This window comes from Puma concolor, chromosome A1 (assembly GCF_028749965.1).
Source record: "Puma concolor isolate L17-30 chromosome A1, mPumCon1.1.hap2, whole genome shotgun sequence".
NCBI lineage: Eukaryota > Metazoa > Chordata > Mammalia > Carnivora > Felidae > Puma > Puma concolor.
Window position 1 is genome coordinate 85,691,996 of NC_141667.1, and position 288,358 is coordinate 85,980,353.

Consider the following 288,358-nt stretch of genomic DNA (forward strand, 5'->3'; position numbering starts at 1 on the left):
AAGCATAATCCTGATTTTTAAAGTCCCCAATTAGAGAAATGATGAGTTATCAGTATGTATACCAAATGAGATGCCATTAAAACAACAACAACAACAACACTGTATTTTCCCTTTCTGACATTACAACTACATTCAGGTGAAGAAACTTGAAAATAATTTTCATGCTGGTTGCTTTCAAAAACTGGGGAAATTAGGGTAAAATGTGTATCTTTAGATTATTTATAGCATGCAAACAGTAGGATGAAGTCGATAGAAGTGATTGGTTTAAGAGTAAATTCCCAAGGACAACATGTAAAAAGGAAGGCATCACTTCTAAACAACTGACCATGATCTCCTTGAAGTGAGTTTTCACAGTACAAGAGGGATTTGGCATATGATCACCAGATGCAGTTGGCAGTGTTTTTGAACCACATTCCCGAATGAATTTACTTCCTTTTGCTTCCCAGCATAGCTCTGAAGAATGTGACTTACCAGACTTTGTATCTTAGTCTAATGTCAAACCATTTCTTGATTGGTGGGCGGCGGGGAGTAGAGATTCACAGCATGGTATTTTACCAGTGAATTCTTGTTAGAGTTATATACCTTGCCTGGTTTTGAAGGGTTGGAAGTGGTGAGAGAAAAACAGTTTTTAATTCTTAAGCTATTTTCTTTTGCTACAGCTGGGCACGGGAGGAGTCTCATAGAAATGAAAAATACTCCTAAGTTTGGGAAATGTAAAAAGCTTTACAGAATTATTCCATAGGCATGGTATTGAATATAAATCTCTTGAACCATGTGGGTATGAATGTTTGTTTTCTTCTCCCATACATGATACAGAGTTTCTATATCTATGTATTAAAAGATTCTACAGAGCTGGATAGAATATGTCAGTCAATGCAAGCAACCTATCTTTGAGTTCCACTTGAAACCTTATAAACAAAAACATGCTTTCAAACCAGTTTTTGAGAATATATGAATAAGTTTCAAATAATAAAAATATGAAAGGATTTTTATGCTTTATGACCTGCTACTTTTAATATCCTGATTTGTCATTATTTTTAAAGCCGACTCAAAATAATTTTTCTAGTTCTTAGAGAAAATAATGTTTTACTTCATTAAGAGGTATATGTAGTTGTAGTTTAAGCTTCCAAAATGATGGCACCTCAGACTAAGGCCATGCCTTAGTTACTGAAGGAAACTAAGGAAGGATTTAAATGCTTCATGATAAATATTAACATGATGTAAACAACAAGCAAATGCTAGGGTGCCTGGGTGGTTCAGTCAGTTAAGCATCCAACTCTCAATTTCAGGTCAGGTCAAGATCTCATAGTTCGTGAGATCTAGTCCTACATCTTGTTCTGCACTGATGGTGTAGAACCTACTTGGCACTCTCTCTCCCTCTTCCTCTCTCTCTGTGTCTCCCCTACTAATACTTTCTATTTTTCTCTCTCCATCTCTCTCTCTCAAAAAAAAAAAAAAATTTTAAATTTAAAAAAAAGTGAATACTGATATTCTCCATCATCCTAGATGCCTTCTGTATCTCTGGGATGGACCTTCCTACATGTTGAAGCATATTGTTGATGTTTATATATAATCTTTTCAGACTAGCAGTTCCACAGTTCTAATTCTGTGTCGGTTTTGCCCTTGATGATTTAAGATCAATTTCAATGAGTTGGTGGTAGAAATATGACTGTATTCTATGGAAAGCAAACTGTTACCTCAAGATCTTTCAATATACCGTAGACAACTATTGAGAAAATTGTCACAAAAATAATCTCAGCACATAAAGATTTAACTGGCTTCTAGAAGCATATCACATAATCAAAGGATTTTATTTTGGAAGGAAACTAAGTATTGAATAATAAAACATAGGCGCTTAAAGTAGAAGTGATTGAGTCCACAAAAATGAAGCAAGTTTCTAAGATGATGGATTTGGTCAGTGGCAAAACCAAGGCAACCCATGTTTCCTGACTTCTTCGATATTTTCCAATACCTTACTTACATTTTAACACTAAGTGAATTGTTCTAAAAATGTATATTTTGTATTGTGCTCAAAACATTATAAAAATAATAGGAATGAATCAATGTAACCAATTCCCTTAATTTGTGTTTCCCTGAAAATAATACGTATAGGAAACAATAGTTTTATATACACACACATCTATATATACATCTATATATATATATGTATATATAGATGTATATATAGATGTGTATGTGTGTGTGTGTGTGTGTGTATATATATATATATATGTGTATATATATATATATATATATATATATATATATATTATATATATATAATTCATTCCTCTGAGTTGTTTATTGTAATTCTCCAGTTAGTTACAAAGTAAGGCTCAGAAAAATGATATAGTCTTCCCTTATCTTAACATATGCTTCTTTGCTAGATAACACAAGGCAGAAAGTCTCCACATTATAATAACCTCTAAACAAACCTGTGACCATCAAATGATATTAATGGAAAAATCTATCCAGTAATTGATCTGGGGCTGTTTCTTTAAGATATTCTCATGAAGGCCAATATTTGTAACTAAAAAATAAAGGTGCTGAGACCAGTCTACTACACTTGTTTTAATCTATTTACCATCTGTGAGTACTCTAAATACTAATCTCCCCAAAGCCATTTTTTCCTCATCCCACTTTAATAGACTGGTTTTTTTATTCATCTGAAGTGGTTTCAATTTCCAATAGTGCATCAAAGTCAATAAAAGAAACGGATATACTGCGCCTACTTTTAAATCTCCGTAGATTTTTTTTTCCTTCCAAATCATTAACCAAGGTGAGCATCTCACCACTACTTCCACAATTGCTTTTGCCTAATGACACTTGGTTAATATCTAGCAGAAGAATGCTTCTATCATCATCATAAACTATTGGTCCCAACTGTATATCATGTAGGAAACCACACTTTCATTGACCACAGCCACCACAAATTCACATTGTGACTTCCTTTTTCTGTGTAAGCAGTAGTTGATTATAGACTTATCCATTAGCATCTGTAGCATCTAAAAGTTCAAATAGCCAAGTCTATTCTAACCTATACATGGTAATTTTAACAATGGTGGTGCAACTAAGTCTGCTTTCAGAAATTAGGGTAATCTGTTTTTTAAATTTTAACATCTATTTATTATTGAGAGAGACAGAGCAGGAGCATGGGAAGGGCAGAGAGAGGGGGAGACACAGAATCTGAAGCAGGCTTCAGGCTCTGAGCCGTCAGCACAGAACCCGATGTGGGGCTCGAACTCAAAAATGGGAAGATCATGACCTGAGCTGAAATCGGGTGCTTAACTGACTGAGCTCCCACCAGGCGCCTCATGGGTAATTTGTTTTGATAACCAGACAGATCTGCAGTGCTGCATAAAAGTTAAAAGATCTAAATTACAGCCTCTGTTGAGATTCTAGAGGAGATACTTACATTCAGTATGGCACATTGTATTTTTTTTCATCCATATAATGGATACAAATGTACCCCAAAGAGTTGGGTGGTGAGTTATGTTTAATCATGTTATAAATGTTCAAACTGTGTATGAAGTTATATATTGGATGTATTGTGGATTGCGTATGAGTTTAAAAATGCTAAATAGATAATAAATGGAGGATATGTTAATTCTTAAAGCTAGCAGTTCACATTTCAAAGTAAAACAAATTACTTTGAGTTTTTTCTGAGTTGTAGTATTTTTCCAGGCTTGAATGTAAGCTGGATGCTTTTTGAAGAACACCAACATCTCTCTACTTTTTAAAAAGGACTCTTCCATTGACTTGAAAATACTATAGCACATCCAAACAGCTTATTAAGAAAAAGGAGAGCAACTTCACAGTTTAGAATACTGATTTTCAAAGGGTGTTTGCTTACCCAACAGCACAAGTGTCATCTGGGAGCATGTTAGAACTTCTTGAATCTAGCCTCAAACATAACATACTTAATCAAAAACGATGTGGGTGGAGCCCGTCAATTATTTTTACTAGCTCTCCATTCTGACAACTTAGAAGAGCATTGGTTTAAACAAAAGTTGGCAAACATTTTCTGTTAAAAGGCAGAGAAGTAGGTCTGTGGGCTTTGTGAGTCATAAGGTTTCTAAAGCAATCATAACAATGTGTAAATGACTGGACATGGCTATATTACAGTAAAACTTTCTTTTCTTTTGTTTATTTATTTGTTTTGACAGAGAGAGAGAGGGAGCAAGAGAAGGGCAGAGAGAGGAGGAGACAGAATCCTAAGCAGGCTCTGGGCTGTTAGCCAAGAGCCCAACACAGGGCTGGAACTCACAAACCATGAAATCATGACCTGAGATGAAATCAAGAGCCAGAGGCTTATCTGACTGAGCCACCCAGATGCCCCACAATAAAACTTTATTAAAAAAAAAAAAAAAAGGCTGTAGGTTGAATTTGGCCCATAGGCCATAGTTTGTCAATTCCTAGTTAAGAGTAACATTTTTTAATTTAAAAAAAATTTTAATGTTAATTCTTGATAGAGAAAGAAAGACAGACTGCGAGCACAGAAGGGGTAGAGAGAGACAGACAGAATTCCAAGCAGGCTCCAGGCTCTGAGCTGTCAACACAGAACCTGATGTGGGGCTCAAACTGTCAAACCGCGAGATCATGATCTGGGTTGCTAACGCAGTCATGGAACCAACTGAGCCATCCAGGTGCCCCAAGAGAAACTTTAAAAAAAAAAAAAAAAAAAGTCTCTCCCATTTGCTAGGTAACTGCTATTAGAATCTAAAAGTCCTAGTGCTTACTTATAAACAGTTAACTACATATTAAGAACTGTAAATATATTATAAAAGACTTTATGAATAAAGTTAAATGACTGGTTATTCTGTTGCCTTGTTTGATTGGAATATACTTATAGAGAACTTTAAAACTCATGATAGCATATCGCTTTTTTTTTCCCATGGGATATGCAGTTTTGCAGTCAGTTCCTTCAAACAGTGAAGATGGAAACCCTTAGGACTTTTAAACTCCTACAGTTATTTTCTATGTAGTAGAATTCAAACCTATATGAGTATTTATATGGGCTCAGCGTACATCTGCAGAAATGTAACCCAATTTTGAATTATAGTATTAGATTATCTGTAGCTGAAATAAAATATCATGGATGGAGATACTAACTTTTATCATTAGGTTAAAATATTTTATCAAGTCCCATTAAACAGTAGAGTGATAAATGCAGAACTGAAATAAAGTGAGGCATCTTTGCAAAGATAACTGATGGAAAGAATCTTTTTTTTTTTTTTAAGCTGATGTATTTATTTTGAGAGAGCACAAGCAGGGGATGGACACAGAGAGAGAGAGAGAGAGAGAGAGAGAGAGAGAGAATCCCAAGCAGTCTCTGTGCTTCCAAGGCAGAGCCTGACACAAGGCTTGAACTCAAAAACCATGAAATTATGATCTGAGCTGAAATCCAGAGTCAGACACTTAACCCACTGAGCCACCTAGGCGCCCTGATGGAAAGAGTTTTAAAGTTGATTTAAACTCTAAATTTAATCTTGTTCAGACAGACCATGAAGAATGAATCACCCATGGTCATTTTGCACAGCCTCTGGCCTTGTTTGATTAGCAACATTTTTGAGTCATGTTTTACCTTAAAGAACATGACAAGGTCACCAATGAAATTCAGAAACTCATCCAGATTTAGTGTTTCTAATATCCAACAGATATTACTCCTTAGAATTTGGGAAGAAAATAAGGGAACACCTTATTTATGCAGTTTAAGTATTATGACTAAACACAATAACAAGCAGCTAACATTTTGATATAGTAAGGTTATAATAAAAATTTGAGAACTATTTTATGAAATAAATAATGAAAAATAAATGCATATATTATTACACACCAAAACATTACGACAAGATGGGATATTTCAATGAATTAAAAAATTACATTTGTTAGAAATATTAGATAATAGCAGTAAATGAGGAAAAATAATATAAAATAAATATATAATATAAAATTATGCCAAATAAAACTTTGAAAATAATAAGTACTTAATTCTTCTAAGTTACCTTTCTTAATTTTAAAAAACACAAATCACTAAATTCCCCCGTTTAAAAATAGTGGTATTTGTTTCATGATAAATATTCCACATGTAGAAAAATTTATTTCCTATTGACAAGGGTTGAGTAGTTACAAGTGCTTACAAAGGCATTATGAGCTTGGGCATTCAAGTATACGTTGCTTCATGTTAAGTTCAGTGATAATTTTTTTTTTTTCTGCTTTACCTAACTTGACTTTGCTTTTGAAATTAATTTTGTTTTTGTTGACTTTTTTAGCGAAAATGTGCTTGTTTTCTCTATTTCCTTCTAGAATGTTTCAAAGAACCATAGCCTATAGGCAACACTGAAACACGGGAAAACAGCAGAAAGCATTATTAAATAGAACATAAGACTATTTCATTTTTTTAAATGCTGTCAGGTTGAACAGAAGTACATGCATCAATTGCCAATTTAATAATTTACTTGCTAATTTGTTTCTTGGATCACTCCTAGTATTTGTATAAAGTGTACAATATGTATAAATTTAATATTTTAAACAACAACTCATTGTAAGCAGCTCACAGAGCCAAGAACAAACACTTAAAACATGGCCATAAGCACAATCATAATTGACTGATTAGATCATGACTGCCTCTGGCTTATGTGATCTTGCCTGTTTCCAGGAAATGTCCACCTTGACATTGGACCCCGAGTGTCCACGTATTTGATTTTAACTTGATGTCACTGGATTCTTTCAAACCAGTAATGTCTCTGTATTGATTTTAAGGTTTAATTCTCACAGAAGGCTTCTGATACATTTTTCATTTTTTTTCCACCAATTCCTCAACTGATAATTCTTAAATCTTCAAAATTTAGAAAAACGTAAATTTCCCAAAAGACACTGGAAAGAAATTCTCATGTGAGGACAGTGTTCAGTAATAATATTATAGTCCTATTCATCATACTACTTAGTTTGTGTGATGAGTGCTCATGCCACTAGGTTGTCAAACTTGTGTCCCACAGAGCAAGGAAAATGGCATTGATAGGATCCCGGTTTTTACTAATGCAAAATAAAGCACCAGTCACCATCAGAAAATTACCCCCAGATATTAGGCTCAAAAGTAACAGCTGTCCAATAACCTACTGGCATATTATTTGGGAATAAGAGTAAATGGTTCGTGAAAAAGTACACAGCAGTCTTTGAGATGAGGAGATAAATGGGTCAACAGTGACAGACTCTGCAAACAAAAGTTACATCCAATAAGTAAGGAAGTGATTCGATCAGTTTACAATAGAAAACATGTGATTCCTTTTATTTTGAACTGAACTCAGTTAACCAGCATGTCAAGTAATGATTTATGTGTGTGAAAGGCAAAATACACTGTGAATGATAAAACTGATGCCAAGAAGCATAATTTAAGAGGAATGCAAATTCCTTTCATTTATACAACCATCTCCTGCAGGGTGTGTGTGTGGCTAAAGTTGGTAAATTGGCAAATGCCTTCCTGACCTAATTTTATTAAAACAATAAAGTTTTATTAAACGATTATGTAATTTGCTTGCCTTGAATTTATTTAGAAAACACAGGGTGTTACTTTTTCTATTTGTGGCTACAATTTGGCATAAAGTTAAATGATACTTAATACTGTTACTAGAGTACAGGAACTCCAAGAAAACAGGCAAATAAACCTTTAACAGAGACTGTCAAAATGAGAAAGACAAATGTAAACAAGGGACCTAGAAAATGATCTAAGCTTTGTTTATTTTTTTGTGTTTATATGTGGCAGTGAAAATACTCTTCTTGAATGTTTGCTTGCTTTTTCTGGCTTTAGATTCCACAACATTGATAACACACATATTGGTGCTTAGAAAATAAATAGCTGAGTTTTAATAAATACCCGCACACTCAACCCTTTGATCTATATGGCTGAAGATTCCAGAGGTGATTCAAAGATTAATACTGGCATTTGGCATATTTTTCTCTAAGAATTCCTCAAGTTTTTGGTGAGGGCTGAATTTAGTTACCATGTCCTTAGCATATGTTCTTTTGAAGAGCAGCTGTTCTACAGCTTTGTGAAGCAAAAAGCATTAAGACTAATATGGGATCTAAAGCAAGCACAGGGGTGGTCAAATGGTCGGTTATATGTCAATTACAGCAGGTTGGGCAATCTTCCAGTCCATCAGCTCTACAGGGCCCATTAAAGCAAGCATCAATAAGAAACATGCCTCGCTTGACAGCTATAGGCTTAGCTTAAGTTGTGTAAATACTGAGGAAGATCCATGGAGTCAAATTTTGATTTAAAAAAATTGCATTTGAGAAAACGAGACTTTTTTTTAATATGTCATGATCTACATTAAGTGAGTCAATGATTGGGCTCACCAGTCACAGGCATTTCAAAATTACTAATTTTATAAAACATTTAGGGAGTTTATTTGGCTTAAAATAGGGACTTTGATTTCCTCTTTCTCTGAATTCTATACTCTTAGCTAGTTACGTAATATAACATTTATATCTAATATATAATAAAACATACATCTTAAAGTTAACAGAAAGTTTTATTTCATTTTTTGAATTTAAAGAACTGACAAATGGCAACTTTTGTATTGTATAATTAAAGTTCTTTCTTTACTCCTAAATTGAATGTAAAGCGGTTTACCAACTTTGCAGGCATGTACTCTACTGAGATAGCTAATGAGTTGCCACATGGTGGCAACCCATTAGAACATTCTCAATTGTAGGGATAAGGGATTTGCAGATGAGACAGTTTCACAACATTTTTGATCTAATCGAAAATTGACTCCAATTAATATTTCCTCTAAGGCAAGAGAGAGATTCCACTGAGACATGTACCTTCTTTCACTCAAAGGTAATTATCAAGCTCCAGGAATGATTGGTTTAATAAAATTTCTAGTGATCATATACAATGTATAACATAAACCAGAAGACTAAGTTTTCCTATAAATACTACCAATACTGAATGAAAGATAGTTATACTGCTTCAAGATTTATATGCGCTGCATGTATCAGGTAAGCATGCTACAAATATAGCCAGCTGTAGGTGTTTTTTTTTTCTTTTAAAAATATTTTTTGGAAAATACATAAGCATAAATGTAGACTCATAAATGATAAGGTACAAACTATTAAGTAAAACTAAAGATTTTACTATAAATTTTTATATGCAAATACAGTATACAGTTCTGTAAATTTCTGTGTTGAGTTTTTCATTAAAGTAATTTGATTTCTGGAATTCTTTTCTACTTACAGTCACTAGAAAGAGCACTTGACCTACTGGGAGAGATATTAAAATAGATTCCTATCTGGAGAGAAAATAGAAGGGAATACTTTCTATTCATACTAATCCTGAAAATGTTCCAGGTCACTGACCCACACTGATAGGGTGTACATTAAACTCCACCTATCGTTTCATGATACATTTAATTTCTGGATACTAAATCTTAAAATGTTCCTGTTATAACCTAATACATTGTTTTTTCATCTTTCAAGGGGAAAGAAGATACCATGCAATTCAAGCTCTGTGCACACAAAAATAGAAATACTGGACAATGTATATTGCTTAATACACCAAATTGTGAATGCCTATGTGGAATTAAATATAATGTTAAATCTCTGCTGCTTAGCTTGCCTTAAAAGCAAAGAAAATAAATGCATTTTACTTTTCTGGCCTTGGTAAATATCCAGAAAAAAGTTGAGGTTAGAGACCACACAAAGATTTAAAAGTAAGTTTTAATTTTTTCCCGTAATCACTTTTTGCCATGAATCACTGTACACATGTACTCTCAAGGTACTGTGTAGAAGCATTTCAGTCAAAGATCTGTAATGAAGACTTAATTGAAAATAATTGTGTATTTTCATTTATTAACTTAGGTATTGTAATAGGGGGAAATGAGTATTTCAAATCTTTTTAGGACTTTAATGAGCACATTTTAAAAGATTAGTAACGCCTCTTCAACTCACCCAACTTCTCAACCCTGCTCTAAGGGAATCACATGAGCACTTGACCTCAGTAAGATTTTAAGAAGAAAAACAAACTTCATAAAATTTAATCACATTAGTTGAAAGCTGGAAGGATGTTTTAATGCTTCTCCTAAGCCACCAAGTTCCATTACCTGAATCCTATCAACATAATCCTTTCTGAGGAAGAAAAGAATGAATCAAATGGAAGAGATTTGTAATTGAATTATCTTCAGTCTTAGGGCCAATTAGAAACATTTTTTATCAGCACACCTAGATATAACCTTGACTGTTTCTAATTAGTCCATCAACTCAGATAATAAGAAATGCAAGAACATTTTTACAGGGCTGTAAATTGGGAAGAGTTCATATTGTTGATAGCATTTGTATTCTCCATGTATGAATAGATGGGGGGAGAAGAAGGAAAGAAGTGCATTTATAATAGGGTGAAGTGTTAGGACAGAAAGCATTTCCATTAGTGAGTAAAGAAGGTCATTCCTTTACACAGAAAGAATTATAATTGCTGTCTGTGCCATATTCTTTTTAAGATATTACCAGGTTTTAGCCAATTGTTCTGTTTGACAAAAAATGAATGTGGTGTCTAGTAGGTATTAAAGTGGAACTGTCAGCACAATACAGATTTTTGGCATGATTGTCCATAGGAAAGACGAGAGTAAAAACTGGGTAGAGAGTGATGGAATATGTGCATTTCTAACTGAGTTCTGATTAGTTAAAACATTTTTAAATGTCAAAGTCCATTTCAGAAGTGGAATTGAATACAAAAGGAAGCATGCTCAAATCTCTATTCTGATCTTTGGTGTTAAAGAATACAACATCCTTATTATTTCTTGGAAAAATTGATAAATGAACACCTTGAGACCTCCTGAAAAGTGGTATTATGGAATTAAATGGAAAATGATCACTGCTGCATGGATTATGGCTTGAGTGTTGTGTGGCTTATTTTTATTTCATAATTTCCCCAAATAATATGTATTTCATCGCTCTGGTTTTAAGAAGGAATGAGTTATTTAGAGAGGAAACCTCTCTGGATGGAAATTTTCCTTCTTGCAAATAGGAATTCTGTGTGATGGTTTGATAATAATAGATTCAACCTATTTTTATAATTAGTGAAAGGTGTTCTTTTCTTTAAATTTCACCGAAAGTTACTTTAAAAACTTACTATAATCCAATTATTTGAGACCTTTTTTTTTTCATTCACAGGTTGCCTTTCAAGTATTTTTTGTGCTGTTTTTTTCTAACAGATGAATAATTATGAACAGCTTTAAAGCAAACTTTACGTACCCAGTGAGTGAAGTTTTAGTTTCTCCAATGAATACGTGTTTACTGAATACTTACTAGAGACTAGCCACTTGATGTAGATGAAGTGTAGGTTAAAGAATAAATAGAACACGGTCACTGCAGTCAGGCAGCTTTGGGTTAGATATATTTAGCTATATGCCTTAATAGGAGAAACTATGGGGAAGGGACAGTAACTTGATCATAATGGCTATTTAGCAATTATTTGTGAGATGAAAGACTAAAGTTTACAAAATAACTTTTTCCAATCTCTATAAATTTTAATTTTTAAATATCTACAAATTTACTTTCTTATTTTTTATTAAACACATTTTGGCAATTTGGAGATACAATAAAGGAACTTAAGGTGGAAAAGGAAGTTTATATCTACCAAATAAAAAATATGCTGCATTTCTAATTTAATGATGAAAATCAAGGTTGCCTTAAGTGATTTGGAAAGACCCTTAACTTTCCAAGTTAGTTATAAAGCTGGAAAGAAAGTAGTCTCAGTGTAAACATACTGCCTGCAATTTGCAGTTGTAATTTAGAAAGGTTATTCTGAGCATAGGAATTTCACCATTTATCACTTTTGCCTTTATGTAAATTAAATGAATTAAATTATCATGGCTAGAATAAAGAATCATTAACCCTATAGCTCAGTACTGATTTTTATTAACCTATCTTTTGATATTGCTAGTAACTACATTAAGAATGGGGGGTATAATTTTTACTAGTTATCTGTATAGAGTAGAGCAGACTGTCTTGAGCTTTCTCCTCTTATGTTTGCATATGCAAACTGATTAAGGGCGGGAAGAGTAGCAGGCAATTCCCAGTCGCTCCTGTGAATTTGCAGTTGAGACATTGTAATATCAGGTCCTGGCTCTTCTGCTACTAGTGACTCAGAATCATTTAAGAAAAAATGTACCCTTACTGGTCCTTGTTCTTTTTAGAAAGATGTAGGTCACATACAATCTCCTGATGTCATTCCCGTGTGCACAATGCCATATATGTCAATTATAAAATATGACTTCATACTTTGTCCCTAGGGAGAAAGAAAAATTAGGCAGACATATAAAACTGCAATAGTCCTTTCCAATCTAGAGTCAAGAGAATAATTCTTAGGGGCTAGAAAAAGACTGTGAGGAGTTAAATTTGGGTTGAATATTGAACTAAACTTATTATTAAAGGAAGTCAAGTTCTCAATTAGTTGCTTGACTGAAATGGCACCAATCGTAAATTCTATATATAACTTCCTAATAGTTTATTGTGACACTATGTATTTTTTCTCACATAGTGATAATTATCTTTAAAAACATAAGGAAATGAAAGGGAAAATAGACTTAATACAGTTAATAAAAAGTTTTGCTTGGATGCTAAGAGTTAAACAGGCGTCCTTTTGGCATACACTGGTCAGTGAGAAAGGAATGACTAAAATAATAATGATAAATTGTATCCCAAACCCAATATTTTCTGCCTTTTACTCTGATCTTGTCATTCACACATCTCTCTCTTACTAATAGTCTTAGTGAACAGTTTAAAATCTCATCTTTGAATGCCTGAACATTAACAGAAGATAGTCTTTCCAGATAACCAAAAGGACAGGTATTTTAAAACTTTAATCATACATTTACATTTGTTACTGATGTCTTAATGTTCCAAAGTTGGTATAAGTATTTAAAAGAAAGCACAAGAAAAAAACATGAGCTTGGAGAAATGTATTTTTTAACCAGTGGAACATTAATATGCCACTTTTATTTTCTCTACTGACACACTGTAGTTAAGTAAAAATGTCTTTGCTGTGGTCACATCTTACCCTGATGATATCTATAGCCAAGGTATTCAAAAAGAATATAATGTGTAGCAATAGAAAAGGTAAAACCCAGATTCCTTTAAGGATTGTCTCATTCTTCATAATAATTTTATGCTTAATCATAATCTTAAAATTTATAATCCTTCCCATTTTACTGCTTTTTCCAATAAAGATGAGTTTTGACATTGTTGGTGTTCAAAAAAAGCCAAAGCTAGAGCGTAATATACTGAAGGAGATAACAACTATAGCAATGACTTCATATTTATATAATTCTGTACAATAGATAATATGCTATGAAACTCTGGAAAAATGAAAGTCCAGATGAAAATCCTAAATAAGTTTCTTATTTTAATTAATAACTGTTTTACAATTATTTTATGGACTGAAGGTATGCAGTAGAGATCTGGTATTTATTTTGAGGGGTGCATTGTAATGATTAAACAGTATAAACCATATATTTCACATCTCATGGCAAAGCTAGCTTAGGTTAATAAATCCTTTCCATTCAGAAACAACTGTTGCAAATACGTAAATTTTAGATAATAAAACCAAGGCCTTGATACCTGTAGTCTGTTATGAGCCCCCAAATCATATTGGGGATACTTAATTTCATCTCATTGTACACGATCTCTTGCACATAGTTTTATTTTGTTAAGGCGGCAAATTGAATGCCTATTTTGGAGGCCATTAAGATCCTTTTTCTCTTAACTTTCAGATGTCAGAAAATAGTGCTTGGATTTTACATAGATCTATTTTATTTCTTCAGAATGCAAGCTCTGATTTCAGATTTAGTCAGAAGAGAGATACACATAAATCTATATGACCAGAAGAGATAAGTAGATCATAAAAAGTCCACACACATCATAACCCTGAACATCTAACACGGAGATAAGGACAGTTACAGATTATTATGGCATGGATAGCTTGATAATCTATGGTGAATCTATGATAAATTTCAAACTATAACAAATACAATGACTCATTTTTTTTTTAAAGAAACAAACCACAGAGGCATAAATTTACCCTGAGATTTGTGTCACTAAGAAACTGAATAGTTCAAAGTCAAACATTATGTGACATGCTTTAGATTGCTCTTATGAAAGGCACTATAGAAATGTCACCCTATTATAACCTACTGTATTTAAGAATTAACTGCAGCCGAACAGCCAGGGGAGATGAATATATCCTGATGTGATCGTCCCCATCTCTTACTCACCAGCAGTTAATACAAAGCACACTTTAGAAAAGAGTCTCTAAGACAAAGAAATAAACACATTGTTAAAAGGGTGCATTTAATATCAGGATTTCTTTTTATTAATTCTAACAGACCCTTATACTATAGTATTTTCTCTTTAATAATAGGAGTCTTTCATGTAAATGATGCAATCAGTATGCCACAAGCGAGTTCTTTCTTTAGTGGGAGGAGTTAGCAGCTCCAACATTCAATTGACCTGTTTCCAAATAATCTACAGGGAAAAAATGAAGATTAAGTCCTCTAACAAGAGCAGTTTTCACAGCCTTGCGTACAAAGAGAAGGATTCGGTAAAAAGATGAGAGGGCAAGCCGCATTGTGCTGGCCCACTTAAATCTTATTTCCAATTCACTAAATGTGTTATTTGACTTGGCAAGTGAGCTAGTATGTGTATTAGATCAGCAGGGAGCCTAATCAAGGAGATGCCAAGTTTACTGCAGCCCCTCTGAGCTGCATTAGCCTCAACTACTGACCTTAAGCAAAGTGGGTGGTTGAACCCAAAAGAGAATAGCATTAACTTTTGCTTGAAGTTCAGCCTGATTTGAAGTCTCCTTTTGTGCCTTATCCTCACCCCCCCCCAAAAAAAAAGAAAGAAAGAAAGAACGAAAGAAAAAGCAAAAAGCATTTAACGGAATTGAATCTAGTCTGCTCAGCACCATCTTCACACGCAAGGCTTCATAGAAGCTTGCCTCCATTAATGCTGACACATGCAAAAGAAATGAAAAGCATTAACTCAGCTGAGGCACTTGATTTTGCAGCTGCAGAACAATTCACTTTGTAACTCAGATGGGGCTTTTCCACCCAGATAAACTGCTAATTTGCTAATTGATACAAAAAGTATTTTCAAATATTAAATAAACTGCAAATAAAGCAAAAAGAGAACATGAATTACAAGGATGCATGAAAGATACATAGTTTAGTTTGAACATTTCTAAGAAGTGAAGTATCCAGAGACCTATCTCCAAAGATAGCTTTTACCATGTACTGGGCATTCCTTGGATGCATTCTCTGTTTCATGTAATAGATGGCATGCGTGAGTAAACTCTTCAATTAGATTTTGTACCAAGTAAATCACAAACCTTTATAGTTCAGAAAGTTGTTATATAATTAATGCAAACAATAGATTTAGCTGTAAACACGGATTTGTTTTCAATTTGTTTGCCCTATTGTAAACGTGGCTATCTTGTTGACATACTCAAAGATTTCTGATGCCAGTTTTGATACTCTAGGCTGGAAAACACCTAGGATTCAGTTTTCCACTCCAGGATGATGGACTCACAAATACACAGGACAAATTGGCTGGGTATGTAGACTGTAAAGTTACCAAAGCTCAAAGCTATGAATATTTTATAGGATGTTCTGTGCAGCCATTGGCATAAAACTTTTTTCCTACACAAAATGGAAGATGGGGTTCTTTTTCTTGCGTCCTTCATTTTCCGCTGTTTGTCTGACTTCCCTCTTCAAGTCTGTCTGCTACATGAAACTGACTGAAGCATCATCACCTTCTGGTAACTGTAGAAATTACAATGAAAATCAACCAAGCAAAGCAGTCTTGCCGTGGATTTGTCTTCTTCGTATTTTAGTGATGAGATGACGCCACAAAAGTCAGATTCAACGTTTAGCTAGATGATCCAGGTCACAGAGAGATTCTACTGAGGCAATTTGAAAAAAGACCATAAAGCCACCCTGTCAATTTATACTTCGAGGTAGCCTTATGGCCTCCATATCATATGTATTTAGACAAAGTGGCTTAAAACAATCTGACTAGTGTTTGGAAATGGGATGCTTCAATAATTGGCATCTTCTTTTTAAACTCTGGGATTTCAAAACATTTTCCAAACATTAATTGCAATGGGACCCCTGTGAGGCTGATAGTATCATACCTATTTTCCAAGACAATAAGCAGGGAGAACGGGGCCCATTTCCTGCCTTGCCCCATGCCCTTCAGGGCTTGGCCAAGCTCAGAGCTCCCCTAAAAACCATTGCATGGGCTTCATGGGAGCACAGAGGAAAATGAGAAATGGGCTTTTGGAGATTTAAGGGGTTTTGTAAGGTCATGTGTGCAAGTGATCTGTAGCTGAAAGTCAAAACCGAAAATGGAATACTCCTTATTCAGTGGTTATATATATTTGCCCATCAGAAAAATCCACTTAGAAGTAGAATGTCAGATGTACAGGAATACACTGGTGAGAAATGTAACAGGTTGCGTGTGTTTTAGTAACATTTAATAACACATGTCTCCCGTTGATTTGAATACAAATGACAAAGTTTTCACAGGCAGCATGTATAGGAGACAAGCAAGGACCAACAGTGAATTTCAACATTGACTAGAAATTCTAAAAGAGATGCCAAGAGCTTAATTTGAAGTAGAGACTTGATTTTGCCCCTACAGCAGGTTGTGGTATAAAGAAGAGGCATATTCAGAAGGTGGAATGAGGGGTTAAAAGTCACACCAAACATGCGGCATAGGCCTGTGGGCATCTCAACCTTTTTCTCTTTAATTGGGAGAAGAAGAGCTTTTGACTAAAGACTAAGTTCTACAATGTAGGCCGGTAGCCCAACTGGGAAATACTCTTGATTTGAACAGTGTGCGGCAGTTCTATTCTGAACTCTTTATATAGATCCTCTTTCAATACTGGGACACCTATTTTAAGGCAAAAAGGGTATTTTACTAATTTCTTTAATGAAGCTTTGACTGCAAGCAATACTTGGAGTTGGTAATCATCTGCTGGTTCCTTTCCCCTTCTGCACTGCAGGAATGAGGGCAGTTTCACAGCTGGTCGTCAGCACAGGTCTTCTTACTAACACCAATTATTGATTTTTAAAAGGCCTACGCTATTAGTACCCTGCTACATGCCTTCACACACGATATGTGTTTTAAAAATTCCTTTTTAAAAAATATAAAATCCAAGCCTCACCTTCCTATCATCATTGTGCTTGCTCTTTACATTTCATCTTAAATCTTCACAGGAAAGCAAACCAGGAATCTCTCTCCTCGCCCCCCCCCCCCCCCCCCCCCCCGCACACCTTTTTCTTTTTCTCCTGGTCTAATTTAGAAGCAGAGATGCTCGCCCATATGATCTGTCTGGCAGGTATCACGTTAGGGAAAAGCAAATGGTGGGCAGTGAAGAGAGAACAAAAGGACACAATTAGAAACTTTAGGATCTTCTGTCCCCTTTTCCTTGCCTTTATTTCATGTTACTCCAATCTGGCTGAACCTCTCATAAAAACCCACCTGGCCTCATTCTCAGGAGGACGGTTGCTTTTGCATAGGGTCTTGATCCAAAATTGTACTTTTCTCTTCCCTTTGCAGGTTTCCATTGGTTTATTCTAGGAATCCTTTCAAAATAAACTATATGCGTTTTAGCCACTCTAATGATCCATCTTGTCTCTAAATAATTAGTTCTGAGAATATTCTTCAGCAACAGAATATAGATGTCTCACTCTGCTAGGGTTGCCATAACAAAGTACCACAAACTGAATGCTGACACAACAGAAATGTCCTGTCTTCCCGTTCTGGGGGTCGAAGGTCTGAGATCAAAGGGTCAGCAAACTTGGTTCCTTCTGAGGTCTCCCAGGGAGAATCTGTGCCGTGCCTGTCTCCGGCTTCTGGTAGTTTTCTGGCAATTTTTGGCATTCCTTAGCTTATAGATGCGTCTCCCAGATAGAAATTCATACATACATAGTTTCTCCGTGTGTGTGTGTGTATTCAACTTCCCCCTTTTAAAAGGACATAGTCAGATGCACCTGGGTGGCTCAGTCGGTTGAGCGTCTGACTGCGGCTTAGGTCATGATCTCAGTCTGTGGGTTTGAGCCCCACTTTGGGCTCTGTGCTGACAGCTCCGAGCCGGGAGCCTGTTTCAGATTCTGTGTCTCCCTCTCTCTCTGCGCTTCCCCAGCTCTCTCTCTCTCTCTGTCTCAAAATAAACAAACATTAAAAGAAATTTTAAAAGGACATAGTCATTGGATGAGGGCCGTCTCCAATGATGTCATCTTAACTTCATCATCTGCCACAACTTGATTTCCAAATAAGGGCACATTCACAGGTACTAGAGATTAGGACTTAAACATTTTTCAAGAAACATATCTTAAACCAAAATGGGTTTTGTTAAATGTCTTTATGTGTATCACTACTAAATAATGCCAATGCCTCAGCAAAGAAAAAAAATGAATACATTGATTACTCTGTATGTGGGTAGTTTGCGGGAATTGATAAATATAAAAAATCAAATCTCATGAGTTTTCCAGAAATTTGGATGCTAGAGAATCAACTCAATACGTTTAATACGTACTAAATGAATACCTGAAGCATGACTCACATTCTGATAGACATTTTTCAGTAGCAAATTCAATATGAAAAACTGAACATACATTTTGTTGACCAACTAATATGTGCCCTACTGCTACTGGGCATTAGAATTCTAAAGGTAAATGAGAATGTTAACCTCTGGATAATTTAGACAGGAGGTGTGAGGTATAAACAGATCATTGAAATTTCTAAGGCATCATAAAAGAAAGGGATAGAAACAGGGGGAAGAAAAGGCAGGAGTAACTCAGCCTGCGTAACTGCCTCACAGCTGTGAGGAAATTTCTTGAAGGAAGTGAGCATATGTCTTTAGAAAAGAATAGATCTGGACAGCCTCACCTAACAGGAGGGTTGCCTGGAGCAGCAGTAACAGTAGGGGCACATACTTCATATATCTAATATGTATTTTTTAATATAATATATTGTCAAGTTGGATAACATACCGTGTATACAGTGCACTCTTGGTTTTGGGGGTAGATTCTCGTGACTCATCGTGTACATACAACACCCAGTGCTCATCCCAACAGGTGCCCTCCTCAATGCCCATCACCCATTGCCTGCGCCCACCATCAACCCTTGGTTTGTTCTCTGTATTTAAGAGCCTCTGAGGGCTTGCCTCCTTCTCTGTTTGAAACTATTTTTCCCTCTCCTCTTCCCCCATGATCTGTTAAGTTTCTCAAGTTCCACATCTGAGTGAAAACATATGATATCTGTCCTTCTCTGACTGACTTATTTCACTTAGCATAATACTCTCCAGTTCTATCCATGTTGTTGCAAATGGCAGGATTTCATTCTTTCTCATTGTCAAGCAGTATTCCATTGTATCTATAAACCACATCGTCTTTTTTCATTCATCAGTTGATGGACATTTGGGCTTGTTCCATAATTTGGCTATTGTTGAAAGTGCTGCTATAAACTTCAGGGTACACGTGCCCCTATGAATCAGCAGTCCAGTATCCTTTGGATAAATTCCTACTAGTGCTATTGCTGGGTCATAGGGTAGTTCTATTGTTAATTTTTTGAGGAACCTCCACACTGTTTTCCAGAGCACCTGCACCAGTTTGCATTGTATTCCCACCAACAGGGTAAGAGAGTTCCCATTTCTCCTCATCCTCACCAGCATCTGTTGTTTCCTGAGTTGCTAATTTTAGGCATTCTGACTGGTGTGTGGTGGTATCTCAGTGTGGTTTTGATTTCTATTTCCCTGATGATGAGCGATGTTGAGCATCTTTTCATGTGTCTGTTGGCCATCTGGATGTGTTCTTTGGAAAAATGCCTATTCATGTCTTTTGCCCATTTCTTCACTGGATTATTTGTGTTTTGGGTGTTGAGTTTGGTAAGTTCTTTATAAATTTTGGATACTAACCCTTTATCTGCTATGTCATTTGCAAATCTCTTCTCCCATTCTGTTGGTTGCCTCTTAGTTTTGTTGATTGTTTCCTTTGCAGTGCAGAAGCTTTTTATATCTAAATTTTTTAAATGATCAATTACCAAAATACTACCTAAAATATATTTTAATTTCCTACCTTGCTAAGTATAACTTTTGAGCAATAAAATATAAAATAATTGTATGATTGTGAGGCTTTTATATGACTGGAATAAGAATAACAGGAAACATGATAGAGTTTCATTATTGCCAGTGTTTAGGTCTGTTGTTGAACTGGTGATAGTTTAACAAATATTAAGAGACTTACATAATTCAGAAATATACATGTACGTATTTTGTACAATTTTTTCCACCTTCATTTCTGTAAAATGCATTTTTGTTTCCATTGAGATTCTCAGATATTGTGAAAAAATTTACCCTTAAGAATTTAAGTTTTTCAGGGCACCTGAGTGGCTCAGTTGATTAGGCATCAGTCTCTTGAGTTTGGCTCAGATCATGATCTCACAGTTTGTGAGTTTGAACCCTGCATAGAGCTCTGCGCTGGCACTGTGGAGTCTGCTTGGGGTTCTCAATCTCTCTCTCAAAAAATAAAGTAAAAAAAATGAATAAAAGAAAAAGGAATTTTAACTATTGCAGTGCATCTCAGACCTTGTTAAAATTAAATCTAGTTACTTAATAGCATTTACTCTATATTATCATCATCCATGCCAGAATATATATCATCATCCATCAGCCATGCTATATTTATTTTCTTTTAAAGTCTACATAAGTAATGATCTAGGTATGTGATCTGTAAGATGCTAAATAGTTACTTAAAATGAGAAATATTAGTCTTTTATTTTTCTCTTCAAAATAGTGATTTTAGTAGCAGTTTTTTGGAAATTCTAAAAGGCAATAGAAACAAATCAAAATTAAATAAACAACATGCACATTTTATAAGACTTTTGGAAACATTGGCAATCTCAGTAGCAGCAAACTACAACATCAAAACTCCAACACATCTGGATATTGGGTTTTGAGTAGCAGTTGGATGTTTGAATTTTTTTTTTTTTCACATTTTCTCCTTTAGTTTTGGCTTAGTGCAGACACAAAATACAAAGAATTAATAAAATTTCCTTGATTTGCAATTTTTTTCCTCAGGAATTTTCCAGGAAAATGTACCCAGTCTTGGTGGTCTGATCCTTTGAAATCTCTCAAGAAACTTAGATAGAAGTAAACAACAATGTGAAATCATAAAAACAAAACTGATTGTTATTTCCAACTGGAGAGACTCAATGTTAATGTCCACCCACAAAGGCAATTCCTTGGTTCATTTCTCTGACACTCTACTAAAATATCAACCTATGTAGATTTACTATAGATACAACCATTATTTTAGTATTAAAAGGTAATTAGTCTTTACCGTAGGAGGAGTTATCATATCATCATTTTGCCGATAATCTAGTGATGAAACACAGAACACGTGGAAATAATATGGCTTCTGAATCTTCTCTTTAGATATATAGCTTACATGAGCATATTAGATGAATTAATGTTACTCGTAATTGTATCAGTCAAAATAGATTGTGTGATTCTGACATTTCTGGAGTGGGTTTGCTGTGTAACATAATGCAGCTGGAACTTCAGTGATATCGCCCTGTTCACTCCAGAAACTAGCCGTGAAACATACGCTATGCTCTGGGGACCTGAGTGGAGCTTATTAGACTATAACTTCCACAAAAGGCGTTCTGTCTTAAACACATCCAAGATTATTACTGCAAAAGTGTTATTGTTTAAATAGTGTGTTGACCATATAAGGTGACAGTCTTTGACATAATTTATTAAAGACAAATTAGCAGTGTTAAGGTTGCCAAAAGGAAACTATTAAAACATGAATGTTTTCATTTCTTCTGATCTTGTGCTTTTCTCACAGCACTATGTATGACTTTAGTACTTCTTAATTAAGAGTGATGCCTTCCTCCAACTCTAGATCTAGAGTGCAAGCATTTCCATGTCCCTTATTTCTTTTGATTTACAAAATAGGATATAGACCTGGAATGCATTATCTTAAAATCAGCACCAACATGTAACTTTCAGTGGTTTATAACAATGATTTCACTACATGCAGTAAAAATGTATCTAGCAAATTTTCTTTTTTCAAAACTCTCTCTCCCCCTTTCCTTCTAAATTAAGATTATATTTTATTATTTTAGAAAGTTTCATAATCTAAGTACACCTAACATATTAAATTAAGGTATATGTTTTATATTTTATCTATTAAAATGTCTATAGCATTTTTTGGAAAAAAAACAACCTACGATGTCTATCTCTTATGTAAAATTAGAAGCTGTAGGTAGATAAAATAATAATGATGTAACATTTCATTTTTTAGTGAAATTTTTGAGACAATTATAGATGCACATGTGATTTTCCCAAATTAATCCCCACTTTTTCCCAAATTAAAAGAAATAGTTGAGATCCTGTATACGCTTTACCTACTTCCTGCTAATGATAAACTATAACATACCAAATCAGGATAATAATGTTGCTATAACTTATCCAGTAGTCTTATCCAGCTTTCCCAATTTCACTTGTATCCATTTGTGTGCAGTGTATTTAGTTGTATATGCTTTTAGTATAGTAACTTTTAATTTGAACATGACAGTATTTTCAGTTTTAAACACCTATGCCTAACAGGTGTTTATGGGTTAGATTACATATACTTAATCTGAAAATATATAAAACACTAAAAAACAGATTTTCTTCTAGAATTGAAACCAATGTGCATTTCACATTTTTAGACCTGGTTCTATATTATTGGCAAGTAGTTTGGAAAAATATTGTTGGCCAAAATGAAGAAGATCGTTAAAAATGAGTGTAGGGAAACTTTTTTTTTTCTTTTTTGCTTCTAAAAGCACATCATGGCTTTAAACTGAGATTCAAAAGAGGTTAAGAAATATGAATCCATTTTCAGTGTTTGGGGCATCAGCTCATTAAGAGTAATAGAGCAGGCTTCCAGTTTGAAAAAGGCACTGATTCAAATGTGTAATGATTTCACTTTCAAATTTCTTTTATCTCAGCTGCTTCTATTTCAACAAATACAAGTGCTTCAGATATAATAAGACTAATGAGCATTGCAGATGATTACAAAAATATAATACTTCCTAAGGCATAATGATATCTTTTTACCCAAATTAAAAAAAAAAGGAAGTTTCCCTTGTTAAGAGTCTTCATTGCCTGCATATGACCTCAGTTAAAACTAAAACCTCAATTTTTGAACACATCTAGAAGAAAGTGTTTTGTGAGCAGAACTCTTGAGCTTATAAGATAAGTTTTATTAACTTTAGCCAAGACTATGTAGGTGCTACAGGATTAAATCCTTAAAATAAAATGTGCCAAAATGGGTCATTTGAAATCACTGCCTCATTGCAGCTTGGAGTTGGCATTTTGCTGATCAGCTCACCGTGTACTCTTGGGTACTTTCTCTATAAAGTAGTTACAAGTCCAGCCTTTCGATGTTATAGTTGGATGCACCATATAAAAGGGCCATTTTCTAATAAGTACCTTACTTGTTTCAGAGCCAGAGTGCAGAAGCTCTTTTCATCAGTCACAGTTTTGAAACAGCAAGGGGGGCAATGCATCAGTGTTTTTGAAATAGACATTGTGCTTTTTAGGTAGACATGGTGACAGAAATCAGGAAAGAATTTACAACGAGAGTGATGCCATATAATTTAAGAAACAAAAATTGTGCCTAATCTGACCCACAAAATGAGACATCTGCAAACCGCTATAGCAAATTGTGTCGTGAACAGCATCTCCAGGGTCTTGTCATGTAACTCAGCTGTTTTTGGCTCTCTTTCATTTTGGTTTGAAGACAGATTGTTTTACAAGGTACATCAGCCTTCAGGGAACAGCAATTTCCTACTCCCACCCCCACCCACGTTCCCTCACCCCCGCCAATAACACAAATGTAACTTTTTAAACTGTTTATCTTTGATCAAAAATACATTACTTAGCGCACTAAGTAAACTGCCTAACAATTTGTCATAGAAATTACTGCTTCCTGTGACTATTTTTAGTGTTTTTAAAAAACATTCACTTGGCAGTTGGTAATGAGAGCTGATAACCCTGCCATTTGTTTTTTATTTTTGTAATGATCTCAGAAAAACGTTTTGAAATATGAACTGCTCTTTAATGTAATGGATAAACTACTATGCTGCCAGGAATTATACCCAACTTCCTGCCCCAATCGTCATGGGAACTGAAGCAGCAACCACAACCCACACACATAATGCAGGAAACGATATGGAACACATACATTACATTGCTGTGGTGATATGTTTACCAAGAAGGGCCACTTCAGCATTAATGAAGTTCCAGAAATATTAAATCAGGAAGATTCAGTCTATGGAAATACTGGTAGAAGAATATGCTCAATTGTAAAGTATTTTGCTTTTTGAAATAGTCTGATAGCCACCTATTAAATAATGAATTTTATTTAAAGTAATACTCATAAATGTGAAAGGGAAAACAGCTTAAGGATAAAACTATTCCATTTGGTTCTTTCCTGGCATGCAAAAACATTTTAAGCCCTATATACATTTTGAATACTTTTGTTAACCTTAAATACAGCTTTAGTTTTTGGTACAGTTATTATAATGTATATAGTAAAACAGTCCATGGAATTCTATTATTGTTAGTTGCTGTTTTTGAATATCAACATTAGAGAAGTTATATCTTTGTACATATTACCTGTCTGTTCCTCAGTCACTATGGAGAATATATTTTCATTCTTGTGTGTGTGTGTGTGTGTGTGTGTGTGTGTGTGTGTTTACTATTATTTTGGAACTACATTTCCTCTCATGTTTAGAATAGTCTTAAAAAGTTGAGGTAATCAATTTCATTTTCTAATATATTAGATATGCATCTAGAACATACAGAACAAGTTTTTACTTCTTCAATAATACTTATGGACTGCACGATGGATAATTTTAATTTACTGACAAAGACGCTCTTGATCCTTAACAGTGACTATATGTATTATCATTCTTACCCTATGTTTAATAATCTTACTTGATTTCTTAACACAGGAAAAAGAATAATTCTATTGTTGGTGGAAGAAATAAGTTTTACTTCTGTTATCAGTCTTACCACAAGTCTGATTGTTTTTTTAAAAAAAAATTTTTTTAATGTTTTTATTTATTTTTGAGACAGAGAGAGACAGAGCATGAGCAGAGAGAGAGGGAGACACAGAATCTGAAACAGGCTCCAGGCTCTGAGCTGTCAGCACAGAGCCTGATGCGGGGCTCGAACTCATGAATCGCGAGATCATGACCTGAGCCAAAGTCAGACGCTTGACCGACGGAGCCACCCAGGCGCCCCAGTCTGATTGTTTTTAAAAAGACAACATCCTTAGGGCATTTCATGCATCATGCTGTGCTTCCCAAATCCTATGCTCCATTAACTAAAAAAAAAAAAAAAAAAAAAAAAAAGGAGTTTAAGGAATAAAGAAATTAAACTAAACAATATTTCAGAAATACATAGATTCAAGACTTTGTCAAATCCCTTCTGATGGGGGGGGTGCCTTTTGAAGGTTTAAAATGAGAATGTTGGAACATGTCTCCACCTTCTGTTTGCTCTCTCCCATGTCTGCTTAAGTTGAGAGTCAGATGTCCTCTGCTACTAACATTATGAACGAAACTAAGAATCCCCCAGAGTGTTTTTGAACTGTTAACTATTAAGATTTTTTATAGCTGTGACCAGACCTCTTTTTTTACACTTAATTATATTATTAAATGCAAAACTGGATATATGCTCACACTGAATTTATATATATACTGCATATGTATGTATGCTAAGCAGTTATATATTCCTGATTGTCTCACTTCATACAAACAATTATGAAATTACCTCCAACAAATCTCAAGTTGTGTTTCTTGATGGAGACAGGATGCAGGTGTAAAATCTTACTTGTTTTCACTCCAAAAACTGTCACAGAAGTTAAGTCCCGTCCTTTATGGTTCCTCCTTGAACCCAGAACGTGTGGATAGTTAATGGAACAAAATAAATCAGTTGCTGTGTGTTATAAAGATGTGAAACATGGCTTTTAAACCACCACCCAAAAACACATAAATTTGAAAAAATTTTAAAGCTAGTAATTATCTTTTTAAAAGTAGTACTATTATTTGATTTGAGTATATATTTTGAGAAGCAAAAGATGAATTACAGAATTTTAATAATGTAAAAACTAGATAAATCATAACCTATGACAAAAGAAAATAAAAATATTTCCGTATGGCCTATATTAATTCCAATTGGTACAAGAAAAAAGTGTACACCCAGAAGTGCAATTTTTCCATAGTTTATAAATGTCAAAGTTAAAAAAATTAAATGAGGGGCGCCTGGGTGGCGCAGTCGGTTAAGCGTCTGACTTCAGCCAGGTCACGATCTCACGGTCCGTGAGTTCGAGCCCCGCGTCGGGCTCTGGGCTGATGGCTCAGAGCCTGGAGCCTGTTTCCGATTCTGTGTCTCCCTCTCTCTCTCTGCCCCTCCCCCGTTCATGCTTTGTCTCTCTCTGTCCCAAAAATAAATAAACGTTGAAAAAAAAATTAAAAAAAAAATTAAATGAATGTATCTGTAGAAACAAAATAGCACAATGCTTTGCCAGTTTTCCTAATGCTTAGGAAGTAGACAGAACATATGGATTACAATTACCTCTTAAAATTCTAATATAAGCTTTAAGGAGATTATTCTGTATAATAAAAGTGGAATTGTGTTCTTAACTCAATGTTCTTAGTCTCTCACATTCTCCATAATTTCACAAAGTAATGCTTAAAAAAGAAAACCAAATTTAAAATATTATATATCATAAACACATGGTAGCTGTCAGATAATTTCAAAAGCAAAGGCTTGTATTAATATAAACAATATTTGATGAGCAGTGCTCTGACAGAAGATGTTTCCTAAAGATCCATTAAAATTTGATTTTTCAAGGATTATATTGATTTTATATTATTTTTTATGCATAAGCCTTGTTATGAAGAAAAAATATGTGAAAGTGGGCTGCAAGGAAATTACAATCTGCATATACTCTCCCCTTACATTAAAAACGAGGGCCATTCAAGATACTTGTGTATTAGACCAGCCTTCATCCTATTAGAAACATAAAATTGAGGGGCGCCTGGGTGGCTCAGTCGGTTAAGCATTCAGCCTAGGTCATGATCTCATGGTTCGTGAGTTCAAGCCCTGCATCAGGTTCTGTGCTGACAGTGCAGAGCCTGCTTGGGATTCTCTCTTTCCCTCTGTCTGCCCATCCACCATGAACTTAAAAAAACAGAAACATAAAGTTGAAAATAAACATTTTTTTTCTTAATCAGTTAAAACTGTACTCTAATAACTGCTTTTCTCCAAAATAAATTTTTTTTTGCACCCCGGTGACTATTCTATAATGCATTTCCTATTATTCTCTGTTAACAGCTCCACATCAAGGTACAAGAGAAGGCACATGGTATTTTCACCTGATCACTAGTTATGTGACTCAATTTTATTTTGAGGAATACCCACAAGAACCTATGTAAAATAATGCTATATGGTACTTGACCCAAAGTTGGGTATTACAAGACTACTATTATGATTCCCTTCTTGGCATATATTCAGAAATCGTTTCATAGTTTGAATCTGCTTGTTATCTCCATTTGTTCCTCTGGATCAGATTGCTTAACTACATAAAATGCAAGTTCTTGGATGAGCATTTCTGTGTATTTATAGAGTTTTATCTTTCTTAAATCCAGCATTCTTAGGATTAATAATTATAGTATCTATCGTAAATACTTGTATGTGCCCAGTACTATATTCACTTGGATATCGTTATCCCTCTTCTCTTTAATGAAACTAAGCCTCAGAAGCCAGACCTCCTAGTTGGAGTGTTGCAGACGTAAAATTCAAAGTCTGTTGGATTTCAAAGCCAGTACTTTTCTTCATGTGACATACTGACTCCTTTGGCATATTGGCCCCTGTACCTCACAGTGTAAGTCTACAAAAAGTTCAAATATTCTAAATTAGACTTAGACTATCTTAATATTGACTTCTGTTTCTTTTCTGGTGTAGATTGGTTTAAAGTTTTTCTTTAAATTCAAATTTGTCAGCTTTTTTGGATTGTTAATCTTTTTATTTCATATGAACTATTAGGGATTATATGAGTTACTCTAAAAGAATACATTTTCTGTATCTTGAAAAACTCCTTTAAATGTTAACTTTGTTCTATTATTTATGAATATTTTTTAGTTCAAGGAATCTTTAAAGGTATCAAAATGTGAGTAAAGAGAAAGGGTTCTTTTCACACTGTAGTCCACTTTGAAAGTGATGAAATAAAATAATTATAGGAGTGAAACGAATATTAACTTTAGGACTCCCAAGAAGGGCTAGCAATGGAAATAATTATTTTCCATCTACTTTCCCAGGGATAGGTCTTACTTCTTTCAGCGAAAGCTAAGTCAAATGATCATGGTAAGAAGACTGGCTGGGGTTGAACAGGCAGTTGCCTGAGGCCTCTTAGTTGGTGACAAAGTGTAATGGTTAGCAGCTGTTACTTTAAAAAAAAAAAATGAGGTAGGAAAGCATCACCAGAAGATACCATGATGGAGATTAAAACAGAGGCTCATTTGTTTCAAAATTTGGATGTCAAAACATTTTACTTAAATGACTATGCTTGTATATTTGTTATGTTTACTATAAATTCTTAAAAAGTTGTCAAACCTCAGGCAGATAATTTAAAGAAAACTTTACCCATTAGACTGTAAGCTCCTTGGTAACAGGGATCCTGGTCTATTTTGTTCATTAATGTGTCTAAAGTGTCTGGACCAACCCTGTATTATAAGAAGTATTTGATAAATAGTTTATGTCTGAATTATTTCATAATATCCTAATACTGTATTCTGTGCTCAATTAAATTCAGAAGAAAACTAAGTTTTTGGTTTTGTTTTTAATATGTAGGTGTTTGATGTGAAATTTTAATTTTAATTTGTATAAGTTTTCATATTACGTAAATTAAAGCAATCCTATCATAGGGGACTTGTGCTGGTTTTCTACGTTGACCCTGGAATCAGATTGCCTATGTTACTATCTTGGCATCACCACTTACTAACTTTGTGATCTTGGGAAAATTAATAGATCTGTGACTTGGTTTCCTTTCTGTATGAAATAGGCATTATGAATGACATCATAAAGTCATTGTGAGAACTGTGTATTCAAGAGGATATTAGATTTTAAAGTGTTGCAATCATTATATAAAATGGATATTTATTCAATGGTGTATAAATGCAGTGCCTGCATATAGATAGGCCATAGGTAAGTTACTGAATTACAGTTTTAAAAAACTTAATCATCTTGAAAACGTTTCCAATATCTTTGTTGTTGGAATTGAAATGCACATATCGGTCCCTCTTTTGTACTATATATCTTACAAAAGTATGCATTAAGCCAATATTGGCTTAAATGACTTATTCACATGTACTTAACAGAATGGCTAGACAGATAAGCAGAATTTTAAGATAATAATTATAGAGCCCTTCCTGTATCCCAGGTAGTGCACTTAGTGCTCACATGACAAAGTTTTGATGAAGACACAAAGAGCCACAAGAATGACATTTCTGGGGAAGAGGGAAATCCCCAGAGAAGTAAGGTCCAAGTACAAAATCGCAGATGGTTATTACAGCAATCATTACTATGTGAGGTGTTGGGCTGGTTTAAAGTCAATCTGAAATTATAGTTTGCTGACTTAAGAACAATCCTTGGGAATGTATATGTGCCAGAACTGAGAAAAAGGGACACTGAGAGGGAATATATGACTATCTAAACCTTGAAATGTAGTGGCACACCTTGCTTTTAGTTTGCAAGCAAAGTTAAAAACATTAAAAAATAAATAAATAAATGAAAAGGTCTGATGACTGCAGATTATTCGATCTCTCTCCCTCTCTCTCTATTTTGCTCTCTCTCTCTCAATGAGGGTATAGCTGGAAATGGTGCAATTACTAGAAACACTTAGAGCAAGAATACAGTTCCTGACAACTTACATTTGATTTATTCAACAAACATCATATACACAGAAGCAGCTTCCTGGCTTCATTGTCTTGACACCATCTCCTCCCTTTGTTTCCAGCAAGGGCTGTAATTTCTATATTTTAATAGGGTATCAGGAAGCAGAGATAAGGTAGAAAGAACAATATAAAATGTGAATGTAGAATAACAATCTTTGATGGAAAAGATAGTGCAGAAGGCTCAATGGAAAATCTCAACCAGTGAGACCATTGGCCACATAATCAAACATTCACCCTTGTAAAATTCTACTACTCATTGGTGCCTGAGGGAACAGGTTTCTTCTAATTCAAGGCAATGTTAGTAAATATTCATTTCACCTTAACATAAAGGACACGAGCAGTATTTTATGCTATGTCAAATATATAAACACAGCAGTGGCAACCATTTAAAATAATGGGTTGTGGAGCATCTGGGTGGCTCAGTCTATTGAGCATCAGCTCTTGATTTTGGCCCTGGTCCCAATCACCGGGTTGTGGGATCGAGCCCTGAATGGGGCTAGGCACTGAGTGTGGAACCTGCTTAAGTTTCTGTCCCTCCCTCTCCCCCTCTCCCTCTTTCACACACATTCTCTCTCTTTATCAAATAAAAAAAAATTAAAAATTAAAAAAAAATGGATTAGCCTAGTAGTTAGAACTTGAGTTTTTCAGGTGAATTTCATATCTTTACATTGCAGCTCAGTACTGTTTGCATAAATTGAGATTCTCATGCACTGTGGTTTAAACTAGGATTATGACACATGTTAAGAGTTAATTAGCAAAACAAATCCAAATGGAACTAAATACCTAATAAAAAACAGAAGCTTGTGTTAAGAAATATTTTTCTTACTTTTCGTCTCTGTATACTTTTGTGTTCTACTCACGGATGGGCCACATCCAGCCTGCCACCTGTTTTTGTACAGCCCACGAGCTAAGAATCATTTTTATCTTTTTAAGTGGCTAAAGAAAAACAGGAATATTTTGTGAAATGTAAAAATTATATACAATTCAAATTTCAGTGTCTATAGTTACGGTTTTATTGGAACATAGACGCTCTCATTTGTTTATGTATCGTCTAGGGCTGCTTTCACACCACAATGGGAGAGTTGAGTAGCTGTGACGGAGACCGTATGGCCCACGAAGCCTAAAATATTTACTGTCTTGTCCGTTACAGAAATAGTTTGCTGACCCCTGTTGAAGCTCATGCACTGACCCTCCTGGGAAGCAAAAGTACTCGAGAAAATGAATGTGTGCATAATAGTTTGAGTCCGGGAGACTTCAGCAAAATAATTATGTTGGCATTCTATTTAGTACTCTAGTCTTAATTAACAGGTAATAAACGTTCCTAAAACGGTTACAGGACCAGTAGAAAAGGCACACTCCAAGTGTGAAAGATTTTTGCAGCTTAAAGGAACAGTATAGCCACTTTTTCCCCAAAGGACTTTGTTTCCCCCATATCCCGGGGGTCCTTGAGTCAGCAAATGGCTGATGAAAACACAGACTAGCTACGTAGATCCTTAGCAAAGATCTGGTCTCCGTTCTCCACCTGGGTTGACTTCACATAATTTGGCACCTCATTTTTTTCCCCATTTCTCTCGAGCCTGTGCTACCATCCATTGTCAAGTATGTAGCAAGTCGCCGCAGGAATGTAAAATATTTATTTTCATGCAAATGTGGGCATATATCTGGAAACCTCTGGTCTCAACCTAACGGGCCAGGCTTTGGAAATAACTTTCTCAACGTGTTGAAGTATGTTTTCTTCATTTCTGTGGCATGGCCTTACTGTTACAGTGATGGTTGTGCACCATTACACCTTAAATATATATTTATAACTGTACACCCTTTGCTCATCATATGTACTTTTAAAAGATGACTCTAAATAGAATAAAGAGACACTTATTTTCATTTATGACGATTCTACTCTGTGAGGGAAAAATGACAATTTGAATCCTTGTATTAAAAATCTTAAGCCTTATAACTTGCCCTCAATATACTTATTTCTCCTTAAAATTATTACTCTTGATGCAGCGATGGATACTCTATACTTAGAATTTAGGAAATGAAGACTTTAGCTAGCAGTGTAAAATTATTGCACTGCTTTTTAATTGTAGTTTATAGAGTCACTAGACTGTTAGTGCAAATGCTCATGTAAATTAAAGTTCCATTTAAAAAATCACTGTGTTTGAAAAATAATATAGACCTTTAAAATCCTGGTTAGATTACCACTTTTGAAAAAAAAAAAAGGAGGTAAAAACGGAAGCCTAAAAATGATGTTAGCTACCAAACTTCTTCAGCGTTTAAACTTCAGCCAAGTACTTAAATCATAGAAAAATGGTTCCCAGGTCAACTGATCTCAAGCTGTTCAAACACCTACCAGGATAATAATTTTTCCCACCAGTCTGCAAACAGGAAGTTAATAAAAAAAAATAAGGAAGTTTAAGCAACAAGTTTATATTGTACATAACAAACCTCATATGTATAACATACACAGAAGTGTGAAGGCTGCCAAATTCCAGTCTCACATATATGTTTAGATTGGATCTAATTTACAAACATAAAACAAGTTTAGCATGCAGACCAGCAAATTAAAATGAGAAAAAAATAGCTTCTTCCTTGTTCACAATGACACACACAACATGAGTGACTTTCTTGCTGTTATCATTAGAAATACTGAGTTTTTATCTTTAAATGTTAGTTCAAGTGTGGTCAAACTTAGGTTATTTTTAACGTTATGTACTTTTTTTTTTCATAAAATTGATTTGATAAGTAGTTCTTTTTTTCCACAGATGGCTTTATGAGATTTTGTTATAAAACACAAAACAGTCACTTTTTAATCTTTGCATTGGAAATACCTATAAATTAGTATGTATTCATGGTATCTTTGCTCCCTTGGCTCTCTCACCCTAAAATGAGAAACTTGCAGCCACCTGGTAAATCTGTTTAATGAGTATGTTAGCTTTGCACTCGGGCCCAGTTTTTCTAAATATACTGAGCGTTTTCCACTTTCCCCATACTGTGTCATCTGTCAGAGTCTCGGACTTTGTAGGGAGATCCTGCTCTCCCTTCCACATCAAAGCCATTTTCTTCATATAAAAGGAAAAACACATACTACTTACAATAACTTAGCATTTTTTCCAAGTTATAAAAGCTATGATCTACACCAGAGTGTGGGTAACATGATTCCTCTACCTTTGGCTCTTTTTGGAGGCCTGCTGCCCCCCAGTGCCCAGTCCCCAAGTGGCCCTAGTCAGGTGGTCAAGTATCAGTCCTGCAGCTCTTGGGGAACTAAAAACCAGCACTTAAAGCTGAATGATGGAAAAATAGACCTACTTTATGACCCAGCAGTAGCACTGCTAGGAATTTACCCAAGGGATACAGGAGTACTGATGCATAGGGGCACATGTACCCCAATGGTTATAGCAGCACTCTCAACAATAGCCAAACTGTGGAAAGAGCCTAAATGTCCATCAACTGACGAATGGATAAAGAAATTGTGGTTTATATACACAATGGAGTGCTACGTGGCAATGAGAAAGAATGAAATATGGCCCTTTGTAGCAACATGGATGGAACTGGAGAGTGTGATGCTAAGTGAAATAAGCCATACAGAGAAAGACAGATACCATATGTTTTCACTCTTATGTGGATCCTGAGAAACTTAACAGGAACCCATGGAGAAGGGAAGGAAAAAAAAAAAAGTGGTTGGAGCGAGAGAGAGCCAAAGCATAAGAGACTCTTAAAAACTGAGAACAAACTGAGGGTTGATGGGGGGTGGGAGGGAGGGGGGGTGGGTAATGGGTGTTGAGGGGGGCATCTTTTGGGATGAGCACTGGGTGTTGTATGGAAACCAATTTGACAGTAAATTTCATATATTAAAAAAAAAAGCTGAATGATGGAGGGAAAAAAAAAAAAAAGTGGTATAGTGGTGAGCATAGCTGCCTTCCAACTCAGCCACATTAGTCACCTGTCACTATGTTATCTTGACATGTGCTTAGTGTCTGGAAGACCCCCTTAGGAAAATAGTTCCTCCCACGTTGAAAGAACATTTAGCCCTTTTCCTCTTCATTTCTACATCCCTGTCTTCAATGTAGGAAATAAGAGAAATTGATCTATGGTCCTCTATTACAGCATTATTTTATTTATTTATTTATTTATTTAGTTAGTTAGTTAGTTAGTTAGTTAGTTTAGTTAGTTAGTTGGTTTTTTTGAGTAAGGTATTGGAGGGGCACCTGGGTGCCTCGTTGGTTAAGCATCTGACTCTTGATTTGGGCTCAGGTCATGATCTCATGGGTTCATAAGATTGAACCCTGCATCCAGCTCTGTGCTGACAGCCCAGGACCTGCTTGGAATTCTCTCTCTCACCCTCCATCTCTGTCTCTCCTCCACTTGTGCTCTTTCTTTCCCTCTCCCTCTCTCTCTCTCTCTCTCAAAAATAAACATTTAATAAAATAAAAGGTATTGGAAACTTTCATTACTATAGGTTTATTGATTACGTTTTATTTTTCGTTTAGCTATTTATATGAGATACACAAAGCCAGTCGAAGATAATTAGGGAAAAAATATGCACTGTCCTTGTGCAAGTATAGCTTAAAATAAAATTAAATGTACCAAATTTGTAATTTGTAACAGAATATTGAATAGCTTTCAAAATCAGGAACAATTCAAGTAGTAGCATCCTACATGGGATTTGAACTAATAATCTAGACATAAAGATTGTGTGAGCCATTAATTGCAGCCCTTAGGCACAAGTCCACTAAGCCTGTAGTTTCAATTGTGTGACCATTAGAATAACAAATATGTAGATAATAAATTTGCCAGTTTAAATTGATTCAATCAATTCATTACATTGGTTTCCCAATATAACACACATATATTGAGCCTCCTTATGTATATACACACCTTTATCCACATGCATATATAGTATAATACATAACTTGATGCATTTTTAAAAATTAAAAAATTGAAAACTGTTAGGAAATAATATAAACTATTTTTTTCATCATTATATCTTCTATGTCAAGAGATTTATTAGGTTGGTATGGCCCGAAGCATAAGGTAATATCTGTAAAGGGCTGGTTTTCTATAAATACTGGGTTTTTAGACTGAATGTTAATAGTTTTTGTTGATGTTCAAAGATTATGATTAGTAGGCATTGTTGTAGCAATGTAGTATGAGAGGTTAGAAAGCTTAGTTTCTTAATAATTGCTAACTAGTCACAGTGAATCGATTCCATTGATTGAAATTACTATTATGACACCAGTTCAAAGACTGAGGATTAGACAAAAGGATTTTGGAAAGAATATTTTATTTCTAAGATCCAAAAGCATATGGTTTCAACTGACAAATTAAACATACCAAAATACAAATGTATCAATCAAGAATTTGACAAAACTAGCCCCAAATAAAATAAGGTTAGAATTTTTACCATTTTTCCCCCCTGGGATTTAGATAATATGTTTGTGAAACTACATTTTGACCCATAATTATTTAATTTTTAACTATTTTTGTTAAAAAACTTATTGCCAATAAATAGTTTACAAGAGCATATGGAAACAGTTTTGAGAGCTAAGCAAAATTGATATTATTAAGAAATATTTGGCTGTATCTGATAATGAAAGCAATGTCAAGAAGTGAAGATTCCTCAGCACAGAAATGTCCTAATATGAAACTTATTAAAAATTGGGTTTAAGGGGCGCCTGGGTGGCTCAGTCGGTTAAGCGGCCGACTTTGGCTCAGGTCACGATCTCGCGGTCTGTGAGTTCGAGCCCTGCGTCCGGCTCTGTGCTGACAGCTCAGAGCCTGGAGCCTGTTTCAGATTCTGTGTCTCCCTCTCTCTGACCCTCCCCCGTTCATGCTCTGTCTCTCTCTGTCTCAATAAATAAATAAACGTTAAAAAAAAATTTAAAAAATTGGGTTTAAAAGTTTTAAATGATGCAAGTAAAATTCATTTACTGATGAGATGTTAGGCTGAGAATGTATTTTAGTTTACACAATTATTTGTGAATAGAATTCTAGCTAATGTGGAGAAGTGTTCAGTAAGGGAAAAGTAATACAGGAATTAAAATTTAAAAAGAGAAATCGAGGGTATTCTAAAACAGAGGAGGGTTCAGTTCTTTTCAATGAATGTTGCTTCTTTCCAGAGGATAACAAGGAGAAGAAGATAGCAAAGAAAAATCAACGTTTTAATTTACTCAGCTCTGAATTTCATTTCATTTGTTAAGAGGAATCTGTGTTTTTTTTCATAATTAATAAAAGGTACATGCTATAATGCAAATGAGTCCAAATTTATAATTTTATGTAGGAGGAGAGAAAAATACAAGTAAAGGCGGTGTTTCCTACACACTTAGCCAGATTGGAACATTCAAGGATGCTTAGTTTGTTCCAACAAGAACATTCATGGGTATTGTCTTCATAATTATACTAGGCATCCAGGGGTTCTCTTCAGCTTTGTCTTTGTCCTGCAGGATGCTACACACAGGCATCCGTGCTCCTGGGGCTGCTAAATGTTGTCAAGGGATGATTCGCGGCAAGAGAGTTAATCGCTTCTGCATCTTCACGCTAAGGTTACTGGGGATAAATGGATGAGTGTACCTGGTACAATTGGTGTGAAGATGTAGTCAAGTAAGAACGAGTGGCGTAAATGTTTAATGTGCCTACCCTAGTGAAGTGGTTGGCCGGTAGACTGATGATGTTAAGGTTTCTCTCTCCTACCTTCTTGCCAATGAGCAGAAGGGAAAAGCACAGATTGCTAACGCCGTTATCTATAAATCGATGATCTATAGCGTTCACACATAGATAGTGAACGATTTTAACAACTGTATTATTAGTCTGTTTCAAAACTGACGTGTTCCCAACGATGGAGTGAAGCAAGAATGGGAATATTTTCTTGTTTTAAAATTCTAAGAAAGAAGATGGGCTCTTTTTTAAATGCCATGCAGCTAAAGCACATGTCATGTTAGAATCAAACTCTTTCATATCTAGCCAAAATTATTTTTATGTAAAATAGTAAATGTCTACGAGTTTTAATTTTTAGGTCACAAATTTTTGGGGGGGCAGTGAATCTGTAGGATCTCTTTGAGTTCTACTTGGAGTTTATTGGAATTCTTTGACATATAAACTAATATTTTTCATAAAATTTGGGGAGGTTTTGACCAAATATCTTTCTTTTTCTTTCTCCTGAGGCTTCCATTATGTGGTTGTTGGTATGCTACATATAGTCCCACGGATCTCTGAGCTAAGCTCCCTTTTGCATTCTTTTTGCTTTTTCCTGTTCCTTCAGACTGGATAACCCCAATTTTCAGTTACCTTTTTTCATGTTTCTGGATTCTTGATTCTTCCCGCTCAGATATATTATTAAGTCCTTCTAGTGAATTTTTAATTTTAATTTGTTTCATCTCTAAGATTTTAGGTGTATTTTTAATAATTTCTGCCTTCTTAATGATATACACTATTTGATGAGACACTGTTTTATAGTTTTCTTTCTATTCTATAGACATTGCCTTCTTTAGTGTTGGAACTATTTATAAGAACTGATTTAAAGTCAGTCTAGTAAGTCCAACACCTGGAATGAGTTAAGAAATCAGCTTTCGGGGCGCCTGGGTGGCGCAGTCGGTTAAGCGTCCGACTTCAGCCAGGTCACGATCTCGCGGTCCGTGAGTTCGAGCCCCGCGTCAGGCTCTGGGCTGATGGCTCAGAGCCTGGAGCCTGTTTCCGATTCTGTGTCTCCCTCTCTCTCTGCCCCTCCCCCATTCATGCTCGGTCTCTCTCTGTCCCAAAAATAAATAAACGTTGAAAAAAAAAAAGAAATCAGCTTTAGGATACTTGCCATTGACTGTTTTAGTTCTTTCCATGTGGGCCGTACTTTCTTGTTCATTTGCATATGTAATTAATTTACATTTAAAACTAAATGTTTTATAATGTGCCAATTCTGAAAACTACATTTCTACCTTCCCAGTCCATTTTATTCTAAGTTAGCTTAATGGTCAGCCAATGATTGTTGATACATTCCTTGTAATGGCTTGAACCAATGAATCTTCCACCTTTTATGAGGGATCTGTGTTTTTGTTTGGGCATGCCTTCCTGCTCACTTAGCTTAGAAGTCTGTCTAGCTTTCACTTTCTGCTCATGTAGGGACTTAAGGTCAGTCATGTGAGGGATTGGGGTCCTCTTTCTTGTGTATGCCCACAGAACTACACATAAATGCAACTTTCTAGATCCTGAAGAGTATTTCAGAGATTTACAAAAACCCTATGGATATATTCTCCAGATTTTTCTTTTGAATTTTAGTTACGACCCTTTTTGCACCAACTAGTATCACAGAAATAAGTAGCTTTTATAATCAAAGAAAACTTACAAGAAATTAAAGATATGACTTTACATTCTCAACCAGCCCGCATAGTATTGAGAAAAGTGACACATGCTTATCAAGTGTGTCCACTACGGGATATGTACTATAAATCTAAAGATAAAAGAGAAAGTCCTTGGGCTCTTCAGACAAAGCAAAACATTCATAAGGACCATTGAATTAAAGTAGCATCACTCTACAACTACAAAAAGTGATATACAATTCAGGTCAAAGATAAGAAGTATTGAGGAAGGGGGAGAAAGAGGAGAGCGGGATGGAAAGAGATGTTAAGAAAAAAGTATAAACTAAGGATTTCATATCCATTCAAGCTGTCCTTTAATTGTCAAGGCCATAGGAAAACATTTTCAAGAATGCAAGATTTCATGAGATACTGTTCCAAAGAGCCATCTTAGAAAACCTATTATATGCATATACTATTAACTACATCTATAGTTTTTTCTCCATTATTAAGATATAATTGACATATAACATTGTGTTACTTTTAGGTATACAAATAATACTAATCTAATCTTATTATAAATATCAACCTTTTTTGGGAGCTAATCAATATGACATTAAAGTTCACATAAAAAAAAATCCTGCAAGAATGTTAGAAAAATACTAAAAATAAGTTAGGAAAGGGAACCAGTCTTACTGTAAATAAAATATCTATAAAAAGCCTCTTTAATTAAAATTGCATAATTATATGGATCTGCTTTGAACTGACTGACTCCCTGCCCACCACGGGTTTTGTTTTGTTTTGTTTTGTTGCCTTTTTGAATCTGCTGTCAGGAAAATTGGGCACTTTTTTTTCACTTTAGTTATATTTTTTTTAAGTATTTATTTTGAGAGGGAGAGAGTGAGTGCATGTGACTGAGGAACAGACAGAGAGTGAGAATCCAAAGCAGGGCTCTGACTCAGGAACCATAAAATCATGATCTGAGCCAAAATCAAGAATGGGGCTCTCGAATGACTGAGCCACCTGGGCTCCTCTCAGTTATACTTTTTAATTCTAGAATTTCCCATCCCATTTCACCATTTTTATATAGGTTCCATTTTTCACCTGAGATTTTCTGTCCATTCATTAATACCATATTTTTCTTTAAGTCTCTCAATCCCTGTCTCCCCCCTCTCTCTGCCTTTCCTGCTCCTTCTCCTCCCTCTCCTCCCCCTCTTTCTCTCTAATATCTAATATATATATGTGTATATATATATATGATCAGTCAATTGATAAATTATATATTTTATTGATTGATCTATACATCTATCTATCTATGAAATCCAGTATCTGAAATACCTTGGGATTAATTTCTTTTTAAAACTACAGGTTAAATTCTCCTGTTGTCTAACACATTTTGATTGTGTACTAAGCTTTTTGGATTATATATTGGGTAATTCCCCTGAAGAGTGTTGTGTTAGTGTTTGTTTTCACTGACATCTTGAACAGAGGTCCAAGTTGGAGTGCATCCTTAGAAAACCCAAATTTTTCCAAGCTCCTTTTTTTTGGTGGAATTCTACTTCCAAATTATGTTTCACTTAATGATTTTGTTGAGACGTGGGTTTTGGTTTTGTTAGGACCAGTCTAGTGTAACTATTACCATAGGTGTGAACTTTATTCCTAAGAAAGGACCTTTCTTGAGACTGAGATGCTTTCTTCCTTCTGACTCAGGCTGGAACTCCACTGTTTCTCAGTACTGCTTGACAGTTATTATCTGTGGTTGCCCCATAGCAGCTGTTCCACTAAAACCTTAGGTAAGCAGCCAGTAACACTGATTTCTGCTTCATCTCCAGCTTCCTGTAGAGATCCAGAATATTCATGGGACTTGTTTCCCGAGTGTCTGTTTTTTCAGGAATGGCAGTATGCACTGCCTGTTGCCCAGTCCGAAAACAGTGGCCTCATGCATTTTGTGGTTGTATACCACACCAGGGTGAATTTAGTTCTAGTTATTTACACATTGCCAGAAGAAGTAGAAGTTCATTGCATGGTTCCTAATTGTTTTATTTACTGTGATTTCATAGGTTGTAATTCCATAAATGCAGTAAGTTACAGCAATGTGTTTTTTATTTTATTTTAATTTTCTTATAGTTAACATTCAGTGTTATGTTAGTTTCAGATGTACATTATAGTGATTCAACAATTCCATACAACATCCCAAGCTCATCACACAAGTTCACTCCTTAATCCCCATCACCTATTTCACCCATCTCCCCACACCCCTGCCCTCAGTAACCAACCGTTCATTCTTTGGAGTCTGTTTCTAGGTTTGTCTCTCTCTCTCTCTCTGTCTCTCTCTCTCTCTCTCTTTCTCTCTCTCCCCCTCTTTCCCCCGTTCCCCCCCCCTCCCTTTCTCTCACTCTCTCCCTGTCCTTTCTCTCTTATTTTTACCTTAGCTCATTTGTTTTCTTAAATTCCACATATGAGTGAAATCGCATGGTGTTTGTCTTTCTCTGACTTATTTTGCATAGCATTATACTGTATCTCAATCCATTTTGTTGCAAATGGAATGATTTTATTATTTTTATGACTGGATAATATTCCATTGTGTGTGGGTGTATGTGTGTGTGTGTATACACACACACCTTTATATACCACATCTTCTTTCTCCATTCATCTATACAATGGACACTTGGGCTGCTTCCATAATTTACTATTATAATTAAAGCTTCAGTAAACATACGGGTGCATGTATCCCTTTGAATTAGTGCTTTTGTATTTTGGGGATAAATGCCCACTAGTGTGATTGCTGGATCCTAGGATTGTTCTATTTTTGACTTTTTGATGAATCTCCATACTGTTTTCCACAGTGGCTGCACAAGTTTACATTCCCACCAACCATGTGAGAGGGTTCCTTTTTCTCCACATGCTCATCAAAACCTGTTGTTTCTTGTGTTTTTTATTTTAGCCATTCTGACAGGTGTGACATTCCTGTGATATTCCTGTGACATTCCTGTGATATTTTGTTATAGTTTTGACTTGCATTTCCCTGATGATGCCGAAAAGATTGAGCATCTTTCCATCTATCAGCCATTTGGATGTCTTCTTTGCAAGAAATGTCTGTTCATGTCTTCTACCCATTTTTAAATTGGATTATTTGTTTTTTTGGGTATTGAATTACATAAGTTCTTTATATAATTTGGATACTAACCATTTATCAGATATGTCATTTGCAAATATCTTCCCCCATTTTGTAGATTGTTTTAGTTTTCTCGATCATTTCCTTTGCAGTGCAGAAGAATTTTATATGTAGTACCAATAATTTGTTTTTGCCTTTATGTCCCTTGCCTCAGGAAACCTATTTAGTAAAATGTTTTTATGGATGATGTCACAGACATTACTACCTGTGTTCTCCTCTAGAATTTTTATGGATTCAGGTCTTACACTTAGATATTAAATCCATTCTGAGTGTCTTTTTCCTATTGGATATTCTTTCCAGCTTTGATGGAGATTAATTGATCATGTAATTGTGGGTTTCTTTCTCGACTTTCTATACTGTTCCATTGATGTATGTGTCTAGTTTTGTGTCAGTACCATACTAATTTGATTACTACAGTTTTGTAATGTAACTTGAAGTCCAGAATTGTGATAACTCCAGCTTTACTTTTCTTTGCTTTTGGCTACTTGGGGTCTTTTGTGGTTCCATACAAATTTTAGGATTTTTTTGTTCTCTCTCTGTGAAAAATGCTGGTGGTATTTTCATAGAGATTGCATTAAATGTTACATTGCTTTGGGTAGTATAGACATTTTAACCATATTTGTATCTAATCCATGAGCATGGAATGTCTTTCCGTTTTTTTGTGTGTCATGTTCATTTTCTTTCATCGGTGTTTTGTAGTTTTCAGAATATACCATCTTTTACCTCTTTGGTTAGGTTTATTCCTACGTATCTCATGGTTTGGGAGCAATTGTAAATGGGATCAATTCCTTGATATTTCTTTCTGCTACTTCATTATTAGTGTATAGAAATGCAACAGATTTCTCTACATTTATTTTGTATCCTGAAACTTTACTGAATTTGTGTATCAGTTCTAGCAATTTTTGGTGGAGTTTTCCAGGTTTTCAATATAAAGTATCATGTCACCTGCAAATAGTGAAAGTTTGACTTCTTCCTTGACAATTTGGATGCTTTGATTTGTGTTGTCTGGTTGCTGTGGCTAGGACTTCCAGTACTGTGTTCAGTAATAGTGGAGAGAGTGGAAATCCCTGTCTCGTTCCTGAGTATAGAGGAAAAGTTCTGTTTCTCTCCACTGAGGATGATATTAGCTGTGGGTTTTTGTATATGATCTTTACCATGTTGAGGTATGTTCCCTTTAATCCTACTTCATTGATGGTTTTTATCATGAATGGATGCTATACTTCATCAAATGCTTTTTCTGCTTCTATTGAGAGGATCAAATGGTTATTATCCTTTCTTTTATTAATGTGATGTATTGCACTGTTTAGTTCATGAATATTAAACCATGCTTGCATCTGGGGAATAAATCCCACTTGATCATGGTGAATGATTTTTTTAATACATTGTTGGATTTGGTTCACTATTATTTTGATGAGGATTTTTTACATCAATGTTCATCACAGATATGGGCCTGTAATTTGCTGTTTGTTGATGTCGTTATTTGGTTTTGGTATGAGGGTGATACTGGCCTCATAGAATGAATTTGGAAGTTTTCTTTTCTCTTACACTTTTTGGAATAGTTTGAGAAGAATACATACCAACTCTTCTTTAAATATCTAGTAGAATTCACCCATGAAGTCATCTGATTTTGGACTTTGGTTTGTTGGGGTAACAACAAAATCCAGCAAGTCCAGTAAGTATCTTTATGATTATTATTTTAAATTCTCTGTCAGACAGGTTACTTAATTCTATTTGACTTAGATCTCTTGCTATGATTCTTTATTTTCATTTGGGACATATTCCTCTGTCTCCTCATTTTGTCTACCTCTCTGTATCTGTAAGAAAATCAGCTATGTCTTCTGCTCTTACAAATAGTGGCTTTACGAAGAGGTACAATAGTGCCCTGCAATGCAGTGTCCATTGTTCATCAGAACCTGGCACTTCATGGGAGTCTCCTATGTGTGTTCCTTGCATCCTGCTATTGTTTCTTGGTCAATTTCCCTTTTAGTCCAGAGGTCTGCACCCACTTCCTGCCTGTTGTGAAATGTGATTGATCTTCATGGTGTTAGTGAGACCCAGACAGGATGGCAGGATGTGGGGCAGTAATGTTAGCAAAATTTGCACTAGCAACTAGTCCTAGGCCAGATCTGAATTCCCTGAAATTTGGTGGCAGCCAGGGGTGAGGTATACAGGGTTGGTTGGGGTACACCAACCAACAAAATTTGCAACCAAAAAAATTTGCATTAACAAAATTTGCATTAACAAAATTTGCACTCAGACCAGGACAGAGGACAGTGGGCTTGGAATAGGCAAATCCCCAGGAGAACTGATGGGCAGGCTACACCACTAGCAGGTTAGGTAGCAAGAGTCTGTGCAGAATAGCTTCCTTCAGATGTCTCTGTGTTTATGCTGGGGTGCAGGAGGGGGGATGGCACCTGCTATCTCCTTCATATCTGGAGAAGTCCCCCAACATCTCTGAAATCCATTTAAACAGATTTCCCTCCATGGGATACCTGGGTGGCTCTGTCTGGTTAAGTGACAGACTCTTGATTTTGGTTCAGGTCATGATCTCATGATTCCTGAGATCAAGCCCAGCCTATGGCTCCGTGCTGACAGCCCAGAACCTGCTTAGATTTCTCTCTCGCTCTCTGTCTCTGCCCCTCCCCTACACACATGTGCACTCTTTCTCTTTCTCTCTCAAAATAAAAATAAGAATAAAAAACCTTTAAACAGATTTTCCTTCCATTTGCCCCAGGTGTTGTGTCAACTGTTGTTTCCATGTTGCCTCTTCACAGGCTACTGTCTCTCTAAGAGCAGGGACCCAGCTATCACTTGCCCTCCCTGCTGGCCCAGTGCTGAATCAACTGGCTTTTCTAGCTCCAGGATCCCAGTCCCACTGGTTATACAAGCTCAGGGAATTCAGCACCACTGGTTTTCAAGGCCAGACTTAATGAGGCTTTGTTTTCCTCCTGTGTGCTCCTTGGCACTTTCCCCCTCCATGCCTGCAGTTCCCTCTTCCTGTGAGCAGCTCCTCACCACTTTGTATGCCCTTCCTAACCTCTACAATGTGGCTTCTCTGGTTAGTTGTAGAGTTTGTTCTGCCAGTCTTAGGATTTCTCTACAGTTTATTTACTTGGATGTGAATGATAACTAATTGTAAATTTGGGATGGTAAGCTAAGGGTTCTGCTCTCTGACATCTGTTTGTATCTGCAATACATGTTTTTAATGCAATAAGATCCTTGCTTTCTTGGAATTAAATAAAGATTAGTGAAGTTTCATCTCTCTCTTTATATACTATTTCAAAGTGTTTTGTTTTTTTTTTGTATTTTACCTGGTATTTTACGTTATATTCACAAGTGAAGTTAATGTAAAGATTAATTTTTAGTGATAACTTTTGTTTAGTGGAAGACAAATGCTAACTTCAGGAACAAACTGGACAGCTTTTTATATATTTCTATATGTTGAGACCATTTAGATAGGGAAGTTATTATCTCTTATTTAAATATTTGATAGATTTTTGCATGCTATTTTAGACCTACTACTTTATTTCATGGGTATATGTTTGCAATTCTCTATTATAAATACTACTGTAATAATAATTTTGTATATAAATAGTACTGTAATAATAATAAAAAGGTCTTTTAATTTGATAAATTTGATGGGTGGGAAGTATTTCATTTTGCTTTGAATTCTCATTTTAAATATGAGCTAAATTCAGGCTGTTCTTATGTCTTAATTTTCCATTTTTTATTCCAAACTTTATGCATTTTCCTAGTTGGTATTTGGAATATCTGTTACCAAGTCATAGGAGTTTTATTCAAATCTAGGTGCCAGGCCACTGTCAAAATTTTCTTTACATTGCAAATATCTTTTACAAGTTTGTAGCTAGTTTTTAACTCATTGTCTCCTTTAATTGAAATGTTTTCATCTCAATATAGTCTTTTTAAAATATTTATCAGTTTACCATTTTTCTGTCTTTTCTAAGGAAACCTTTCTTATTCAAATGCCACATAGATATTTATTCCCCTTTTGTAGAAATCTTAGCTTTCTTTTTAGTTGTAATAGTTTTCTCTTTCCATTCTTGAATTTTCCAGATAAATCACCATTTGAAATGTTCATATCTTTTCTCCTTTGTCTAGTTATATTGGCTACTTGCTCCAAAAAAATTAAAAATGAGAGTGGAGGCAAATAATATTGTTATGTTCATGTTTGTAATTTTAGTAGGAATACTCCTGATGTTTTTTTTTCATTGAGGGTGAGGTTGGCATTTGGGATGATGGTCTATAAGGAAAATATTTGTCTATTTTTACTTTTAAAATTTTGAAGTTATACCAAATGTATTTTATATATATGAATTCAGTCATATCCATAACACATAACTAAATTTTGAACACTTACTCTCAAATTTGTTCTAATTCCTGTTCTCTCTCTCTCAAAATAAATAAAGTTTTAAAAGACAGATAATGAACAAGTAATAAAAATATAAGTAAGGCAGGATTAGATAGCAATTACTGTTAGGTAGAAAAATAAACAGAATAAGGGGCTCTAGAAAGACAGTAAATGCCCCTTTAAAAAGAGTGGTTTAGAGGTGCCTTGGTGGCTCACTTGGTTAAGTGTCAGACTTCCCTCAGGTCATGATCTCACGGTTCATGGGCTCAAGCCCCACATCAGACTCTGTGCTCCAGCTCCGAACCTGGAGCCTGCTTCAGATTCTGTCTCCCTCTCTCTCTGCCCCTCTCCTGCTCAAGCTATGTCTCTGTCTCTCTCTGAAAAACAAATAAACATTACAAAATTAAAAATTAAAAAGAGTAGTCAATTATGGTCTCTTGTAGAGGGGACATATTATCACACCAGAATGGTCTGGGGTGGGGTAAACCTTCCAGATGTATGGGGAAGAAGGTTATATTCTGAGCAAAGGTAAGAATGAGTGCTTTATGTGCTCATATAATTAACTATTTTAACACATTTCCTAATACTGATTTACTTTTGAATTTCTGGATTAAGCTCCACATAATCACAGTGTATACATTTTTTTTTTTTTTTTCCTGGAAACTATCTTTGATTACTCTTTTCTGGTGCCATTGCTTTGGTGCAGATATTCTTCATCTGGACTATTTAGTTGGTTTTTATCTAGACCCTTCTAGACTGTTTTAATTGCCTCCCGTTAGACCTCTTGTTTTCTATTCTTTTCTGTTTTCTATCTCTAATCAAGTTAGGACTGTCCTTCTAAAATGCGAACTTTTTGTGCGTCCTTACTTAAACAGCTTTCTACAATTCTCCTTTGCCTCCAGAATAAAACTCCAGTGCACCAGTCAAGGCATTTGCAACATCACCTCTTGTAACACTGTATTCCAGCCACTCTACATTTACATTTCTGTAAATGGAACATGCGTTGTGATCCATAGGTAATGTGCTAATTCTTGTAAGAAAATCGTTAATGACAGATAGAAATTTCCTTCCCCAAACTGGCAATATAGAGACACAGTTAATATAATAATAATTTGTATATAATAAGTTCAATATATATGTAAAATCATTCCCTATGCAATTCAGTGATTTCTGTATTATCAAAAGAAAAAAAAAACAAATTATGCTCAAATTTGTCTTAGTGTTGTATGAATTTTATTTTTAAAATTTTATTTTTTTTTAATTTTTTTTCAATGTTTTTTATTTATTTTTGGGACACAGAGAGACAGAGCATGAACGGGGGAGGGGCAGAGAGAGAGGGAGACACAGAATCGGAAACAGGCTCCAGGCTCCGAGCCATCAGCCCAGAGCCCGACGCGGGGCTCGAACTCCCAGACCGCGGGATCGTGACCTGGCTGAAGTCGGACGCTTAACCGACTGCGCCACCCAGGCGCCCCTAAAATTTTATTTTTTATTAAAGTATTATTGACACAAAATATCCTATTAGTTTCAGATGTACATCACAGTGATTCAGTATTTTTATACATTATGAAATGATCCCCATGATGTTTTATTACCATTTATTATCATGCATATTTGATGTATAACATCATATAAATTTAAAATGTACAGTGTATTAGTTTCATACATTTCATACATTTCATACATTTATATATCAACAATCATATTACGTATAATTATACTATAATTTTATTATCTGTTTTCATTATATTGTGCATTAGAGCTCTACTGGCTTATTTACTCACTACAGGTTTGTACCCTTAAACACCATACCTTTAAAAAAATTTTTTTTTCAACTTTTATTTATTTTTGGGACAGAGAGAGACAGAGCATGAACGGGGGAGGGGCAGAGAGAGAGGGAGACACGGAATCAGAAACAGGCTCCAGGCTCTGAGCCATCAGCCCAGAGCCCCACGCGGGGCTCGAACTCACGGACCGCGAGATCGTGACCTGGCTGAAGTCGGACGCTTAACCGACTGCGCCACCCAGGCGCCCCAAACACCATACCTTTTAAAAAACTAATACTGAGGTAGAGGCACCTGAGTGCCTCAGACAGTTAAGCAACCGACTTTGGCTCAGGTCATGATCTCACAGTTTGTGAGTTCAATCCCTGTAATGGGCTCTATGCTAAGAGCTCAGAGCCTAGAAGCCTGCTTTGGATTCTGTGTCTCCATATTTCTCTGCCCCTCCCCGCTACACACTATCTTTTCCTTTCTCTCTCTCTCTCCAAAATAAATATTTAATTTAAAAAAAAAAAATATTGAGGTGTAATTGACACACAGTGTTACATTAGTTACAAGTGTACAACATAGTGATTCAATGAGTCTATACGTTATGCTATGCCTACCACAAGTGTACGTACCATCTTATACAAATGCTATTACAATACTGTTGAGTATATTCCCTATGCTGTGCTCTTAATTCCCCTGACTTACTCATTCCATAACTACAAGCTTGTAGCTCCCATTCCCCTTGACACATTCTGCCCTTCTCCCCACTCCTTCCCTTCTGTCAACTGTCTCTCTGTATTTATGCCTCTGTGTCTAATTTTTATTTATTTTCTTTGTAAATTCATTATTTTTTAAATTCCACATATAACTGAAATAATACGATATTTGCCCTTCTCTGACTTATTTCATTTGGCATAATAACCTCTAGGTCCATCCATGTTGTCACAATGGCAAGATCTCATTCTTTTTATGGCCGAGTAATACTCCCTTGTATATCAATCTTTTTTATCCATTTATCTATCTAAGTGGAAACTTAGTTTGCTTCCATATTTTGGCTGTTGTAAATAATGCTGCAATACACAAAGGTGTGCATAGTCCTTTTTAATTTGTGTTTTCATTTTCTTTGGGTCGATACCCAGCAGTAGAATTAGTGGATCTTATTATAATTCTATTATTAATTTTTTGAGGAAGTTTTATACTGTTTTCCACAGTGCCTTCACCAATTTACATTCTCACTAATGGTGCACATGGGTTCCTTTTTCTTTATATCCTTGCCAACAGTTGTTATTTTCCTTTAGATTCTAGCTATTCTGACAAGTATAAAGTGATACCTCACTGTGGTTTTGATTCACATTTCCCTGATGATAAGTGATATTAAACATCTCAAGTGTCTCTTGGCCACCTGTTTGCTTCTTGGGAAACTTTCTATTCAGGTCATCTTCCCATTTTTAACCATATTTTTTTGTTGTTGGCATTGAGCTGTATAAGTTCTTTTTGTGTTTCAGGTATTAACTCCTTATTAAATATATCATTTGAGAATATCTTCTCTCATTCAGTAGGTTCCCTTTTTACTTTGTTGATGGTTTCTTTTGCTGTGCATATGATTTTTAGTTTGATATAAACACCATCACTCTTATCCCTAACCTCCATGCCCTGATAACCACCATTTTATGGTTTTATACAAGTTTAACTTGTTTTAGATTCCACATATAAGCAATATCGTAAACTTTTCTTTCTCTGACTTTTCAGCATAATGTGTTCACGGCCCATCCATGCTGTCACAAATGGGAGGATATCTTTCTTTCTCAAGGGTGAATAATATTCCATTGTATGTGTGTACCGTATTTTTAAATCCACTCATTAATTGATGGACATTTGGGTCATTTCCATATCTCAGCTTTTGTGAATAATGCTGTGATAAACATGGGAGTGCCTATACCTCATCAAAATCCTGTCTTCATTCCTTTTGGGTATGTACCCAGAAGTAGAATTGCTGGATTATATGGTGGGTCAACTTTTAATTTTTTGAGGTACCTCCATATTGTTTTCCATAATTGTTGGACCAATTTACATTCTAACCAGTGATATATAAGGGTCTTCTTTTCATCACATCCTCACCAGTACTACTCTTCTTGTCTTCTTGTAATGATTCTAAATGATATGACATGGTAACTCATTGTGGTTTTGATTTGTGTTTCCTTGACAATTAGTGATGTTGAACTTATTTTTATGTGTCAACCATTTTGATGTCCTCTTTGGAGAAATGGCTATTTAGTTATTCCCATTTCTTAATCAGATTATTTTAGTTGTTATAGAGTTGACTGAATTCTTTATATTTTCTGGATATTAATACCTTATGGTTTGCAAAATTTTTCTCCCACTCTATTGGGTTGTCTTTTCACTTCCTTTAATGGTTCATTTTGAGTTTGGTAAAGTTTTGTTTGATTTTTTTTTTCTTTTGTTGTTGTTGCTTTAGGCATTATGTCCAAAAACGTACTGATAGGACTAATATCAATGAGCTTCTTCCCTACACTTTGTTCTAGGGGTTTTATGATGTCAGATCTTAAGTTTAGTTCTTTGATTTTTTTTCTGTAAACTTTTTTGAGTAGTATGAGATAGGAATCCATTTTCATTGCTCTGCATGTGTTTTCCCAATTGTCCCGGACCACCCTTTCCTCATCAGGTATTCTTGGATCCCTTGCTGAATATTAGTTGACCATATATTCCAGGGTTTAATTCTGGGTTCTCTCTCCTGTTCTGTTGGCCCCTGCATCTGTTTTTGTGTCAGTACAATACAATTGTATTACCATGGCTTTGTAGTATAGTTTCATATACAGAAGCATGATACTTCCAGCCTTTCCTTTTTCTCTCAGAACTGCTCTTGTTATTCCAGGTATTTTGTGGTTCCACACAAATTTTAGCAATGTTCCTTTATTTATGTAAAGAATGTCTTTGGTATCTTTATGTGGATTATATTGAATCTTTAGAGGGCTTTGGGTGGATTTTAATTTTTTTCAATATGGTTAAATCATCTTCGTAGGCTTGTTAACTCTGAGTTAAAAAAAAAAAAATCCCTTAACCAAAAAGTTAATTTATTCCTAAGGCAAGTGGAAATTTAATTACATACTGTTAAAAATGTTTTTTTTAATTTAAATAAGGTACGTGTATAAGCCCTTTAAAATACGTGAGATACTATTTTTTTCTTAAATTATGGGCACACCTATATTTCGTATAGTTGGATTATTATTGTCATTATTTTCAGATAAAAAATTAGTAACAACTCTGTATTTGTTGTATACAAGTAAGTCCATCATCTTAAAGGACACCACTGGGAAATTAGAACACTGAAGAATAAACAAGCAAAAATTATTAACAGTTCCCAATTAATCACTGGCTTACCTGTGGTGGGAGATACCTATAATTTTTCCATGTTTTAAATTCAGCTAACCCGATATTTTATATAGAGTATATGGAATAATTCCATATATAGAATATACATATACACTATATGTATACTGTATATAGAATATAAAATAATTCCATAATTAGACTTTCTTTCCAAGCATTCTATCTAGAGTCATAGGAGTACTTGGATTGTCCATTTGTATGTTTTTGTGTATGTATTAATATTTTTTAACCCAGAATCTCAAAGGAATAGGCTGTTCTAAAGTATTAGAAAGAATCTTAAAGGAATAGGCTGTTCTAAAGTATTAGAAAGTATTTCAAAGATTTGAAAGCATTGAATTCCTTTTTTTTTTTTTTTTTTCCTTATCTCACCAGCCTCAGAATTCCAGCCCTGGTGGGGGGGGGGCGGGGCTGGCTATAATGGTATGTTGAAGGTGCATTCATGAAGAGTGGCCTCTTGAAAATATATTATATTACTTAAACAAACCTTCCAGTCCATGAAAGTAGTCTTGTTTTTTGGAGATGCTAATTTCTGTCTTCATTTTGCTTGATTCTACTTTGACAGCGATGTGTACCTTGAAACATTGGCTTTAGCCAAGGGTTTTATCACTTGGGCCACTGATTTGGGCCTTGATCTTTCGCCTAGATTGGTTAGTTCTGATTTAAGTTGTCTAATTCCTCCTCATTGTTGTGATTTCAGTGACATCACTGGACTACTTACATGTTTCAATATTATTTAATCTTTCTGATTTTTTCCTTACTCTAGCTTTGCTGCTATACCTTCTGATGTGGCTCCTATAGCTTACTCTTATAGATAGTATATTTTATTTATAGCCTTAAAATTTTTTCATAATCTTCTTTTTTTTTTTTTATTTTTTTTAAATTTTTTTTTTTCAACGTTTATTTATTTTTGGGACAGGGAGAGACAGAGCATGAACGGGGGAGGGTCAGAGAGAGAGGGAGACAGAGAATCGGAAACAGGCTCCAGGCTCTGAGCCATCAGCCCAGAGCCCGACGCGGGGTTCGAACTCACGGACCGCGAGATCGTGACCTGGCTGAAGTCGGACGCTTAACCGACTGCGCCACCCAGGCGCCCCCATACTTAATCTTCTTAGAATTCTGATACTAATTTATTCACTTAAATTCCATTTCATTCATTAAACTTTTATTATATAGTAAGTATTAGACCAAATGTTAAGAATATAAATATGACTAAATCCCACTGCCTTTCTTTCCAGAATTGAATTTGTATTAACAGAAAAGAAATTCATACACCTAGATAATCACAATGCAATGCACTATTGGTAAGTGTGATTATATAATTATGAAATGAGTATCCTGGGAGTACATTGGAGAGAGTTTATATATATCACCTTATCTGGTTGGTGGAAAAGGAGATAAGTAGTCCACAGAGAGTTGGTTCTTGAAAGATGACTAAGAAGGTATATAGGATTAGAAGTTCAAAACACCTCTTCAGTGAGAAATTTTATCCTTTGTCTCTGAGATATTGATTGCCCATAATTGTCTAACAGACATAAGTTTTGCTATTTGATAGCAAATATCAGCATTGCAGTCTTACACATTGTTTTTTCCATTGGTTGTAAATTCTAAATCTTTACTTCATATTAATCTACCTGCTAGCATCATACAAATCCTAGTTTGGCTACTAACTAGTTCTGTGAATCTGTATGAAATTAACCTCTGTAGGTTTTATTCTCTTCAGTACAAATCAAGTTGTGAACTCCACTATTGCCCAAGTCACTTTCTCCACTGACCTAATGAAGAAAAAAATCAAAGATACAGTCATTGAAAATACATTTATTCATATGTAAAAGTTATTCATTGATTGTTATAATTTGTAGATAAATTTTATTTAACATTGTCAAAAGTTCCTAAGTCAATAAACAGACAGGTCATGCTATATTTCCCATTTCCTTGGATAGCTTTCAACAGGATGAAATGGTGAAAATCTCCCAGTTTTAGAAATAAACCTATGTTCCTGAAGAAAAAAAATCACATTTAGTTTACTATATTATTGTGCTTAAATTATAATGGAATAAAAATTTGAGTAACTTTAAACAAATTTGATATTCTTAAGATCGTATTAATTTGTTGCCAAGGAATATATGACACTTTGCTTATATTGCAATTTAAAGACCGATTGTTAATCATTTGTTTTAAAGATACTCATATGAGAAAAAAATGAGACATAGATAATATCTCAAGTATATTTCACTCTGAAAGTTTTAAGTTTGTGCTGCTATTAAGTTTGTGAGATATTCCACAATAAAAATTAATGATGAAATGATCTGATTTGAAAGTATCATGAAACTCAAAGGCAAATCCATATTTAGAAAATTCTAGTGATGTTTTGAAAACAACTGAGATGACTCATGTAATGAATGATAGTGTGGCTTCCTTGGAATTCTCAGTATTTGAACATTTTCTCACCTAACACCCACTCCATCTTTCTGCTCTTCTGCATTTTTGTGTTCAAAGAATGGATAGGAACTAAGGCATTTTTGGACCCTACCCTTTAACTTTCATATTCCCATACTTCTTCAGTTCTCACTAACACTAACTATCACTATGGTTTTAAATTTATAGTTATGAAAAAGCCTTGTTTAGATAGTGAGGTCAATATAGATGGAAGCCGGGAACCTGAAGATAAATTCACATTCTGGTTTCACATAATCTTAGAGGTAAATCATTTAATTTCACTGGGACTCAATTCCTTTATCATTTTACAATTTCATATCTAAGACTCTTGGTAATCTCAGTTAATTTGTTTATTTAACAAATATGTGTTAAGTGCTTCCTAAGTGCCAGGTACAGTACAGGGCACTTACACAAACACAACCTGCAAATAGCCGAGACCACTTTTGAAGCTGAATGATCCAACCATATTTAACTTTGTTCTCTTATTCCATTGCAAGAGGGAGGATGAAAAGAGCAAGATAATCTTATAAGCCAGGTCAGAAGGACAGGATTATTGCTTTTCTCTGTATGTACAAAATAGGACTTTATATGTGACTTTATTAGTTTACATGAAATATTGTTACCTGAATCAAAACAGAGAATTCTGAAATAACATAATAAATAATTAAAATTACCTTTTGTTCTGCTTTAATTGAAAAGCAGTTTTCTGGTGTTTTTTTTTTTTTTTTTCCTCCTTAGAGTTTCTAAAATGTATTAATCCATTTTTTTAAATGTTTTGATTTCAGAATAACCCATTTGCTAGACACTTTTCCAATAATTTTTAAATTCATGTTTATTTTTAAAGAAATATGATCCATGTGTTTCTGATTCATTTCACTTTATCTATCCAAATGTTGTTTTCTGTGAGTGTACTAATGGAGAAAGACTTTCTTTTATTGGGTGTTTGAAATACTTTAAAGAAACAACAATTTGCCAAAAAGTAAAGTAACTTCTGAAAGTTTGATGTTCTTGGTATCTATGAAATACATTTCAGTAAATTTACTCAAGCACTTAATTTAAGAATCCTTATAAAAATAAAAACAAATTTAACTAAATCAAGATCTTACATTCCTTTCCTTTCCAAACTGAATGAACCTAGTGTCCATTTATTCATAATCTGATTTAACTTTTTTTTTCAGATTCCTATCCGTGTTTCAGACAATAAAAAAAAATTCTAATGTATTGCTGTAGAGACTCAGATTGAGAATAGCTGAGTGGCTGAGTATGAGTAGGAGGAAAATATTATTATTTCCACATGCCAGTGAATATTATGCAATTAACATAAAAATAACAAGAAGGAAGAAATCTTCCTTTTCAAAGAAGTGTTGTGAACTTTCTCATACTTCTCTGATTTATCTACTGAATACAAACAGCTTTAGACTTTTCCTTGTTTTCTTCCCTAAAGGAAACTTTCCTCCAGGTACATGCATGTTCAAACTATAACAAAAATACCAACAAAGACAACAAAATTCCTTCACTGTTCCTTCACTAGACACAGGCTAACATGTTGTAAGAACTCAGAGAAACAAACCATGTACAAACCCAAGCTCTACCACTTATAAACTGCTTGACCTAAGAGAACTTTTTTGACTTCCCAAGACAGTACCATTTATTTTGTAAAAAGAGATGATGATATCTGAGTTGAAAAGTTGAGAAAACTATCTAAAACATTTTATTCCTCCCTTCCTTTCTAAAATGTATCATATTTAGTTCTAGGTGTTGATGGGCTACCAGATATTAGCTGAATCCTTTAAACCATGTGACTATAGTGAATTCAATTTAATAATATTTTTTAAAGGAAAGACTGAAAGTTCTATCAGTTTGTGTACTATTTTCCACAGACAGATCCTTAAACACATTATTTTCAACATTTTTCAAGTTTTTCAGTGCAACTCAGAATTCCTAAAGTTAAAAGATTGCTACTTGGGAGGGAGTATTTTCTTTGATGGATTGAATTTTAAATAAATTCTTGAGTTGGTGTTATTCTTCTTTCAGACCCTCCAATTTTGATCAAAATTAATTTATCTCTTATTTGAAGATCTGAAATAGCAGCTGACAATTTGGACTTTTGACAAAACTAAAAAATAAAGCAATTTTATGATTCCTGATGGGGGGAATACTCCTTCAGGGAATATCTGGGTAATTAAAGATCAGAAAGAATAACAAAAAGGAGATAAAGAAAATGTGCCAGCTATCTTTTTTTTGAGGAAGATTCTTGGAAGATTCTTGAATTCTTGTCAAAAAATCTTGTACTTCTATCTCATTGGCCAGAATGTAATCACGTGACCACACTAAGATCTTGTGAGCATTTAGAAATGTGACCTGAGTATCCATGCACCCAGCTTCTTATTTATTAAACATGGAAGGAATTCAGAACAGTTATTGGAAACGTTGTGTCTTCCTGCCATATGAACCAAGTCTGTTCCTTTAAAAATTCTCTAAGATATTTCCTGCTCAGTAAGTATAAAGCAATGCAGTACAAGTACCTTCTTGTCTAAAGGATTTAACCCTTCACTATATGTGGAATCTCTGTTAAAATAAATGGAGAATATACATATTTACTAAAGATACAAATGGGTAAAAATAAATCCCTTTTCTTACTGTTTGTAAATATTATTATTCTTTTATAAAAGAACAAATTCTTCCTTAAAATTGCTATAATCTGTCTTTGGCCTACTTAGTCCTAGCCCACCTAAATATTTCTTTCTGTATTTCTGTCTTACCTTTATTTTTCATGTACTTATTTTCTGCTCCCATATTCTAACTTAAAAATATTTACAAAAAATTTCTTTATCTTCAAATAGAATAACAATGGAAAATGTATTCACTTTCTGAATATATATATGTAAATATATATGTACATATATATGTGTGTGTGTATACATACACACACATACATACACATATATATACACACGTGCATATGCACGTGTATATATATATGTGTGTGTATGTATATGTGTATATATATGTAAGTATATATGTATTTGAGAATTTACATTATAAAATCAATATAGTATCTAGTAAAAAAAATAGCTCGATTTATTGGCTAAGGAGAATAGAGAAGTAAACAACATAATGCATATTCACATTTTGGAGAGTTGACACATATACACAAAAAATAATGAGTAATGTAAGATCTTAAATATTTCCATGCTAAATTTTGGGATAAAGATTAAGTATAAGAGACAAATATTCTTGAGTAAGAAAATTGAAAATGAATATGGAAAGTCTTCTAAAAGTAGGGTTTATAGTGTTCTTTGAAGGAGGGGTAAGTATTCTAAGAGGAAAGAGTACCTCATTGCCAGAGATAAGAATGACTGGAACAACAAAAGAGGTGGGAGTGAGCAAGGCAAGCACCGGGTTATTGCAGGTTCTGATGATACCAAAGAGGTTTGAGAGTAAAAATAATTTTACTTGAGTGTGAATACAAAGGCTTCAAAGATGTGAAGAGTTTATCATTCCTTCCGAGTTAAATTAAAATCAATTCTTAAATGACTTGTAAATTTTAGAATGGTGTTTGATAGGAAAGTTGTGAAGATAGTGGGAGTTTCCCTATACTTAAAATTAGTAATGTTTTATCATAATCATGGTACATTCATCACGATTATTGAACCAATATTGACACATTGTTAACTAAAGCCTATATTCAGATTTCCTTAGTTTTTACCAAAACTCCTTTGTGTCAGGATCTTTTTCAAGATAACCATATTCTACTTAGTTATCATGTCTTTTAAGGCCCTGAGTTGAGAGTTGTTTTTACTTTTGTTGATTTTGGCACTTTTGAGGAACACCAGTGGGTATTTTGCAGAATGTCGTTCAATTGGGATTTTTTAGATTTTTTTTTATCATGATTAGACTTGAGTTATAATTTTGGGAGACATATCACAGAAGTCAAGTGCCATTCTCATTACATCACATCATATCAAAGGTACCATCCATCCATCAACATGATTTATCACCATTGATTTTAACCTTCGTCACCTACTTGACTGAGGTAAGCTTTGTTAGGTTTATGAGGTAAAGTTTCCCTGCTGTAAAATAACTCTTTATCCCACTTTCCATGCCCTACTCTTGGAAAGTAAGTCACTGTCTACAGCCCACCTGAATTATAGGGAGTTATGCTCCACTTCCTTGACAGCAAAGTATATAAATTATGTGGAATTCTGCAGAGATTTTTTCTCCTCCATTTATTAAGTTATTATATTATCATAGATAATTATTTTATTCCTTGCGTTATAATCCAAAAATAAAGCAAGGAAATGTGAGTATGTGAGCCTGCTTATATGCGTCTTTTAATATTTTTGTATTATTTGTGTATACATCAAGTAAAATCAGCATTATGATGAGTCCATCCTGATATAAACAAATAATACATACAACTTCAATGCATCACCACATGGATTCTAGCCTCCTCTTGTTGCTTATCTGTAACCTCCCACTCCAACACTAAGAAGCCTGGCTCCTACCATCTGGGATCCAGTTATTGTTTAATTCCAGTATCCAAGTCTTATGGCATTAGAATTGTAACTCCTACTCCCATGGGAAACAATCAACTAGAGTACAGTGCTTAAGTTCATTTATTTTTGCCTTTAGTCTTACAATCTTTCCTCTTTTCCAATGTGGCTTTGGTTAACATCTTTCCCCCCTTCACCTTCAGTGAAGTTTTTTCATAAATTTATAATATAGTTAGATTCTTTAATCACAGTCTACATTTTATCGTGAAATCCTCCAATCTCCTAAATATTACTTTTTTAATTTATATACATTAAGGGTAATTTTTGTGCGGTAAAGTCTTACAGGTTTTATCAAATGACTAGTGTCATATAACTACCTTTATAGTGCCCTATTTATTATTTTCACCACTGTAACAAAAAATTAAAAAAAGGAAAATCTGTACTTTGCCTATTTAACCCTCTCTTCTTCCCAAGGCTCAGTCCACCATTGGATAAAATCAATTCTTAAAGGTAATTTTTATAAAACTATATTAGAAAAAGTAAATAGTTATGATGCTGGAATACTTTATTAATTTTTGCCTATTGCTATAAATTATAATAGAAAAATTATTTCGCCATTCTTAGAGTTGAATAATTTTATAGTGTATTTCAGTGTAATAGTTCCTCTATATCAGATTTCCCCAATCATTTAAACCTCTAAGTATTACTTAGTGTTATACATATTATTTAACATCATTATGGACTGTTGGCTTTTGCGTGGAACAACTAAATACAACAGTATAATATTCATCATACGTGGAAATTTTTATCCAGTCATCCAAAACTGGAAACCACAGTTTGCCAGATGAAGTTCATTTAGGGGTTTAGTCAATACTAGCAAATATTGCAATAATTTCATGGAATATTTTCACAATGATTTCAGATTTTCTTTTTTCCCTCTCATTTTTCAATAGTTGAAATTTCATCCATTTTGGAAATCACAATGTTATCAATAAGACAGGATATATACATATATATATATATATATATATATATATATATACACACGTGTGTATGTATATGTGTATGTATACATATGTATATATATATATACATATATATGTGTATATATGTATATATATGTATGTATGTATATATATATATATCTCCTACCACCCCACATTTCTCTCACATTATTCAAATAAGATTGTAAAGATTGAAGAGCCTGGACATGTGGTTTTACAGCAAAAGCCATATAGCTTTTTTCAGTGGAAAGAATTTAAAGAACACTGTAGGATTTTGACTGTAACAAGAAAGTGATAGATTTTGGCACTAAGTCTCATACTGCAGCTTGGCTTAAGTGTACCAATACTGTCTTTGCATTGTTTTATGTTGTCCATAATGATGCTTAAGGGCTCAACAAAACTCTTTCTAAAAGACCATTCTAAAATGAAAATTCATTTTGATTTCACATGTTCATATGTGTTCCTCTAAACACACATACACACACACACACATAAATAGATCAGCACCTTCAGAGATGTTTACAAATACCTTAACCAAATTTGGCATCAAGTTAAGCTGTTTGGCGCAGTATATTTTATAGGTCGCTGATGCTTTGCTATGCTCTTATGCTGTGTCCTAAATTTTTCAGTAGAAGGAAATGGCTCAGGAAGAAAACAAACCAAACCAGGGCCTTAAATGGTATGTAGAAATGTGACAAAGATTTTCTCTTTCTAAAATAGAGTTGGATTAAGGAGTGGAGGGCTATCAGGTGCATCAAGTTTGAGTAAGAGAGTAGCAAGTGAATGGGGCATATTTCATCTTGAAAATCCTGCATTTTCCATCCAGGTAAGAACTTCTCTGTAATCATAGCACAGCGGTAGGTGTGGCAGAGCACACAGGGCTGCATCCACTGCACCAGAGACCAAAGTGTCATTACCTGAAGGATTGTTTGCTGTTGGAGAACAAACAGGCATGCAAACTAGGAAGCTGTTCTGACCTTCTACTTTTTGGTCCCCAGGGAGGCCTTTTATTTTAAAAAAATAAGGAAACCATTGGTTTTTTATATCAGACAGATACATATCACAACTAGTAGTAAATTGCCCATGATTCCCTGTATTATGTTCCCCAGGGAGTCCTCTGTGAGGGGAAACCAATGATTTCAACTTTTCAGGTATGAAGTTGTCCTTAAATTATCTCCTTTATGGTCTTAGTCCATACTGTGTCAATAACAGGAAAACAAAAAGGGAACATAGTTCAAGCATATTAAAAAAAAAGAATATTTGCTGAAAAGACAAAAAATCGAATGTGTCTGACTACTTTTATATACAACTCAACATTATTTTTCTCCATAAATATAGGAATGTTTTATGTCCCAACGAATACACACATTTGTAATAAGACAGGATTAGCTCCCTATCGGATTCCTACTTGTAATCATCATCTCTAAGTGTAATAGAGAGTTGGAATGTTAAAAATATCCACACATTTCCTTTTCTCATGCAATTATCCTAGTTCTTATCCCCTTTTGTGGTATCTTAGAATAGATTTTGTTCTGAGTAACTCTTTAAAAATGCAGTAATATTTAAGAATTCAATGGGGATAAAAGAAAAAAATGAAAATCCAAATGCACAGATATCTTTATTTACTACCTCATTTTTGGAAGAAAAATGATTTGGGGTGCCAGTCTCATATGTAAGGAACATAGAGTTTGGTTACTACAAGAGTTCAGAAAAATGCATAGTAAAGTGAATGTATGTAGCACTAATACCTCTCTGAACTCGTATAATTTAGCATCTCTGAAACAAGGCCCTTATCTTACCATTTCCATGTACTTTTAGGATCTTTATTTTTCACTGAATAGCTTACATTTTCAAATGCTTTCCTTTTTACTCATATGCTCCTGTGGCCTAACAACCATACCACCTAGAGGATACCTGTATTAAAGATGTATTTGTACAAGTCCTACAGTTAGCTCAGACGGATTTGTTTCAGGTATCGGGGGCATGACCCAATCATGGTGGCCCAGGTGATGTGGCATTCCCATTGGGCTGATGTGGCTCTAGTAGAATTGTGAATGTAGTCAGCCCAAAGAGGAGCACATGGGTGGGAGTTTTATTTAAAGGAAATCAGGCTGCAGAAATCAAAAGATGGGGAAATCAATGATTGACAAAGTCCTCTACAAGTTGTGATATTTAAAAAAAAAATTAATGTTTATTTATTTTTGAGAGAGAGAGACAAAGCACAAGTGGGGAAGTGGCAGAGAGAGAGGGAGACACAGAATCCGAAGCAGGCTCCAGGCTCCAAGCTGTCAGCACAGAGCCCAACGCTGGGCTTGAACTCACAAACTGTGAGATCATGACCTGAGCCGAAGTCGGATGCTGAACCGACTGAGCCACCCAGGCCCCCCCAGGCTGTGATATTTTGTGAAATGGAAAATATTGGGATTTGAGTATGTATGAATTCAACTGTGCTTATTTGAAAACTCTATCATTTACTGATCGTTCTATTATGAAAACGAGAGGAAGAATGTTATAAGGAAAAAAGTGTCCTTGAGCTTGAAAGTGGAAGAACTCATCGTTAATTGCAGTTTTACCACTGAGTTAGACCAGACACTTTGAGCAGGCAAAACAAGAGGTTTTTTAGATCATTTCTAGGTCTCTTCCACCTCTTTGACTCCATAATCCATGAATACTGTCAGTGACCTAAAACGGTGTATGTCTGAAGGAGTTGAAACCAGATGGGTGGCCTCATGTGATCGGAACAGTTGAGGATAAAAGACTTATTGTATTTGGGAGAAATCCAAAGTTTATGCATTATCCCAAGTTTGTATCTTTATTCATATTTTCCTGATAGTTTGTTGTAATTACTCAATAATTTTAAAAACCACCCAAAATAGGCATTATGAGATTGTATTTTCATTCTAGCCTGCCTCGTTGTTGCATGCCTAAAGAAAAATAAATAAAAACCCTGAAAAGCAGCCAACTCAAATATTGCACACCTGGCTCCCATTTGTTATAAGATTATCACTGAAAACAAAGATTCTTGACTTTTACAACCCTCAATCCTGTGGCCTCCTCAGCAGTACTCCCAGTCTAACCTGGTGGAAACTGAACCAAGAACAAAAGAAAGCTCTCAAAAAGACCCATGCTATGATCTCCATATTAACGTCTCCCTCTCCTGGCCCCTGAACTCAATGACAACATTTAAAACAAAGGCATAAAAAAGGAATTATGACAGCAAGAAACATGTTGGGCTTCTTCCATCCTCCCACCCATGTGTAACGATAAATCTAAAATACGACAAAAACATTTTCCTTTGGCAGGAGGGTTTTGCTTTTCTTTTGGAGATACCAAGGCCCCATAAAAGAAAAACATTTCTCTCTTCAGTTCTTTCCGTTTTAAAAATGTTTAAGTTTTTTAAATATGCAATTGGATTAGAAATCACGAAGAACAACACAATAGAACAGACTGCCAGAAGGGCCGCCTGCTGCCTAGGTGTGTCTACATTTAACCATTCCATTTTGCTCCAGCTCTAAATTGTAATTTCTAATTACAGTAGGCTTGCCAGGTTCATTGGGTCTGCGAAGAAAGTAAATACAGACAACAGATTCTAAATACAGAATTCTATTTAAAAAGACCTCCAGATCATTCAGACCAGCCCTCTGGCTGTAACTGCTCAAGTATCCCAGAGATTGAGCAGTTGGCCTTTTTTGTGTGTGTGTGTGAAGGTCTAGATGCATATATTTGAATAATAACCTCATCGCATTTAAAAGCATCCACATATCTGAAAGTCTTTACTAAAAGGAAATTCTGTTTTACACTTCATCTATAGCTATTACGTCTTTTTGAAGCCCATTAAAAAATCAATCTCCTTATATATGGAGAACTGCAATATTCTATCCTTCTATATTACATGAATAGCGCAAATATATTAGGTATTGTCTAATTTAAAATAACACCACCCTGCACTTGGGCAAACCTTGATAATCTGTCCGATGTGCCCAGCCCTGACAGAGGATAATACTCTCTTTTTCTTCTGTTTTCCCTAAGAGATTCTAAATACACTATACCTGAACTCCCGTATCTTAATATAACCAAGAATTGTCGTTAACTATTGTGAGTAGTTTGATCATGACACAGGAGAGTTGTGTGAATAGTGGGTCTAGGGATTACAAGTGATTGATTAGGGAAAGACAGTGGAGAAAAGGGGGATAATTCCAGCACAGTGCTTTGGGAGAACTGGAGAAATGGAAGATAAGTAGATGTAGAAGTGTCTGTTATAGGACTTAGCTGTGGAGGAAATGCTGGAGTTTAGTTGAATTGATATGGTGCATGGTGATTAGTAGAGGACTTAATTTTGCATGGACAACAAAGTAAGGGATGGGCTTTTCAGGAAATGAAGGTGATAGGTAAAGCTTCATGTAGGAGCACTGGCAGGAGATGACAGGTTCAATCAAAGTCAAAATGAAAGGTGAGGATCTCCTGGTAGTGAACTGGAGTATGTACTAGTAGAAGACAAAAACTTCAATAACAAATCCTGGACAGAGGAGGTGTGGGAGTACAATATTTCCTATGGATTATATCCTCTCTCTAACTTCTTGCCAAGCCACCTACCTAGGTTGATAGTTATAGTTTATTTTCTTTCTGCAACAGTAATGAACTGAATTACTTTGCAAACATTCAAGAAAACTGCCCTGAACTTAGGGATGGAAACTCTTGGGTAGTTATCAGTTGTGAAATCCAAAGTGAAGAGTAGTTCCAAGAACAGCTCCATCTGCAAAAGTTCTTTGTCTATGTTGCGGCTTTAAATTGATGGTTTTTGAAAGTATGAAAACCAAATATGGCCATTCTTCTTGAAGAAAGTGAATCTACAACTTAATTAAAACTTCTATGACCAGTGTTGCCAAAAATGAAATGAAAGAGGTGTTCTCTTTTCCTACTCTTGGTGGAAAATACATAGGTGATACCCTGTCAATCTGCACACAGTTTTAAAAATACTGATACTATTAATTCCTAGGAAGTTGTCCTAAAAATTACACTTAAGATAAATTCTAAATGTGAATATTTATTACACTATACTTTACAGTAGTATCAAATTAGGAACAGTTCAAATAACCAACAATAAGGAATTAGATAGTAAAATTTTTTATTCACGTTAAAGAATATTATCCAGTCAGTTAAAAAGTCAGCCTATTGAAGAATAGTGACAAAAAAGAACATTGCTCATGTAGTGAAAAGCAGCATATTGAAATGCGTATGATTCATGTCTTGATCTTGCAAAAACAAATTTTAAAAGATGGAAAAAGCACAAATAAATTTATTTATTTAGTCATTGATTTTGTCAACATGGTTACTGAGCACCTAGCTGAGTATATACATTCCTATCTTACAGAGTTTATACTTTGTGGATAGAAGACAGATAATAGAGTAGGTAGGTATGTAGGTAGGTAGATAGATAGGGATGTATATTTAGTTATATTAAATTGTGTGTGTGTGTGTGTGAGTGTGTGTGTGTGAGTGTGTGTGTGTGAGTCACTTAACATAATTTCACTGAGTTTCCTGAATGGATAAAGTCAGGAACATTATAAAAGTGTCTACCTGATAGTAAGGTCAAAAGAACTTAATAAATACCTACAAAGTGCCTAATACAATAAGTGAGAAATAAATGTTACAGTTAGTTTTTATTGTTATTCCCTCTTCTACACATACAGGTAAACTTTATGAATGGGATCCTCCAGGCTTTGACTCTAATAATGCAAATTTGACAAATCTTATTCCCTGAATACAGCTTTCAAGCTTACTGTTTTATTAAAGTTCTAAACTAATAAGCCTTCTTCTGATTTAGGATTATATGCTTCACGAGGCACCTGAGTGGCTCAGTCAGTAGAGTGTCTTACTCTTGACTTGGGCTCAGGTCATTATCTCATGGTTCATGAGTTTGAGCCCCACCTTGAGGTCTGTGCTGACAGCACAGATCCTGCTTGGGATTCTCTTTCTCTTTCTATCTCTCTCTCACCTGCTGGCTCTCTCTCTCTTTCTCTCTCTCTCTCTCTTTCTCTCTCTCAAAAAAAATAAATTTAAAACAGAGGATTATAGGCTTCATGAATGAGTCAGAGAATGAGAAACTCCTATAAAATTATTTAAAAGGTGAATTGAAATAGATGAGCTTAATATTTGACAACTGTGATGCTTGGTATATACTTTTAGAGTGGATTAATGGATTAGTGGTAGGTGAGAAAATGGGAAGAAAGAATAAAAGTTTTTCAAAAGTTTGGCTATAAAGGAGTAAGACAGGGAATGCAGGAAAGGTAACAGACTCTAGAATTTTTGTTTCATTGTGTAATTTCTTGTCGGTTGATGACTTTTTAAAGATGGAATACTGGGGTAAACCTTTGCCAAATAGGACCACCAACAATGTTTCCCCTTTTCTTATGATCCCACCTCTCATGCCATCCATGAAGATGGAAGATGCATAATCTAGTTCCTTTCACCTTGAATCTGAGCTGGACTTGTGACTTGGATTCATCATCAGAGTTTGATGGAAGTGACATTTTCAAATCTCTAATATCAGTCTTGAGAGACCTGTAGCTTCCACATTTACCCTCCTGAGATTAAGCATCCATATACAGAAGCTTAGGCATGTACATGGAGAGAGAGATTTGATCGGCCTCCAGATAATGGAGGCACCACATGTTAGTATAGTCATCTTGGCTTTTTTTTTTTTTTAAACCTGTTGAGCTATCACCTGAAGGCAGTGCCATAAATGACCCTGACTTACACCACATGGAGCAGAGACTAGCTGTCTATGTTGTTTTCTGACCAAATTTTGAAATTGAGAGCAATTAAATGGTTGTTTTGTTTGTTTGTTTGGGGTTTTGTTTTGTTTTGTTTTTGTGTTTGTTTTTTTTACCAAAGTCTTTTGGGATCTAATTCACTGACCATACAATTCATCCATTTAAGTATACAACTCAGTGTTTTTTTAGTATACTGAGATGAGTTGAGCCATCATCACAATTTTGGAACGTTTTAATCACCTCCAAAATAAAACCTCATGTTCTTTAGCTATCAGTCCCTGTAGTTCATTCCCCTATAACCCAGAATACACACAAGTGGCTTTAGCAGGGACCTGAGTTCTGGGTAAAACCCTGGAGGAGGGAAAGGAGTCTAAGGACCAAAGTCAGTACCTTGGGATTGTGGTGTAATGCCACCCAAGATGTGTCTTGTTCCTGAGCTGGGAGATTTCTTTTGTTCATTAACTTCCATAGTCAAGAATGAAGAGGGGATAGCTCTGCAATGCCCCAGTGACATGAAGACCCCAGGGCACTTGTCCATGCAGGCAGGACTGGCCTTCAACAGCAATCCCAATTTTCTCTCTTCACCTCAGAATGACCACTGTCATTCTTGGAACAGAAAGGAAGAGTTTTCTTGTTTGTTTGTTTATTTGTTTTTTTTTTTTTTTAAAGGCCCTAAGCAAACTCTGATCTCTCTTGTGTCTGTATAGATTTTCCAATTCCAGAGATTCATATGCATGAGATCATATAATACATGAACATGCATGTCTGGCAACTTTTATTTAGCATAATGCTTTCAAGATCCATACAAGCTGTAACATGTGTCATTACTTCATTCCTGTTAGTGGGAATAATATTCCATTGTACGTATATACCACTTTCCTTATCCATTACTCTGTTGGTGGATATTTAGGTTGTTTCATTGATTACTTGCACTTTTTAGCTATAATGAATAATGCTGCTACAAGCATTCATAGAAAATATTTTTGTCTAGATATACGTTTTTATTTTTGTTGTATATATATATACATAGTAGAGGATCATAACTCTGTTTAATCATTAGGGGAGCTGCCAAACTGTTTTCTGAAGCAGCTGTACTATTCCATTTTTCCACTAGCAGGCTCTGAAAGTTAAATTTTCTCTACATTGTCACTAATACTTCTCACTATTTGTCTTTTTTTTTATTATTATAGCCATGCTGGTAGGAATAATGTTGTCTCTTGTGATTTTGATTTGTATTTTACTGACAGTTAATGATGTCTAGCATCTTTCATGTACTTACTAGGCACTTGACTATTTTCTTCGGAAAAATGACTATTCAGATCCTTTACCAATTTTTAATGGGGTTATTTTTTTATATTGAATTGTAAGGATTCTTCATATATTCTAGATACCAGTCCTTCATCAGATATATAATTAGGAAATATTTTCTCTCTTTCCATCGATTGTCTTTTTTACTTTTTTATTTGAAGCACAAAAATTTTTATTTGAAAAAGTCCAATTTATCTATTTTTTGTTGTTGTTGTTGCTCATGATTTTGGTGTAATATTTAAGAATCCTTTGCAAAATCCCAGGTCATGAAGATTTACCCTTTTGTTTTCTTTTAAGAGTCTTAGAGTATTGGCTCTTACATTTCATTATTTGATGCATTTTGAGTTGATTTTTGTATATGGTTTACGAAATGGATCTGACTTTATTCTTTTTCTGCTATTCACTTGTTGCAGGAACATTAAGTGAACATATTTTTCTTTTCCCACCACTGGTTGTGGCACACTTGTCAAAAATTAATTGACCATAGATGCATGCATTTATTTCTGTGCTCTCAATTTTATTCCATTTTTCTATATGTCTATCTCTGTCCCAGTACCACAGTCTGTCTTTCTTTCTTTCTTTCTTTCTTTCTTTCTTTCTTTCTCTTCTTTTTTTTTAAGTTTATTTACTTGGAGGTGGTGGTGCAGAGAGAAAGTGAGAGAGAGAAAATCCCAAGCAGGCTCTGTGCTGTCAGTGCAGAGCATGATGGGGGACTCCATCTCATGAACCATGAGCTCATGACCTGAACCAAAATCAAGAGTAAGGTACTTAACCAACTGAGGCACCCAGGTACCCCCTAGTATCCCAGTCTTCATTGCCACTGCTTTGTAGAAAATTTTGAAAGCAGAAAGTCAAGGTCCTCCTACTTTCTTTTTTTCATAATTGTTTGGCTATTCCGGGTCCTTGGAATTTCAAATGGGTGTTACAATTAATTTGTCAGTTTCTACAAAGAAGTCATTGGAGCTTCTGATATGGATTGCATAGCATATGTAGATAGTTTACTGAGTATTTGCACTTTAATGTTAACTCTTTTGACTCAAACAGGATATTTTATAAAATGCATTTAGATTTTTAAAAATCTTGTATAACAACATTTTATTATTTTGACAGTATGAGTTTTGGCTCCTTTTATTAAATTTATCCTTAAGTATTTTATTATTTTTGGTGTTATTGTGAATAGAATTATTTTCTTAATTTCCTTTTTAGATTAATCATCATACATGTATAAAAATACAACCTCTCAAAGACAGTAACATACGTTTAGCACGGAGAAGTTACAACATTAGAGGAGTAACTTGGTGATAAATACAGCAGGAGAAGTGAGATTATGGTGTGGTTAGGCTTGGAGATCCAGACCAGAATTGAAAGATTGTGTTACAATATGTGATAAATAATAATTCCTTTTTTTTCTTGGAAGATAATGTGACAAAGGCTTTAAACAATAGATATTTTTTATTCTTTTTTATTCTTTTGAAGTAGATCCACTGAGAAGGAGAGTAGACAAGGTGTCTAAGCTGTTTCCTCTGACAAAGGAAACAATGTTAAAGGGCCTGTAAAATTTGGTGACTGAATTAATGGTAGTAGCAGCATCAGTATTCCCACTTAGTGTATGTTCTTCCAGGCAGAGGTATGGGATGTAATTTGGGTTATTTCTGGATTGGAATTTCTCTAAGAAGGTGTGATGTAAACATATGAGAAAGAGAACTTAAGATGTTAATTTAAAATGTGATGTAAATTATTTTATACTTTTAAAATAAAAACGGGGATTTATGAAGAGGAACAAAGTTGAAGAGTCATTGCCCTTGAGGTTCCAATGAGGTCAAAAGAACAACTAATAGGGAAGAATAGGTGATCTGAAATAAGACAAGGTTGTTAGAAACTAATTCATTTGATTTAATGACAAAACCAGGGTTTGATCACAAGATTTTGTACATGAGAGAGTGACAATGATGTCAACGGTAAGGAAAAAGTCAAAGAAATGAAAAATTTTTGTTTTAATTGTGTTGTTCACATTGAAAGCTTTTAGGATGATAACTGAAGTTAGGATGACAGAGAAGAAAACAGTGAGCTATGTTATATGTTAGGTGATGAAGAAAAGGACCAAAATGTGAGCAGATGGCAACAATAAGGGATAGTTTAAATTTCTAGTGGCATGAGCAGAAAAATAATTATTTTAAGTCTATTCATTGTGACAGAATTGGTATATTGGTTTAGATTATTTAGGCATGAAAATTATGTAGTTCTATATTTTTAGTATAGAGAACTTCCTATCACCAAATGTAAACAGCATATATAGTATGATTTAATTTTTATAAAATTATGAATCAAATCAGGACAACATAGACCTATAAGGTTACTAGTGATAATTTCTGCAGAGACCCAGCTGATATTTTCTTTTCTTTTAATATATTGTTTAAAAATAAACATTATTGGGGCGCCTGGGTGGCGCAGTCGGTTAAGCGTCCGACTTCAGCCAGGTCACGATCTCGCGGTCCGTGAGTTCGAGCCCCGCGTCGGGCTCTGGGCTGATGGCTCAGAGCCTGGAGCCTGTTTCCGATTCTGTGTCTCCCTCTCTCTCTGCCCCTCCCCCGTTCATGCTCTGTCTCTCTCTGTCCCAAAAATAAATAAACTTTGAATAAAATACTTTAAAAAAAAAACAAAAAAACAAAAAAAAAACATTATTTTGAAGTTCAGGAAAGATAAAATAAAATCCATTTGTTATTTTGAAATATGAAAAGGAGTTTCAGGAAGCTTATATGCCACAATCTCAAAATTCAAATGCATGAGCTTTGCTCTTGGGAGAATGTTAACATGTAAATGTAGAAATATATTACTTCCTTTATTTTGTAGTTAAAAACATACTTTTCAAATTATAGATATATGATGGTAAATCTCTGGGGGGAAAATGGGAAAAATAAGTTGAATGAAGTGATCAAATTACTTTGTGTCTGTCAGTGAGTATGGCAGAAACAATAACCTGGAAAAAATGTACTTATATTCCAGACTAAGGTAAAGGAAACTTAGCTACTCAGGAAAGAAATTGGACAGAAAAGGAGATTACAAATTTCAACAGTACTGAAAACTAAGAATGGTAGTTACAAATACATGAGTTTCCAAAAAGAAAAAAAAAAATTGAATGGCAGGGTAGGGGGTGGGGAGCCATGAGAGAATAATATAGTCAAGAAAGCAGAAATTAGATTTTCTTATACATTCTTGTGTTCTTATATGTCTCCCTGGGTGAGTGCTTGAAGTAGGAAGCACTAATTATAAGATGTCAAAGTTCAACTGTTTTCATCTGAATTTTCTTTTAGACATAGAGACAATATATGTCAGCCATCTCTAGATTCCAGAGTGTGATGGGGCACTGATAACTCAGGCCATTAAGATGGCCAGAAGTCTACAACTTCCCTGAGTCTTTTATTTTCCTCTGGAACTCGAGCAAGTTACTTGTCTTCAGATGAATACAATTCATAAAAGAGGCTGATAGAGAAAGCTGTGAGGTGGTTACAGTTCCAGAGTATAGGGAAATGAGTCCTTCATTCCTGAAGAAGGATTATTTATTTATTTATTTATTTATTTATTATTTATTTATTTACATCCAAGTTAGTCGGCATATAGTGCAATAATGATTTCAGGAGTAGATTCCAGTGATTGATCCCCCATGTATAACACCCAGTGTTCATTCCAACAAGTATCTTCCTTAATGCCCCTTGCCCATTTAGCCCATTGCCCCACTCACAACCCCTCCAGCACCCTTCAGTTTGTTCTCTGTATTTAAGAGTCTGTTGGGTTTTGTCCCCCTCCTTGTTTTTATATTATTTTTCTTCCCTTCCTTTTGGCTCATCTATTTTCTATCTTAAATTCCTTACATGAGTGAAGTGATATGATGTTTGTATTTCTCTAATTTCGCTTAGCACAATACCTCTAGTTCCATCCATGTAGTTGTAAATGGCAAGATTTCCTTCTTTTTGATTGCGGGATAATACTCCATTGTATATACATATCACTTCTTCTTTATCCATTCATCCGTCGATGGACATTTGAGCTCTTTCCATACTTTGGCTCTTGTGGATAGTGCTGCTATCAACATTGGGATGCATGTGCCCCTTCGAAACAGCACATCTGTATCCCTTGGATAAATACCTAGTAGTGCAATTGCTGGGTCGTAGGGTAGTCTTATTTTTATCTTGTTGAGGAACCTCCATACTGTTTTCCAGAGTGCTGCACCAGTTTGGATTCCCACCAGCAGTGCAAAAAGAGATCCTCTTTCTCCACATCCTCGCCAATATCTGTTGTTGCCGGAGTTGTTAATTTTAGCCATTCTGACTGGTGTCAGGTGGTATCTCATTGTGGTTTAAATTTGTATTTCCCTGATGATGAGTGATGTTCAGCATCTTTTCATGTGTCTGTTAGCCATCTGGATGTCTTCTTTAGAGAAATGTCTATTCATGTCTTTTTCCCATTTCTTCCCTGGATTATTTGTGGTTTTTTGGGGTGTTGAGTTTGAAAAGTTCTTTATAGATTCTGGATATTAACCTGTTGTCTGATATGTCATTGGCAAATATCTTCTCCCATTCCGTAGGTTGCCTTTTAGTTTTGCTGATAGTTTCATTCGCTATGCAGAAGATTTTTATTTTGATGAGGTCCCAATAGTTCATTTTTGCATTTGTTTCCTTTGTCTTTGGAGACATATTAAGAAGTTGCTGCGATCAAGGTCAAAGAGGTTTTTACCTTTCTCCTCGAGGATTTTGATGGCTTCCTGTATTATGTTTAGGTCTTTCATCCATTTTGAGTTCATTTTTGTGTAAGGTGTAAGAAAGTGGCCCAGGTTCATTTTTCAGCATGTCACTGTACATGTACATGTACATTGTCCCAGCACCGTTTGCTGAAGAGACTGTCTTTATTCCACTGGATATTGTCTCCTGCTTTGTCAAAGATTAGTTGGCCATCCATTTGTGGGTCCATTTCTGGGTTCTCTATTCTGTTCCATTAATCTAAGTGTCTGTTTTTGTGCCAGTACCATACTGTCTTGGTGATTACAGCTTTGTGTAATACATCTTGAAATCCAGGATTGTAATGCCTCCATCTTTGGTTTTATTTTTCAGTATTGATTTGGCTATTTCGGGTCTTTTCTGGTTCCATACAAATTTTAGGATTGTTTGTTCTAGCTCTGTGAAGAATGCTGGTGTTATTTTGATAGGGATTACATTGAATGGATAGATTGCTTTGGGTACTATTGACATTTCAACAATATTTGTTCTTCCTGTCCAGGAGCATGGAATCATTTTCCATTTTATTTTGTATGTGTGTGTCTTCTTCCATTTCTTTCATAAGCTTTCTGTAGTTTTCAGTGTATAGATTTTTCATCTCTTTGGTTAGATTTACTCCAAATGGTTTTAATGGTTTTTGTGCAATTATAAATAGGATCAATTCCTTAGTTTTCCTTCTGTTGCTTCATTATTGGTGTCTAGGAATGCAACCAATTTCTGTGCATTGATTTTATATCTTGCCACTTTGCTAAATCATGGATCAGTTCTAGGAGTTTTTTTGGCGGAATCTTTTGTGTTTTCCATATAGAGTATCATGTCATCTGTGAAGAGTGCAAGTTTGACTTCCTCCTTGCCGATTTGGATGCCATCTATTCCCTTGCGTTGTCTGATAGCTGAGGCTAGGACTTCCAATACTATGTTGAATAACAGTGGCTAGAGTGGACATCCCTGCCTTGTTCCTGACCTTAGGGGGAAATCTCTCACTTTTTCCCCATTGAGGATGGTATTAGTGGTGGGTCATTCATATGTGGCTTTTATGATCTTAAGGTAAGATCCTTATATCCCTACTTTCTTGAGGGTTTTGATCAAGAAAGGATGCTACATTTTGTCAAATGCTTTCCCTGCATCTATCAGGAGGATCATGTAATTCTTCTCCTTTCTTTTATTGATGTATCACATTGATTGTTTTGCAGATATTGAACCAGCCCTGCATTCAAGGTATAAATCCCACTTTGTCGTGGTGAATAATTCTTTTAATTTATTGTTGGATCTGGTTGGCTAGCATCTTGTGGATTTTTGGATCCATTTTCATGAGGGAAGTTGATCTGTAGTTCTGCTTTTTAGTAAGGTCTTTGTCTGCTTTTGGAATCAAAGTAATGCTGGCTTCATAGAATGACTTTGGAAGTTTTCCTTCCATTTCTATTTTTTGAAAGAGCTTCAAAAGAATAGGAGTTAACTCTTCTTTAAATGTTTGGTAGAATTCCCCTGGAAAGCGAACTGGCCCTGGACTCCTGTTTTTTGGGAGATTTTTTATTACTAACTTGATTTCTTTCCTGGTTATGGGTCTGTTCAAATTTTCTATTTCTTCTTGTTTCAGTTTTGGTAGTTTATGTTTCTAGAAATTTGTCCATTTCTTGCAGATTGACTAATTTATTGGTTATAATTGTTCATAATATTCTTTTATTATTGTTTTTATTTCTGCTGCATTGGTTGTGTCCTGTCTTCTTTCATTCCTGATTTTACTTATTTGGGTCCTTTCCTTTTTGTTTTTGATCAAACTGGCTAGGAGTTTATCAATTTTTTTAACTCTTTCAAAGAACCAGCTCCTGGTTTCATTAATCTGTTCTACTGTTTTTTGTTTGTTTGTTTTTTGGTTTTGATAACATTGATTTCTGCTCTAATTCTTATTATTTCCTGTCTTCTGCTGGTCTTGGTTTTATTTGCTGTTCTTTTTCCAGCTCATTAAGGTGTAAGTTTAGGTTGTGTATCTGAGACATTTCTTCCTTCTTTAGAAAGGCCTGGATTGCTGTATACTTCTCTCTTATGAGCGCCTTTGCTGCATCCCAGAGGTTTTGGGCTGTGGTATTAACATTTTCATTGGCTTCCATGTAGTTTTTAATTTCTTCTTTAACTTCTTGGTTAAGCCATTCATTCCATAATAGGATGTTCTTTAGTCTCCAGGTACTTGTTATCTTTCCAAATTTTTTCTTGTGGTTGATTTCGAGTTTCATAGCGTTGTGGTCTGAAAGTATGCACAGTATGAACTTGATCTTTTTGTACATAAGGGCTGATTTGTGCCCTATTATGTGATCTCTTCTGGAGAATGTCCCATGTGCACTCGAGAAAAATGTGTATTCTGCTGCTTTAGATGAAATGTTGTGAATATATCTGTTAAGTCCATTCTTTCCAGTGTGTTATTCAAAGCCTTTGTTCCCTTGTTGATTTTCTGTTTAGATGATCTGTCCATAGCTGTAAGTGGGGTGTTGAAGTCCCCTACTATTATGATATTATTATCAATCTGTTTCTGTATGTTTGTCATTAATTGATTTCTGTATTTTGGTCTTCCACATTTGGAGCATAAATGTTTACAATTGTTAGATCTTCTTGGTGGATAGACCTCTTAATCCTGATATAATGTCCTTCTTCATCTCTTGTTACAGTCTTTATTTTAAAACTTAGATTGTCTGATATAAGTGTGACTACTCCGGCTTTCTTTTGGCGACCATTAGCATAATAGATGGTTCTCCATCCCCTTACTTTCAATCTGAAGGTGTCTTTAGGTCTAAAAAGGGTCTCTTGTAAGCAGCATATAGATAGATCTTCTTTTCTTATCCATTCTGTTAACCTATGTCTTTTGAGTGAAGTGTTTTATCCATTGACGTTTAGAGTGAGTACTGAAAGTTATTAATTTGTTGCCATTATGTTGCCTGCAGAGTTAGAGTTTCTGTTGGTGTTCTCTGGTCCTTTGTAGTCTTTGTTGCTTTTGGTCTTTTTTTTTTTTTTTTTTTTTTTTTTTCCCATCTTTTATCCCCTCAGAGAGCCCCTGCTAAAATTTCTCTCAGAGCTGGTTTAGTGGTCACAAACTGCTTTAGTTTTTGTTTGTCTGGGAAACCTTTTATCTCTCCTTCTGTTTTAAATGACAGTCTTGCTGGATAGTCTTGGCTGCATATTTTTCCGATTCAGCACATTGAGCATCCTGCCACTTTGTTCTGGCCTGCCAAGTTTCTCTGGATAGATCTGCTGCAAACCTGATCTGTCTTCCCTTATAGGTTAAGGACTTTTTTTTTCCCTTGCTGCTTTCATAATTCTTTTCTTGCCTGAGTATTTTGTGAATTTGACTATGATATGCCTTGATGATTGTTGTTTTTTGTTGAATCTAATGGGAGTTCTCTGTGCTTCCTGGATATTGATGTCTCTGTCTTTCCCCAGGTTAGGAAAGACTTCCACTATGATTTGCTCACATTAACCTTCTACCCCTTTTTTCTCTCTTTCATCTTCTGGGACCCGTATGATTCAGATGTTAACTTCTTTTTAATGAGTCACTGAGTTCTCTAATTCTTACATCATTCTCTTTTGCCTTAGTTTCCCTCTTTATTTTCTGCTTCATTATTCTCCATAAGTTTGCCCTTTATATCACTGATTTGCTGTTATGCTTCATCCGTCCTTGCTACCGTGGCATTCATTAGAGATTGCATTTCAGTTATAGCATTTTTAATTTTATCCCAACTAGATTTTATTTCTTTCATATCCACAGAAAGGAATTCTATGCTTTTTTCAACGCCAGTCAAGTAGTCTTATTATCACAATTCTCAATTCTGGTTCAGACATCTTGCCTTGTATCTATGTTGATACATATACAGTCCCTGGCTGTCATTTCTTCCTTTTCTTTTTTTGGGGGGTGTATTCCTTCTTTTCAACATTTTGAAGGAAGAAAAATAATTAATAAAATAAAATAAAATAAAATTAAATTAAATTAAAATTAAAAAATTAAAAACAACATAAAAAATTCAAATAAAGGATGCTAGGTTCCCGGTGTGTTTGGTCTGGTTGTTGAAAGAAGCTTGATAGAATAGAGAAAAGAGGGGAAGAAAAAACAAAAAGAAAAAGAAAAAAAAGGAAAACATTTGAAAACTTAAAAAAATGAATACGATAAAATACAATAAAATGAAATGATCAAAGTAAGGTAGAATTTTAAAAATTTACAAGAAAGTAAAAATATGGTAGAAAAAAGTCTTTTTTTATAAAAAGAAAATAAAAATATTTTTTTCTCTTCCTCTATTCAAGAATAAGAAAAAAAAAAGAAAAAGAAAAGAATAGATGGACCAGCAAACAGAATGAAATATGATTGGAATTACATACGGTTTCCCCTAGAAGTCAAACTATGAAGCACTTTATAGTCCACAAACAAATCAGGCAAAGAGACTTGCAGTGTTGCTTTAGAGCAGTTAGCCCATTTGGGGGCGGTGAGGAGGCTTGGTATAACAACTGCATTCTCCACTAGATGGAGCTGGGATGGATAGTTGTGGCGCGAGTGTAGGTTGTATGCGCATGTGCGGGAGGGGTAAAAATGGTGTCACCCAGCTACCCAGTCTCTAGTATCAGAACTCTGTGCTCTCTGGGACCAGAAAGCAAGCACCCCTCCTTTACCTCTGGCTTCTGTCCACTCCCCGCTTCTATCCTGTCCCTGACCAAGCTATCAGTCTACCAGGTGGCACCTCCCTCCCAAGTTTTATCTTAGATGGGGCTGTGTTTCCAAACCCCTCATTTCTGAGGGCCCTACAGCTTTGACCCGCTCAGACCCCCTGGGAGAGGGTCTTGCCAAGCAATGTCTTGTGCTGGCCTTCCCCCAAGAACATTCATAAGATCGTGCTGATGCAGATGCCCAGAGACTGCAGCCGGGTGCCAGTCTGTCCCAGAAAAAGGTCACATGATCATTTAGCAGCAGCGTTTCATGGATTGTGGTAAATCAAAACACACATCTGGCACCAGCCTTCATCCTAAAAATCCTTGTACTTCCACCAGCAAATGTGGCTGTTTTCTGGGGTCCACTGGGACCTTTGTGGTAGAGGCCGCACAGCCTCTACCAAATGTCCTCCCAGCAGGGGAACCACCTCTTTCCATGTGGCCTGAAGACCTCTCGGACATTCTGCTCTGCTCCTGGGGATTCCCCCTTCCCACCAGAGCTCTCCAGGTATTGAGCTATGGAGTTTCAGCCTCTGTGCTCCCCTGTTTATAGAGTCTTAATGGAATTTAAACCCTGGCCTTTCTCCTTTCTCCCTTTTTTGTTCAGTCCTTGCAGCTGTTTCCACTCTGTCTCTTTCTCTCCAGCTGCTTTCATGGTGGGGAGAGGGGAGGAGGAGTGCTTTTCCTGTACTCATCCTCTCTCCACAAGAAAAATCATCTCCCTACTCTCCACGGCTTCTTTCTCCCCCGGTTCTCCTCTCTGTGACCTGCTGAGTTCTGTGGTTCTAGATGTGCAGATTGCTGTCTTAATCCTCAAATAAGTTTTCTAGGTATTCACGATGGTTGTGTGTTGATCTAGCTGCATTTCAAGGATGAGAGAGGCAAAACAACCAACAACAACAATAACAAAAACTTCCATGCTGCCCCACAATCTTGGCCCCTCCCTTCCTGAAGAAGGATCTTAATGGACATTCACTAGGTATTTAGTCTTCCAAATTGAGGATATAACATGGGTAAGAAGGGGACTATTAGAAGGAGATTATTTAGAAAGCTGTGGGTATTTTTATTTCTATCTATTTCTCCCCTTACTTCTCACTATACACATGTTCATTTTCCTACCTCCTTCCTACAGGGTAATTTTCTTTTACTTTAAATGTAGGAAAGGGGGCTTTGATTGGTACCCTTACAGAACTTGATGTTTATGTCCTGGAGTTTACAGAATGCATTAGATGAGTGTCTAATTCATAATGGTGAGCTGCTGTCTGTGAAGCAAAAATCACTCGATGACTTGAGATTAGCAATGGCAACACATTCAGTTTCTACTATGATCAACTAGACAACACCAAAGGTCTCCCCTTATTATGCCATGGATCCGCTTTTTAGTATAGTGACTCTACTTGCCTTGTCTTTGGTGACTAAATACTGTCCTTCATACCTGCCATGTAATTCATCTTCATTGTATTTGGGGAGGTCAGTTTGATGATAGCAATTCCTACAGTAAGTCCAGGTCTATAGTGTGTAGCCAGTACTGAGCTCTTCAAGATGCTCTTGCTCCCCCTGCAGTGCTTTTCTCGTCATCATGGTGTAGAGTGTCTCCCGGGCCCTCTGGGTGGACATGGTGTGCTGTGTCATGGTGATTGGTGACAAGGTAGGTGTTCCTAATGTAGCATTTCCAGTATCCCTATATGTTCTCTTACATTGTACCAAAGGTGTCCTGGTATTTCAAGTTCATTTGGTATAGGCCATATTTGGTTCTAGGTTTCGGTCAATAAACCAAACTTCTCTGGTCATGGCCAACTACCTAAGACAATACATTCAATACAAATCTTTATAAGATTCTTCATCCAAGGAGAGAATCACTTCAGTCAGGAGAGGAAAGGTTTCTTCTACCGACAAATGAAGCTCAGCAGAATTTAGGCGTTTGATGTCTCCAGTTACACTGAAGTAAGCATAGGTGTGCCAATTCCGTTTTCAGGGTTTAATTTCTTCTCAATAACTGCTCTAACTTTAATATTACACAACCCAAACTTTTTAATTTAATTTTCATTGTAATACAACCATCTTCAGAAATAGACTTTTGGTTAGTTTTATAGAAGCTTTGGCCCTGTCACTACAGAGGAGATGTTTCTTTGGGGCAGCCATGGAAGCATTTGGTCCCTTATCCAGATCTTAGGCTGGTAATTTCTAGCCCTGCATGAACCTTTCTTTTCCTAGATTCTTTAATGCACTTTGAAGAAAGCACTCATCTTAATAAAGCATGTTCCTTATTTTCACTATAATCTATATCATTAACAACTTAGTTTCACCATGCTTTGTCTTCTGTACATCCTTTACTACAGATGTTTACAGGTAATAATTAAATATCTGATTTACCTGTGCTTTCCTTGGACTATGTGTATTCCCTTCACCAAAAAAAAATAGAAACATCGATGTCTTTAGTCTTATTAGGTATGAGGCCCATTCCAGATATCTTCGAGTCAATTCTGAAAACTTATTCCTAAGGTTCTGTTCCTCTGGAATATTACTGTCCAATAGAAATATAAAGGGAACCACAAATGCAAGCTACTTCTGCACTGTTAAAATATTTACTAGGTACATTAAAAATATTTTTTAAAATTAATTTTATTTTTATTTTATTTTATTTAATAATTTTAATTTTAATTTAATTTTATTTTAAATCAAAATATCTAAATGTTATCATTTCAACATGTAGTCAAGGTAAGAATTATTACTAAAATATTTTTATAATTTTTTTCTTACTACCTTTGAAATCTTGTGTGTATTTTATAGAGAACGTCTCAATTCCAACTAATTACGTTTCAAGTTGCTCAACAGCCACATGTGGCTGGTCGCTACTCTTTAGGACTCTTCTTTATTAAATAAGCCGACCAACATAAGTGATACAGAGTAAGGGATTTTATTTATTTATTTTTTTTTTTCAACGTTTATTTATTTTTGGGACAGAGAGAGACAGAGCATGAACGGGGGAGGGGCAGAGAGAGAGGGAGACACAGAATCAGAAACAGGCTCCAGGCTCTGAGCCATCAGCCCAGAGCCCGACGCCGGGCTCGAACTCACGGACCGCGAGATCGTGACCTGGCTGAAGTCGGACGCTTAACCGACTGCGCCACCCAGGCGCCCCAGAGTAAAGGATTTTATATAAGGACTAGAAATTACTCAGTTATGGAAATGGGAAGAGGCCTCCTTGCAACGCTCTTTCTCTGCATCTGATACTGAGAGCGAAGCTGTTTGCAAATGGCCATGAGGTATCAGACCAGCCGCAGAAAGGACAGCTGGGTATATACAATACCCAGGATAAGGACTCACTAGGATGAACTGGCACCAACATCATTCTTTTGTTGTCTCCAATTACTGCAGGGGAAGTATGGAAAAGCAGCTGCTGCCTTTACCATAGACCTGTACCCTCAGCAGTCCTGGGAAAGTAAGACGCAGGAAGGCTCCCAGGTCATCAAAGTGAGACTTCAGATAGGTGAGTAAAGGTGTGACCTGCCTCAAGGCATGGTATTCTACACTAATCTTCTTTGCATAAAAGATGTGGCTGCTGCTTCACCTCCCCCTTCCAAATGCAGGCAAATTTCTTTTGTAGCTCTTACGATTCTAGAGCCATACGGTACAGGGAGCTTTAAATGCCATTTCCAGCCCAACTAAGGTGACGCAGTAAGAAGCCACGACAATGATGTTACATTCAAAAGGGTAAAAAGATGAGCAAATTGAGAAACAAAACTTACATGAAATATCATGGGAAAAATGAATATCTATAATTAGTAAAGGACTCTCACCAGTCACTTAGAAAACAGTAGTAACCACCAATGAGTAAATTGAACATTGAACATTCTCAAAAGGTGAAAATAAGCTATAAAGGGTGGCAAAAGTACAGCCTCATTTCTCATAAAAAATAATGTAAATAAAAATACATAACTGGCAATTTGGTATTTTTTATAGTTAGAGTTCTGAGAACATGCTATCATACAATGCTGGGTAGCATAAAAATCAGTGTCAAACCAATGAAGTGTAATTTTGTAAAATGTCTCAGAGCCTTAAAATGTTTTCACTCTTGAGGTGCCTGGGTGGCTCAGTCAGTTGAGTGTTGGACTCGAGCTTAGCTCAGGTCTTGATTTCAGGGTACTGAGTTCAAACCCTACATTGGGCTCCACCCTGGGGTAGAGTCTACTTAAAAAAAAAAAAAAGTTTCTACTCTTTACTGTAGCGATTCCACTCATTTTGTATTCATATTTTGAAATGGGTTAAGTTTTATAAATATCCAAAATAAGAAAATAACAATCATATAAAATACTCTTAGAAAGTATAAACATGATGAAAGCCAGATTCGTTACTGTGTATAAAGTGACAGTATGATCCCAACGATTGAAATCCACATTATAATGAAGTATTTCCCCAATTAGAAAAAAAAAAAAATTTAAAGGAAATATTTTAAGATGTTAACAGATATTGTAGATTATTTTTAATTGTTATTATATTTTCCTCTCGTTTTTTTTACCATTTTTGCAATTTGGTGTTCACTAAATGCTAAAACCTAATCAATATCGTTAAAGTGTTTAATTTAATGGCACTGTTTTTGCAACTGTTTGGTATACATCATATATTACACATTTTTTAAATAATGGATCATAGTTAATGATTTAGTGGGTACTATATATAAGTTTTCTTAAAATCTTTTGGCCAATTTAAGCTTCTCCAAGTATTTTATGGGCATTCTCTACATTCTTGCTATTGTCATTTTAGCCTGTTAGTCATTTTTATGGGTATGTAGTGATAGGTCACAGGTGTTAATTTGCACCTCTTTGAGAAGTAATTTTTATATGCATCTTGGCAACTTGCATGTCCTCTTTTGTGAAGTGTTTTTGTTTACCTTTATGGTTATTTGTCTTTTCTTATTGGAGGTGTTCTTTACTCCTGGGATGCTAGTCCTACCTCATGTTTATGTATTGCAAACAAGTTTCTCCACTCTATTCCTTACATTTGCATTTTCTATTTTTTTTTAATGGCAATGAGATTTTAATTTTAATGCAGTTCAACTTACTAAGCTTTTCCTTTAGGGTTAGTGCTTTTCACTGTTAGTGTCCTATATAAGAAAAACCTTCGCATACTCCAAGGTCATGAAGATGTTTTTGTATGTTATCTCCCAAAAATTTTATGGTTTGACCTTTCACATTTAAGTCTATGATCCATCTCACTTGATTTTTTATGTATCATGTGGGGTAGAATTTAATTTTTATGTTTTTTTTTCCTAAATGGAAATCTTGATTAAGCCTCATTTATCTTGCAGCCTCTTTCATGGCAATAGTAATTTGGCTTTAACTTAGATTACTGTATATGTGTGGATCTAAATCTAGATACTTTGTTCTATTTCACTTCTGTCTTCTGTTGTACATATATATCACTTTGTTTTGAATACTATAGCCTTATAATTGGGTTTACATCTAGTAGTATACATCTTTCAACCAAGTTCAATTCTTTTTTTTCATATATAATTGACATATAACATATCAGTTTTAAGTGTATAATGTAGCGATGATACATGTATCAAATGATCAACATAATAAGTCAAAATAATACCATTACCGTACAGTTGCAACTTTTTCTTGTGATGAGAACTTTTATGGTGTACTCTTAGCAACTTTCAAATATATAATACATTATTATTAGTTCTAGTTACCAGGCTGTATGTTATATTTATTTTATGACCTGCAGTTTATATCTGTGGAACAGCTTCACCTATTTTGTTCATCGTCCACCCCTACCACCTGCCCCTGACGACCACTCAAATGTTCTCTGTATCTATGAGTTGCTGTGTTGTGGTGTTGTGATTATTCTTAGGTTCCACATATAAGTGAAATGGTACAGTTTTGTTTTCCTCTATATGACTTATTTCACTTAGCATAGTGACCTCCTCAGTGTCTACCCATGATGTCACAAATGGCACAATCACATTGATTTTTTGTGGCTGAATAATATTCCTGTGTGTGTGTGTGTGTGTGTGTGTGTGTGTGTGAGTGTGTGTGTGTGTGAGTGTGTGTGTGTGTGTGTGTGTGTGCGCGTGCGTGTGCTACTTTTTTTTTTGTATCCATTCATCTATCAATGGACACTTAGGCTGCTTTCGTGTCTTGGCTAATATAAGGAATGCTGCAATGAGCATAGGGGTACATACAGCTTTTTGACTTCGTGTTTTTGCTTCCTTTGGTTAAATACCCAAAAGTGAAACTGCTGGATTATACAGTAGTTCTATTTCTAATTTTTTTGAAGCATCTCTGTGCTGTTTTCCACAATGTCTGCACCACTTTCCGACCAACAGTACAAGGGTTTCCTTTTCTCCACAACCTCCCCAATACTTGTTTCTTCTTGTCTTTTTTATAATATCCATTCTAACAGGTGTGAGATCATATTTCATAGTAGAATTGATAGCATTTTACTGATGATTAGGGAGTACATTTTCATGGGTCTGTTGGCCATCTTTATACCTTCTTTGAAAAAATATGTATTCAGACCATCTGCTCATCTTTTAATCAGATTGTTTTTGCTATTGAGTTGTAGGAATTCTTCATATATTTTGGGTATTAACCTCTGATTGCATACAGAATTTGCAAGTATTTTTCCCATTTGGTCGGTTTTCTTTTCATTTCCTTGATGGTTTCCTTTGCTGTGCAGAAGCTTTTTAGTTTGAGGTAGCCCCAATTTTTAATTTTTGCTCTTACTACCTTTGCTTTTGGTGTGAAATAAAAAAAAAAAAAATCACCACCAAGACCAATATTGAGGAGTTTACCACCTGTTTCCTTTTAGGAGTTGTATGACTTCAGGTCTTATGTTCAAGTCTTTAATCCACTTTTAGTTTATTTTTGTGTATGATGTAAAGTAACAACCGTTTCTGACATTTAACGGTTCAATCCATTAACTTCATATTAACTTTTCATGGAAATTAGAATATTTGTTCATTTTTTTCCTTTATTGATTGCTGATTCTTTTTTTACGTGTGAAACTCCTGCATAGAGATCCCTGACTTCACAGAATATGATAAGAAGTATATGTCATTTAACTTTTAGTGAGAAACTGAGAGAGGAAGGAACAATTATTTTCAGTTTATAAATAAGTAGTCTAAAGACTTGTAAAATCTGAAGTAAATTGCTAATAAGAGTGAGTATATAAACAAATTGGGTGATTTTAAGTAATACAGAAAGCACACAAATATGCAGTTATGAATATAGAAGAACATTCTATTTTGACCTTCTACATCAATCTGCTCACACTCTTGCCTCTATAGTTTATCAAACATGCTATTTACCATAGTCCAAATGTAGGGTTTATCTCACAAGATAATCCTGTTATAGACAATCTAGTTATTGAATGTCTTCAACAAAAAAACAGTTTTGTTAATAGCTTTTTGTGTCACTTTAAATCCATCTAATATCTGGAACTCCATTACATATATTTTACAAAAATCTCTCCTTCCTCAAACTGATGGTGATTATTTTGTCTAGAACTCATAGTGTTTCACATAAAACAAAACAAACAAACAAAAAAGCGAAACAAAAACTTACTCAGCTGGTAAAGTTTGTCTATTCTTTTATTATTTTTTCTTAAAAACAGCAAAAAAAAAAAATAAAACAAGGATTTGAATGACCAAGGTTTTATTTATTCCAGTAGCCAATGTCTTTCTCACTTAGAAGTACATAAAGACCATTTTATAACATTTCGTGAGCAATATTATCCTTTATATCAGACTTGATATGAAAAGATAGAGGTTTTCAAAGCATTTTCTATATATAAATTTAAATGTTGCTTACTGTCATCCCTCCAGGGTGTTTCCCACCTGAAATAAAAAGGTACATTCTAAGCTTTTTCATAGAAAGAAAAGACCTATGTTTAGTATCAAAGAAGAACTTGAAATTTGATCTTTCAGATAATCTGAAAGACAAACTACAGTTCCACAAGGAATACTTCCCAGAAAGGTTTACTTACTGTCAGGATAAATGGCCTATTTGAAGGAAAGGGTAATAGCAGGTGTTGAGAGTAGAAACTGTGAGCTTGATTCTGTGTCAGGGATTAAAGGAGGGTCTGCAGTTAGTATACAACAGAGACAATTAGTTCAAGTTCACATAGAGAGTGAGAAAGAGAGACACTGAAGAAAACACTCTTATAAGTAGAGTTCCAAGAAAGTACTGTGCATGTCACTACCAATACACAATGCTGAGTCTTTTTAGAGTAAGAGCTCATGTTGCTGACATTTCCAAATGCTTCCTACTTTGTGTTCCTGAAGCACTTTGAATATGTGTGTGTTGGCCCATTTATCTTAGGGCTTTGTTTAGGGTTAGACATGAAAGCTAATAATTTTGGTGAAACTACCTTGTTTGTCTCTATATCCTGAGCATCAGCCATGCATTATATTAGTCTAATTCTTAATATTTTTTTTGTTTAAAGTTGTTTTTCTTTATTTTAAATAATATTTGACTTGAACGTCTGAAATTTTTCCCTATTCTCCTTGAATAGGTTAGAGATATATGGTTGGAGGCATACTGGAAAAGAAAAAGATAGGATGTTAATTAAGGCTACCCATCTGACTTTTGTCTACCTGAGTAATGGATACTTGATGAGGATGGGAGCTGAACTGTGGAGGCAAAGGGAAAGGATTTGGAGGCTTATTAGAGAGGAGATAAAGCAGATGATAGGACAGAAGAATTTGGGGGAGAAGAGGAAATTTTAAGGGAAATTTAATTAAGTTTCTGTGATGTGATGTATAGTGTCAACTGTCTTGTCTGTTGCCCTAAGGAATCTTCAGTAAAATATCTAATTTTTATTGATATATTTCAAAACTGGAATTAACTTTAGGAGCTGAATCCAAATACCAAGTCTTGTGTCAAAACAGGTGTTGGCTTAAGAACAGAAGTAATCCATAGGAAAACTGTTAGGTCAAGTTTATAAAGAAAAAGTAAAGTAGCTCTTTGGTAAGATTGACAGTTAAAAAATACACAATTATGGAAACCATTACTAAGGTTTTAATAGTAGTTAACATCTATTTAGCACCTACTATTTATTAGGCATATGCTAGTATTTCCTATGCATTATTTTATCCTTGCAGTAGGCCATTGAGGTATTTTGGTATAGTAATGCCTGCCAATAACATTCTCTTCTGTAGTCCCTTCTAGTACTGGCTCTAGCTTTGGCAGTGCAACTTACTTGAACAGTGTGACATTAGTATAGGGGTTGGAGATGGAAGCTTGAAAAGTGCTTGGACTTGGGAGCTTGCCCTCTTAGACTGCTGCTATTATCACAAAGTGAAGAAGCCTGGTCCAATCGTCTTAAAGATGAAAGACCCTCAAGGAGAGTAAAGCCCAGCCAGCCTAGCTGAGTCCAGCCCCCGTCCAACTCACCATCTGAAAGAAGTGTCATGAGTAAGCACAGGCAATACCACTTGGATTTAATCTAGGAACTGTGAAAAACAGTAACCTCCTTTTGTTTCAAGACCCTAAGTTTTGAGGAAATGGGTAGGCCCCTTCAGAAACCTAAATCATGTAACATTTGCTTTAGAAGGGGGTAGAGTAATGGCTGGGAAGGAAAAAGGACATTGTTATTGGGGGTTGAGAATGCAGTGGGGAAACCACTATTGGAAGATGGAAAGATTGATGGCTCATGTTTGTAGTAAAACAATTGGCAAGATTATCAACTGATTTTAAGTATAAGATAGCTCTTTGGAGAAGCAGATTTCCAGGTACCATGTTAAAAATGCCAGTTGACCTTCATAGCTGCATAGTAATAACTGATACAACCCTAGAGGTAAATACCATTTTTGTCACCAATTTACAGATTAAGAAATTAGTCCTAAAGAGGCATTCTTGCTTAAGGTCACTGTGCCGCAATTTGTTATAGGGCAGATTTGGCTATATAGGTTTACTGGTATTCATCATAGAGTCTATCCATGTGAAGACTTTTTACATTATTATGAAATAGTTATATATGGTTAAAATATTATGTGAATCCTAAACCATAAAGATAGTATGCTAGCAAATTTTCTACATAATAGAAGTACAAAAAGTTCAATATTTCCCATATATTATATTATATGTGATATCCATAATGGTGTACATTACTTTGCCTAGTTCTTACAACATGTATTTTTTTAATGTTTATTTATTTTTGAGACAGAGGGAGACAAAGTGTGAGTAGGGGAGGGGCAGAGAGAGAGGGAGACACAGAATCTGAAACAGGCTCCAGGTTCTGAGCTGTCAGCACGGAGCCCGATGCAGGGCTCGAACCCACAAACCGTGAGATCATGACCTGAGCCGAAGTCGGCCGCTTAACCGACAGAGCCACCCAGGCACTGGGTGTCTTTAGATGAACACCTAAAAAATACCACTTTTTAGGTCACTTTTATAGTGAGATATTTTCAATAGTTTCTCTCTGGCCAAATTTATTCTAAAACTATCTCTCTCCTTACCTGTCCTTCCTTTTCTTTTACTCTCTTTTAAGTTAGGTCTGTTTGTTTGCCCAGCTGGTCTAATCAAAGTTCTTTGGACACCTCTATCATCTCCATATGGATGTATATCAGGTTCTCTCACCTGGAATGCTCTTCTATATCCTTTATTAAGTCTTACCAGCCATTATTATCTGCTAGCATTCATAGGAATATTGGAGATAACAATTGGGATTTTTTTTTTAGAATGCCACCTACATCCTACTGGTTGTGTCTTCCTGGGCCACTGTTTTGAGATTATTGCTATTGTCATTTCATGATGATGCACCTTCCCATGATACTCTACAACTTGCTCAAAGCCCAAGAGAAGAAAAAAATCATTATCTTCAGTGTTCAGTCTGTAGACAAACATGCTATAGTATTAATTCTGAAACCATTCAGATAAAAAAAAAATAGTAAGCTTGTGTGATTAAAAGGTGTGCTTCATATCTATTCTGATTTTACTGCAACAGATTTCTAGATGCACATCATAATTTTCATCTTCCAACAGTTGGATGTTTAAAGCTATGTAATCCAAACGTCCCAGACTTGTTTTTCAGTTCGGCATCGATGAAATACAGTGAAACATTATTTAAGGAATTAAATATATTGAGTGAATATGGTTGGTTTAATGGTGAGGTAGAATTGTTAACACAACTGAAATGAGTCATAGGTGAATCTACCTCTGTGTTGTTATCAATAAAAATAACTCTGCCAGAAAAAAAAATGTTTGTTCAAGATTAAATAGGGTAAATATTCATAAAGTATTTTTATGTTAAAAATAATTATTAAAACTTTGAAAACAACAGATCTGTAATGATACCTTGGTTTTTACACTCAAAATATTAACTAAAAGTTAAGTTCAAATTTTAAAGTCTAGAAACTACATCTTCCAGTTAATCTGATTGTTTGAGAGGATATCATTTTGAAGAATAAAATCATTTTTTACATACAAGACAATTTTGATAATGGATTTCTATTGTAATTGTTCATTTACTTTATATCAAAGCAGTGGTAATGAGAAAAGTCTAGTGGTAATGATAGTAATGAATTTGCCCGCTTAATTACTGTCACAGGTATAAAATGAATTAGAATTAGAAAATACATTCTTACTATTTTTTAATGTCATTGTTAAAGACAAGAAGGCGAGGAAGGAGGGAGGGCAATGACATAATGGCCAGAAGCTCATAGGGGCAAAGACAGTTCTTTTAAAATATGTCGTCACCAAATAATTGCCTCTTTTATGAACTGAATGTCTGTATCCCTCCCTCCAATTCTTATGTTGAAGCCCTAACTCCAATATAGTAGTATTTTGGGATGGGGCCTTTGTGGTAAATGAGTATAGTTGAGGTCATGAGAGTGAGGTCCTCATAGTGGGATTAGTGCTCTTAGAAGAAAAGACCAGAAACGAGAAAAATCTTTCTCAGCTGTGTGAGGTTACAGTGAGAATTTGGTCATCTTCAAGCCAGGAACAGGGCTCTCACCAGAAACCGAATCAGCAAGCAGCTTAATCTTGGGCTTCCCACCTCTACAAGTGGAGTTTTATTATAGCAGCCCAAGCTACATAATTTATGTCATAATGATCATACTTTAAAAATGGAAATAAACCATTGGTCATCTTCTTTAGTCAAGCGATGGGACATCCTGAAATAGCACTTAAAATGCTGATAGGTAATAAACAGCTGACAGGTTTATTTAAAAAAAATCATTCCATGGAAAGGCAAGGAGTCTGCATCTTACTTTCACATTCTTGGCCCTAGCATAACATTTCTCAAAAAGATTTGGGGAATGAATGAATAAATGAATGAATGTTATTTCTGATGGTGCATATAATAACCAGCCCGAGTAAAAATGACTGCCTATTGCCTGTGAAATAATTAACAGAATTCAAGAATTTTTTATGTTGCAAAATAATGACTTATAGATGTTTGCTTCATCACTTACCAATTTAGGAGGCTACAAGTTGACTTAAATATACACATTGAGTGTGTATGTGTGTGTGGCTAAATGTCAGTGGATTAGTAGAGAACTCTTTGTTACTCAGACCAAAGTCCACTTTCCCTTTTTTCTTACTTGTATCTCCCTCTGCAAAGAACTTTTAGAGAGAATAGGGGACATGCCTGATAATTACAACTTAATAAGTAGTTGCAAGCGCTGACTGAAGATAGGGACACTTTTTAAATGTTAAACTTTGTGAACTATTAATATAGACACAGAAAAGTTCACACATAATAAGTGTACATCTCGATGAGTTTTAACCCACCAAACAAACCCAACATGTAACCAGCACCCATCTGAAGAAACAGTATATTATCAGAATTCCTGAGATTGCTTCATGCCCAGCCCATGTCCCTGTGGTCACTTCTAGTTCATTAGTTATGACTAGGTTTGAACTTGGAGTGAATCGTTGAATGTATGCCCCGTTTCTTTGGCTCATAATTGTTTGTGAGCTTCGGCTATGTGTTATGCATAGCTGTATTTTCTTGACTTTCATTGCTACATACTATTGCGTTGGACTAAAAAAAAAACTATATCTATCTGTATCTATATCTATATCTATATATCTATATCTATATCTATCATCTATCTATATATATAGAGATGGCACAATTTATCCATTCTAGTGTTAATGAACACTTACATTGTTTTTATTTTACCCATACTAAAAAGCTTTATACATGTGCCATATTTTGTGTATATGTATTTTGCATACATATTTTATGGGCATTGTTTGGTTTTGATGATTGATTGCTCATGTTCTTTTACGTTTCTTTTGGATAAGGTATACCTGTATATCTTTGGGAGAGAAGTTGTTCATAAAGTATATGTATAATCACCTTTAGTAAGATTAATCAAATGTTCCCAAAGTGATTGGCTACCAGCAAAACAGGAAGGTTTGGATAAAAGCAGAAGTTGGGCATTTTACGTAAACTCTAATTTCAATCTTTATATCTTCCCAACCACAATCCTGTTCTTCCCTCTCAGTCCTAAGTTGGAAAAGTGCAAATGGGTAGATGTGCATCAAGGGTGGATACTTTACACTTGATTAAATTCTGAAAACTGTTTCATAGAAATATATATTTATATATCAAGTTCTATTTGTATACTTTATATTTCCAAATTATTCCACTGTTTACTAATTTTAATGATTTGATTAAAACAGATCTAATGAATTATTCACGACAGTAACAAAATGGTTATCTCAATTCTATTTGTTTCTTTTCTATGAAATATCACATATACACCTTTATCTGGAGCCTGAGCACTCATCAAGTAAATAAGAGTCATTTTTAGTGTTCTGCTGAAAACCTCCATAGGAGGAAAAAAAATACATATTCATAAACAAACAAAATTAGAAGTCAGTGTTCTGAAAAAGGAGTGCTTGAAAAACACCATGATTTTAAGCTTTACAGAACATATCATTGTACTCAGTGTAGGAGGTGAAGACAAGAGGCAATTTATTCTGCAGCTGGTTTCGAAATAAACACAGCAAAGAAAGATAAGGAGTGAAAAAGGGATAAATCCGCCGGTAGCAAACTTGATGGACAGACAGGCTGCCATTAACAATGCTGTTGCCTTTGTAAGTACAGAGTGATGTGGAGATACCCTGGCATTTATACTGTAGACATGGTCCTTGAAGATTTTACACCTCCAATTCCTTAGAATTATCAGCTATCTCCAGCCTGTCAGTCATCCGAGCAATCTTAGATTTTTAGCTTGCAGGCCAGGCAGATTATTGACAAAGCAATCCAGGGTGATATAACACACCCTGACAAACACCAGTGAGGGGATTGTGTTTACCACTTTCACTGCACCAATTCGGCTAAATTAATTCTTAACACTGAAAGTAAACTTTCTCTTGATAACCATTCACTCCCTACCGGTGTTGTTTTGCTACACAGCACTAGCTCCAGTGGAAGTGTAATAGTGCCTTGATGCAAGTAATTTAATCTGGTGAGAACTAATAGAAGCAAAGAAGGTATCTGTCTCCACAGCGAGAGAGAGGCTAATGAGGGCATCTGTAAATAACAAACTCTGTGTTAGAATTCAGTTAAGGATTTGACTTAAGTATACAAAAGTAGGAGAATTCTAAATTAGGTCTGCCACTATGTCCTTAACTCACCCCTTCATCTGTAGAAATCGAGCACACGCTACTCTTCGATTATATCTCAAGTCTAAAAAGCAAAGACAACAAAAGAATAACTATGGAACAAAGATAAAGAAATAAAGATTTAACAAAATTGATCCCAAGCAGGTTTTTTTTTTTTTTTTTAATTGTATTTTTACCCAAAGGTGGTTTGAGTGTTTGGATCATAAACTCTTAAAGCAGGGGAAAGGAGAGTTTGGAGGAAACACAAAATAAGTGTCGAAGGCAAGACATCGGCACACCCTTAATTTTAGCCATTGTTTCGGGCACCGCTAGCATCTGGTAATAAAAAATTACCAGAGCTAATTTTTTGGACCATACTGATTTTCAAAAGTATGTTACACGTTAAAGCATTTACGGAACTTAACTGCCATGTGTAATTGCTGTGTTGCAATCATTTCTCTGGCCTCATACCTTGAATTTTTAAAGCTAATTCAATAGCATTAGACTAAAACTCACATGTTTTTCATGGAGAATTTTAATGCTGTCATAATTATATGAAAATATTATGCCTTTCAAAAGCTTTTGAAATATCTTAGGATGTGTATTTATTTACAGAATTGTCTAAATTTGATGAACTTAACATGAATGTTGGCTTTCTTCTAAACTAGAAGTTGAGTATAACTTCTAAAATGGAGAATTTTTATAAAATACATGAATATATTTGCTTAAATATATTCATATGTTATACACAATTCCCAACACAATGCATAATTAAGTTTTACAGTCAGCTAAAAACTCAAAATAGTTAAAAATATGAAAGTCAGAGAAATCAAGTGACTTAGTAAAATTTCATCAGCTTAGATCCTTCTCATCCTCTTTGCATTTTTTGCAACATGAAGGAATTTTGGCTGGTGTATTTATTTTAGAATCTGGTTCCTGTCTTTCCTTTCAAATCCAACCTGGACCGATGCCCCATACATTGAATAATTGCCAACACCCTGAACTTGCTGCTCTGTCGTGTAAATGCCAAGTTCATTGCCACCCCAAGGCATTTATTTCTGCTGCTGCCATCCCCCAATTTTTGTACAGTTAGGCTCTTCACAGGAGGAGCTGGAATGCCACCTTCTCCAAGCTGCTCTTACTAATACCCTAATGAATACACCATTTTTCAATTATCTTCCCTCCCCTTACCCTTCTTTATTTCCTTTGTGGCGTATATTACTACTCACATGCACACCATTTATTTATCAGTTTGCTTGTTTATTATTTATTTCCTCCACGAGAACATAAGGTCTGTGATGACTGGATCTTTGTCTTTTCGCTAGAGTAAGTATATCTACCGCTGAGTGGGTGTCAGAAGAACTCTTTGGAAAGAATGAGGGACCGATTCTGGTAATTTGAGTGGTATTACATATGGGTTAAATGGTGAAAATATTAGGATTACATATTTAACACAATTTACTAGACTGACTAGTAGAGAGCAAGGGAGAGAAAAATAAAAATTATTATGTATTTTCTATCTTATTTAGATAAGATAATATGTACTACTTGTCTACCAAAATATGCTAAACTCACCTTTGGACATATACTGAAGCACCAAAGAGACATCCATATAACGATAACCTTATACAGACAGGGATTATAACAGTGGTTCTCACAGGGGGGTGATTTTTGACCCCCAGAGGATATTTGGCAATATCTGGGGGCAGTTTTTTGGTTTACAACCAACGTTGATACTGGCTTCTTGTAGGTAAAGGCTAAAGATCCTGCTAACCGTGCTGCAATGTACAGGACAGCTGTAATGTATAGGACAGCTGTACATTAATAAATGTCTAGTTTTAAACGTCACTAGTGGTGATACTGAAAAACTGAGTTAGAAATGCACACAGATGTGAGATGGCTATATGGAGATGGTTGATGAAGTGAGGGTAGATAAACTGTCCAAAAGAATGACTGCAGAAAGATTATAGGACTAATTTACATTCATCTACAACTTACTGTCAGGCATCATTCTACTCATTTTATATATATTAACTTATTTAATCCGTAAGGCAACCATATGAAAAAGAACCAATATCACCATGATTTTACAGATAAACACATTAAAGCACATAAAGTGAAGTAAACTGCTTAAAATAATAAAGCTCAAAAATGATAAAGATTCAAAACCAAGCAATTGAATTTTACAGGTCAAAATATTTTTTTTCAAAATGTATAGTAAAAGTGGGGGGGGGGAAGCAAATATAAAATAACTGGGTAGAAGCTCATAAAGAAATCTGAAATTGAAGAAACCCACAACTATTCCAAAAAGTAGCTATCCCATGGTGTCAGATGCTGAACTAAGCAAAGAGAATGTGATTGGAACTGGCACATAGTGGTTGGTGACCTTCTGGAGAACAATTTCACTCAAGGGCAGGTAGTGATACGCACACAAAACTGATGGGATGCCTGGATAGTTCAGAAGGAAAAGTATTGTTCAGTACTTTGAGAGAGTATCAGGATTGAGAGATAGATGTTAGACACTCGGGGATTTCAGTCTTGGGAAGCAGAAAATAAGATTGATCATTAAATGATTTGGAATAAAATTTGGCTTTTGAGGGTACAGAAAGATTGCAATAACCCCATGGAGAATGTACTAAGAGTCAACATGAAGTACACTTTTAAATGAGAGGCAAATGTCCACATGAAATACAAAAGTGCAAGTTTGTAAAAATCCCAAATACCTGCTTTGTTTCCTTTTTCCATGAAGATGTAATTGATAGTGCTTACTTCCTGAGACTGGGCTGAGAATGTGATATGATAAAATGTATTTGGCATGAGAAAATGGGGTCCAATTTCATGTTGAAATGACTGGTTCTACAATGAGATGGATGAGAAGATGGTTTAGGGAAGTTGGCTGGATAGGTCAAGGGTCTGGGAATTGTTATGAAAAATAAGAATGAGATTAGGGGTACTGAGCCATCAGCAATGGATAGGACTATAGCTCAGAAAACTCAATTTTCATAATTTATCTAACCAAAAAGCAGCTAACTATGAATGATTGGTGTATGTTAGTCAAAATCACAAAACCCACTAAAAATAATAGCAGACTTTCCTCTGTGAAATTTGTGGTAAGAAAATAGTTTAAAATTTTGATCTAGATCCTTCCCACTTAGGTGTTATTCTCTGACGAGCAGAGTTCTCATCACCTGGGAGGTATATTACTTGTTAGAAATGCAGATCTCTGGCCCCATGCCAGATCTACTGAATCAGAATCTGCTTTTAATAAGATGCCCTGTGATTCATATACATGTTAGAGTTAAATTGGCAGTTACCTGGATCACTGATTCTCCTACGGATTTTCTTCTGTTACGTTCTAAACCATGGATCCCTCTCATGAAATAAAATATTATGTGACTCCATGTTAGTGTGGTTGAGTTGGAAATGGGGCCGTGGCTAATGCCATCCCCTCTAACTGAAATGCACTACCCTCAGAAATGTCTGGTGTTTTGCAGAAAATAATTTGCAAACCCCTGACTGATGATGTTTTAAGATCTTTTATAATGTATTTACATGAATGTTATGTATTCGCTGTAGTTGCTGTGTGACACTGACCTGGCTACATGGAATGCTGAGTTTCCCTCATTCTTAACCATTAGATAGTTAATAATTGATTGGCCATTGATGAAACCACAGTTCCCCTTGTCTAATATAATAGAGTAGTATTTTAGACTTTAAAGTTATAGGTAAGAGTGCCTGGGGTGGCTCAGTTGGTTGATCGTCTGACTCTTGACTTCCCCCCAGGTCATGATCCCTGGGTGGTGGGATCGAGCCCTGCATAGGGCTCTGCGCTGATCATGGATCCTGCTCGGCATTCTCTTTCTCTCTCCCTTTGTGCCTCTCCCCCACCTTAAATAGAAACAAAATAAGATAAAGTTATATGTAAAGTGTTTTATTTTTTAACTGTTCTCTAGACTTCATTCACATTTAACAGTCTTTCTGAATGTTCTCTTTCTGTTCTAGATCCAATCCACAGAACCACGTTGCAGTTAATTATGATTCCCTAGTCTCCTCTGGACTAAGAAATCATGTCAGGCTTTTCTTGTTTGTCATGACCTTGACAGTCTTCAGGAATACTGACTGGCTGGGTATCCTTCAGAACTGTCACCCAATCTAGGTTTATCCAGTGTTTTTCTCAGAATAGTCTGGGGTTATAAATTTTTGGAAAGAATACTCAAAGGGTACAGATTCCCTTCTTACCACGTGTCAGAGAGAAAAAACATCCATGGGACATCACTGACAACGTTAGCTTTCTTTGCTTGGCTAAGATCATGTTTTTCAGGTTTCTCCACTGCAAAGTTACTATTTTTTTTTTTCTTGTTATTTGGAAATCAGTCACTGTGTCTCAAGGGTGGGGGATGTTAAACAGCATTTTTAGAAGGTGGACTATTGCATATATAAATTTTAATTTAGTTTCTCACAACTGTTTCACACTAGGTAGAAACTTCAGTATTTGATGGGTGACCTCTTGAATGGAGGAAACTTAAATTAATCTCTGCATTCCCAGTATTGGGCAAATACCTGGAATGCAATGTGCCTTTCATAAATGTCCACTTGTTAATAATGTCCAATATTTCTTTTCATAAAAAGTGATGTGTCACAGATCACATGGCCTTTATTCACAAAAGATTAATTGTCCTCAGTAAATTTAATTTTCATTGTGTGTCAGAAATTTTTATATTCTATATTGAACATATTGACCAAATGATTTCATTACGTACTCAAAACTTGTCCAAATTAACCTATGTATTAGGTTGTAGAGTTTGGTATTTGTTGTTTTAAGACACATACAGTATAGGAACTTTGATGTGACAATGAGTTGCTATAGCAACTAAAAATTAAAACTATGCGAATTATTACGTATAAATAAATATAGATTGATATTAATTTCACCAAATATTGCAACTCACTCTATGGACTTTATATCTGAATCTGTTATCTATAACCAGATGAATGTATGTAATGATTTCTTTTCAGTAGTTTGATGCCAGTGATTTATTTTTAGGTAATAATGATAATTAACTTATGGAATGACTCAGAGGGTATGGAAGCATATTTTAATAGTGGTAGATTTGGGAGTTGTAGAATTTTTCCTACATTGATTATATTTTGAAAAACAAAATCATAATGTGTATATATATATATATATATATATATATATATATGTAAATATATATATATATATATATACAGCAATAATATAAACAATGACATGCTGCTTTATCCATTAGTATGAAAAATGCAAATACATACACACATATATACAAATAAGCCTTTGCACAAATACTGAACAAACAAGACAACATTCTTTACTACATAGCACCATATAGGAAATCTCTTTGTATTGCAAGGTTAATCTAGGGGAAAGTTTTCTATTATTACTGATCTCTGAATAATTTTCTAGTATGATCAGCAACAGTGAAAAATGCATAAATCCCTTTAAAGCAATATGTTCTTGAATCGATTACCAAGCTCACAGAAAAAGCAAACTGGCTGTACTGTAACAATGATAATTTGTATGTTTAATTATTTATAAGGATGCAACGGCCGAGTTTCTAAAAATCTTTCCATAAAAAATTCTCAATATAAATCCCTGTGATCTACAGTAATGCTACTTTATCTTCGCTTCCAGCCGTGCAGCATAAACCCTTTCATTAGTACATGCCTTCACTTAAGGGGATTGCTTTAACAAAGGGATCGAGCACATTATTATGACTTTTAGAGTTAAGAGATGACTGTGGCAAAACAATAAATACCCCATCTTATTAAGATACGTCAGTTACGGTAGTACTGAGCTATTTTATATTTGGTTGCCACACAACACATTTCAGTTCCGGCAGAAACCCAGGGATGCACTCCAGAGAAACACATAATGAGGTCAGATGGAAAATCTTGTCTTGTTTCAGATATGAATTCAATCCATCCTTTCTTTCATGTGAGACAATATTCGCAGAAGAAACTGCTGCTGACATGTTTTAACTTCACTGACACTGAAAATCTTCTCTCCTCAGTTGGCGTTTTTAGCCTCCACCTTGAAAAAAAAATCTATGCAAAATAATATTATTCGAGATGGCCACACATTTTTTAAAAATCTGACTATGTCTGTTTATTCACCTCTTGCTATAGTCACCATGCAATTGTGCCAGCTAATTTTCGCCTTAAGAAATATGAATAACGAAAATCAGTGCTCATTGAGGCCGTTGTTTTGTTTTCTTTTTTTTTTTTTTTTTTTTTTTTTTTTCTCACTGTCTTCGAAGCCTAGAATCTTGTAAATTGGGCAGGAGAAGCAGAAGATAAAATAGCGGGGAAGGGGATAAAGAAAAAAAAATAATGGTTTTATATTTTCAAAACCACAGCCTTGGCATTTAGCTGTCACAAGGAGATTCTTCACTTTAAAACCATCCCCCAGATCCACACTGTGTGATTGTGTGAAGTCAGAACAATGTGTCAAGACCTAGTTCCCCATCTTTCATGTAACTATTAGAATAACACTAAAGAAATAACTTAGCATTATTTGACTTAAAATTACAACAACAGCTTACTTAGTATTTTTACCCTGCACACTCAACTTAATATTGTGCCAATGGTAAGGAAAACCAGAGAAACCTAAATCCAGGAATTTGAGTTGCCCTTAAGAAAACCAAGGAGACACCTGATGCATCCATAGTCTTTGTTAGAAATAACAAAGATTGATATAAAAAATGTTCTAAATGGTTAAAAATATTAATGTTTCTTTGAATGTACCTCCTGTGGCTCAGAGAAGACTTTACATGAGGCTGTGGTCCTATAAAAAATGATCATAGATTTCTTATAGTACTCCTACCCCATTTAACTTTGCTGTGTCTTTCTTTCTTTCGTTCACAGGGATGTAATACAAATAATTGAAGGGTGGGGGCTCCTGGGTGGCTCAGTCAGTTGAGCATCCAATTTCAGCTCTGGTCATGATCTCACAGTTTGTGAGTTCGGGCCTACATTGGGTCTATGCTGACAGCTCAGAGCCAGGAGCCTACTTCGGATTCTGTGTCTCCCTCTCTCTCTCCCCTTCCCCCACTCGCTCTCTGTCTCTCTCTGCCTCTCAAAAATAAAGAAAACTAATAAAAAAATAATAATTGAAAAGTGGTAAATCAGACATGTTTCCTACATTCAGCCTTAGAATCCTCATTCTGCCCTCAGGAGGCAGCTGCTCTAATCTGACCCTGCCCTTTTAGAATCTGTGCTTCCTCATCCGTTAAACAGAAGGAGGAATTATGTTTTCTGAAGTTCTTTCCAGGGGTGCCTGGGTAGCTCAGCCACTTGAGCGTCCATCTTTGGCTAAGGCCATGATATCACAGTTCATGAGTTCAAGCCCCGCCTCGGGCTTTCTGCTCTCAACACAGAGCCCGCTTTGGATCCTGTGTAACCCCCCATCTCTGCTCTTACACCTACCTACCTCTCTCTCCCTCTCTCTCCCTCTCAAAAATAAACAGTAAAAAAAAAAAAAAATTAAAAAGAAAATAAAGTTCTTTCTAGAATTAAACTTCTTATTTTTGAATGAGTTCTGACTCAGTGATACATCTTATTATGTGAGTAGAAAACTAAACTAGAAATCATTTGTCTGGACTCTGTTCTCTATGTGTAAGTATTGATGGTGACTAACTTAATCTCTGTATCTTTTGAGAACACACAAAACCTATTTCTATGGGGACATTTAAAGTGCCTTAAATTCCACAGAGAACATTGCAAATCTGTATGAGATATTTGAATTCTTCTTGTCATTCTGAACAAAATTTTGAAAATGTCAGATTTATCTGAAACTCATCTTGAATATTTTTGCCCAAATGACTTAGTCCTCATACATGAATCTATATGGCAGCTTTTGAACCTGTCTACCCTCATGAAACCCAGAGAGAAAATAAAAATACAGCCAAAATTGGGGTTTTGCTATTTTGTAAGAAATCAAGTTTTAAATATATATCTCACACTTTCTTCTTCTTCTTTTTTAAAGTTTTTATTTATTTATTTATGTATTTATTTATGTATTTATTTATTTTAAGAGAGACACAGTGTGAGTGGGGGAGGGGCAAAGAGAGAGGGAGAGGAGGAGAGAGAGAATCCCAAACAGGCTCCATGCTGCCAGCACGGAGCCCAATGCTGGGCTCGAAACCAAAAAGCTGTAAGAACATGACCTGAGCCGAACAGAGTCATACACTTAACCGACTGAGCCACCCAGGTGCCTTTATTTAAAAAGGAAAATACAACAAAGAAAATTTATTTGTTTTGGGAGAGAGAGAACGAACCAGCAGGGGAGGGGAAGAGACAGAATCCCAAGTAGGCTCTGCACTGTCACTCCAGAGCCCCATATGGAACTGGAACTCATGAACTGGGAGATCATGAGATGAGCCAAAACCAAGAGTTGATGGCTCAACCACCAGAGCCACCAAGCGCCCCCTCTCAGTTTCTTCTTAATGAGGTATAAGATATGAAAATTGCCATCACATGATTTGCCATTCAGTACATGCTCAGTAAACATTGAATAAGTGAAAGTAATAAAGACCATATGTTAATAAATATACAAGTATAACCAAAGCAGATATGAAATGGTATCTCATTGTGGTTTTGATTCATATTTCCCTAATGACTAATGATGTCAAGCATCTTTTCATGTGATAATTGGCCACTTGTATATATATTTTTGAAGAAATATCTGTGAAAGTCTTTTGCTCATTTTTAATTGAGTTATTTTCTTTTTGTTACTGAGTTGTAGGAAGTTTTAAAATATATTTTGGGCATTAATCCTTATTAGATATCTAACTTTTGATAATTTTATCCCATTCTGCAGGTTGCTTTTTCATTTGCTTCATAATGTTTTTTGATGAACAGTGTTTAATTATGGTGGAGTCCAGTTTTTCTATTTCTTGTTTGTTGCTCGTGCTTTTGGTGTCATATGTAAGAATCAGTTGCCAAATCAAAGGACATGAAGATTTGCTCATAAGACTTTCTCTAAGAGTTTTATAGTTTTAGACCTTATGTTAGGCCATTTGTCGATATTGAGTTAATTTTTGCATATGCGATTAAGTAGGAGTCCAACTTTTTTTTTTTTTTTGACGTATTAAAATCCAGCTCTTCAGCTGTTGGAACCATTTGTTAAATGGTTGTTTAACCATTTGTTAAAGGTGCTGTTCTCTACTTTTTGAATGGACTTGGTATCTTTGCCAAAATCAAGTGGCCATAGATACATTGGTTTATTTAATGAACTCCAACTCCTCTTCTGCTGGTCTTTATATCTCTCCTTATGACAGTTCCACAATGTTTTGATTGCTGTAGCTTTGTAGTAAGTTTTGAAATTAAAAAGAATGAGTCCTCTAACTTTGTTCTTCTTTTTCAAGAATGTTTTGACTATTCAGGGTACTTTGAAACTGCACATGATTATGAGGGTCAGATTTTCTATTTCTGCAAAAAGGACTATTGGAATTTTTATGAGTTGTGTTGAATGTGTAGATTACATTGAGTTGTATCAACATCTTAGCATTATTATCCAGGATTTCTGAATATGTGATGTTTTTCCATTTATTTGGGCTTCTTTATTTTTTTGTCCACTAATACTTTGTAGGTTTTAGTATCAAGAATTTCACCTTCATGGTAAAATTAATTCTTAGGTATTTATTCTTTTGTATGCTATTTAAGTAAGATTGATTTTTAATTTTTCTTCTGGACTGTTGTTAGTGATTGCAACCAAGTTTTGTGTGTCAATCTTATAATCTGTAACTTTGATAAATTCACTTATTAATTTTAGTAGCTTCTTATGGATTCTTTGTTTTGTTTTTTCTTTTATGTAGGATCTTTTCATCTGTGAATAGAGATAGATTTACTTTTTTCTTTGCAATTTGGATACCTTTTGTTTCCTTTTCTTGACTAACAGTTCTAGCTACAACTCCCAGGAATATATGTAATAGGAGTGGTGAAAACAGGTGTCCTGTCTTGTTCCTGATCCTCTTAGAAAGATTTCAGTCTTTCACCACTGAGTGTATTGTTACATGTGGGTTTTTCATAAATGGGTTTATCATATGAAGAAAATTTCCTCCAATTCCTGGTCTCTTCTTCCTTTAGTCATGAAAGGGTGTTGGATTTTGTCACATGCCTTTTCTGCATCCTTTGTTATAATCATAATTTTTCCCTCATTCTATAAAAGTAGTGTATTGATTGATTTTCTTATGTTGAACTACCTTTTCATTCCTTGGATAATTTCATTCAGTCATGATGTGTGACTCCTTTTATATGCTTTTGGAATTGGTTTGTTTTGTGGAGAAGTTTTACATTTATATTCATAAAGGTTATTGTTCCGTGAATTTATTTTTGTGTGATATTTTTATCTGGCTCTGGTTTCAAGGAAATGTGGGCCTCATAGATTAAATTAGGAAGTGTTCTCTCTTCTATTGTTGGAAGAACGTGAGAAGGATTGGTATCAGTTCTTCCTTAAATGTTTAATAGAATGCACCACTGAAGTCATCTGATCCCGGACTTTTTTTCATGGGAGGTTTTTGCATACTGATATAATCTCTTGTTACAGGTCTGTTTAGATGTTCTATTTTTTCTTGAATCACTTTAGGTAGCTTGTGTGTTTCTGGAATTGGTTTATTTCGTCTTGATTACCTAATTTGTTGGCATATAATTATTCATAATAGTCTAACCTTTTTTGTTTTTGTAAAGTTGATAATAATGTCCTTACTTTCATTTCTGACTTTAGTTATGTTCATCTTCTCTCTTTTTTTTTCTTGTCAGTCTAGATAAATTTTGTGTTTTTTTTAAATCTTTTCAAAGGAACATCATTTGGTTTTATTGAATTTGTTTCCTATTGTTTTTCTATTCCCTAATTCATTTGTCTTTAGTCTTTATTATTTTCTTCTTTCTGCTAGGTTTGGGTTTAGTTTTCTAAAACCTCAATATTTATGTTATTGTTAATGTTAGGTTATTGACTTGAGCTCTTTTTTCTTTTCTTTCTTTATTTTTAATTAATTTATTTAAATTCAAGTTAGTTAACATACAGTGTGGTATTGGTTTCAGGAGTACAATTTAGTGATTCATCACTTAGTTGCAACACCCGGTGATCATCCCAACATGTGTCGTCCCTAAAGCCCATCACCCATTTAGCCCATCTCCTGTCTAGCAACTTCCCATCTATCCACTTCCTGTCTAATAACCCTGTTTGTTCTCTGTATTTAAGAGTCTATTATGGTTTGCCTCCTTTCTTTTTTCTTTTTTTCTTTTAGAATGTGGATGTTGACAACCATATATTTCCCTAAGTGATACTTTGCTGGATTTTCTAAGTTTTGATACATTGTATTGTTATTTTCATTAGTCTTAAAGTATGTTAATATTTCTCTTATGGTTTCTTCTTTGATCCATTTGTTCTTAAGGAGGGTGTCGTTTAGTTTCTGTATGTTTGTTGACTTTCCAGTTTTCCTTCTGTTATCATTTGTAGCTCATTCCATTGTGGTGAAAGAAAAGATTTCATATGAGTTTAATCTTTTTAATGATTTTATTTTTTTTTTTATTTTAAAATTTTTTTTTTCAACGTTTATTTATTTTTGGAACAGAGAGAGACAGAGCATGAACGGGGGAGGGGCAGAGAGAGAGGGAGACACAGAATCGGAAACAGGCTCCAGGCTCTGAGCCATCAGCCCAGAGCCTGACGCGGGGCTCGAACTCACGGACCGCGAGATCGTGACCTGGCTGAAGTCGGACGCTTAACCGACTGCGCCACCCAGGCGCCCCAAATGATTTTATTTTTAAGTAATCTCTATACCCAACATGGGACCTGAACTTAAAATTCTGAGATCAAAAGTCACACACTCTACTGGCTGAGCCAGCCAGGTGCCCTGAATTTAATCTTTTTAAATTTAACATTTGTTTTGTTGTCTAACATGTTCATTCCTAAGGAGTGCTCCATGTGTACTCTATAATGATGTTATTCCACTCTTCTTGATTGTGGTGTTATTGTGTGTGTGTGTGTGTGTGTGTGTGTGTGTGTGTGTGTGTATCTGCTAAGTCTAGTTGTCTTATAATGTTGTTCATGTCCTATGTTTCCATATTAAGGTGTTACCTAGGTGTTCTATCCTTTATTAAGGTGATGTATTGAAATCTCCAACCATTAGTGTAGAACTATTTAATTCTCTCTTCAGTTCAGTCAGTATTTACTGCATGTATTGGAGGCTCTGTTATTTCTAAATTGGATTTTTAAAAATCCATTCTGCCAACTAGTGCTTTTTGATTTCAAAGTTTAATACATTCATATTTAATGTAATTACTGATAAGGAAGGACATTCCATTGAAATTTTGTTATTTTTTCCCATAATATCCTGTACCTGTGTTGTTTCTCATTTCCTCCATTACTGCTTTACTTTGTGTTTAGTTGATTTGTCTTGTGAACACACACTGGAATTACTGAAGAATAGGCTTAGGTAATAAGGAAATCAAATCTAAAAGGAAAGAGTGAGCTGAGAGAAATAGTTATAGGAGAAAAATGCTAAGCCTATGGAAAAAAATAAACAGTAACTCTATTATAATCAGAATGACAATAATAAATAATATGGAGGATATTTTAAAGGATAATAGAACTTAAAACACTATAAAATAACAACCTGAATAATAGGTTTAAGTTGATTAGTGCAAAAATATTTTATTTCGATTGTTTCAGATTAAGATAAAGATACAAGATTAATTTGACTTAAAAATAATTAATATGAAAAAAATAGAACATATAAATTCTGTCTAGTAGAAGGGAAGAAAGGCAATTAAATTAAAAACTTAATAAAACCAGCTGAAGTCAGGAAAGAATCACAAAAATACAAAAACAAATAAGAAAATAAGTTGGTATATGAAGATCAAAATATGCTTGAAAAATAAATATGTAAGAAGATAAATAAAAAATTACAATTGTATATGTCAATTATACCTCAATAAAGCTAAATTAGTTTTAAAAAAAGTATACCTAATGTTACCTAGATCATGGTTTATTAACTTTCGCAGCAAAACCAACAACAAAGAAACAAAAAATACATTCAAAACAAATACATGTATGTATGTATGTATAGATATATATAATTTAAATTATATGGCTAATATTTTTTTATTAAAAATAAGTATTTAGGGGCACTGGGTGGTTCAGTTGGTTGACCATCCAGCTCCTGTTTTCAGCTCAGGTCATGATCTCACAGTTGGTGAAATTGACACCCAAGTACAGCTCTGTGTTGACAGTGCACAACCTGCTTAGAATTCTCTCTCTCCTTTATTCTCTGCCCTTCCCCTGCTCCTTCTCTGTCTCTCTCCCTCTCAAAATAAATAAACGTTAAAAAGACATTTTTATAATTAACATAGATTAAATATTTCAGTTAAAAACAAATTGTCAGATGAAGTAGAAAATAGAACCATATATTCATTTACCATCACTGCTACAATAACCACAAGTTAAGTGCCTTAAAACAATACAGTTCTGTTATATTAACATTTCTATTAGTCATAAGTCCAACACGAGTCTTACTAGGCTAAAATCAAGGTATCTGAGGTCTATGGTAATTGTTTTCTATAGACTCTACGAGATTTTACTGCCTTTTGTAACTTTAGAGTCTTCCTATATTTCTTGGTTCATGACCCCTCTCGCCATTTTCAAAATCACTGATGGTTAAGTCCTTTTCATGTTGCAACTCTGACCTTTTTTTCATGGATGTATCTCTCTCTGGTCATAGACAAAATGTTTGCCTTCTTCTAAGAAAAATGCTTGATTAAATTGGGCCACTTAAGTAATCCATAGTAATCGCCTCATTGAGGTCTATAACCTCAATCACATGTTAAGTTTTTTTTTGCCATACAAAGTAACATTCACAGACTATTGAGATTAGGATGTAGATATATTTGGGGCCATCATTCTTCCCACAAAAGCCTTATACTACTTATGGGAGTGTAACTAAAATATCATGATAGAATATTTGAAAGCAAGGGGATAAAAAAGATACATTGGCCTGGCGTGCCTGGGAGGCTTAGTTGAACATTGGACTCTCAATTTTGGCTCTGGTCATCATCCCAGGGCCATGGAATCAAGCCCTCAGTTGCGCTCCATGCTTAGCATGGAGCCTGCTTGGAATTATCTCTGTCTCTCCTTCTGCCCCTCTTCCTCAATAGCACTTATCTCTTTCACTCTAAAATAAAAAAAATAAATAATAAGTTTTTAAAGATATATTTGCCCAATACTGACCAAAATAATAATGGTGTCACTGTAATATTACTACCTAAAATATACTTTAATCTGGGGATCCTAAGTGGCTCAGTCACTTGAGTGTCTGACTCTTGATTTCAGCTCAGGTCATAATCTCATGGTCCATGAGATAGAGACCACATCAGGCTCTGTGCTGACTACCTGGAGCCTGCTTGAGATTCTCTTTCTCCTTCTCTGCCCCTCCTCTGCTTGCACTCTTTCTCTCCCTCAAAATAAACATTTTAATGTATGTTAATATATATATAATTTATATACACACACACTTTAATCTTAGAGCATTATTAAGGAAAATAATATTGGGGTGCCTGGGTGGCGCAGTCGGTTAAGCGTCCGACTTCAGCCAGGTCACGATCTCGCGGTCCGTGAGTTCGAGCCCCGCGTCAGGCTCTGGGCTGCTGGCTCAGAGCCTGGAGCCTGTTTCTGATTCTGTGTCTCCCTCTCTCTCTGCCCCTTCCCCGTTCATGCTCTGTCTCTCTCTGTCCCAAAAATAAATAAACGTTGAAAAAAAAATTAAAAAAAAAATATTATCTCTATTTCACTGAGGATATAGTTTAAGTCAGTTTCATCTGCTCACCTCCACCAAGCTTTTTCTGCATGAAGATAAAATCTCAAATCCAAGTCACGAGTGCCCATTTTTCAGGCCCTATGCTTTTAGTTATTACATTTCTGATCAACTTAAAGCTTTATAAAGATAGGCTTGACCTACAAATTCAGCCTGTTACATATGTTTTTTGAGATTGCATTGTTCCCCAAATATTCTGATTATCATTTACACTATAAAGCAAAGGTCTCCAAGTATAGGGACTATAGACAGTACTTACACAAAGTGGGATCAGAGCTATCTCTGATGGTACTGTGACACAAACTGAAAAATAAGGGATTTGCTTCAAAAATTCATTTTAATTTAGTGAAGTCATCTCATGAATACTAGTTAATTTTTCTGGATGTGTATTTTCAATATGCTTTCAAGCATATTCATAATGTATATCAAATCAGCATAATCAGTATTAAAGATATAAAAAGGGGAGATTAATATTGAAACACATGGATGATATATCACCTATTATGGGAATATATGTGGTACTTATAATGGTTAAGATCACGACCTTTGTAGTCAGACAACTGTTTTGTTTTGCTTCTTTAATCTTTATTTATTTATTTTGAGAGAGCATGAGCTGGGGAGGGGCAGAGAGGAGGGGAGAGAGAGAACCCCAAGCAGGCTCCACACTCTCAGCACAGAGCCTTACACAGGGTTCAATCTCATGAACCGTGAAATCATGACCTGAGCTGAAATCAAGAGTCAGACCCTTAACTGACTGAGCCACCCAGGTGCCCCCAGATAACTGCTTTTTAATCATGACTCCTCCCCTCATTGAATTGTGACCTTGTGTAAGTTACCTAACCTCTCCATCCCTCAGTTACCACATCTATAAAGTGGACTTAATTGTCATAACAACCCAGTGAGACAGATCTTATTTGTCTCATTGGGTTGTTATGACAATTATGTAAATTGATATGTTTCAGTACTTTCATCAAAGTGGCAAGTAACAACAGCCTTTTCTTGAGTATGGTATCTTCTACTGCCTGACTCTGTGCTGATTTAAGAAAGTAATATATTAAATATTTATATATAAAATTTGTCTTCGAAATGACAGAAATACCTTACAAAGATTAGAAATACTTGATTGCTACACTGTGTGGCACTGGATACAATAGAATCCAGAAATTAAGAAATTAGTTTAGGTTTTATAATTTTATAAGGAGAACAATTTATTATATGAGATCAGGACATTGCAAAAAGAAGAATAGGTCACTATTACAAATTTATGACACATTCCTCTGCTCTTTTACTGTTTCTTAGGTGCTATAACTGTACCTATAAAAGGTAGAGAAAAGATGATCCTAGCAGACCTACAATCTATTAAATAAGCCACTTAGGCCTAATGTAATAGCTGAGGTACTTTTTGGTCTAAGCAGCAATTCTTGTTCTTAACTACAAGGAGAAAATTGAACCTGTAACATTTAGTCTATACTTGTAGAACAAGTACCTGGTATTCAAAAACTTGGTGAGTCATGACAGAAGACACAAGATTGTTAAAGCTGAAGAAGGATAACATAGTGGCCAGTAGATGTCTTCTAGAACACACCAAAGAACTATTTGAAATAATGTGATGGCAACATTGAGTGCTTAGAAATAATTGTCCAGATAGAAATCATTGGTATGCAGCAACCCTATCAAAGCAATATGAATAGCTACAGCATCAAATAAGCAGTTAGTAGCCACAAGAAATCCTAGTGATCCTTCAAGTCAAATGACCATTCCCCTAGAATTTAATTCACTTATTAACATTATGTATTGTTATAGATAAGTACAAATTTTCTAGAATTTCTCATTGATTAATATTGCTATTACCTAACTCTGTAATTAGTGTGTGTGTGTGTGTGTGTGTGTGTGTGTGTGTGTGTATATATATATATATATATATATATATGGAAAAGTAAACAAGCAATGTTTTTCAATGGTGTCCCATGCTTTACTTGGAAAAGTAGTCATCTGGGGTTCTGTATAATAGTGTTACCTAGAGGGACAGAATGATCCTAGCAGTAATTTCTAGGGAGTATGGAAAAGTAAACAAGCATTGCTTTTCAATGGTGTCCCATGCTTTACTTGGAGACACACACACACACACACACACACACACACACACACACACACACACTAATACTATACTAATATATACATGCCTAATACAGTATGAGGTTTTGGATTAGGGGAGTCATAGAAAGCATCTAAGAGACGTTAACATCTAAACAACTTGAAGATTGGGGAACAAGGGAATGGAAGAGGTTATCATGGTTACAATAAATGCAGATAAAGAACACATTTCTGGGGCACCTAGGTGGCTCAGTTGCTTAAGCATCTGACTCCTGATTTCTGCTCAGGTCATGATCTCATGGTTTGGTTCATGAGTTGGAGCCCCATAACAAGCGCACTCTCTCAGGATAAATGAATAAACATTTAAAAAACCCACGTATATTTTGTGGAAAACTGTAAATAGATTATCATATTTGGAAGAGAAATCTTGAGAACTGAAGGATGGAGTTAGAGATGAGGTAGAAGAAAATAGGATCTTATAGTCCTGGCAAAGGAGTTTTTATTTTATCCTGTTAGTAACAGTGGGGACTGCTATGTGAAAAATAGAGTCCAAGAGAAACAAAACAGATGTAAATACAAGACATACAATTAAATTTCCTAAGTCCATAAAAGGTCTAATGCAAATAATTCTGAATGGGAAATCTAAACATGGGATAGAATGGGAAAGATTTGTTTTTAGTTACTTGCACAAATGCATCTAGTATTATAAGGAGCCTATAGTTACAGAGATAAAATGATATTCTGGGTTCAAAAGGACCCTAAAATTTTTCTAATCCCATGAAGAACAAAGCTGAAAGTGAATCATAGTTTTCAGACAACTATGTATGTATAGAGATTACCTAATGAGCATAGTAGTATAAATCTGGGCAATAAAACAGCTCTTTGTAGGGGTCTCTTTTATACTCATAAAGTATTAATCTCAAGAGTACCTTTGCTTTAGAGATTTATGTAAATGAATGTTTTATCTAGGTTTTTGAAGTTTAAGTTACAAACACTGAGTTCAGCATAAATAGCCCTATGATTGTAAATATCCGTACCTGTCAACATCTTTCAATACATGCCATTTCTATGAAGCCTCTCTTGATTTCCCCAACTGGATGTGTTCTCTCTCACCACCCCTAAGCCCCAGAGAATTTTTTTACTTCTCTTAGAAATACACATTTGGTTGTCAAGTTTTAAATTTGTACTGGGGTGGCAAGATGTAATAGCTATAAAAAAACAAGATGCCAGAAAGAAATACAGTTTTATTCAAAGAAAATGACCAAAAACTAATTAATGTTTTATTTTTTCTATTTGTGGCACCTCTGTAGGAGGCAATAGGAGTATCCTATATATTTCAGGGCATTTAGCCTTCCTGATACCTTGGGAACTAAATGAATGTAACTCCCTTAAGTCTTGAAGAGAAAATACGTTCTTATCCATTTACAATCACCTCTTGAGAACCTCTGGGTAGGGTGAGTTTGACATCCAAGAAGTATTTAAAAGGGAAGGAAGAAAATTTGTGAGGAGTATTTTTGTAGAGAGCTGCTGAAGAGGTATGATCCCACCTCCTCAAGTGGGGACAAGTAAAGGTATCTGTTTGCTTTAACAAGGCTACGTTGAGACTTAATCCATGAGCCCTACAGTTGGTGGAATGGCATGGTGGACTGTATATTCTGCCCTCTTCCTTGAGAAACCTAGCGATTGAATGATAAGCTGCTTTTGTGACAAAGCAAGAGATCAAGTGAGTTGCTCCTGCACTGAGGTGAACCTGAACTCCCCGAGTTTGCTACAACACGTGATGTTTGAGTGTTTCACGTGACTGGAGGTGTGTCATTCATGGGGAATAAGCCAGGCTGTGGTCATCTGGGATTCTGTATAATAGTGTTACCTAGAGGCACAGAATGATCCTAGCAGTAATTTCTAGGGAGTATGGAAAAGTAAACAAGCAACATCTAGAACAGAGAAGTATTTGTGATAGGTAATCAGAACCACAAATAGAAATCTTTGAGGAAACTGTGAAAGCCTCAGAGAAAGTAAATTTAATCTGCCCCTTACTTTGATAAGAATGTGCCTTCCCCTAAATCCTCTATATCTTATAAACCTAAAACTGCAAGGGTCAGAAATACCATATAACAGCTGGTGATAAGTGTGGAATGAGACAAGAACCATATTCTCCCATTGCTAATAGCTTCGGTGGAGATTTAATGCTAAATCATGTCAGTAATTTGCATTATTATTCAGGTCTGGATTTGTGATTTTTGAAATAGATTTATATTGTACTTGAAAATTACAGTGACCGTAAAACAGATTATTTACCTAAACATGAATGGAGGATATATGGGACTTTTCCAAGTTTTTATCCAGGAGCAAAATAGGTTAACTCACAGTGCATATATTTCATTTTGTAAATCATAAAATAAGCTTGCTTTTCAATGGTGTCCCATGCTTTACTTGGATTTAGATTAAAAATTGGGGGCTCATGACTTCTATCTTTACTAGATTCCTAGTTCTTAGGTTACACGTTTTGTTTTTAAAATCTAGTATGATGCTTTGAATAAAAAAAGACAATAATTTCTAAATTACACATCACTCCTTTACCCCATTAGAAATATCTTTGCCTAAAAAATGCCCCATCAGTTGCTTTTTTTTTTTTTTTTTTTATCATGGGAAGGAGTGTGAGATAGTACTTAGGGATGAAAATGTGTTTTAAGTAATGCTGGAAGCCAAAATATAAGAGAGGTAATATAAAGAATTCATGAAATTCAACTTGAATAAATTTATATTACCCATAGTCTTGTGCTACTAACTCTTTGGAAAATAAATAAATAAAAGGTCCACCACTTTATGATAAAAAGTAAAAACATTAAAAACAGAATGAGGCAAATATGCAAATATGATATTCATCAGGCTACTTTACCCTGCTTTTACCAAATATTCTTACCATCAACCTCAATATTTAAAAATCAGCATAAAACCAATGGGTGTTTCCTTATTCCTTTGAAAATTAGATGCACTATATTTTAAAACTCATCATTTCCCCCCTCAACTAATGTAATGTAGTTTCAGGAAGGAGGCAGGCCATTTTTCATTGGTTTATAGCTCAGTCTACACAAAACTCTACTCAATGCAAAGCTTCCGTATTATTGGAAAAATGTACATGCTTTTTCCTGGTAGAAGGATTAAATCACTCAGTGAGGTGTTCCATCCAAAATATTCACCAGAGTAGATTTACAATAAACTAAACACATTTGGACAGAAATCATAGCCCAAGAACACGGGGCATTTTCTGTGCTTGAATTCCATTCTTGATAATAATAGACAATCTCTCACAATTCAAAGGCAGTTCTGTACTTTCTCAGGCTGACAACTGTTGTCCTTGTTGGGGTAGTACTCTCAAGATAAATTATGAATGCAACGTGAAAGCTGTAAAATTTGTTGTATCTTCTATTATCTCCATGTTAAAGGCCACGAAAGCTCTTCAGTGAAGTCAGCCATTAAGAAATGACAGGTATTGCTATCAGGCTTCTTTATTGCCTATTACCTGCAATGACAGCAGCTGCTACACCACCACTCTACAGCCTATCACATTATTTGCAGCCAAAGCCAGCTACTGTGTCATTTTGGCTCATTTTCTTGACAGTGCCATCATAAATCCATGCAGCTGCGGGGTAACTGTCGGCTGCCTCGATTATCTTCATAGCCAGAATGAATCTTGAAATGTGTGTAACAGGCGATGACTGTTATGGATCAGGCACAAGGGCCATTCCCTATCCATCCTGTCAGGTCTGTGAAGCAATGCCTCCCACAAAGAGAGTTCCTAAGCTACTGTCATGTAACTGAGTGAAGTATCTGAACTTTGAGAAATCTTGAGGCTCTGCTGTAAAACCAGGAGCTTGCCCGGCCTCCCATGGAAACCTTGTTCCAGGACCGTGGGCATTGCTGAAGGGCCACGTAAAAACATAAAGTTTGTGCTTCCTGTGAGCTTCCGAGACAGATGTTTTGAAAATATGAAAACTAAGATTATTTAAGGAGATAGCAAACATTATTTATTTATTTGGGGCAAAGGAAATAGTTGCTGATGTTTCTATACTTCCCACAAATTAAGAATGTTAAGTCAAATACATTCCTCTGAAGGTCATGTTAATCCTTGATATTCTCTTCCAGCATTTTTAAAATTGGGTACAGGTGAGTCCTGGGTCCCTGAAGAGTTGCCTGTGGACCCTGAGGGAGGAGAGGCAGGCAAATGTCTAGAGGTTTATCTCCCAACTTCACCCAGAACAGCCCTGCTTTCATCTATCATATATTGAAATTCTGCATATAAAGTCTTTTCCTTTATAAAGCTGGTAGACTCTTTTTAAAACTCTTGGCAGGTAGCTATACCCAGACATACTCTTATGGCCACATGAACATGCTTGAAGTCCTAAAGGTTTACCTTATCATCAGTGTGTGATATTACCAGTCTTCACACTTCCCATAAGGCTGTCATTATACTTGGATTTCCTTAAGTCTAATGCGGGTAAGTTGTCAAATAATCACTTCATCTTGGCTGTGTGACCACAAGTTTACTCACTTTTAAAACAAACATTTATCAGATAACTACTTTGTGCAAGCTACTAAGGTGCCCAAGTCTTCATTTGTTTAAAGTCATACTTGGGCTAAAAAGTGCACTTCCAGAAAGATTTTTCCCAATTAAAATATATTGGAAAACTGTTGATTGTTTTTGTTGCAAATATTATCAAAAGCATTATAGAAGAAAGCTTTCTAGAAATTCAAACAAGTGTATAACATCAGGCAAATGGTTTCCATACCTTTTTATTATAGCCATTGCTTCTCAGTCTGATGCTGTAGCTTCTCCCTCAGTTGAAGGAGAATGAATCTTTTTGAGGCAGATTGAATTGTACTTGAACTAGACCTCATCACCTTCTCTGTTCTGGAACTTTTTATTATTGCCATAGAAAACATTCGTACATGGCCTTCCTGTATCATTAATCGTCTTTCTGGTTATATAGTTTGTGTTTTCCTTGTTCGCATTAGTAACTATCACTATAAAGACTAAAAATACATTACAGTCTTCTATCACTATGATAACTCTAATTATTGTTGCAACTTAATTATTAAATAATTGAGAGAGGGTGTGGTTCACAAACTAGTATGTTAGTGCATTTAAAAATGATCATGTAGGGGCGCCTGGGTGGCACAGTCGGTTAAGCATCCGATTTCAGCCAGGTCACGATCTCGCGGTCTGTGAGTTCGAGCCCCGCATCAGGCTCTGGGCTGATGGCTCAGAGCCTGGAGCCTGTTTCCGATTCTGTGTCTCCCTCTCTCTCTGCCCCTCCCCCGTTCATGCTCTGTCTCTCTCTGTCCCAAAAATAAATAAACGTTGAAAAAAAAAATTAAAAATGATCATGTAGGTATTAGAAGCAGCACCGTGGAGAATTCTGCTATAAGGTCTGTGATAATTTGACAAAATCTTACTTTTATAAGCATAGTGGGAAATTACCCATTTTACCAACTCAGTTTAAGTATTTCTGTTCCTCTGAACTATCTAATTATGTATAACACAGTTAGATATACAATGAGATTGCTATTCAATAAATTTGAGATAACAGTAGCATATAGAACATTGTGCCTCATCTCTGGTTTTTTGTTTTAATGTTTATTTATTTTCGAGAGACTGAGAGAGACAGCGTGAGCAGGGAAAGGGCAGAGAAAGAGGGAGACACAGAACCTGAAGCGGGTTCCAGGCTCTGAGCTGTCAGTGCAGAGCCCGACACGTGGCTCAAACTCAAGAACCACAAGATCATGACCTGAGCCGAAGTCGGATGCTTAACTGACTGAGCCACCCAGGGATCACAGCCTCAGCTCTAGTTTTAAGGAAATAATTTATTCTATACATGTTCTTATACTATGGGCAAGGCCATGTCTTATATGTTTGGGTTCCACAATGAATAATACAGACTCTCTGGTGTCAAGACAATTATAGACTCAATTGTGAAGATTTAATATAAACAAATTATGTCAAGTTAACTATGTCACATATGCCATATTATAAAATGTGCAAGATTTTCTAAAACATACCTTGCACACATGTGGATATATATATATATATAAATTCCTTTGTAAAGGCAGAAATCATATTATTTTTGTTCACTCCTTGTCTCTACCATCTAAAAAAATCAATATACATTTGCCTAATGGGTATTAGGGTATGCAAAGTGAAATGAGATGGGTTTCCTCAGAAAACAAATTATGTACCCAGTTAATAAAAGCCTAATAAGATATATTCCCAAATGAAGATAAGAACTCTTGTTTCTTTACCCATACACCCCTGACATCAATTAAGTCACATCTGCTTTTGGAAATTGGGAATGTTAATACCATAGCCATGTAACTTTGATGAAGTCTCCCGGTCCCTATTACAGACTTTTGTGAGACAGACTTAGTTACTCATGAAATTTTCATGTTATTCATAAAACTCTTGAATTTTGCTTAACAACTTAAAAAAAGGTTACAATGGCTGTATCCTGGGAAGAACAACTTGCCAGGGTGGGATATTCTTTGCAAAGTTTTCCATCTGAGAGGATAGTGATAACCCCTGAAGGGAGGGATAAATTTATAGTTCTGTGAAGTGTCACAGGACGAGAAAAGAAGATTCCCAATTTCCTTATCTCCTGACCATGCATTTCCTGGGGCTTGTGTAGAATTTATATGTTTCCTATAACTCAGCCCCCTACTTAGATAACAGATGTCTCTGGAAATTATAAAATTTAGAAGGAACTATCGTTTTTCCATAGTTCTAAAATAAGTCTAGTTTAGACTCTGTGGTCTCTATAGTCGGGATGTTCCATTGACTACATTCATGGGACTCAATTAACTTCCCCCTAGTGTGAGACTTACTTTGCGATATGAAGTGAGGAGAGAGCTACAAATGATTCAGTAGTATAGGGATCCCATCAACAACCTTGTGTCCATTTTCATATATATTAATTTTCATCGGTAAGTGCCAAAGAGCAGGGACTATAATCATAGAAGCATGGTTATCCTTCTATTTGTTTCCAAGAACTCATCAAAATATGTGGATTCTCTGTAATAATCACGTGTCTGCAACATATATAACATTTTACACTCAGGGATACTTTGACTCCATGTCACTCAGCCATAGCCCACCCTCTAAATCCCCTATCCAGTAGACTGATAAGAAAAGAAACCTCGAGATAGACCTCATATACTCAAACTGAGCAATTGAAGAGATTTTAACAAAAGGACTATTTAAGACGTGGTGTGCAGAATTTTGGTAAGCCAACAAGTGATAGTGAAATAATCTGGGGTTGGAAAAGGAAGGGTTGGGGTTCTAGGAGGCATTCACTGAAGCTACCCTGATGAGACAAGAGGATGTGGAAGGTTACCTCTACAGAGAGGGTAGCTTTGTGGAGAGGGTCACTGCATAGCAGCTGCGGCCTTCAGTAGAGATGCAGCCAACCCACGATGACCTGAAATGAGGGACTTTGGAATAAATGTCTTAACTCATCCTTTCTCCTCCTTTCCTTGGGTTGTCTCTACCTCTGATTGACTGAATCCAACCAGAAGCCAAAGGAAAGGGAGCCTGTCAATTTTGTCTGTATAAGTCGGCAACTAGGGCAAATTGTAAGAAGAAAAGGATAGAGAATAGACCTGGAGAACAAAATGGAAAAAAAATATAGCACATAGTGCTTCCCAAAGTATCTTTCATAGAATACTAGTTCTATTAAATGACTCATGGAGAAAAAGGTCCAGGATAAAAGCAGTTTGGGAAATGCCACATAACGTAACCCACATGTCACTATTCTATATGCAAGGCACCGACAGTGCCATGAAAAATAGAGAGGAAGTCTCTGCTCCTTATGAAATTTATAACTTACCAAAAGAGAAACAATAAATGCACAAATAAACAAATGATTGCATAACTCAACATTATGTAGTGACCAGTATTAAGAAGAATAATAGGGGCGCCTGGGTGGCGCAGTCGGTTAAGCATCCGACTTCAGCCAGGTCATGATCTCGCGGTCCGTGAATTCGAGCCCCACGTCAGGCTCTGGGCTGATGGCTCAGAGCCTGGAGCCTGTTTCCGATTCTGTGTCTCCCTCTCTCTCTGCCCCTCCCCCGTTCATGCTCTGTCCCTCTCTGTCCCAAAAATAAATAAACGTTGAAAAAAAAAAAAAAGAAGAATAAAACAATTTGGTTTTGATGGGATATATACTAAACATTATTCTATCAAAAACAATTTTGGAAATATGAATTTAATAAAAATGATTGTCTATTAGGGAAATTATGACCCCTTCAAATGGAGACATTTTTAATAATTTATAGCACAGTGTCTCATGTCAATTAGAAATACACAAATGGACATTAAGTTAACTAATTTGGGAACTTAATAGTTGTGTTAATAACTATAAATTCTAAATATATGTTAATAACTATAAACTCTAAAATAAGTATAAGCTATAAACTCAAGCACAAATGATCAAGGGAAAAAATGCCCAAAATGAAAATGTGGAAAATGCATAAGTAAAATTTTAAGCCAAAAATGAGAGTGAATAGGTGAACATGAAATTCTTTATAATTTGAGCTAAAGTTCAAATTTTATTTATTGATAGAATCTGCTATATCCCATATCTTCAGACTTAATCATAAAACTGACTGGAATAATTTCAAATCTCTGTATGTGTTTCCTTCCTGTTTTCTTTTGTCTGTCATATACTATCTCTGTGGTTTCTTACTTTTTCTCAAAAGTGACTGTACATTACTTCTTTTATATCCTGTGTCTGGCCCTGTATTGTGCCCCACGGAGTTTCTTAGAGGTGCCTTGAAAGTTAAGTCAAATTATATAAAAGAATTATTTAGTAATAATAATTAAAGGAATGAAAAACAAGAAAAAAATCTTTTACATGTTCTTGCTTTGTGCCAGATAGTGTTCTAAGTGCTTGTGTGGATTATCTCTTTAATGCTCACAACAACCCAATGCCATGGATACTAATATTATCCCCATTCCATAGGTTAGAAAACTGAGGCATTAAGAGTTTAAGTAACTTGCCCAGTAGCACACAGCTAAAAGGTGTTAGAGTCAGGAGATCTAACCCCAGAGCCTGGACTTTTAAATTACTTATGGTAGGTTTAAATAATATTCACCTAAATTTAGTTAATTTAATCATATCTAACTAGACAAAAAAGTTTTTGATGTATCAGGTGCAGGCAGAGAAAATTCTAGATTATAAAAAATGTAAAATTAGAGTTCAGTGTGTTAGAAAAATGAAGGCATATGTGTCTAAGCCACAGACATAAAGAAGCATTTGAAATTCCAAAGAAAAGGACCACATACAGATGAAGGAAACATTCAGTCCATAAGAAGAGGAAGGTAGAGATGTTATATTCAATAGGATTGAGAGGCAATTATGGGATAAATTACACTGGAACATTTTAAGTGAAGGCGATGCTACGTTTTTTATACCTTATGCTATGACATTTACAGAAAAATAAAAATTTTAGTGGCATTCTAGTATTTTTATATAAAATAAATACAAAGGCCTAGTTAAGACATAAAAATTCCATGTACCACCAGAGATGTGGGAGGCATATTTAATTCATGTACTTTCAAATATGAGCAACATGGGAACATTTTTATCTGAAAGTATTTTTATTCTATGATATAAGTTTATATGTACTCTATGGTAGCTGTGTTAGCCAATTTAAAAAATAATTACCTGACTTTAAAGTTTCAGCACTTATTTCACTTAATTATGCCATTATAATTAAAAGATTTGTGTAGAATTAAAAAAATACTTAAATAATTCTTAGAGGATAGAGGATATGTAGATAGCTTTCCAAAGCTTAAATATATTTACTATTGACTGTTCGAAAAATCCATGAAAATATTTGCCATAAAAATATTAATAGTGTTATCTGTATGGTTAGTTTAACCATCTGGCTTAAAAATCAGATTTTTTTTCCCGAGGGCTTAGGTTTATGTAAGAAAAGCAATGTGCTCTCAAGTATTTTCAGATAAATAATGTGTAATGTTGGGGTGACTGGGTGGCTCAGTTGGTTAAGCGTCTGACCTCAGCTTAGGTCATGATCTCACAGTTCTCAGTTTGAACCTCACATTGAGCTCCCTGTTGTCAGCATGGAGCTGCTTTGGATCCTCTGTCTCCCTCTCTCTGCCCCTCCCCCGCTATTTCTCTCTTAAAAATAAATGAACACTAAAAAATTTTTAAATAATAATATATAATGTAAATAGTAGAGAAATCATTGAAATAAAACTATATAGATATCAAGATGAAATGTCCTGGGGTGACAGAATGGTGATAGTTCTTATAGTACTATAACTGAGGTAAAGGCAAAGTTATGAGGCTTTTGACTATTACAAAAATGGAATAGTTATTCGTTAAAAATGACTTTACAACAGAAATTGGTTGCATTCCTATTCACCAACAATGAAGTAACAGGAAGAGAAATCAAGGAATCAATCCCATTTACAATTGCACCAAAACCCATAAAATACCTAGAAATAAATCTAACCAAAGAGGTGAAATATCTATACACTGAAAACTATAGAAAGCTTATGAAAGAAATTGAAGAAGACACAAAAAAATGAAAAAATATTCCATGCTCCTGGATAGGGAGAACAGATATTGTTAAAATGTCGATACTACTGAAAGCAATCCACATATTCATTGCAATCCCTATCACAATAACACCAGCATTCTTCACATAGCTGGAACAAATAATCCTAAAATTTGTATGGAACCAGAAAAGACCCCAAATAGCCAAAGCAATCTTGAAAAAGAAAACCAAAGCAGAAGGCATCACAATCCCAGACTTCAAGCTATGCTACAAAGCTGTAATCATCAAGACAGTATGGTACTGGCACAAGAACAGACACATCAATGGAACAGAATAGAGAACCCAGAAATGGACCCACAAACATATGGGCAACTAATCTTTGACAAAGCAGGAAAGAATATCCAATGGAATAAAGACAGTCTCAGCAAGTGGTCCCAGCAAGTGGTCCTGGGAAAACTGGACAGTGACAGGCAGAAAAATGAACCTGGACCACTTTCTTTCACCATACATGAAAATAAACTCAAAATTGATGAAAGACCTAAATGTAAGACAGGAAATCATCAAAATCCTCAAGGAAAATGCAGGCAAAAACCTCTTTGATCTTGGCCACAGCAATTTCTTACTCAACACTTCTCCTGAGGCAAGGGAAACAAAAGCAAAAATGAATTACTGGGACTTCATCAAAATAAAAAGCCTGCACAGCGAAGGAAACAATCAGCAAAACTAAAAGGCAACCAAAAGAATGGGAGAAGATATTTGCAAGTGACATATCAGATAAAGGGTTAGTATCCAAAATCTATAAAGAACTTCTCAAACTCAACAACCAAAAAATAACCCAGTGAAGAAATGGGCAAAAGACATGAATAGACATTTCTCCAAAGAAGATATCCAGATGGCCAATAGACACATGAAAAAATGCTCAACATCACTTATCATCAGGGAAATACAAAACAAAACCACAATGAGATACCACCCTACACTTGTCAGAATGGCTAATGTTAACAATCCAGGCAACAACAGATGTTGGTGAGGATGTGGAGAAAAAGGATCTCTTTTGCATTGTTGGTGGGAATGAAAGCTGGTGCAGCCACTCTGGAAAATAGTATGGAGATTCCTCAAAAACTTAAAAATAGAACTACCCTATGACCCAGCAATTGCACTACTAGGTATTTATCCAAGGGATACATGTGTGCTGTTTCAAAGGGACACTTTCACCCCCATGTTTATAGCAGCACTATCAACAATAGCCAAAGTATGGAGATTGCCCAAATGTTCATCAATGGATGAATGGATAAAGAAGATGTGTTATATATGTACAATGGAGTATTACTCGTCAATCAAAATAATGAAATCTTGCCAGTTGCAACTATGTGGATGGAACTGGAGGGTATTATGCTAAGCGAAATTAGTCAAAGAAAGACAAATATCATATGACTTCACTCATATGAGGACTTCAAGAGATAAAACAGGTAAACATAAGGGAAGGGAAGCAAAAATAATATAAAAACGGAGTGGGGCAAAACATAAGAGACTCTTAAATATGGAGAACAAACAGAGTGTTACTGAAGGGGTTGTGGGAGGGGGGATGGGCTAAATGGGTAAGGGGCATTAAGGAATCTACTCCTGAAATCATTGTTGCACTATATGCTAACTAATTCGGATGTAAATTAAAAATAAAATAAAATAAAAAAATGACTTTACAAATAACCTTGTTATGTTTGGTCTACATTAACATGACAACAATTATTAATTTTAATATACAAGCAACTTAAAACCACTTGAAAAACCCTCTCACTGTCCTAAGAAAAGATATATCTCACTGAGTTGTATTTCCTTGATAAGAGTAAAAGTTAAGCAGTTTAAATATTCACTGGATTTCTCTCGCTGTGGCTCATGAGAACCACTGTGCAATGAGAGGAATAATAGTTGTGACTTCTCTGAAGTTGGGAGAAGCTATCTAAACTCACTAGGGTTATGGAATACATTAAGTATTTCTCTCAGGCTTTAGACACATAGACCTAACCAAAGAAAATTGGATCAGTCTGGAAAATCAATTGGACAATTCAAACTCAATTGCCCTTTTCCCTAACAGAAATAATTTACCTGTGAAATATCTGGTGATGCAACCTTCTTTATCTTTACAAGGTATTTCAGTTGTCCCTATAGATCATATCGCTCTTTTTTTCCCGAAGAATAGTAACACTTTCCATGAATCTCTCTTAAAGGAATGCTGTTTTAAGTATATACAAGGCCATAATAGTTCTAGAGCCATTTGGGGCACTGAAAATTACCTTTGTCATTTATTATCTGACTGGTCTTGTACAAATTATTTAACCTCTCTAAGATTCTGTGTCCTCATTTGAAACTATATTACTTATACTTACTTTGAAGGATTGTTGGGAAAGTCACATGATGTAATATAAATTATGGTTATGTAGGAAAAACCCATACTGGCTTCTAAAATATTGTATACTTATTACTATGATTTTTGATATCTCTTCTAGCAGAATGAGATACGAAGACAAATCCACATTATTTTGCACTTCCCATAGCTCTGAGCTCAATGCCTATAGAAAATGGCAGTCAATAAATGCATATTCCGTGAATGTATGAGTGGATGAATAACAGAATAAAGATGTCAAAGTTTTGTCTTACTTTAACATACTTAAGGAGATCGTTGTTGAAGGCCTGGGTGTGATGCATATCAAGGAGGCAAAACACTGCCATTGTCTACAGAATTCTAGGTTGTTGTGAATATTCATGTGCACCCTGAACACTAGTCCTATGAAAAAGGCATCTGCTTTAACTGATTCCATTGGTTTTCTAAAAATACATCTCACTTTATAGTGTGCTGTCACTGTAAAAAACAAACAAAAGTATACGCACAAAAGTTCCAAAACTCTTTTCCCCAAAAACATTGGAGAAAGAATACCTATTTCTTTCTTAAATTCTGGGAAGACTCTTCTACAAAACTAATCATTAAAATTATCGATGTATTAAATATTTCTTAAAGTAGTAATTGAGACTAGTCAATACATATCCCATCAATTCAAGTAATATAAAAATATGTGTGTATCTGGGAAAAACACAAATTGATATTAAAAAATGAATATACTGGTTTGAAAAGTACAGATATTTTTTTCCATACTTCTTAATGAACTTACCATTTCTTACACAAGGCACAAGTGAGGGAGGGAAGGGAAGGAGAATTCTCAAAAGCACTTGTGACACATAGATGATGATGTACTAAATGGAACCTTGAGGCTAAAATGGAAACTTGCAGATGAAGTACATTCCAAAGTGAAGTGATAGTCTGAAAAATAATTTCAAAGGAAGAACTCCGGAATCATTTGCAAACAAGTAAACCTCTTAGCCATTTCAAGAGTGTAAAATCATATGCAATGGAGATCACAGAAGAATATCAAAAAGAAGGTAACTTTAGAGAGAGCTGTGCTAGCAATCTCAACTGACTCTGCTGGTTTGAGTACCCATGAGGAACCAAACTGGTTACATGTTAGCTACTTCAAACTATAGTAGCAGAGTAAAAAACTGTTTTGAGAAATAAATGCATCATCGGAACTCGTGGGAACAGTGGAAGAGTGCTTTTTCTTCCAATTATAAGAAGACCATTCTTGAAAGCTGTCAAAAAGAACCTCCAGAAGGGATAAGAGAACTTCAGGAGAAGGAAGCTAGAGTAGGTTTCAGGTGGTGACCCACAGAACAGAGTTGCATTTATCCATTGGAGGGAGCTTCAGATAAAAGCAATGGAAGAGGGATTCCATTGCACCCAAAGACTTCCCTATAAAATAAATAGTCCGCTTTAAAAATTTTCCAAGTCCAGAAAGGGCTGCTACTGGATAAGCAGCAGAGTGCGAGTCAAGCAAGAAATTCCATGCTCTGCTTTATTTTTATTCTCCTCCCTCCACCCTTCCTCCAACTCCGAAGGATTGTGAGAGGAGGATCAGAACCTGAGTAAGGAGTGAGGGTCCTAAACCAACACCCTCATATTTCCTGAGTAGGGCCCATAACACCCTGAGTTTGGGAAAGGGAAAGCTACAACTTAAAAGTCAATTCAGAGATTTGATTTTTACAGAACCATGGCAAGTTTAGATACTGAACTGTGATTTGATTTAATTACTAAAATGTGAGTATAAGGACTTTAGTTGCATAAACATGACAAGAGAAATCATGGAGCCTGCCTAAGATTTCCATCCAGCAGCAGGAAGAAGCCCAGTCTCACTGTGAAAATTTAAAAGTATGGTGGCAACAAAACTAAGGTTCCCTACATTGTTACATCCTAGGAGCATTCTTGTTAATATTATAATTGTACTACTTAGTGATATAAATCTCTATACTTTCATCAAAACTAATGATGGTTTTGGCCGCATACCACTTTTGTTACATGATGAATGCTTTCTTTATTCTCAATTAGGTTTGTGGCAAATTCAGAACTATGTTTATTTAGTTGTACATGTATATAAACTGGCATTATGTCATGTAAAAACTCAAATTGTGCTACTTTTTTGGTTCTCTGACTTACCAATGATTTGAAAAAAGTGTCCTCTGGATGATATTGTAGGTCCAGTTAATGCAAAAATACTGTTTGTTAAACATCTTTTTTTCTCGTTATTTTAAAAATTAAAGCCTTTTGCAGGGAAGCACATCCTAGTCTTAGATTTGAAAGACAATTTTGTGGATTAAGAAAAATCTGTAAAACAGAAGAATTCTGTTAACAGCAAAAAAAAAAAAAAGAAAATACTTAAATATAGTAATTAGAAATGTTAATTTTTTTACTATGTAACTCATCATGCTAATTCTATCTTTTAATAGAGACACAGTCTCTCCTCCCTTACATATAATAGCATTTTATGATTAAGTAAAGAATTATCACATTTTTTAAGTCTTCCCATCTATTATTGTTGCCCCACTTCTATGAATTCAATGCCTTCAAGATTCACTTAATCCCTGGGGGTTACTCTCTGGGCATGCTTAATTTATGAACTACTCTTGACATATGATACTGGATTTAAGAATATTGAATTTTGCTCTTTAATATACCATATATTTGATGAATTTCAAGTGTATAATTAGTGGAATGATACTGATGTGTGGGTCCCCAAGGAATTAAGAGAAGCATTATTATTATTTTTTTAAATTTAAATCCAAGTCAGTTAACATGTAGTGTAATTATGATTTCAGGAGTAGAAATTAGTGTTTCATCACTTACATATACCACCTAGTGAAGAGAAGCACTTTCTAAAGAGTTTTTTTAAATCTTTTTATTTTATTACTTTTAATTTTTTTTTAAAGTTTATTTATTTTGAGAGAGAGAGGATGAGCAGGGTAGGGGCAGAAAGAGCAGGAGAGAATCCCAAGAAGGCTCTATGCTGTCACTACCTGTGGGGCTTGATCTCATGAACCATGAACTCATGACCTGAGCCAAAATCAAGAGTCAGATGCTTAACTGACTGAGCCACTAAGGCACCCCAAGAGACACATGTTAAAAAAAAAAAAAAAGATATCTCTTCAATAAGTAAATAAATAACTTGGAAGAGAAAAAAAAAATCTTAGGAAACTGTATGTCTACCTAAGGGGAGGCATTTCCAATCTAGCCAGGAAACAACCATTAAAGGAGTATTAGACTTATTTTGTGTCTGTAAGTGGGCATGACTGGCAAAGCCTAGAACAACTGCCTGCATCCTAACTGAAAGGGAAGCTCTGACTTGTATGCTGGGGAGGAAGGTGCACTCACTGGAGCCTGATTCAGAATTGGAAAACATGACAAAATAGTCCTTGGTTGAGAAGCTGTCTTCATCCCTGTAAGGACAGATCTTGAGTGTTGTTAGTAGATGCACAGTATAGTAGCTGAGGGAAAAATGTCGTGGATGGCAGTGGCTATTGCAATAAAGTGGAAAGCCTGACCTTTGAAGCTTGGTGGTGACAGAACCTGAACAGCAGCATTATCATCAGGCCAGTTCTGCAGTGTGGTTTAGGGTATTGTTCCTAGAAGAGTAATCTCAAATGTCTTTCTGCAGCTCCCCGGAAATTGCATGAGCCATTAATTAGGTGACCATATACTTTGTCATCAACAAGCACATATCTGACAGTGAAAGTGAGAGTAAAAACAATTATACATTATCCCCAGGGCAAAAGACTTAAAAATAAGACTGATGTAAATTGTATAGTTACTTTACATATTAAAAATTAGTAAATCAACTTTTTGCTTAAATACACCAGAGTGAACTCATTGTGTTTAACTAAGAGTCTTTAACAAAAGTAAAATAAATTTTAATACATCCATGGTGTAAAATACAGTGTAGATATTATCTAGAATTAATGAGGCCAAAAAATGTTATTTTGGAGCTATGTCTATTTTGTACTGTTAAGTAATAAATATGCAGAAGTTTCTGGGTTCATGTAGGAGAATATGGTAACTTTCTATAATCTAATGTTTTTGAATTTTCTATTAAATTAGAAGACATCAAGAAAAACAAAACAGCTAAATCTTGAACTTCACAGGGTGATAGAACTCAATTTATTTTTCAACACGGAATATAAATACCCAAGACCCGAAAAACTAACTCCAGATCCCATCCAGATGGGGATATGGGGTACTGAATGGAAGTGAAAGAGGAGTGTAACAGGGTCATCTGGTGACAGAACACAGGCATTACCAACTACAGTTCACCTTCAGACATAGAAGGCATCATTCTAGAGGGAAACATGGCAGGTTAGACCACTCACTATTGGTAAGTTGTAAGTAAAGAGCTTGGAAAATGCATAGGACCAGAGATGGCCAACTTAAGAAGTCAAAGCCTCTGTGAAAGGCAGACACTTTTGAAGTTAGAGGTATCCTTGGGTGTCCTGGGTGGTAAAAAGAAAGAAAGGGGCAAATGAAGATGACCCTACTGAGACAAGAGAGAAGCAAAGAATTAGGAGATGTAACACAAAAGAAAGAAGTGTCCTATATTTTAAACAAAAAACTGTCCTTTATAGCAGCTTTTATTTTGTAGCAGAGGGGGAAGGCCTTGAATTTAGACATCAGAAAAACCACCTCTGCTCTTTCGGAAGTATCCTTCAATTACTGGTACAGGAGAATCCAAAAACAAGTATGACAAAGACAAGTAAAACCCAACATACACATAAAAATACTCTGAAAAGTAAAAATAATAAAAACTCTTAGGTTAAAGCACATCACTTACTTCAAGTCATGAAGTATAATAAAAAACACAAAACACAGGTTGAACTTAAAAATAATAAGAAATTGAAAAAACAAAGTAACAATGTGAATCAGAAATTCAAAAAACAAAAACAAAAAGATGTGAAATGGAACTGACTGATCTAAAGAAAGAAATATTTTTCAATATATCTCAGAAATGAAGATAAAATTGAAGAATAATTAATACAAATAAAAGTACAGTAACAGATATTCAGAGAAAAAATAAGACAAAATAAACATTAATAATCATAAAAAAACAGAACTTATAAGAAAGTAATAGATGCATAAGACAGCAAATAAGAAAGAAGAGCCATCAGGATTTGGTAGTACCTGAAGCAGACAGACAAACTAATAGAAACAAATTAACATTTAAAACTAGAATTAAAGCATTCATGTGACAAAATAATACAATATGGAATTCAAAGTTCCTGCCACATACCTGGGAATATTGAATTTTCTACTCTGAGACATTTCATTATTGAGCTTTAAAAATGAAAAAAATTATTTTACAAGACAAAGACAAAATCACTAATTTCCAATTCCAGTTGAAAAATCACTGCTGATGTACACAAAAGCAATTTGCTTTTGTATATTAATCTTATATCCTGCAACCCTGCTGTACTCATTACAGGAGGGCTGTGTGTGTGTGTGTGTGTGTGTGTGTGTGTGTGTGCGCACGTGCGCACACGCACACATGAGAGAAGGGGTGAAGAATTTGGTGAGATTTTTATATAGATAATCATGTCATCTATGTTTAAAAGCAGTTTCATTCCTTTATTTCCCATCTTTAAAACATTTTTTTCTTATCTATTGAATTATCTAGCCTTCAGAACAATTTTGCTTACAAGTGATGAGCGTTAGCATGTTTGCATTGCTTCCAATCTTAGATGGAAAGTGTCTGATATGGTAACCATTAGCCAAAGGCTAAAGACTTGGTATGGGACCAGTTTGAATTGAGAAATGCTGTAAGGATAAAATACATAAAAATTTCCAAGTCTTTGTATGGAAAAATAAAGTAGTATTTCTTATTCAAAACATTTTATTCTGATTGCATATTGAAATGGCATCATGAAAATTAATTTTCCTTGTTACTTTTTAATGTAGGACACTGAAAATTTATAACTGTATATATAACATACAGGTATAATGCATATACACAATATACATATTTATACATATACATAAACACGCGCATATATATACGGATCATGTTATATTTTTAGTTAGTAGTGATTCTTTTCCACTTCTTAGAATGTTGATATGGTAGGTCAGCTGTTTTGGTACATGAGGACAAAAGCCACAGCCTACAGTTGGTTAAAAAATGAGCTGGAGGGAACTCTGTGCCACGGATAAAACTGTATGCTACTACACTTCATTCATACAAATAAAGTTTTGTCCTATGGATACTACACCTATTTCAAATTTTCTGCCACAGAATTATCTCATTTTTACAATTGCATGTGAATGTCTGTTTGCAGTTGTAGATAGGTAAGTGAATTATATTCACCCAAATCCCATATTTGTGAAATGAGTTTTCCTTTTGACTTATTCATATTTTGCTTTAATAATGAATATTAGTGCATTTACTAAGAATTTAATTAAATGTCAGTACTAAAGAAAAAAAAACTTGGACATGGTCTAAAAAATTTGGCCCATCCAATTTATTTCAAACCTGAAAATTGTCTATATTAGCTATGATTTTAGTGTCAATCTTGACAAAAAAAATGAGAGCAGTGTCAATGCGGCAGAGAATGAAATAATACATCTGTGAAGATGTTTTCAATACTTATTAAAATTGGTTAATCTCATTTATTGATGAACTCTTTGCTCTAAAGAACCTTCTAAATCACTTAAGGTCATACAGTGCTATTTTAAACTGTGTTTTCTTGAGCTAGTCTGACAGAAGAGGTCACTACTGAAATTACATACTGAATCTCATAATGTTAAAATAAAGGATACATTACATTTTTTCTTAAGGAAGAAAACCACTGGAGAGCCATATCAGTATTAATAAAATGTCCAGAATTCAAAAGCCTTGCTATATTGAACAATTAATGGCTATTTATAAAATTTCATGTTTGGAGAAAGTTTGCTTTTTCTGCCTAGTAAAATTTATGACCAAATATATTCATCACTATAATAAACCTGCTTTAAAATTCCTGCACAGAATTGACATTCAGCCATGTTCTAACAGTTCACATACTGGCAAGGTCTACAAAGATGCCACTGAAAATATATATATAGTGCATAATTTTCATTTCTTTGCTGTCAGGGTAACATGTGTGCTTCATATGCTTAAGTGAAGTCTAGCAGTACAAATGTGTCAAAAAATCATAAAAATTTGTCTTCTATGACTAACATATAGGATTTAGGACCCTAGTATTTGGGATATTTATCTCAAAGGAGGAAAGAAGTATTTATTCTTGGATACACACACACACACACACACACACACACACACACACACACACACACCTTATGTTTAACACATCTCCCTACAGGATTTAATGAAACAGCTTTAGCTGAAAGAGCCATACTTCTTGTATAAATCCCCCACCCCATTGTAATAGACTCAAATATAGCTTAAGATTCCATGTTCTGGGATTTGAAAAATGGTATTGGAAAGGTGGGGGGGGGATTCATTAATTCAACTTACAACCCTCAAAAGGAAATTATCTTCTACTAAATTTGTCTTATAATTCTATTGAGGTGTTTGTCATGGAAATAAATGAAATGAATTATTGTATTAGCTTGGGTTATTTTGTTGGAAGTGAAGGAAACTAAAACCCAACTTAGTTGAATTAAGAAATTAGTAGTATCTCTCCTAAATGGAAAGTTGAAGACAGAGGCTGTTATCAAATAGAGTTGATAGCACTAGATCTCTGTCAGTTTCTCCACGTCACCACTCAGCTTAACTCTTGCCTCTTCTGGACTTCATATTTCAGGCTCATTTTATCCATATGGTAGGCAAAATAGTGATGGCCATAAAATTCTGCCAATTTTATGTCCAGTAGAAAGAGTCCAGTAGAAAGAGTCTAACATAATAGAAGATAGGGCCTCGTTTGTCTTCTGAATTATGAAGGCATCTGCCAGCGTGATGCATGGTGTGTTAGAGGGTGATATTCCTGCCATTAGGCCTCTCTCCACAATGGTGGCAGAAAACAAAACAAACCAAGCCAAAACACTGATGCCCTGAAGTCACAACTTATAGTACAAAGATTCTCTCAAGAAAGATTGGCACACTGGTTTTTGTTCTTGTTTTTAGTTTTATGATTGACTCTCCCTTGGTCTAATGGACTTTTGCTGAGGTTTAGAGTTCTTACCTAGTTTCCCATACCTTTTGTCTGTGTTACTAAATTTTTCATCAGTAATACATTATAATACATAAACATGAGTCTAAGCATTATACTTAACTATTACTTCTTATGAAAAATATTGGCATAATCAGTTATAAACATACAGTTATCAAAGACTCTTTTTTTTTCATTTTTCTTTTGTTGCTATTTTATCATAATTTCTGTTTTCATTCTAGTGTCTCTTGCCCACTCTTTATCCCTTTTCAGATTTTATCAAACCAATTTCAGATATTTCTTTGTTTTTGAAATATTTTCCAGCAACCATTTTAAAACATACTTCTAGGGGCGCCTGGGTGGCGCAGTCGGTTGGGCGTCCGACTTCAGCCAGGTCACGATCTCGCGGTCCGCGAGTTCGAGCCCCGCGTCGGGCTCTGGGCTGATGGCTCGGAGCCTGGAGCCTGTTTCCGATTCTGTGTCTCCCTCTCTCTCTGCCCCTCCCCCGTTCATGCTCTGTCTCTGTCTGTCCCACAAATAAAATAAAAACGTTGAAAAAAAAATTTAAAAAAAAAAAAAAAAAAAAAAAAAAACATACTTCTATAAAATGAATACTAGTTTATATCCCTGCTTTATTTTTTACTACATGATTAAAGATGTGTTCATCTGGAGCAAAAAATGTCATGTATAGGTTATCATTAAATCACATTTAAGGATGTAAAAAACTATTTTAATTCATGTATTTTAAAAATTACTGGAAAAAGTCAAGTAGGTTTTTTTTCTAGTCCTTGCTTGTATATCTAAAAGTTCATTTTGCATTTCTGAATTAGTTCCTGTGTTGAGCGAAATGTAGACATATTTAATACTCATGTGATAATGTTTAAATTTGTCTAAGCAACACACAGAATAGGCACAGAGTGGACTAGAGAATAGAAATGATGAAACAGATAATTAGAATAAAATACTAAATTCCTATTCAACTATTCCATTACACTAGTGTTTCTAAAAGTGAGGTACCTGAAAAATAAAGTGAGGCACCTGAGACCCTTGTAGCGAATGGTTGCACAAGATCAAAACTATTTTTAGCGGTGTCTGGGTGGCACAGTCAGTTAACCAGCAAACTCTTGATTTCAGCTCAGGTCATGATCTCACTGTCATGAGATCAAGCCTCACTTTGCGCTGAACACGAGAGAAGTGGCTGCACCGACTGAAGATGCTGAAAAAAAATGAAACTTAAATATCAGAGAATTATCTGACTTGTGAGAAGGAAGGGATGATTAGAAAGACACTGGTGAAACTACACACAAAAAATAAAAATATGATGAAATTTGTATTTATGTTGGGACTATAGATGTCAGTACTTGAGTTTATTGTATCTCAGGTAACAGGACACATTTGCCTAGTATATGTTATCAGCTATGAGGTGACATAATATTAAGATTAACCATTTATAACTGAAAGAAATTTAATATTGTAAACATAGATAACATATGCTCTTGTTGGAGCTTTTCAAATTAGAAATTAACTCCTGAGATGTCTTAAAGAGTAAGTTATTGTACTGTGTTGGCTTAGAGAACTACTGGATTGCTAAAAGACTAAAAATATCTTGTACAGTTGGCGCTACTGAATGTTTGCTGGATGAACAGTCAATAAACAAAATCACAGCAGTGCCACTCCCCATTGATTCAGTATGTTGATAAATTACTCATCTGTAAACATGAAGACTCTGTACATATCTCACTTGCAGAGCTATACCTACAAATGAATGAATTTTCCGACGTGGCTGGACCCTGTTATATAAATGATTGATAACAAACATAAAAATAAATAGTCAAGGTGTTGAATAATCTCTTAGAATCTTATGGTTTGTCCCATCATTTGTGTGGGGGACATTGGCACTAATGGTGGGTGAAAGTATTGGTGCTTCCGTGTCAATCAAAGCAGTAACGGTAACTGCACCAGTGTTGTTTTCTTTATCACTGCGCCCTCACAGGAAAAGAAGTGACTGTTGCCCTCAAGAATGTCCTTGACTAAGTAGTAAAAATAATTCTGTTACAGTTCAACCCTTGAGTACAGATTATTTTATATATCTGACAAAATGGGCAGTATATAAAGACTTTGTTGCATGTGAACAAAGTATAATAATTGTCTGGGGAAAAAACAAAAACAACCCTTGTGTGATTGAGCTATTGAGCTGTGATAGTAGATACTATTTTCATGGAAAATGATTTTTACTTACAAGAATGGCTAAAAAAGAAACTGTAGTATTCCACCTTGGCTACTTGACATCTTAAAAACGAGCTATGTTAGACTCGTCTGGGTGGCTCAGTCTGCTGAGTGTCCGACCCTTGATTTCAGCTCAGATCTTGATTTCAGTTTGTGAGATCGAGCTCCGTGTCAGGCTCTGCATTGACAGAGCGGAGCCTGCTTGGGATTGTCCTTTCCTCCCTCCCTCCCTCTCTCTCTCTCTCTCTCTCAATATAAATAAACAAAAACTTTTAAAAAATGAACGATGTTACTTTATTTAGAGTATAATGACTTTTCCATACCAAAAAGCCTGAGGATGTCTACATTAAACCAATTGGTGACTTTTCAAGATTTGACATGATTCACAAATTTTGCTGCATATAGATGAAATTTCTAAATTTTCCATTTGAGACTGCGTTCAGGTATCATATAGATCATCACCCTTACCTCACCTAATTATTTTACCACTTCTACAAACTTATTTAGATTTGAAACTAAGAAAAGAAACTAAGAAAAAAGGACACAAACAATAACTTGATCTTTTACCTTTAATAAAATGGCCAGCAGGATACCCATGTAATATCAAAAGCATGTTAGGACATGGAAAATGGATAATAATCCAATTATATCAATATAGTTAAAAGACAATGGTGAGATAAGGTTAATGGAAATATAAAAAGTGATGAAGGCTGAATTTTTTTTTGCCAGAATTGGAGAAAGATATGTATCCCCATTTTGAAAAAGTAGAATAAATGGGGGAAAAAATCCACATGAAAATTGTTTGTACTAGTCAAATTAAGGGAGACAAGAACATCAGTTGAAAAATTGGCAAAGGGTATGAGTCAACAATAGAAACAATAAATTAATTGAAAAGGATTATAATATATTTAAGATATTTTTTTCAACTACGTAATTAAAATATAATATACACAGTATTTGTGAATGTGCTGGAAAGTGGCATTCTCATAGACTACAAACATAGGGATGTCATTTGCTTCTAACTAGTAAATAGTTTTTAAGTAATCATATAAAGAAATAATCAGAAATGTTTACATATTTAAACATATTTACATATATTCATTCTGGTTATGTGATAGGGAATCATCATGAACAAAGAAAGTTCAACAAGGGGGTCTCTGATTAAATAAATTATGGCATATCTACATATTGAAAAATAAATCAGCATTAAAAACAATACACAAAAGAATATCCAGTGATATGAAATGGTGAATATATTGCAAAAAGCTGGTTAAAAATACATATAGTGCATGTATAATAATAATTTGTAATCCCTTTAAAATATATGTGTACATGTGTGTCTCTCTCTGAGTATACATAAAAGAATTGCTTTTCAAGAAAATCCTGAGATGGAAAAGGTCAAATTGTTCAAGGCCTCATACATTTATTTTAAAAACTATCAGATTTAAGTTATAACAATTATTTCTTCCAATTGTCTTATAATTAATATTATAACTGGAATATTAGCAAATGTACACTTGCAATGTGGACACTTAAAAGATGATGCATAAACATATGCTCGTACTCAGTTATTTTGGATTGTCTATAAACAAGAAATATATTTTCCTGGATTTAAAAAATCACAGCAGAATGCTTTTAATAAACTCAGAATGGTCTGTAATTAATCTCTTTGTTCAGTTTTTACACATTTAGAATTTATTTCCATTTCTTATTATAAAAAAAGGCACTCTTCTCTGATTAAAGGAATAAGAAAGAAAAAGAAAAAAAAAACAGGAGGAGAGGATGAGTGGTGAGTTAAAGGACAGATTGAGTGTATGTATTTTAATCTGGCAGTTGTCTTGTGTAATTTTTTTTGCCAAAAGACTGCTAATTTCATACAAAAATTTAAATATTGTAGCAGTCACCCAACTTAAACATTTGGCAAATAGTTATCCTATTTCAAAAATGGAAAATATTTCTCAAGTGCTTCTGTTTTCAAAATACTGTCTCATGTTATTCTTTATGTTTGCTTGATCATTCTTTGGGAGAAAAACCTCTAAATTTGGGATGTGAGAATATATATATATATATATATATATATATATATATATATATATATATCCTCCTATCACATCCATTCAAGGCTACCTAGGTTGATTCAATTAGTTTAAAGTGAAAGAGCTATTTTCTTTCTTTCTTTCTTTCTTTCTTTCTTTCTTTTTTTTTTTTTTTAATTTTTTAATGTTTATTTTTTTTATTTATTTTTGAGAGAGACAGAGACAGAATGCGAGTGGGTTAGGGGCAGAGAGAGAGAGGCAGACATAGAAGCAGAAGCAGGCTCCAGGCTCTGAGCTGTCAGCACAGAGCCCGACGTGGGGCTCGAACTCACGAGCTGTGAGATCACGACCTGAGCCCAAGTCGGACGCTCAACCGACTGAGCCACCCAGGCGCCCCCTTTCTTTCTTTTTTGATGGAGTATATTCACATCTTTTGAAACATATAGAAGGTACACTGAAAAGAAACATTACATTTCTGGGGTGTGAAGTACATCTTTAACACAAAAACTTCAGGAAAAAAATGTAAAATTTATATTTGCCTCAATTTAAACAAACTGAAACCCACTTTTCACAGGAACATAGAAACTCTCACTTTTACGTGTGACTCATCCCAAGGGATAATTTGTTAGATTCACATGGCTTTAGCCACCATATTCTCATTCCCATAAGTGCCTTTTGTTATTTCTTCTGTCCTCAAGCTGACATTAGAGGAAACATTTTTTTTTTTCAATGAAAATGAAGCTAGAGTGTTGAAGTTACACGATCTACTCCATTCCATTTGACCACATTACTGTCAAACCCAACTTAGTTTCTAGAATTCTTAAGAAAAATTAGTCTAAAAGTTTATTTATAGAGTCAATATGGACTGGTGAGTGTGTTTGTTATTTTCCATTTAAACAAAGGGATATATCTCATAGTTGAGGGATGGGGAAAATATTTATATAAAAGTATACCAAAAGTTAGATTTATTATGCGTTTAGATTTAGTTAGAGGAAATGATATAATAAAATCACTATGGTATATAAAAAAGCAGCTGGGTATTTTCCCATTACGAATCATGCCTTTAACAAAATTTACAATTTTGAAAACTATCCAGACAATTCCTTCCACTTCTAAAATACACTATTCTTGACCAAATAACTTATTTAGTAAGAACACCCAATTAAGGCAATATGTTCACAGACTGTGCTAATAATCTCAATTAGCAATTTCACCAATACTGGTTGGAAGGATGGTTTGGCTTTATTTTAATCACCGCACATGGAGAATAGCACATCATATATATCAACTGAGAGGGAGTCTTTGAAAGAAAAATGACTACATTCAAATCTAATGTAGTCAGAAGTGGTTTTACTGTGAAGCAAACAATGCTTATTTCAGCTTCAGGGACCCTCATTTGCACTGACCTTCCAAGGTCATGGGAGGAACCCCATAACATATTTATTTGGTCATGGAATTTTTAAAATTTGGAAAAATAGGACACTTTAACTGCAGTCGATTAAGACATCTGCCTCCTTTCCCTTTTACTTTCCCTCAATAATAGTTGACATCTGAGGATGGGCATTTGGAATATTGTGCTAAGGAAAAGCTAAGTTGTAGATACATTTATTTTTGGTATAATGGGCATAGCTAAGTGATTTCCAATGTCTTCTGTGAATAGTTAAGTTATTGCTGATTGTTCCAATATTATGAACCAAAGGCCTAAGAGCCAGAGGTTGTATGATAATATTAACAAATTTTAGAAACCTAAAACCACAAAATAAAACCAAAAAATAAATGTATCACATACATGGGGAGAGAATCTAGTCTCTGGAAAATTCTCTAAATTATACAGCTTATATACAAAACAAGGTTGACGAAGTTATTCCACAATGTAAAAGCAATTCTAAAAATGCATATAGCATTGCCAATATTGAGCTTTGAAGCTGAAATGAGGATTCCTAGCCTGCACACAACCATAATAATAATTAATAATAATAATAATTGACCAAACGTTGTAGGGAAGGTAGTAAATTATCTCTTCATCTCTCCATAGAAAACATTATAAAATTGTTTTCACCTGAAGAAGCAATTAAAGAGTTTGAAGCCAAACATTTTTTTTTAAAAAAAAAACTATATTAAGATCCAAAAGTTAGTTAATAAAAATAATTATGTTATTTATCTGGCTATCTTCCTCCATCTTCAAAGCCAGGAATGGTGGATAGAAACCTCAAATCTCAAATCTCTCTGACCACCTTTCCTGTCTCATCTGTCTGCTTTCCTCTTCTACCAAAGCTCACTGGAGGACTTTTTCTGCCTTTCTTTTCTATGTTCAGGGACTCATGTGATTATACTGGGTTCACATGAATCCAGGACACCTCTATTTTAAGGTCAGATGATTAATAACCTTAACTCCATCTGAAAAGTCCCTTCACAAGCAGTACCTAGATTAATGTTTGAATAACCAATAGATAAAAGCCTAGGGGGAAGCATCTTTGGAATTTTGCCTATCATAGTACTGATTTAGTTCAATCTTCCTTTTTTTTTTTAATTAAAAAATATAGGGCAAAGTGGTTTATCCAGGGACCTGCCCAGTTTTATTGCTATATTAAAAGATAGGTGGGACTATATTATTTAAAAACTTTTTTAATGTTTATTTATTTTTGAGAGAGAGAGCATGAATGTGGGAGGGGTAGAGAGAGACATACACACACAGAATCTGAAGCAGTCTCCAGGCTCTAAGTTGTCAGCACAGAGCCCGATGCGGGGCTCAAACTCATGAACCATGAGATCATGACCTGAGCTGAAGTCCAACACTTAACCAACTGAGCCACCCAGGTATCCCAGGACTCTATTATTTTTTATGTTAAAGTTGTTGGAACATCTGCTTAGAAAAAATACATGGAAGCCTATCCAATTTCCACAATAAGTTGTTACCATGCTTTCTTCTAATCACACAAAATATTTCTACTCCAAGGCTTAGTAGAGAATTTACTATACCGGACTAGCTATACTGACTTTACGAGCTGTACTGCTTTTGCCAAAAATGTTATTCAACATCACTGGTACTTGCAGAATGGACAAAGTATTGAGCCGTTTACTCTGTAGGGGTCAGCAATTTTTTTCTGAAAGTGCCTCATAGTAAATGGTTTAGATGTTTGGACATATGTAGTCGTTTGCACCTATTCATTCATGCCACTGCAGCGTGAAGAGCGAGATCATATGTAAATGAATGGATATAAGTGTGTTCCAATAAAACTTTATCTGCAAAAATAGGTGGTGAACCAGATTTGTCCCATTGGGGATGCGGGGGACTACTTGGTTTGCCATTTCCTGGTGTGGAGATTTGGATCTCTGTACTAAATTCCCATAGCCACCCCAGCTACATCATTTCTCAACTGCCATGCAAGAAAGGGCTTCACTCATGTCTCTTTTATGCTATGGCCTTGACATTAAATTGAGATTTGATTACAAATACATATGGTCATATTTTTTTTAAAAATTGCTGCAGTTTATTCAACACTCTTGATGGAATTAGTGTGTATTTTGTTGCTTAGTGTTGTCTATAAATTCTCTACCTTCCAAATTCCCTTCCAAATTCAGTGTCAGTAATGTGGTATTTGTTGTTTTCCCTCATGACAAGTTAGTGTTTCCATTTTCTTAGACAATTAAAATTACATATTTCATCTTTTCCCCTTTTGACTTGGTTTACAGGTAATCTAGACCTAGAATGAATGCTCACTGCTATGTTACATGTGTAGGCTTTGGGACACATTTGTTTCCTTTTACGTTCTGTAAATTTTGGTCTTATAGAATAATTCTTACAAATGAATACATAATGGTAAACCTGGAATTAAGTTCTGATTTATGATTAGTCTCCCTCAAATTTAAATATATGTGCTCACATTTTATAAATTTCAAATAATTAATTTTCTACATGTCCTATATACATTGTGTCTTTGATGGTAGCTTTTAAATTGTATTTAAACTTCCACACCGAGTAAGGGCTACATCTGTGTAGTTATCTCTTTTCTGATTTTTATTTCAATAGAATTTATATTGAACTATATTTATCAGGATTTCCCAACCTTAGCTCCATTGACATTTGAACCAGAAATGTTTGTTTAGGGAGGCTTCTGCCTTGTAGAGTATTTAGCAGCACCTCTGGCCACTAGATGCCAGTAGCACTCCTGACAAGTTGTGACAACTAAAATGTCTCCAGACATTGTAGAAGGTCCCCTAAGGGTGGAGAATTACCAGTTGAGAACCACTAACTTAGTCATAAAAATGTACAAATCATGAATTAACACATTGATAAGTTTTCAGAACATGAATACAACAGTATAATGAACACAAAGTTCAAGAAATAAAATTTGATCCGTATCCCACAAAGGCCCTTGTTGCCCTTTCCCTTTCACTACCTTTCCAGAAAGAATATCTTTCTGACTTTTAATGCCATTGGTGAGCTTTCTACTTTTGAAATATATAGATTGAGTTAGAAAGAATGTAGATTGGTTGCTTTCAGTAAACATTACTCTTACGAGATTCATTTATATTATGCATGGCAATAGTTGTTCCATTATTGCCATATGCCATAATTTATGCATTCTATTGTCAAGGCACACTTGGTCTTTCACAGCTTTATTTGTGGAAATGTTCTAATTCAATAGATTTTCTTCTATTCAGATTCCACTTCTTGTGTCACTTTTTAAAAGATTGTTTTGTAAGGAATTTGTCCATTTTTTGTTATTTTTCAAGTATAGTGGCATAAAAAATTCATAATATTATCTTGTTCGTTTTTCAGTTACTGTAGAATCTACAGTTTTTCCCCCTTTTCATTCCTGGTATGGTAAATTGTGGTTTTTGCCTCCCCTTTGATATTTGTGCCCAGGTTTGTCATTTTATTAGTCTTTTCAGAAATCAACTTTTGGCTATATTGATTCCTTCTCATAGGTATTTGCTGTCTGTATTATTCATTTTTTTCTCTTATTAACTTTTTAATTTTTCTGTTATTTTCCTAATTCAATGACATGTATCACACATGCCTTTCAACATTTTTTTAAAAGGTTTTCTATTATATGCTTTTAAGGATTATAGATTTCCATTTAGGCCCAGATTTAGCTGTATCCTACAAATATATTATCTCTAATTTTATTATAATTTGGACCAGATTATTTTTAATTACATATATTTTTCTAAGTGCATAGACATCAAGGATATTTCCAAATGTTGGGAGTTTTCAAATCTTTTACCATTTATTTTTACCTTAATTTCCCCAACGGAAAAGAGCACATCTAACTAATTTCTTTTGAATTTTGATGAAATTTGCTTTAGAGTCTTGCTTATGGTGACCTTTGGAAAAATGTGAGGGACAGCTGTGCAAATATATGTTGCTGAGTGCACTGTTCTGCCAATGTCATTTCAGATTAATTGTTTTTCAAGTTTTTATGTTTATTGGTATTTTCTTTTAGCAGACATTGAGAGACGTATAAAATCTTCTACTTTGATTATGAATTAATCTAATACTCTTTTTAGTTCTGATATTTTTTGCTTTATATAATTTTTAGTTATGTTATTAAGTACATGTACATTTAACATGATTATGTCTGCCTAGTGAGCTGATCTTGTAATCATTATGAAATTACCTTCTTTAAATCTGGCAACAGTCCTGTCTTCAATCTAGTTTTTATGACATTATTATATCAGGAACAGTTCTTATTTTGTGCTTTTCCCACCTATACTTTTATTTCATTTCTTCTTTGCCCTTATATTTAGAATAGATGCCTTGAACAGCATGTAATAAAAATTGCTATCTTAATTCAGTCTGAAAATTTTTGTCTTTTAATTGGAATATTTAGCCTATTTACATTTAATGTAATTATTTATAAATTTGATTTTACACCTATAAATATTAGTATTTTTCATTTGCCCAACTATATATCAGAAAATATAATAAAATTAGGCACATTAACTCTATGTATTGCCATTGTAATATTTGTGTAATGTCATGATTTTTAATTCTGCATATAGCTTGGATACAATATAATATTAAAATAATTATTTTGTACATTCAATATCCTATATATTTACCCATATATATTTACTTTCTACTTTGCTTTTTATTCTGTCCTGCATTTCCATGTTTTATAGAATTGGTATTCTTCTGCTTAGAGATCTCCACTTAGTATTTCTTCTAGGGTGGGTTTTCTGGTGACAAATTGTTTCCAATTTTGTCTGTCTGTAAATGTCTTGGCTAAGATGTGTAAAGGATAGTTTCATTAGGTATAGAATTCCAGGTTGGCAGTTATTTTCTCTTAGTTATTTAAAAATGGCATTCCTTTGACTTGGGACCTCCGTCATTTCTATTGAGAAATCAGCTAGCTGTTAATATGACTGATGCCCCTTTAAAAATGTTATTTTCTCCCCATGATCTTGGCTCTTCAAATCTGATGGCATAAACAGCTCTGAACTACAATTGTATCTTTCTAGCCCCTTGAGATTGCAAAAAGATGTGCCGGTTTTTGTGCATGTTTTAGTCATCTGGATAGATTCTCTATCTTTTGCCTATCACCAAAATAACAGAACAAAACAACAACAACAAAAAAATACTCAAGGAGGAAAGCTATTCTTAAAGGTGAGCTCAACATTTTATAATTCTTTTTCTCTGGATTAATGGGCCTGAAGTACTGTTGATTCAGTGCTTTTTAGATATCTTTTTACTTTTATTTTATCTGAATTTTTAGTTGTACTGGTAGGAGTATTTATTTTCTTCAACATTCCAAATACCTGAAGCTTTAATTAAAAAATATATACATATATACTAGATAGGGTGCTTGGGTGGCTCAGTCAATTGAATAATTGATGAACAATTGAATTAATTGAACAGTTGAACAATCAGATGATTGGTGATTTTGGCTCAGGTCATGATCTTCCGGTTGGTTGGTGGGTTCAAGCCCTTCATCCGGTTCTGTCCTGACAACACACCGAACCTGCTTGGGATTGTCTCTCTTCCTATATCTCTGCCCCTCCCCTGTACTTACTTGCACGTGCTGTCTCTCTCTCAAATTAAATAAATAAACTTTAAAGAAGTATGTTAGATTGGAAAAATAGAATTTTTTTCTTAATAATATCCCTGATAACATGTCCAGGTTTAAGAACTTAATATATCAGTGTGAGATGCTTTGAAATCAGTTGTGAATTACAATCGTTTCTTGCTATATCTATAAACTTTAGAATATGTAATCGTCATGTTAGGCAAGATTTTTGCAGTGGTAACAAATGCATATATATCATCAAATTTCGGTGACCTAAGAAAAGTTTATTTTTCACTATGTAAAGTCCATTTCATACTTGGAGACCTCCAGGATAACTGTTCTTTAAGTGGCAACTGTGCAATTTAGGTTGCTCTATATTTTGATGCTACAAGATCTCCATCCATTGTCCAAATCCTCAATGTAGGCGATATTGGAGGATAGATCACACACATAGTTTACTAACTGCTTTAGAAGGTCCACTTAAAACTCACTTTAATCCCAACTAGCCACAACTGGTCACATGATCTCATGCTAACTGTGTAAGAGGCTGGAAAACACAAGGGAACTGCACAAAATACTTTGTAAACATTAGTGTCTGTTCTGTGGTAATCATCTATAATATACTAAGTTAGAATTGCAAAGTACATTAGCTACTTTGGTCATATTCAGAAGATATTAAAATAAGGATAGGGACTTATTCTATGAGGAATAAAAAGTTGGTGATAATTCCAATGAATCAGATAAAACATAATCTGTGTGCTCATTTAATTTCAAAGGAAATATTATTATCAAACCTAAGAACCTAAGAAGACATTCAAATCTTCATTCCCTATATTGTTGCTCAGACTTCACACAGAGTATTTGCAATCTGTGGTATCCATAGAAATTGGAGTTCAATAGCAGCAGTAGTTCTTATGCAGTGGAAAATGGAATACCTCTGGCTCTTCTACTTTAATCCTGTGTTTTAATGAGGTAGAGAGAAAAACAGTCTGGCGTTTTTGATGTTTTTTGTAGGGAGGATATTGAAGAAGAATAGAAGTACAGACTGAAAAAAATATCATTGAGTTACTGAGACTTCAGTGTGATCCCGAGAAGAATAATTTGGAAAACTACTAGTCTAATGAAATACAAAAATTGTTTGAAAAGGCAGTAATGGAAGTGAATTTTTTTTTCAGTTTCTTATGAGATTCATTTATGAATGTAGTTATTCATACACTTCAGTTACTTTATTCATAAATGAAGACAGTGCTTAATCTTTAATAGATAGGGCTGGTAGCTTATGTTCTAAATTGTTTTCCAAGCATTAGTGATAAATTTTAGTAATTTACTCATATTTTTATATTGACACCCACCATTCTTATGAATAGCAAAATATTTTTCCAACCCAACTCTAGGTTTTTAGGGAAGTTTATTCTGAATTACAATAGGACAAAATTATCTGATGTATATATGGATAAGATATATAACTTTTACTATATAAATACCATATGGCAGCTTAAATCTGTTGGATCAGTCACACGTTTTTGTTTTTATATTGCTGTTAGTTGTAGTCTCATCTCTTTGCAAAGGTATGGGATGTATAGTACCCTGAATTTTTTTCTCAAAGTGCTTAAATGAGTATATATACATAGTATATTCAGTGAGTATACATTTAAGACATACACACATTTTTTTCTGAGTTTCAAATTATGGAGTTTAACTTAAAATCTTTGATCAACTGCTTTCACTTTTTATTAAGTGGGAAAAAAAAGTTTGGCTGAAATTACATAGATTACCAGAAAAAATATTTTCTAGGAGACTTAAAAATTATTTCCTTACAAAATCTCTAAAATACTTATGCACCAATCAATTATTTACCAAATGTGTGTGTGTGTGTGTGTGTGTGTGTGTGTATTTTCACATATATCCAAAAGTAACCATGCTTACTCTTGAATTAGAGGTATTAGCTGTATGTAGGTGAAAAATCTGGAGACTCTGGTTTACTAACAAACTTATAGTTGAATTATTATTCAACTATAAAGACATTGTTTTTCTTTGCAGTCTGTACTATGCTACCTGCACATATGTGCACACACAAATATGTTTTCCACCCCTAAAATATGTCTATAAATGTAAAAGATAAAATAATATGAAAACTTTGTTACACATTATTTTATGAAAACTGAAAATCTTTTAAGGACTCATGAGAATAAATCTCTTATAAAGCATGACATTGGCACCATAAAATGTAAGGAGATGATCAGGGTCATAATTGAAAGAGTGTAATAAAAGTGACATGTCATTTTTTATGCCATAATATAGGATTCTTATATACCCCTACTCCTACAAAAACATAAAACTCGCCTAGTTCAGAATGTTCTACTATTTCTTAATTGTTACTCTGGTCACATTTCCCGCCTTTAATCCCATTCTTTGAATCTTTAAAAAAATCTGCTCAACACTAATTATTTAACCTTGCCTCCTACCTACTTTCCTCTTTATTCTGAGGTTTCTTAAGGGCTATAATGAGCTGTCCCCACACAAACAGGCCAAATTAGTGGATAATTACTGCTGGGCCTGTGAATGTTCTCACTCCTCCTTTCTTACAGTTTCACAACATTACCAGAATGGTCTGTCGCCTCCCTACCAATTAGGAACAATTACTACTTTATAACATTAGTGGTGGCAGGCTTATTATGTTTGGGGATATGTAAAAGTAAGTTGAGGGGGGTAGGGAGAAAAATGCAAGGCCAAATGGGGTCATTGTCATATGAGGGGCTTCAATAGTTTATATTCATTGTTTTAATTTCATTTCTTGAGGATTACAGCTGCAAAGATTTATATTAACTCTGTTAGATAAAAGTGAACATCATATATACCCAAGGTTGCATTTTCCTCTTTTGCATAGGATAATATCTCATTTTGATGGCTTTAGTTTTCAAAATAGTGGAAATGGCTCTGGATCATTCTATGGGAAAAAAAAAGGGTTATTTATTTTTTGGCTTCCTACTAAAAATGCTTTATTACTATTATTTTTGATAAGGGCAAGGGTTGGGGGAGTACATTCCTGACATCTGAATTTAGTTTCCTAAACTGTTTTGGATGATGTCATTGCAAAGGAAGTTACTGTGACCCAGAAAAGTAACAAAACATTGCCTTCCAATTTGTATTTAAATAGGAGAGTTTAGGTCAAGATAAATGTGTATCAAATATTCAGAATAAAGCATTTTAAAAGCTTTTAAGACTGCTAGATATGCAGTTAACTCTTCTCTTTCTGGGAGGGATAAGACATAACAGACTCATCTAGCTTATCTGTCCCCAAATTCTTTTTCTAATGAAATTTTATTCTTAAAGTCTATAAAGTCTCACTTGGTACTATAAATGGATACTTTCTTACAGGGTATATTTTAAGACTAAGTATAATGCATTCTAATGAATGTGTCCTTACTGTCCCTTTTGGTGCTTGGTTCTTCATAAGACCCCTCCTCCATGGTCATAGGACACCACCTAAACCTTTCCCTTGAATGGCCGCTTAATTAGACTAGCTCACTTATGTTTTAGAGAAGAGAAAATTAGAAATCTGTAGATGGAGAAAAAAATAATGCCACTTCAGTATGTTTTAGAAGTAAAACAATAAACTTTTATAGACACCATTGAAAGGGAACAATTTTCAGATGGAATTGGCAACTGTTGTTAGGGAGTGTGAGGATAGAGAGATGATGATGAGGATGATGATTTTGGAATTAGGAGACTAGAGTTGACAAATTTGGGATAATTATCTTAGCCTTGGTGGTGGGAATGGAAAATGAATTTCATTGAGTTTTAACAAAGATTAGATGGAAAGAAAGTGGAACATGAGGTTGTGGACCACACATGTGAGAAATTTGGTGATTGAAAGGGAGAGAAGGGCTAATAAGCCTGAATTCTGTAGAAGGAAGGTTTTATATAGTTGAAGGCAGGAAAGGAGAAACTGAATAAAGGAGAGCAAAAAATTAGGAGGTTATCTTCCAAAATTGGAAGAAAAGCATTTAAAATTTTCATATTTGTTAAAAAGTAATAGAAAATAAAAATAAAAATGGAAGTGTATTGAGGTAAAGGGACATACATTGAGTGGTCTTATTTTTTTTCAGTGAATTATAAGGCAAAGATTCTGTATCATTTATAAAACTGCCACAGACATTCCTCTGAGGGGGAAAAAACCGAAAAACCTTGCATAAAGGATCTCACTTGACTGACAAGCATCTTAAAAAACGTCAAGCTCAAAAAAAAATCAAGATCAATTAATAACTCCCTTGCTGTTTACAACTAAAAGATAATTCAGTTGTTCAATAAGACATCAAAGAAAATATGTTCTTTATAATGCATAGCAAATAATTAGTAGATTAACTCTATTTCTCAGTCTTTGATTGTGTGCTTGTCCACCAAGTAGTCACAATCACAACATGGTCTCTCCAAATGGAAACAAAGATGATCAACTCAAATGTGTATCGTGTAGTAGTTACTGAACAACAAATTTTATACTTTATGCTACATGAAATACTTTCACTTAATGATGAATACAAAAAAAACACACAAATTTCAGCAAGAAGAACCATAGGATTGAATATGAATACACACACACACACACACACACACACACGCATACAGACATACACACACAAAGAGGGAGGGAGAGAGAAAGGGAGAAATAATTGTGTAGGACTTTTGTGTCCTAGTCAGGTATCATCATAAATGTTCAAATGTTGAGCATATTTTACTACCAAATCCTGGACTAATAATCATTGGTGCAGTTAACCTTGCCTCGGTAATCCTTGATAACGTAAGCTTAAATTATTTGCATAGTTAGAAAAAAATAAAAACAAATTCATAATAACGGAACAAGCTTTTTGTATTTTTCATTTTTTTATTCTGTTTCTTTAAGTATAGTTGACACACTGTTACTTTAGTTTCAGGTATACAACATAGTGATTCAGCCTCTCTGTACATTACGCTTTGCTTGCCACAAGTGAAGTTACCATCTGTCACTATACAACACTATTATAGTACCATTGACTGTATTCCCTATGCTGTACCTTTTATTCCCATGACTTATTCACTCCATAACTAGAAGTCTGTATCTTCTACTGCTCTGCACTCATTCTGTCCATTACCCTCCCCCACTGTCCACCTGGTAACCATCCGTTAGTTCTCTGTATAGACAGGTCTGATTCTGTTTTTGTTTATCTTTTTTAATGTTTGTTTATTTTTGAGAGAGAGAGAGAGACAGACCATGAGTGGGGGATGGGCAGAGAGAGATACACACACACACACACACACACACACACAGAAACCAAAGCAGGATCCAGGCCCTGAGCTGTCATCACAAGAGCCCGACGCAGGGCTCAAGCCCACAAACACGTGAGATCATGACCTGAGCTGAAGTCTGGCACTTAACTCACTGAGCCTCCCAGGCACCCCAATTCTGCTGTTTGTTTAATTGTTTGTTTAGTTTTTTGATTCCCCATATAAGTGAAATTGTATGGTATTTTGTGTTTCTCTGCCTTACTTTGGTTAGAATGATACACTCTGATTCCATCCGTGTTGTTGCAAATAGCAAACTCTTGTCCTTTTTTATGAGTAATATTCGTGTGTGTGTGTGTGTGTGTGTGTGTGTGTGTGTGTACCACATCTTCTATATTCATTTATCTATCAATGGATATTTGTGTTGTTTCGATATCTTGGCTTTGTAAATACTTCTGCAGTAAACATAGGGGAGCATATATCTTTTTGAAATAGAATTTTTGTTTTCTTTGGGTAAATACCCAGTAGTGAAACTATTGGATCATATGATAATTCTATTTTTAACTTTTTGAGGAACCTCCACACTGTTTTCCAGAGTGGCTGTACAGTTTGCATTCCCACCAACAGTGCACAAGTGTTCCTTTTTCTTGACATCCTCACCCACACTGATTTCTTGTCTTTTTGATTCTAGCCATTCTAATAGGTGTGAGATAATACCTCATTTTGGTTTTGACTTGCATTTACCTGATGATGAGTGATGTTGAGGATTTTTTCATGTGACAGTTGCTCATATGTATGTCTTCTTTGAAAAAATGTTCAGAATCTCTGCCTCATTTTTGATGGAATTATTAACATTATCATTATTATCATCATCGACATCTTCACTTTAAGGTTGAGTTATGTAAGTTATTTACGTATATTTGATATATACCCCTTGTTGGATATATCATTTCCAAATATCCTTTCCCACTTACTGAGTGGGAACCATTTTGTTGATGGTTTCCTTTTCTGTGCAAAAGCTTTTTATTTTGGTGTAATCTCAATAGTTTATTTTTGCTATTGTTTCCCTTGCCTTAGAAGACGTGTAAAAAATATTTCTATGGCCAGTGTCAGAGAAAGTACTGCCTCTGTTGCTTCTAGGAGTTTTAGAGTTTCAGGTCTCACATTTAGATTTTTAATCCATTTTGAGCTTATTTTTGTGTATGAAAGGCTTTGTGTATGTAAGAAAGTGGTCCAGTTTCATTTTTTTGCATGTAGCTATCCAGGTTTCCCAGCACCATTTATTGAAGACACTGTCTCTTCTTCATTTTAAATTCTTGCATCCTTTGTCATAAACTAATTGACCATGTAAGCGTGGTGGACTATCCATTCTTTTCCATTGTTCCATTTGCCTATTTTTGTGCCAGTACCATACTATTTTGATTATTATAGCTTTGTATTATATCTTGAAATTTGGAATCGTTAAGTCTAGCTTTGTTCTTTCTCAAGACAGTTTTGGTTGTTTTGGGTCTTTTGTGGTTCCACACAAATTTTAATATTATTCTACTTCTGTGAAAAATGAGGTCAGTATTTTGATAGGACTAGCATTAAATCTGTAAATTGCTTTGGACAGTCTAAATAATTTGAAAGTATTCTTTCAATCCATGAGCATGGAATATCTTTCTATTTATTTTTGTTGTCTTCAATTTCTTTTGTCTACGTTTTATGATTTTCATGGTACAGGTCTTTCACTTCCTTGGTTAAGTTTATGCCTATTTTATTATTTTTGCTGCAACTGAATATGTAATTGTTTTCTTAATGTCTCCTTGTGCTTTTTTTGTTTAGTATATAGAAACACGTGATTTGGAGGGTATTATTTTTGCATCCTGTAATTTAACAATTCATTTATTGCTTTTTGGTGGGTCTTCAGGGTTTTCTATGTATGGTATTATAACATCTGCAAATAGTGACAATTTAACTTCTTCCTTACCAGTATGGATGACATTTACTTCTTTTTCTTGTCTGATTCCTGTGGCTACAACTTCCAGTGCTGTGTTAAATAAAAGTGGTGTAAGTGGACATCCTTGTCCTGAAAGAACATATTTTATCTGAGAAAAAAAAAATAATTCAGTACCTATTTCTCATGGCTAATAAGTTTTTAGAAACCCCAAAGCTTCTATTTCCAAAAGCATTAATCATTGATTAATTCCTTAACTTTTAAATGTGTTATGGCATTTATCCCAATGAAATTCAAATCTATGTTTATAGAAAATCCTATACATGATTATTCATAGCAGGTTGGTTTATAAAAGTCAAAAATGGAAACAACTCAAATATCCTTGAATATTTGAATATATATATATACACATATATATACATATATATATATACATATATATGTATATATATATATACACACATACACATACATACACAATAGAATATTATGGAGCTATAAAATTATTAGATATTGCCATTTGCAACATGGGTGTACCTAGAGGGTATTCCTCTAAGTGGTGAGATAAATCAAATGGAGAGAAATACAGATACAATACAATTTCATTCATATGTGGAATCTAAAAAATAAAACAAATGAAAAAAGTAGAGTCAGTCCTATAAATACAGAGAACCAACTGATGGTTGCCAGGTGGGGAGGGAGCAGGAAATGGCTGGACAAAATAGGTGTGAGGAAGGGGGAGATATAGACTTCTAGTTGTGGGAAGAATAAGTCATGGAAATAAAGAGCATAGGGAATATGCTTGTTTACAGCAAGATAGGTTTTTGGTGTTTTCAATGAAGTTTGAGCCAAGGCCATCAGAGCGAGGGAGAGTGAGATGGAAATATGGGTATGAAACATAGAAGATATGAAATACTCACCATGGAAAGTGGAAAATAAATATTTAAAGAAAACACAATAGAATATCTAGATGAGTCTTAGTTTCCATCTGAGCCTAAGGTCATAAATATAAACAGTCAACCTGACGTGGTTTTCTTTCAGCTGTGATCGGTGGCTGCAGGAGTAATCAAGGTAATTTGGGGAATAAAGCAACACTGAGATGAGCATAGTATAAAAAGAGCGAATAGTTGCAATAGACCCAGTAATTGTAGAAATTAATTGTGGAATCAAAGCTAGTAAATTGGATACAGGAAGTATTGTGGAGAATTGTGGAGCCAAGGTCAGTTTGAAGACCTTGATTTGTTGCAATAATGTTGTGTGAAATGAAAGGGTAGGAAGTGATGACAGATGGTAGAAGTGGAAGTTTTTTTAGGTATGGCACATTGGTGCTGATGTCAAATCAAAGTGATGATCTTGGAAGAGAGCATATGAGTTAGAGGAAAATATTGTTGGGGGGCTCCCAAGATGCCAAGAGGCAAGACTCTTGAAGCAAGTCATTCGTATGTAAAGTTAGCGCAAAGGAATATAATGCAACCATGTAGGATATGCCTTCCAAGTCTTTATGTATTTTCCTATACTGAGTTTTCTAAGGGTTAGTAGTAAAGACTTACCTTGAAGACCAGTAAGTTTATTGCCCTTTTACGTGGAAATCATCCAATTTTGCTACTAACTATGGAATGCAAATGCATTTATGCCAAAAATAATATCTCCTAAAGTCTTGGCTTCTTCTGTAAGTTCTATTACTCTTTTTCCTTTACAGAGTATAATGAGTCTAGCAGGAAGCCTATTGTTCTGGAATGAATCTTATCTACCTAAGCTCTTAAGTAAAAATGGTCACCTATTTTCTGGTGCTATGCTTTACCTACCAGTTTGGAGCTCCTAACATGGTGGAATATATTTTTCCATAAAGGTGGATGCATTTATTTTCCTTAATATTTCCCAACAGTGTTTGGTTAGTCCTTTCAGCATCAATTGGCTCATGAAAGTTACATTGGCTGAACCACAGCAAACTTTTCTAAGTTCCAAAGCCCAGCTTTAAAATTGGACTACAGTGTGTCAAGGCACATGCAACTTGTAATGTCAGGACTAGGTTTTTCTACCCCCTGAGATTAGATGAGGGTTTCTCTAGAGGGATGCTACTGATATATTTGGCTGATGAATACTTTATTATGGGGCTGTCCTATGCATTGAAGGATGTTAGGATGTTTAGCAGCATCCCTGGACCCGTCTTTCTGGCTGCCATTACTCACTAATGATGATACTCAAAAGTGTCTCTTGACAATGCCCTGTAGGGCAAAACTACTGGATTATATTTTTTTAATCTTCTAATTAGGATTTAGGGAAGTCAAAGGCCCTAGAAAAAGCCATGAACTTATACACAATATAGACAAAAAACAGAATTCCCTACAGCCTGGTTGTGTAAGAAAATAAGAGATACCTGCACAAAAGATCTAGTTGGATGGGCCATACAAAACACTTTGGAGTTTCCTTTAGCTCCTGTGACATATGGGAAAGAAGCTTCCTGTTTCCCATCTCCTTCCTTGCTCCTAAATGAGTTCAACCACTGACATCCAGAGTGAAAAATATTGGCTAGAAAAATTCTACAGCCAAGGGCTTGTATAGTAGCCATATGGATAAACTGCTGATCAAGGACCAGAGAAAAGAACGTTGATTGCATCAGAGGCCAAACAGGTGATAACTCTGAGGACCAAGTCATTCTTTCCCCCTGATACAATGACACTACTACACTCAAGAATTAAACATAACATAACAGGAGTGGGAAAAACCAATGATGGATTGAAATTATTTTTCCATGATCTGGATGGCAACTTGATGTAGATAATGGATTTGATAACTTTTAAAAGTGTAATAATTATCTTTCTTTTACATTTGGTTTGTAGTCTGGGGTTTTGGAAAGTGTTCATTCATTCTTAAATATCAGGACCATTAAAAGAAAAGCAGGAACGACAATTTTTGAACTAAAATTCATAAGGCCTGGAGGACATCTGTACCTCAGTGCTGAAGCATAACAACAGAGTAAAGACCAACTATAGAACTTGGATTCCAGCTCCTGATTATGGAAAAGCAGAGCTTGGCGGTCCCCCTGTCATTCAGTATAGAAACCCTAGAGCCTTAGGACCAGGGTCCTTCTCCTCAAATCTGATACTTAGGCCAGCCAGATGTTCATACACTGTCTAGGATGTGTCAGGCAATGGGGCTTGCACACTGGCTGCCGCTTCAACTCTGGAGTTTTCTGCCCTTAAACACTGCACCTCTGTGTGTTTGGTCAGGTGATACATCCTCATTTGTATGACAAATCCGTGCCCCTTGCCATGTCTACTGATGATTGCCTGAAGCATATCTGGACTCATTATGTACTTAGGAGGCTAAATCTAGAACAGCTCCAATACCTTCTCTTCTTCATTTTATTTCCCCAGTACAGTCTGTGCACTTTAGTGAATGGTTCTTGGTTAACTCTTTGATTCTTCCATTTTCTTATTCTATTTATATTGATTTGGCTCCAGGTTACCTTTGACTAGCATAGTGTATGTCTATATCCAAAGTCCTACACAAAACAATCATATATAAGATGAATTTTTCCTTTGAAAAACATATATCACTTATTTGGAGAAAGGAAATGGAGGTGGCTTGGGGTGAGGGCTACGATATTTTTTTTTTTTTTTTTTTTTTTTGCTCTGAGGGCAGCCAGGCAAATGTGAAAGAGGAGTCTGGAAGCAAATGTAGCCGCGAATGGACACCTCCTTAATCTTATGTACTCTGACACTAAAGGTCTGCTTTGGTAAAAATAGCCTGGTAGGGCTGACCCTTGGCTGCCAACTTATGAGGCATCCCTGAGCTGAGGACACACAGAGGAAGGTGAATGGCTTATGATTTCATCCACTTTGCCACAAGACTTTAAGCAGGTGATCCTAGAAAAACTTAAAACACCAAATGAGAAGAAAAATGATTGCTGACATCAATTGTATGTGTTACAGTCATAATCGGTCTCTTGTAAGAAATTTAAGAGGCCGGTATTCTATGATTATTCTCACTTTATGTGGGAAGATTATAAAGCCTGGAGAAGTTAGGTGACTTTGCCTAGATTTGCCAGCAAATACATACCGGGATCAGCGCATGAATTTCGTTTTTCCTATTCTAAACCACACATTTCTAGTTCCCGTCCTAGACTGCTGCTCAAGGGACCGTGGGTCTCAATTTCCACACTTGCTAACGGAGGGATTAGACTTGAAGTGTTCTAGCGTCACTGGCACTCACATGCTATCATTTTCCTGGAGATTTTATAAACAACATTACTCCCATTTAAAACACCTGCAAAAGCACTATTTGTGAGTTTGCCATATGTTTTCAACAGAAAAATTACACTTATTTCTCCATGGAGTAATGTGCAAAGAATTTTTTTTTTGTAGTTTGGTGTTTACGATGAAGTATTTCATATGATTTTATGTTTTTGATATGTCACATTACATCTTAGTAAAGTAGTGGATGAAAAGAAAACAAATCTGTTGGTAAGCAGGCTAAATCTAATCACCTTCTCTCTAGATTATGCACATGGCAAAAAAGAAAACTGTGATGATTGATAGAAGTCATGAGGATCCAAGATTTTCAAGCACCTGAATTATTCATGTTAATGCTTAGATTATTATAACACTTAAGACAAATCAAGTTCACAAAAGCTTGAGAGCATAGACTGGCAAATAATTTTCAAATTTTCAATCCGCTAGCAATATTTTTATAATATTGACATTTAAGTATCATTTTTATTTGGGGATTGTTTGTAAAATTTGGAACAAAGATTTAGAACATTGTGAATGTCATCATTTTATTTGGTTTAAATGCGTTACTGGCTCTCGCTCTACCTGAAATTTTCTAAGAAAAAAAAAAAGTTTTTTTGGTTTGTTTGTTTTTTTAACCACTGCCTGACTGCCTGCCATCGTGAGTCGCGTGCACGCTCCCAGAAGGGGCCTATCCCATTGGGCTCTGCCTTACCGCTGCAGCGTCCCCACCTGGCTAGAGTTCACATCTGACGACGCGAGACAGCAGATCTACAAACTGGGCAAGGAGGACCTGACTCCTTCACAAATCGGTGTGATCCTGTGTGACTCACATCGTGTTGCACAAGTACGTTTTGTGACAGGCACTAACGTGTTGAGAATTCTTAAGTCCGGGGGACTTGCCCCTGATCTTCCTGAGGATCTCTACCATTTGACTAACAAACCTGTTGCTGTTCGAAAGCCTCTTGAGAGGAACAGAAAACATCAGGATGCTAAATTCCGATTGATTCTGATGAGGAGCCGTATTTACCGGTTGGGTCAATATTATAAGACCACGCGAGTCTATCTCACAACTGGAAATGTGAGTCATCCACAGCCTCTGCCTTGGTTGCAGAAATTTGGCTTTGTACTCACGCAATAAAATCACTGTCTAACTAGGAAAAAAAAATGAATATGGAGTTAGATAGATGTACAGGAACTACATTTGTTTTTGATTATTGCAAATAACGATGGATACTTTTAAGTAGGGTAGAGAGTTTTGCATATATGTGTGTGTGTGTATAAACATATGTGTCTATGTGTGTGTGTGTGTGTGTGTGTGTGTGTGTGTAGCTGGTACGCTGAAGAGCTATAACTCATAGAAAGCAATCAGAAGATCAACTATTCTTCTCCATTTCTGCTCATTTATCCCTAATTTATGAAATATGTATCTGCTTATACTCTGGTATGTCTTCTGATGACTTCTGGTAACAAAGAAGAAAACATTCTCAGTTGGGTAATTAATACTAGTAATTAGTGCTAATGGAAATGTTCTGTATTTGCATGTCTAATAAAGGAGTCATGTGTAGTTACTGAGTGCTTGAAATATGGCTAGTGTGAATAATGAACTGAATGTTTAATATAGTTTAATTTTAATTATTTTTTAAAATTTTTTAATGTTTATTTATTTTTGAGAGAGACAGAGCACAAGCAGGGGAGAGGCAGGGAGAGAGGGAGACACAGAATTCAAAGCAGGCTCCAGGCTCTGAGCTGTCAGCACAGAGCCCCACACGGGGCTTGAACTCCTGAACTGCGAGGGCATGACCTCAGCCGAAGTCAGATGCTTAACTGACTGAGTCACCCAGGTGTCCCTAATTTTAGTTATTTTAAATTTGATAGTAAGGTGGCTAATGGCTACTGTATTGAATAGCACAGATTTAGACGAGAGTGAACTTTAAAACCTCCGAACTTTATATCAAAAAGCCTATCTTTCTTTCCCAGTCCAGGACTCTTTCAATTTGGTAGCCTGTGGCAAGGTTGGAAGGTTTGGTTACTTTATGCCTTTATCTTCTCATTTGGCTAGATTCCACCCCATGCCCCAAGAGTCTGTGGTGGGAGAGGCGGCATTAAGGTCGAGGGTGGGGAAGCAGTACATGAGCAAGTGCAGGCAGTCAGGAAGCATTGATGACCTCTGGCTCTGACCAATGTTGACAGCTTCTTTCTGGGCTAGATGATTCATGTTGCTTCCTTTCCTTGAGTGCATTTGAACCTACTGGAAACTGTGCAGTATTCCCTATGACATAAGCAATACATTTTCCTTTAGCAGGACACTTAGGCTCCTTCTCTCCCTCTTTGGAATTCAGTAGTTTTCATTTTACTTTGAAAGAGGGGAGATCACCTCGCTTCTCCACAGTCTTCTTATAGAGGTTTGAACTGGCTCTGAGCCTTGTCCCACAATCTTCACTATGGTCCATGAGAAACAGTCATGTACCCTCCTCCTGGAGGTAAAATACAGCTAGCATCTTCTGCCACCCAGTCTACTTTGTTCCATTTGTTTATTTCTGGTTCATTAGAAACACACATCATTGTGCTTACCTTCAATGGGAATATAGAAAGCTTCTGAAGCTACCTGGCTCTCTCTCTGCTCTCCCCTTCTGTGAGTAACCAGACTTCTCCTATATATATCATATATATAATATATATATATTAATATATATGATATATATATTATATATATATTTATATTTATATATATTAGTGTATGTGTTGTTTTCTTTTAAAGCATGGGGCCAGCTTGAGGCCCTGAGCCCCAAATATTGCACGGGACCACAAATGAAAATCTCCTTGTATGAAGGAGGGGATGCCTCACCTCTGTTCTGGAGGGGGAAGTTGAAAGTCATTTCAAATGGACAGCTCTTTGATGGAGCTCTCCCATTCATATGCAGTGATGATTTATGTCCTCTCCACTTGTTTTTGGGTTGCAGGTGACTGGTCAGCTCAGCCAAGAAGTAAGTCCCTTCCCTTGCAAGTTCTACTTAAGTGATCTAGAGTTTTCACTTTGTAGTTTTAGAACTGCTGACACTTAGTATCTCAAAGGTTTCAGCTAAAACAGGAAGACAAAAAGGTCCCATTTCAAATTGTGTTACTTACATGTGAAATTACATAAGGTATTCTTTGTCCTAAGTATTTTCTGTGCATTAATTCATATCAATGTTTATGGAGCATTAATATATTCAGTTTACAAGTGGGGAAACTAGATGAGATAAATAACTTGCCAAGGTCACACAGATTAGGAAAAAAATGGCAGTAATGGGATTAAAATCTGGAACACAGATTTTTCTCTCCTTAAATTTACACTGTGTACTACTTTTCCTAGGTTACTTCAGCATCAGTTTCTACAATCCCAAAATAATAAATTGTGTTTAGGCGAGTAAATGAAATGTGTATCTATGTACATATTAATATACAGAGGAGAATATTTTATATGCATATATATTGATAAATATATATATATTTCCTTTTTTCTATCTCACACTTTTTTTCTTCTATATTTTCATATATGATAAATTTGAGTGCTGGGGTCAATGTACATACTTGTCTTAGAGAGTAGTGCCTCTATTCTCCAGAAATGCCATTAATAAATTAATGTTGTATTTAACATCTTGGCATCTTAGAATCAAATACAAATCAGAGTAAATGAGCAATTCAAAGACAGATTCTATCAGGGCACCTGAGTGGCTCAGTTGGTTAAGCTTCCGACTTTAGCTCAGGTCATGATCTCACAATTTGTGAGTTCGAGTCCTAATCAGGTTCATGGCTGTGGACACAGAGCTCACTTCAGATCCTCTGTCCCCTCTCTCTATGCCTCTCCCCCACTGATTCTCCCTCTCTCTCTCTCTCTCTCTCCCTCTCTCTCTCTTTCAAAATAAATAAATTAAAAAAAAAAGAGTGTAAGTAACACTACAAGTACACATTCAACCCATTCCTAGTGCAGAAAAAAATAGCAAGGATTAACAAGAAATTAAAAACTTGCGTTCATACTCTGAGAAATGCCGATGGCATAGATCCTTAAAGTTTGATCAGTAAAACAGCAAACACCTTTATAAGTTTCTTTTTAGACATCATGTTTTGAAAATGTGGTTTGAGAGATTTTGAAAGAGAAAGAATATAGAAATAGCTATTGTTATGGTAAAAGTAATTTATCTTGCCATTAAGATATTGATAAATTTAACAAATAGTTAAAAGCATGGTATTGTGTTAGTTGGGACTAATGGTCCTAAACAATGTAAAGGGAGGGGTGCCTGGATGGCTCAGTCGCTTAAGCGTCCCACTCTTGATTTTGGCTTTTGACTCGGGTCATGATGGCACACGAATAGGTTCCTGAGACCAGCCCTGCATTGGGCTCTGCGTTGACAGCATTGAGCCTGCTTGGGATTCTCTCTCTGCCCCTCCCCCTGCTTATTTTCATGCTCACTTTCTCTCTTGCGTGCTCTCTCTCTCTCTCTCTCTCTCAAAATAAATACAAAGAAAACAATGTAAAGGGAAAAAATATTCAAGTTTTTCATCAGGCCTGTGTGAAGATTGATATGTTTGACAAGGGAAGAGATATGTCAACAATCCCTTACATTTTTCATGTTTATTTTAATTTTGCTCTGAATACAGTTACCAGTTCATTAGTTTTATTTGTTGACTTTAAATATGTAAGGAATACAGGAACCTCTTCATTTTAAAGGCATGGATTCCGTACTGTTGCTACAAGAAAAAATAAATCTACATACATGTACTTAAAGGTTGATACTATAAACATGTCAGGATGTATGAAGCTTATTTCACATCTCTATCACGAACTCATCATATCGTATGGGCATGATAAATTTATTAGGTGTGTGCACATAGAACTTTATAAGTGAAATAATGAAATGCCTCATTTTACATATGGGATCTAAGGAAGTTATGTGATTCTCCCAAGTGCGACTGCTAGTTGATAGCACAGCCTAAGAGATGCAGGTAGGATTTCTCTTCCACATACAGAGAAAGAACTTTGAAGATGTCTAGGGAGAGAAATGATATATTCTGGATTATTGTCAGTCTATAACATTATGTCATTTATGCTATGTTTTCTTTTAGCAGAATGTAACTTAAGTAGTTAGACTAGCCAACTACCTACAAAAACAATTGTGGAGTGAACAAATAGTTGAATCCAGGGGAATAGGTATGATTGGTGGTATTCATAAAAAGCATCTGTGTATATTAGATACTTTCGCATATGCAGGATACACACCATTAAGTGTATATATTTTCTGCTGTTAAGCAGAAAAAAATAATTTTCCTTCCTCATTGTTACTTCCTCCCTCCTGGTCCAGGTGATATTTGTCATAATGTTTTTTTTTCTTATCTCTTGGTGTAACCAACCCTCAGTTTCACCCACTGTCTAACCTTTTAGAACACCCAATTAACAGGTCATTTGGTTTATTCTCCAAAATGATTGTTTTTTCCTTGCACCAAAGTGGCTCTGAATATATGCAGGTGTGGGCCTTCATCCTACTAATGCATCTATTTGCTTCCTAAGTTTTGCAGCAGCAGGAGATTCAGTCTACTTACTGAGTAAGAGTTGATGGTGGAGGGTAGCTGGGAGTAGTCAGACTCCATCCACCATTTACTGTCTACTGAATAGTCCCATTTCCTTTCTACTCAAATGAAAGTATAAAACATGGACTGTGCTATACTCAGAAAAATGTGTCTTCTGAGATTTGAAGGCTTTCTGTGTGGGGCGCCTGGGTGGCTCAGTCGGTTAAGCGCCCAACTTCCGCTCAGATCATGATCTCACGGTTCGTGGGTTCAAGCCCAGCGTTGGGCTCTGTGCTGACGGCTCAGAGCCTGGAGCCTGCTTTGGATTCTGTGTCTCCCACTCTCTCTGCCCCTCCCCCTCTCACGCTCCGTCTCTCTCTGACTCTCAAAAATAAAGAAACGTAATAAAAAAAATTGAAGGCTTTCTGTGTTTGAAATGATAGAAGAAAGATGAGGTTAGTGAGATTTGTATGTGCCCATACCACATGCTTTAAAAGATTATTTTAAAAATTGCTAAATTTGCAGTATTCCTGAATCTGGTATTTCACAATGCATTCAAGTTTTCTCTTAAAGGTAATGATAATCTTGAGAAATTTAAAAAGATAGATTTTTGGAAAATACTGTATTTCCTACTTTATATGTTTAATATTTATTCCTATGCCAAAGACTGAGTACCTATGAGTGGAAGGGTCTGGCAGTATGGAGGTGAATAAGAAATGAACACTGACCACAGTGAGTTCACAGTCAAAGGTCTAAAAGAGACAGTGCAGTAGAAAGCTGGGAGGTGTCCCTTCAAACTTATGAGCCTAAAATAGCCATAATCTCTATCATAGCATCTGAGAAGTTTAAAATCGAGTCCTCAAGTATAATCTATTATACTAACATTCATTTTACAGATCAAAAAACATGTGCCACAGAAATTACAATTTCCACTGAATAATTAGCCTATTCCATGTGCTAGGCACAGAGGATACAGCAGAATACAAGATAAAGTGGGTCCTGCTTCACTACTCTTAGTAAATTCAGAATATGGGATGAATGCTATACAAAGGAAGTAAAGAAAACAGAAGGAGCACAGAGATAGACTATTTACCTAGACAGGGAGGGGAGGGTTTGGGGGTACTTACTGGTGGAGGTGAAATTTAAGATGAATCCTGAGAGGGGTGCTGGGGTGGCTCAGTTGCTTGAGCATCTGACTTCAGCTCAGGTCATGATCTCACAATTCCTGGTTTGTAAATTTGAGCCCCATAGAGGGCTCATGCTGTCAGAGCAGAACCACTTCATATCCTCTGTCCCCCTCTTTCTGCCCATCCTCTGCCCATTCTCTCTCTCTCTCTCTCAAAACTAAATAAACATTTTTAAAAAAGAAGAATCCTTAGAGTTGAATAGGAGTCTTCCATTAAATAAAAAAAAGTGATGGCAGGATTTCAGGCTTAGGGACTAACATATGTAGAGACCTCAGAGGCGTTTAGAACTTAATGGGGTGAAAAAAACTGAAAGAAGTTTCTAATTGCTGTATAGTAAAGGGTGTTCCTGAAATGAGGTGTGAGCTCTCAGATCAGGGCTCTGAGATATCATTCAGGGCAGTGAAGGACTTTCAAAACAACTTTAAGCTAGAAGGTGACATGGTCACATTTGCCTTTTAAAATGCCATTTTTTTTTTTTTCATAAAGTGGATGGGAGATTGGTAACATAATAGGAGGACAGACCTACTAGCAAGTAATTGCAGTCTTCCAAATGAAAGATGATAGGAACATGAATAAGATTAGTGAAAGTGAGCAGAGGGACCAAAAGAATGGATCTGAAAGCTCTTTGGGAGGTTGAATTGGAAGTATTCAGTGGCTGAACGGAAGTACAATGTGTGAGAGAAAGAGTCAAGGAAAACCCCTGTTGTCTAGCTGGTCCCAGACAGTAGCAAGGAGAGACTGATTTCAGTGAGACGGGAATTCAACAGTTCAGTGGTAGTATGTTAAGTTTAAAGAAACTGCGGAACATCTAAGAAATGTGGAGGAGGCAATTAGATAAATTGCTCTAAGCCTCAAGAGAGATTCGGGCTGGCCAGTCTTCCAAGGGCTTCCTTGGGCTTCTTCAAGCAGCTAATGCTTATTCATCATTTAAGATGGCACTTGTTGGAATGAGCACTGGGTGTTGTATGGAAACAAATTTGATAATAAATTATATTAAAAAGAAAATTCAGATCGTGGATTATCTCTTTAATGCCTCAGCTGATCCCATCTGACATTATTTCAATAGCAGTGATGTTTGTCATGGCCTTCATTACCTTTGATAGTTGTTTATTTTCTCTTAGTACAAAATTGATAGCCTCAAGGAAATGAGAAAGATTTGTTACTCCATCTTGCTCACTTCTTTGAAGACAGCAGTAACACCTCATTGGGACCATCCTTAATGTCTGGAACAATTCCAGACACATCGTAGGCAACTGTAGTAAATGTGCTTTGGCTTGAGTGTTACTGACTAAAGCAGTGTTGCTGTCTACGTAAGCAATATAATTTAGGCTGGATTCAGATTGTTCAAGGTCTTGTATGCTAAGTCAAGAGTTTGGATTTATCGTTTTCATTTTGACTACCACTCTAATTGTTAATGTCTAAGAGAGTTATTTTATGATGATTTATGTGCAGTTTAGTGGACATTTATTCTTATTCTCATGAATGTCAGATAAGAATTATGTGTAACCTTGGAAGTTACCATGTTCCTTATTCAAATGGTTAATAAGTCAAGGCATCGGATTCTATTTGCTTTTGCTAAGCTAATGTCACCTTTTTTTCAGCTTTTCTGACAAGAGAACAAAAAGCAAAGAGCCTTGCCCTTGCCTTGGTATTCTGGAAAACTGGGGTCTGTTTTGGGCCTGCCATTTAATTTATATATATATATAAATTATAAATTATATACCTATATAAATATAAATTATATAAATATACACATATTTGCATATATGTATTTGCATTTTAATCACTTCATCTGTAAAATTTGGTGGTTGGATTAAATAATATCTAAATTCACTAAGGCTAAAATACCTAGTAAGATAATACCTAAAGTCCATTAGGCCAAATCACTCAATATCTCTTTGCTAAATCAAATTGTGTTCTTTTTGGTCCTAAGTTAGATTTCTTATGTTTAAACTTTGATTAATATGAACTATTTTAGACAGGCTTTTTAATCAGAAGCAAACTGAACTCCTTCAATAAAATCTCCACCAAAAGCACTAATTATAATGATTACTTATCAAAGTTACTACAGATAGGTTTTAAAAGATTCACTTTATACTTCTGTTTGAAAAATTCTGTTAATATGCGTCTGAATAAGGCAAGGGTTTACAGTCGTAATTGAGAAATTCAAAATGAATATGAGCTCATTTGATAGATTGCCAAATGAATATTAATTTTTATACTTGTGCCATGTATTTTCCCATGTTTAATTGAGGGAATGATAACAGAGCATTGTAGCAATTCCATTATTGCAAGTGGGGTGCGTTGTGAATTAATCATGGGGATGACACGAAGTTGTTACTATCTACAGCTCAATTGTCAGGTGAAACGCCTATCAAAATGGTGTCATTTCAGCATCTCTAAGATAAAAAGGATTTCAGTAGTCTTTTTTGAAAATTAAGTAGTTACCATGTTTTGTACACTACACGCAAATGCAAATAGTAATAATATTTTAACTATTTTGTTATAATTTCTTAAGTTATTTGGATTTATTTTATAGAAAAATTAGCCTATCCCAATGCTGTGATGAGGAGCAATCTAAAACTGTAGCACCTGACCACACTTGAAATATGGCTGGTGTTCTGGAAAAACTAAATTTCTAATTTTATGTCATTTTACTTCATATAAATTTTAAATAGCCACCTATGGCTAGTGGTCACTCTGTTGAGTAGCACAGGTCCAGAGAGTGAGAACCATTTGTCTTATATACATTTTTTTTTTTCAACGTTTATTTATTTGTGGGACAGAGAGAGACAGAGCATGAACGGGGGAGGGGCAGAGAGAGAGGGAGACACAGAATCTGAAGCAGGCTGCAGGCTCTGAGCCATCAGCCCAGAGCCCGATGCGGGGCTCGAACTCACGGACCGCGAGATCGTGACCTGGCTGAAGTCGGACGCTTAACCGACTGTGCCACCCAGGTGCCCCATTTTTAATTCTTATTTTTAATGAAACTTTTTCATAGTTCTTCAAGTAATACATACATGTTTAAACCTAAATGACAGTACACATTTCATCATTGTTAATTTTATAGTATAGTCCTAAAATAGGATATCTTATTTGGAGCCAGCGTCTAAAAGACAGCAGATAACTTTCATTTGTGCTCTTTGTATTTGCATTCATGCCTTTTAGCAGCGTTAAAATACCAATTTACTCCCTGTGTAGCCTGTTCTTGATTTTTAAAGATATTCTCAAGCTTGCTCATTGTTAAGATTAAATACCAGGCTCTTCTCACTCTCCTTTGCCAAAGAAACTTTAATTCACACACACCCACACAACTCTTTCTTTTGCACAGAGACTAGCTTAGACCGTATAGTGACCTAAAGGAGGCTGGACCTCCTTCCAAAAGGGAAAGCTGGCTAAATTTGTATAAAACCATGCCCTTAGGCAGCCTTCTCAGGCAATGGGAGAATTCTGCCACTCTTTTCCCCAACCAAGATGAAGCACAAGACGTAGTGAGTGGTTTACTGCACAGGCCAATGTGTGATTACACTCTGCAGTTCTCAGGGCCTGAATTCCAATGCCTGCATAAAGGGAGAAAATGTCTATTCTTTTGTACTAATGAATTTTGTACTAATGAAGTAATATTCCAAAGTTGTACTCTTTAAAATGATCCCACATATCCACTTTGTATGAAATCATCCTTTTACAGCAGTGAAGGGGAGAGAGGTTCTAACAATCTGGGTGTGTTGAAAAATGACTCCCAAAGATTGAACCATTCTGTTTTCTTGGGTAGTGATACTTGGGACAATTCTATACATAGACACTGGAATAGTCTTCATAAATCACTGCTTTGATCCTGTTACTTCGTTGCTCAAGAAGTTTCATTCTCCTCTGCTCCATTTGCTTAGAACAACCACCTCCGGAGTTTTTAATCATGCATTTGTGGCTAGAAAAAAAAAAAAAATTGAACATACATCCATATGTATATTTACTTCCAAATTATACACATATAGCTGCTGGATATGTGCACTATATTGCAAGTTTTGTCTATCATATTATTTTTATGTTTAGGAAAATAGACATTTTAAAAAGTCTGTTCTTATATTTGCTTATTCACTGATTCCTCATTTACAAATGGGACATACCTCATTTTTTATTTTTAAAAAAAATTTTTTTTCAACATTTATTTATTTTTGGGACAGAGAGAGACAGAGCATGAACGGGGGAGGGGCAGAGAGAGAGGGAGACACAGAATCGGAAACAGGCTCCAGGCTCTGAGCCATCAGCCAAGAGCCTGACGCGGGGCTCGAACTCACAGACCGCAAGATCGTGACCTGGCTGAAGTAGGATGCTTAACCGACTGTGCCACCCAGGTGCCCCCATACCTCATTTTTTAAAGATCACTGCCTTAGAGAATAAAGTCTAAACTTCCCATCCTGGTCTTCCAGGTCTTCCAGAAAAAGATGGCTCATCTTTTTCTTCTAATTTTTTACTGCTTCTTTCTATGACCCTTCTGTACTATACTAACCATTTTCAAATTCTTTTTGAGTTGAATTTTTTTGTGTTTGTAGATTTTTTAACTATTAAAATAATATCAATAAAAATATCTAAGTAGAAAAATTATTGGGGTACCTGGGTGGCTCAGTCGGTTAAGCGTCCGACTTCAGCTCGGGTCATGATCTCACAGATCTCACGGTTTGTGAGTTCGAGCCCGCGTGGGGCTTTGTGCTGACAGCTCAGTCTGGAGCCTGCTTCAGATTCTGTGTTTCCCTTTCTCCCTGTGTCTCCCTCACTCACTTTCTCTCTCTCTCTCTCAAAAATAAACATTTAAAAAAGGTAGAAAAATTATTGAATATCTTTAAGGTTGCAACTGTGTTGCAAATATAATTCGGAACTCTGGATAAACCTCCTTAGCTACTTTAAGGATACATTTGAAGCCCTTATTCACTACTGATTGAGAATTTTGCACTCTGAACTTTTAATTTTGTCAATATTCTACCTTATTTTCCAACAAATCCTCCTTTCTCTCTTCCTTCTCCTCTTCCTCCATCTTTCATTTCTTAATTTAGATGTATGCATATCACTCATTAATAATTTAAAAGTAGCGACTCCTGGGCGGTTTAGTCACTTAAGTGTCCAAATCTTGATATCATCATAGGTCATGATCTCACAGTTCCTGAGATCGAGACCCCTGTCCGGCTCTGTGCTGACAGCTTTTCTTTCTTTCTTTCTTTCTTTCTTTCTTTCTTTCTTTCTTTCTTTCTTTCTTTCTTTCTTTCTTTCTTTTTCTTTCTTTCTTTCTTTCTTTCTTTCTTTCTTTCTTTCTTTCTCTCGCTCTCTCTCTCTCTCTCAAAATAAATTCAAAAGTAAAAATAAAAACATAAAATAAAATTTTAAAGTAAATATTCTACTACTGCACATATTAACCAGCAGCAATTAAATGCCAGAAAGATTAGCTTGGCATATTCTCACATCATAGAATCAGCAAAATTTGTACAATAGCAAGTGAAAAGTGATATGCCATATTATGAGAATATTATGATTTACATACTGTATTGTAAACTTTGCTTATTTTGGAAAACGTGAGCAGTTAGATATTTCAGTGATATTTTTAGATATTTTTAGGAAAACATGTGAGCAGCTAGATATTTTAGTGATTTAACTAAAACCATTGATCGACTAGAAATAATGTAAAAGTTCTTGATCATTTAAATTAAGAAAATCCTATAAATTTCAGGTGAGTCATTAAAATCATCATTTTTATAACTACAATTCTTTGTGAATATAGTTTCTTTCCTTTTTTTAAAGTAAAACAAATGCAGAAATAAATCAGGGACTTCTTCTACCGCTATGATGCAATAACAGGGACAGGGTTTACTCTCTTACCGTATAGACCAAGAAATCTGATCAAAATATATGAGATCATGATCTGAGCTGAGGTTGGACGCTTAACTGACTGAGCCATTCAGATGCCCCAGAATCAGTTCCATTTTGAGGCAGTTTCCATTTTGTATATTCTCAACCTGTAGAGAAGTTGTTTCCTTTTAATTTTTTTGATGTTTATTTATTTTGAGAGAGAGATAGAGAGTGAGCAGGGGAGGGAGAGAGAATGAGGGAGACACAGAATCCGAAGCAGGTTCCAGGCACTAAGCTGTCAGCACAGAGCCTGATACGGGGCTCGAACCCATGAAGTGTCAGATCATGACCTGAACCAAAGTTGAAAGCTTAACTGGCTGAGCCACCCAGGCACCCCAACCTGTAGAGAAGTTTCAAGTAACACGTTAAAATTTAATCACAGCTATATTTTAAGGAACACACTAAAAGTAAATGCTTGTTAAAAGTAAATGCTAGCTGTGACTTGTCTCCACTTCAAATGTAAGCTGTATATATCACATCCCATGATATATACCACATGATATCATGTGGACATACATGACATATGTATTAGACTTTTGACCAAAGAGAAAGTTCTTATAATTGTTGTACCACAGTCTTAGGAGTATTCCGTCATGTGTGCAGATTAAAATAAGAGAGAAAATAATAGTCTTATCTATAATATTTTAGATTTTTATTAGAAGGTACTGCTGTATCCCTAAGTAATTAAAATTCATTCAACATAACTTAAAATCACTGGCAAAAGGAAAAACTATAGTAGAATTAACAAAATCCATAGAATCTTATTCTGTAGAAGAGGGGAGGTGGCAGGTTTGAGGTAAATTCCTCAGTTTTTCCTAGAGGAAGGTGAACTGATTTGGTCTAACAATGATAAATCAAGAAAGGCCCGTTTATAGAATTGTGGTAGGACTGACCGTATTGTTCCTGGGAGTGGGACCAGAGGTCATGTGAAAGAGTTTCAAATTCCATGATCCTGTCCATCACAACTTGAATGACCCCTCGTCTCTCTACAGGTGCAAATGTGCATTTTCAACCATTCAACTATTCGTTTTTACACAGTTTTAATGAGATGCCTGCCCTCAGAAGTAGCAGGAGGCCTTGAATTGTAGGTTTTAACTAATAAATGTTCTTCATTCATTGGTGAAATCTTTGAGTGACATGCAAAATCATCGAGGTTTGAACAAAGCTTGGAAAGGTTGCATCCAGTTACTTTCCACTCTTTACCTATAAACAGAGACAGCAGAAGACGTGAAGGAAGCATCACTAGACGCCACATTAGCATAACTCTTCTTGAAACCCATATTCCTTATCATTGCCTCAAGTCATTGTTAAAACTCTGATTCTTAATACAGAATCTATTGAAAGCCAGCCAAAATGGAGTAAAATAAATTGACTTATATCATACCTCTTTCCCCTAAGTCCACCTGCTATGATCCTTGATCCTGGGATCACATCTTACTACTCTGGATGTATTATTTATCCAATAGTACCAAGAGTAATTTTTTAAGTCAACTATTATATGCACATCTAGGCATTCTGGCAGCTTGAGGGAGTATGAACAATAAAATACATAATACACAGAATTCTCATTATACAAGTTCACTAATCTATTTTCTTCACCTGCCGATTAACAGTATTATTGCAACTTAATGTGGATCCAAACAATTCTTTTAAGGAATGAGAACGTCATCTTTGAGCTCATGCAATAACCAGAAATTTAGCATCTAAATGCAAGTCCTTTTACCGCCAGTGTGTTGCCGTGCCATAATCATTCTACCACCGTTGGCAAGCCTTTTTAAAGAATCAGTGACCCATCGCTAGGTGTGTGCAACACTATTATTTAACACTGTGAAATTCTGTCTGCCAGACGGTGCCATAGGGAAACATTGTCACTGGCAGGTGGCTGGTTTTCCTTGATGCTGCGATACCTATTTCTGGCGAGGATGCATTGCCCTCCTTATTTTGTGATTCCTTTTCCCTAGGAAAAACTGTCTTCCCAAGAGCCTTTCCCCATATCACGGACCAGAGTTCACTTCTGTCAGTCCTCAGGTTGATAGCCCATCAGAGTAATGTCCAAACATAAGAAATTGTGATAATTAAACTTATTTTTTTTTCTTTACACAGAATAACTAATTGTAAAATTTGGCAGTCAGCCTGCCATTTGAAAGTGAAGAAAACATCTTGTTTTAACATCTGAGCAGGGATTTTTTTTTGTAATCTGTAAACAATGGGACCATATGTAGTGTGACGGGAAACATGAAGGCTGTGATAGAACATCATTGAAGGAACCTTGTGTTTAATCACTGTGCTTTGATTCACTGAAATAGAAATTAGCTTAAGTCTTGGGTTTTATCATGATTTTAAAGAGATGCTTTTTCTTAAAATATCAGATAACACCAACAACTTACCAAGTCATTACTGTGATAAGGCAAAGGAATTCCAATTTTTAAAATGTAAATTTATTTTTAAGGCACCTAAACAGGTAACAGATGTAGTCATGGGCTTTTAAGAGCCTTTGTTTTGGCCAGCAATCCATGTCAGGGATACAAAGAATCTCTACACAATATGGTTCAGCTCTTAGAAAGTTATTTTTTTTTCCTAAATAAATCCTGTTGTTGAAACTACATCAAAACAAAATCTTACCTCTGATTAAATTAAAATTTTTAAAAATGAAATTTTATCCTCTCCTAAATTTTAGCTTATTATGTAACATGAATAAGTCAACTATGGTATTAAAAAAGAGTAATTGTTGGGGCACCTAAGTGGCTTGTCAGTTATGCGTCTGACTGCTGATCAGGTCATGATTTCACAGTTCGTGAGTTCGAGCCCCATGTTGGGCTCTGTGCTGACAGCTTGGAGCCTGGACCTGCTTTGGATTTCTGTGTCTCCCTCTCTCCCTCTGCCCCTCCCCTGCTCGCACTCTGTCTCCCCCTTTTTTTCTCAAAAATAAATTAACACTAAAAACTAATTAAAAAAAAGAGTAATTATTGACATTCAATGGGTAACAGTTTAAGTCCTTACGTTTTATGAAGGGTTATTACATACCATGGTTAATTTCTTTACACTCACTTGACCATACTTAAAGAAAAATAAAATGATCAAGAGAATTTTGCCATCATTACAATGGCAGCAATCTGTAAAACTGTATAAAATGGAAATGTGTTTGAAGCAGGGAAAGAGCTTAGTCCTCTACCTGACTTGCCTGTAGCTAGACTTCAGGTTTTGTACAAATGACTTTCTTTCTGTATACCTTGGTGTCCTTTTCCCAAAATTCAATGGTTGGATCAGATGAGTGATATTTAAAGGCAGAGGGGATGAGTCAAACCAGAATCACTTGAAGAACTTCTGCTAAATGCTTCTGGGAGTAAAGGGTCTGTTTTTACTTCCTCTCCTTCTGACCTGCACCCCTCCACCCTGTGCCACAAAATAACTGCAGGGTGAGTTACTCTTGCCAATAAGAAGTATGTCCTATCTGACATACTGTAGACCCAGAGTATCACTCGATCGTCTATTGAAGATTTAAAAGCATCTCATTATTGGAGGTGCTGTATCTCCTATTTTTTACCCTAGGCCCAAATGTTTCTGACTTGATAAAGTTTTGATTGTTATCATTTTGATAATTTTGAATATTTTATTGGGTCATTTTCTCACATGAAATTTAAACAGGAAGAACAAATGTACTGATGTTTTGCCATGCGCTCCTGTATGTCTCCACTGGCTTCCAACTTCAGTGTTTTCTGGAAAGCTGCACTTACAGGTCTCAGCCAGCAAGCTGACAAAGGAGTGTTCCATTTCTCTCCTGTAAAAGTTGTACTTACCTTGTTTTCATAAAACCAACCTCCGTTTCCAAGGAAACAAGAACAAAAAGGCAGTTGGCAGCTAGCATCTGGGACTTAGAAGAACTCTCACATGTCAATTTCAACTGCTGGCTGCTGGCTCAAACCTAAAAATGTGGAGTATTAAAATCACCTTCAGATTTTTAACACACAAAAGAAGAGTAAGTCATTTTTTTCTTAATTTTTTAAATAACTGGGTTTAATAGCAATTCATTTAAACAATCCCTTGAAACAATATGATTAATTAAATGATTGTAAATGCTAGACATATCTCAATAGGACTCAAGCTTTATTTTAAAACAGTAGGCACATTACATTACAGGAATCTTTTTTCAATTTTATACCATTTCTCTTCACCACTTCTCTCTTTATACTTAAATTACATTGTCTTCCTCTTTCTTACTGCTCTCTTTGCACCCAACTCCTTCCTTTTTTTTTTTTTTTTTTTTTTTTTTTTTAGCTCATGTGCAAAATATACAGCTATCTTGTGTATTATCCATGCAGATTTTTGGGGGGGGGGGGGGGTGGGTGTGTACTTGAGGGTTTACCACAGTCCTTACCTTTCCACAGTCTCCAGGGCTTCTTCCTTCATGATTCCTGGATTCATTTGAGTCTTTAGATACCTGCTGAAAGACAAAACTGGCTGGAATTTTTTCACGGGGGCCAGAAACTTGTGGCAATACTTTAGGCATTTAGACATTCCTAAGAAGTGATTAATAATTACCAGGAAAATGAAGTTTCAAATTGAGACCTATACTCCACATTGGGTTTTGTTACCTTATATTATTCTCTTTGGTTGCCATCTTCAAGTTAAAAATGTAGGTCTTCTAGAATTTTCCTCTTTTGATTTTTTTTTTTTTTGTACTTTTATGGTACATCCGGTCCTTTGTAGTATATCAGGCCCTTTGAACTTGAGGATGCCAGTGGATGGATGTTTGTAGGTAAAAATTTGTGGAAAACTATACAGGCAGGTATTAAATTGATCAGATTTGCAGTGTGGATTCCTCATGTCATTACTTTTTATTAGTAGCCTATTTGTAAAATTTATCAATCATCTCCATGTCAGACTCTTAGAAGTAAATATGGTTTCTTTCCCACAAAAGTATAGAAAATATCAAAATGATAAATTTAGGTAGAAGCTTTATCAATTGTCACTTTTTATTTTTCTATTCCAAGCTATTGATATTTATAATCCTTTATTTTTTTATTGGTACAATATCCTAGAAATTATACTTCTCATTTGCAAATTCAGATAATATCTAATGTTTTTCCTTTTTTGGTGGTGCATATAGAAAACTCATTTTTTTAAATTTTGTTTAATGTTTATTTTTGAGACAGAGACAAAGACCAAGCAGGGGAGGGGTAGAGAGAGAGAGGGAGACACAGAATCCAAAGCAGGCTCTGGGCTCTGAGCTGTCAGAACAGAGTCCGACGCGGGGCTTGAACCCATGAACCGTGAGATCATGACCTGAGCCGAAGTCGGCGGCTCAACCGACTGAGCCACCCAGGCGCCCCAGAAATCTCATGTTTAAGATCTTTTGATACCATTAACTACCATTTCATAAGAGAGAAATGACCCCGCTTGCTTGTATACTATAATAAAAGGTATATAAGCAATAGTTTATAAAATATTAACACATCATGTTGTGAATGATAAAATTAATCTCTTGAATTTAAGAAATCTCCAAACTAGGAAAAAATTGCAAACTTTACCAAATTTAAACAATGAAACTGAACAAATATTACTGTCATTAGGTTTTGTTTTTTGTTTTTTTTTTTAGTTTGAGTTATAATTTGGGCACCCTAAAAATTCACCATTATGAAGTGTACAATTCCATAGTTTTCATGTACTCACAATGTTGTACAACTGTTACCACCATATAATTTTAGAACCTGTTGTCACCATAAAAAGAAATCCCACACCCTTTGCAGCCACTGTCCATTATCTCCCTCTCTTCTCTGACAATGACTCATCTACATTTTGTTTCTGTGTATTTGCTTCTTCTGGACACTTCATATAATGGAATCCCATTTGACCTTTTGTTCTTGGCTTTTTTCATTAAGCATGATATTTTCAAGGTTAATTCAAGATACAGCATATATCAGTGTTTCAATCCTTTTTATGTCAAATAATATTCTTTTGCATGGGTGTAACACATTATATTATCCATTTAACAGCTGATTCAAGTTTCTGTTGTTTGTATTTTTGACTATTACGAATCATTCTGCTATCAACATTCATTACACTTTTGTATGAACATATGTTTTCATTTCTCTTGGGTATATACATAGGAGTGGAATCCCTGAATCCTATAATAATTCCAAAATAGTAGTTACATTGAAATAATATCGGCTGCCTTATAATATTGTATATGGGACAAAAGGCAGAATCGTATATAATTTTAATCACATAAAATGAGATTTTTGTTTTATTTTTTCACATAAAATTGTTTTTAAAAGTTCATCAAGTAAAACAAAAAGTAAGGAGATACTTAGGTCAATTTAATTTGTTGGTGGAGTGGCATATCTGTGTTTTTATTTCTATAATGAGACTTTAGTAAAAAAGAATTTAACGTGACATATTACTCAAATGTTAGTCATATTAATTCCATTTTAAACTTCAAGAAAATACCTATCCAAAAGTGGGCTCAAAATAGATACTATGTAACCTAATAATCACAATATGTCAGTAACTGTGAACAAATATCTTGATTCATAAATAACATGAGTGAAGATTTTTTTAAATAAACTGATGTACAAAATGTTTACTAAGAAAATACTTCCATTTATTTTCTATTATTCATTCTTAACATACTTCATTACTGCTATAATGCTTCAGATCTACTCTTATTTCATTCAAAGAACTAGTTTAGCCTAGTATTTTTACTTGTGTCTTTTTCTGTAATTATAACATGTAATTGAGTGGAGTTTCAGACTTACAAACTTCCAGGCTGAAGTCTTCTATCTATATAATGTACGTGTGTGTGTGTGTATTTGTGTGCATGTGTTTTGTCCATCTTTCTCTTTATATTTATAAAAACTTTATAAAAATGAACATCTCCATTATGTAGTGACATTTACAGGTGTTCAGAAATTTAATTCAATTTGTACAAAAAAATCCTATTTTAATTTAATTTTCTTTCTTGAAAGAGATAGTAATACGTTCACATTTAAAAAATCCAACTGGCCTTTAGTTTATAAGGAATTTCATTCACACATTTTTATCATCATTTATTGAACATGGCACATAATAATTAAAGACTTTTAAAATAATAGGCTGAGGGGCACCTGGGTGGCTCAATCGGTTAAGTGTCTGACTTAGCTCAGGTCATGATCTCGCGTTTCCTGAGTCTGAGTCCCACATTGGCTCTGTGCTGGCAGCTGGACCCTGGAATCTGCTTTGGATTCTGAGTCTCCCTCTTTCTCTGACTCTTCCCTACACGTGCTCTCTCTCTCTCTCTCTCTCTCTCTCTCTCAAAAATAAATAAACATTAAAAAATTTTTAAAAATATGCTGGAAGAAGATGTCCACTTTTAGAAACAGAAACAAAAAGAGTTACGTGGATTGTCTAATGCTACATCATCTTCTGGGAAATACTGACTTTCTTTCAGAGAACCTCTCCTTTCTTAATGTTCATTAGTCTTTTTCTCTTCCTAATAATGCTCACTTCCCTTTTCTCAGTCTCCCCTGCTGTCTTTCACTTATTGTTTCCTTTTCAGTCATCCAATTATCCATCAAGTTACTTTCCCAGGTAAATACTTTCTTACCTGGTCCAGCTCAGAGCACTTAGTCATTCTCAATCAATTCAACTCACATTTACTGAGTGCTACTTTGTCCCTGTCTCTGTGTGAGGAGTTCCAGGATACAGAGAAAAAAAAGGCTGGTAATGAAGAAATCCAAATAAGACTTATTCTTGCCTTACAGTAAATATATACATACACAAAATGGGAGAAGATAAGGATATGAGACAACAGTGTTTTTCTGAAGACAAGTAAGATACATGCAAGGATGAGGAGGCAATTAAGGGAAGATTGAGAATAGTGTGAGAGAAGTAAATCACAGAGGTGTGAATATCCTAATGTATCTTAAAGTGTATCCTAGAGAGATCCCATTTTATCAACTAATTTGATAGTTTGATTTTATCAACTAATGCCTTACCAAGGGAATAGGACTCCGAAAACCCCAAAACACAGAAATAGAAGGTTGGTGGAGTGGGAAGCAAGGAACACCTACTTTGGTTACTTCTTTATGGAAGGTAAGACTGATGTCAGAGGAATGGTCTGGGAAGATTCAAGATAAGTTGGTAACAAACTGTATGGATAGATCCTCCAGATGATATGGGTTCAACTTTGGCTATTATGCAAATCATGTTTTTATATGCTGAGGTAATACTGGCAAGAAGAGGTGAAGTGACTCATTGTCCACAGATAGATATAGGAATGTGAAGTGTGGATGAGAGGGGATGTTGTGGAAAGAGAAGAAAGAATTTAAAAATATATTAATGGGGTTGAGGAAAAGAGTGGAGTAATGAAATCATATGAAATGGAGTTAGTGAATTGAGAGAGGGCCAGTTAATACTACACCTAATGAGTTTGAATTTGATACTATATTTGATCATGGCACTTTATTTGACCCTGATGATCAGGATATAGAAAATCGGATATAAGATTGAATATGCAAGTGACTATATCCAGAATTAATCGCAAATTATGATATGAGGAAAATGGGAGAGGCAGATTTGAGTGTTGTCCATGAATAAGTCTTAATTGAAAACATTATAATGGATACATTCATTCATGAGGCTTAGGTTTGCAGGCTTCCCCACTGCTCCATGCATGCCCCATTCTTATTAAATTGACTAGATTTCTGCAGGAGCAAACAAGTGCCATCTTTTTCTTCAAATTTATTTCTACTCTCCTTCTTTTAGTGCTCACAAATTCCTAGAAGCTTATAGAATGGAATCTAAACTGCTTTCTACGGGTTGCTTTTCTTTGTAATAGTAGTATTTCCATTTTAATATCTCTTGGTGGATTACAAAACATTCTTAGTTACACGGTATCATATAACCTTGTTAGATTACAGGGCAGGTATGACCATTTTTTGTAGGTCTGAGAAGCCACTTGCTTTATTTCAGAGTCACACAGTCCATTCAAACATAGTCAGAACAAGAACTCAGGTGTTCAGACTCTAGCCTTCTTACATGCAGAAGATTCTCCACACTGCCGGGTGCATGGGTGAGCCTTAACTATAGTCCAAGTGGAATATACATCCTTTGAGAGTTTGTTAGAGAAACATTTATGCAACAGGCAAAAGTAGCACTGTGGAGGATTTTCTGCCCTGGAACCATAAGCAAAGACAAATAAACGCATAAAAATATATATGTAATCTTAAAAAGATGTTATTTGTTGACTGTTTATTAGGACCCAAGCATTAAATAAACATATGCTAGGCATTTTCTCATTTAAATGTTCATTTTTGAGAGAGGGAGTGAGTGGGGGGGGCAGAGAGAGAGGGGGACAAAGGATCCAAAGCAGGCTCTGCACTGACAGCAGTGACCCCAATGTGGGGCTTGAACCCATGAATTGTGAGATCATGACCTGAGCCAAAATCAGACGCTCAACTGAGCGTCTGACTGAGCCACTCAGGCGCCTTGGCATTTTATCATGTAAATCTCATAATAACTTCATTGGAAAATGAATTTTAAATGAGTGAAGTCACTATGCTTGTTTTCTTAATTTTAATATAAAATTGTTTGTTAATAGATCTTCTGAAGAAAGAAGCAATTCCAAATTAGGAGCAAGTGTCCATATTAATTAAAAATATGTCTTTGAGAAAATGTAATTCTTAGAATATTCGACTAATACACATGCAAATAGCATATAAATGACCAGCAAATATATGAGGAACCACACTGGAGAAAACATGATCGCCATGACATACACATACTACCACGTGGTAGTTTCTTCTTTCTCTATGTGTGTATATAAATATACATAATTACTCTTGAATGCCTTATAATCTTACCCATTTTTCTTTGCGAGAAAGCCATTAAAGAAACAGGGGATTATTGGGGATGCAAGGCATATTTTAAACTTAATGCCGTTTATTCTTCCCTAGATTTTAATCCAGCACATTTTACATCTGTCGGGTGTCTATATTGTACAGTAGGCCAGTGAACACTGGGTAACTGTGTAAGGAAGAGAATTTCAACAGAGAAAAAAAATTCTCAAAAGTACTTAGTTATATCCTTTCAATGTAATCAACTCCTGAATATTTCTGATGACATAGAAGATGGGGCTCTGAAATTCAAAAAAAAAATTAAAAAACCTTCATAATTCCATTTCAGGTGTTCCTTTAAATTGTATATGTCACCAATCTTTAGTCCCAGTGACAGAAAACTATATACAACTGAGTGATGTAAGTCATGTCTGTGTTCTCCTGCTGATCAAATGTTGAAGGTGCTAATGAACTGTGAAATGGCCAAAGACCTGGAGGCAGCCAGAGAGAACAAAGAGGAGAAGTCACGAAATGAGTAATTAGTCAGTGAATAAGAAAGGATTCAACCACATTAAAGTTGTATCTGCTACACACATTGTCCATCAAAACTTGCTAGAAATGGAGTTCAAAATCCATTTTCTGAGATTTTAAAGGCTATGTCTTCTACATTGACTATATCTACTCAGAGTCCTCAGTGCGGACTGAGAATGGAAAACAGCCACTTTTCCTATAAAAGACAGGTCAGTAGATAATAGAATAAATATAAATATTTTTGCACATTATCTTATTCCAAATTATAGAATATACTCTTTACACAGGTCTATGTCTTTCCTTAGCTGGGGTTATAGATGCTTTAGCCCAACTCCTTTCCTCAGCCCAGGGTACTTATTGTACTAATTTTGATATTTTCTGTGACTCTTTGATACACATAGCAATTTTAGTTATAGATTTATTGGTCCATTGATTTCAGTGTTATCAGGCTGTATTTGGAAAATAACAAAACTTATAATTTGGTGCTGTGTGTGTGTGTGTGTGTGTGTGTGTGTGTGTAACAGAGCGCACAACCTGTGCATGTGAATAGATCTTATTTCTCGGTATGAAGAACCACTGAGGCTAAAAGAGGAGAACCTAGCAGATGGTATATATATATATATTTTTTTTTCTTTGAGAGAGAGGGAGAGAGAGGGGGAGAGAAAGTGAGAGAGAGAGAGAAGTGGGGCTTACCCAAAGGAGGGCTCCTGTTCACCCAAAGTAGGACACGGGCTCACCAGAGCTGGGCTTGTGCTTACCTGAAGCCAGGCTCGAGCTCACCTGATGTGGGACTTGAACTCTTGAACTGTGAGATCATGATCTGAGCTGAAGTCAGATGCTTTACAACTGAGCCACCCAGGTGCCCGGTGGCATATAACTTTTAATCTACATAATAAATGTAAATATGGATGTATAAAAATGACTCTCTGACTATGGGTTCTTTCTATTTTACTGAGTCAGGATTCATTTTCATATAACTAATAATATTTATGATTTTATTTAGATTCTAAACAGATACTTCAAAAACACTCTAGTTCTTAAGTTTTTCTGGCTTTCAAACAAAATCATTTGTTTTATTTTGTAAGTAAAAGGAGGAAATATATTCTGCATATCTCTATCACCTTGGATCTCGTGAAAAAGCAAAGTAAAGCACATTTTCTCTTTCCATTTTGCCCCTGAGATTCTAGTTTTATTTTCTTCCTGGACACTTAACAATATAACCAGTAACTGCATTCACACCATTTCTCTATCAAGATCTTGAGGAGCAAAAGAAATAGGATATACTTTAGTTGGAGGTAATGTTACCATTTTAATCCAATATGACAGATGTGTGTCATTATGGAAACATAAACTGATTACTTTATCAACTTCTCCCAGCAATCTCAAAAATCTAACGTCATGAATATAAGTTGGGTTGTCTGGAAACTCACTTTAAACATCAATGTTTTATTTGCACTGTCAATGCCATTCAGTAAAATTAGATACTTTTTTTATGTATTCAAGTTAAATTCTTACCCTAATTTCTTGTGATTATCTACAAAACTTGCCCCATGTAATCTATAGGTCTACCTCAGTGCCCACAATTCTAATCATTGGCTGATTGACTTTAGCATTGGTCATTATTGCTGGAATCCTCTTTCTTAGTCCGTTTATTTATTTATTTATTGTTTGTTTGTTTGTTTGCTTGTTTGTTTGTTTTAATGTTTATTTGTGAGAGACAGACAGACAGACTGAGCAGGGAAGGGGCAGAGAGAGAGAGGGAGGTGCAGAACCCAAGCAGGCTCCAGGCTCTGAGCTATCACCACACAGCCAATGTGGGAATTGAACTCATGAACGATGAGATCATGACCTGAGCTGATGTCAGACGCTCAACCGACTGAGCCACCCAGGCGCCCCTCTTTCTTAGGCCTTTTAGTTGGACCTTAGAGTTTCTCACATTCCCTGGCTCTGATAATTTCTTCTTTGTTTGAGACAGCATCTTATTGGTTTTTAACAGCTACATTCTAGACAGTAAAATAAATCATGCTCTTCACCTTAGTATTTTGGTTTTAGTATTGTTACTGTTACTGGTATTTTTTCCTCCTATTACACTTCTTGCCGAGGAATCATTGCAAAGAAGTGGGAGACTGGCAAACCCACCTATAGATTCTAAAACATGTATCACAGTGTAATACCATTCACCTTCCTGGTGCTTCTAATTTTTTTCCTTTGGAATTTGGAATCTGAATTTGAACATGTTAGGTCAACGTGGGTGCAGAGTCTGTAATATCATGTAGACTCAGGGCCTGATGACATTCTTCTGGAGCAGGTGCTCAGAGGGCCACAAAGATAGGAGATTATACAGAAAAGGAAAAGGTGATGGAATAGTGGAGAAATGACCCCGTGGTCCCCACTGGGTAGTGCTATTTCCTTTCACTTAGTTGCGATCCTGTTGTATTTACTAACAAAGACTGTATCCCTGTTTTTTTGTTTGTTTTACTTTGAGCTACTTTACACTGATTGTTGTCTTGAAGGTAAATATGCCTGAAGACTATACTTCTGCAAGTTAATTATACCTTTATAGTATATGAGTCACTTGGGTTATTCTTAGGCTGAATTTTTGTGTTCTTTGAAAAATTCCAAAGTTTGTCTATACAAAGGACTTTTTGGGGGGTGTGACAAAACTGTATCTTGATTGTAGTAGGAATTATATAGCTGTATGCATTTGTCTAAACTCAGAACTATACACTCAAAAGTTAATTTTACTGTATATATGTTTTAAAATAAACTTTTTAAAGTATGCTTTCGAGATTCTAAATATACTACCATATAATTTTTATATTTTTATCTGATAGCTGAGAGATCAAAGATATTTGAAATTAGAATTATCAATGCCAACTTTTTGCTTCAGCATATAAACTTTAAGAAGACAGGGGGAGTGTCGTGTTTAAGTCTTTATCCTAATAACCTAGCATTTTATAGGCATTTAAGAAATGTTGTTGAGTGGATGAATATTATATAAAATAATAGCCAGAATATATCAAAGGTCCAAACCAAACATGTTTTTGAAGAATGTGTACAGTTTATTGTATTTATATATAATAAACTCTAAAGATACACAGTAGTTATAGATATCAGTATGTATTTTTAAGAAGCTAACCACAATCTTTTTGGCTCTCATTCGGTATGTATTTTGTTATCTCCACATTTTTCTTTTTGTTATTTTCATTTATTCTTACATTTATTTCTATTTTTTGAGAGAGAGACAGAGTATGAGTGGGGAGGGGCAGAGAGGGAAACAGAATCTGAAGCTGGTTCCAGGCTCCGAGCTGTCAGTACAGAGCCCAATGCAGGGCTCGAACCCACGAACTGTGAGATCATGACCTGAGCCTAAGTCAGACGCTCAACTGACTGAGCCACCCAGGCACCCCATCACATTTTTCCTTTTACTCATTGAACATAGATATTTTTAGCTTCTACCACGCATCAGATAATGAACTTTTCCCATAGAATCTAGACTGCAAGGGAATGTCAGGTTCATGCTCAGAGATCTTGATTCTGTGGGGTAATTTTTGTCTATAAACTACTCCCAGGTATACTCACTTAAATAACATTCATGTCTACCTTGTTCATACCTGACCATAAATGAAGAAATGGAGGCATTTATTGGTTAAGACATAAATTAACTTGCCCATGATTAAAAAAAAAAAAGTCAGCTCTAGATTCAAACCCATCATTCTAAGTGCAAATGATCCATTTTCCTATTCCCCTGTATTCAGATAACATGTTACATGCCCTAGACAAACTATTCTGATATTAATGTGCTCAGTCAATATGTCTGTGGCTATGATTTATTGTTTTTAAGATTAGCCCTTCCCCAAACACTTCACCTTTTCTTTGTCTAAGTTCCTATTTTAGGTACGCTGTTGTTTGTTTGTTTTGTTCTGTTTTGGTTTTAGTTTTGGTTTTGTGGATTTTTTTTTTTTAAGAAAGAGGATAGCACACACAAGCCAGGGACTGAGGGAGGAAGAGGGTCTTAAGCATACTGCATGCTCCATGCGAAGCTCAACATAGGGCTTGATCTCATGACCCTAGGATCATGACCTGAACCCAAATCAAGAGTTGGATGATCACTCCACTGAGCCACCCAGGTGCCCTTTATTTTATATACTCTTTAGCTTAATCAAACAATTCATTGTATCTACTAAATTCCCACCATGCGCAGGAACAAAATACAATTTTTCACCAAGGGACAGACCTGACATCAATTCATTTAATGAGTTATATGATGGGTTTGCCATGGTTTAGAACTATCTCCCAGCATTAGGCTTTACTTTAAATATTAGAACCATTAATATAGTCAGGCTTAAATCTTTTTAATTGACTTTTTCAGTGCAGTTTGAGGTTGGTAGCAAAACTGAGTAGAACATACAGAGATTTCATGTCTCCCTCATTCCCACACATGCATAGTTTCCCTCGCTATCAACAGTTCCCAACAGAGTGGTACATGTGTTAGAACTGATGAATGTACATGGACCCATCATTATCACTCAAAATCTGTAGTTTACATTAGAGTTCACTCTGTGCTGTAAATTCTGTGGGTTTAAACAAATGTATAATATCATGTGTCTACCATTACAGTATCACAGCATGCGTTTACACGGCCCTAAAAACCTTCTGTGCTTCACCTACTCATCTCTCCCTTTCCCTAGACCCTAACAACCATTGATTTTTTTACTGTCTCCATAGTTTTTGCCTTTTTCATAAGGTAATATACTTGGAATCATACAGTACATAGCGTTTTCATTTAGGCTCCTTTTACTTAGTAATATGCACTTCCATATCTTTTCATGGTTTGATAGCTCATTTTTTTTTCTGTGTTTAATAATCCGTTATCTAGGGGCGCCTGGGTGGCGCAGTCGGTTAAGCGTCCGACTTCAGCCAGGTCACGATCTCGCGGTCCGTGAGTTCTAGCCCCGCATCAGGCTCTGGGCTGATGGCTCAGAGCCTGGAGCCTGTTTCCGATTCTGTGTCTCCCTCTCTCTGACCCTCCCCCGTTCATGCTCTGTCTCTCTCTGTCCCAAAAATAAATAAACGTTGAAAAAAAAAAAATTAAAAAAAAAAAAAATAATCCGTTATCTAAATGTACCACAGTTTATCCATTCTCCTCCTGAAGGACACCTTGGTTGCTTCCAAATTTTGGTATTTATCAATAAAGCTACCATAAGGCTTATGTTTTTAAAGTAAGCATCTTTTGCTGTTGCCTTTAACAAATGGGTATATACTATTTGAAATATTTCAATATATAGACATCGATATCATTTAAACATATATATATATATATATATAGTAAATAAATTGATTTATTTCAAAACAAGAAGTAGCAGATGGACATCATTCACAATGTTTATAATATGAACTATTTGAAGAACAGACTTGTTTCATCATTGGCGACTGCTTTGCCTTTGAATGGACACCAAACAAATGAATATGAAGAATCATGGATACACTCTGCCAGTCACCTACTATCAGGTTAACTGGCTTTCCTCACCTAGGAACTAACTTCCTGGCATCCGCATGAGTTACTAAAGTCACTTATTTTCGTATATTAAGTGGAAAAAGAAAAAAAAAGTCTCTGAGCAAAGAAACCTCAATTAATTTAAAACTTACAATAATAGGCTGTAAAATAACAACTGCATTTTAGCCAGTAAGTTCATTAAACATTTTCTCAAACTCATAACCATTATTTTGCTTAGTCAAATGTTTTCTCAAAGGAGAATTCATTCATTTTAACTGCATAAAATACATGATGAATGAAGCAATTTACTTTTTTATTTACATTTTACCACTGATAATATTTTATTAAAAACACTATCACAAAAGAGCACATTGTGACTTTAATCAGTGTTCACTTTCTAGGGCAGTGCTATGTTTTACATTTATAACTTTAGAGTTATGTTTGTGAATGATACAGAATAAGATGTCCCTAGAAATTACTAGAATACTGTACATTACAAAATTAATATATGCCCATTGTTTAATATAAACATAAGCACAAATGCAGATTAGAGATATGTTTTATATTTTTTCAGAGATAACTGAAAAGTACAACATTTAGAATAGAGATTATGTTGTATTGAAATGAAATGTTTATAGTAAGTATTTTTTTTTCTTACTCATTTAAAGTTCAAGAGCAGATAAATCAAAACCGACCATCTGTAATTTCTAAAACATTATCAGGGTGCCTGGGTGGCTCAGTTAAGGGTCCAACTCTTGATCTTGGTTCAGGTCATGATCTCACCCTTTGTGAGATTAAGCCTCTGCCCCTCCCTACTTGCTCTCTTATGCATGCTCTCTAAATAAATAAACAAAAAAACATTTACAGGGGTGCCTGGGTGGCTCAGTTAGTTAAGTGTCCGACTTCAGGTCAGGTCATGATCTTGTGGTCCCTGAGTTCAAGCCCAACTTGGGGCTCTGTGCTGACAGCCCAGAGCCTGGAGTCTGCTAAGGATTTGATGTCTCCCTCTTTCTCTGCCCCTCCCCCACTGAAGCTCTGTCTCTGTCTCTCTCTCTCTCTCAAAAATGAATAAACATGAAAAGAAATCATCAATATCATTCTTAATTTCCCATTCCAAAATAATAACTCTGTTTTTTCTCTTTGAGTTTACAAAACACAATTATTGGCCATTATCTCTCAGTAAGCAAATATGTGCCTGTAATTTCCTACTACTACTCTCAACACTGGTAAAATCTGGAAAACAAATATTTTTTTATAATGTGCAAAATAATTTTTAAGAAAAGTTAAGTAAATATCTATATAAAGAGAAAACCAGGATGTGAATTGGGTAAATTTTATTTTGGGTGTAGCTCTTACTAGAGTTTTTTGTAGATAGTAGATATTTCCTTAACTTTCTATTAATTAGAATAGTTATTTTTTTCGTGCTTTTCTTGGAATTTCTAAGTAGATTATCTTCTCATCCACAATGGTGAAGGTCACATCATTCTCAGTATTCTCTCTCTGATTTCTTTAACTTCTCTTAATGCATGGGTTAAAAATTTCAGTACAGCCTTGAAGAGTAGCTTTGAAGTGGGTAGCCTTGTCTTGTTCCTGCATTGAATGTTAATGCTTGTAATGTATCTTAATTAAAATGTCACATGTTAGGTCCTATTTCTGTTGAATAGTTTATAAATCAAAGAAATTTTCTTTTTACTCGTAGTTAGCTAAGAGGTTTTTTTAAATAAAGAATGTTGAGTTTTATCAACTTCTTTTGGAAGATTTATTGAGACAGCCGTAATTGTGCTTCTTTAATCTCTTTATGTGAGTAATTATATTAATAAAATTTCTTATATTAAACCAAGATAATCCTATGATAATGGTCATAGTGCATTACTCTGTTAATAATATTTTTATAAACAACACTATTTTATTTGGTAATCTTATGTTAAGGATTTTCCCACCTATCTTTGTATAAAATTAGTGTTTCTTGAGAATTATTCTTGCCCATGTTTTAAATTTGCATCATGATAGTTCCATAAAATTTGTTAAATAAACTTCCTCTCTCTCTGTCTCTCCTGATGCCTTTTTTCTGCACTAGAATATTTACTTAACAGAATTATTTGTTCATTGGCATTTTGGTTAGAATTAAACTGTTGGTCTTGGTGTTCTTGATAGGGAAATATGTGTGCTTTCTCTTTAATGTCTTCCATAGTTATTGGTCTATTAGGGATTATATTTCTTGAATCTGGTGATTTACGTTTCCCTAGAAAATGGTTATTTTCATCTATGTTTAAACATATTTGTATAAAGCATTTATTAATCTCATCTCATACTTTTGAAATCTCTGAATCTATACTTAGGTATCCCAGTGTTCTTAATAATTTTGTTTCTTCTCTCTTCCCTAAACCAGTTGGTCAGACTGTTCAAAGGTTTGTCTTATTTACTGGTTTTCAAATAACGACAATTTAGTTTTATTGATCCATTCTAACTTGTATTATGTTTCTATTTTATGCATTCCTAATTTATTTTTGTTTTTCTAGCTTTGTTAATAGAAAATTTAGTTCATTTAAAAGGAGTTTCACAGCTTTTACATGTTTTTAAAACTATATATTTATGTCTTGTGCCACCTAGGTGCCCCATTCTTTGTTATCTCTTAACTTTGCCTTGTCACTTATCCTATTTAAATATTTAGTACACTTGTAACCTGGGTGGCTCATTTGGTTAAGCATCTGACTCTTGATTTTGGCTTAGGTCATGATCTCACAGTTCGTGGGATCAAGTGCCACATCAGGCTCTGTGCTCACAGCACAGAGTTTGTTTGGGATTCTCTCTCTAAATCTCTTTCTGCCCTTTCCCCACTTGTGCTCACTTGCTCTCGATCTCTCTCTCAAAAAAATAATAAACATTAAATTTTTTGAAATAAATAAATAATATACTTTTTTCTACTTAATTATCAATTTTGTGTATGTGTGATGATTTGTGAAGTTTAAATTTTTTTACTTAGCTATAACGAACATAGAATTTTGTGTATGTTTAAGGTATTAGTGTTGATTTGATCCATTTACATATTTTAATATGATTACCACCATAATGTTAGCTAATACTTCTATCACTCACATAACTATCATTTGTTTTTGTAGTGAGTACATTTGTTATACAGTCTCGTAACAACTTTAAGTATATAATACAGTATAGTTGACTATATTCACTATTATATTAGATCTCCAGAACTTACTCATCTTCTATTTGCAAGTTTATATTCTTTGGCCAGCATCTCTCCAAATCTCCTATCTTCTGAGCCCCTAGCAACCACCATTCTACTCTCTGTTTTTTATAAGTTCAACTTTTTTTAGATTTTACACATTAGTGATCTCAAGCAGTATTTGTCTTTCTCTGTCTGGTTTATCTCACTTAGCATAATGCTCTTAGGTCCATCTATTTTGTCTCTAATGACAGGACTTCTTTTTCATGGTGAAATAATAGTCCTGTGTGTGTGTGTGTGTGTGTGTGTGTGTGTGTGTGTGTGTGTACAAACCACATCTTCTTTATCCATCCATCCTTTGGTAGACACTTAGGTTGTTTTCATATCTTGACTTTTGTGAATATTGCTGCAATAAACATGGGAGTCCATAGATCTCTTTTTGAAATCCTTGCTTAATTTCCTTTGGTTGTATAATTGGAAGTGGGATTGCTGGATTGTGTAGTAGTACTAGTTTTAATATTTTGAAAACCGTCATACTATTTCAATTACATCCTATCAAATTGTCAGTTTCTGAGAAGTGTGTCCGATCTTTGTGGATTTGCCATCTTCTCATTGCAGCCTTTCGATGTCTAAGATTTATATTTTGAAACTCTACTCAGTATATTCAGGTTTATGTATTTTTATATATTCTTACCGACTATAAAATTTATAAATACCAAATACTTTATGAATTTTGCCTTTAACATGGTTTCTCAGAAATTAACATTTTACACATATTAACCGTTATTAGTATATTGCCTGATAGGTATTATCTGCTCTTACCAAACTCTCCAGTTTGATTTTCTTTAGGAGGATTGTATCCTTTTTTGACCAGTATATGTTTGGGATGTTTTCCCTACCCTTTACTCAGATGGTAGGAAAAACACCACTTGACTGTGAAGTGGGTTAAAGCTTTACTCTCAATACCCCAAATTCTCCACTGTGCACGTTTCTGTTCCTATCTGTCGACATTATCTCACAATCCAAAGTTAATCTATAAAATGTTTATTGATTTTATATATATACACACACATATATATATATACACACACATATATATACACACACATGTATATATACGTGTGTGTGTGTGTGTGTGTGTGTGTGTGTGTATGTGTATACGTGTATATATGTAATGTGCTGCTGAAATTTTCTGGGGGTTGATTATTCTTAAAGTCTTACCATACTGATTTTGTTTCCATTAGTGTTGAGTATCCTGTTCATTGAACTTTGTACCTATTCTGTACTTGATCTCTAAGATGATATTTGTTTTGGAGATTATGTTCATATTTCACATTTCCTGCTAGCTTACATGTGTAATTGGGTCCACTTAAGAAATCCTGCTTCTAGTGATTTTGACTACCCTGGTGAGGAGATTCCTGCGCAAGGGCATCCTGACTTCATCCTTGTTGTTGGCTTTCCCAAGGCCAGCACTGGTAAAACTGTGAGGGCTGAATGACCTATTACTATTGTGGTCCTTCTCATCAAGTCACACTGGGCACATGCCAATTTTAACTTTTCTCCATCTACCACCTCACCATGAGTGGATTGCCTCTGTAACTACTTCTCATAGAAATCCTATCCTGTGTAGGTTTTAGACTTTGGTTCTGTTCTTCACTGTATTTGTGTCCAGCTTCTAACTTTTACACATCACATCATTTCTAATATTTTGCAAAAATGTGTTGTTTATTTTTTAATCACTAATGTAACAGAGATGACTCCCATCACATGATATAGAAATTGTCACTGAGATATTGCTGCTCTCAAATGACTCGATTCCCCAACCATGTCGCATCTAGATAGTATCATACATAGGTTTCTCTCCAAAGGAATGTGAACATAAATGATGTGTTATGAAGACAACTATCAATCAAGTGTATCTTTCCCATCTTTTTCTGCACACAATAGCTGGTTACAGGGGACATCGTAGCTCCAGGGAATGGCAGAGAGACCATATAGCAGTCATGTTACCTGAATTATCTGTACTGTTGCAGAAGCAAAAAATAAACTTGAATTGTATGAAGTTACTGAAATATTGCTTATTTTATATCAGAGCTGCTAAAATTACCCTAAATTCTATTAGTCCTACAGATTTAATTTCTTTAACAATACATGCCCAGTATTTTCTATGGATTTTGAATTGAAATACATACTTAATTTTGTATATTGATTTAATCTTGTTCAATTCTCTTTTACATGCATACTTATTTCAAATGTTTAAGCAATGTTTCCTTATAATGTTGAACCTTGGAATATTGCCCTATATTTCTTAAGCATTATAATACATTTTTAATATTTGATGGTCAGTCCCTTTTGAAATATGGAACAATTATAATTGGCTCAAGGATGCTGATGTGTTTAACATATGATTAAGGTTTTAATAAGAATATAGATTCTAAGACTTACATGATACAAAAAATGATACAACCTCCCAGACATACATACACATATAATCCAGATATACACAGTTCTACTTAAAGAGGCTTAAATTTGCTTTGTAAATTCCTCAAATTGTTTCACTTACAAAGGCCCACAACAAATGCCATGTAATTTTTTTATTGATGTATAATTGACATGTAACATGTTTCCAGTGTACAACATAATGATTTAATATTTTTGTATACTATAAAATGATCACCAAAATAAGTCTAGTTAACATCACCATAAGTAATTACAAGTTTTTTTCTAGTGTTGAAAACTTTTGAAATATTTACTTAACTTTCAAATATGCAATCCAGTCTGACTAGTCAACATGATGGACATTATATCTCCATGACTTACTTCCTTTTGACCCCCTTCACCCATGTCACCCACCTCTATCCCCCACCTCTGGGAAACATCAATCTGTTCCCTATATCTATGAGTAAATTTCTTTTTTGCTTTTCTGTTTTTGCTTTTTTTGTTTTGTTTTTAGGCTCTGATTACGAGCTACTGTCTTTTTTTTTATGTATTTCACTTAGCATTATGTCCATAAGGTTAATCCATGTTGCTGAGAATGATGAAATTTGTATTTTATGGCTGAATAATATTCCATTGTATAAGTGTGTGTATATGCACTATTTTCTTTATCCATTCATTCATTGATTGATAGTTAGGTTGCCTCCATGTCTTGGCTACTGTAAATTATGCTGCAATGAACATGCAGGGGAGTGCTGATATCAAGCCACTGTTTTTGTTTTCTTGGATAAATACCCAGGAGTACAATTATTCACTCAAAAATGGAATGGTAGTTCTATTTTTTTAATTTTTTGAGGAAACTCCATATTATTTTCCATAGTGGCTTTATCGATTTACATTCCTATCAACAGTGCACAAGTTCTCTTTTCTCTACATCCTCACCTACATTTGTCATATCTTTTTTGCTATAGATATTCTAATAGGTATGAGATGATACTTCATTTTGGTTTTTGTTGGCATTTACCTAATGATTAGTGATGCAAAGCACCTTTTCATGTACCTGTTGGTTATCTGTATGTTTTCTTGGGGGGAAAAGTCTATTCGAATTCTCTGACAATTTCTTAAATTTAATTATTTGTGTTTCTTTTCCCTTTGAGTTAGATGAATTTTTATATAACTTAGATAATACCCTATTATCACATATATAACTTGGAAATAATTCTCCCATTTATCTTCGTTGATGGTTTCCTTTACTGTGTAGAAGCTTTCTAGTTTAATGTAGCTTCATTTGTTTATTTTTTCTTGTATTGCTTTTGCTTCTGGAGTCAGATCCAAAAAATTATAACCAAGACTGATGTCAAGAAATTTGCCACATGTGTTTTCTTCTGGAGTTTTATGGTTTCAAGTCTTATACCCAAGTGTTTAATCCACTTTGAGTTAATTTTTGCATATGACATAAAATAGTGGTTGAGTTTTGTTATTTGTATGTGTCTATTTTTCCCAGAAAAATTTATTGATGAGATGGTTCTTCCTCCATTTCATGTTCTTGGTGTCTCTGCCATAAATTAATTGACAATATGTGTGTGGCTTTATTTCTGGGTTCTTTATCCTGTTGATTTATGTGTCTGTTTTCATGCCAATGCCACAGTACTTTGATGAGTATAACTTTGTAATGTAGTTTGAAATCAAAAAGAGTAATGTTCCTAGCTTTGTTTTTCTTCGAGATTTCTCTGGCTTTCAGCTTTTCACCATTGAGTATGATGTTACTTATAGGCTTGTCTTATATGGCCTTTATTATGTTGAGGTATGTTCCTTCTATACCCACTTTGTTGAGAGTTTTTATCATAATTGAAAGCTGAATTTTTTCAAATGCTTTTTCTGTAATCAGTGAGAGTATGATTTTTATTCTTCATTTTGCTAATTCAGTGTATCCCATTGGCTTTTGGATGTTTGACCACCCATGCATTCCTGGATTAATTCCCATTTAACCCAATTATTTTAGAATAGCTTGAGAAGAATTGGTTTTAATTTATCTTTAAATATTTAGTGGAATCTGCCAATGAATCCTTCTTATCCTGGTCTTCTATTTATTTAGAGGTTTTTGATTACTGATTCAATATCCTTACTAATAATTGGTCTGTTCAGATTTTCTGTGTTGCATCATTTTATTTTGATATGTTATAGGTTTCTAGGAATTTGTCCACTTCTGGCTTGTCCAGTTTGTTAGCGCATAATTGTTTATAATAGTCTCTTACATTCATTTGTATTACTTGGGTATCAGTAACATGTCTTATTTCTCATTTTGAATCCTCTCTTTTTCTGAGTGGGGCTATTTATTTATGTGGGGGTGAGGCCATTTCAAGGTTTGTATATTTTGTGTATCTTTAAAAAAAAAAGCTGCTAATTGCATTGACCTTTTTATTGTCATTTTCGTCTCTATTACATTTATTTCCTCTCTCAACTTTATTTCTTTCCTTCTACTAACTTTAGGCTTAATTTGTTCTCCTTTTACTAGTTCCTTGAGGTGTTAAGTTAGGTTGTTTATCTAAGATATTTCTTTTTTCTTAAAGTGAGCATTTATCACTATAAAATGCACCATTTATGTGGTGCATACATTATTATATTACTGTAACAAATTGTTGTATAGTTATTTTTACTACTTTTGTCTTTTAACCTTAACAGCAGTCTTACAATATTAGATTATTTACTATATAGTTACCTTTACCAGTGAAATTTATACTTTCTTATATTTTCCTGTTACTAATGAGCACTTTTTCATTTCAACTTAAAGAAGTCCCTTTAACATGTATTTTAAGGCCAGTCTAGTGGTGAGAATCTCCTTTAGCATTTTCTTGTATGAAAAACTCTTTCTCCCCTTCAATTCTGAAAGACAGCTTGGTGAGTTACAGTATTCTTGGTTGGAAGTTGTTTTTGTTTGTTTTAGCATTTTGATTGCATAGTGCCACTCCCTGTTGGCCTGTAAAGTTTCTGCTGAAAAATCTGCTGATAGCTTAATGGGAGTTCATGTAACAAGTTTTGTTCTGTTTTTTTTTTTTTTTTTTCTTGCTGCTTTTAGTGGGAAATGATGGGGAAGAAAATGTTGTTTTGAAATCGAAATGATCTTCACCTACACGTAGACCAAATTCCAATTAAAATAATACCTAAGGGACACCTGGGTGGTTGTGTTGGTTGAGTGTCTGGCTTTGGCTCAGGTCATGAGCTCGTGATTAGTGAGTTCAGACTCCCTGCTGTCAGCCTGTCATCACAGAGCCTGTTTCAGATCTTCTGTCCCCCTTTCTCTGCCCATCCCCCACTTGCACTCTCGCAAAAATAGTTTTTAAAAAGATTATCTCCTTATCTTTAACTTCTGACAAATTAATCATAATATGTCTTGGTGTGGCTCTCTTTGCCTCTTATTTGGAACTCCACAGGATTCTTAAATCTGGATATCTGTTTTTTTCCCCAGGGTAGGGAACTTTTTAGGCATTATTTACCCAAATATTTTTTCTGCTTCTTTCTTTTTTCTCCTTCTGGGATTCCTATAATGAAAATATTGGTCCCGTTGATGTTATCCTTTAAGTCCTTTAAGGTACCTCCAGTCTTGCTCATTTATTTATTTATTTTTCTTTTTGCTACTCTGTATGAATGAGTTCTGCTGCCTTGTCTTTGAGTTCACTGATCTTTCCTTCTGCTTTATCTAATCTGATGTTGAATCTCTGTATTGTTTTTTTTTTCGGTTATTTTATCTTTTAATTCTATGATTTCCATTTGGTACTTTCTCATTTTCTATTGTTTTGTCAAAATTTTCACTTTGTTCATGCATGGTTTTCCTGATCTCAGTGAGCATTATTTTGAACTCTTTATCAAATCATTTATATTTCTGTTTCAGTAAAGTCTTTTTCCGAGGTTTTATCTTGTTTACCCACGTGGAAAATATTCCTCCATTTCTTCATTTTCCTTGACTTTCTTTGTTGATTTCTATGTGTTATATAAAACAGCCACCTGTTTCAGTCTTGCAACCTTGGCCTCTTGTAGGTGATAACACTTATTATTTAACCTTGTCCTAGCTGTTAGTTGTCTCTCCAGTTCTTGTGATTGTTCAAGAAGCCTTTGTACTTAGTGGCTTTTTAGCAGTTAGGGTATTCCACGACTCTGTATCTCCAGAGGGAGGATCTCTGTCAATATCTACATTCAATCTGATCAGTTGGTGGACCCATAGGCTGCAGCTTTTAAAATATGCAAAGATAACTCTTTTAAGGGAAAACTGGGACATGGTTATTTCTATCTTTCCCCGTGCACTGACCCTTGGGGTGATAGCCTATGAAGAGTGTTGTTTGCTACCATCCTGTTCAACCTATGAACACAAGCCTTCCTCACCACCGGAACAAGGCTACTGAGGGGTATCTTTTCTGGGGAGCAGCCACAAGATCTGGGGCACCAATTATGTACACAAGCTCATTTCTCAAATATAAGTGACCTGGGATAAGTCAGAAGATGATCACAAAGATTGTTCCCTGCTGGCCTACCCAATATCTAGAGAGAATTTTTGGCCCCTAGATGTGTGATTAATTAGAAGCCTACTCCTTATATCACAGCTATGAAGATAAGCTAATAGGACTTTTTCATGGAGAGATTGTGTGTTTCTGTCTTCTGCCTCTGTATTGTTCCTTGAGGTAGCAGCCAATTCAACACTGTTTCTCCATTTGTGACTGTCCTGTGAGTCCATGAATATAAGCCCCACTGGCCACCAGAACCAGGTGATGAAGGGCGTTCCCTGGACAGAAGCTGAAAAAACTGGGGCACCAGATGTGTGCCCACACTCTCTTCTGGGAAATAGCAGGGACTTGGAGGAAGGCATGCACTGGCCTCTGCAGTTTGGAGAATATTTTTGTGAATACTTGATGTGTGTTAAATTAGATGCCTGCTCTTCAGACCAAAGCTTTTCAGATAGGCAAATCGACTTCTTTCTCAGAAAGATGCCCTTTGGCCAACTGCCTCTGCACTGGGCCCTAGGGTGTAGTCACAGTGAGTCTGCATGAGCCTTTAAGAATTGCTTCTCAGTTCACTTTGTTCTTAAAGACATGAGCTCCATTGGCTTTCAAAACTGTACGTTTTGGGGACCTGTCTCTAAGGTTCAAGTCTCAAAAGTTGAGGTGCTATATACAGGGTTCAAACTCTTCTCTCCTCAGGAAGAAGCTTTGCATTATGAGTTCCCTCCAGATTGCCATGTCAAGGGTGGGATTTAGGGCAAGATTGTGTCACAGCTTCTCCTATCCATTTCAGTGTGTGTGTGTGTGTGTGTGTGTGTGTTTTCTCATTAAGCTGATGTGAAGTAGTTGCTCAGCTAGTTTTTTAGTTTCTTTCATAGCATAGTGTTCTGTATATAGCTGTAGATTCAATGTGTTCATGGGAGGAGGCAAGTTTGGGATCCTCCTACATCACCATCTTGAACAAGGATCCCAATTGCTTTTTAGATTTAACTAAAATATATTGGACATAGTTTGGGAATGTGAGGAGAAATAGGCAACTCTACATTAGATTTTCTCTCAATATCATTTATCTTAGAAGAAAATAGACTAAATTAACAGGAACAAAATTTCATGCAGTTTCTAAGCAAAGAGATAAAAAATGAAAACAGGGTCTTCCTTATGGTGACAGAGGTAAGAGTGTCTCCCCCAAAATACTTTTTTATTCTATACCCAAATGTTTACCTTCTCCAACACGTTACGTCCAGTTTTGCAACATCAAATGCAAGTGAACACTGAAACCAGACTACCTCTACAGTACTGACTCCTAATGGAAGGGAGAAGCGTACCCCATCTCCTACAGCAGTGTGTATAGTTTAAATCAGTTTGCCTCAGGATATGGATTTTTCCTTCCTTTTTTGCACCACCTAAGAATATAATATTCAGACATTACAGAGGTGGTACTCTATGTCAGAGGTTGTAATTCATAATGGAATACACATGAAAGATCAGAGTAACTTCTATTTGTGGTTACTATTACCTCTATTCAATATTTCTTAACAAAGTTTGCTGGTGTAACCATACTTTCCTCACAATTTTGGTGTTCACCCAGCTGGTGGTTCTAGAAAGTGTGCCAAGGATAAATACTTAATGTTTCTCATTCACAGAGTGATTTCTATCTGTTTTTGTACGTGAACATTATAAAACCCAGAAACCTATCATTTTATTTCCTCATTAATTCATTGACTAAATTGCTAGCATTAGTTAAGGTACTATGTGTTTTCTGAAGGCTTTTGAGGTAGTATAATTTTATCTACATCCACTTCTAAACAAATTCAAGTGAAAGTGTTTCGTTTGGGGAACAGGATCCTCAAATTATAGTCTCTAGCAGAAGTATTAATGTCACTTGGAAACTTGTGAAAATGCATCTTTGTAAGCCCCACTCCATGTTTACTGAATCAAAAACTGTGGGAGTGGAGGCCAGCAATATGTCTTAAGGTATTTATCAGGTGTTCCCAATGCAGACAACAGTTTGAGAACCACTGGGGTGAGCCTGAGTTAACTACTGCATCTTCAACCATTCTGAAAAACTAGGTCATATCAATTTTGGTAAAACTAAGGCCTGTGGGGCTATTTTTAAAAAGAAGAATCTGAATCAAACCTCTAGTAAATTAATTTCTTACTGTCTTTCCCAGAAGTATAATACTTAAGAACCTAACATGCCCAGGTTGAATATTACTGCCTGTTTGTGGTAAAAATACAACTATCCAAAAGAATTCCATTACCCAAATACATTGCCATGTAAGTGCACCGAATTGAGGGATAATCTTGTGTGTCTTAAACATACTGATTTCTAGAAACAAAGGAGCTATATTTTTTTTTTAATTTCAGTCATGACAGCAAGAGAGGATGAAGTGACATATATCACCAAGTTCAGTATATAATATCCATCTACAAAAAAATCCCTTAGAAATAAAGACAAAATGGAAAATTATTAGCATTAATGACATTGGTATTCACTCACTTGGTATTAGAAAGCCCAATAATACAGCTTCCATAAAATAGACCATGTCTTTAGGACTTTCTGGGGTAATTTTCCCCATTTTATTGATATAATTGAAATACAACACTGTATGAGTTTAAGGTGTAAAGCATAATGGTTTGCTTTACATATATTGTAAATTGATTATCATAAAAGCTGAGTTACCATTTGCCATCATATAGATAAAATTTTTAAAAAGCAAAAGAAATTCACATGTATCCTATAGCAGTGTTAGCTATGGAAATTACCTTTTCTTCCCAAATTCGGTAACTACAAATCTGATTTCTTTTTCTATTTATTTATTTGTTCTACATAATAAGATTCTGCATAAAAGTGAGATAATACAGTATTTGTCTTTCTCAATCTGACTTAATTCACTTAGCAAAATGCCCTTATGTTCCAATCATGTTGCTACAAATGGCAGGATGCCCTCACTGTTTATGGTTGAACAATATTCCACTGCATGTGTCACAGCTTCTATTCATCCATCCAGTGGTGGATACAGATGTTTCCATGTTTTTGTTATTGTAAATAATGCTGCTATAAATGTGGTGGCACAGATGACTTTTTGAGTTGTTTTTGTGTCTTTTGGATATATTTCCCAAAGTACAAATGCTGGATTATGTGGTAGTTTTATTTTGGGGGGGGTCTTTTATACTGCTTTCCATAGTGGCGGTACCAGTTTATAATCACCCCAAAAATGCACAGGGTTCCTTTTCCCCACATCCTCACCCTGTATTTGTCTTTTTCATGATGCCCAACAGGCATGAGGTGATATCTTCTTGTTTTTTGATTTGTATTTCCCTGATGACTAGTGATGTTGAGCATCTTTTCATATACCTCCTCATCTTTTTTTTTTTTTTTTTTTTTTTTTATCTTGGGAAAAATGTCCATTCAGATCTTTTGGCCGTCTCCTAATTGGATTGTTTGTTTTTGCTATTCAGTTGTATGAGTTCTTTTATACATTTTGGATATTAACCCTTTAGGAGATATATAATTTACAATTTTTTCCCCATTTTGTAGGTTGCCTTCTCAATTTCTTGATTGTTTCTTTTGCTGTGAAGAAACTAGTATGATGTAGTTTCACTGTTTATTTTCCGTTTTGTGATGTGTGCTTCAGATGACATATCCAAAAAATCATTCCCAAGACCCATGTCAATGAGCTTTTCCCCATGTTTTCTTTTAGGACTTTTATGATTTCAGACCTTACATATAAGTCTTTAATCCATTTTGAGTTCATTTTCATGAATGGTGTAATATAGACGCCTAGTTATATTCTTTCATATGTGAATATCCAGTTTTCTCAGCACCATTTATTGAAGAAGACTGTATTTTCTCCTTTGAATATTCTTGGCTCCCTTGTCAAATATTAGTTGATGGTATGTGTTTCAGTTTATTTCTGAGCTGTCAGTTCTATTCCATTGTCCTATGCCTGTTTTTATGCCGGTACTACACTGTTGATATTGGTATAGCTTGAAATGAGGAAGTGTGATGTCTCCTTTGTTCTTTTTAAGGTTACTTTGTCTACTTGAGGTCTTTTGGGTTCCATATAAATTTTAGGAGGGTCTTTTTTTCCCCTATTCCTGTAAGACATTGCCTTTGGAATCTTGACAGGGATCACATTGAATCTCTTAATGGATTTTGGTAATTATTGTCATTTTAATAATATCATTTCTTCTAATCCATGAACATAGAATGCCTTTCATCAGTGTCTTTTACTTTTCAGAGTAGAGATCTTTAACTACCTTAGTTAAGTTTATTCCCAAGTATTTTCTTGTTCTTGATGTTACTGTAAATGCCATTGTTTTCTTTTTCAAATAATTCATTGTTATTGTAAACCAAGGTTACTGACACTTGTATGTTAATTTTATATCCTGCAACTTGACCTCTGTATATAAAACCATGTAATGTGCAAATAGAGACAGTTTTACTTCTTCCTTTCCAATTATGTATTCTTTGTTTCTTTTTCTTGCCTGCTTACCTGGTGAGGACTTCTAGTACACTGTGTTAAATAGGAGTGGTGGCAGTGGGCACCCTTGTCTTATTCTTGATCTTAGAAGAAAAGCTTTGTTTTCACCAGCGAGTATGATGTTAACTCTGGGTTTGCTATATATGGTCTTTATTATGCTGAGGTACATTCCTTCTACACCAAAAAAGAATATTTTATCATTAATGAATTTTGTCAAATCCTTTTTCTGCATTTAGTGAGATTTTTTTTTCTTTTATTCTAATGTGATGTATCATGTTCATTGATTTGATGGATGTTGACACACCTTTACATCCCAGATATGAATCCCATTTGATCAGGGTGAATGATACTTTTAATGTGGTACTAATTTGAATTTGCTCATTTTATTGAGAATTTTGGCATCAATATTGATCAAAGATTGGAGTCTGTAGTTTTCTGGTAGTGTCCTTTCCTATCTTTGGTATGGGGGTGATGCAGGCCTCATAAACTGGGTTGGGAAATGTTCTCCTCCCTGCCCCCATTTAATTTTTTGGAAGGGTTTAAGAGAAGGCTTGCTGTTAATTATGTAAATGTTTGGTGAACTTTACCAGTGAATACATCTGCTCCCAGCTTTTCCTCATTGGGAGATTTTTTATTATTGATTCAATGTACCTACTAGTAATTGGTCTGTTCAGGCTTTCTAAATGCTTTGTGATTGAATCTTGATAATTTGTATGTTTCTAAGAATTTTTCCGTTTCTTTTAGATTGTCCAGTAATTTGGCATATAGTTGTCCACAGCAGTCTCTTATCATGCATTTAGTACTTCTGCTGCAATGTCTCCTTTTACATTATAATTTTTTGTTAATTTCAGTGTTTATTTTTTCCTTGGTAATTCTAGCTAAAGATTTGTCAATTTTGTTTATTTTTTTCTATTGTTTTCTTATTATTTCCTTCCCTCTGCCTGCTTTGGGCTTAGTTTGTTCTTCTTTAAGGCATAGCATTAAGCTGTTTATTTGGGATATTTCTTGCTTGTTAATGTAGACATTTATGAACTTTCCTCTTAGAATTGCTTTCATAGAATCGCTTAAGTTTTAGAATGTTGTATTTCCATTTCATTTGGCTCAGATACATTTTTATTTCCCTTTTAATTGCTTCTTTGGCTGTTCAGGAGTATGTTATTTAATTTCCATGTATTTGTGGATTTTCCAGTTTTCCACTTGTTGATTTGTAGTTTTTTAAACATTGTAATCAGAGATACTTGGTATGATTTCCTTCTTTTTAAATTTGCTAAGCCTTGTTTTATGGTCTAACATATGGTCTATCCTATGTTAGGATAATGTTAGAAAATTTTCCATGTGCACTTGAAATGAATGTGTATTTTGCTGTTGTCAGATAAAATGTTCTATGTATGTCTTTTGGGTCTATACTCTTGTTCTAATTCCATTTCCTTATTGATTCTCTGTCTAGATGATCTATTAGTTGTTGGGAGATGGGTATTAAAGTTAGCAACTATTTTATTGCTATTATTTCTTCTTTTAGCTCTATTAGTTTTTAATTTACATATTTAGGAGCTTCAGTGATGGGTACATAAATATTTACAACTGTTATATCTACTTGATGGAATGACCGCTTTTTCATTATTTTACCATATTTAAATTCTGTTTTATCTGCTATCACTATAGTTACCCCTGTTTTTCTTTTTTTTAACATGTGCTTGAAATCTTTTTCCATTCCTTTACTCTCAGTCTGTATGTGCCTTTAATGTTGAAGTGAGTCTCTCATTGGCAACATACGATTGGAACATTTTATATATATATTATATATATATATAAAATATACATATATATATAATATATATATATTTTTTATTTTTGAAATTTATTGTCACATTGGTTTCCATACAATACCCAGTGCTCATCCCAAAAGGTGCCCTCCTCAATACCCATCACCCACCCTCCCCTCCCTCCCACCCCCCATCAACCCTCAGTTTGTTCTCAGTTTTTAAGAGTCTCTTATGCTTTGGCTCTCTCCCACTGTAACCTCTTTTTTTTTGTTTTCCTTCCCCTCCCCCATGGGTTTCTGTTAAGTTTCTCAGGATCCACATAAGAGTGAAAACATATGGTATCTGTCTTTCTCTGTATGGCTTATTTCACTTAGCATAACACTCTCCAATCCATTGGAACATTTTAAAAAATCCATTCAGCCATTCTGTCTTTTGTTTGGGGAATTTCATCTATTTAAAGATTCTCGATAAGTAAGGCCTTACTCTCGTTATTTTGTAGACCCATTCTTCCTAGCTTCTTATCCTGCTCTCTTTGTGTTTTGATGTCTATTTTTTTTTTTTACTTCATCACATTGTTTTATATAGTTAATATACATTTTTCCTTTGTTGTTACCATGAAGTTTATATAAAATATCTTCAAATTTTAACACCCTATTTTAAAATAATAACTTTAGGGGCGCCTGGGTGGCGCAGTCGGTTAAGCGTCCGACTTCAGCCAGGTCACGATCTCGCGGTCCGTGAGTTCGAGCCCCGCATCAGGCTCTGGGCTGATGGCTCAGGGCCTGGAGCCTGTTTCCGATTCTGTGTCTCCCTCTCTCTGCCCCTCCCCCGTTCATGCTCTGTCTCTCTCTGTCCCAAAAATAAATAAAAAACGTTGAAAAAAATTAAAAAAAAAAAATAATAACTTTAATAGAATTCCTAAGCTTTACACTTTTACTTCTTCTCCCCCTATCATTTTCGGTTATAAAATATAAATATGTAAATTGTAATATTAATATTGTGTAACTAATAACAGATTCCCACAGCTGTTTATTTGTTTTTCACTTTTAAACTAGATTTGAAAATGACTTACACACCACCATAACCATACAACAGAATCCAGCTTTGACTTTATATTTACTTTGACCAGTGGGTTTTACTCTGCCTTCTTATGTATGTTTGCTTTACTTATTTATTTTTTAATTTATTTTTGAGACAGAGAGAAGGTGAGACACAGAATCCGAAGCAGGCTCCAGGATCTGAGCTGTCAGCACAGAGCCCGACGTGGGGCTCGAACTCACAAACTGCAAGATCATGACCTGAGCCAAAGTCGGACACTTAACTGACCGAGCCACCCAGGTGCCCCATGTATGTTTGCTTTATGATGTTAATGGGTGTCATTTGTTTCCACTCAAGGAACACCTGATAGATAGAGTTTCATACAAGGCAGGTCTGGGTGTGAATTCCATCAGCTTTGCTTTTGGAAAATCTTTATCCCTCTTTTATTTATGAAGGACAGAATTTCCAGTATTCTTGGTTGAAAGATTTTTTCTTTCAATATTTTGAATATGTTATTTCATGCTCTTCTGGCCTCAAAAATTTCTGTTGGGAAATCTTCCACTAATCTTATTAGGGGTTCACTTGTTTGTACTTCTCTTTTTTCTCTCACTGCTTTTAAGTTGTTCTGCTTTTCAAAAATGAACTATTAGGACCTCATCAAAATAAAAAGCTTCTGCACAGCAAAGGAAACAATCAGCAAAACTAAAAGGCAACCAATGGAATGGGATAGTATATTTGCAAATGACATACCAGATAAAGGGTTGGTATCTAGAATCTATAAAGAACTCAAACTCAACACCCAAACAACAAATAATCCAGTGAAGAAATGGTCAAAAGACATGAATAGACACTTCTCCAAAGAAGACATCTAGATGGCTAACATGAAAAAATGCTTAACATCACTCATAATCAATGAAATACAAATTATAAGCCACAATGAGATACCACCTCACACCTGTCAGAATGGCTAACATTAACACGTCAGGCAACAGTAGATGCTGGCGAGAACACAGAGAAAAGAGGATCTCTTTTGCACTGCTGGTGGGAATGCAAACTGGTGCAGCCACTCTGGAAAACAGTATGGAGGTTCCTCAAAAAATTAAAAATAAAACTACCCTACGACCCAGAAATTTCATAACTCAGTATTTATCCAAGGGATAGAGGTGTGCTGTTTCAAAGGGGTACATGCACCTCAATGTTTATAGCAGCACAATCAATAATAGCCAAAGTATGGAAAGAGCCAAAATGTACATCAACAGATGAATGGATAAAGAAGATGTGACATATATATACAATGGATTATTACTGAACAATTAAAATGAGGGCAATCTTGCCGTTTGCAACTACATGGATGGAACCAGAGGATGGAACTAAGTGAAATAAGAGAAAGACAAATGTCATATGACTTCACTCATATGAGTAATTTAAGATACAAAACAGATGAAAAAGAAGGGAAGCAAAATAATATAAAAACAAGGAGGGGGACAAAACATAAGAGACTCTTAAATACAGAGAACAAACTGAGGGTTGCTGGAGGGGTTGTGGGTGGGGGATGGGATAGATGGGTAAGGGGCATTAAGGAAGACACTTGTTGGGATGAGCACTGGTTGTTTTACATAGGGGATGAATCACTGGAATCTACTCCTAAAATCATCATTGCATTATATGCTACCTAACTTGGATGTAAATTTAAAAATTAATTACTTTTAAAAAATGTTTGCCTTTTGACCATTAAATTATAATGTGTCTTGATGTGACCATGTTTGGGTTCTTTAGGGCCTCTTGGATCTAGAGGTCTAGTTCTCTCACCAGGTTTGGGAAGTTTGGAGCCATCATTGCTTTAAATACACTTTCTGTCCATTTCTCTTTCTCATAATTCCCAGAATGTGAATATTGTTTCTTTTCATTGTGTCTTACATGGTCCATAGGCTTTCTTTAGTCTTTTTCACTCTTTTTTTCTTGTTGTTCCTCTGATTGATAATTTCAAACATCCCATTTTCCACATTGCTGATTTTATTCTGCATGGTTGATTCTGCTTTTGAAACTGTTGAATTTTTCAGTTCAGTTATTGTATTTTTTAGACTATGTTTTTACCCCCTAATTTTGTTGTCTGTGTGTTCTTGTCCTTCACTAAGCTTCCTAAAGAGGACTTTTTTGAATTCTTTGTGTGACAGTTCACAGATTTCCAAGATCAGTTAATAGAGTTTCATTATTTTTTTTCATATTTATGTTTGAGAGAGACAGAGACAGACCACAAGCATGGGAGGAGCAGAGAGAGAGAGAGGGAGAATCTGAAGCAGGTTCCAGGCTCTTAGCTGTCAGCACAGAGCCCATTGCAGGGCTGAAACTCACAAACCGGGAGATGATGACCTGATTGAAGTCACATGTTTAACCTACTGAGACACCTAGGCACCCCTATTAGCTGGTTTTTAATGGTGTTATATTGATCTGATTTTTCGTTATCCTTAATTTGTCTCCTCTTCTAGACTTTTCCAGATTTGCTTTGACAGAGACATTTCTTGACCAGTCAGCCTACTTTGAGCTTCTGGATGTGACAGCAGATGGGGCCTGCTATTAGGATATATTTTCAGACAAGGTAACTCTTTAAGTTCTGAAGTCATAAGGGAAGGATGTGCCCTGACTTGGGCAGAAATCCTGCCCATGTCAGGCTGTAGGATCTTGAGTCGAGTTTACCAGATGGTGGGGATTGGGTATGACACTTAGCACTAGGTGGGGCTATAAATTAGCTTCTCTGCCTTAGTGGGGCAGCAAGACAGGACCCGGTGCCTGAACATTTCACTGTGTGGGGACCCAAATCAGGTAAGAGTGTGCACTGAATATCCTGGTCAAGGGGGACCACTGGTTTTTCTCTACAGACAGGAAAAGCCTTGGGTTTTACACTGTTCAAGTGCTACTTTGAGCAAGTCTGTTGGATGGGCTCGGTGGTCTCCTTTGTTCTCTGGTTAGGTTTCTGGGTTGGTGGACTAAAGCCTGTATTCAATAAGTGGGACTACAAATTTGTTTCCCTAACTAGGCACAGCAGGAGAAGCAGCTCCAAGGTTACTAATGTTCTTTGTGGTTTTGACTTAAGCTGACCTATTCCCTGAGTTCCTGCTGAACAGAGCCACTTGCTTTCACTCTGGGGGTGTTCAGCACTGCCCACACTCAGGTTGAAATTTGCTGGGTTATACAGCTTCCATGTATTTTTGCCAGTCCTTTCTCTCAGATGGGACTGGGGATACAATCTAGTGTGGTTAGGGCTATGACTGTTCTTCTGCCTAGCTGTGGGCAGATCAGGCTATAGGGCCAGCAAAACTCCTTGTTTGTGGACCTGAATTGTGCAGAGCTATACCTGGTCAGACTGCAAATGAGCAAAACCAGTGGCTGGAACTACTATTTGGGCTCTGGAGGTAAAAACTCAGTCTGCCAAGATCTGAGTGCAGGTAACTGGGAGCCCTTCCCCTTTTGTCTGATACAATTAGATTTCCAAGGGTTCGGGCCTTGCAGATTACCCTGTCTTACCAGATAGGTTAATGAAACCAGAGTAGTGGCTCCTACAAAGTGACCACAATGCTGGTGACGGGTAGGGTGGGGTGCCAGAACTCACTTCTAAAGTCCCCTTTCAAACAAGGATCTCAGGAAAGACCTCTCAGTGAAATATCACAGTTGCCTGGACAATGTAATCACTATGTAGTTGCTTCTCTTACCTTCCTAAGGCAGTATGTCCTGGCCTCTGTAGTAAAAAGGGGTTCTTCAGCATTACTCCCCTGTTCTATGATTCTCTCAGTGGCATCTTGTCCATGGACAGTTGTGAGGGGGACTAAAGTCTGTAATGAACTATGTCTTCATCTTGGTGACATAATACCTCCTTAAAGAAAGTTCTTAAATAAATCTGGTGATTATTTTTTAGTGTATTTGTTTTCAGTCAACACTAAAACAATAGTATCTAATAGAGAAATGTGTACGTAGCTTTGACCTTCTTTACTTGAAGGTATTTTCCGATTGTGAAGCAGTTGTTAATTTTCCAAACTGCCATTATATCATAAAGAACATGAAAATTTTGCTTTACCACTAATGCAAACATACTTGATATAATTCTAAGGGTTAAAGAAGTAGACTATTCAAGAAGTATGCTGGGAAGAACATTAATTTACAACTTAAACAGAAAGCTCAAATTCTGGGTTTTGTTTGTATTACCCAAGTCAGTCAAACTTAGCAAGCCTCAGATGCCTCTGCTATGAAAAATATGTTGAGAGGATTAAATAAGTATATACAGGTGGTAATAAATGCCAGTTTACAGATAAAATAAGGAAGCTAATGGCTGAAACTTTTGTGGGTGTAGAGGCACTTGGGTTTTATCTATCTGGGAGAAATCATGAGAGATCTTGAAGTAAGCCCACTGTAAGATTTTCTATCACAGCCTAGAACTGACATATATATCAATCCAATTTATATTACTCTGGTAATCCAAACTAGTCACATGAATAAATCCAGATGAAAAGTCTGGGAAATGGCCAAGCATGAATTGGTGGTATTCAGCTAGCCATCACTGCCACAACTTAGCACCTTTTTTTTTTTTTTTATCTTAGTTTTCTTAGCCCTGGAATTAGAACATTGGATTTAGCAGTTACAAAAGAGAAATCACCTGTTTTGTCCATTTCTCATTTCATTATTTTCTTTTTTCCAGTCCCTGGAGTCAGACCTCATTCTATTTTCTTTGGATATTCCTGGAAGCTAATTATCATTTAAACAAGTATCAGAAAACAGGCAAAATGTTACTATGTTACAACTGAACATACATATTTCAATAGAAGCTAAAAGACAAACTTTAGAATCAAAACATTATCTTTAAACAGGTACTTAATTTGCTATAACATACTGGCCCCAAAGATAAATCCTAGTCAAAACGCTCATCTTGAAGCAGAAAGTCGTACCATAAAAATATTTATGAGTAGCACACATTATGCACTGTGGGGATACCTTACTTTTTCAATAAAAGTACTTAAAGAATAAGGTATTTGGAAGGAAGCTAATGAGTACAGGTACTGATTATTTACAAATTTTAAATTGAAAACTTTAAAATCTGTTTCTATATAACAAGAACTAGAAAATAATTTCCAGGAAACATTAAAACTATGCACATTAGTCCATATCTGGATATACTTCTTTTGTGGTAATTCATTGAAATATTTTGTTATAAAATCAAGATGACAAATTTTTAAGAAACTAGGATTCAAACACTATTAAAGCGATTTATGGAATCTCAGCGCAAGTAATTAACTGCTAGAAAACACACACGCTAGTGTATAATCACATAAACCAGACACTCAGGGGTGAATGTGCCAACGAACGATGAAGACAGATTTAAGCAAGAATAAAAATAGTAAATGAAAATTGCATGTGGTATTGAGATCTAAAAGGTCCTAACGGTTCCACATGCAGCATCTGTAGCATGAAGGAACACAATTATTTACATATAAACGGTCTGCTTACATACAACGATCACATAAGTAAATGTCTACATTATGCTGCAAATGTCATGCAAGAAATACAACTGTCTGATTGATATGCAGAATGTTTGCCAGGATGGTGACAGCCAAAGTAAGTTCAAAGTCACAGGAAATGTTGTCATCAGCCTAGTGTAAAAATGTACAATTACTTGCTATTCTCTTTCTGTTTAAAGGTGACTACTACTATCTTTTCCCTAGGCTACTTGTTCACTGTAGCTTATTATCATTACAAAGTATTAAAATGGATTAGCTTTTCCATATTGTGTTCATATTGGGAAGGGCATGTTTCAGACAGCTCACTGACAAGATTTTTGAAAAAGCATTTTATTTCTCTACTAAAAATTACCAGGCAGCTTGTTTTTGAGAATAAAAATCTCTAAATTGCATGCTTGCAAATTCTTTTTGCTTGATAATTTCATTTAATATAAAAAAAAGAAAGAGAAGTGAGCAGTATCTAATTAATATCTTCTAATGCCCAACTAATGTCAAGCATGACTCCAATTTATAACTGAACTGTATTTTTACATTGAAAAATTCAATTACATTTACTGACAGACTTTGAAATGCCACATTATTTATATTGGCAAACTTTGCAGGCTCACGGTATATTTATTAACATTCTTTCCACAGAATAAAGCATATATACAATACAGATCACTGCATTCTTCATTTTTTAATCTTTCAAAGTGATATGTATATCTACCAGAGCAGCAAGAGGCCGCTTCAGACTAAGAGAGCCAAAAGACCAAATGGAGGCAGACATTAATGTGCCCTTCCTTTAATTCTCCAGGCAAAACAAGGTAACCTTGACATTTCACTATCCTCTCTGGCTCCTGCTTCTTTGCTCTTTCTCTGGTGCTTCCCCCTCAGCCCCTCCCCACTCCATCCTTGTTCCTACAAGCATACAGAACAACCATAGGGCCCTCTGTGCACACATCAACAATTTTGAGCTGTGAAGAGGTTCAATTGCCACATTGGTGACTCAGTTGCAAAGCACAAATCATTTACTACGATAGCTTGAGGACATGACAATGACAGACATCTGGGCTGGAAGGCGAAAAAGGGGTTATTCGCAGCTGGTACATTAGTCCTGCTAGCCACTAGACCACCACAGTGTCCCTGTCCTCCAGTTTCCTTCCCCTTCTTTCTGCCTGCTTCCTGCTGTCAGCTGCCAAAAGATATCTGTTCTCACCCTTTGCTGAATGAAAAGGTGCTAATGCATGACTTCAGGATATGTCAGAACATAGAGTACTTACAAGTGTTGGGAGATGCAGCCAACCTGACCATAGGGAAAAGAAATGAGTAACCAAGGAGCAATTGTCTTGAAAAGGAGAGGGGGAAATATTCAAGGGCTATTCCTTTTCTTTGTATATTGTGGGGCAGGGCGGGGGGGGGGGTGGCGGGCAGGATGGGAATCTTCCTTTAAGCCACCTTTCCATTTCCCTCTCCCTGCACAGGATATCCAATGTCTTTAGCAATTCTGAATATCCTATTATTTCTGTAGTCTGATGTTGACAAATATACCAATTAACGTAAAGGATAATTCAAAATTACAGGATTACTATAGGAATATAGTTTACTTTTTTTCTTTCTATGTACACAGGAAAAGACAAAATTACAAAGAGAATGAAACACATTTTGTACTTTGCTCATCACCACTTTGGATAAGTCATTACTATCTATTACTTAAATGCTTGCCCTCTTCTTCGCTAAGAAAAAGGAATTCCCCTGGACAAATCCTTTAACGTCCAGAATCTACATTTAAATCCCGAGGCTGATAGTGTGGACAGGAACATGGTACAGGTGCCCCAGCCAGCTTACAGCCTCAGTGAGTCCTGAGTGAGTCCCTAGCTCATACCCACTCCAGCTGTCCCAGCAGAGTACACACTGGGACACCTCTCAGCAGTGATTACTACAGCCTCAGCCATTTTACCAAGGTGACACAGTCCCAAGGCACCATAGAACATACCAAACCTTCACCAATTTGGCTCCAGCCACCCCACCAGCATGCCCTAGAAAGCCTTGGTTTTTAGCTACTTCAGCAGTCCTACTAGGTGACTTCTGTACAGAGAACCCCAGGACTACCCTGGCCTGTGACCACTTTAAAGTGAGGCAAGATGTGATTGACAGAGGGATGTGCTCCAAAAAAAAGAGCAAGACAAAACCTCAGAAAAAGTACTAAAGGGAATAGAAATAACCGATTTACATGATAAAGAGTTCAAAGTTATGGTCATAAAGATTCTTAACAGACTGGAAAGAAGAATGGATAAGCTCAGTAAGAACTTCAACAAATAGATTGAAAATATAAGAAGAAGCAATCAATTGAAGAATACACTTCAGTCGAAGTGAAAAACAAACTAAAGAGAATCAACAACAGTAGATGAAAAGATGCAAAACAGATCAGTTAAAATGGAAAGCACCTAAGCTAAACAACAGAAAGAAAAAATAATTTTAAATTTTTTTTCAACGTTTTTTATTTATTTTTGGGACAGAACATGAACGGGGGAGGGGCAGAGAGAGAGGGAGACACAGAATCGGAAACAGGCTCCAGGCTCCGAGCCATCAGCCCAGAGCCCGACGCGGGGCTCGAACTCACGGACCACGAGATCGTGACCTGGCTGAAGTCGGACGCTTAACTGACTGCGCCACCCAGGCGCCCCAAGAAAAAATAATTTTAAAAAATGAGGCTAGATTAAGGAATGTTTTGAACAACATCAAGCCATTAAATATTCACATTACAGGGTCCTAGAAAGAAGAAAAAGGAACAGAACTCATTTGAAGAAATAGTGAAGAAAACTTTACTAACGTGGGGAAGGAACGAGATCCAGGTTCAGGAAGCACAAAGCTCCAAACAAGATTAACCTAATGAGGTCCATACCATAACACATAATTAATATGTCAAAGATTAAATACAAAGCAAGGCTTCTAAATGTAATGAGAGAAAGCAACTAATTATTTACTAAGAAAACTATGTTAGACTATAAGCTAATTTTTCAGCAGAAATTTCTCAGGCTACAAGGGAGTGGTGTGATATATTCAGAATGCTTAAAGGAAAAAGAGGGGAAAAAAACCTTAACCAAGAATACCAGGCAAAGTTATCATTCAGAATTGAAGGAGAGATAGAGTTTTCCAAACAAAACTTTAAAAGAGGTCATCATCACCTAAGTCACCTTACAAGAAATGCTAAAAATGTTAAAGGGAATTCTTCAAGTAGAAAATGAAAGGCCATAATTAGAAGAAAATTATGAAAGGAAAAGTACTTCATGAATAAAAGCAAACACACAGTAAAGGTAGTAGAACAATCACTTGCAAAGCTAGACTAAAGGTTAAAAGAACCAAAGTAGTAAAATCAATTAAAAATTTAGTGAAGGGGACTCACAAAAGTATATTAAATATGACAACAGATGAAAAGTGGAGAAATAAAAATGAAGTCTTTTTATAATGTGTTTGCATTTCAGCAACCATCAATTTAATATAGGATCCTGTATACTTACTATGTTATATATGAACCTGATGGTATCTACAAACCAATACACCCACACACAAAGAAGCCAAGCATAACACTAAAGAAATTCATGAATCATGATAAAAGAGAGAAGAGTAAAAGAACAGAGAAGTACAGAAACTATCAGAAAACAGTTAATAAGATGGCATAAGTACATACCTATCAATAATTACTTTAGTATAAATGGTCTAACTTCTCCGATTAAAAGACATAGGGTGATGGATAAATTTAAAAAAGACCCATCTAAATGCTGCCTGCAAGAGATGCACTTCAGACTTAAAGACACATAGAAACTGAAAGTAAAGGTGTGGAGAAAGATATTCCATGAAAAAAGAAGTTAAAATTTAAAAAGCCAGGATAGTAGAATCCATATCAAACCAAATAGACTTTAAAACAAAGACTGTATCAAGAGACAAAGAAGGGCATTGTCTAATGACAGAGGGATCAATCCAACAAGAGGATATAGTCATTGTAATTATCTATGCACCCAAGGCTGACCCGCCTAAGTATATGAAGCAAATATTTATAGACATAAAGAGAGAAATTGAAAAACCACAATAGTAGTAGAAGACATTAACACACTAGTTACATCAATGGAGATTTCTTTGAGGCAGAAATAAGGAAACGGTGTCTCTGTCTGAACAATGCATGCAACCTGATCAACTTTGCAGATATACAAAACATTCCATCCCAACTCCACACTATACCCATTGTTTTCAAGTGCACATGGATAATCCTCCAGGATAGATTAAGTTAGGCCACAAAACAGTCTCAATAATTGTAAGAAGACTGAAATCATATGAAGCATCTTTCAACCATAATGGTAGGACAATTACAAAATTGAGAATTACAATTACAAAAACTGAGGAAAGTACAAACACGTGGAGTCTAAACAACATGCTACCAAACAACCAAGGGGTCAACAAAGAAATCAAAGAGGAAATCAACAAAATATTAAGGCAAATGAAAACACAACAGTCCAAAGTGTTTGAGATTCAGCAAAAACAATTCTAAGAGGGAAATTTACAGTGATGCAGGACTAATCAAGAAACGAGAAAAATCTCAATCTAATTTTATACCTAAAGAAACTAGACGAAGAACAAGGCCCAAAGTTAGAAGGAGGGAAATAATAAAGATCTGAGTAAGGAAAAAATGAAACACACTTAAAAAAAAAAAAAAAAAAAAAAAAAAAAAAACAGTAACCAGACCTGATAAACTGATTCATCAGAAGAAAAGATAAGACCCAAATAGATAAAATCAGAAATCAATGAAAAGAACGGATATCACAGATATATCAAGGATTATGAGACCACTATGAAAAAACACATGCCAACAAATTGGACAATATAGAAGAAATTGCTACGTTTCTAGAAACCTACAATGTTCCAAACTTGATTCAGAAAGAAATAGAAAATCTGAGAAGACCAATTACTATTAACAAAATTGAACCAGTAATCAAGAAACTCCAAAAAACAAAAGTCCAAGACCAGATGGCTTCACAGAATTCCAACAAACATTTAAAAAAGAGTTTCCTATTCTTCTGAAACTATTTCAAAAAAAGTAAGAGGAGGGAGAGCATCCAAATAGATTCTATGAGACCAGCATACCCTGATACTCAAACCAGACAATGACACCAGAAAAACAAAACAAACCTATAGGTGAATACCTTTGATGAACATAGATGCAAAATTCTCTGACAAAATATTAGCAAACCATCTTTAACAAAACGTTAAAAGGATCATTCACCACCAACATGTGAGATTCATTCCAGGAATGCAAGGATGATTCAGTATTCACAAATCAATCAATATGATACACCACATTAAAAAATAAAGGGATAAAAATCTCAGTAGATGCAGACTAAGTATTTGCCAAAGTACAGCATCGAATCATAATAAAAATTCTGATCAAAGTGAAGTTAGAGGGCATGTACCTCAATGTTTTTAAAAAAGGCCATATATGACACATCCACAGCTAACATACTCAATGTTAAAAAAAAACCAAACTTTTCCTCTATGGTCAGGAACAAGACAAGGATGTCTACTCTCACCACTTTTATTCAACACAGTGGCTGGAAGTCCTAGCCACAGCAACCACACAAGAAAAATAAAAAGCATCCAAATTGGTAAGGAAGTAGAAAAACTGTCACTATTTTCAGATGATTTGATATTATACATGGAAAACCCTAAAAGACCCCAACAAGAAACTATTAGAAGTAATAAATGAATTGAGCAAATTTGCAGGATACAAAATTCATACACAGAAATCTCTACTGCTAGTCATTAATGATGTAGTAGAGAAAGAAATTGGGGGGGGGTAGAATTTGCAACAAAAACAATAAAATATCTAGGAATAAACATAACCAAGGAGGTGAAGGACCTATACTCTGAAAACTATAAAACACTGGTGAAAGAAATTGACAATGACATAAATGAAGAGACCTACAACGCTGAGGGATTGGAAAAATAATATTAAAATGTCCATACTACCCAAAACAAACTATGGATTCAATGGAATCCCTATCAAGATACCAACATTATTTTTCACAGAACCAGAACAGGTGATTCTCAACTTTTATGGAACCGCAAAAGACCCTGAATACTAAAGCATTCTTAAGAAGAAAGAACAAAACTGGAGGTATCACAATCCCAAGTTTCCAAATATACCGTAAAACAGTAGTTGTCAAAACAGTATGGTACTGGCACAAAAATAGACACATAGAAAAATAGAACAGGATGAAGAGCCCATATATAAGCCCACATGTACATTATTAATTCATCTATGACAAAGGTGACACAAATGTACAATGGGGAAAAGATAGTGTCTTCAATAAATGGTGCTGAGAAACGAGACAGCTATATGCACAAGAATGGAACCACTCTCTTACACCATACATAATAATAAACTCAAAATGGATAAAATACCTAAATGTGAGACATGAAACCATAAAACTCCTAGAAGAAAACATAAGCCATAATCTCTTTTACATTTTTCTAGATCTGTCTCCAAATGCCAAAAACAAATGCAAAAAATTAACTATCAGGACTACACCAAACTGAAAAGCTTTTGCACAGCTAAGGACACCAACTAAATGAAAAGGCTACCTACTAAATATACCAGAAAATATTTGCAAATGATATATCTGATAAGGGGTTAATATCCAAAATACATAAATAACTGATGCAATTCAATGCCTAAAACCAAATAATCTAATTAAACGTAGGCAAAGGACCTGAACAGACATTTTTCCAAAGAGGACATACAATATGATGCATGAAAATATGCTCAACATCACCATTTATCAGGGAAGTGCAAATGAAAACCACAATGAGCTATTACATCATGCCTGTCAGCATGGCTAGTATCACAAACATAACAAATAAATAACAAGAGTTGGTGAGGATATAGAAAAAAAGAAGCCATCATGCACCATTAGTAGGAGTGTAAACGTGTACAGTCACTGTGGAAAACAGTATGAAAATTACTCAAAAAATTAAAAATAGAAATACTACATGATCTAGTAATTGCACTACTGTATACTTATTCAAAGAAACCAAAACACATACGTTTGAAAAGATATATACACCCCATGTTTAATGTAGCATTATTGACAATAGCCAACATATGGAAGCAACCTAAGTGTCCATCATTACCTGAATGTATAAAAAAGATATGGTATGGGGCACCTGGGTGACTCAGTTGGTTAAGCATCCAACTTTGGCGCAGGTCATGATCTTTCAGTTTCTGAGTTCGAGTCCTGCATCAGGCTTTCTGCTGTCAGCGAAGGTCCCTGCTTGGGATCCTCTGTCTGTCTCTTTTTCTCTTTCTCCCCCTCCATGGTGCACATGCACACTCTCTCTCTCAAAAATAAATAAACATTAAAAAATTAAAAAAAGATATGGTATATATACAATAAATTATTACCCTATCAGAAAGAATGATATCTTGCCAATTTGTGTCAACATGGATGAACCTAGAAGGTCCTATGCTAAGTAAAATAAGGCAGAGAAAGATAAATACCATAATATTTCACTTATATGTGAAATCCAAAAAAAAGCAAAATGAAAATAAAGAGCAGAAGCAGACCCATAAATACAGACAACAAACTGATGGTTACCAAAAGGGTGGAGGGGGAATGGGAGGTGCAGGTTACCAGTTATGGAAGGAATAAATCATGGAAATAAAAGGTACAGAATTTTGATTATAGTCAATGGTATTGTAATAGTGTTGCATGGTGACAGAAGGTAGCTACACTTGTGGTTAGTATACCAAAATGTATAGAGAAATTAGATCATTATGTTGTACACCTGAAACTGTTACATTGTTTTAACCATACTTCAATAAAAACTAAAAGGAAATTGGTGTATTCCAAATGGCATGAAACATAATTAGAAATTTTTCATTGGCCAAGTTATTGCTTGACCATATGGATGAGTAAGTGTTTTCCCAGAATGTTGTCTAAACTTAAGTAGAAACTTTCAATAGTTATTAGTTTTAATATGGTCTAGTGTTACAAACGTGATTCAAGTTTATTTAGTTTCTGTTACTAAGAGTGTCGCAAGTCATGTGATTTATAGTATTTTTAAATGCAAGTTTCTTATGAAGGACATCATCTTCGAAAATTTCCTTAAATTTTATTCCCAATCAGTAGTCCCTCAGTAAACTTACTTGACTAGTAAAACTCAGATTGATTTTATCATGACAGAATCTTAAATATTAAGGATGAGCTCAGAAAATCTTACAAAGGAAAATGTAAGCTGCTAGACACAAAACACTTCAGAGTAACAGCCTTTAAATACAAAAGTCTAATTCTTTTACCATTTGTATTTATTTGTTTAAATTCCAGTGTATGAATTGTATGGTCCCGAAAGCCTTGCAAGAGATCATGAGCAATTTTATGATCTAGTATGGCATATTTACAAGATGATTAGGGCAATTCCCCCCAAACTGAAGATAGTTAAACAATTTAGGTGACAACATGGTATTGAGAGTGAGTATAAACTATAAACTGAATAGCTCTAATACTGTAACTTACTAAGAATAAAATATTCAACTTGTTTCAAAATTTGCCCATATGAAACAGTAAGATATAATAAAACAGGGGCACTTGGGTGGCTTAATCAGTTAAGCATCCAACCCTTGATGATCACATGCTGCATGCGGCCCTGTGTTGACAGTGTGGAGCCTGCTTGGGATTCTCAATCTCTCCCTCTCTCCCCCCTCCCCCCCTCTCTTTTCAAAATAAATAAGTAAAAACAATTTTTTTTAAAAGATGCAGTAAAGGGGCGCCTGGGTGGCGCAGTCGGTTAAGCGTCCGACTTCAGCCAGGTCACGATCTCGCGGTCCGTGAGTTCGAGCCCCGCGTCGGGCTCTGGGCTGATGGCTCAGAGCCTGGAGCCTGTTTCCGATTCTGTGTCTCCCTCTCTCTCTGCCCCTCCCCCGTTCATGCTCTGTCTCTCTCTGTCCCAAAAATAAATAAAAAACGTTGAAAAAAAAATTAAAAAAAAAAAAGATGCAGTAAAATAATTTTCTTACCAAATTTTTAAAAGCGATGAGGTACCTTGTGGCTCAGTAGGTTAAGCGTCTGACTTCAGCTCAGCTCATAATCTCATGGTTCATGGGTTTAAGACCCGTGTTGGGCTTTGTGCTGACAGCTCTGAGCCTAGAGCCTGCCTCAGATTCTGTGTCTCCCTCTCTCTCTGTCCCTCCCCCACTCACACTCTGTGTGTCTCTCAAAAATACACAAATATTTTTTAAAAATTAAAAGCAATATTCCTTGGAAGTAAAGTTCCTCTACCTATTTTTAGGAATTGGATATAATACAGACTATAGAGATATCTATATTTGGGCTGTATCAGTATTTATAATCATCATGTTGTCAACATTCACGTGACCAAAACTAATCACTGAAAACAAAGAATTGGAACACAAGCAGCCTAACTGGAAACAAAGTTTTTATTAATTAGCTTCAGTATGGTATATGGGATAAATGTTAACAATACCCAGGAAAGGAACATGAGATCTAAAATTTGGAGTGTTTTCAAGTAGCAACCATGTAAATTCAGAGCTTTGAAGTAATAAATTGTATGCTAAGGACTATTATCAATCAACCCAGTGGACATGATTGTGGGGGAAAAAAACAGTTAATTCATTCAACCATGAGACTTTTATCTTATTGCCAAGTTCTTGATACAAATAACTCTACAATTATTTCTCGTCCTTGAAGTGAAGAGTATTATGTGGAAATATAAAGCTTAGAAGAATACCTAAAAGATAGGAGTAGAAATTCAACTGTCACATACAAAGAAGAAACTCAACAGTCTTTTCAGTTATGCATGCTTTTGTGGATTCGTTCATAATTTGTTCATAATACATGTAATGCCAATAGCCCTTCTTAAGGAAAACTGCCCCACCCACAACCTTTTCGGAGAGCCAGGCCATGTTAGCCATTGGACCTCACTCTTTATCTGGGTCACAGCTCCTTAAGTCAACAGGTTGCATGCAATGATCTGACAGGCTAATTAGGCAGCTCATGAATAGAGCAGAAGAATGGCTTCCCCAACATGCACAAAACGTGGGCCATCCTGGTCTATGAATATGCTACACTCAAGAAAAAGAAGCCTTGAGTTAAAAAACAAAACAAAAAACAAACAGATTAAAGGGAGAAGAAGCCACTTCTTAGGAGACACAGAGAGGTAAACAGTGGGAGTGTAGCTAGATATCACGAATAGTGTGATGATCCACAAAAAATCCTGTGCTGAGATCCATCAAAGGGCCCTTCGACCAGTCTCAGTTATATGATTCCTGGCCCTGCTATATTTCTTGTCCACCCTATAGACTCTCTGGTCTTCTACTAACAGTATTTACATCCTTCTCTCTTAAACAAACCAGCAAGTCCTATTTCCCTACACCCAAAATAATCTCACTAGAACGCCTGTTCAGATAGATAGCAGTACAACCAAGAACATGAGCTTTGAATGCTCCTCTAATTCACCCTTTTCTATCATACCAGATAATCTCTTTCTTATTAAAGTTTATATGCAGATTCTAAACCTTGTTCACATATAGCCAGTTCTCTCAAACTTTCACTGTGTTTAGTGATAAGATAGGAGAACTTGTTCTACTTTGAGTCACTGAGTTTTGGTTTTTTTTTTTTTTTTTTTTTTTGCTGCTAAGCAAGCTGACACTTTTTCTCTTCCTGTATACTTTCTCCTCTTGATCTTTTTATCTGAACTCTTCATTCTTGCTCACAGTCAGCCTGCTTTCCTTTTTATATGCAACCTTCAAGTTAACTAAGAATGAAACTAATTAATTAGCATGCTTGATTTTCAATCTTTAGTGTCTTCCAAGGAAATATAACTGGCGTTGATATATGAAGAGGTAGATATATTAACCACCTTTATGTGCTGTTGAATCCTTTTATATTAATTACTATGCTGCCTTATGTTTTATTCATATATGAAAATTGTTTGCATTAGCACATATTTTACCAATAAAATTATAAATAATGAAAGATAGAAATGCCTTATTATAACAAAGCCTATCGCTATATTAACTTCTGTCCAACAGTTAGTAGTTAATATTAATACTGAAAACACTCTAGCTCTTTTTAAAGACATACAAACAGGAGCGACTGGGGGGCTCAGTCAGTTAAGCATCCAGCTCAATTTTGGATCAGGTTATAATCTTGCATTTTGTGGGATCGAGCCCCACTTTGAGCTCTGCGCTGGAGTGCACATCCTGCTTGGGATTCTCTCCCTCTCTGCTCCTCCCCTGCTCATGTTCTCTCTCTCTCAAAATAAATAAATAAACTTTTTTTTTTTAATTTAAAAACTACTAACATGCACTGTAAACATTCAAAATGTGCAAAACTTGCAAATTTGATTTGTTATTCTGAAAACAAACCAATAGTCTTCTGGGAAGCATTTTTAGAATCTGTGGTTCCACAATGAGGAAATATTTTGCATAGTATCATTTATAAAGCAAGTACTATAACAGACAAGTGCCCTATAAACTGTAAAGTGCTATATAAATATAGGATATCTCGCCATATCTCTTCTTGTGGAGATATGACTAAATGTACAGAAATAAAGATCCTATTGGAGCCTGATACATTTAACACTTCAGAATAAAAAGATAATTTCTTGAATGCTGTTCCTCTTTCAAGCAAAAGAATGCCAGCATTCTCAAAATCCCGTAACTGTCATGCCTTCTAACATTTAAACTAGTAATATACAATCTGTGCTTCTTCATAAGTTCTGATTGACAGCTTAATGGAACAGTCTGGTTCTGTGCCTTTCTGGATGATAAGTGTAAATAATGTGGTTTTCAGAAGGTAATACCCTACCATTAGTGGGTCTCCCCATAGTTTTTTCACAGCAATGCAAGTTAGCTTAATGTATTTACTTGCATGAATGCTTGTCAGGAAACTCACTCTAGGTGTTTGGAAGTGCTTGTCTCTAGCCTGGAGACTTTTGAAGCAACACCTGGTCAATAGAATGTTTGATATTAAGTTTCACAGGTGCCTAATAAGGGATTCCCTATGCCAGAAGGGAAGAGAAGCTCTTGTTCTGTACTCTTTTATTCCTGGATGTATTTTTATCAACTAACCTCATTCCAGATTTCTAAAAGTTACTTTTCCCTGGGCTTGGACAACAATCCAATTCCTATTGTTGACAAAGAGACTGAACCAAAAGAAAACTGTAACAGACTAGCTAGACTGAACTAGACTCGGAATGTGATAGGAGCCTAGTGGTCTTCCCTGAGCTTTCAGCAGATATTTCCTTATAGAAAATGTTAAGTATGTTTAAAGAGAAGGCAAAACATCATTTTTTGTGAATAGGGTTGTATCTATCATGATCTATCTCACAGTCTGGATTCAGATGTGCACTAGGGAGCAGTAGAGGAAACTTGATGGTGAAAGGGTATAAAATTACCACTGATGAGATGGGTGGATCTGACTGATCAAAGGAGTCAGAGGTACTTAAAAGCATTCTGGGTTGCATGCAGTCAGTCCCACACCCTATCCTCCTCTCCCTGATAAGGAAAGACTGAATTAAGAATTGTAAATTTCTGTCATGAAAGCTGGACATGCAAAGCAGAAGGCATTATATTACATTACAAGGCAAGCCACCAGTATGGAGAAATCTCAGAGTACTGTTATTCACATTTCTGTGTCTGGTTTATTCTTAATTGTTAAAATTCAAGAGCTAACAGATTGGTTATAGACAACATAGAGTCCAAGCAAACTGGGAGTGTTCAGAAATTATCCAGCAAATGGTCTATTATTAACTCAGTCTTTCCCCTGTGCTCACTATATCCCCTAAGTACTGTTGGGATGGGAGGAGTGCTAACCATTATCCCTGTCTCTAGTTCAGTGACATTTTGATGACTCATAGTGTTTCAGACAAGTGCTCAATCTGCCATGTTTTCTCCATATCCCTTTACCTCTCTCTGAGATGGTATCTGAGAATACAGTTGCCATGGTGGTTGCAGGTGAGGGCACTACAGATGCTTATGGATATCTTCTGTTATTTGATGATCTAGATTGCAAAGTGAATAGTTGAGCTAGTCCCTTTATTGGTGACATGTGAGGTGGTATCAAGCTGGTGGCAGTCTTGGGAGACCTCATGCTTGTTACGGCTGCTTCTGGTGGAAGACTAGTCTCTGCATCAGTGGTTCTCGTGAATAGCTTGGCTATCTCCTCACGTACACTGAACTCCATCCCAATACTTCTTATCCATGAATCCAATTATTATCAGGTCTGGGTGGTCTACCTTGTAGCTTTTGACAACCTTTGCATTCTCAGCTGCATTCTGACATCCAGTCTCCTTCCTAATTCCAAAGGCACTTAACAATTTTTAAGACCTTTTCTTAACCTATAGGAACAGAAGGATGATTGGAATGCTAATTTGGATTCTTTTTCACCCTCTGTAAACAGTCATACCCTTTCCACTGTTGCAGTTTCTATTATAATTACCTTAGGTTGGGGGATAGAGATATCAGTGAGTTAGCCCCTGCAGAGTTCCAATTCGACAAAAACCCCAGTGATTATTGCTTTCCTCTCTAACTCGGTCCTCCAAACTTTAGTCTGGATAAGACATCAGGATGCTCTTGTTTGTCAGTATGCTTTCCCTGACCCTATTCCAATAGTTTGCCAAGACTATATAGGTGTGGGTTCTGATTCCTCTTCATTCCTGACTAGGATTTACCCTATAGAAATTATCTGTTTTCTCAGGTACACTAGGTTTTAGATATCATGGGAAGAAAGATGATTTTATCCATAATTTTAAACATTTATATCAGGGCACCTGGGTGGCTTGGTAGGTTGAGCATCTGACTTTGGTTCAGGTCATGATCTCATGGTTTGTGAGCTCGAGCCCCACATCAGGATCTCTGCTCTCAACACACAGCCCACCTCAGATCCTCTGTCCCACCCCTCCCCACCTCTCTCTCACTCTCTCAAATAAATAAAACATTTTAAAAAGTTTATATCAGATCAGAGTCCAGGAAAGAGTTTTTGGTGAGTTAATAGAAGTTAAAAAGAATGCAGGCGCGCCAGAATGGCTCAGTTAAGTGGCTGACTCTTGATTTTGGCTCAGGTCATGATCCCAGGGTTGTGGGATCAAGCCCCACGTTGGGCTCCATGCTGAGGCTGGGCATGGAGCCTGCTCAAGGTTCTCTCCCTCTCCCTCTCACCCCACTCTGTGTATAAAAAGAAAAAAGAATCTAGGAGTCTCTTTTGATAAACCCAGGTTTTCAAAACTATTGTTTTCTGGTAGAGCCACATAATTTTCTTTCTTATATAAAAAGCTAAATACTGACTCCATCTTTATTTTCCATTCGTGTTGTAGAAATACTCATCCCACCTGACATGAACAGGTGCCCCAAAAGTCCCATTACACTATTACGAAAATGAATAGACACCAGATACTAGAAAATATTTGTGAAACACCTGTTAAAGGTCTTCTATTTATAATATACGAGTTTTTCCAAGTCAATAAAATCAAACAACCAACAACCCTATTTTTAAAAAATGGGCAATATATTTGAAAATATACTTCACAAAGAAGATAAATGGTCAACAAGCACACGTAGAGGTGTGCAGCATTACACATTATCAAGAATATGCAACCAAAACCATGGTAAAATACCACTATACTTGAATTATTAAAATTGAAAAGATGCACAATACCAACTATTGACAAATATATAGAAGGTATTCTCATACCTTTCTCTGAGAATGCAAAGGGGGAAAATCATCCTGAACAACAGTTCAGCAGTCTCTTATAAAGTTAACCATGTAATCTATACACTCTACTCTTAGATATTTCCTAAGTGAAAACACAGATTTACATTAAGACCTGTAAGAAAATACTCATATATGCTTTCTTACAAAACTGGAAGCAACTGAAATGTCCATGAACTGATAAATAATGGTGTATCTATACAATCAAGTACTATTCAAAAAGGAACAAACAGTGATATATACAAAATATTAGATGAATCTCAAAAGAATTATGCTATGTAAAAAAAGTTCTCCCTAGGCTCCCACAGATTTCCTATGTGTCCTCAAGCTACCCTTTGAACATTAAGTTTGCATGCCTCGCCACCAGGTTACAAGCTATTCTGTACTCTATTTTCCCCAACCCTTCTCACCTAGGCTATTACCTAGCATCGTTCTATCATCTTTTAAAATCAAATTCACATACAACATTCAGGCTGTCCTGAGTTACCCATATTGCCTTACTCTCCTCGATAGCCTTCTCAGAGCTAGATAGATATTATAGCATTAGTATTGGATAGGGAAGTTCAGTTCTTGTTGACAGACACATAGCTCATTTCATTGTGAGAATTTGCATGGTTCTGTCCCCAAGAATGGGATGCTCAAGAGGAAGATCTTTGATTCATCCATATACACGCCTTAGCATCTCTTAGAGCACCCTGGACACAGTCAGCATTTAATAAATGTTAAATCTACTATATGTTTTCTTTGATTAACCAGAAAGACAGTGATATGAACCAAAGAATACATATAAAAATAATAAAGCTCTATAATGTTGATTAATTTTGTTTTTCTACATTTTTCCAAGTAGAGCAACTATGAAAGGTGAACTAACTTAGATTTTCCTTCTAATATTGAAGATAGTTCCCTTATAATACATATTATGCCAAAATTATAGAGAAATATTTTAGGTCCTAGAAACTTCTAGAACACAGCAGCTAGATTAATTTCTTTAACTTTTTCTATGTTAAGTGTAATTGAAAAAATTAGTTCTTTAATTTTTAAGAATACAGAAGGCTTCTGTGCTAAAATACTACAATGGAACAAGAGAAAAATAATTAAACTTAGTTTTAATACTAACAAAAATATTGGGAAGTGTCCATAGCTCATTAATTCCAAATTCTTATGGGGTGCCTGGGTGGATCAGTCGGTTGAGTGTCTGACTTCGGCTCAGGTCATAATCTCACAGTTCGTGAGTTTGAACCCCACCTCGGGCTCTGTGCTGACAGCTCAGAGCCTGGAGCCTGCTTTGGATTCTGTGTCTCCCTCTCTCTGCCCCTTCCCCGCTCATGCTGTCTCTCTCTGGCTCTCAAAGATGAAAAAATGTTTAAAAGGAATTTAAAAAATTCTAAATGCTTATAAGAACCTTGGTTTATCTTGGATTTGTTAGAAATGTATTTGGTAAGACTGACTTGCAGGCAAGGGGAAGAAATTGATTTATTTTTACCTCAGAAGGCTGGCAGTTCTGTCTGGTATAGATTTACAAAAGAAAAGTACAAACAAGGCTTATAAAAATATTTGGATGTTTGGTGTTTGAGTAGTTGCTCAGAATATACATTTCAGTATTAATACAAACTCAGAAGACCAACTAAACAATCTGTCCTGAGAGCAGTGGGCTTTGGGAATTTTATAAGCAGTTTTGATGCCAGAGTAAGTTGCACTTTTTATATTCAAAATATGGAAGAAAAAATATTTAATGGAATAATATTCACTGGAAACTAATTCAGAATAGGATTAGTTAACACATACAAATTTTAAAGATGCAAATTTATGTTAATACACAAAATGTGCCATATACTGATCAATATCCATCATATCCAAATTCTCCACCTATTAACTAAAAGTTTTTTTTTTGGTTTTTTTTTTTAATTTTTTTTTTCAACGTTTATTTATTTTTGGGACAGAGAGAGACAGAGCATGAACGGGGGAGGGGCAGAGAGAGAGGGAGACACAGAATCGGAAACAGGCTCCAGGCTCCGAGCCATCAGCCCAGAGCCTGACGCGGGGCTCGAACTCACGGACCGCGAGATCGTGACCTGGCTGAAGTCGGACGCTTAACCGACTGCGCCACCCAGGCGCCCCTACAAGTTCTTAAGACAAGTGTTATTTCCTTCTCTAAGTTTCACAGAGCATTTTCTGATAATATTTATCCATTGTGTGTTTTATTAAATAAACTATTCAGTTATACTAAAATTTGGTTGTTTTGCTCTTGCTAGAAATAACCGGGTCATCTCAGAAGACCAAAACTCCTGTACAGAATTATTTATTATAATATTGCCTATGGCATTTTGTAACAACACATCTCCTAAAGGCATTGTTTTAAAGGTCCTCATTTATTTAGGCCACAACTAGAGTAATTCTCTTCAAGAATATGTCTGTGTGAATAGTTTGAAAATTAATTGTATATAATAAGAGATTAGTGATGGGTAAAAGAAAATTGGGGCAATTTAAATAAAGACTGAAACCCTGAAACCATCGTTGGAAGTTACTTAAAATAATTAAAATAGCAAGTGATAAGTGATTTTTAAATTCTGTGGAAATACAGAAATAACATGAATAAAACCATTCTGGATATTAGAAATCTATTTCTGATGATAAGGCACAAATTGCCAACACAATGAATTCTGAAAGAAACAAGAGAATACTCTGAGTTATTCACAATAAAGATGCTTGTGTTTTTGTAATTATAAGAGCATACAGACTTAAAGTTTCTGTTACGTTTCATGAACATTTCCCACTCTTCTCGGAGGTCACGAAGCTCAGCTGTCCAGTCTATCCTATATTGACTCAGCGAGGCACTAGCACCAAGAAGACATTTCTCTTTCAGCTCTGGCCCTCAAGTGCCATGATTCCGTACAGGAACCCTGCTGCCGGAACAGAGGAGCTCCAAACAAAGCCTGGGCTGCTCCCTACATGCAGCTGTTTCTGGCTCTGACCTCCTATGTTCTCAGGCAACGGTGCACTGCTTCTGCAGACCGGAGCCAGAACATCCCGTGAAAAGGCGTGTCACCACCGGCAAGCTGCGTCTTCCTACCAGAGCCGTGCTCTCTGAAGACCTCAGAAGCTCAGCAGTGGGATACAGGGATGTGCCTGCTCCCTGGCTCCTTTTTTGCCTTCTCCTCGACCTGGAGGCAACAATCGCCCTTTTGAATCTGCTACTTCTAGACTCCACAGAGTTCCTTTCTCCTCACCTTAGTAGTCAACCACTTTAGACCTGTAAACAACCCTTTATATTAAATTTGCCTATTCAAATAACCAGTGTGGTGTCAGTCACCAAATTGGACCCCAATTTGATAGAAATATTTAATAACTGGACTAGGTTGGCTCAAAACTTTTGGCAGTGTAACTCAGTTTATCGATGGAGTACCAACCTATACTGACCTATATCTTTCTTCCATTAATCTCTCTGACCCAATGAGGTACATGATAATATTTAGTTACTAATACTTGTCTCTATAAAATCCATGGAAACGGGGAGTATGATGGTTAAAACAATTTCTCTAATTTGATTTTATTATATCATCTTGAGCATATAGGAACTTCAAAAAGACACTTGGCTTTTGAAAATGTGGCTATCGTTTCTACAGCACTCTCTTACACTCCCACTTACCAACTATTGGTCAAATGCTTTCTTTGGAACCAACATTTGGAGACTCTTATTCACAGTATACATAGAAAATGATTACTTTCTGCTTGCTACCTTAGCAGAATAATTGGAGCAAATACATTTTAAGACTCACTCCAAGTGGTTCATTTGCAAGTATAAGTAAGTTGTTCGATGGATTTGGAAATGTATCTTTTGTATGGCCAACTGTTCTTTTCTTAAAGTTAGTAAAGTTTCACAACTTTGAGGTTTGTGAAAAGGGAAAACTGTAATTTTAGCAGACAGTGTTGTTCTTAGGCATGGACAAACTTGGGTTCCTGCCCAGCTTCCCAACTGTAGGATTGTGCTGCTCTGCAGCTTGCCAGGGCCTCTGTTTTCTGCTAATAGACCACAAGTTTTCTTGTGGGTTTTCTATTGTTAAGGATGATAAAAACAGAAACTTATAGAACACTCAGTAGAAATGTACAGTGCTTATACCAGAAACACTGAAAAAAAAGTCCTATTTTAGTGTTCATGGTATTTCTCTCTTTCTTTTTTTTTTCCTTTTGGCAGCAAACAGAGGCACAGGCTGGCTCGGCTGGCACCTCAGCTCAAAAAAAAAAAAAAAAAAAAAAAGGAAAGAAAGGAAAAAAAAAAGAAAAAAAGAAAAGAAAAATCCAAAGAAAGGAAAATCGAGGCACAGATGGCACTAAACATTCTCAAAACCTCCATGATGCAAAGTTCTGAGATAGAATATTTGGGGACTGGGCAGCCATCCCTTTGATGAAAGGTTTTTCAAAGATCTCTTTCTTAGTTTACGTTAGAAAGATAGGTTGATAAAGTCTATTAAAAAGTATTAATGATGAAAAGAATTAGTCACCCCCCCCAAAAGAAGGACTTAATGAAAAAAAAATGTTGGCAATCTGAAATCCTCTGGATAATTATTCTAAGTCAAGTATACGTATGGGGGAGGGGGTGCAATTGTGGCGCGAAGGGCCATTTTTAACTTAGTTTAGGTAGACCTTCACCAGAGTAAATATAAAAATGACAGCTGTATTAGGCAACTTGATTACATAATCCTTCCATGAAGTCTTAAGGATGATGACAAGAGAAGAATATTATCATAATCATTACTGATACCTAACCATAGAAGTGAAATTATAATCCTCCGTGGTTCTTAGGTAGTTATATGAAAGGGTCCCTTGCCCCACTCAACATTCTTTACTAGTATGGAATGAAAAGATTTAGTCATGACTTTGAAAAGACTTAAATTCAAATTCCAAATAATAGCAAGCACCCAAGGCAACAGAGAAATCTTCTTATACACTTTTACTGTATTATACAGTGGTAAAATTGAGGCTTATTTCCTAGTAATTTAGTAACTAGATCACCTATAAAAACACAACAAATAACAGCACATAATATTAATTGATATGGAGTAAGTTCACATTCTCAATTTTAGGATCCCTTTGAAATTCATCATTTCTGAGAGTCAGCATGAATTTGTGATTTACCACCATAAGTACTCCAAAGAGATAGCTTTCTTTTTAAGAAAACAGTTTCAAAAGGCTAATAAGAAAACATCCAAAGGCTGCTGGGACAAATGATGTTGAATGTAGGTGAGTCATAGGCTCAGAGAACACGTTTAACTTCTTAAAAATATCCTCCATGTGAGTACCTTTCTACACTCTGCCAGACATACTCCATCGGAGTCCAGCACGCCACAGCAATGTCCGTTGCCCTCATAAATCATCTTTTGGATCCAGACCTCATAAAGTTTCTTTCTAGACTTTAGATGGGGATGTCTCCTAAAAATTCCCATCCAAAATCACCTGCTTGGTCTCAGTTTCTTCAGGGCTTTGTTAAAGTGCTAGGATATCCAAGGCATATGCCTCCCTAACTGTTTATATTTTGTGTATGAGATACTGCTTGTCCAGTTCACAAAGCACACTGGAGATACTTTACTACAAACATACCAAAGATATGTTTGTACAAAATTACCAAGGGTATCTCAAGCACTGTCTCTGAATGATCAGGAATTTGGGGGGAAAAGTAAAAAAAAAAAAAAAAAAAAAAAAACCTATTGTCAATCTCATATTCTGTCATTTTGACCCTAAATATCTATGAGGACCATGTAGGTCCCAGTAATGATTTAGGGAGTATGGTTGGAAGGGCAATTGGTGAACTAGAAAACTAACACTATTTAAAGCGTGTGGCTTCCATTCTATTCCATCACTAACATACAGAATTATAAAGGGCAGATTAACAAAGATTCTTTTTCAAAAGAACAGAGATTCCTATTTATCAAAAGAAGCTAGCAATCTAGATTAAGTTAATTTTTTAGTTGTTATTTTTGACTTACTTAAAAAGTAATTATGTGAAGATTGATTAAAATATTTCTTAAAAGTGAATATAACCTATGGTGATTGTCCTTTTAAAGGAAGCTACTGACATGGAAAGTATTTCTCTGGGAAAATGTTAAAGATCTAAATATTGGGGCACTTAGGTGGCTCAGTCGGTTAAGCAGTTGACTTTGGCTCAGGTCAAAATCTCACAGTTGGTGGGTTTGAGCTGCACATCAGACTCTGTGCTGACACCTCAGAGCTGGAGTCTGCTTTGGATTCTGTGTCTCCCTCTCTCTCTGCTCCTCCCCTGCTCGTGCTCTGTCTCTCTCTCTCTCTCTCTTTCTCTCTCTCTCTCAAAAATAAATAAACATTAAAAAAAAAAGATCTGAATATTGCCTGGAGGAGGGGAGATTGGATACCCAATAGACATGAGGGAAGAGCTTCTAAATTGCAATCGTGGAAAATAGGTTATGTGCTAACACAGTGCCTTTCAGTAGCAAAACAGTTAATATTGCGTGAATTTAACAGGCTTCTAAATAATTTAAAAGCAAATGGTTAAATAAAATTTAAGTCTTTGTGATAATAAATAATCATTAAATAGATTACACTTTTCCTTTTTTTTAAGCCGAAGTACTTTGTATAAGTTATCCTCTCAATTACTCCTGCATCATGGTCTCTGCATATAGGAAGACAGGAAAACAAGCAATAACAAAAGAGATTAAAGGCTTTTGTTGTTTGTTTGCTTTTTTTATAGCATTGAAAGAGAGAACTTAACAGACCAAATTTTCATGCACTTGTATCACATGATACCTAGGCATTTTACAGGGATGTCTTGGGTACAATGTGGCTTTTTATCCTGATGTGTTTCCTATCAAATTAAAGCCTATTTTTGCTAATTTAGTTGCTGTAGTAGTACAAATATGGAGGTAATTATAGGTGGAATGGTTGAGATAAGACAAAAAGAGTTAAATGCAGAGATCATCATAAAATAGCATGAACACATTATTCAATATTAGGCAAGAAAATAAATTATTTAACATCATTCTCTATTAACCTAACAGTTAAAATAGGACCAAAATACACATAAAAATGAAATAAAACAATTAGGCAACACTTTAAATGGTTCATTATTATTAATTCATTTAGTATTCATTGTAGCTGTGCTGGTCATAATGAATTCATTTGATATTAATGGGAATGTTCAGTGGCAATCTCATTATAATGTAGTTTTAATTCATGTGCCATCAAAGCAAAGCAATACCAAAATTTGTATTTATTTTTTGAATACCACACATGATCCTTTATTTTTAGAAACATTTTGACAATGGTAGTATTATTTTTTTAATCATGGTGCACAGCTAAGATTTAAGAAAAAGTAGAATGTTTGCCTTGAGCTATACCAGTAATGTTCAAGTTGATTATACCAGTAATGTTCAAGTTGATAGACGTTTGTGTAATTGAAATGTCCTATGACGTTTGTACAATACAAGAGTTAATGGCTACTACAAAATTTGTCAGATGACACTATTTGCTAATCACTGTCTCATGCTGCTAAAACTTTTTCACACATTGACATTAACATGGCATCAGCAGATACTTTTAACTTCCCATCCCTTGCATTTATGGAAAGTTGGACATAATTAGGTATGTTTGGCATTTTGTTGGAACAAATAGTGATTGTCACAATTTTCAAATAATATTTCACTCACAACTAAAAAGTAGAATTGACCTTTGGTAAAAATTATATTCTTTTTTGTGAATGGTACTAGATTTTTATTGAAGATACTGAGGGAAGTCTATAGAGAATTTCTCTGTGGACTTACAAGCATAATGTTTTAATAAAAATCTTCAAAATGGCAGCAGAAATGTACTCAGTAACATGTTTACTTTTAGTTTCTCTGGAGGTGGCTGTAGATCATTTTGCTAAACCGTCTAAGAAATAATGACAACAAACAACCAAAACACACAGTCCTATCAACAGGCCTACCAAAATAGCATTTAACCGTTTAGGCATTTACTCAGCAATGCATAAGAGCAGCCTACCCTGAAATTCCTTACTTGAAATGTTATGCTCTAATACAATGTTCATAGACTAGGTAGCCTAGAGGTACTTGTGTATATAATTTATTCTTTTAGTCATTACGTGGAAATAATTAACTGCAATAAAGTTCTTCAAAGAGCAATAAAGGTTTTCCATCTCTCCAACCTCCACTGAAAATTAAAAAGTGTTTAGAAGGAGTTTTCTAAAGTTGATTTATATTGCTACCTTTCTGGGTATTTAAAATAATTCATAAAAATAAATTTAAAAATCATGAAAATAGAAAAAAACATGAAAATATAAAATAATTCACTAATACGAATGAATAACATATTTTTGATGAATAATATTTAATAAATATTTTTCCTCTTCTCTAAAATAATTTAAATACTGAGCAAAACATATTTAGGTAACTGAATGTCAGGCAACCAAGGTAATTTCTCTGAAAAAGGGAAAACAAGTGAGTCCTGTGATTATTCAGCTTACTGTCTGGGGGACAATTGCTAGGCCATAGCACAGGGAGGGGTAACCTATGTTGTGTACAGCCATCTATGAGTTGGGGACACAGAGTGAATGTGGAGTCCAGGGAGACCAGAGAGTTCACAGAGCAAAGTACTAGAGAGGAAACAACTACAGAGAGGGAGGGAAGGAGTGAGAGAGAGGTAGAAAAACATCCAGAATTCTACAGAGACCCATTTGAGCCTTTACCTAGGCATCTATGTGTGGACAGATTACTGGAGAACAGGAAAAGAACATCACAACAGAGGGAATGATCTCTAGGACAAAGAGAGGACTAAGACCAGGATATTTTTGTACCAGCCATGGTAAAAAAAAAAAAAAAAAAAAAAAAAAGTATTGACCAGCAACCAGGACAATGATCTCTGATGGAAAAGAAATACACAATTGACAGGAATCAGGTGGGGTACACAGAAGGTGATTGCATCAGGAATGGGACATCAGCCCTAAAGTTTACTTTGATATTGACAAAGCTTTAAAAGCAAGTTTTAAAAGTATCGAACGATTTCCAAGAAATTTAACCAAGAAAAATTCAGTGATTCTTATCAAAGTAAAAAAGTATCCAGCATCCAGAAAATACAATTTACAATATCTGGCATCTAATCAAAAATTGCCAGGCATGAAAAGAAGCAGGAAATATTTATCCATAATGAGAAAAATTAATAGAAGCAGACCCATAAATAATATAGATAATGGAATTAGTAGAAAAACAATGAAAAGTTATTATAACTATATTTCATATGTTTACAAATGTCTAAAAAATAAAGCATGTTAAGTGGAGACATGAAAAATTAAAGAGTTACAAAAGACATGAAAAATTAAAGAGTTAAAAATGCGTATTACACTTTCTGAGTTGAAACATACACTGAATAAGATTACTAACAAATTGGATATTACAGAAAAAAAGATTAGAGAACTTGAAAAAATAGCAATACAAACAATCCAAAATTAAACACGAAGAGAAAACAAGACTGATTTAAAAAATGAGAGCATCACTGAGCTGTGGGACAATTCAATTCTGTTGACTATGCATATAATTGGAGTGTTCAGAGAAAAGGAGTAGAGAAGTTTAAAAATTGAAGATGGTGTGCCTGGGTGGCTCAGTCGGTTGAGCGTCCAACTTCAGCTCAGGTCATGATCTCATGGTTTGTGGGTTCAAGCCCTGTGTTGGACTCTGTGCTAACAAGTCAGAGCCTAGAGGCTGCCTTGGATTGTGTGTCTCCCTCTTTCTCTGCTCTCTCAAAAATAAATAAACACTTAAAAAAATAAAAACTTTTCCAAATAACAATAGTATAAACCTACAGACACAAGAAGTTTAATGAACTTCACAAAAACAAAATTAAAAATTAATTTTAATTTTTAAATTAAAAAAATTAAAAATTAAAAAATTTTAAAAAATGTAACAAAGAACAGATTGGACAATTAAAAAAAATATCGAGTTAGTAGTTTTAATCCCACCTGTATCAATTATCACATTAAATGTAAATAACCTAAAGACCCTAATTAAAAGGCAGAGATTTTCATATTTGATTAAAAAAGACATGTTGCATAAAGAAACCCATTGTAACTATAAAGACTAAATAGATAAAAGGAAAAAGGAATAAAATGATATGTCATTCTAGCAATAATCCAAAAATGCTGGTGCCAACATAAACATTACACAAAGCAGAGTTCTGAGCAAAGAATATAATAAAGAGGTTTATCTCATGCAAAATTGATTTAAGTCTCAAAATCAACCAATATAATATACTCCACTAAAAAGCAAAAAATTTAAAAAATAAAATCATATGATCTTAACAATTTATTTATATATATATATATATATATATATATATATATGTGTGTGTGTGTGTGTGTGTGTGTCAGACACTCTACGCTGGAAAAATTAAGAATAGTGAGTAAAATCCTTAGGCTGATGAACCTTGAAAGTGACATCTAATATACTTAATAGTAAAAGATTGAATATTTTCCTACTAGGATCATTAACAAGGCAAAGATGGTGCTTGTACCACTTTTATTAAACACTCAGTTCTTTATACATCTATGTTCCCATTAGCTATTAATGAAAATAATAAACTTTAAGTATGAATGTTGAAAAAAAAGTATTAGCTCATTTAAAAGTCATTTTGCAAGAGTAAAACCTAATGTAAACGATAACTATTGTTATTGCTAAAAAATAGAGATAAGAATCCTCTAAAACATCCAAAATTATATACAGCAAGGTATTCCCTCTTTATAAAGAGACTTTTAGTGGGAGCAAAGACAGGACAGAGCAAACACAGTTGCTGTTAAAAAAAATTCTCAGTGTGTTCCCATAATAGGATGCTCATGGCAGGAAATATTGTCCATTTTTTTCCATTTTTACCACATCAGGTCGTGTTGTCACAGATCTGATACAAACACTCCTCTTGACTTAATATACCCAAAAAGGGGAAGTTTATTGTAGCCTCTCTGCAGTACCCAAACCTTCTTTCCCAGAAAATGGCACCACCATCCAACCAATTAGTTGCTACTATCCATCTAGTTAATTGCTCAAGACAAAATGTTGGTAGTTATCTTTCTTTTAGTTCCTCCACAACTGTTGGTTTGTACAACAATGGGTACTGTCTATAGTACCAATAGTATTCGTCCTGGATCCCATCAATACTTAACCATCTCCTTTATAATTCTAGTCCAACTATTATGTTTTGCCGGGACTATTGCAGCAGCCTTCTCTCTGCTTTCTCTCTGATGCATACTTGGTTTACAATAACCCATTCTAGAAGCTAGCTCTAGTAATTTTAAAATCATAAATTAGATCATACCATGCACCTGCCTAAAACCAATCAGTTTCCCACTCTCACCAGTATAAACTTTAAATAATTACCATGGGCTCTAAGACTGTATTAGATCCAGACTCAATCCTGTCTCTTAGATTTCACCTTTTTATTCCCTTTTTTTCATTCTGCCATCCACCATCCACACAGACTTTCTGTCTTATTAACATATATGGTCTTTCCCATCTAATAATCTTTGCATTTCTTTTGCTTGAGAAGCTCTTCCCTGCGTCTTCACCCAACTACCTCCTGGTCCTCCTAAGATTTTTTGTTTCTTGTTTTGTTTGTTTTTTTTTTCCAGGAAGACTTTCTTGAATACCCCCTACTAAAGTAGAATTCCCCACCCCAGCTGCTTACTATTTAGAGTTAGCCTCATTTATTTATTATTTATTTAGTTTTATTTATTTATATTTAGAGAGAGAGAAAGAGAGAGATCTCACAAGGCAGGAAGAGGGAGAGAGATAATCCCAAGTATGCTTCACACCCAGCACAGAGCCCCACACGGGTCTTGATCCCATGACCCTTGGATCGAGACCTGAGCTAAAATCAAGAGCTGGATGCACAACCAACTGCGCCACACAGGCTCCGCGAGTTTGCCAATATTTTTTAAGTTTATTTATTTTGAGAGAGGGGGACAGGCAGTGTGAGAGAAATAATCCCAACCAGACTTCACACCATCTGTGTAGAGCCCAATACAGGGCTTGAACCCATCAACCGTGAGATCATGATCTGAGCTGAAGTCAAGTGTCAGATGCTCAACCAACTGAGCCACACAGGTGCCCCTCCCTCCCTTTTTTGGTACTGCTTGAAAGTCAGGATCTCAGTCTCTTTTGTGCAATAGTATGCCCTCAATACCTATTACATCAACAGGAGATTGATAAACCCTCTCTACAAAACATATTCACTGAATGACAAAAGAACTGTGATTCAGGAAAATGCAAGCAGTCTGTGAGGTATATAAAGTGAAGCTATGTTCTCAATAAACAGCAGGCAGAGGTACAGAAAAGGAGTTTTAAGTTGTCAGAACCCTTATTCTTAAATAAAAAGCACAGTTAACTTACAAAAGTTATTGACTTATAAGGGGCTTGCTTTCGATTGTCCTCTCTTCTTTTTGATAGATTGTGAATCTGTGCTTGTGAAGTCATGCTTGTCTGTGGGAATATAAATTGTATGCATGACTATTTGATTATTGGCCAGTGATGCATCCTGTATCAATTTGCAGTGACATATATTTAAGACAAAATAAACTGTTTTTACTCTTTAATTGCTATTTTCTTGTCTTTTGACTCTACAGACAGGATTCTGTGATGGATTAACCTGTATGAAATCAGCATTGGCCCCTGGTTATGGATGTTTTTGCAGCACCTGCACCTTAATACCACCTCAAGAAGAAGGGTCAGTGGAGAAAGTTCTCTAGAAAACTCAAATAAAATAGATTTGTATCCTCAATCCTCCTTTTTTAACTGTTGCTTTAATGACTTCCTATCTTATGCACACAGGCAGGTCATTCATTAAGTGAAGCTGTTACTTCATAACTTGAAAATTAAAGGGCCAAAAACATTTATGTAAGATGTTTTTGTGCTCAGTTAACATAAGTAACAAGGTACACCGGCATGAAGGTGAGTTAATTTCCTTGTCTGACCCCCCACATTTTGGCCACTAGCAAACTGAGGTCATAAATGAGTTAGACAACAGCCAGAATTCCAATTAAGGACATCTAAATGTGATCTCACATATAGGTCTGCAATATGATGATAGATAATCTAAATAATTACATTGTATCTCCTCTTAGGGAAACAGTATTTATTTTTTTTTTTTTAATTTTTTTTTCAACGTTTATTTATTTTTGGGACAGAGAGAGACAGAGCATGAACGGGGGAGGGGCAGAGAGAGAGGGAGACACAGAATCGGAAACAGGCTCCAGGCTCTGAGCCATCAGCCCAGAGCCTGACGCGGGGCTCGAACTCAGGGACCGCGAGATCGTGACCTGGCTGAAGTCGGACGCTTAACCGACTGCGCCACCCAGGCGCCCCAGGGAAACAGTATTTAAAAGGGATGTATGATTAGCCTAAAGCAGCATTTCCCAAAGTGCAAATGTTAATAGGTATGAGTGGTGTGTGGAGTTCAAAGCCAAAAATAAGCTGCTTCTTTAAATTTACTATAGCATGTTGTTTCTCAACTTCAGCACTATTGACTAAAATATCGTCTCCACAGAGAAGCCATCTCTCAACACCCCATGTAAAATAGACCCTCCTTGTTCACTCCTCTGTCCCTTTACTCTGTTCTTTTTCCTTCTTCACTGTACTTATCACTACCCGTCATTATATTATGGCCATCTTTTGAATTGTATTTTTTGTCTCCGTCATTAAAATATAGTCAACTTTAGACAATGATTTTAATCACAGCTATATCCCAATGCCAAGACTTGTACTCATAGAATAGATCCTCAATATATATTTCAGAAAAAATAAATTTTATGTAAGCTAGATCCATGCCTATACAGAACAAAAAGGACATTCTATATGTGGTAATGGTTTTATTGTTACAAAATAGGAGTAGCCTTGAAAATTCAATTATTCTACTCTCTACCACTGAAAAGAATGATTCAAGATCAATTACCCTCAAATTCAGATTGACATTTTTGTTAGGCAACCTCAGGCATAAAGTTTAAAAGGTTATTAAAGAATTAAAAATTCAGTTACTTAGCAAATATTTTATAATCAGTTCTTTATGCAGAGCTCCACACCAAATTACAAGTTTGAATGGAAACAATTTTAGGTGTACTTTACAGGGGCCATTTTGTAATAACCAAGATAGAGTCCCCAGATACAGATTTCTGTGCTGGAAAGCACAGAAAGGTTCTATAGTATCAACCCCCCATTAGTACATATCAAGGGGTAGTTTATGGGGAGATTTTAAGACCTATTACTTTTCTCTTGGCTAATTTCCATATGGAAGTGGACTAATTTTCCATGTAGACAGATATCCTGATCTAGGAATTGCCAATCATAAAGGTTCTTCTATGCCACTCCCCCTTATTAAATAAATTTTGTATCTATTTACAAAAGAGAGCAATTTTCTGCTTCATCTTTACTGCAGAGAACTGCCCATGATGGAAGAAATCTTGGGACACCTTCAAGGGGAAAATGTTAGGTGAAAAAATTAAATTATTTCAGTAATTCAGTATTACATATTTTTCTGCCCTGTTGGCTTCTAATTATTACTTTCAACTAAAGTGAAGGAGGACCTGGTAGAGTTCGTCACATACAGGTCATCTAATTCTTGGTACAGAATTACTGCGAGAAACTTTATATAATTTTGTAGAAATTTAAAAAATTCAGTCACAGTGCTATAAAAACAAACTTACCAATGACACAAACATTTTGTAAGGAAATGTACTCCATCTATATTTAGAAAAATAATAAAATTATTGGTGAATCATGCTCATTATCATAAAACAAGCATGGACAAATGTATGAAATAATAAAATAGCCTTTTCCACTTCCTAATACATACATTTACATTAAAATTTTTCTATTTATAATAATCAAAAATACTGTTAATATAAATGTTCTAATTAACTACATGATAGCAATAATTATCATAACTAAATCAGGAAAAAGAAAATTAACTCTTCAGCCCTCAAAGAGAAAAGAATTATTAATAGAATTAATAGATGTAGTTCTATTAATATTAATAGGAAGAATAATATGGGTGTTTATATTTTTCTGATAAGTATGTTAAAGTGATAATAAAGCTTCAAGTACAAAATATACATATATTATAGAATGAAATTTTGTGGTAAGAGTGAAATGAAAATACAAGTTATAGGAGAACTAAGAACAATATATTTCTGACTATTAATGAAGTGTTTTCTTCACGTTTTTAAATAGATGATGTGAGAATCAAATTGCTATAATATTTATATTCAAAAGAGTACATTTAAAGAATGGATGCAGCATCTTTTATATGTCAACTTAAAATTTTCTAACTTAATATGTTATTTTTAAATTCCTTAGGGGATGTGAGCAAATAGCTTCAAAAATATAGGGTAAAATTGTATTTTGAAGCTATGGTTCTGATCTCCATTGATAAACATCTCAAGAAACTCCCTACAACACTCAGTATTACATTTACTCTAGAAATATTGTTGACGTGCTTCACTACATCATAGAAAATACAACTCTGTTAGGGTTTTTTTCAAAGTATCAAAAATTGTTAGATATATTCTGAAATACTAAATATACACAAAATGTATACATTTTAAAGCCATTTATCCTTTTCTGGAAGTGAGAGAAAATTGATCAAATACTTAGGTATAATGCAAGATTAAAATACAAATATTTTTAAATGTTAGTGCAAACTCTCCATTCCAGTATGATGGCAGCAAGATGGTAGGTTAGGAAGCCTCAGATCCTCCTTTCTCCAATGGAAACACTGACTCAACAACAATACATAAAACATTTTTTTTGTATGTTTGTTTAACAAATCTAGGAACTAGTTACGAGAGTCCTGAATCCAAGTTAACATGAAGCAGGCTCCACTGAAACCAGGGTGCATCATCTCACCCTAATTCTTCCCCCAGCATAGTACCACACAATCAAGCAGAAACTTCTAGATACTGACTTCTTCTTGGGTAAAGAAAACGAGGATTGGACCATATATATGTGTATGTTATGGATGGTTCAACATATGAAAATTAACCCATGTGACATATCACACTAATAAAAGATGTGAATTATATCATCATGGGGTGCGTGGGTGGCTTAGTTGGTTAAGTGTCCAACTCTTGGTTTCAGCTCAGGTCATGATCTCATGGTTCATGAGTTTCAGCCCTGCATTGGGCTCTGCACTGATAGTGTGGAGCCTGCTTGGGATTCTCACCCTCTCTGCCTCTCTCTGCCCCTTGCTCTCTTGCTCTCTCTTTCTCTCCCAAATAAATAAATGTATTTTTTAATTAAAAAAATAAATTACATCATCATCTCAACAGACAAAGGAAAAGACCTGAACAAGTGACAGCAACAGTGCTTCATGCAAAAAAGTCTCAAAAGAACTGGGAACAGAAGGGAAGTACATGTGCAAACATAATCAACAGTAAAGAACTGTAGGATTTTCCTACAGATAAGAAACAAGACAAGGATGCCCAATCCTGCAACTTGTATTGAACAAAGTACTGGAGGTTCTATCCAGAGAAATTAGACAATAAAAAAAAATAAAAGAAGCATCCAAATCAGAAAGGAAAAATCAAATTTATGTCTATTTGCTAAGACATGATTTTATATATAGAAAACACTAAAGCTCCCCTCATACACTCATAAACTGTTAGAATTAATAAATACATTGAGTGAAGTTGAAAGATATTAAATCCACATACAAAAATCAGTTGTGTTTCTATACACTAACAATATATATGTGAGAGAGAAATTAAGGAAACAATCCCATTAGCAATAGCATGATAATAAATAAAACAATGAGTAACCTAAGCAAGAAGGTGAAACACTTGTACAATAAACACTACATAATACTGAATGAAATAAAAGAGGACACAAATGAATGGAAAGATATCCCATATTCATGGATTGGAGGAAGCATGGTTGTTAAAACATTCATCCTACCCAGTTATATACGTATTTAATGCATTATCTATCAAAATTCCAATGCGTTTTTAGAGAAATAGAAAAAAAATCTTAAATTTATATGGAACCAAAAGGACCTGGAACAGCCAAAATAATCTTGAAAAAGAATAACAAAGCTGGAGGCTTCTACTTGTTAATTTTAAAGTCTACTACAAAGCTGTAGTAACCAAAACAGTATGACACTGACTGAAGACTTCCAGACTGATGAAACAGAATAGAGAGCCCAGAAAGAAACTCATGCATATATACTCAGTTGATCTTTGACAAGAGTGCCAACAAAACACAAAAGGAATAGTCTCTTCAACAAATGCTGCTAGGAAGGGCATCTGTCTTCAGCTCAGGTCATGATCTCATGGGTTCATGAGTCCCACTTCAGGTGAGCTGGAACCCAAATTTGGGTGAGCTCAAGCTATAGCTGAACATGAGAACAGCTTCGGGTAAAAAACAAAACAAAACAAACAAAAAAACATGGGCTCCACTTTGGGTGATCCCCACATCTCTCTCTCTGTCTCTCTCTGTCTCCCTCTCCCATCTTCCCTCTCTCTCTCTCTCTCTGCCCCTCCTGGGATTCTCTCTGCCCCTTGCTCACTTGTGCCAGCTTTCTCAAAAAACAAAAAACAAAAAAACAAAAACAAACAAACAAACAAACAAACAAAAAAAAACCTAAACAGAACAAAAATGGTGGTGGAAAAATGGCTATCTGCTTGAAACAAAAAAAGGAAAGAAGAAAGAAAGAAAGAAAGAAAGAAAGAAAGAAAGAAAGAAAGAAAGAAAGAAAGAAAGATTGTACTGTCATCTTACCCTATACACAAAAATCAACTCCAAAGAGATTTAACACTCAAATGCAAGACTCAAAATTATAAAGCTCAGAGAAAAAAATAGAAGAAAGCAATGACATTGACATTGCTTGTGGTAATGATTTCCTGGACAGGACAAAAAAGCAACCCCTTAACCACTAACCATCAGAGAAATGCAAATTAAAACCATAATGAGATATTACTTCACAGTTGTTAGGGTAGCCATTATAATGAAAACAAAACAAAACAAAAATAAAACAACAAATGTTAAGAATGTGGAGAAATTGGAATCCTTCATGCACTGCTGGTGGAAATGTAAAATGTTGCAGTGGCTATAGAAAACAGTGTGGAGGCACTTCAAAAACAATTAAAATAAAACTACCATAATCTCCCTTCTGGATGTTAATCCAAAAGACTTGAAATCAGAATCTTGAAGAAATATATTCCCGTGTTTATTCCAGATTTACTCACCCAGCCAGAAGGTAGAAACAAACTAAATGTCAATTGATTAATGAATGAATGAATAAGGGAAATATGTGGTATATATTATCTATAATAGAATATTTTTCAGCTATATAAAAAAGTAAGTCCTATAACATACTATGGCGTGAATGAACCTAAAAGACATTATGTTAAATTAAATAATCCAGTCACAGAAGAACAAATAGTGCATAGTTCCACTTACGGGAGATATAAGTACTTTAGGTACTCAAATTTATCAAAGTAGCAGGAAGGAGAATGGCAGTTTCCTGTTGGAGTTGGTGGTGGTGGGAGTTGTTTAAGTAGCAAAAAGATGTAGTCATGCAAGATGAAAAGTTCTAGACCTGCTCTATAACACTGTGCTTATAGCTGATACTGTATTATACACTTAAAAATTTAAGAGGATAGAGCTCATGTTGTATGTTTCTGAGCACAGTTATTAAAAAAAAAAAATCTGTCCAATCTTTCCTAGCACACTGAAGAACATTAAATTCAAAGGGGAAATATCCCATTGCAAAAGGTGCTTTATACACTTTCTTCATAATTCTTATAGTGCGAAGGTTAAAGTCACAAAGAACATGAGGTAGAATTTAGGATTTTCTGGGCTATCTGCTAACACTTCAGGCCACTAAAATAACTTCATACATTGAGAACTTAGTATTAAAGATTTTCTGTAATAACCCATTGACAACTCCTTCTCACTCATGCTCCTTCCACATTGGCTATTTTTCAGCTCATCAAGGTGCCAACTTCTGCTTCGGGATGGGTGCATGTGATCCCTTTGCCTGGGAAGCTCTTATCCCTAGATCCTGTCTTCTACTCCTCCATGTGTCTGGTATCAGGATTAGTGTGATAGATAAGAAAAGACTGTCTAGACTATCTACTTTGCATTGTCTTCCTTGTTATTATATTTTATTTCACTTTCTTGTTTTATTTATTAATAATTTATAGTTATTAATGTGTCAATTGCTATTACCTCAATCAGGTAATAAGGATCAGAAATAGGTTCTTTTTTACTGGGTTTTTTTTTTTTCCCCCTTTTCATCATCTCTGAACTTTCAGCATGTGAAATAAAGTAGTACTTCTCAAACTTCAATGTGTGTATGTTTTTCCCAGGGTTCTTTCTTCCCAGATTTATTAAGATACCATTGATGAATGGTTTGCATCTTCCGTCCTTCCTTCCTTCCTTCCTTCCTTCCTTCCTTCCTTCCTTCCTTCTTTCTTTTTTGTGAGAACTAAGTTCTATTTTCTTAACAAATTTCAATTATACAGTGTGATATAATCAGCTATAGTCACCATGTTATACTTAGACTCACAGGCTTTATTCATTCAATAGCTGAAAGAAACTGGGTTTCTTGTTATAATGTACATTCTTTTTCAGTAAGTTTAGGGTGAGGTCCCAAATTATGCATTACTCACAAGCTCCAAACAGATGCTTGCTGGTCTGTTGGTGTAAGGACCACAAATTGAGTAGCAAGAATCTAGTGGATTGAAATGATCAAATAGGGGCACCTGGGTGGCTCAGTCGGTTGAGCGTCCGACTTCAGCTCAGGTCACGATCTCGCGGTCCGTGAGTTCGAGCCCCGAGTGGGGATCTGGGCTGATGGCTCAGAGCCTGGAGCCTGCTTCCCATTCTGTGTCTCCCTCCTCTCTGCCCTGCCCCCGTTCATGCTCTCTGTCTCAAAAATAAATAAATGTTAAAAAAATTAAAAAAAAAAGAAATGATCAAATAAATACATATTGACTGGATTAGTCAGTGAATAAATTTTAAAAAAGAAATATTACAAACAATTCTAACTTCAAGAATATAATCAAGAAAGTTGATGGTTTTAACTATCATGACATTTACTAATTGTTCATTAGTAACAAAATCATGGCCAAGATTGTTTTTCAATTAATAGCTTGGTTACTATGTAGCCCCCAGACAGCAATATTGCTAAAGTCAACAAATGATTCAGCAGAAGTTATTTTTATAGTACACCTTGAATTGAAGAACAATTTAGAGCACTGTATACTATTTGTATTCTTCACTTAAATGAGAACATACCATTGCCTGATAGAAATTTTGGCAACAATTAAAATTTAATTTAAAAATTCTAAAGGGTTAATCATTTATTTAGTTCCACAATGAAATGGTTTGTCAAAATGAAGATTGCCTATTTTAACTTAATAAAAGCTGCTTGGTCAATAAATGATTAAGTGCCTATTATGTGCCAGAAATGTTAGTAGTTAAAAATTTATGGATTAATAGAGCAGAGTTTGTAACTTTTATAAGATTTCACAGTCAAAAGAAGGGAGGCATAAAATAATGCAATTACAACCTTTTATAGCAGTATGAATAAGGCACCCTGGGAACCAAAGGGAAAGAATTTACCTAAGTCTAGAGAGGTCAGGAACTTTGTGAGAAAAATTACATTTAACTTGAGTTTTTAGGAATGACTCAGAGTTATTTTTAAGATTGACAGTTAAGAATGACTCAGAGTTCTTAAAAATGACTAGACAAGGTTATACAAATACCATGACACAGAAGGAAAAAAAATGTATTGAAACATAAAACGAGGCCATAAAGACTAAGGTAAAAAGTCTGGGTACTGCAGGAGTGGAGTTACTGAAAAGACTGGTAAGGTTCAAATCAGAGAAATTTCTTTGATTCACATAAATGGTTTTGGGCCTTATCTTGCAAGTTAGCAGTTTTCAACATGTGTTTCCCTGCCATACGTAGGGCAGATGATATTTACATATATGACTCAACGACATGCACAGAGCCAAGATTAGTGAAATTCCTTCCATTCCATATATGTTGGTGCTTTACCATGTAATGTAGAAAATCACACTAAAAAAAGAAAGAAAGAAAGAAAATGTAGGGTTATCATGGTTTTTATTCTCCCTAAAGTGATTTAGTGAGGTAAATCATTCAAAAATGATACACCTCTACAAGAAAAATCTCAAACAACCTAACTTTACAGCTAAAGGAGCTAGAAAAAGAACAAACGAAACCCTAAAGGAGTAAAAAGAAAGAATTAATAAATATTAGAGCAGAAATAAATGATAGAAAAACTAAAAAAATAATAATGGAAAATAATCCATGAAACCAGGAGATGGTTCTTTGAAAAGATCAACTATATCGATAAACCTCTAGCCGGACTCAGGGAGGGAGAGAGTGAAAGAGCTAGAGAGAGGGAGAGAGTGCTCTCAATCAAAATCACTAATGAAAGAAGTGAAACAACAACCAACACCACAGAAACAAACAAATGTAAGAGAATATTTCGAAAAATGATCTGCCAACAAATTGGACAACCTGAAAGAAATGGACAAATTCCTAGAAACATATAACCTACCACAACTGAAGCAGGAAGAAATAAAATATTTGAACAGACCAATTACCAGCAATGAAATTGAATCAGTCATCAGAAAACTCTCAAAAAACAAAAGTCGAGGACCAGACAGCTACATTAGGTGAATTCTACCAAACATTAAATAAGAATTAATACTCATTCTTCTCAAATAATTCCAAAAAATAGAAGAGGAAGGAAAACTTTCAAATTCATTCTATGAGGAGCGCATTACCCTAATACTCAAACCAGATAAGAATGCTACACAAAATACAGAACTATAAGCAAATATCTCTGATGAACAAAGATACAAAAATCCTCAGCAAAGTACTAGCAAATAAAGTCTAACGTTAAAAAAAAAAAAAAGATCATTCACCACAATCAAGTGGGATTCATTCCCAGGATACAAGGGTGGTTTAATATCTGTAAATTAATCAACATGATAACTAAAATCCTTAAGACAAAGTATATAAAAACATATAATCATTATAGATGAAGGAAAGAAAAAGCACTCAACAAAGTAGGTTTAGAGGGAACATACCTCAACATAATAAAGGCCACATATGAAAAACACACAGGGAACATCATACTTAATGGGGAAAAAAGAACATTTCCCCTAAAGTCAGGAGCAAGATAAGGATGTCCACTCTCTCAACTTTTTAAAGAATGTTTTACTTATTTATTTTGAGAAAGAGAGAGAGAGAGAGAGAGAGAGAGAAGGGAAGGGAAGGGAAGGGAAGGGAAGGGAAGGGAAGGGAAGGGAAGGGAAGGGAAGGGAAGGGAAGGGAAGGGAAGGGAAGGGAAGGGAAGGGAAAGGAAGGGAAGGGAAGGGAAGGGAAGGGAAGGGAAGGAGAGAAAATCCCAAGGAGATTCCATGCTGTCAGTGGGCTCTATCTCACAAACCATGAGATCATGACCTGAGCTAAAATCAAGAGTCAGAAGCTTGACTGACTGAGCCACCCAGGTACCCCTCACAATTTTATTCAACATAGTACTGGAAGTCCTAGCCACAGAAATCAGACAATAACAACAACAAAAAGAAAGGCATTCAAACTGGTAAAGAAGTAAAACTTTCACTATCTGCAGATGATATGATTCTATATACAGAAAACCCTAAAGACTCCACCAAAAAATTATTAGAACTAATAAATGAATTCAGTAAAGGCACAGAATATAAAAATCAATAAACAGAAATTTGTGGCATTTCTATAGATTAATAATGAAGCAGCAGAAAGAGAATTAGGAAAACAGTACCACTTACAATTGTAACAAAAAATAATAAAATACCCAGGAATAAACTGAACCAAAAAGGTAAAAGACCTATACTCTGAATACGATAAAATATTGATAAAGGAAACTGAATATGACACAAAGAAATAAACATTTCATGCTCATTGACTGGAAGAACAAATATTCTCAAAATGTCTTTACTGCCCAAAGCAATCTACAGATTTAATGCAATCCCTATCAAAATATCAAGAGCATTTTTCACAGAACTAGAACAAACAATCCTAAAATTTGTATGGAACCATAAAAGACCCTGACTGGCCAAAGCAATCCTATAAAAGAAAAATAGAACTGGAGGTATCACAATTGCAGACCTGAAGTTATATTACAAAGCTATAGTAATCAAAACAGTATGGTTATGCACAAAAATAGACATATACATCAATGGAACAGAAAATTCAGAAATAAACCCAAATTATTTGGCCCATTAATCTTTGACAAAAGAGGCAAACATATGTAATGGGAAGTCTCTTCAACAAATGGTGTTGGGAAAACTGTACAGCAACATGGAAAAGAATGAAAATGGACCACTTTTTCTCACAATACACACACAAAACTCAAAATGAAATAAGGACCTATGTGTCAGACCATTTCTGACAAATAAAATTAAATTAAATTAAATTAAATTAAAAAATAAAAAGCTTCAAAATGAAAAGCTTTAGCACAGTGAAAGAAACAGTCAACAAAACTAAAAGGCAACCTACTGAATGAGAAAAGATAGTTGGAAATGACATATCCAATAAGGGTTGGTATCCAATACATATACAAAACTAATACAATTCAACATCCACACAACCAATAACTCAATTTAAAAAAAATGGGAAAAACGTTAGGGAGGGGGCTTGAAAATGGCAGTGTAGGAGGACGCTGGGCTCACCGCATCCTTCAGATCAATTAGATTCCACCCACACTTGCCTAAATAACCCAAAAACCACCAGAAGACTAGCAGAATGGATTCTCCAGACCCAAGTGTAGACCACAGGCCCACGGAAGAGGGTAGGAAAGGCAGAGAGGTGGTGCGCGCTATACACTGGCGGGAGGGAGCCGGGGTGGAGGGGCAGCCTGCAGGCAAAGCAGAGTCCCTGAGTCTGGCTTACAAAAGCAAAGGGGCCGAACGGGGTGTGTTCAGATAGTGAGTGAGACTTAACATCTGGAAGGTTATAAGCTAACAGCTCTGCTCAGAGAGCAGGAGGGCTGGAGGACAACGGGAGGGAGAGTTGTTGAGCCCCGGACAACAGAACAGACCTTGGTGGGGAACAAAGGCGCTCACCAGTGCCATCTCCGTCATCTGTCCCCCAGCCAGTTTGCTTGTACCTAGCAAACACCCAAGGCTGTGCTTCTGAGGATCCATCCCGCTGGTGGGTCTGACTCCCTCCCGGTGCCACAGGGTCCCTCCCAAAGTGGATCTCCGAAGGAAAAGCGAGATGAGCCTGCCCCTCCCGCCCCTGTGCACCTTGCGGATCCACCCCAGCTAATACACCAGATCCCCAGCACCACAAGCCTGGCAGTGTGCAAGTAGCCCATACAAGCCATGCCACACCACAGTGAATCCCACTCTTAGGAGAGGGGAAGAGAAGGTACACAGCAGTCTGACTGTGGCCCCAGTGGTTGGCTGGGGCAGACATCAGGTTAGACTGCGGCCCTCCCCATCAATGCAAGTTATTCAAGACAGCACAGGGTAAGTGCCCTGCAGTTCCCCACCACTCCAGGGACTATCCAAAATGACAAAATGGAAGAATTCCCCTCAAAAGAATCTCCAGGAAATAACGACAGCTGCGAACTGATCAAAAAGGATTTAAACAATATAACAGAAAGTGAATTTAGAATAATAGTCACAAAATTAATCTCTGGGCTTGAAAACAGTATAAAGGACAGCAGAGAATCTATTGCTACAGAGATCAAGGGACTAAGAAACAGCAGAGGAGCTAAAAAATGCTATTAATGAGCTGCAAAATAAAATGGAGACAACCACAGCTCGGATTGAAGAGGCAGAGGAGAGAATAGGTGAACTAGAAGATAAAGTTATGGGAAAAGAAAAAGCTGAGAAAAAGAGAGATAAAAAAATCCAGGAGTATGAGGGGAAAATTAGAGAACTAAGTGATGCACTAAAGAGAAATAATCTACGCATAATTGGTATTCCAGAGGAGGAAGAGAGAGGGAAAGGTGCTGAAGGTGTACTTGAAGAAATAATAGCTGAGAACTTCCCTGATCTGGTGAAGAAAAAAGGCACTGAAATCCAAGAGGCACAGAGAACTCCCTTCAGATGTAACTTGAATCGATCTTCTGCACGACATATCATAGTGAAACTGGCAAATTAAAAGGATAAAGAGATAATTCTGAAAGCAGCTAGGGATAAACATGCTCTAACATATAAAGGGAGATGGATAAGACTAGTGACGGATCTCTCTACTGAAACTTGGCAGGCCAGAAAGGAATGGCAGGAAATCTTCAATGTGATGAACAGAAAAAATATGCAGCCGAGAATCGTCTATCCAGCAAATCTGTTATTTAGAAAGAAGGAGAGATAAAGGTCTTCCCAAACAAACAAAAATTGAAGGAATTCATTACCACTAAACCAGCCCCAGGAGATCCTAAGGGGAATCCTGTGAGACAAAGTACCAGAGACATCGCTACAATCATGAAACCTACAGACATCACAATGACTCTAAACCCATATCTCTCTATAATAACACTGAATGTAAATGGACTAAATGCGCCAACCAAAATACATAAGGTATCAGAATGGATAAAAAAACAAGACCCATCTATTTGCTGTCTACAAGAGACTCATTTTAGACCTGAGGACACCTTCAGATTGAGAGTGAGGGGATGGAGAACTATTTATCATGCTACTGGAAGCCAAAAGAAAGCTGGAGTAGCCATACTTATATCAGACAAACTAGACTTTAAGTTAAAGGCTGTAACAAGAGATAAAGAAGGGCATTATATAATAATTACAGGGTCTATCCATCAAGAAGAACTAACAATTATAAATGTCTATGCACCGAATACAGGAGCCCCAAATATATAAAACAATTACTCACAAACATAAGCAACCTTATTGACAAGAATCTGGTAATTGCAGGGGACTTTAACACCCCACTTACAGAAATGGATAGATCATCCAGACACACGGTCAATAAAGAAACAAGGGCCCTGAATGATACATTGGATCAGATGGACTTGACAGATATATTTAGAACTCTGCATCCCAAAGCAACAGAATATACTTTCTTCTCGAGTGCACATGAAACATTCTCCAAGATAGATCACATAATGGGTTGCAAAACAGTGCTTCATAAGTATACAAGAATTGAGATCATACCATGCATACTTTCAGATCACAATGCTATGAAGCTTGAAATCAACCACAGGAAAAAGTCTGGAAAACCTCCAAAAGCATGGAGGTTAAAGAACACCCTACTAAAGAATGAATGGGTCAACCAAGAAATTAGAGAAGAAATTAAAAAATATATGGAAACAAACGAAAATGAAAGCACAACAATCCAAACGCTTTGGGATGCAGTGAAGGGAGTCCTGAGAGGAAAATACATTGCAATCCAGGCCTATCTCAAGAAACAAGAAATATCCCAAATACAAAATCTAACAGCACACCTAAAGGAAATAGAAGCAGAACAGCAAAGACATCCCAAACCCAGCAGAAGAAGAGAAACCATAAAGATTAGTGCAGAAATAAACAATATAGAATCTAAAAAAAACCTGTAGAGCAGATCAATGAAACCAAGAGTTGGTTTTTTGAAAAAATAAACAAAATTGATAAATCTCTAGCCAGGCTTCTCAAAAAGAAAAGGGAGATAACCCAAATAGATAAAATCGTGAACGAAAATGGAATTATTACAACCAATCCCTCAGAAATACAAGCAATTATCAGGGAATACTATGAAAATTATATGCCAACAAACTGGACAACGTGGGAGAAATGGAAAAATTCCTAAACACCCACACATTTCCAAAACTCAAACAGGAGGAAATAGAAAGCTGGAACAGACCCATAACCAGTGAAGAAATTGAATCAGTTATCAAAAATCTCCCAACAAATAAGAGTTCAGGACCAGATGGCTTCCCTGGGGAATTCTACCAGACGTTTAAAGCAGAGACAATACCTGTCCTTCTCAAGCTACTCCAAAAAATCAAAAGGGAAGGAAAACTTCCAGACTCATTCTATGAAGCCAGTATTACTTTGATTCCTAAACCAGAGACCCAGTAAAAAAAGAGAACTACAGGCCAATATCCCTGATGAATATGGATGCAAAAATTCTCAATAAGATACTAGCAAATCGAATTCAACAGCATATAAAGAGAATTATTCACCATGATCAAGTGGGATTCATTCCTGGGATGCAGGGCTGGTTCAACATTCGTGAACCAATCAACGTGATACATCGCATTAATAAAAGAAAAGAACCATATGATCCTGTCAATAGATGCAGAAAAAGCATTTGACAAAATTCAGCATCCTTTCTTAATAAAAACCCTCAAGAAAGTCGGGATAGAAGGAACATACTTAAAGATCATAAAAGCCGTTTATGAAAAGCCCACAGCTAACATCATCCTCAACAGGGAAAAACTGAGAGCTTTCCCCCTAAGATCATGAACACAACAGGTATGTCCACTCTCACCGCTATTGTTTAACATAGTGTTGGAAATGCTAGCATCAGCAATCAGACAACAAAAGGAAATCAAAGACATCAAAATTGGCAAAGATGAAGTCAAACTTTCACTTTTTGCAGATGACATGATATTATACATGGAAAATCCGATAGACTCCACCAAAAGTCTGCTAGAACTGATACATGAATTCAGCAAAGTTGCAGGATACAAAATCAATGTACAGAAATCAGTTGCATTCTTATACACTAATAATGAAGCAACAGAAAGACAAATAAAGAAACTGATCCCATTCACAATTGCACCAAGAAGCATAAATACCTAGGGATAAATCTAACCAAAGATGTAAAAGATCTGTATGCTGAAAACTATAGAAAGCTTATGAAGGAAATTGAAGAAGATATAAAGAAATGAAGAAACATTCCGTGCTTACGGTTTGGAAGAATAAATATTGTGAAAATGTCAATACTACCCAGAGCCATCTATACATTCAATGCAATCCCAATCAAAATTGCACCAGCATTCTTCTCGAAGCTAGAACAAGCAATCCTAAAATTCATATGGAACCACAAAAGGCCCCAAATAGCCAAAGTAATTTTGAAGAAGAAGACCAAAGCAGGAGCATCACAATCCCAGACTTTAGCCTCTACTACAAAGCTGTCACCATCAAGACAGCATGGTATTGGCACAAAAACAGACACATAGACCAATGGAATAGAATAGAAACCCCAGAACTAGACCCACAAAAGTATGGCTAACTCATCTTTGACAAAGCAGGAAAGAATATCCAATGGAAAAAAGTCTCTTTAACAAATGGTGCTGGAAGAACTGGACAACAACATGCAGAAGGATGAAACTAGACCACTTTCTCACATCATTCACAAAAATAAACTCAAAATGGATAAAGGACCTGGATATGAGACAGGAAAACATCAAAACCCTAGAGGAGAAAGCAGGAAAAGACCTCTCTGACCTCAGTTGTAGCAATTTCTTACTTGACACATCCCCAAAGGCAAGGGAATTAAAAGCAAAAATGACATATTGGGACCTCATGAAGATAAAAAGCTTCTGCACAGCAAAGGAAAAACAATCAACAAAACTAAAAGGCAACCAACGGAATGGGAAAAGAATTTTGCAAATGACATATCAGACAAAGGGCTAGTATCCAAAATCTATAAAGAGCTCACTAAACTCCACACCGGAAAAACAAATAACTCAGTGAAGAAATGGGCAGAAAACCTGAATAGACACTTCTCTAAAGAAGACATCCAGATGGCCAACAGGCACATGAAAAGATGCTCAACATCGCTCCTCATCAGGGAAATACAAATCAAAACCACACTCAGATATCACCTCACACCAGTCAGAGTGGCCAAAATGAACAAATCAGGAGACTATAGACGCTGGCGAGGATGTGGAGAAACGGGAACTCTCTTGCACTGTTGGTGGGAATGCAAACTGTTGCAGCCACTCTGGAAAACAGTGTGGAGGTCCTCACAAAATTAAAAACAGACCTACCCTATGACCCAGCAGGAATTTACCCAAGGGTAGGAATTTACTACCCTTTTTGCTAGTAAATTTGCTAGGAATTTACCCAAGGGATACCGGAGTACTGATGCATAGGGGCACTGTACCCCAATGTTTATAGCAGCACTCTCAACAATAGCCAAATTGTGGAAAAAGCCTAAATGTCCATCAAGTGATGAATGGATAAAGAAATTGTGGTTTATATACACAATGGAGTACTACATGGCAATGAGAAAGAATGAAATATGGCCCTTTGTAGCAACGTGGACGGAACTGGAGAGTGTGATGCTAAGTGAAATAAGCCATACAGAGAAAGACAGATACCATATGTGTTCACTCTTATGTGGATCCTGGGAAACTTAACAGAAACCCATGGGGGAGGAGAAGGAAAAAAAAAGAGGTTAGAGTGGGAGAGAGCCAAAGCATAAGAGACTCTTAAAAAACTCAGAACTGAGGGTTGATGGGGGGTGGGAGGGAGGCGAGGGTGGGTGATGGGTGTTGAGGGGGGCATCTTTTGGGATGAGCACTGGGTGTTGTATGGAAACCAAATAAACGTTAACCAAATTTAAAAAATTACAAACTTTTAAAATAAATTTTTTAAAATTAAAAAAAAATGGGAAGAAGACATCAACAGACATTTCTCCACAGAAAACATCCAGATGGCCAACATGAAGAGATGCTCAACATCACTATCAGGGAAATGCAAATCAAAACTACAAAAACCTATCATTTCACATTCATACAAATGGCTAAAATAAAAAAGCAAAAGAAATAAAAGCTGCTGGTGAGGATGTGGAGAGAAAGGAACCCTCTTGCACTGTTAGTAGGAACCCAAACTGGTAGAGCCAGTATGGAAAACAGTATAGTGGTTCTGTGAAATTTTTGAATAGAACTACCCTATGATCCAGTAATCACACTACTGGATATTTACCTGAAAATTCAAATACAAAACATTAAATCAAAGGGATACATGCACCCCTGTATTTACTGCAGCAGTATTTACAACAGCCAAATTATAGAAGCAGTCCATGTGTCCATCGACTAATGGACAGATAAAGAAGTGAGTGTACAGACAGATGCACACACACACGCACACACACACACACACACACACACAAAGAGATATTATTCAGTCATGAAAAGAATGAAACCATGCCATTTGCAATAACATGGATGGAGCTAGAAAGTACAATGGTAGGTGAAATAAGTCAACCAGAGAAAGACAAATACCATATGATTTCACTCATATGTGGAATTTAACGGAAACCAAATGAGCAATGGAAAAGAAAAAAGAAAGGGAAAGAAACAAACCAAGAAACAGTCTCTTAACTACAGAGAACAAAATGATGGTTACTAAATGGGAGGTGGGTAGGAAGACCTGGTAAAACAGGGGATGGGTACTAAAGAGTATACTTATCATGATGGGCACTGAGTAATGTACACAGTTGTTGAATCACTATATTGTATACCTAAAACTAACACCATATGTTAACTATACTGGAATTTTAATAAAAGGCTTTAAAAAATGGCACACCTTTGAATCTAACACATTATATCACTGTGCCATTAACATCACAGTGTTCTAAATTGTTGCTCCATTGAAAACAAGGGCACTATATATTTTAGGTAAGACTGTACATGATCATTATTTTAAAGAAAGGGCACTTTTTTGGCAGTTAGAAAAATGAATTGGTAAGTTTAAGGAGTGGAAGCAAGAAGCATCACACAGTGATTCTCAACATAGATGAGACACATTTCCCTGGAGTGACATGAAGGACACCAAGAATTGGCCAACTCAACCCTTATTTCCATTTTTTTCCAACCCCTATGTCCTATCATCTTTTCCTACCTTCATAATGTTAGATAAGAAAATAATACTTGTCTTGTCTTTCCTGAAACAAGGGTAGACATGTGACAGTTTAGGCCATCAAAAAATAAATATCACTCTGGCAAGACTTCTGGGAGGGATTTCTCTATTAAAGGTACATAGTGTTAGTGCTTCCCCCTACCCCATTCTACCTGCCTCTAATAATGAGGTAATTACTGAAGTGACATAACCACTGTATGTCCATAATTTCCAAGACAATTGATGAGAGCTAATAGCCTAGAGTTGTCCATAGCAGGCTTCTTCCAGGATTCTTAGGTTAACAACAAAATGAAAACTCCTATTTAAATTATTGCATGTTGAATTCATTGTTCCTTTCATGCATCGGAGATGTTTCTAAATATAAAAGTGGGACTTCAAATTATATGAAATTCCCATGTGTGAGAGTTCTGATACATTCGTTCCCATTCCATTGAGGTATCCCTTACTGTAAATGATTGCTAATGATCCACTGTTACTGATGGAAGCATATTATATCTTTTAGTAGTGATGGGATATGGGGGTAAAGGGTCAGCAGTAATTTGTTGCAAGGTTATTAGAATAGTTCAGGTAAAATGGAAAATAACAACTCTGTAATATTAGCACTGAGGATGTAAAGAATGGAAATGAACAGAAGAAATAAATTCTGGGAGGACTAAAATACATTTTTTAGTTTGGGAATTCTAGAATTAAGGTATTTGTGTAATATAAATAAATGATGTTCAGTCATCTTTGGGAAATAGATTCTGAAGCTCATGAAAGATAATAGATAATGCTGTTACAAAATTTAGGTCAGGAGCATTTAGCTTACAGTCCATGGTCCAAATAATTCCCAAATGATTCCACAATTTAGTTTTAGTATATTAAAAAAATTGAGTAGGTTGACACTTAGAGACCCTTGCCTACCAATAAAGAGTTTTAGAAATGGGTATAAACATGGAAACATCCAGTTCACTTGCCGTAAATACAACACCTATAATAAAATAGGAGTATCCTCATTAATCTATATGGGTAAGAGATATTGCTTGTTCCCACCATCACTGTATTTGATCTAGGAAAGATATAAACTAGTTTCATACATCTATTCATACATCTATTTAACAAATAAGCTTAGAGTCAAACAGAAAATACAAATACTAATCACATAATCACCTAATATAAAATTGCAACTATGTTAGTCATGAAGGAATCAATTCAGGAATACAGTGCTATACAATAAAGGTATATATTATTAAGTAATTTGACCTCTGAAGGAGAGGAGATAGTGCATCTTTGAGAAATTTAAAAAAATAGCCAAGATGTGAAAGTTAGGTAAGAGTTACAGAGCTGGGGTGGGATGTAGAGGGTTTTAGGCACAGAAACACACTTGCAAATACCATGCAGTGGAAAGGAACAGGGAAATAAAAGAAATACAGAGAGTCACTAGGATTGCCATGCAATTAAGGCTGGAGAAGTTAGTAATGACCAGGATTACTGGTTCAGGATTTAGGGCCTGTGAGAGAATTTGTGCTTATCCTATAGCATTGGGAAAACCACTAAAGATTTACATACATGATATTGTGGATAAGCTAATCAAGATTGAATTCCTCCGTGTTCCTGCCCTTCATTATTCTTAATTTGTGAGTAGCAACTCTATCAAAATGTTATTTAAAATATTATTAAGAGCTTCTACTATTTATAAACTCCTTTTTTTCAAGAAGGATATAAGAAGAAATAAAAATAATTGTTCATTTCAGTGAACATATTGATAAGTCACAGGAATCAATTAAGCATATAAAATAAGTGTTAGTAACATTAAAAAATTAAAAATAAAATTAAAGAGAAACAAAAAAGATGCACACCCAAAATGAAATGAGGAATAAAGTCAAAATTATCACACCCACACATCAGAAGATATGTATGAGTAAAGGGAGAATGAATTAATTGAAGAATTAGGGGTATCTACTTCTATACCTTGATCATTAACAGAAGAAGCATTGCTTCTTTGCACCTATGGTTTGGTGAGCTAAAACTGAATAAATGATAAATATGCATTACATTTTAATTCAAAATGTTTTATCACAACATTTCAGTGAGCTCTATTCTAAGAAGGAAATACTACAAATGCCCAACTTATAAACAAGCTTAAGTGCAGTGGCAGATAAGATTTTGGAAAATGATAAAGAAAATGGAAATAAATGAAGTTACAGTTATACTAGATGTATCGTGAGCACGAATTATTATTTAAGTGACAGTGTTTTTATTCATGAAACCTTATTTCAGAATGAATGTGAAGTACTATCTCTTTAATCAGTAGATTCCAATTTTAAGAAGCTATAGATCATGTTCTTATCAAAAGCACACATGGAATTTGGGTGAAAACATGTCTGAACTCTCTGGTTGTTTGTTGAAATACTGGCAATGTTTGTCCATAGTCTCTTTCATGAAAATGGTGAGAAGTAATCCTGTAACCAATGATAACCTATATGTAGATTCTGATTTTAAGATACATCTAAATTAAGATACATCCCACAATACTTAAGGTTAAGACTATCAAAATACTATTGGAAATTGTATCAAATTACTTAATACCAGAAGACTCTATACGTCTCTATATATACACATAAAAAAATAATTCAGTTTGTTTACCATTTTCTAACATTTTCTCCTATAATTTTCATAACCATACTTTAAAGTATGATTTCCATTTTACAGAAGGAAATGAGACTCAGAAAGGTGAAATACTTGCCCATGTTCACATACCTAGTAAGCATTTCACACAACCAAATTTGCTCAAAGCTTATTTTTTAGTTGTTTTTGAACTGTTGCTTTACAAGGACCCTGATTTGAAATGGCCTGAATCATGAGGAGCAAAATTCTCTTTAAATACTAGCTGCTACTGTATTATAAATCAGGAAACGATATTCAGAAAGTTGTCATTTAAGGGAAAATCCTACTTATAACCAAATACTTCCACTAAAATTAAGGTTATAATTTCTTACTATTAGAAAATTGGGTACTTATAGAAGGAATCTTTGAGATACGATTTTTAAAAAGTACCTTAAGTTGACATTAATATTTTCAGATAAGTGTATCCTAATGGAAATTGTTTTAATTAAAGCCACAGAACCCAAATTTTCCAAGACAGCTCTAGAGGTGCAAATGCTAAGCAACCTCAAGCTATCCTCACAAAATCAAACAGAAGGCAGAACCTAATTAGCTAGTCATTCCTTGGCTGGCATCTAGTACATTAAGAAATTAGTGAGCACGTGTGGAAGGCTCCATGTCCTGAAGTACATCCAGATATGTTGCAAAGAAGACCTTGTCTAAATTATAAACCATTCAACTGTTACCAATCATAAACCCTCTGAACAAGCACGTATATGCATGCCCACCTATACCTCCACACAAGCATGCCTACACACGTACACACACCTCTGCCCCAAACCCTTGTTCTGTTCACCTCTTTTCTTGTCTCCAGTAGGGCTATATGTTCAGGTGATTTCTGGCTCTCACAAAAGAATCTCGTATTCCATTCCACAAGGGAATGACTGAGACCAGAATTAGCCGCATTTTAAATTCTAGTGAAGCAGCAGTGACAACCAGCCCACTGGCCTCAGTTTCTCACAGCAATCCCAAGTTAGTAGTGCAAATGTGGGGATCCTTTGTGCTGCTATCCTCTTTACTGCTCATCAAAATGTATGAGATTTCACTTAAAGGTTCAGGTAACTGAGGGACTACTTTATTTCAGCAAATCATTTCTATTGAGAGCCCTTAGGGTTGAATATAGTCGTTGGGTTGGCTTGTAGGAGGATAATTTATAGGTCAAGTTTGTTTTGTAAGTTAATTTTTTTTTTGCATTTCCTTACACAGTTCAGCATCTGCCAAATAGCTCTGAATCTTTTAGTGTTTTGTGAAGGGTTTTTTGTTTTGTATTTTTTTTGAGTTTTTAGAGTACGTTTGGAACTATTAATTGAAATAATGAACCCTGGATTAGCAACATTCATTAATTTAAACCTCACTAATAAAGAAACAAAACCTGAAACTACTTTTACAAGATTAATCATATAACATTTCTAGAATTTAGAAGATTGATTCTAAGAGAGTACTACTGTACGTTGATAATCCAACATACCATAATTCACGAGGCTGTCACAGACTTTAGGGCATATAACACTGCAAGGAATTCACTACTATTTGAAATATTTATCAAAAACCATATACTCTCATGGATAAATTAATAAAACTAGTCATGGTGATATATATTGTTAAAATGGTCAATAAAAGAAACATTATAGTTATTTATATAGATATCCCTCTCTCCATTTCTAAAACTTCTGTCAAAATGGTTTAATAGATAAATTAATAAAACTAGTCATGATGATATATATTATTAAAATGGTCAATAAATAGCTCGGAGCCTGGAGCCTGTTTCGGATTCTTTGTCTCCCTCTCTCTCTGCCCCTCCCCTGTTCATGCTCTGCCTCTCTCTGTCTCAAAAAATAAAATTAAACAAACAAACAAACAAATAAATAAATAAATAAATAAATAAATAAATAAATAAAATAAATATTAAAATGGTCAATAAATAAGAGAACATTATAGTTATTTATATAGATATCTCCCTCTCCATTTCCAAAACTCTTCTGTTAAAATGGTTTAATTGGGCAGAGAATAGGCTGTCAGTAAAGAATGCACATCAAAAAAAAGTTTCTAATGTTGAAAAATCATAGTGTTTAAGCTTATATGCATTTAAATTCAACACAAATATCTAAGTGAAAATAAACTGATAATCCTTCAATTTCTCCAATCAAAACTGAAGTGCTTTATTCTTTGCCAATAGTAGCTATACCTTACAGACAGAAAATTTTACTTGGACAAAAAAAAAATCTTCAATTCCATAGTTCCTGGATTTTTCACTGCATTTTACTAAATATGTATAGAATATATTTTCTCAAGCTTACCAACTTCTATTTTTCTGAATGTATATAAAAGGAAATTATTCAATTCTTTTTATGAGGTTAAAAAAACCTTGATATCAAAACCTGAAAAGGCGGTGCCTGGCTAACTCAGTCAGTAGGGCAGTTGACTCTTGATCTCAGGGATTTGAACCTGAAAAGGATAGTACAAATCAATCAAGAACTTTTTGTTTTTTAATTTTGTATTTACTTTTATTTAAGCCTATTTAAGTCATGAAATTAGGCATAAAATTGTTGAATAAAATGTCAGCAACTAAATTCATTATATCCATGAATATGGTAAAAGCATGAGATAAAGTTCTACCACATCCATACTAAAAATAATTAGCAAACTAAAAATAGGTAGCATTCTTAACATGCAAAAGTGTGTCTGAAGAAATATGGAGAGCAAATATTATACTTATTTGATATTATTATCTTAAAATCAGGTAAAATAGTACTGCATTCAGGTCCCAGAATATCTAAGAGAAGTTTAAAATTTTACTTTTGGGGCACCTGGGTGGCTCAGCCAGTTAAGCATCCAACTTCAGCTCAGCTCATGATCTCACAGTTTGTGGGTTTGAGTCCCGCATCGGGCTCTGTTCTGACAGCTTGGAGCCTGGAGCCCGCGTCACATTCTGTGTCTCCCTCTCTCCCTGCCTCCCCCACACTCGCTATCTTTCTCTCTCAAAAATAAATAAACATTAAAAAGTGTTTTCCTAAATTTTACTTGATGAGTGGCTAAGTATATATCATATGACATTTTTAGCCAGGGTTAATATGTATGTCTTCATATACATATATTAAGTATATATGTTAAAAAACAGTATGATACATATAATGAGTATATATATATTTGTTGAAGTATATCATGTTATAAGTGATATACTAAGTATAGATACTTGTACTGATAAGTATTTGTTGTATAGTACAACCGTAAATTGCCATTCACACAGCAAATCAAATCTCCACATTTGAGATAATTAACAACTGTTTAAAGCTAAGTATTGATACTGAACAATTGCGCTAAAAGGGATAGTTGATACAACTTAAAAGTACAAAGCTGTTGAATTTCCAATGCGACAAATATTGATTAATGAAAAACAATAGGCAAGTGATATATGGAAGATAAATTCGTTTTGTTTTTATTTATCCTCTTGTGATTTGTTCTGATATATGGTTTATGTACCACCTGTCTAAGATTTCCTAAAAGGCTAACAAACTGCTTTGTCTCTTTATGGCTTAGGAAGTAGTGCCTGCATCAGAAACTCATCACGTATTTTTTCTTCTCATCCTACTCTGGACCTCCTACCTTAGTAGCATTGTTTTGGGTCACACCTCTCAGGTAAGTGTTAGTCCTTAAATTTTACTTCATTCTCAGTTTTCTAGGAAGCCCAAACTACCTCAGTTAGTACCAGAAGTGGCTTGACTCCTTTTGATGATTCTGGAGGTTTTGGACAAAACAAAAAGAAGGAGGCTATATATAAATTGTTACTTTAATCTGTCTGAAAACTGAAGGGCATCAACAGCAGTTTTAAACAGACTCTTAGTTCACGGCAATAGGGCAATGTACTGAAAATCAAGCATAGAATCTGCTTTTCAGTTCAAGCGAATTACATAGGAGTCCAAACACTCACTGTAAGATATTCCTGTGTCCACATCAGATCTTTATAGGAAAATAGGTGAAACCGACAGTAGGCATTACACATCTAGGTAAATAAGACTGAGAATATTGAGTGTTCAGATCCTCCTAAATTTCCCAGGCTAAAAAAGAAATTTTCTTTTCCTTGATATAGCAGAGAAGTCTCTCCCCACATGAAAATTTTTTAAATACTTCAACTCATACTGTTATTTTGGACGATGGTGCTTGTCCTCATGATCTGCCTATTCCTTCCCTCATTATCATCACTAGATATACAATAATTCGCTTTATATCATAACATACTCTCAGTAGAGAAATGCAGTTACTGCCTAAGAAGAAATAGGTATGTACTCAAATAACTGAAATAGCTAGCTAATATAAACAAGAAGTCCTTAAAATGAATGTGTACAAGAGTACCATGAAGGTTTTAGACCTGGGAAGGTAAAATAAAAGGAAGAGTTCATTGACACGGAAGAACTCTTGTGTAATTTGTGGCAAAAATACCTAGAGCTGGTTTTATTATACTGCTAGGATGGTTTCTTGAACCATGCATACAATAACTCCTTCAAATGGAAATGAATTCATTGCATGCAGTAATGGCTTGGTAACTTGAATTCACATGGAAAATAAAGAATGCTGATAAAGGTAACTAATAGGGGAATATAGAAGACAGTATAAATGCTATATTTATTTGTAATGCACTTTTTTCTTCCAACTGATTTTTTAAACAACTAGATAAAGTAATAATTACAAATCTGTATTGATGGGATTACCATTTAGGAAGACGTAATCTCATTCATACATAAGAGCAAAAAGATGGAGGAGAAAGTGGAAATGTATAGGTACAATTTTTTTTTTCCTGCTGCTTGGTTTTAATATGATTCAGTTGGTTTTAATGTGAACTAGACTATACTGTATTCAAATTCATAAACTTTATTTTTAAGCAGTTTGATTTACCAAACAAGTAAGCAGAAAGTAAGAGTTTCTCTTACGCCTCCCACATACAGTTTCTCCTATTAATAACATCTTGCATTAGGGTCCTGTAGTTGCTAAAAGTGATGAATCAATATGAATATACTATTAACTATAGTATACAATTCATTTTAGTGTTCACATTTTGCGTCACACACATCTCTGAGTTTGACAAACACATAATATCATGGATCCACCATTATAGTATCAGACAAAAAAGTTTTACTGCCCTAACATTCCCTCACATTTAACCTTTGTTCCTGAACCTCTGGCAACCATTGATATTTACACTGTCTTCATAGTTTTTCCTCTTTCATGATATCATATAATTATAATGGAGATCATATAGACCTTTTCAGTTTGGCTTCTTAAACTTAATATGCATTTAAGTGTCCTCCATGCCTTTTCATGGCTCGATGCCTCATTTCCTTTTATGGGTGGATAATATTCCATCATATGAGTGTACCACAGAATGTTTATCCATTCACCTATTGGAAAACATCTTGGTTATTTCCAATTCCAGGTCATTATAAATAAAGGTATTATAAACATCTGTGCACAAAAAGTGAAAGATAAAATAGTACTTCACAATTAATTCTATGAAAACAATATTACTCAAATACCAAAGCCAGACCAAGAGAGCACACGAAACTTATGGACCAACAATTTCCCCCTAATAAAGAGGAAAATAAATGGATTATAGAGACTACTACAAAGATTAAATGCTAACATATTGCCAACCTAAAAAAAAATAATTCCTAAAAACATACAATCTTCTAAAACTCAATCTGGAAGAAAGAGAAGGTCTAAACAGACCAATTACTTGTAACCAAATTGAATCAATAATCAAAAACCTCCCAACAAACAAAAGTCTAGGACCAGAAGAATTCACAAGTAAATTTGAGCAAACATTCAAAAAGGAGTTAATACCTATTTGCCTCCAACTATTCCAAAAACTGTAAGAGGTAGGAAAACTTCTATGAATCCAGCGTTACCCTGATAAACAAAGACACTACAAAAAAAAATAGCTATAGGCCAATATCCCAGATGAATATAAACTGAAAAATCTTCAATAAAATATTTAAAGCTGTATTAAAAAGTACATTAAAAGGGTCATTCACCATGATCAAGTGCAAGGGCATGCAAGAATTGTTCGATATTTATAAATCAATAAATGTGAAACACCACAACAGCAAAATGCAGGATAATAATCATATAATCATCTCAACAGACACAGAAAAGGTATTTGACAAAGTACAACATCCATTCATAATAAAACAATCCTCAAGAAATGGGTCTAGAGGGAATATACCTCTACATAATAAAGGCTATATATAACAAACCCAAAGCTAACATCATACTCATTGGTGAAAAACTGAGAGCTTTTCATCTAAAATCAGCAACAAGTCAAGGATGTCTATTCTTGCCACTTTTAATAGACAACTACTGGAAGTCTTAGCCACAGCAATTAGACAACAAAAATAAATAAAAAGCATCCAAATTGGTAAGGAAGAAGTAAAACTTTCATTATTTCCAGATGACATGATATGATATATGGAAAACCCTAAAGATTCCACCAAAAACTCTTTAAAATATATGAATTCAGTAAAGTTGCACAATACAAAGTTAATGCACAGAAATGTGTTGCATTTTATATATTAATGCTACAGTAGGAGAAAGAGAAATTAAGAAAACAATCCCATTTACAATCGTGCCAAAAAGAATAAAATACCTAGAAATAAACTTAGCCAAGGAAGTGAAAAACCTGTACTCTGGAAACAGTAAAATATGATGAATAAAGCAGCTAATACACAAAAGATATGTCATGCTTATGGATGGAAGAATTAATGTTGTTAAAATTCCCATACTACCAAAGCAATCTACAGATTTAATGCAATCCCTATTAAAATACCAACAGCAGTTTTCAAACAACTATAAAAAATAATCTTAAATTTTGTGTAGAACCACAAAAGACTCTGAATAGCCAAAGTAATCTTAAGAAAGAAGAAAAGAGCTGTAGTTAATCACAATTCCAGTTTCAACATATAGCACAAAACTATAGTAATTAAAATAGTATGGTACTGGCACAAAAATAGATACATAGATCAAGAGAACAGAATAGAGAATCCAGAAAGTAACTCAATTAATCTATAATAGAAGAGGCCAGAATATGCAATGGGAAAAAGAAGGTCTCTTCAATAAATGGTTGTGGGAAAATTGAATGAAACTGAACCACTTTCTTACAACATATACAAAAATAAACTCAAAATGGATTAAAGACCTGAATGTGAGACATGAAAGCATAAAACTTCTGGAAGAAAACATAGGCCATAATCTCTGTGACATTAGTCTTAGAAAGCAACATTTTTCTAGACATGTCTTCTGAGGCAAGGAGAAAAAAAGAAAAAATTAACTATTGGAATGACACCAAGCTAAAAAAACAAAAACAAACAAAACAAAACAAAACAAAAAACATTTGTGCACAGTGAAGGGAACCAATAGAATGAATAGGCTATCTACTGAATGGGAAAAGATATTCACAAATGATATTTCCCATAAAGGGTTAATATCCCAAATATATGAAGAACTTATATAACACACACACACACACACACACACACACATACATACATACACACACACACACACACACACACAGACCAACAACAACAAAGTAATAATCTGATTTAAAAATAGGCACAGGACCTGAATAGACATCTTTCCAAAGAAGATATACAGACGAGCAACACACACATGAAAAGACGCTCAATTATCATTCATTATTAGGGAAATGCCAATCAAAACCATAATGAGTCTATCACCTTAATTCTGTCAAAATTGCTAGTATCAAAAAGACAAGAAGTGACAAGAGTTGGTGGAGATATGCATAAAAATGAACACTCATGCACTGTCATTGGGGATGTAAACTGGTTTAGTCACTATGGCAAACAATATGGAAGTTCCTCAAAAAATTAAAAATATAAATATCATATAATCCAGTAATTTCACCGCTTGCTAATGACCCCCAAAAATGAAAATACTGATTTGAAAACATATGCACTCCTATAATTACTTCAGCATTATTTACAATAGCCAAGATATGGAAGCAACCCAAGTGTACAATGCTTATGAATGGATAAAGGAGATGCAGTGTATATACATACATATGTATATACATACATATGTATATACATACATATGTATATACATATATGCATACAATTAAGTATTAGCCATAAAAAAGAATGAGATCTTGCCATTTGCAACAAAATGGATGAACATAGATAGTGTTATGCTAAGTCAGATAAAGTCAAATACCATATGATTTCATTTATACATACAATCTAAAAAACAAAAACATAAGTAAACAAACAATGAGCAGAAATAGACCTATAAATACAAAGAACAAACTGACAGGTGCCAGAGGAAAAGAGGGAGCATGGACAAAAGTTGTGAAGGGGAGTGGGAGGTACAGGGTTTCAGATAGGGAATGAGTAAGTCACAGGGATGAAAATTACAGCATAGGGAATACAGTCCCTGGTATTGTAATAGCGTTACATGTTGACAGATGGTAGCTAAACTTGTGATAATCATAGCATAATGTATAATCACTATGCTATACATCTGAAAATAATGTAACATTGTGTGTCAACCAAACTTCAGTTACAAAAATTTTGACAAGAGTGCCAAGATAATTGAATGAAAAAAATAAGTTTTTCTTTGTACACTGCAAAGCCAATTGTAAAACCACATCTAAAAGAAAGTTGTAATCTTTCATCACAGTATATACAAAAACTGACTCACAATGAGAGATCTAAATGTAAGAATTAAAATTATAAAACTCTCAGAATAAAACATCTGTGTAAATGTTTGTAAATTTGGATCAAGCAGTGGATTCTTAAATAGGACACCAAAACCAAAAGCAACCAAAGAAAAAATAGACAAATTTGGCTTCATCAGATTTTTATACTTTTGTGCTTCAGAGTATACTCCTAAGAAAGTGAAAAGAAAATTCATGGAATAGGAGAAAATATTTTCAAATCTTATATATGATAAGGGTCTAGCACCCAAAATATGTAAGTAACTATTAGAATTAAACAGGAGAAAGTCCAATAACTCTAATATAAATTGGACAAAATATATGAATACAATTTTTTCCAAGATGTGCAAATGGATGAGAAATAGATTCAACATCATTAGGCAAATGCAATGCAAAACCATGGTGAGATACCACTTTGCAAATACTAGGATGTTTATAATCAAAGGGACAAACAATAATAAGTTTTGGCAATCATGGAAAAATAGGAACTTTCATACATTGTTAGAAAATAAAATAGTACAGCTTACTTGGCCATTGCTCATGAAGTTAAACATAAAATTAACATATGACCCAGAAATTCTACTCCTACATATGTATCCAAGAGAATTGAAAACACATGTCCATATAAAGACTAGTTAAATGTTTATAACACTACAATTCATAAAAGCCAGAAAAGTGAACAGAACCCAAAGGTCCATCAACTGATAAAGGAATAAATAAAATTTAGTATTTCCATACAATAGAATATTTCTTAGCCAAAAGAAAAAATAATCCATGCTACAACATGGATGACCCTCTAAAACATGCTAAATGAAAGAAGTCATATACAAAAGACCACATATTGCACAATTTTTTTTTGTATGAAATGTTTAAAATAGGCAAACCCATAGTACAGAAAGGAGACTATTGGTCCAAGGTCTGGAGGGATGAGAAGTGAATGCTAATAGGTATGGGATTTATTTTTGAGGTGATAAAAATATTCTTGAATTTGATAACTGTGACAACTACACTACTTTGTGAATATGCTATACCCACTGAATTGTATGCTTTAAAAGGGTGTATATTTTAGTATGTGAAATATATTTCAGTTTAAAAATACTTCAACTATTGGAGCCATTACTAAAGAAGTCAGTAAGAATACAGTTATGGGGATTTGTACATAACCAATCACTGAAACACGAGACTATTTTGAAGTTAACTCAGTAACGGGAAGCAAATAATGCCAAACTTGAGGAAAATTATGGTTTACATCACCCCTTCTTTTGGCTAAACTACCAAGTCATTCTTGAATGAGAAGTAAATTAATCCTCTTCCGTTATATATTATATATATTTATATTATATATATTATACATTATATATATTTATATTAAAATATTGAAATATTTAATGAAACAAAATAACCTGTCTTCAATGCTGTGACAAGAATACAGCTTAGTTCTATCTTTCGAAAATCTTCCAGCCTAAAAGGTAAGGCAGATTGTGTTTAACACGAACATTCTACACCCTTGCATAACTGTTTGCATCATTACTCTGCCATTTATAGCAAACGTTCTGAGTCTGTCATGAAGTATTTGGAGTTGCAGTTGATGTGTACATTGCATTAATCAGTTTCCATAACAGTATTTATCTCAAAGTCTCAGAATGGAGGAGAAATTGGCCATCAGAGAAATTTGGCAATAACTAATGTTTAGATGGTTTGTGATGGTTACACTGATATAGAGAAAAGTCTCGCTGTGAATTGTGGGGATCAGGAGCTGAATTCCAGTCGTGAGGAACACTTGAAAGAAAACATGTTCAACATGATCCCCAAAATAAGGAAGTGCAATGGCTCAAAGATAAGACTCAAAGATAAGACAGCAAGAGGCTGACACAGCTACTTGAATCTGCATACAAGGTCAATATGAGCTCACTATTAAATCGGATTCTCTTAAGCTACTCATGTTGAGCTACATGAAGAATCACACCTGATTCACTACTTGTCACTCCTTCAACTGCGAAGCTTGTCACAGAGTGGTCAGACAATAACTATTTATTGAATAAGTAAAATGACCTTAGCTGTGATACAGGGATATCAGGGATATGATATGATCACAGCTGTGATACAGGGGGTAAAAAACTAAGTCTATCACTGTACTTAACTATCTTTATGTAGACAATCCTTTGAATGATATTAATAGCTTTCATGAAGTCAATAAACATGGTTTAGAAAACTATTCCTTAATTTCTGCATTTTACTATCAAGAATTAAGTCACTCAATGATCCTTCAAAGTGGCCCGAGGCTTCACTGTAATTCTGGAAGAATTATTGACAAAGAGCTTCCAAAGCTAAGGCAAACAATCTGGCCGAGATTCCTCCTTCCATAGAGAATTCTAAATGCTGCTCACCTATATGCATAGGCTATTAAAAGAATAGCACCAAAGTAAAATTCACCCTATTGTGTTATGCCAGATTCCTTACATTTCCAAAATTGCACCAAGTTTCAGCAAATAGTTACTTCGGTGTTTATTAAAATGTTTCCATCATTTTGATGGTGTCATTTATGTTTTGAAAACCTAAGACCCAGTGTGTTGTGATTTTGTTAGATTAACATTTGTTGAGTAGAGCCCCCAGGGTATGGAGGTGTTAGATGGTGAGCCACAGTTCAACAAAGACAGGAAGGGAAAGTGAGAGGTTTTTTTTGTTTTGTTTTGTTTTGTTTTGTTTTGTTTTGTTTTGTATTGTTTTTGGACACAGGTCCAAGAGGTATTCCAGAGCGTGCCTCAAACGGCCACATGGGGAGATCAAAGCAGGGGGCAGGCAGAACGAACTTCAAGACCTAGGATTCATGCCTTTAAGAGGATCTTGGGGTTGTTCCTGGGCTAGGGCCAGATCGGTCAATTCAATCCAAAACATGGTGGGTTTTACTAAATTTCACAGGGATTTTATCTAAGCGGTGCACAAAGGGAAAGAGATGGGAGAGAATTTACGCAGTAGAAGCTGCTTATGTTCAGGGTGTTACAGAAGTCATACCAGGAATTTATGTTTTCCCGTGACTCTGTTGATTGTTATCTAGGGCATGCACTTGAGGGAGGAGTAGTTAGTGTCAGTTCCAGGTTCCTGCAGACTCTTTAGCCACACAAAATGGATGCTGAGACACCAATATTATCGAGTAGTTTAGCTAGACTCTCAACAATGTAGATGCTTTTTTTCAGTTGTGGCAGCTGCCTAAAGAACAAGAGAAGATGATCTGTATGAAAGTACAGTTTGCATTTTATCCAAATTTTACTCTCACAACATCAGCTTCTTCATATTTTTTTTTTGTTTGAATCACAAGGGTCGAGGATACAGTTGAAATACATAGCTCGATTATTGGTAAGACACTCCTTGATATATTGATCGAACTTCTTTGACTAAGTGATTATACTGATATCGGAAAATCCATTGAAGTTATGGCTACCACGCAAATGATAGCCTGGTTTCTATGTGCAGTATAACATCTATAATAAACAGGAGATAATAAAGTTGTGATTACTATAGTTCTTGGTAAGAATTTATTCCTCTAATAAAATGTTTAAAAGCCAGGAAATTAAATAATTCTCTTTGATATATTAAAATTATTTCTACATTGAAAATTACCACATATTTATGTATTCACTCAACAAATTTGTATTAAGGGTCTACTGAATGGCAGGCACTTAGTGGCATATATAGGAGAGAAGATACAGGGAGTCTATTACCCAGGATAGTGTATTTTCAACAATGTTTAAGATCGTTTGAGCATCACGGATGTTAAGAAATGATTAACAGATTTTGGAAGAAGCAGTGTGAAAGCAAATCTCAGATGTTTCCTGTGTTTCTCATACTGTACTAACATTTTACAAGGCATGTAGATAAGGTAATCAAAAATGTTTTAATCTTTTCCTTTTTAATGTCTTATTTCCTGACTAACCAACACTGTCAGACACTTACGCACTTTTGACCCAATCCTTCCCTAGACTTGCTTCTCCTATGGTAGAACTTGGGTGATAGCTTTCAAGAAGTTTCTTTATACCCCCCACTCAAAATTAAATGCTATAAATACTGGAATATTTTTTTAAGACATAGCATGTTGTTTGAGGTACAGCCATAGTACCATCTATTACCAGGGCACTAATCAAGTTTTCTTTTTGTATTATCTGTCCATTAATATGTCAAAAATCTATCACAACACAAATAAGTCAAATAATTCAAAGGCAGCTCATGAGTTGTTATATTTTATGCTATAAATGTGCAGTGTCATGAATATGGTACAAATCAATAAAAATCTTTAATAAAGTAATAGTTTACTGCTTAAAGAAAGCTTTCAGTGAATCCTTTGCAAAGATAAAAATCACTGACATTTAGGAGGCCTAGGTGGCTCAGTGTGTTGAATGGCCAGCTCTAGATGTCAGCTCGGGTCATGATCCCTGGATGATGGGATCAAAGCCCCGTGTTGAGATTCATTCATTCTCTCTCTCTCTCTCCCACCACCCCTCCCCCCGTCCCCCTCTGTCCCTCTCCCGGCTCATGCACACTTTCTCTCTAAAATAATTTTTTAAAACAATCACTGACATTTAATCAAGTATATAATAGGGACTTTCTTACATTAGGTTTTCTTAATATGGTATAATCTCACAAGTTTCCCCAAACCTTTTGACTCTGTATATACTGTTATTGTTGCCAATTTCCCTGGGCTAAAAGACACACAGATAGCTAGTAAAACATTATTTCTGGGTGTGTCTGTGAGGGGGGTTCTGATGAGATTAACATTTGAATTAGAGACGTGAGCACAGAGCCCTCCCCAATATGTGTGGGCATTATGTAATTCCTTGAGGGCTCAAAGAAAAGAAAAAGGTAGAGGAATCGTGAATTCTCCCACAATCTCTGAACTGGGACATCCATCTTCTCCTGCCCTTGCACATCAGTGATTTTCAAGCCTTGGACTCATACTGGATTTACCCCCTCTACTCCGCTCCCCTTAGTTCTCAGACCTTCAAACTCATTCCTGGTTCCCAGCTTGCAAAGGGCACACGGTGGGATTTCTCAACTTCTGTAATCACATAAACCAATTATATGATAAATAGCTTTCTTTCAGCAGTATGTGAAATATACATATATATATATATATATATATATATACACACACACACATATATATGTATATATATATCGATATATGTATATATACATATACATATATTCATATACATATATTGATATATATATATGCACACATACACACATATCTCAATTTTTTATGCTTCGTTTTACAGCATTTTACAGATATCACATTTTTAACAAAGTAAAGGTGTCTGGCAGCCCTGCATTAAACAATTTATTTTCACTGTTTTTCCAACAACATTTGCTCACTTCATGTCTCTGTGTCACATTTTGATAATTCTCACAATATTTCAAACTACTTTATTTTGTTATAATGATCTGTGACCAGTGATTATGACTCACTGAAAGGTGAGATGATGGTCAGCATTTTTTGGCAGTATTTTTTTTTAATTTTTTTTAACACTTTTATTTATTTTTGAGAGAGACAGAGCATGAGTGGGAGAGGGGCAGAGAGAGAGGAAGACCCAGAATCTGAAGCAGGTTCCAGGCTCTGAGCTGTCAGCACAGAGCCCCACCTGGGACTCAAACTAGCGAACTGTGAGATCATGACCTGAGCCGAAGTCAGCGCTTAACCTACTGAGCCACCCAGGCACCCCAACAGTAAAGTATTTTTAAATTAAGGTATGTATATTTTTTTAGACATAATGCTGTTACATACTTAAGAGACTACAGTATAGTAGAAACCTAACTTTTATATGTTCTGGGAAACCAAAACTTTATGTGATTGCTTTACTATGATATTTGCTTTATTGCAATGCTCTGAAACTGAACCTGTGATATCTCCAAGGTATTCCTGTACATCCTGTTGGTCCCATTTCTCTAGAGAACCCAGACTAATACAGAGTCCAAAGGAATTGTACCAGGAGCACACTCAAGTTCCTTCCAGTTATAAAATTTGATGTTATACCTTGATGCAACAGCTACATCCTTTATGTTAGAAGCTTCTAATCAGTACCTATAGCATAAAACTACAAATTACTTAAATTAATCATCTAGTTCCTTCTTGAGGTAATGTAAGGTATTTGTAGGATACATTTCTAGTCTCTGTCATGTTCAGAGTCACAGGCAAACTCTAAATAGAGTTTTTCTAAGTGCTCAGATATTCAGAGGGCTTCAGTAACAAGACGGCTGTCAATGCTACCTGGACTGCAATTTTGTCATCCCTATTCCAGCCTGCTTCTTGAGGATTTCACAATAAACCGAAACTATTTTCTGTCGTCTCATTAAAAGGGATTACAAAAACAAAGTTTAACTTGAAGGGTAAATATACTCTCTTTTAAACCGAAAGCAGTATTATATTCTAATTATTGAGACACTTATCATGTTTGCTATCCCTATTGATTTTTTTTCCATCATTATGTTGAAAAATCTTTTCAGTCATGACCCAGTGGAAGATGAAGTCTAAACATGAAATTTGAAAGTTCATAGGTACTTTGGGGATACTATAGCACTCAACCTGATGTAGATTAACAGCCTTGGATAATTGAAAGGACATTTACATTAGAAAGTTTCTCAAAGATTCTAAACAGTGAAATTACATGTGAAGTTATTGCAAAAAGTAACTCTATATGACTCAGGATAATTACCTGATTCATATCAATGGAGCTAGCATGGAATCACTTTAGAAGACAAAATGTTACAATTGTTTGCACTGAAATCATAGTCTTCCACCTATTTCAGATATTGGCATGATGATTGACTATCTCAATACGAGTATCAGTGTTCTCCCAAATACCCTGACATTTGAAATTTTATAATTGAACTGTGTGCTATTCCTTATATTCCTGTCAAAGTGATTTCTGCTCCTAGAATTCCCACCATGTTCTCCCACCTAAAATTTTCTGCTGTCTACATATCTCTCACATGCACCTTCTGATTTTACCTCTCTGCTCCTACCTACAGATGAGATTATACACTCATTTGTCTTCCCCTTTCTCCTCATCAGCAGTAAAATCACAGCACTTGCAGTGCCTTACTGCACTTACTGGGTGACTGTCTTCCTCTTTATAACGGCAGTCTCCCGATCCAGAAAAGCAACAGTGCTTTCTTAGTAACCCAAACCTATCCCAATGCTGTCAGCACAGAGGCTGATGCAGAGCTCGAAAGCACAAACCATGAGATCATGACCTAAGCCAGAATCAAGACTCAGAGGCTTATAAATGTCTATCGAATGACGACTGGATAAAGAAGATGTGGTTTATATATACAATGGAGTATTACTCGGCAATCAAAAAGAATGAAATCCTGCCATTTGCAACAACGTGGATGGAACTGGAGGGTATTATGCTAAGTGAAATAAGTCAGTCAGAGAAAGACAGATACCATACGTTTTCAGTCATATGTGGATCTTGAGAAACTTAACAGAAGACCATGGCAGGGGGAAGGGGAAAAAATAGTTATAGAGAGGGAGGGAGGCAAACCATAAGAGACTCTTAAGTACTGAGAACAAACTGAAGTTTGATGGGGGGTGGGGACGAGGGGAAATTGGATGATGGGCATTGAGGAGAGCACCTGTTGGGATGAGCACTGGGTGTTGTATGGAAAACAATTTGACAATAAATTATATTTGAAAGAAAGAAAGAAAGGAAGGAAGGAAGGAAGGAAGGAAGGAAGGAAGGAAGGAAGGAAGGAGGGAGGGAGGAAAAGAAAACAAAACCAAAGAAAACAAAAGAAGACTCAGAGGCTTAACCGACTGAGCCACCCAGGTGCTCCCAACTAATGTTTCTGAGTTGCTTTATTCTATAAATGGAAAAACTGAGTCTCAGAGACATATAAATAGCTTTTCTAAAGTCATTTAGCTGATATGTCTGCAGAACTCATAGTCCCCATTCTTCTAAGTTTATCAGTTTTCTACAGAACTATAACACATTAAACAATGCAAGTGGTCTGTATACATCCTAGTTATTTTACTTATTCCTTTTTCCTCTATCTTTTATAAAATAACATCCTGTACAGACTTGCTCTTTAAATTCCTGAAAACCAAAACTTCCAAGCCTTTGTAAACACACCACTTTAGCCCCTACTCTTTGGTTTGCTCATTTTGCACACTTCGGAATCTTGCCTATGCTCTCAGAGCTAAGAAATCTCCCTGTTCTAATTGCCTGAGTATCTGCCCCACCGCCATTAACCATATAATCCCAAAGCAGCCAGAAAGCAAAATTTCACTATGTATTTTATCTTTATTGATACACAGTGTGATTATACCTCTGAAGAGGTAATGCTCCAGAAATATTAGGCATGTTCATTTGAGATCCATGAGCCATTTCAGATGATAAAAAAAAAAAGTACCACTTTATGGAATTTGAACCAGCCCATTAACTTTGCATTGCATAAAACTATCAGGTTAGGTTTTTTAATTGAACAGGCTTGAACTTTCTTAGTGGCTATTTCTTCCTTTCTATATTAAAATCTCATTCTTATTGCCTCTGAGTATACAAACATGCATATACATATACAAACACTGCATTTAATTAAAACCAGAAAGCCCATTTACTTAATTAGTTAGTGTGAATAAAGCACCCTTTGGAAAAGATACTACCAACTTTTACCCCTTTAGGAAAGCTATAAAACAAATAGAAAATCTCTGACTTTCCTTGACTCTCTATAAATTGTGTTCAGAAATGTGCCAACATTTACATACGTACATACTTCAGATGCCACAACAGGATTTTTAAACAAGTTCATAGCATATGTAGTCAGAAAACAGTGTCATTTTCAGGAAAATAAAAACTAGTAAATAAAACTACTTGATTTTTATTTTCAAATTTTCCCTGTAGTTTAATAAAACCTACTGAGCAATAACCATCAGACATATTTCTAAATACTTCACACAAAGCATTTTATGCCAATGTTTACAAGACCATTATAGAGTATTACAATTGCCTCCAAATATAGTTGAGGAAACTGAGGCATGTATAGATTACTTAATTTTACTACATTTTCACACCTAGTAAATGGGAGAGCTTGCATTTGTATCCAGGGAATCTGGACTTCAAAGTCTATGCACTTCATCATTGAACTGTACAAACCTGTTAATCAAAACAAGTGCAAATTATAAATCTTACTTGAAAACATACTTGCCTACTTACTCTCACATACTTGTGAATACTCTAGTAATCTGTCACTGTTCAAAAGTGAATCTTTTGGAGATTTATAATTCTACTGGATATTATGTAACACATCTAAACTCTTTAGTCTGAGGTGCTGGGTGTCTCAGTTGTTGGGCATCTTACTCCTGATTTTGGCTTAGGTCATGATCCCAGGGTAGTGGGATCAAGCCACATATTGGGCTCCATGATGAACGTGGAGCCTGTTTAGGATTCTCTCTGTCTCTCCCTCCGCCCTTCTCCCTCACTCATGAGCTCAGTCTCTTTCTCTCTAAAATAAAAAATAACAATTAATAAATAAAATGAAATCTTTATTCTGTTATGCATTGATTTATACCTTCTCATCTGTGGTAAGGTTAACTGTGTCCTAAAACTACTCCAATAATCTCTTGTATTACTCATTTATTTGCCTTTTTTAAGTTTTTATTTTCATTCCAGTTAAAATGCAGGGTCATACTAGTTTCAGTTATACAATATAGTGATTCGACAATTTCTTACATCACCCAGTGCTCACCATGACAAAAACCCTCCTTAATCCTCATCACCTAAGGTTTCACCTATCTCCCAAACCCCTCCTGGTTGGAAACCATCAGTTTGTTCTCTGTAGTTAAGAGTCTGTTTCTTTGTTTGGCTCTATCTTTTTTTTTTTTTAACCCTTTGCTAATTTGTTTCATTTCTTAAATTCCACATAGGAGTGAAATCATATGGTATTTGTCTTCTTGCTTAGCATTATACTCTCTGTCTCTATTCATGTCCTTGCAAATGGCAGGAGTTCAATCTTTCTAAAGGCTGAATAATATTCCATACTATATATATACACCACACCTTCTTTATCCATTCGTAAATCAATGGACACTTGGACTGCTTCCATATCTTGACTATTGTAAATAGTGCTGCAATAAACATAAGGGTGCATGTATGCCTTTGAATTAGTGTTTCTATATTCTTTGAGTAATTACCCAATAGTGCAGTTAAGGATCCATTATTTTTGTGTGTGTTTCTTCAATACTTTAATACTCTGAAAGTTCTGGAATTTCCTCCAAATTTGGAAATTGGTACATTAGCTATTTGAGAAAACCAAATATAGGGACCCCCTGAGGTGAAGCTGTATGTTAAATGTGTTATGACCACTCTTAGGAATTTATTAACTACAAAATAATTCAAAGTTTAAGCAGGATAGTGACCTGATGTTCTAGTTCATCATGCATTAGGAACAGAAACCAGAAAGAAAAGGATAAGTTAAGTGACCACTCAGTATTAAAGAAGAAAGCCTAGACACACAAAAACTTACATGGGTTTGTGTTAATGTTTTAAATGTGAAATATTAATGGTGAATATTCCAAACAGTGATGCAAATTGTTACTAAAAGGATAAAATGTGTTCAATCTCAGTAGTTTAGAAAACAATATATTGTACAAAGTGATATACTATGCAAAAATGTCTTTTAAATTGAATGACCTTTTAAAAATAAATATTTTAACTTAGAAGAGAAAGTTATTTGTAAAAAGTACATATATGACATATTTAAATAAATTTATCTAGATAAAACATTTCTATAGTTCCTATAGTCAGATAAATTGTTTTCTGTGTCATATATTGATTATAAACAAATTTTATAAAGACAGCACTATGCCTTTTAATTATTTTTATTTCCCTCATAGACTGTAAAATAATTCACTGTATATCGGCACAGCTAACTCAAATTTTATGGCCTTCTCATCTACTACCATGACTTTCATCCATTCTGTCACCGGAAACCAAATTGCTCTAATTTATAAGCTATTTATTTGGAACTCATTTTTTTGATATGTTTTTAAATACTGTGGTCTTTTTTGCTCATTTATCTAATGGTTTTGATTACTTTGCTGAACTCTTCAGGAATCTTGTCATAAATACTAGGGGTAAAAGGAGGAGCCAAATACTAATGGCTAAAAGTCAAGCATCTACTGTGATAAAACATTCCTAGGCACTGTTGGGGATTTATATATTATGAAAACACTTTAGGTATTAGATATATATGAAAGTGGTATAAGAAACCCAGAATGAAATCACCTTCCTCTACCATTGAACAATTTCTACTCGATAAAAATCTGATTCTATTATTAACAAGGACAAAATTAAAGTAAGCATTCAATCTTTGGAAATAGTCAAGTCATTAAGTTAATTTATAGCATGTTATTAAAATATGGACACATGAATAAATATTTCAGTCAATTTAATTGCTAATGTGGAAATGCTATAAAAGTGCTCCCTAAATGCCCAGGCAATAAAAATACAGAAAAACAAAAGGCAAGGGAATGATAAAAGGCAAGATGAAGAGGAAAGGAACTCAGGTAGGAAGACTGAGTGGAAAAATCTGATAAAAGAGAAGGAGAATAGAATGAATCAAAGAAAATCAGAGTGGAGAGGAGTTATTAGCTTTAGGAAAAGGTAAATTCCAAGATATTCATTTTGACTATTTACAATTCCATTTTGGGTGGTTTAAACAAATGGCAAATGTCCACCATAGAACCTTGAATATTTTAATATTTTAGACCTAATAAGGTCAGAGAACAGTAAACTTATCTCAATATTTGTTTGTTTTAAAAATTTATATTAATATATAAGGGTAGCTTAAACATATACTAATGTGGTTTTTCTCATATGCACTTTAGAGTGCCTAACTTTCTACTTTGTTATCTAAAATCACCTCAGTGTTAGGAGGATACATTTTTAAAACTATAATGCAAATAATAATAACAATAGCAATTACAAAAAAAAAAGATCTTTAAATATTTCTTAAAATTACTCTGTGCCATTTGCTGTCTTTAATGTTTTGCGTATGTAATGGCCACTATCAATTGGCATATTCAATATCCATTTCAACTTCCTTCTGGTATAATTTCCTGTATGCTGAGAAGTTAAAAATTTTATCGTCAGATTCTCTCATAGTCAGGATTCCAGATTTGATTTAGCATCCATCCATCATATGTTGTCATACATATTTGAATTTGGAACTGTGCAAAGTGGAAAGAGATGCAGAATATGAGGTTTCATTTTGTTGATGTCAACAGCAATATGGCCCTATGTTTAATGACCATTTGATTTGGAGACTCCTTTAGTAAAACTAGCAGTTTCTTGTTGTGGCCTAGGAGAATTAATTTGTGGTTATCAATGCTCAGATTTTGAGCCCTGGAGCTGACTTCTGCAGTGTGATTCTAAAGATTAAGAGTTGTTCTGAAGTTTGGCCAGAAGCCAGTTCTCTCAATGATATTTTTAGCCAGTGAATATCTGGCAACAAATCATTTTCTTTGTAGGTTTGGGCAAGTTGTTTGTGTTGTCTGCAACTAACCCCTATCCAAATACATCATATCAAGAAAACAAGAGTTAAGATGTATTCTCTGACAACCAAAGCAGGATTTTCAAGTTCAAAGCAAAATAGTGGGCTTGATAGCTAGAATTTCTGAAGATAAAAAGAATACGATTCAAATTTCTTTAGCTCTCCAATATAAGATGAGATTTAGAACATACCCCAAATATGGTATCTTGTTATGCTGAAAATCTTAAACTGAAGGAGTCTGAAAAAATGGCAGAATCAGGAGGGTCACTCTGACTTCCCAATTCACCCTTCTTCCATGAAAGCAAGATTATCAATCTCCCAAGTAAAAGGTACATTCCTTGTACCAGGAGGAAATAAAACATTCTTATCACCTAAGAAAGGGTATTTGGGGGCCAAAAATCTGTACAGACAAATCTTGTTAAATTAACCCTTCTCTTCCTAGGTACTTCTTCACCATTTACTGCCCCTAACCCAAACTCCTTTGTCTTGTCAATTTTTCACAAATTATTATTTATTTAAAAGGCTTAAAAGTTTCAGGGTCCCTGGGTGGCTTGTTCAGTTAAGTGTCTGACTCTTGATTTTGGCTCAGGACATGATCTCATGGCTTGTGGGTTCAAGCCCCACATTGGGCTCTATGTTGACAGTGCAGAAATGGCTTGGGATTCTCTCTCTCCCTCTTTCTCTGACCCTCCCCCACTTACTTGTGTATATGCCCATGCTCTCTTTCTCTCAAAATAAATAAAATAAACATTTATAAATAAATAAATAGTTTATAAATGAGAGATTTTTAAATAAAAGCTTCTCACTCTGGTGAGTCCTCTGGGTCTTTATTCTCTTGTGAAGGCTCTAATGTAGATGTAAAAATTCAATAAAATTTGTACGCTTTTCTCCTGTTAATCTGTCTTTGTCAGCTTAATTTTCAGACCCAGCCAGGAACCCTCAAAGAGTCAAGAAAAATGTTTCCCTCTCCTATATTTACTTGAAGCAAATTAAAACATTTCTTGATAGAAAGACTACTAAAAAAGAGAAGAATGTAGTCTCCACAATCACTATGATTGATGGAATAAGACAAAAGACCCCAGCGAGAAAAAAAGGTTGAAACATCTGTTTTGATCTCCTATGTCCATGTTGGGTCCCAGAGTGGAGAGGCAGGTAAGATCATGAAATGTAAAGGAGAAGATTTGTCTCACTTTTCGAGGGACATTCCCTTGAAGGGTGCTCCAGAATAGAATGTTGGGAGTGGCCATGCCAAAAGGAGTCTTAATGAAAAGCTCATTAAACTAGAAGGGAGCCAAGACTGTTACTTTTCTGATCACATTTGATATTGTGATTTATAATGAAAAATATGTTTTTGGTCCTTGTCCCTCTGCCTTCACAAAATTCCTAAAACCCTTGGAATTTCCTAAGTGATAGGAGCAATAAAGATGTCTGTGGTTATTAAAGAAGCCCCTTTTAACAACACTAAAGTTTATGTTAATGAGGTGACTTTTAGAAAGCTCTTAAGAATGGGAGCTGGTTGCCAGGGGGAATAAAACACTTGATTAGAAGGTTGGAAATTTCAACCCCAACTCCCCCACCTCCTACATCAAGGGAGACAAGAGGAGGTTGATTCAATCACCAACTGCCAATAATTTAATCAGTCATGGCTATATAATGAAGTCTCCTTAATGACCCAAAAGGACAAGGTTAGGAGAGCTTCTGAGTTAGTGAACAAGTGGACATGCAGGAAGAGTGACACAACCTGGAGTAGGCATGGAAACTTCTTGCTCCTTTCTCCCATGCCTTGCCCTATGCTTATCTTCTATCTGGCTGTTCTGAGCTATATGCTTTTGTAATCAACCAATAATGTAGTAAGTAAAATGTTTTCTGGAGTTTTGTAAACTATTGTAGCAAATTAATGGAACCTAAGTTTGAGGATGAGGAACCTCCAATACACAGCCAGTCAGAAGCACAGGTAATTTTTTGAACGTGGTGACATTTGCTGATCAGAATTGGAGTATTGAGAGTAGAGGAAGCACACAGAAGAGTGTTTTTCCTTTACAGCACCTCTTAAGTCCTACATGGTACATATGAGACAAAATGTTTCTGTGTATCATAGAGTGGGATCATATAAGGAAACTGAGTTGAGCATGCCATGGGGGCTACTATAGCAAAGCATGAGATGAAACTATAGCAGAAGCTGTGATACAGAATGGGGAAGCATGAGCCAGATGAAGGAATATGGCAGATGCTCAAGGGAATTTCATATCCAATGAAATTCTAACTGAAACAAATCAGCCTGCAGCACATCAGTGTCCTAGCCAAACTAACAAACAGCAGATCAAAAGTTAGGCTAGGAGTACAGTCACATTAGCATCAGATACCAACGGTGTCTATTGATAATAAGGGATAGTAAATTTAGATCTCACATGTTACCAGTCTAGAGAGAAACCCAGACCAATTAATTATTCTACAGGAGAAATGTGTTGACCCAAAGGACACAGAGGGCATCAAAAATACTATTTCCTTCAACCCCCACAAGGTCAGAAAAAACACACATCATCCCTATACAGCTAGATAGCACTAGAAAAAATAAAGAAAGAAGGGAAAAAAAAACACAAACACAGATAATCAAACTCTTCTTAAACTGTCCCATTCAAGTTTCACTGTGCTAGTCAGGCTACTTTACCTCATAAAAGTTTAAGAAACCAACGCAAATTAGCAAAAGAAAAAGACAATTGAAAAATGCAGGGTTAATCCACCTTCAGTTACTTAAACAATGACCGTGGGAATTCATGTCTTACAAACTCAGTTATGATATTTTTGATAGGGTTTATTCTTAACCAGGATATCCCCAAATGATGAAAAGTGGCTCCTGAAACTGCCATGTAAAATGTAACCAATGTGAAAAAAAAAAAAAAAAAGTGTTCTTCTTTCACAAAGCTTCTGACAAAGTCTAGGTCCTCTTTTTGAACCAGTCACTCTTATCCCAATTGGTCAATTTTGGGTCATGTGATCACGTAGAGGTAAGGGTTGAATAAAGGTTAAAGAAATTCCTAAGACATTGCCAGAGGATGCTAACAAAAACGGTATCTGCCACATTAGCTTTCTCCATGATACTGCTAGATTTCTGCTAGTTCACTTACTTTTATTTCTCTATTTTTAGTTTCTTTCATTAGTTCTTGTCTCTCTGCACTCCATCTCCCTACATTTGATCATAGATGATGTTCTTACATCCACCTTTTTTTTTAACATTATAGTTTCTCTGTAGATTATCTTGATTATTCTTTCTGATAGTCTTCATGTTGGTAACTCTGACTCAAAATTCATATTACCTAAGTCATAGTCCTGAGATCTAGGCTTGCATTTCTAATTTCCCTCGGGACTTTCACCATATTCCACATCTCAGTTACTGAGTATATCTATGCATAGCTTTAAGCTAGAAACTTCATATCACTTATCGAATCTGTCACTTATTGTTTTTCTTAAACACTTATTTTTTTAGAGCAGTTTTGGGTTCACCACAAAATTAAGAGGAAGATACAGACATCTAGTAGTACAGAGTAGTACATTTGTTCCAAATGAGGAACATACATTGGCATATCATAATTGTAAAATGTCCATAAGTTATGTTAGGGTTAATTCTTGGTGTGTATTTTATGAGTTTGGAAAAATGTATCCATCATTATAGTACCATTCAGAATATTTTCACTGTCCTAAAAATCCTTTGCTCTACCTACTCGTCTCATCTCCACCCTCCACCCCTGACAGCCAGTCTTTTTCTTGTCCCCAGAGTTTTGGTTTTTCAAGAAAGTCATGTAACTGGAATTATACCATATATCACCTCTTCAAATTGGCTTCTTTCACTTAATATTACAAACTTAAGTTTCTTCTGTGTCTTTTCATGTCTTGATAGTTCATTACTTTCTAGCTCTAAATAGTATTCCAATGTCTGGATGTAACACAGTTATCTATCCATTTAACCACTGTGGACATTGTAGTTGCTTCCAACTGTGGCAATTATGAATAAAACAACTGGAAACATCCATATGCAGACTTCTGATTGAACACAAGTTTTTCACTTCTTTGGGTAAACAGCACAAAGTGGGATGGTTGGATCATATGGTAAAAATTAGTTTAGTCTTTCAAGAAACTGCCAAACTGTCTTCCAAAGTGGGAATACCATTTTGCATTCTTATCAGCCATGATTGAGAGTGCTGTTGCTCCCATATGCTCACCAGCAATTGGTGGTTTTAGTGTTTGAGATTTTGGTCATTCTAATAACTGGCAGTAGGTATCGTGTTGTTTTAATTTTCAATACCTGATAACATATGACATGGAGAATCTCTTCACATGCTTATTTGCCATCCACAGCTCTTCTGTGGTGAGATACTTGTTAACATGTTTGGGCAGTTTTTTTTTTTTTTTTTTGAGATGTTTTCTTACTGTTGAGTTTTAAGTGTTCTTCATAAATATTTAATAACAGTCTTTTATCAGAAAGGAGAAAAAATTTCTTTTGTAAATATTTTGCAAATGTCTGTGACTTATTTCCATATACTCTCAATATTTTTGTGTTTTAAATTTAAGTCCATGATCTATTTTGAATTAATTTTTTTGATGTGTGTAAGGTCTGTGTCTAGATTTATTTATTTGTTTTTGCATGTAGATGTCTAGCTGTTCTTGGTATCATTTGCCGAAAAGACTATCCCTGCTCCATTGTATTACCTTTGCTTCTTTGTAACAAAGGCTACGTTTCTATTTCTCAGCTTTCTAGTCTGTTCCATTTGTTGGCTTATTTATTTTTTCACCAATACCACACTCTCTGAATTATTGTGCTTTATAGTGAGTCTTGAAATCAGGTAGTGTTGGTCCTCAAATTTTGTTCTTCTTTAATATTATGTTACTTATTCTGGGTCTTTGTGTTTTTATGCAAATTCTAAAATCATTGTAATGTACACAAAATAACTTTCTGTGATTTTGATTGGGATTGGATTGAGTCTATAGATCAAGTCAGGATGTCTTAACAATAGTGTGTCTTCCTATCCATGAACATGGAATATTTTTCCATTATTTAGTTCTTTGACTTCATCAGAGTTTGGTAGCTTTCCTCATTCAAATCTATCATCAAAATACATATTTTGTTAGATTTACATTTCTTTCAATTTTGTTAATGTGAATGGTATTGTAAACCCATCTGTTGGTTGTTAGGATATGGGAAATCAATTAACTTTTGTACATCAACCATTATCTTGCAACCTTGCTATGATTGCATATTAGTTCTATGAAAATTTTCTTGTCACTTCTTTTCGATTTTCTACATAGATGAGCATGTCATCTGTGAACTAAGAGTTTTATTTTTTCTTAACAATCCATGTACTTTTTATTTCTTCTGCTTGTCTTACTGCATTAGCTAAAACTTCTAATATAAGATGCCAGGTTTTCATGGTTAAGTTTGATGTTATCTGCAGCTTTTTTGTTCATGTTCTTTTCCTATTTGAGGAAGTTCTCTATTCCTAGTTTACAGGCAGCTTTTGTCATCAATAGGTGTTAGATTTTATCAACTGCTTTTTCTGCATTTATTCGTTTTTTGTTTAATTATGTGATGATTACATTTATTGATTTTTGAATATTGAAACAACTTTGCCCACCTGAGATAACCCCACTTGTATGTATTGTGTAATTCTTTTTATACACTGTTGGATTCAAGATGCCAATATTTTGTTGAGAATATTTGCATCTACATTCATGAGAGACATTGGTGTGTAGTTTTCTGGTTATTTTTCTGTCTGGTTTTTGTATTCGGGAAATGCTGGCCTTGTACAATGAGTTGGGAAGTATTCCCACTGCTTCTACCCTCTGAAAGAGATTGTGAAAAAATCGTATATAATTTATTTATTCAATGGTAAAATTTGGGAAAATTAACCAATGAACCCACTTGGGCCTGGTGCTTTCTGTTTTAGAAAGTTATTAATTTACTGATTCAATCTCTTTAATGGATATAGCCCTATTCAGATTGTGTATTTCTTCTTGTGTGACTTTGGCAGCTTGTGTCTCTCAAGAAATTGGTCCATTTCATATGGGTTATCAAATTTTACAACTCTGAGTACAGAGCTATTAAGAGCATTCCTTTATGAATTTTTTAATGTCCCTATGTTTAGTGATGTCTGCTCTTCATTTTGTGTCTGCTCTTTTTTTCTTAGTTAACCTGGCTACTGGCTTAGTTATCATATTAATCTTTTCTAAGAACCAGCTCTTGGTTTCATTGATTTACCTATCCATTATCTATTTTTTATTTCATTTTATTCTGCTGTAATTGTTTCTTTTCTTCTGTTTAGATTTAAGGTGTTCTTCTTTTTATAGTTTCCTTAGGTGAAAACCTAGATTATTAATTTCTGATCTTTCTTCCTTTCTACTAAATGTACCAATGGTCTAAGTTTCCCTCTAAACACTGCTTTCAATACATCCCACAAATTTTAATAGGTTGTGTTTTCATTTTTACTTAGTTCAAAATATTTCAAACTTTCTCTTGAGATTTTTCCTTTGCCACATGTATTAATTAGAAATGTGGATTTCAGCATATTTCAGTTATCTGTATGTTATTTTTATATAGATTAATAGCCTTGTTGTCTGAGAGCAGTCATTGTATGATTTTTTTTATTCTTTTACTTTCTTAAGGTGAATTTTATGCTCCAGAATGTTTATCTCGGTAAATGTTGCATATACTTTTAAGAAGGTTGTGTAGTCTGCTGGTGTGGGATGAAATAGAAGACAATTATATCCAATTGATTCACTATGTTGTTAAGTACATTCATCTATTTCTCCTTGGAATTACATTACCTTTTGCCTCATGTATTTTGGCACTCTACTGTTAGGGACATACATAGTAAAGATAGTTATGTCTTAAAGAATTGACTTCCTTATCATTTTGTAATAATCTTTTTTATTCTGATAATTTTCCTTGCTTTGAAATCTGTGCTATCTGAAATTAATAAAGCTAATCCTGCTTACTTGCCATTAATTTTAATATGGTTATTTTTCTTCATCCATTTGCTTTTGATCTATATATGATTAATATTTAAAGTGGGTTTCTTGTAAACAACATAAAGTCAGGTCTTGTTTTGATCCTGTGAAAATATGAATTTAATTGGTATTTATAATATTTGACATTCAGAGTAACTATTGATAAATTTGAATTTTGAATTTATATCTACTATAATTATTACATCTTCCTATTTTTTACTTTTTTCTTTGTTCCTACTTCTGTAATTTTTTTTTGTTCTTTTGTGGTTTTACTTTAATTTTTATTTTAAATCCAGTTAGTTTACATACGATGTTATATTAATTTCAAGTGTATGATATAGTAAGTTAAAACACTTCCACAAAACACGTGGTGCTCAACATAAGTGTCTCCCTTAATCCTCATCAACCATTTAACTTATCCTCCACCTACCCACCTCTCCTCTGTTAACCATCAGTTTCTTCTCTACAGTTAAAAAACTGTTTCTGGGTTTGCCTCTCTTTCTATTTTGGTCATTTTGATCTTTGTTTTGTTTTTAATTCCATTTATGGGTGAAATCATGGTATTTGTTTTTCTCTGACTTATTTCACTCAGCATAACACTCTCTAACTTCATCTGCATTGATGCAAATGACAAGATTTTTATTTTTAATGGCTGAACAATATTCCATTGTGTGTGTGTGTGTGTGTGTGTGTATATATATACGCACACACACACACACACACACACACACATACCACCTTTTCTTTATCCATTCATCTGTCAATGGATATTTGGGCTCTCTCCATAATTTGGCTATTGGTGACCAAGCTATTAACATTGGGATACATGTATTCCTTTGAATTCGTATTTCCTTTAAGCAAATACCTAGTAGTGCAATTGTTAGAATGTAGGGTAGTTCTATTTTTAACTTCTTAAGGAAACTCCATACTGTTTTCCAGAGTGGCTGCATCAGTTTGCATTCCCACCAACAGTGCAAGAGGGCTTCCATTTCTCCACTCCTTTCTTGTATTGCTGGTTTTACCATTTCTTACAGGTGTGAAGTAGTATCTCACTATAGTTTTGATATGTATTTTTGATACATAGTTTTGATATGTATTTTTCTGGTCATCGGTGATGTTGAGCATCTTTTAACGTTGATGTTGGCTATCTGTATGTCTTCTTTAGAAAAATGTCTACTCTTGTCTTCTGCCCATTTTTTAAATGGTTTATTCATTTTTGGGTGTTGCTTTTTATAAGTTATTTATGTATTTTGGATACTCACCGTTTATCAGATATGTCATTTGCAAATATCTTCTCCCATTCCATAGGTTGTCTTTTAGTAGTTCTGATTGTTTCCTTTTTTGGGTGTTGCTTTTTATAAGTTATTTATGTATTTTGGATACTCACCGTTTATCAGATATGTCATTTGCAAATATCTTCTCCCATTCTATAGGTTGTCTTTTAGTAGTTCTGATTGTTTCCTTCACTGTGCATAAGTTTTTGTTTGTTTGTTTGTTTGTTTGTTTGTTTGTTTGTTCTGAGGAAATCCCATTAGTTCATTTTTGCTTTTGTTTCTCTTGCTGCAGGAGACATATCTAGAAAAAAGTTCCTATGGCTTATGTCAAAGATATTACTGCCTGTGTTCTCCTCTAGGATTTTGATGGTTTCCAGTCTCACATTTAGGTCCTCTATGCATTTTTCATTTACTTTTGTGTATGGTTTAAGAAAGTGGTCCAGTTTCATTCTTTTGCATGTTGCTGTCCCATTTTCCTAGCACCATTTCATAAAGACACTTTTTCCCACTAGATATTCTTTCCTGCTTTGTTGAAGATTAATTGACTATATATGTGGGTTCATTTCTGGGTTTTCAATTCTGTTCTGTTGATCTATGTGTCTATTTTCGTGACAGTAGCATACTGTTTTGGTCACTACAACTTTGTAGTACAACTTAAACTCCAGAATTATGATGCTTTATTTTTCTTATTCAAGATTGCTTACCTATTCAGGGTCTTTTGTGTCTCCATACAATTTTTTAGAATTTTTTGTCTAGTTCTGTGAAAAAATGTTGGTATTTTGATAGATTGTATTAAATGTGTAGATTTCTTTGGGTAGTAGAAACAATTTTGAAAATATTTGTTCTTCCAATTCATGAGCATGGAATGTCTTTCCATTTCTTTGTACCTCTTCAATTTCTTTCATCAGTATTTTACAGTTTTCACAGAACAGGTCTTGCACCTCCTTGGTTAGGTTTACTGTGCTTTCTGGTACAATTGTAAATGGGGTTGGTTCCTTGATCTCTCTTTCTGCTGCTTCATTGTTGGTGTATAGAAATGCAATAGATTTCTCTACATTGATTTCACATCCTGCAACTTTACTGAATTTGCTTATCAGTTATAGCAGTTTTTTGGTGGAGTCTTCAGATTATCTATATAGAGTAACGTGTCACCTATAATTAGTGAAAGTTTGACTTCTACTTGTTGATTTGGATGTCTTTTATTCCTTTTGTTATATGATTGCTGAGGCTAGAACTTCCAGTACTATGTTAAATAATGGTGACGAGAGTGGGTGCCTCTGTCTTGTCCTGACTAGAGGAGAAGCAGCTTTTCCCCATTCAGGACAATACTAGCTGTGGGTTTTTCATTTATGGCCTTTATCATGTTGAGGTATGTTCACTCTAAGCCTACTTTGTTAAAAGTTCTTATCATGAATGGATGCTATAATTTATCAAATGCTTTTTTTACATCTACTGAAATGATATGACTCTTATCCTTTCTTTTATTAATGTGTTGTATCACATTGTTTTATTTGTGAATAGTGAACCACACTTGTAACCCAGGATTAGTTCCCACTTGATCATGGTGAATGATTTTTTAATGTAATTTTTATTTGGTTTGCTAGGAGTTTTTTTGAGAATGTTTACATCAACGTTCATCAAGGATAGTGGCCTACAGTTTCTTTTGTGAGGGTGTCGTTGCCTGATTTTGGATTCGGGGTAATTCTGGCCTCATAGAACGACATTGAAAGTTTTCCTTCCTTTTACATTTTTTAGAATACTTTGAGAAGAATAGGTATTAACTTTTGTTTGATGTAGTTTGCCTATGAAGCTATCTGGTTCTGAACTTTTGTTGGTTGGGAGTTATTTGATTACTGATTCAATTTCTTTGCTGGTTATTGGTCTGATCAAGTTTTCTATTTCTTACTGTTTTAGTTTTGGTAGTTTATGTCTCTAGAAATTTATCCATTTCTTCTAGGTTGTACAATTTGTTGGCATATAGTTTTTAATAATATTCTTATACATGTTTATATTTTTGTGGTGTTGGTTGTTATTTCTCCTAATTTGTGATTGTACTGATTTGGATCCTTTCTCTTTGCTTTTTTATAAGTCTTGCTAGAGGTTTATCAATTTTATTAATTTTTTCAAAGAATGAGCTCCTACTTCATTGATTTGTTCTATTGTTTTTTTTCTTTTTAGTGTCTCTACCATTTATTTCTGCCCTTGCTTTTATTATTTTTTCCTTCTGCTGGCTTTAGTCTTTGTTTGTTGTTCTTTTTATAGCTCCATTAGGTGTAAGATTAAGTTATTTATTTGAGATTTCTTGCTGCTTGAGGTAGGCCTGTATTGCTATAGATTTCCCTTTTAGGACCACTTTTGCTGCACCTCAAAGGTTTTGGACAATTGTTTTCTTTTTCTTTTTCACTTATTTCCATGTATATTTTTATTTCTTCTTTGATTTCCTGGTTGACCATTCATTCTTTAATAATAAGTTGTTTAACTTTCATGTATTTGTTGTTCTGTTCCAATTTTGTTGTTGTTGTCCTGGTGGTAGTGCTGGGGTGATTGACTTCAAGTTTCATAGAGTTGTGGTCAGAAAGATGCATGATATGATTCCAATCTTTTGTATTTGTTGAGACCTGTTTTGTGACCCAATGTGATCTATTCTGGAGAATTTTCTGTGTGCACTTGAAGAAAATGTGAATTCTGCTGTTTTAAGATGGAAAGTTCTGATATCTGTTAATTCTATTTGGTCCAGTATATCAGTCAAAACCACTGTTTCCTTGTTGATTTCCTTTTGAGATGATCACCCCATTGATGTAAGTAGGGTGTTAAAGTCTCCTGCTATTGTTGTGTTACTATCAATTAGTTCCCTTATGTTTGTTATTGTTTTATTTGTTTGAATGCTTCCATGCTGTATGCATTGTTTTATATATTTGAGTGTTTCATGTTGGGTGCATAAAGGTTTACAACTGTTAAATTTTCTTGTTGGATTGTCACCTTAATGCTTACATACTTCCCTTCTTTGTCTTTTTTTAATATTTGTTTTAAAGTCCAATTTTTCTAAATATTGCTACTCCAGCTTTCTTTTGACATCCATTTGCATAGTAGATATTCCTCTATCCCCTGTCTTTCATTTTGCAGATGTCTTCAGGTATAAAATGAGTCTCTTATAGGCAGCATATAGATGGTTCTTGTTTTTATTACCCATTATGGCACACTAAGTCTTGATTAGAGAGTTTAATATGTTTACATTCAAAGTAATTGTTGATAGATATGTATTTATTGCCATTTTATTACTGTTTTTGTCATTGTTTCTGTAGATTTTTCTCTGAAACTTCCTTGTCTTTGTCACCTTTGGCCTCTCCTTTTTATTCAAAGAGTCATTGTTCATATTTTTTGCAGGGCTAGTTTAGTTGTCACAAATTCCTTTAGTTTTTGTTTGTTTGGGAAACTTTATCTTTCCTTCTATTCTGAATGATATAGCCTTGCAGGATAGAGTTTTCTTGGCAGCATATTTTTCCCATTCAACATTCTTAATATATCATGCCACTCTCTTCTGGCTTTCCACATTTTTATACTGAAATATCTATTTAGATTTATGGGTTTTCATTTGTAAGCTAAGGACTTCTACCATCTTGCTGCCATTAGGATTTTTTCTTTATCACTATTTTACTAATTTAATTAAAATATGTCTTGCTGTTGGCCTGCTCTTATGGATTTTGGTGGGAGTTCTCTGTGCCTACTGGATAGGTTTCTTGGTTTCCTTCCTAAGATTAGGGAAGTTTTCCGCTATTATTTCTTGAAATAAATTTTCTTATCCCTTTGTCTCTCTGCTTTTTCTGGGAGTCCTATATAGTACAAATATTAGTATGTGTAATGGAGCCACTGAGGTCCCTAAATTTATTATTGTGTTGAATAATTCTTCTTTCTCTCTTTGTTCAGCTTCATTATTTTACAATGTTTTGTCACCTAGGTCACTTATTCATTCCTCTGTTTATTTCAGCCTCCTATTCATTGCATCAAACCTTTTTCCAATCTTGCTATTCTTTTCTCACGTCTAGTGAGTATCGTTATGATTGTTGTTTTACATTCTCCATCAGGCATGTTACTTATACCTGTTTCACTTAGCCATGGCTTTATTTTGTTCTTTCATTTATTTTGTTATTTTGTTCTTTCATTTCAAATAAATTTCTATGTCTTGGCAATTTTTTTCTAAGTGCCTGTATTCTTCTCTGCGTTAGAAAAACCACTATTATATCTCCTACTCCTGAAAGTAATGGCCTTACAAAAAATAGGTCATGTTGTGCTCAGGGCCTGATGCTTCAGGGAGTGTTTCTGGTGTGGGCTGCATGCACTCTGCTGTTGTGTTTTGGCTACCCTAAACACAACAGGCCAGTCATCTACAGAGGCTCTCCTTGCCTGCTGCAGGTAGTATTTGGCCCCTGGCCTCAATGTAGTGAGTTTTAACTAGGTGTACTCTGATTTGCTTGTGCAATGAGACCTGACACGAGTGTTGGTGCTGTGATGCTTTCCATTGGTAGCTCTGTGTTCATGCTGAGGGGTAGGGGATTGAAATGGCACCAGACAGTTCCTTTGTTGCCAGAGAAGCAACTCTGTCAATGCTGCATCTCAGGGACACACTCATAGAAGAGCCAACAGTCTCCCCACTGTGTACCCTAAGCATTCTCCTGGTCACCATTTTCATGCTGTCTACCCCTGGGGTCATTTGCCTGCCCTCTCTCCCAGAAGCAGAGCAATGCCCTCCAGGCTCTATCTGAGCCAAGCCTGTTGACGTTTAAAACCCCAGGCATTAAGTGCTCCATTGTTGCAAGAACTCATGAAATTTAGCGTCTCATTTTCCAAGCCAATTGCTTTGGGGAAACATCTCCTTGTGTATTCCCCTGTGTGCTCCTCTTTTTCTCATGCTTCTCTGTGACCACAGCTCCCTTCCCCCTGCAGTACTTACAATCTGATTCTCCCCTAAACCATGTCTCTGTATCTCCTAACTTCTCTGACGTGGCCTCTTCTTTCCTTTTAGTAGTCGAGTTTTTTCTTTCAGGCTGGGTCACACTACCATTTTCTGGGACAAGCTAGTACTGGCCACAGCTCGATGAAACTGTCCCTCAGAGGATTAATGCAAGCACAAGCTATGGGGGTCTCTAAAATATAAGATTTTGAAACAGCTGTGCCTGAGAGAAAATTCAGGAGGGCAGTGACACCTGACAGACAGACAGCAGACAGTTTGGACACAGACAGGGTGAAAGTGGGGAGTGGACAGAAGCTGGGGACACAGAACAGGTAAATGATTGTGCATCTATGAGGGAGAAATCTTCCCAGAGATGAGGAGAATAGAGAACGAGCTGAAGTAATTTTCACCATTAGCCCACAAGCACTAATCCACCAAGTGAGCTAAAAAGTGCCACCAAGTGGAGAACAGAGCTGTTACACGAATCCCCAACCTGTCTCCCTCAAGGCACATCTCCACCAGGGCAAGTATGGCTTGAAGACTAGAACAACAGTCCCCTCCACTGGAAAGCCAGCACAAATCCATTCTATGCACTAAGTCTACTACTCATAGGGTGGTGCAAAGTTTCAGCTTTAGGGGCAACTACATCGAGCTTCATTTATTTATTTATTTATTCATTCATTCATTCATTCATTCATTCATTCATTTTTTTCTTTTGCTTCCGTTTTGGTTTTTGTTTTTTCTTGGATACAGAAAGAACAAATTTTTGTTTTATTTTATTTTATTTTTAATTTTTATTGTTTTTTTTCTTTTCTCTATCCAGCTTCTCTTAACAAGCAAACCAAAACACACTTAGGATCTAGCTTCCTTTATTTTTATAATTTTTATTTTATGTTATTATTTTTCCTGCAAATAACAAGACAGAAGAATGCACCCCAAAGTAAGAACAGAAAGAAAGGATGGCCAGGGATTTAATCACTATATTTAGTACAGATATAAGTAATATGTCTCAACTAGAATTTCAAACAATAATTATAAGGATTGTAACTGGGCTTTAAAAAAACATAGAGGACACTAGAGAATCCCTTACTGAAGAGAAAAAAGAGCCAAAATTAGTCAGGTGAAATTAAAAAATGCTAAAACCAAGATGCAAACCTGAATGGATGTCATGACGGTGAGAATGGACACAGCAGAGGAATGAATTAGTGATATAGAAAATAAAATTATGGAAAATAATGAAGCTGAGAAGAAGAGGGAAACAAAGGTAATAGATCTCAAAGGTAGACTTAGGAAACTCAGTGTTTCAGTAAAATGAAACAATATTTGTATCATAGGAGTCCCAGAAGATGAAAAGAAAGAAAAGTGACAGAAGGTTTATGTGAGTAAATTATAGCTGAAAACTTCCCTAATCTGGGGAAGGATAGATATACACATAAAAATCCAAGAAGCACAGAGAACTCTTACTAAATTCAACAAAATACAGCCATTGCCTAGGCATATCATAGTCAAATTCACAAAATACACAGATAAGGAAAGAATCCTGAAATCAGCAAGAGAAAAAAGTCTTTAAGTTACAAGGGAAGATAGATCAGGTTCTCAAAAGATCTGTCCACAGAAACTTGGCAGTACAGAAAAAAAGTGGCAAGATATATTCAATGTGCTGAATGGAATAATATGCAGCCAAGAATATCCAGCAAGACTGTCATTCAGTATAGAAGGGGAGGTAAAGAGTTTCCCAGGTAAACAAAAACTAAAGGAGTTAATGACCACTAAACGAGCCCTGTAAGAAATATTAAGGGGAACTCTTTAGGTGTGTGTGGGGGGGGGGCAGGGGAGTTGGAGACCAAAAGTGATAGATTAGAAAGGAACAGAGAATGTAACCAGAAACAACAATTTTACAGGTAATACAATGCTACTAAACTCATATTTTCAGTAATCACTCTGAATATAAATGGACTAAATGCTCCAATGAAAATACACAAGGTATGAGAATGGATTTAAAAAAAAAAAAAGACATCTACATTTTTGACCTAAAGACATCAGCAGATTAAAAGTTAGAGGTTAGAACCATCGATCATGATAATGGATGCCAAAAGAAAACTGGAATAGCCATACATATGTCAGACATACTAGATTTTAAAACAAAGACTGTGAGAAGAGTTGAAGAACTGCATTATATGATAATTAAGGGGTGTATGCATTAAGACATTCTAACAATTGTAAATATTTATGCCCCCAACTTTAAAACACTCAAATATATACATCAATTGATTACAAACATAAGGAAATTCATTGGCAACAATACAGTAACAGTAGGGGACTGTAACACCCCACTTACAACAATGGACAAATCATCCAAGC

The 288,358-nt window shown here is 35.2% G+C and overlaps 1 long non-coding RNA gene and 1 pseudogene across 2 annotated transcripts; both read left to right on the top strand.

Moving 5' to 3' along the window:
• Window positions 1–79,918: 79,918 nt before the first annotated feature.
• Window positions 79,919–204,528, top strand: LOC147584280 (uncharacterized). 2 transcript variants are annotated; one of them, XR_015247921.1, is made up of 4 exons: window positions 79,919–80,031; window positions 197,871–198,019; window positions 200,197–200,306; window positions 203,908–204,528. It is a non-coding gene; the product is annotated as an uncharacterized LOC147584280 (long non-coding RNA). The 2 variants fall into 2 exon arrangements; XR_015247870.1 differs by having other exon boundaries at window positions 200,197–204,528.
• Window positions 151,995–153,004, top strand: LOC112860560 (small ribosomal subunit protein uS15 pseudogene; annotated as a pseudogene).
• Window positions 204,529–288,358: the final 83,830 nt, after the last annotated feature.